Here is a 288,358-nt window from a genome sequence, read left to right as displayed (position 1 = left end):
CTATAATTAATCTCAGCAATGTCTGTGAGTCCCTTAGTGGTCTAGACTTTGGGTGTTTGTGGAGGCAGTGATGCAGCTTTGGTGGGGATAGAGGCCACCAGGTAGGCCAGTTTTCAGTCCTTGGAACGGTGCATGCCAGGCATGGCAGTTCTGCTAGTTGTGAGAGTGGCACTGCCAGCAGTAGGTGCTGGGTAGGCTAGTTCTCTGACCCTGAGAGGCATGTCTGACATGCAGCAGCTCTGCCTGTCGAGGCACCTGGGCAGCTTGTTCTCAGGTCCTGGGAGTATGCCTGCTGGCTCCCCTGGTCTTGGGGAGGCCTCCCTGCTGTGCTATACTGCTTGTTCCTTGAGGTATAAAGCACTGTGTGGGCTCAGGTGCTGGGGTTACAGCTGTACCACTGGGTCCAACTGTGGTTCTGGCATTGCTGCCTATTGTATGGGTGTGATGGAAAGAGGGAAGGGCTCCAGGGATATGGAGATGCCGACACTCTTGGGTCCCAGGGAAGGATGCAGTGTAGCAGTGACTTTGTTCTCAAAGTGATACTGTGCTCTAGCAGCTTGGGTCCCGGCAATTTGGGGGATGACATAGCATTAGTTTCTTCTCTGGATCAATGTAGCCATGTCACTCTAGGCAGCTCTTTATAGGCTCAGAGCTTGCGAGAGCTGTGACACTCTCCTGTAGCTAGGATTGCAGGCATCCATGGTAGTAATGGGCAGTGCTGGGGATATCCTGGGAATCTTTTCCCCACAATGGGGAGTCACTTCTGGCTCCAGGCCAATCCCTGCCAGGCCCTTTGCTTTTGTCTCACCACCAGTTGACATTCTTCAGAGAGTTTTGTCAATTCCTGCTGAATTCCTGTGTCCTCCCCTAGAAACTCTACTCAAAGTGCAGTTGTTTACTTTTCGTTCTGTTCTTCTTGGAGGAGGCAAGCATTGGACACTTATAGTCAGCTGTCTTGATAATGTCCCTGATTTTTAGACAAATATAATTAACATAAAATGTTTCCAAGCTGATAGAAAGAATAGGTATAAATAATCCAAATAAAGGTAAATAAAATGCTGATATTCTCTCCTGAATTTTATCAGAAATTCACATTTAATGAGGTTTATTGTTATAAACTCACATTGTTTCTTATTATGTTCAGCATAGTTCCATCTTGTCTTGAACTTATCTTTAAAAGTCTGTGTTCTGTCAGGTAATTGAAACGGCAGGCCTTGTATCTTTATAAACAGTCCACATAATTTCTTACGTTTACATAGTCAAGTGAAAATTACTCAATTCTTTTTCTTGGTATAATGAAAGTTTCAGTCACATCTACTGTTGTGGGACTCAACAGACTCTGTTATGGGAAAATAATCCAGAATGCATCATTGGAAAGAGGGTATTTAACAAGGTGGTCTTTCTGCCCATAACGGTGCTGTGAGAAGGTATGCTTTTCCTGACCGTGACCACTTCTTTTGCCAACAAGAGATGACTTACTCAATGTCTGATTTTTTTTTTACATGAACTAATCTTCTACTGGAATTGAAGAACAAAGTGGATAGTATAAATACCCTTCTCGTGCTTTAAGATTTTAAAAAATCGATCTTTTCAAAGTAATTAATACAGTTTGCCTTGAACAATTCAAATCTGTTTTTAAAATTATTTATTTTTGTATTGTGCTTCTCTTTTTCATTTTAATTTGGTTTCCAGTAACTCCCTTTCTAGTGCATAATTCCACAATAGTCTTTCTCTTCATCTCAGTAAATGTGTGATCTGGGCAAATATTCCTAGATAGGGTCAAAGATAGAGAAGAGAACTGAAGACTGTTCTTTATAAACGTCAATCTGTAGGGGCCGTGCGAGGTGGTTTATGCCTGTAATCCCAGCACTTCGGGAGGCTGAGGCGGGTGGATCACGACGTCAGGAGATAGAGACCATCCTGACTAACACGGTGAAATCCCCTCTCTACTAAAAATACAAAAACAAAATTAGCCCGGCGTGGTGACGGGCGCCTGCTGTCCCAGCTACTCGGGAAGCTGAGGCGGGAGAATGGTGTGAACCCTGGAGGTGGAGCTTGCTGTGAGCCGAGATCGCCCCACCGCACTCTAGCCTGGGCGACAGAACGAGAGACTCCGTCGCAAAGAAAAAAATAATTAATTAATTAATTTTTAAAAGTAATAATAAATGTCAATCTGTGACCACATAGTTGAAAAAGGTGCCTGAGTCTTGGGTCTTGGGGAAAAAAAACATGTCTTTATACTTTTGCAAGTTTGTTTTGTTAGTTTTAATTTGCTTTCTCAATATAGACCCTTGAAACACTGACCCTGAGGGTATCCACACTAAGACAAAAGGGATTCTCCCACACTCTGTCAGAATAGCTATATAATTCATTATCAGATGATAGGTGATAGCAGGTACCATCAGCTCCAGAATGGGAGGAGAGCCAGTAGAATCACACTGGTGGTGGGGATGGTGGAAAAAAGAAAGTGGAAAAGCCAGCATTAACTTAGGCAGGTGCAGTTGGGGGCATGAGAATTTTCTTTAATCTTCCAGTGCAGCCTATCTCTAAATGATGTCTGCCCTTCCTCCTTCCCCAGCTCATTAAAAATAGTTCACATCATGCATTATTGGAGGCTTCACCCTTAACAGGACTAGACATCCAGATGGCATTTGGCAGCATCTTCCTGCATTTCAGTTTTCAATGTGCTCCATTTACACTGCTTCTCCAAATTTAGCATAATTTTAGGGTGTAGGATAAGAGTTGTTTGTTTATGTTTTCCTTTATGCAATCATCTTTCTTTCCTTCATGTCTTCTAATTTATCTCCCTCTTAGATTTCTAGCCATGATTTTTCTTTCATGATTCTATTTACATAGATTTTAAAAAGTTTTTGTTAAAAATTAAGGTGATGCTTTTATATAATTTGAATCATCAAATAGTTTATCAAGGCTTGTTGACAAAACAAAACAAACAAAAAACAACTGCATCCTCTACACCCTCCACTGTTCTCATTTCTGAGAGGTTACCATTTTCACTTTTTATAGTATTTATCTCCATTTCTCCAGATAACATACTTTTTGATTTTTTCTATTTAGGCATTTTTTTATCCCCCATTAAGTAAGGATTTACTACCTTCTACCTTAGCTAGCTACCAACCGCTATGCATGTCCCATACAATCAGTGATTACATAACCATTGCCATGTTAATGCTGTTTAAAACTGAATCATGTAAAAATACAACTTTTTTGGTGCAATGTTTTATTCTCCTTGGAATTAATAATTGCCTTGGGTTTTATTTCCTTTGTCTTCTGTGTCCTTATTACTATTCACCCCCATGCTTTTCCTTAGTTTCTCTATTCTCCGTTCTAGAACTTCTACCTTTTAAATATTGGTCATCATAGACTGATCCTCTAAATTTCTTTTCTAGTTCGGTTTTCTTTTATCTATCTCTTTTTCAGATTTTCTCAGCTTTGCAGTACAATGTCTCTATCAAGTTTTTAATTTCTCCTACAATATTTTTAATCTATAGGAATTTTTTCCTAGAATGTTTATTTTTAAAGAAAAGTATCCTTTTAGTGTGTTTTAAGGAGCAAATATCTCTCTAATCTCTCAGAGGATATTGATAGTTTTCTTCTTTAATTCACTGCATAGCTTCTGTTTCTCCACATTGAATTTTGCTGTTTCTGAGCGTTGGTCTCTATTTTTCATGTTTCATCAGAGACAGGATGATCCTTGGCTGTCTGCTTGTATTTAAGAAACAGGCCCTCAAAAGTTGGAAGGCAGTTCTGTACAGGGCTGGAACTTTTCACCTTTGAGACACACAAGAGGGTGATCTGGGAACTCACAATGTCAATATCTATGGATTTTTTTTCTTGGGATGCTCAGATTTCAAATGAAGAACTTCTTGTGCCCTGTAGGATATTGGCCTGGCTGGCTGTGTTCTGGGATCTGAGTGATAATAGTGATTTATAGTCCCAACATTCAATAGCTAGATAGACTTTGACTTCAACCATCTGTTTTCAATTGGCATTCCCTTCCTTAACTGTGCCTGGTTTCCCCTATCTCAGAGACCCCCGCTTTTCCACCCAGTCCTAAGCATAAGCCTCCATCCTTCCACTAAGGTGGGGAGATGTTGAGGTCACGCTTCACTGAGTGGAAACTCAGTGTGGAATCTGAGAGCCTAAATGTTTCTTACACAGACTCTCAAATAACCATCCTGTTTTCAGCTCCCCTGTCATTTCCAAATTTATAGTTACCTAACGTTGCCAGTCTCTAAAGTTTAGGAGAGTTCCACAGTGCAAATCATGTTATCCTCAGCATTTTCCACCGGCAGTGTAGTGTTGGGATTTTTGATTTATGCTATGTCATTGACCATTTATCCTTTTGCTTTCCAGGTTCCACTGTTATATTGCCATATCTTCCTCTCCTGCTCTTTGTCCTTATAGACAAATGCCTTGAACGTTTTACTTTCATTTTAATCAGGTTTCAGGAGAGTGAATGTGTTTAATATACTTTCTTTGACCATAAGTCTTATGATCTCCAAAAGTAGTTTTCTCAAGAACAGAAGAGCAGGGCTGTCATTTACAGTTGTGTAGGTGTGTAGTGCACAACTCTAAGAGAAACCATGTCCATCATAAGTATTACACATTTCTATATTTTGACAAACTCTGGAAAATGATGGTAAAGTGGCTTGTTCAACAAAAATCAGGGTAATATAGCAATTGTTTAGCAGAGAGAAGTAAAGTTTGTTGATGAAAAGATAACTTGTTTCTAAATGTACATAAAGCCATAAATAGCAGTTCTGAACAAGGGATATGAACTAAGACTTCTGATGGCCAAGATGTTTCTGAGTCTCATAGTTTAAGTTGGACCAGACTGATTTCCAAAAAGAACTAAGCAGAGTTTCATAATGCCAAGCAAATAAGGAGTTTCAACAGGTGGCCTTTGCATAATTGGATAGTTTTAGAATGTCTACTGTAACAGAAATAATCAAAATTTTTCTTGTCAACATGGTGAAATGGGATCTTACTAATTGGTAATAGTTGCAGACAAAATTGTATTTAAAGCTAAAATCAGCAGTAGATTTCTGGTTGAAAGTCATTTGGCAAACAGATTCTGATGCAACCATCTATTATCTTCCTATTCAAACAACCATAAAGACAGCAAAAAGAATGCACATTTGAACAAAATGAAAACTGACAGCCAACATATTGCCAGAAGCTTGGAAGAAATTCCATCAATTATAGAGTATATGGGGTGGAAATAAAATCATAATTGTTGACCTGCATGTCCTTTTCTCACTGAAATAGAATTTAACAGATTGTTTCAGATGAGGTAGAGAGATTTGTGGTACCCTTCTCAATGCTGTATGCTAGTTCAGAGATACCAGGTCTATTCCAAGCAAAAACTAATGTGGCCACCCTGCGTTCTTTGTGGTTCACAAGACATCTTTGTGGTTCACAAGACATCTCTCCATATAACCCATTCCCCCATCTGTAATGTTCCTTCCTCATTTATTTGGATATTTGGACCCCTAAGAAAACACATGGTAGGAAGCATGTTTGGAAGGAAGTGAGAAGAGAAGAAGGAAGGGCGGCCTGGCCGTGGCATGTTGCATTCTGGGAACTTAAATCCCAGCAATAAAGGGTTGGAGTGAGAGTGGATACAGGAAGGACATGCCATGATTAATTTTTCAGCACAAAGAACCAGCACTGAGTGTAAGAGAATGTCTAAGTACATGCATATGGGCCACCCACTGGGAATTAGGCCGAAAATTATGCACCTCAATTTGCCCTCAATTGTCAATCAAAAGGGATTTTGTAACCACATCTAAATGCACAGGAGACAAGGCCAAAGGCAAGTCACAGATTTTGTCTGCCAGCAAACAGGAAGTCTTGATCAATCTCTTTTTGTTCAAAGTTAAGTAAATAGTTTCTTCATGTTGATTTTCCAGATGGCAACAATAGACACTGGGGACTCCAAAAGGTGGGAAGGAGGGAGTGGGGAAAGAGTTGAAAAACTACCAATGGGGTACTATGCTCACTACTTGGGTAATGAGATCAATCCCCAAACCTGGGGTAATTGATGAGTGAGATCAATACCCCAAACTTCAGCATCATACAATATACCCATGTAACATGCCTGCACATGTACTCCCTGAATCTAAAATGAAAGTTGAAATTATTTTTAAAATAAGCAAATAGGAAAAATAGCAACAACACATGGAGTATAACAAATATCATAGAATAATAAAATAGAAACATCTTGAAACATCTCAAGATGATTTACAAGACTTTGGTAAAGTTGGTATAATGATTTCAAGTTTCACATACATTGTTATAATAACAAATTTACAAGAAAAAAACAACCCTATCAAAAAGTGGGCAAGTGGACAAAGGATATGAACAGACACTTCTCAAAAGAAGACATTGATGCAGACAACCGCGCATGAAAAAATGCTCATCATCACTGGTCATCAGAGAAATGCAAATCAAAACCACAATGAGATACCATCTCACACCAGTTAGAATGGCAATCTTTAAAAAGTCAGGAAACAACAGATGCTGGAGAGGATGTGGAGAAATAGGAACACTTTTACGCTGTTGGTAGGAGTGTAAATTAGTTCAACCATTGTGGAAGACAGTGTGGTGATTGCTCAAGGATCTAGAACTAGAAATACCATTTGACCCAGCAATCCCATTACTGGGTATATACCCAGAGGATTATAAATCATGCTACTATAAAGACACATGCACATGTATGTTTATTGAGGCACTATTCACAATAGCAAAGACTTAGAACCAATCCAAATGTCCGTCAATGATAGACTGGATTACGAAAATGTGGCACATATACACCACGGAATACTATGCAGCCATAAAAAAGGATGAGTTCATGTCCTTTGCAGGCACATGGATGAAGCTGGAAACCACCACCCTCAACAAACTGACACAGGAACAGAAAACCAAACACTACATGTTCTCACCCATAGGTGGGAAGTGAACAATGAGATCACTTGGAACAATGAGGGCAGGGAACATCACACACTGGGGCCTATCTGGCAGTGGGGGTCTGGGGAAGGGATAACATTAGGAGAAATACCAAATGTAAATGATGAGTTGATGGGTACAGCAAACCAACATGGCACATGTATACCTATGTATCAAATCTGAATGTTGTGCACATGTACCCTAGAACTTAAGGTACAAAAAAAAAAAAAAAAAAAAAGTAGGAAAGAGAAAACAATATTTTTTTAAAAACACAGTTGTTGCCACATAAAAAGATGTACATATTTGTGGACCAGAAGTGGAGCAGAAATTAGAAAGTAGGTAGAGGCTGATGCCACAGGTCACCTAGGTGCTGATACTAGGATACATCCAGGTATCTGGAAGACTGGTTCCTTTAGGATATGGGAAATATAGAGTATGCCATAGATGTCAGCAGCCCAGAGCTGGGCCCTTTACCTAGAAATGAAGTTGAGGTAGGCCACCCCACCCCTAAACTCTGTATGGAAATGGAAAAAGTTACAACTACTGCTGAAGCTTTGGCTTCAATAAATCTATTTACATGGGTTGCAAAGAGGGAGCAAACAAAAATCACTGCACACCCAGAACGTGAGTGAACTGCCTGCAAGCTCCAGGACTGGATCTATAATGTACTCAATCTTGTTATGCAAAGGAACCCCAAGCACCAGTCCAAAACTTAGGTCTGGTTGTGCTGCTAGATACGGAGGAGTGGTGCATACATGAGAGAGGAGACAGAGATTGAGAGAGAAATGGAAAGTGTAGTTTATAATGAGGACTGTGGATCCAATTCTTCAAAATCTGGTTCTGTGTCTTATTTGCACCTTGGCAAGTCACACAACCTTGCCAAACCCTGATTTTCTCATCTGTTAAATTGATATTAAAATAGTACCTACTTCCATGAATTATTGTGATAATTAAAGTAACTACAACAGTGCCTGACACATACCAAAGTGAAATGCAACGATGGAATTAAATCTTCATTGGAAATGGTAAAAAAAAAAAAAAATCAGTAACATAGAAAATATAATCGATAGCATAAAGAATAAACTTAAGAAATTCTCCTAAAGTTTCTAGGAAATTAAAAGATAAGAAATAACATAAAAATAAAGTAAATGAGGCCAGGTGTTGTGGCTCACACCTGTAATCCCAGCACTTTGGGAGGTGGAGCAGGGTGGATCACCTGAGGTCAGGAGTCTGGCCAACATGGTGGAACCCCGTCTCTACTAAAAATACAAAAATTAGCTGGGTGTGGTGGTGCGTGCCTGTAATCCCAGCTACTTGGGAGGCTGAAGCAGGAGAATTGCTTGAACCCAGGAGGCAGAGGTTTCAATGAGCCGAGATCACACCACTGCACTCCAGCCTGGGCAACAAGAGCAAAACTCTGTCTCAAAAAATAAAATAAAATAAAAGTAAATAAAAGTAAAAGGCATATAGTAGCATTCTAACATTTCTTTATATTTTTGAGGGAAACAAGAACCAATTGTAATGATCAAAAGTATAATAGAATTTTTTTTTTTTAATTTGAAGTAAGACCTGGGTCTTCAAATTGGGTGGACTTAATCCGTTACTGGGTATAATTAATGTAAAGTAATTCACAATAGACTTATCCTGGAGACATTTTCAGATTACATTACAAAAATAAAGCATCATCCCAGGCAGAAAAAAAAAAAATCCCACCGGCCACACTTGCACAATTTATCTACTAATAATTAATAATTAAGCACATCAAATTTCTTTTTTACAACAAAGAGAGAAAAAAACATAATGTCTTCAAAGTTTAACAGCATAAAACTTGACACATCATAATTTTATACACAGCTCAGTTGCAAGAATCTTGTATATGCAAGAATCATGTGTTCTTCCTGAAAAAAAGCAATTGGTAATGTGATTGAACTCATGAGAGATGAATTGATGAATCATTGCAAAGAATTCAAGAACAAGAAAATTGTGATCTAAAAGATCTGAGGATAAACATTAAACTTTGCATAGATTTAAGTCTAAATAATAGTTGGCAAATATAAAACATGCAAATGTCAAACTATTATTTAGAAAGAAGCTAAATAATGTTAAACAATAATGATGATACTGCCCTAAAATGCTGGATTATTCTTACTTTGTTATTGTCAGTTGTTTCCCAACAAAATTTGTTCATTTCTTCTTTCCTATTAATAGAGTCTTTATTTTATTCAGGGTATTCATGCGCCCAGCCCTAGAAAATAAATCGATCATGATTAGTCTAAGCCAATCATTATAATCCTTGTCTCTCTCTCCAAGCCTCCCTTGGAGTTTGAGATGACTATGGATCTGGTTTTCGATAATAATACCTGAGTTGAAGTATGCCAGAGAGGTTTCTGGGGGAGCATTTGCTTTCCTGATGAAAGGGGACACCCTGGCCGGCACAGATCCTTTTTCCTATCTCTGCCTTAAACACTGATGTAGGCTGCAGCAGCCATCTTTTGGCCATGACATGAATGTGTGAAAGTGAAAGATACGCTAAGGATGGAGAACTAGAAAGAAAAGAGGTCTGGGTTTTGGATGATATCACCAGATAGGCCCAGTTCTCAGACCATCATAAAGTCATACAAGAAATTAGTAATTTATGTTCAAAACAAAACAAAACCCTGTGACTACTTGGACATTAAAATTACTCTTCTAACTTATAAACTCAAATAGGTAATCAAACTAGAGTTATAGGCTGTTTGAAAATGAAAACATTACATATCAAAACCTATAGGATGAGATCAAAACAGCCCTCCAGGACACAATCATAACCTCAAATGTTTCCATCATTAAATGAGAATTTTTTTTAAAAAATGCAAGGATTTTACTTGCTTATTCAGATTTTTTTTAATTACAGAAAAAAAGAATTTTAGAGATAAAAGTAAAAACAAGCAAATGCGAGAAATGTAAAATATTACAACTAATAAATCTAAGAGTTGATTCTTTGTGATTAAAACCCCAACAAATAAAAAGAACTAATGAATTAGACAAAACTCTGGCAATCATAATAAAAAAAGACAAAGACCACAAATTAACAAAATTTATGTCATAATGAATAACAATGGGGTAATAATAGGTAGTCACGTGTAGTAATAAGGAAGTGGGTATAATCGCAAACCCAAAGGAGATCATAGTCTTATAGGAAAATGTACACACTCAGGGCAGGGGAAATAAATTAATTCTATATACCAGGAAAGAATATGACATATGAATCAAAATTTCAGAAAATGTACCAGAAACTTGTTTCTACTAATAATGTTTAATGAAATTGTTACAGAAGTGAATTAAACTTATTTAAAAGGAAGTTTATTGTTGCATTATCTGTAATAGAAATACAAGAGAAATTTCATAAATGTTCAGTAATACGGGACTTTTAAATAAGTTATAGGACATTCATTCAGTCAATACCATGCAACCATTGAAAAGTTGTAGAGTATTTCACATCTTGATTGGAAAATCTTTGCAATACTTCAGAATGTGAAAAAGGCAAGTTTCAAAACATCAGTCCAGACTCTTTGGGTAAATTAAAGGACTTAATTAATCTATATAAAGTTCTTGATGGAGAAGACATTCAATGTGTGTTAGTTTTCCCTCCCACACAGGATTACTTTGAAAGCTAGTTGCATATAAAGTGGCTAGATCAAGCCTGGCTTGTGGTTGTTACCCATTAAATGTTAGAGCCTAGCCCTCTGCTTCTTGACTGTGTTCAGGAGAGCTAAGGTGCTACTTCAGCATACACTGGCATGTTGGGCCAGTATGCAGAATTGCAGTGAGTTGAAATGCAGTTTCTGGTGTGGTCAGGAAATGACAATACAATTGTGTGTGTATGTGTGTGTGTGAGAGTGTGTGTGTGTCTGTATTAACCTTTTATCTCTCACTCACATGTGTTTAGCGCTAAATGTCTTTCTGATAATCAGAAAAAGGCATCTGCGTAAAAACCAGAGATCAGTCTAGGTTCTGTTCAGTATTTGGTCCTTGGCCAAGCTTTCCCCAGTTCAGCTCTATGCGTATGACTTCTCAGATCCACAGCATGCATTCACAGAGAGACCTCAGGACATCCTGCTGGGTTGCCAGCACTCATTAGAAGACAAAATTCCCTTTATGCTTTTTTAAAAAATTAAACTTGGTGTTTTTTACAATAGCTTTTACAAAATTACCTAGGCATAAAGTGTGCAACCATTAGAGTTGACTTTATTTTTTTGTATTGTGGTAGGTTAGAGTAGTAATTGGACTTAGTTTTGCTTGAAGAATCTATCAAACTGGGATATTCAAAATATCAGCTTACTCCTGAAACCTTCTTTTGCCTTGCCATGGTCAAGACCATGGATTCCTATTGTTTGGGTCCAGTAGAGATTCCAAAGGGAAGTTCTAGCAAGTCTTTGCAGGATACCTTAACTCAATGATTGTTATTTGTTCCTGCATCAGCCCTGCATAAAACACCATCCAGTGTGGCATAATAACCTGCCTAGGTTTCTTTCCCTCTTCAGTTGTGGTTTTTAAAACTATTATTGAAAACACCTTTAAGAACAAGTCTTTTAGGTGTATAGTCTGTTATGGAGCCCACCAGGTAAGAGTTTTTTTCTTCCCATCCTTCCAGATTACTGATAATCTCAAGCACTATTTTGGATCTATCTCACGCTTTCAATTATCCTTCCAATTTGTGTCTGTAGGGCATATTTTTTTTTTATTCTTAATCTACTGTTATCTCATCCAAATAGTAGGAAAAAAAGTGGTTTTTAGAGTCTTTGTTCGTTCTTTCTTCTTTTTTAGGGTAGCACATTTATAAGCTTATTTCCTTTTTTGAAATTGGGAAATCATGTGGTATCAACCCATTAAATAAGAATGGTCCCACGGACCTGGTTTATGAATTTATAATAAGGTCAGGTTATAAGGCCTATGGGCAAATGTGACCTCTTTATAAAATGAGGACTTCTGTGGTGTGACAAGCAGAGTTCTAAAGATGGTCAGAGGGTTTCTTGGTCACATAAATAATCTTACAAAACAGCACATTAATGATTTAAGTATAAATAGATTAAACACATATGGATTCAATTTCCCTCCAAATACACATGACTGCAAAATCCAGGGGAAAAGAGCTTAGGATAAAACATGGTTTGGGTTTAGAACAATTCAAACATTGGAAAATAACAATTGGAACATTTGTCTAGCCCACAAATACCACTGGTCAGCTTCTCCCTCACGGTCAATTTACAGAATGTTCCAGGAAAGCAGAATATGTCTCATTCATTCTTGCTTTATGTGATAAAGGACTTTTAAATTAAGAGGGCCTCTTCCAAAAACTTTGAGGAAAAACTTATCAAGCTCCCCCTCAAATGGTTTAACACACTAGGGTATTATTTGTTCTGTCCAATGCAACTTGGATATTCCTCCTCTAAAGAAAAGAACTATCTTTTGGTTCTATCTTTGGGTCTTTGTTTACTTTGTGTCGCTGGTGAGTATTTGCAGCTCTTTGGGAAAAACTCTTTTCTTAAAGAAAATTGCTTTATAATTTGCATAACTTTGCAAAGACTAGACAAACTCTGAAAATAAAAAGTACTTTGAAGTGCAAGATAAAGTTATTTGAATTCTTTTATGTCCACTAGGTCTCTAAGCTCACCCCATTTCTCTGCAGTGACTACATGTTTCTTGTTCAAAGAGGGGGCAAATGGGCCGGGTATGGTGGCTCACGCCTGTAACCCCAAAAGTTTGGGAGGCTGAGGTGGGCGGATCACGAGGTCAAGAAATCGAGATCATCCTGGCCAACATGGTGAAACCCCGTCTCTACTAAAAATACAAAAATTAGCTGGGCATGGTGGTGCGCACTTGTAGTCCCAGCTACTCGGGAGGCTGAGGCAGGAGAATCTCTTGAACCCGGGAGGCAGAGGTTGTAGTGAGCTGAAATCATGCCACTACACTCCAGCCTGGCACCGGAACAAGACTCCATCTCAAAAAAAAAAAAAGGGGGCAAGTGCAATAAATCACCCCATCCTTTCATTGAGGTGATCTGGAAGAGATGCCAATTCTGCAGCTAGTGAGCACAGCTGGTGCTCAAGACACATGTGCCAAATGGAGATACTTTGAATGCAGAAACTGAAGAATCAGACTACACTCAACACATTGTGTATGCTTGTGTGTGTGTGGTGGTGATGGTGATGGAGACTTGTCCGTAATGCCTATATAACTAAACAATAGCTCCAAGTGGAAATATATATGACTAATCAGTAAATTGAGTCACTTTGTGGCTGACAGACCCTGTGTTCAGCCTGTCATTACCATTTGTATTTGGCATTGTACATCTTCAGCTGATTGTTAGAAATACTTACATCTACTCGTGTGTGTCTTTTTCTTTTTATGAACAGGGGTTTCCAATGTTGAAATTTTGGATACAAAGTAAAAATAAAAAGATATACCTTTATTACAAGAGAAATTCTACAAAAATGGATATTTATGCAGTTGTCTCCATGGATGTGTTGATAGCATTGCCTCAGATAAATAAAATCAGTTGACAATTCAAACTATATATTAGTCAATAACGTAGCATATTCCTCCACTGAGTTGTTTTATCAGAAGTGCTCGCCAGGAAGGTCATAATGATGGTAATCATTTTGAATACCTACCAAGTGCCATGTGTTTTACCACGAGTATTTCACCAAAATCTTCCAGTTAGATGTTCTTAATCCCATTCTCTGTGTGAGAGAATTGTGAGTGAGAGTATATAAATGACTCCACAAAGGTCACACACCCGTACGTCACAGAGATAATGTTTGAACCCAGATCTGTGTGGTTACTGATCTGTTCTATTTTCTTTCCAACTCCCCCATTAACCTTTGATAAAAGTAGTCAAGAGGAATGGCATGGTAATAACAGTAAAATAACAGCTAATAGTTATTGAGATTTTATGATATGAGAAGCAACATATTAAGTTCTTTATGAGATAGGCTTCATAGGAAACACATTTATTGAGTGCCTATTATGTGACAGATAATGTTTTAACATTTAATGCACTTACTATTTTAAATACTTTACATGTGTCAATTACTTTGATTCTCATAGTGTCAGAAATATTACCTCTATAGGTTAGATAAGGAAACCAACTAGGTTTACATCCCCAAGATCCCCCTCCTAGTAAGTGGCACAGCCCGTATTCAAAGGCAAGGGTTGTGGCCAAGAGTACCAGACTCATAACCTCTACGGTATACTGCCTTTCCTAGACAAACTGCTGGGAAAGGAAGATGCCACAGGCTAGAGATTCAGTTAAATCGATATTTAGAAAGAGGTAATACTGGCAAAGATAAGAGTCTTCCTCTGAATTAAAAGTGGTATTAAAAAAGATCACAGATGGAGAGGTGAGAGGTTGTGCATTAATTAGCAGTGGATGGTTTAAAGGCTCCTACAAAATGTAAGAGGAGAGGTCTCTAATCAGTGAGAAAGTGAGGTTAAAGCTAGGGCCTTGCAGATCATGGGAAATAAAGAAAACAATCCTCTCAGGGCAGGCAAAAAGGGAGCCCTCAAGAAACAAAGGGAGCTGCAGTGGGTCCAGCTTTTGTTAAGCCAAACGAATCCCAGGGAGAGACCATTCTCACAAGGTCAGGGCCAGACTGCTTGGCAAGTCACAGGAGTGAGTCTATGCTGGGCCCCAGCCCCACTCCTTGCACATACGAAGTTTTGAAGCAGCTGGCGGGGAAGAAAGGATGGAGCCTGTGTCCCTGGAGTTGGGAGGCCTACTGGCCTACTGCGAGGTAGATTGTGACTTTGTCCTGTCATCTTTGTTATCAGCGGCTGAACAAAATTGATCACATCCCCTGCTTCAAGGGGGCCAGAGAAAGTTCTTTTGACAGAAAAGTTCCCAAAGATCTATTTCAATGTTACTATTTCCTCCATTTCTAATGGAAAACTCAGTCTGTAGGGTGCTAGAATTTCTCCATTTTTAGAATGTTTCTCATTAAATATCAAACGGAATCTGTGTCTCCATCCTAGAGCAAGTGAACAGATGCTCTGTTTTACTTGCCTTAGGCTGCCCGGTTTGGTATATAACCAACGCATCAATCCTAACTTTAGGAGTATCAGATATTAGCCCCTGCTCTAAATAAATACATACTTTTGCACACAAATAATTCCAAGAAGTTTCACTTGCTCCCCTGCTATCAGGAGCTGTAGATTATGCAGGGAAGTTTCTGGAATTCAGTTTGTGTTGATGTTTGTTTCCACTAGGGAGAGTCTTACTACAAGTCACAGACCACTGCACAGGGTGCTTAAACAATAGGAAATTTACGGAATATGTAACTGAAAATACCAAAAGGTGTACTTCAGAGTCAGTTTTATCCTGTTGTTCCAACTCCATTTCTACAGTGGCCCTGGCTGCTCTCATATTTGTGTGTCAGCTTCATCCCATGCAGCTTCCCCCGTGGTGGGGTGGCTACAGTAGTTTCTGACTTGACATCCACATATCGCAATGTCGCAGGAAGAGAAAATAGCTGTCGCTTCCCATGCTTACTCTTAAGAGAAGGGAAATGTCTTGCCCAGAAGCTCTCGTCAAACTTTCTCTAGCATCTAATTAACCCAGATTCTCTAGGCCCATGCATTGATTGGGCCAGTCCTGCCATCTTGACCAATCAGTGTCGAAGAGGATTGGATGTCCCAAGACCAATCTGCCCCAGTCCTGGGTTTGGGCAGTTCCTCTGAGGCCCACGAGCTCTGTGAGGAGAGATGGGTGCTGGATCAAAGTTGGGACTCTCAGAGGCAGCAGAAAGGGGTGAAATGGGTTTTGAGCAGGCTGTGTCCTGAGGGCCATGAGGGCAAATGAAGAGAAGCACACTGCTTAGCAGCTTCCTAGACAGCTGAATTCTGGGGATGGCATAAAGGGGTGATGAACTCTCTATTGCAATACCTCTGAAGGGATCTCCACGGATCATGGCTGCCTGCAGGGCAAGTTTATGGGCCGGTGTCCTCTATAGGCAATGGCTAAAAGAATCCATTAGATCTGGGCTCCGGAATGGTACTTTAATGGGATTGGTTTTTAAAGTTCCTTAAGAGTTATTTGCAAAGTCCTGTCCATTCTGACAGCAGTCAGTAGAGGGCTCACAGAGACGCCTTTCGGGGCTGCCCTCTAGAGGCGGAGCTGAGAAAGGTGGTGCTCAGCCGTCCAGCCGCTCAGAGCCATGGAGTTGATGGGGAACTGATGGGTCTCCTAAGACCTCAGAGGAGTAACCTTGGGAATGTAAATGCTGGTGGAGCTTCTACAGACAATGTATGAGTCATTCAGAGGATGGCGCTTGGAGCAGTTCTATCGGTGCTGTTCTATATGTAGCCACGAGCCACGTGCTGTTATTGAACATTTGAAATGTGGCCAGTCCAAACTGGGCTGTGCTCTAAGCGCAAAGTACACACTGGATCACATATCATCAAGGCTTGGAATGAAAGAAGAAGGCAAAATATCTCAATATTTTAAATATTGATTACATTTTGAAATCATGATATTTTGAATATATTGGCTTAAGTAAAATACATTAAAATTAATATCACCTGTTTCATTTTATTTCTTTAAAAGAAATTTAAAATTGCATATTTTGTGACTCATAGTATACGTCTGTAAGACAGTACTGTGCTATGCCATTTGCTAGGGCGAGAAAGGAACTTGGTGGAGGGTGAGGGAGGAAGTGGAAGGGACAGATACACGGAGAATTCCTGAGAAGAAGCTTGAGCCAATTCACAGAGACCTTTCACATAGGTCCCTGGCCTGGGATAGGGTTTCATTGCCGGAGCTCACTAACAGTTTGATAATGGTGATGATGATGATAATGGCAAGGACAACTTTCCCCTAATGAAATTGTCAAGGCTCTTTCAGTTGCAGCCTTCATTTCTCTAGATACTGCTGAAAGACAGCCATGTCCCCTAGATGCTCATGTGGCCATACTCATTTCTGTTTTCACATTGCCACAGTTCCCTTTTCGCATACGTAAACCTCATGCCTGACGAACCTGTCCAAAATTGCACCCGTAAAAAAATTCTGCATGCCAGATTAAACTCGACGCCGAGCACATTAAATGCATCCTACAGTTGCCCCAGAGTTTCTGTGTGAATCAGAACAAATAACTAACATCAAACCTGGATACAGATAAAATCACACACACATAAAAATTCTTACACATGCATTTATCTTTTTTTTCCTAGAATATGTGTTCGACCTTTTAGCATTTAGAGACTGGGAAAATGAGCTTTCACAAAATACTGCTGCTTGTGGGACCTGTCTCTTTCGAGGCAAACACATCTGACCTTTCTGTTAACATCACCTATCACTGCTTGGCATGTGTCAAACAGATACGCATGTTGTGCATCACCTCCTTTTTCAGAGCAACACAGTGGAAATCTTCCTTCTTTTTCAGAAGGCAGAAATTCACTACTTTTCAATATTTTTAATGTAATTTGCTGAAGATAGATGAATAATGCAAACTGTTAAAACAAAGGCTTCCCAATAGTTTTGGCCAAGGCCAAAAATCAAAACAAATAAAATGTAGGCAATTGTGCAAAGTAATAAAGTAAGTTATAATTCTAATTTCTGGGGCATTAATGTAGGTATTCCTTAGACTGTCAAGGTGGTAGGAGCTGATGGTACCAGTATTCAAGACACTGCTTTCACAATAAGGCTTTGGCCTCCTTGTGCCACCTCACCACCCCTCTTCTCCATATCCGCCCCTGATATCCACTGGAGTATTCACTTTTGATTTCCAAGGCACTGCCACAGCCATCCTACAGGGCTCTTCTTCCCTTTCCCTCATCCCTCTAACCTTTCCAAAGTGAAGAAACCAAGCTTTCTCCACCTGCCAACCAAAGCTGAAGAATCCTTTATTCCACAATTAATATGACAAAAATGTAAATATTTATTTCACATTCAGGCAGGTGGGATTGACATTTGACAATGAATTAGACTTCATTTTAGAAAACATACAAGAGAACTGTGTGCATCTGTCAGCTGTAGTTTCAAGGAATGGCTTTTTGAAAAACTATACTTCAAATGCAAACAGAGTCCCCAGTGATAAAAAGGACATCCCTTATGAATGTACAAGTTCTAATAGATCTGACAAAAATTAACCGCACCATGAACGCAAGAGCAACTATTCAATAGCATTTTTTTTTTTTGCCTGAACTTTACATTGTCCCTTTTTTTTTGAAACCAGAGAAAAACTAATTGTGCCTCTCACTTAGGGCACATTTAACCCGTTGAAATGATATCACATCCCCCTTTTGTACCCACCTTCCAACCTGAGTACATCTCATAAAAGCACACACAAGTTTGTTCAAAAGTAGTAATGAGGCTTAATACAAAGAAAATAAAATGCAGTGAAGGTGAGCACAACAAATATACTTTTTCATCTTATTTAAATCCTACATAGCCCTTTATTCAATAATATCTAGTTTCTATGCTGGCAACCCCACCCACCTCTCTGCCCACCAGGGCCCCATGCCCGCTACCGCCGGCAGAAGTTCAAGCAGGGACATTGGCAACCCTTTCCCTACTTGTGTCCTGCTGCCAACCTGAGCACATGCAGGAATGCAGCAGCCCTGTTTCTGCCAGGACCCTGCCCCAGTCAACATGCATGCATCCTGCGGCACTGCTACAGCTGCTGGCACACACAAGCAAGCACAGATCCCACTGCTACTGCCCCAACCAAGTGCTTTGGCCAACACCACCCACGAGAGTGTTGTGGCCAGTGAACTGGGAATATTTCAGCCCCCCCAGTGCAGCAGGTTCCTAACCTTGAGAAGTCAGAGACCAAAACCAGTTCCCAGTACCAGCCCTTCAGAGTTAGAGGATGCAGAAGTGGAGTGCTGAGCTGAGCCTTGGCCCCCTACAATTTTCCAGAAATGAATCCCTTGACTGATACCACCATCAAACCCCCAAGGGCATCCAGGAAGATAAAATTAAAAAAAAACTCATCTGAAGGACAGCTACATCAAAGACTGAAGGAACATCAGCCCACACAAATGAGAAAGAACCAGTGCAATAACTCTGGGAACTCAAAAAGCTAGAGTCTCTTCTTTCCTTTAAACAACCACATCAGTTCCCCAGCAATGGTTCTTAACTAGCCTGAAATGGCGGAAATGACAGAAGTAGAATTCAAAATATGGATGGGAATAAAGATCATCGACATTCAGGAGAAAGTCAAAACCCAATCCAAGGAATTTAAGGAATACAATAAAACGATACAGGAAATAAAAGACAAAATGGCCATTTTAAGAAAGAACCAAACTGATCTGATCAATCAGAAAAAAACTCACTTCAATGTGTTTATAATACAATTGCAAGTATTAATAGAAGAATCAACCAAGCTGAGGAAAGACTCTCAGAGCTCAAGAATCTCAGACAAAAATAAAGAAAAAACAATAAAGAAGAATAAACAAAACCTCCAAAAAATATGGGATTATGCAAAGAGGCCATATCTATGACTCACTGGCATCCCTAAAAGAGAGGGAAACAAAGCAAACAACTTGAAAAATTTATGTGCAGATATCGTCTATGAAAATATCTCCAACCTGTCTAGAAAGGCCAATTTTCAAATTCAGGAAATGTAGAGAACCCCTATGAGATATAAAGGAAGATCATCCTTAAGACATACAGTCATCAGATTCTCCAAGGTCAAAATGAAAGAAAAAATGTTAGAGGTAGGTAGAGAGAAGGGGCAGGCTACCTACAAAAGGAATCCCATCAAGCTAGCAATGGACCTTTCAGCAGAAACCCTACAAGCCAGAAGAGTTTGGGGGCCTACCATCAACATTTTTAAAGAAAAGAAATTGCAACCAAGAATTTCATATCCAGCCAAACTAAGCTTCATTAGCAGAGAAGAAATTAGATCCCTTTCAGACAAGCAAATGCTAAAGGAATTGGTTAACACCAGATTTGCTTCACGAGAGTTCCTTAAGGGAGTGTTAAATATGGAAAGACCATTACTGGCCACCACAAAAATGCACTTAAGTACATAGAACATTAACACTATAAATCCACCACACAATCAAATCTGCAGAATAACCAGCTAATGACATGATGACAGGACCAATCCTGCACATATCAATATTAACTCTGAGTGTAAACAGGCTAAATGCTTCCAATTAAAAGGCATGGAGAGGCAAGTTGGATAAAGAAGCAAGACTCAAGTGTATGCTATCTTCTATAGACCCACCTCACATGCAATGACACCCATAGGCTGAAAGTAAAGGGAGGGAGGAAAATCTACCAAGAAAAGAAAACAGGAAAAAAAGCAGGGGTTGCTCTCTTAATTTCAGCTAAAACAGACTTTAAACCCACAAGGATAAAAAAAATAAAAAGTAAAAAAGCACAAAGAAGGGCATTGCATAATGGCTAAGGGTTCAATTCAACAAGATGAAATATACTAAATATGTATACACCCAACACAGGATCACCCAGATTCATAAAGCAAGTTCTTAGAGACCTGTGAAGAGACTTAGATAACCACACAATAATAGTGGGAGACTTCAGCACCCCACTGAGAGTATTAGACAGATCACTGAGGCAGAAAACTAACAAAGATAGCTGGGACCTGAACTTGACATTTGACCAAATGGGCCTAACAGACATCTAGAGAACTCTCCACCTAAAAACAATAGAATATACGTTCTTCTTATCTGCCCATAACACATACTCTAAAATTGACCACACGATCTGCCTTTAAACAATCCTCAGCAAATTCAAAGAACCAGAATCATACCAAACACACTCTTGAACCACAGCACAATAAGAATAGAAATCAATACTAAGAAAATTTCTCAAAACCATACAATTATATGAAAATTAAACAACCTGCTACTGAATGACTTTTGGGTAAACAATGAAATTAAGACAAAATCAAGAAATTCTTTTAAGTTAATAAGAACAAAGATGCAACATACTAGGATCTCTGGGACACAGCTGAAGCAGTGTTAAGAGAGAATTTTACACCACTAAACATTCGCTTCAAAAAAAGTTAGAAAGATCTCAGATTAACAACCCAACATCACACCAAGAGGAACTAGAAAAAACAGAGCAAACCAATCCCAAAGCTAGCAAAAGACAAGAAATAACCCAAATGAGAGCTAAACTGAAGGAAATTGAGATGTGAAAAACTATACAAAAGATCAATGAATTCAGGAGTAGTTTGGTTTTTTTTTTTTGAAAGAATATAGTGATAGATCACTAGCTATACTAATAAAGAAAAAAAGAGAGAAGATCCAAATAAGCACAATCAGAAATAACAAAGGGGACATTACCACCGACCTCACAGAAATTTAAAAACAAACAAAAAAATCCCTCAGAGACCACTCTGACACCTCTAGCCACACAACCTAGAAAATCTAAAAGAAATGGATAAATTCCTGGAAACACAGCCTCTCAAGATTGACCAGGAAGAAATCAAATCTCTGAAGAAACCAATAATGAGTTCTGAAATTGAATCAGTAAAAAAAAAGCCTACCAACAAATAAAATCCCAGAACCAAACAGATTCACAGCTGAATTCTACCAGATATCTACCCTAATCTACCTGATTTGAGTTATATCTTATTAAGAAGAGCTGGTACCATTCCTACTGAAACTGTTCCCAAAAATTCAGGAAGAGGGGCTCCACTCTAATTCATTCTATGAGGCCAGCATCATCCTGAAACCCAAACCTGGCAGAGACCCAACAATAAAAAAGAGTTTAAGACAGAAGACTTCAGGCCAATATCCTTGATGAACAAAGATGCAAAAATCCTCAACAAAATACTAGCAGACTGAACCTAGCAACGTATCAAAATGTTAATTCATCACAATGAATTAGGCTTTATCCCTGGGATGCAAAGTTGGTTCAACATATGCAAATCAATAAATGTGATTCATCACATGAACAGAACTAAAGACAAAAACCACGTGATCATCTCAATAGATGCAGAAAAGACTCTCAATAAAATTCAACATCTCTTCCTGTTAAAAAATATCCTTAACAAAGTAGGCATTGAAGGAATATATCTCAAAATTATAAGTACCATCTATGACAAACCCATAGCCAATATTATACTGAATGGGCAAAAGTTGGCAGCATTCTCCTTGAGAATCAAATCAAGACATGGATGCTTTCTCTCACCCTCCCTATTCAACATAGTACTAGAAGTCCTAGCCAGAGGAATCAGGCAAGAGAAAGAAATAAAAGACATCCGAACAGGAAGAAAGCCCAATTATCTCTGTTTGCAGACAATATGATTCTATACCTAGAAAAACTTCATAGTCTCTACCCAAAAGCTCCTATATCTGATAAGTAACTTCAATAAAGTTTCAGGGTACAAAACCAGTGTATAAAAATCAGTAGTGTTTCTCCACACCAACAATGTTCAAACTGAGAGTCAAATCAAGAACACAATTCCATTCACAATAGCCACAGAAATAATAAAATGCCTAGAAGACAGCTAACTAGGGAGGTGAAAAATCTCTGCAACAAAAATTACAAAACATTGTTCAAAGAAATCGGAGATGACACAAATGGAGAAACATTCCGTGTTCATACACAGGAACAATCAATACTGTTAAAATGGCCATACTACCTGAATCAACTTACAGATTCAATGCTATTCCTATCAAGCTACCAATGGCATTATTCAAAGAATTAGAAAAACTATTTTAATCAGTGTGGTTCCATTGAGAATAGTTTTTCATATGGAAAACTATTTCACAGGGAAAAACTATTTTCATATGAAAACAAAAAAGAGCCGGAATACCCAAGGCAATTACAAGCAAAAAGAACAAAGCTGGGGACATCATGTTACCTAACTTTATACTAAGACTGCAGTAACTGAAACAATATGACACGGGTACAAAGACAGTTACATAGACCAATGGAACAGAATTGAGTCCAGAAATAAAGCCACACACCTACAGCCATCTGATCTTTAACAAAGTCAACAAAAACAAGCAATGTGAAAAGGATTCCCTATTCAATAAAGGGTGCTGCTAACCATATGCAGAAGATTGAACCTGGACCTCTTCCTTACACCATATACAAAAAGCAACTCAAGATGGATTAAAGACTTACATTTAAAACTTAAAACTATAAAACCCTGAAAGATAACCTGGAAAATACCACTCCAGACATAGGCTCTGGCAAAGATGTCATGATAAAGATGCCAAAAGCAAGTGCAACAAAAACAAACATTGACAAATGGGACCTAATCAAACTAAGGAGCTTCCTCACAGCAACAGAAACTATCAACAGAGGAAACAGATAACCCACAGAACGGGAGAAAATATTTGCAAACTATGCATCTTACATAGGTCTAATATCCAGAATCTATAAGAAATTAAACAAATTAACAAGCAAAACACAAACGACCCCATTAAAAAGTGGGCAAAGGACATGAGCAGACACTTTTCAAAAGAAGACATACAAGTGGCCAACAAGCATATGAAAAATGCTCAGCATCACAAATTGTTAGAAAAATGCGAATCAAAACCACAATGAGACACCATGTCACACCAGTCAGAATGGCTATTATTAAAAAGTCAAAAAATAACAGATGCTGACAAGGTTGCAGAGAAATAGTAACGCTTATACACTGCTAGTGGGAATGTAAGTTAGTCCAGCCGTTGTGGAAAGCAGTGTGGTGATTTTTCAAAGGACTTAAGAAGTGCCATTCAACCCAGCAATCCCATTATTGGGCATGCACCCAAAGGAATAGAAATTATTCTACCATAAAAGACATGCATGCATATGTTCATTGCAGCACTATTCACAATAGCAAAGACATGGAATCAACCTAAGTGTCCATCAGTGGTAAACTGGATATAGAAAATATGGCACATATACACCATAGAATACTACACAGCCATAAAAAAGAATAAAATCATGTTGTTTGCAGCAACATGAATGGAGCTGAAAGTCTTTATTCTAAGTGAACTAAAGCAGGAACAGAAAACAAATACCACATGTTCTTACTTATAAGTGGGAGCTAAACATTAAGTATATATGGATTCATGTGTACTGGAGGATGGAGTGTCGGGGGAGGGAGAGGATGGAAAAAACTACCTATTGAGTACTATGCTTATTACGTGGATGATGAAATAGCCTGTACACAAGACCCCTGTGACACACAATTTACCTTATAACAAACCTGCACATGTACCTCTGAACCTAAAATAAAAGTATAAAAAAATTAATTTCTCTTCCTCCCTATGGTAGATATGGTGAGAGACACAAGGGTCAATAAAATAGGATTGATACTTTCAAGACACTGTTATCTCGGGAGGAAGAACTAGACAAGTGCACAAATAACTCTAGGACTTCTGTCATGTACCCAGAGTGGACACGAATCAATGGTACTTTAAATTGCACTCCACAGTTCCAATTTTTCATGTTGAATCCATGTCTATTGTTAATTACAACTCTTTAAAAAGGCAACAAATGCTTTAATTATTTGAGATAAAGTTCAATCATACTAGGTGCCCAGCCCCTAGCTGTGTCTGAATAATTTTGTTGCCCATATTTTGTGCCTCCAGGGCTGTATGTGTCCAACAGCTACAGATGTTACACAGGATCAGCTGTGGGGGAGGAGGGAGGGCAGGGGGTGGATGGAGACGGGAGGGGGCAGGAAGGAGAGGTCAGAGAGAGCTAGGCAGGAAGGAGAATGGTGGGAAAGCAGAGTGAGAAGAACAGGGAAGCTTTGGGCTTCCTCAGAGGTGAAGACAGGCCAGTGAAGAAGGAAGACAAAGAGCTCCGTGAAGGTCCCTGTTCCCAGAGCTGTTGTTTGGGGCCAAGTCTATAATGAGCACTTTGAAGCTTTTGCTCAGATCACTTCAGGCTGCCTTCCTCTCAGCTAAATGTTCAAGAGAAAGTATACAATTCCTTTTCCTTTTTATCTCCACACTTTGTATTTCCATAGTGCTTGGAACTTTTAACAAGTCAACACATCTTTCTCCTTCAAAAGACTTAGTTACTGAAATCTGTAGTCCCATCTCCTAAGAGGCATTAGATATCTTTGTATTAAGTTTTATTTTTACATTCAGGAAAATAACTCCTTGGTTTTCAAGTAATTTTATTTACTATCATGCACCAAGTAGTTTATTTTAGAATCCTGGGATCTTTCAGGTAAAAAGCCCAAAGAACTGATAGATAATTAACAGGAATGGCAGCTTGGGTTCTTGCTATTGTTAATGTGGGTATTATCTGTAATATTACTGTTGGTAACAAATATAGCCTTCCTTCAAAGCAATAAAGAGATGAGAAACTGTTTTACTGTGAAAGTCCTTCTGATGCAGTAGAAAGACAGTAGCAGGGTTTTAAAAGGGGCAACTAGGATATTTTTAAATATAGGGTTTCTTCCCCTCTCAAACTATAAAGTAGTGTTTTAGCCATGGCAGTAATTTCATACAATGAATAAAAATTAAAACCCACTAATACATCTGAAAATACAACTTACTAAATTTTACTGACTGGTAAATTATAGACTGTATTGAGTCACTATGATAAATGCTAATGGAATATGGAAAGAAAAATGCTGTTTTCCCATTGGCTGGGTGACTGGTCTTTAACTGCTGGGGAAGACCAGCTCCGTAAACAGGAAATCATCTCCATGGCAACAGGCCATTCAACTTAACTTTTTAATACATGAAGAGGTAATGACTTTATTTTTTATTTCCATTTTTATAATTTTCACAGTTTATAATAGCAGTGAGGACCTGTGGGTCAGGCATTTCCTGGCTGTTAATAACAGGCTGATTTAAGGTCACGAATGCTTAAACATTGTGCCATTTTTTTTTTTATGAAAAGAGAGCTATGATTTTTTTCCCTTCCTGAAGTCTGTAGCACAAATAAATGACAGAATTTTATGTTCACACACATGGTGTTTTGATTTCCTGCAGATGATAACATCAGAGACAGGACTGAGAACCATTGGGAGTGTTGGGGGTAGGGACTGGGACACCACAGAAAAGCCACAACTGGGTTCCTGAGGATGGTAGGATGAAAAATAAACCCTGGAGATGGAGAGAGAAAGACTGAGCGCCCTGCAGGCTAGAATTCAGAAGGAGATGCCCAGCCTCAGAGCCCAGTGTATGTTCTGTGGAGACAGCGATCGGTAAGGGGTTCCTTCTGAATATACCACAGGGGCAGGAGGCCTGGGAAGTGTCCCTGGTCGTGGGTCGACCTGAAACACCCAGGATATAATGTCTCCCCTACTAGGTAGGTAACCTTAGTGATCTATGCATCGAAGTGTCTCAAGCCAGCCTGCAGTTATGAGTTGTCTTAGGAACAAGAGGGGAAGACTGAGTGAAGTCATTACCTAAGGCAGCAGAACCCATAGCACAGCCATGCTCTGAAGAAGAGGCAGGGCCCAGACAGGGGATACAGCGCTCACAGCAGCCAGTGGGCAATTTTCAACCCTGCTCTTCAGTCTGTTCCCCAGGTCTGAGTACTGAAAGGGAAGATGGTACGAGAAGGGTATGGCAACCCTCTTCAGCTCCCTTGCCCATAATACAATCCTGTTTCACTCTCATTGTGTAGACATCCAACATGAAAAAGAGAAGACAGGAGAAAAATCTCTGACAGCCACACTCTTAGCCAACACAGCGCTAGGAAGCTACCACATTGCCATCAGACCCCAGAGAAGCATAGGGAAGAGAGCAGCTGCAGAGAATAGAAAGAAGGGAGGCACAGTGATCTGCCAGATATCCCAATGCAAACCCAACAGGGCCCTTGAAACAAAAGGAGGAACGGTGTCTATGAGAAGAACGGATGAATCCTGCAGACAACGGAGCTGTGAACAGCTCAGGCACAGAGACTCGAGAATCCTGGAGATGCCCAATGAAAATTGTGGTTCCTTGATAAATACTGGTATTTTGATGACTGCATGGTTGGAGATACAATAATTATCAAGTTTTATTTTTAAAAAACACTGAAGTTTATTATACATTTGTAAAGCTATACTGTTAGTACACAGAACCCATCAAAGTTGGAGAAAATATAGATGCCACCAACAGGCTGGCTCAGGAACTGAGCTAAAATGCAGGAACATAGACTTTGCCCTTGGAGTACCCAAGAGGATTCCTCCTTTTGCAGGGATTTTGTGATCATCACCCTCCTCAGTCACATTGACACAAATGCCATAGGATGAGGGGTCACTAAAGTTAATTCTTTCTTTTCCTTTTCTTTCTCTCATTGCAGATTTTATTACTTAAAATCTCAGATACCGAGATCTGCTCCTCAACCCACCATCCCAAATCAGGTATCTGGACTTTTCACTGTCATCGTTAAGATGACCTCACACACAGGGGCCAGAATTCCTCTTCTCAGATTAGGGCTGCTCAGATTTGGAATCCTGTTGCTTTTCTTCTATTTCCTCGAAGTCAGGGTCAGCTTGGGAAAAGCTGTCAAACAATGTACTAAATGTGGGTGTGTCCATCCTCCTTCTAAATTTTCCTTACCTAAACTATCAAAGGAGGACACGTTTGGATTTTACCTTGCCTTAGTATTTTCAGCATCCTTTAGAAGAGTTTCATACTGTTATACCTTGTCATCCATGTCATGCCTAAATTACCATAAGCATTAATAAAAATAATCCTTAATAGAGTTGAAAAGAATGAAGCAGAAATGTGTCTTCTGAATGCCAAGCACTGTGCTAATGAAACAGGCATTTTCTTCAGCCACAGGAGCTTGGGAGAGGCAAATTAAGCATTGTGCCCTGCTCTCCAGCTGACTTGCAAAATATTCTTTCCAACCCCAGCCCTTCTAATGTGGGAGGAAGAGGAATCCTGATAACATCTCACAAACCTTCATCTTCCCAGGAGTGCCTCCCAGTTGTCAAGATAGGCAACTGCCTCATCGGGGCCTCTCGTGCACTCATATATTGATGGCAAATGCTTCTTTCTTGCATGGTGGTTTGTGGCAAGACCAATCTCATTACTGAAGCCTCCTGGTAGAGATAAGATTTCTCCCTTGTTGGGTTCTGAATCAGGTCAATTTTTATAACCTAGACTGAAAGCTCAGTGAAGCTAGATACCATATCTACCTTGTTTTCTGATGCCATTTCAATGTCATGTACCTAGTGGGCACTCAGTGTTTTTGAATACCTGGAATTCACTTTAGCTCTAGCCTGCACAGGTCCCAGGAAATTCAGTTGCTTCTTTCTCCCAGGCTGCTTCAAATCCACACTCCTCCGGTTAGCTTCTCTCAGAAGATTCATTCCCCAATACCAAAAAAACAGGATTAAATAATAAGTATCCTCTCGCTCACTTTTGTGGCATGCCATCCACATAAAAACTCTTGTAAAGTCACCACTGTCATTCCAGAACACTTCCATTAAATAATGGTTCTGTTTGCACTCTTTTATTCCTTTGTTTGTTTGTTTGTTTGAGACAGAGTGTTGCTCTCTCACCAGGCTGGAATGCAGTGGTATGATCTCAGCTCACCACAACCTCCGCCTTCCAGGTTCAAGTGATTCTCATACCTCAGCCTCCCCAGCAGCTGGCATTACAGGTACCCACCACCATGCCCCACTGATTTTTGTATTTTTAGTAGAGATGGGGTTTCGCTACATTGGCCAGGCTGGTCTTGAACTCCTGACCTCAAGTAATCTGCCCACCTCGGCCTCTCAAAGTGCTGGGATTACAGATGTGAGCCACTGGGCCCAGCCCACTCTTTTCGTTTCTTAAGCAAGATATTTCAATAACTGTCCTTGCCTGTATTACATGGGTCACAGCTTCAACATGAAACTAAACTGTGATTGAAGTAACCATTGAGATACAGATTGGATTTCAGTCTTTTGGAAAAAAACAAACAAACAAAAAAAAAAAACCTGTCACTCTAGTAACAGATTTCCTGGTTCCCTGATCTTGTGTCCTGTGTGTCTTCAACAGCTGTGGGGCATCTCTAGAGTAAGTCACAAGCTCAAAACTGTGTCTGTGGTTGAGGCTAATGGGCATGAATGGATTTGTACCATACCTAGTTTGTAGCCTCATTTTCTACTCTCAGATCCTCTTAGATTTCCAATAAGTAACATCAAATGCTTGGCATAGTTTGGCATAGATGGGGATGCCCTACCTAGAGGAGGTCATTCTAGATTGAAAATTTAAGAAGACGGGAAGCTAGATAAGTTGTGATCAGGGTTGGCATTCACTGAAGGAGCTGTCACAGAAGACAGTAAAATGTGATGCTGGACATCAGATTCTGTCTGCAGTGACAGAATAGCAGAGCTAATGGGGCTCACCCCAGAAGACACAGACAAATACTCCAAGGGCGTCAGACTTCTGACATCCAGTGTGAGAGCAGGGTCAGAAGGCAGAGCATGGAACCAGGTTTCAAGCAGAAGCCAGGTCTATCACAGGAGACCCCAAGGGGATTTCCTGGATGGTTTGCTTGGTGACTCAGTCTGCTCTAATTGCCTTGCCTCCTTTGGGCTACTTGAATAGCTTGAAGGTTCTGCTGAGTCTGATGAAGACACAACAGAAGCATCAGGGTGACCTTTAAGCAGGGCCTGCCCTTGGAAAGGGGGTGAGGGAAGTAAACCTCCTGGCATGTGGGAAGAGAGTCACACCAAGACATATGGCTGGATGAGGCCTGGAGGGCAAGAGGAATCATGGGGAGGATCTGGGACTAAACATGGAGGCCACTGGAGGACAACTGTAGACTTTACAATTAATGCAATACTTACTTATTAAGTACCTACAGCCAGCAGAGACCCGGATAGAGGAAGGCTCTGACAGGGTGATGAAAGAAGCTGAACTAGGCAGTAGACCGCAGGAAGGGACAGGTGGAAGGTAGGGTCAGGAGCAGGTTTGGGGAGATATGAAGCCTGAATCTCCCCCAGACCCCAGTCAAACAGACACAGTTAAAAACCAAGCAAGAGTCAGGGTCTGCACGTTCCCTTTGCTTCCCTACTTTGTTTAATTCCTGTCCTTCCAAAGGTGGGGTAATACAAGAGTCTCCATGGTTTTCATCAAATCCTCTACACACTCACTTCATTCACTCACTTTTTTCTTCATTTGACACGTATTTATTGACCACCTACTGACCTCTAGGCACTGTGTCAGGTACTAAGGATATATCAATATTTAAGACAGACACAGTCTCCACAATCATGGAACATACTGTCTAGAGCAGGTGCAAGCAAACACTTTTCTGTAAAGGGACAGATAGTAAATATTTTAGTGGGTCCAAGTAGTCAACTCTGCCATCGTAGTGTAAAAGAAGCCAGAGACGGAACATAAATGAGTGGGCGTAACTGTGTTCCAGTGAAACTTTATTTACAAAAACAGGCCCAGATTTGGCCTGAGAGTCATAGTGTGCTGACCCCTGGTCTAGAAGGGAAGTCTCTAAGTATATAATTCTGAGCATGCTGATTGTTTTGAGAGGGGAAGAGTGATAGGAGAACAGAGAGTAAGGGGCCCTAAATTGCTGAGAAGTTAAGACCTGAGGATGTGGTGTTTAAGCTGAAACACAAAGGTTCCATAATAATAATTAAGTTGGGTGGGTACTTGGGAGTTGAAAGGGCAAAGAATATTCTAGGGAGAGGATCACACATGGAAAAATGCCCAGGCATGACTGAGAGCAGGGCAAACATTCAGCTCAGCTCGAAGAAGGAATGGAAGATGGAAAAGTGAGAGATGAGACTGCAGATGTATGCAAGGGACCAACCGCAGAGGGCCTGGTAAGTCAGGTTAAGAAGTTGAGACTTTTCCTAACCTAAAACAATAGGAAGCTCTTAATGGGTTTTAAACACTGAAGTGGCATGCTCACATTTGTGTGTTTGAAAGCCCCCTCCAGCATGGGATGGAGTACAGGTCAACATTATCAAACCAGTAGTCAGCTAGAAAGCTGAAGCCAGTCCACATAAAAGATGATGATGGTCTGAAGATTGTGGTGGCAGAAATGATGGGGAGAAGTGGTTGAGCTTTACAACTCTTCGGAAGTAGTTCTGGAGCAAGCAGCAAGCTTGAAAGCCTCTATTTAGGTTGGAGTCTTCATTTTAGCACTTTTTGCTTTGTGGAAGAGGAAGAAACTTTGATAGGAGAGGGATATAGTCAAGGAGGGCAGGAGGTAATGCGGGAGGGCAGGTGTGGGAACAGGATGAAAAGGCAGTTTGCATTTACGGGGAGCATCTCCTCCATCCCCCCACTTCCAGCACACAAGAATGTGTACAGAGTAGACTTTCTGGACTGGTTGAATGGTCTCTGTGAAATAAAGGCTCTTGTCCATGCGTCGTTAAACCCATGCTGGTGTTGATAAATGGATTCCTTGTATCTAATACTTCTGTACATTTTGATGAATTTCCTCTGAATATGATAGGCAAGAGTATACCCATTGGTTACTCAAAAACACCAATTAACGGATTTGATAATCCGTAATATCTAACAGACAACAGAACTTTCTTTCTAAGCACTCTCAAAGATGGCTTCAGAGACAGACCGATAATCCATTGTCATTTCAAAGTACTTTAAAGATCTTTGAAAGGGATAGGTAATTTCAAAATGTCTGGAAATTTCAATGTCAGGAAATGCTAGAGGCCAAGCTGTTGCAATTCCACTAAGCATTACATTGAATTTTATCTTGGTAATTAGGCAAATCTCAAGGGTAGAGGGAAAAGGAAACCAAAACCAAAACTCGGCAAATCTCAACCTATGACAAAAAAATTAGTTACCTGATAATCATTTTTTGGGGGGGAAAACAATAGGTGCTGTTGCTAACAGAGTAGATGAGTAGTTAAAGGAAGATTTCTGGCAAAAGCCTCTACCACTGGAGCATCCAGTGAAGGTACACAAAGCGGAATAAAATCATAAGCCAGTGAGTTTTCCACTCTGCAGAACGGAATCCTATCTGAAGGGTGAATGCTAAGATTACCCAGGTCGGTCTGCCTCTTTATCCAGCACCTCTTTTTGGGTAGCCATCAGCCCTGCACTTCTAAGTCGACAGGAAGCAGTCAGCAACATCCCTTGACCCCTGAGTGCACTCAGGATCTTAACTCAGAGTCAAACTACTGCGTGACCAGATATCACTGTCTACACAGGCAAAGTGAAGCGAAGAGGACAGGACAAAAACCAACTGCTTAATTCTGGCATCTTCTGAACCTCCTGTTAAGGAAGGAGTCCTGGACTCCACCTCACCCCCACATGTCTGTTCACTGAGTTGCTTATTCACTGAGTTGACCGATTTTATCATTGAAGTGCTCAGCATAAGTGACTGCGTAATAATCAATTTTTTTCTTGTAAAACATAACTCGAACGAAGTTGTTTTGTGCAGCTGGGTGTGAACAGCAAAAAGAATGCTGAGCCTTCATAAAAGTCATGAGTTGTGGACTGCCTCGTTTAACCCAATAAGATTGCAAACCGTTACTTGTAGGCAGAGACTGTTTTTTACTCGTCTTTGTATTTTTTGCAATGCCATGAATATATAAGCTCAATAAAGTTCTTGAGAAATGCAGTTTGATTCGTGGTCTTCCCATTGCATATGGGCTGTGGCTCTCGAAAGAGACTCACATCCACATCCACTCCTTAGAGTGGATTTCTGTTTTGCTTGGGAACTACTCGGTACAATAAAGCTGCTTCAGAAAATTGAAGCTTTTTTGACCCAACCTTAAAGCTAATTTCAGGCAGATTCCTTGCAATGACTTGCAGCTGTGACTGTCATTCTGCCATGGGAAAAGTGTCAGCAAGACCAAGAATAGTAGCAGTCTGTCATCTCCCTGTTTTTGACGTTCTCATCTAAAATGTTAATTAAGAAGCTGCTGTGCACAGAATGAAAATAAAAGTCAAGAAAAGTAGCAAAGGCAAAAAGTGCAATTGTGGTAGTATTAAAATACACATTTTGTTTTCTTGCGTTGTACATGAGCTCCAGTCCACTCATTTTGGCTGCAAGCATGTTGTAGCTAGCAAACAAATAAACACTGATGTCCATAACATGAGAGGAAAAGTCAATAGATACGTGGTTTTTGTTTTTGTTTTAAATCTATTACCAAAGTTAGTTACTTGAATAGATTCTGTTTTGATTAATCCATTACTAACTGAAACTGGGTTTTTATTTCACACATTTGTTTGAGTTTCTCATGTCTTGCATTTCCCAGTAGAGAGGGCAACTCAGCAATGCTTTTATGAGTCAGAACCTCAGGTGAATTTACAAGATCTTAATTTATTAAAATTAATTTTTAAAATAAAAATATAATCCCAGGATTTTAAATTGTGCGTTAGTGTTGCTGGACACATATAAGTACTTTGATGATAATATCAGAATGTAAAATCTGAAGATAATTACTTCTAAGTCTAGTTTAATAAAAATTCATGTTTACCTAAGGGTTTATATGGTGGTTATCTTTTATATTTTAGGTTAATTCTTTCACAAAGCTTTCAGAGAGCATTCGACATTTTATTTATTTATTTATTTAACAAACAGTGGATTCATTCACTCAGAGCTCACTCTGTCTGGGAAGGGGATAGCATCAAAAATAGTAGACTGAATGGAATTGAAGCTTGGCCTTTAACCTTGGCTGAAAGGATAATATTTCAGCTATCTGAAGAATGTGTCAGAGAAGGGAAGTGAGCTCCATAAGATAAATGGAGATGGAGAAAAAGAAAATTATTGCAGACCAGAGAAATCAATGAATCAATAGTATTTGTTGATCAGCTACCGCTCCCGCTAACTCCTGACATGTTTTTATCCATCCCTTCCATGAATTGTATAAAAGTTTTAGCTGAAACGTGGCTAGTAATTTTCTGTCTTCGCTGATGTCAATCAGATGTTCTTTCAATTCATCAGAAGTAGTTACATTTTAACATTTTTAACAAATAAGTTTAAAAACAGCAAAAAATCTTTTTTAAAAAAAATAGAGTAATTTTAAACATGATAGAAAAATGTTTCTGAGTTTCTTAAGTGAGTAAGTTACAAGTTTTTAAGGTAAAATACATTGCTTCTGGCACTAAAATAATAAAATGATGGAAACATTTTCAGACATTTGCTTCCAAATGTTCTCTCTATAGCCAACATTTCCTTTCAAATAGCAAGTGGCTTTTAATATATTGTTGTAAGGTTACCATTACAGTGAAGGGAAAGTTTACATTTATGGCTCATTAAAAGTTTGTATTAGAAGGAGACGCAAAAACTCTAAAATTTTCTTACTGAATCACTTGCTCTTTCCTTCTAGTATTACATTGAATGTAATCTCTATTTAATTTGTAGAAACTTTTTAAAACCACTTGTATATTTTGAGATCATTAGATTAGTTAGAATTAAATAATACAATCCACTTAACTATGGCATGTATCAACAGCAACACATCACAATTTAGATGATTCAGGCAAATAACTCACTCCTCCCATGGTATTGATGACCTAGGACTATTGACTGTATGGAGCAAGTGTGGGAGGTGGTGCTAATTCTCATATCACATATTGGCGTATTTCATTTCATTGATCTTTTTGCATATAAAAATAGATAAAAATGAAAGTTGTCATGTTTTTTCATACCTCAGTGGATTATCTTTTTTAAAAATATGCTATTTTTAGAGCAGTTTTAGGTTAATTGGATCATCTTTTGTAGCTCTGCATGCACCCTATTTTTTTTCCTTCAACTTTTATTTTAAGTTCTGAGGTACATGTGCAGGCTGTGCAGGTTTGTTACACAGGTAAATGTGTGGCACTGTGGTTTGCTGCACAGGTCAACCCATCACCTAGATATTAAGCCCAGCATCCATTTGCTATTCTTCCTGATGCTCTCCCTCTCCCCATGCCCCTGACAGGACCCAGTGTGTGTTGTTCCCCGCCATGTGTTTATGTGTTCTCATTGTTCAGCTCCCACTTATAAGTGAGCACATGTGGTGTTTGGTTTTCTGTCCCTGCATTAGTTTGCTGAGGATAATGGTTTCCAGCTTCATCCATGTCCCTGCAAAGGACATGATCTCATTGCTTTTTATGGCTGCATAGTATTCCATGGTGTATATGTATCACATATTCTTTATCCAGTCTATCATTGACGGGCATCTGGGCTGATTCCACGTCTTTGCTATTGTGAATAGTATGCATCCTATCTTGACAATCACTACCTTAAATGAGTGGTAAGGAGATGGCAAAGTGTACAACGACTTCTTACAGCTGTATAATTTGAATCTCCCTAGACCTCACGAGAAAGACCATCAACAGTGACATTTTAAATTTCATCGTCTTTTTGGACTTAACTGCTTATTGCAACACATTCAATTTCCCCTAAAGCCTGTTAAATGACTGATGGTCTGGCCGGGGACATCTTACATGTATTTATTAATCATCTTTTCAAGCTCTCCTCCATGCCCTCCTTGTTGGTGTCTGCTGTCCAGGCCATCATGCAAGGGGGATGCTTTGCCACTGTCCCCAGAGCTTTGGTCTGTGGTGAAAATGTTGACCCTGCCCAGAGCCCTGCATTCTGCAGTTTCCCCAAGATGCTGAAACTTGAAGCGTGTTTTGGAGGAAAATTAGTAACTCGGGACAATAATTTGGTTGACATGATGACATGGTCCAAATGGAATATCCCCAATTGACATCTATGTCTCTTCAGATTTTTTCTACTTTTATGATTTTTAATTTCACAATTACTTCAGCCAAATGTTCCTGCCCTGCATTATTTGTAACATTGAGGAGTTGGAAGCAACTTTCAAATTGCTGGCACAGTTTGACTATTACGAACTCCACAGAGTACAATTATTTCATTGGCAGAAAATGTATTGGAAGAAAGAAAACTAGGGAAAAAAGAGAAATGTATTTATTCACCAATACATTTTTTTAAAAGCAAAAATAATTAACATTTGCATAGTTTCAAAACTGATGATGAACCCAATTTTTCCATGTAGCAAAAAAAAAAAAAAAAATTGTATTTGAGACATTTATTTTGTAAAAAAAGAAACAATCTTTCAAACCAAATACTCATCCAAAGCTAAGTTGTTGATTTTCATCACTGCCATTTTGTTTGGAATTTAATTGCTTATAATCAAATAGTTTTTAGCCATGTAACCTGGAGGAAACATCTCTTTCCCTGCTCCCGAGTCATTTTCTGTCACTCCAGTTCTGAGGTGCGCTCATTGAGTCCCACTCATTTACAGAGAGGCCCAGGGAAACGGGTGCTTGCTTCAGTCTGCAGCTGTGCCCACCAAGAAGCACCAACCAATCCCTGCAGCCCTCTGAATGCTCCCACTTCTTTCTTCAGAAAGCGATTTTCACCTGTCCTCCCTTGTCCCACATGTGGACAACTCAAGGGACCTGGCATTCTGATCAAATTCAATACTGGGTCAACACTGGAAACTTCTTTAATGAACAGCATTTTATAATTTAAAAAATATATTCACATTTATTATCTATCATTTAATACTCCCAACTCTCCTGTGAGGTAGTCAGAATTAGTTTGATGGTTTTTCAGATGAGAAAAGTGAGTTGTAGAGCTGGAAGGAAACTTTAACATTATTTATTTATTTATTTATTTATTTATTTATTTATTTATATTTTTGAGAAAGAGTCTCACTCTGTCACCCAAGCTGGAGTGCAGTGGCTCAATCTCAGCTCACTGCAGCCTCCACCTCCCAGGTTCAAGCAATTCTCCCGCCTCGGCCTCCTGAGTGCTGGGATTACAGGCACATGCCACCACCCCCAGCTAATTTTTGTATTTTTTAGTATAGATATAGGGTTTTGCCATGTTGGCCAGGCTGGTCCTGAACCCCTGACCTCAGGTGATCCACCCGCCTTGGCCTCCCAAAGTGTTGGGATTATAGGCTTGAGCCACTGTGCCCAGCCAGAAGCTTTAATATAATTTAAAATTCCAATTCTCTGATTTTCCATTGTACATAGGGTATTCCAGACAATTTCATACTTGTTTTAAACAGAAATATTCTATCCCATGCCTCCTACCCAACAAACTCTTCTAAGGAAGTATCATATGTATCTGGATATAAAATGACGTTTTATTAATATGAATTTGATGGTATACATTGAAATTTATTATGAGTTCAATCAATGAAAATAATAAGACTAGCTTTCCAAACACAAGAGCTAATTAGAAATTTGGGGTTAGTAATGACGATAGTTCTCTTACCCTCACTATTGAGTCACTTCTCTACTTGTTTCAGTTTTACAATATTTGGAATACACTGGTCCAGCAGATAGGATAGAGAGACTTCCAAGATGGTCCCTGCCTCCATCCACTTTGCACTTCTATAGCAGAATACTATAGACTAAATAATTTATAATGGACAGAAATTTATTGGCTCACAGTTCTGGAGGCTGGGAAGTCCAAACTTGAGAAGCCAGTGTTTGGCTAGGACCTTTCTGCTGCATTGTCCCATGGCGAAAGGCAGAAGGAAGGCAGAAGGGCAAGAAAGAGAGAAAAGAGAGCTGAATTTACCCTTTATAATGGCAGTAATCCCACCCATGAGAACAGAGCCATCACAGCCTAATCACCTCTCAAAGGCCCCAACTTTTAATATTGTTTCAACTGCAATTAAATTTCAACATGAGTTTTGGAGGGGACAAACATTCAAACCGTAGCAGTCCCTAACGATCCTTGCTTCCTGGTATTTATATCTTCATGTAATTTCCTCCTTTGAATACAGGCTGGACCCAGTGACTTGCTTCTAATGAATAGGATACAGGAAAGACAATTAGCTGCCTTTTCGCTATGTATGAGACTAGTTCACAAAAAGACTGTGACTTCCATCCTGCTAGAACTCATTTTCTCTGGCCCTTCTTGCTTGCTGTCTCTGATGAAGCACACTGCCTGGCTGTGAGCTACCCTATGGAGAGATCCATGTCAAGGAACTGAGAGTGGTCTCCAGTCAACAGCCCTTGAGAAGCTGAATTCTGCCAATGAGGACGTGAGTGAGCTCAGAAGCTGATCCTTCCCCAGTGGAACCTTTAGATGACTATAGCCCCACTCAAAATCTTCATTGCAATGTGAGAGTTGCAAACCCTGTTAAGCTGCACCTAAGTTCCTGACCTACAGAAACTGTTAGATAATAGATGTTATTTTAAGTCACTGAGTTTTGGAGTACTTTTTATGCAGCAATTGATAACGAATACACCAGGCAAGTAGCTCCAAAAGGATGTAGATTTTTTCCCTTGCAATTTTTGGATTGTTTTGAATTCAACAAAGCAGGCAGTCAGGGGAATTATTAGTACATTTTCCTCAAAAAGTCGATTAACCCCAAAACAGAAAGAAATGAATATAAGATCTCCAATGTGGCTGTCTGTGTAATAAAATACCTTTGATTATACTTCTCTTTCTCTCTCTCTCTTTTTTTAGTGTAAGCAAACAGATTTTCTAGAAGTGAGTTTTATGTGAAATGTTTGTGGAAATCTTGGAAGATGACACATGCAGTGCAAAGAACCCAGGCCTTAATGTTAGACTGACATGTGGAGGCTTGGCTTTCTCATCATAAAATTGGAATCATAATACTTCATGGATTCTAAATGACGAAGGCACTCAGTTCAATGCCTGGTCAGTTGACGCCTTTTAGCTTTTCTTATTGTAGGCGATAAAGTTGAGGCCCAGAGAGGTGGAGTGACTTCATGTACCCAGAAAGAAGGGGGTCTAGGGCCATCACTAATCTGAAATATCCCCAAGTTACTAAGCAATCGAGTGGCAAATTTTGAGCTCCAAATCCAGAGCTCTGGCTTCCTCCATGTCACAAAATAAGTCCCAAACCACCAACTCTGCATGTCTAACTCCCAAGAAGAATTCTCCTTGGGACTTCTGTTAAAACCAGCAACTCTCGTGGAGTTTGTGACACACTGAGAACAAAGGCTTACAAAGATAGCTGGAAGAAGAGTGGCACTTCCTTTGGAGAAACCCACATTTAAAATGCCATCTTCCAAACGCAATCTTCCCTCCACCCTCTATCTTCGATTTTGACATTGATAGAGAAGCTTTCAAGAAAGCAGCCTAACTCAGTTAGATGAAGCTACTAATTTGAAGGAACAATACATAATGAATGGCACTTACGTGTGGTGATTGTAACAGCAATTGTCTTCTGCCATTTTTCTCCCTGAGACATTTTATCTTGTCTTTCTCCTCCTTTTTGTATTGTTAAGGACTATTGCAAGTATGTGTGTGTGCGTGTATGTGCATGTTTGAGAGAGAGAAAGACTATGAAAAGAAGAAGAAAGAGTGAAAGAGAAGAATTGTCTTGGAAGAGAAAAGGGTATAGGGAGAGATGAACCATGACTACAGCTATGTCTGGAGGAAGTAAGAGCATGTAGACTGTTTTAGAGGGAATGAACTTTCTCCCATGTGGTTGTTCTGGGTGTCTGGTCAATAGGATGAATGAAAAACTCTGCCTGCTTTCAATCCTGGTGGCATGGTTTGAAGTAGCACAGGGCCCTTCCAGCTGCATCTGCCCCTCTGCTTTCCAACCTATGAAGACCAAAGCAGAGAGCTTCAGGAGCACCAACTCAGTCTTTTGTCCTCTGTTTAGCACTTAGCTAATATTTCTTCGGCATGAAAAAGGAAGTCATTGGGCTTATTGAAAACTTACTGCACATTCTGATGTAACAAAAGCATCTGGTAAAAATGTTCCAATGAAAACTCATTTATGGATCAATAAATGAATGATAAAGAAAATATGGAACTGTATCTAATCACTTGCTTACTTTTTTCTCGTTTCTTTTTACTTGGAATATCCATGTCACTGATGTGTCATACTTCTTGGCAGTACATCAATTAACAATAATCACACCACCTCGGATAAACCTCATTGCCCACATTACTGCCACTGTGCAAAGCTTAGCTGTATATTAAATCAAAGGAGTTTGACTCAGAGCAAAGAAAGTGTTTGCCCAAATTTTGTAGATCTTCTGACTCTTCAGAGTTTGCATCATGTAGTAGAAAAACCACTGCCAGAAGATAGAAAGACCTGGTTTCCAGTCTTGGCTCTGGCAGTGATTCCCCAGGTGGGTCATAAGCAATGGTATGATATTTGCAAGGCTCTCTCCTTTGCACCATGTTCAGAGCAAACTCTAAAGCTTCTCCTTATCTCCACAGCCACGACCTTGTCTAAATCATGTTGCTCTCTTATCTGCACCACCCAACTGTCTTCCAACTCACCTGCCTGCCTCATTCTTGTTCCTTCCAACCCATTCCTCTACACGCAACTGTCAGAATATATTTACAGGAGTAAATCAAGGCATGCCACTCTCTACTTAAATACCACAGTTTTTCACTGCCCACCTTTACCCCCTCATCTTTGTACCCTGTCTGTCCAAGACATACCTGCCACTCCTATCTTTTGTCAGTTCTTAAGCCAAACTCGTTTCTTCTTGCTTTTTGTTTCATCTGCCTAGAACACTCTTCACCCAGTTTTCCCAAATCACTCTTGAGTTGGTATGTAATAAATAGTAGTTAAAGTAAATGAGTAAATGAATGAATAAATCAACCCCAATTATTATTTGCTCTTTGTCATACTTCATGTTAAATATCAGGTCCTAAGATATTTTCTAACTATTTTAACAAAAGGAATCACTCCCCGTATTCTCACATACACATTTTATATTCTTCTTGGCACCTACCACTATCTATAGTTCTTCTTTTCTTTTGTTGTTTCTGTTGTTCACTTGTTTATTATGTGTCTTTGCCATCTGAATTTAAGCTCCCTGAAGGCAGGGATCATTTGTGTCTTTTTCAGCATTATATTCTCAGTGCCCATAATGGCAAAATGCCTAATGCAAAGTTGGTTTGCAATAAATATTTTTGACGCAAATGAATAAATGAATGAACTAAAATTCTACCGTATTTATCTCTTATCTAATGGCCTTCAAAGGCTCTCCATAGCTTGTAAGAAGAAGACTGGATTCTTTGTATAATCTAGAGATGCTACCTTGATGCGATTTCTCTTATCGAGTGTTGAAAAATTATTTTTAATTAAGCCATATTCTCTTAACTTCCATATGTCTGCCCTTCCCTGCACCTCTTGACAACACATGCTCTGCTATTGTAGCTATAATGCCAGGACAAGTAGCCCTGGGAGCATGTAACACATGTGACACAAAGCGCTTGACTGAAATGTTAGCCCCTACCTTATCTGAACATAATCCTCTTGACTAACTTCTATTTGTCCTTCAAAACTCAACTCACATGCCAGTTCCACTGGGAAGCCCTTTGATTCCTTTCTCCTCTCTGTCTGCCCTTCCCTGTACCTCTAGGTAAAACATGTTCCCTTCTATTGTAGCACACAACACACTCAAGTAGGATGCTTCCCCAACTAGAGAGTTTGTTTCTTGAGAGCCAAGCTTGCTTCTTATTACCCTGTTTCTTTGTTGCCTAGTACACAGTAGATACTCCATATATTCTTGTGAATAAATGTTAGTGAATGGCTGACTCATTCTTTCTGAATGATGCAGGAACCCAAGAGGTACCATTTATTTCTAAGGGAACATCCTGTAGAATGCGCTTAAGCTCAGGTAATGAGTTAATCACCATTTAGTGCTAAACTAAAACATCCTATTACCATGGCCTGAATTAATATTTTAAGCTGCCAAAGCTCTTGGCTTTGCAAACCGGTGTCACTTGAGATCAACATTCCCAGGAATGTTGCAAAGACCATGGGCAGCTCTAGGGCTGTCCTCGTTTTGTCCCTGCAATAAAAATGTAAACGTTGACTTGATTTTAGAGTTGCCTGATTTTGACAATGGAATTGACCACTTAGAAGGCATAAGTGCATGCTATGTTCAAGCTGAAGTCTGAGTATTACGTGAAGTCTTGAATAAAAAGAACCTGAACCTTAAAAGGTATCAGGCAAACAGAGAGGTCCTATATGGCTTGTTTGTCAGGTGTGGCTAGTGGCTCACCTGCATCAGAATCATCAGGGCTTCAGCGAAGGTGGCGGGGCACTGTGAGGTGGAGCATGCTTCTCAAGTAGGTATGGTAGAACTACAATCTCCCTCAAGCCCACCCAAAATGAAAACTCCTGAAAGTCTCTCTCTGCTCTTGCTTAAGTCTTGATGTTCCCTTCTTTCCTTTCTTCCACTTTGTAAAGTGAGCAAAGAATCAAATTCATATGAGGTGGAACCATGTTTACCCTAAAAAAATTAGAAATAATAAAAGTATCACTTCGTATTTGTCTATCTGTCCAGTGTTTTAGAATTACAGGATATACACCATTCATGGAAAACAGCCATAAGCATGATGGAAACTTTCGAAACTGTGTATTTGAAAATAGAAAATGAGTCTCATAAAGCATTGTTTTTCAAAATCTAAAACCACCTAGAATGTTTTGTTTCAAATACAGTTTCTCATTGTGGAAGATAGTGTGGCAATTCCTCAAAAACCTAGAGGCAGAAATACCATTTGACCCAGCAGTCCCATTACTGGGTATATAACCAAAGAATATAAATCATTCTATTATAAAGACATATGCACACATATGTTCATTGCAGCACTATTCACAGTGAAATAACCTGAACGACAAACACCCGGGAAACACCCACGAAACAAGTTTACCTACATAACAAACCTGCACATGTAGCCCTGGACTTAAAATACAAGTTTAAAAAATAATAATAAAATAAAAGGTAGGCTCCCAGACTACTGAAAGACACAAAGAGGTGGAAGCAATCTGGTGCAGCCTGGGAATGTGCATTTTTTGTGAGCACCGTGGGTGAGTTGCACACTCAAGTTTTGAGAAGCCACATTGAAAGCATGTGTTGCTTTTGTGAAAGGGTAGCAGGGCTATGGGGGTAATACCAGGACAAATGTCCCCGGGAGCATGTAACCAGAGGATCTGGGCAGAATTGAAAAGGAAAGTTATTTTAGAGGAAAAGAATGAAAGAAACTCAAGATCCTGAATTGAAAGAGCTAAAGTTTGCATGGGAGAAACGAGGCACTGACTACAAAGGGCGGCCTATTTTTCCCTGTGTAGGGATAGGGCGTGTGGGCACAATTACCATCATCAAAGGGTTTTTCCATGCGTCACTAAATACAAAGTGGCTCTGGGACCACAATCACCTATTATTAGAAATGTAATAGTCGTATCTTATTTTAAAACCTGTTTTTAATCTATTGCCACCTGTAAAACTAGACTAAACAGATCAAATGTTAAGGCTATCTAAAAATACTCTGAGCAGAAACATAATTACGGTTCTAATTAGAATTATTATTTAGTAAGCTCTGTAGACAAGCCTGAAGAGATAAGCCCCTATCAGTGGCATTAAGTTCTAAGTGATTATTAAATTCATGGGTCTACGCCATGTGTGTGTGTGGTTTTTTCTTTTTTTTTTGACAGTATAGAAATTATGTTGAACAGGTTTCAAAACCCAAGTAATGATTGCAATTTATTTTCATTTAAAGGATGTTCTAAGTGCAGGGGTTTCAACAGACAAAACAATGTTTTGCTTAGAGGTTTCTAGCTCATGAGAAAACTTGGGTATAGGGCTTATGTTCCCGAAGTTTTCAGATACCACTACAGGGGGGACAAACATAGCAAGAGAGAAAGAGCATGTTTGATTCGCCTTCTTAAGGTTGTTGTATTTGTGTCCTATGTAATAGCAGAGTGTAAAATCTCTTGACTTAACTACATATTTTAGAAGCCACTCTCTGTGCAGAAGACAAAAGGTAAATATGTTCAGATATAGTCAATCCTTCCTTTTTTGTGCTAACAAGGAAACCGAGTAACAAAGACTCTTTAAAAACATGTGATATAAACATTTTTGGTATTTGTGTATTAAAGTGGTCATTGGAAGAAAACATACACTCAAAATAACAATCCAGACTAATGGAAATCATGGGCTCTCTGTGCAGAACCCACCTCCAGATGAGATGAAAAATGTTTGAGCTTCATGATCTGGTTTCCTTACCCAAATATTTCATGCTGGAAACCACTTCTCAGGCACATGAAAAGAGCCAGTCTACAGAACGTAATCGTTTCTCTCTCCTTAAATTACCTACCCAACCCACAGTTTCCTTGAGATTAATAAAGGTTACTAGATGTTTTATTTGAAGAGACAGATGGCATCTGGGGGAACCTCTACTCCAGTTGCCTGCAGGCCCAACCAGTGAGGTCACCGGCCACAGTACAGGAATGTGTTCTTTCTGGAGCTGGCAAGTCTATCACGTTCTATATCCCAAAAATGTGTCTCAGAGATATCATAGCCTTCCCCACCCACAAGCCAGCTCTTTTCTCCTTAAACTCATAAATATCACCACAGTTCTTTAAACAGAAACCCGAAAAGCATCTGGGCTCCTCCTCTCCATCATCTCTACATACAATCCTATCAAGTAGATTTGTCACTTTCTCTTTTTTTGAATATCCCTTAAATTCTACACTTCCTCTCTGTTCTCAGTGACATCTGTCCCAAGCCATCATCGCATCTTGTCTGACTAGTGCTACAGCCTAGGCAGATACCCTTACGTCTACTCTTTGCTTTCTTTCTTACATTTTATATAGAACAGCCAGAGTGATAGTAAAACATAAATTATATCTTCTCACACCTGCTCAAAAGCCTTTAATGACTTCTCATTCCATTTAGGAGAAAATAAGAAATTTTTGTCAATGCCCACAAAATTCAGCGTTACTCAGCCACTGCTTATCAGCCCAGCATGATCTCCTGCCACTGTTTCTTTTGCACAGAACCTTCTAGAACTCTAGTCCTCTTTCAAGATGTCAAGGTCATTCCTCCCTCAGAGCCTTCACACATACTGGCCCAGAGTGGTTGATCCTCCCGCAGGCATAACTCAATCACCCAGCCAGTCCTACATTTCCATCGTCCCTCAGCTCTACTATCATTTCTCCCAGGGAGACTTCTCTGATTCTCTCACCCACCTTAATTGAATCCTCTCTATAATTGTTTGATTCATTCAATTTGCCTCTTTAAAGTAGAGGATGCAGCTGTGCACAGTGGCTCACACCACTTTGAGAGGCTGAGGCGGGTGCATCGCTTGACTCCAGGAGTTTGAGACCAGCCTGGGAAATATGGTGAAACCACATCTTTACAAAAAATACAAACATTAGTTGGCTGTGATGGCATGTGCCTGTAGTTCCAGCTACTCAAGAGGCTGAGGTGGGAGGATCACCTGAGCCCCAGGAAGTCAAGCCTGCAGTGAGCCAAGATTGTACCACTGCACTCCAGCCCAGGCTACGAGAGTGAGACCCTGTCTCAAAAAAATAAATAAATAAATAAATAAAGGAGAGGATTCACAAGGACAGGGATCATGTACATTTTTCTCACCACTGTATCTCCAGAGCCTGGCACAGTTCAGAAAAAATGTTGTCAAATGAAGGATGATTGAGAGAACTATTTCCTTTGTTATTTTAACACAAGAATTTAAAACTCCAAGAGAAATACGAACACGTGGATTTTCAGTTGTTTCTGTGTGGGGTTCCAGTTTTCCACACAACAGCAGCAACTGAGTGGGAGTAAAGCCAGAGCCCTGAAGTCCTTCCCACTTCAAAGCTCATCAGCAGCAGCTCAAGAAGGGATTAATAAAAACTCCCTCTTTCCTGGGACGTGTTAGTGTCTGTTCTTGAAGCAATGCAGAAATAGATATTTTTTACAGTGAATGGTATTTTCATTAACCAAGTTACCTCCATATTCTTTGAAGTATGTCATCAGATTCTTCAAAAAGGATGATAAAATTAAGGACAAATGATAAAGAACTGCTGTTAGCAGTGAATTATACTCTAACCATCTGGGTCTTTGAGAGCTTTTTGCTTGGTTAACCCTGGATTTTCCATTTATTGAGGCTCTCAGTTTTTCTCCTACACTTCTACCCTTAAAATGGGTATAAGACTTAACAGAAGATTTTTTTTTTTTCTGAGACTTTGAGACTATGGGACTCACAGGGATAGTAGAAGGTACCGATCTGAAATACAAGAAGCATAAAGTTGGCAAGTTGAGATGAGTCTTCAGAGATAGAGGTCTGAACTCACAGATTTGTCTAAGAACATTGATGTCCTGCCTGATAGTTGGACTTAGATGAAATAAAAAGAATCTGGTATTCAACAACTAAGTATTTGCATTAAATATCCTGACATAAGCACTAATCCAATGCAAATGTAAATGTTCGATAATTTTCTTCTTTCCTCTCTCCCTCTATTCCTTCCTTCCTTCTTTCCTCTTTTTCTTTTTTTTCATTTGTTCGTTCATTCTTTTGTCTATTTATTTCTGTCAAAAAATAGTTGTGCCAAGTGCTCCTGCTGTAGTAGTGACCACATCAGATGTGGCTCCTGTTGTCATGAAAGTTGAAGTAGAGCAGGAGGCAACTTTAAACAAGTAATTTCACAAAGTAATTTTATTACAATTGTAACAAAATACATAAAAGTGAAGTTTACAGTGAGTATGAATGACAGGTGAATTACTTGGTTTAAAGGATCGGGGAGTACTTCCTCTGAAAATGACATTTCAAATAAGACCTGAAAGATAAGAAGAATTGCTTTCCTAAATGCTTTACAAAAAGTACTATAAATGCTTTATAAAATGCATTGCCTAAATGCTGTGTAAAAAGCTTAGACTCTTCTATGCCCTTATCACTTTTCCTACCTTCTATTCTTCAACTTGAAATGATTCATTTAGAGATAAAATAGAAAAATCATGTTCATGGGTCTGAGTATATAGTTTCTATCTTTGCTTAAAGCTCTGCACCTGGGAAAGGAGCCTTCAGGACCATCTATGGTAACACACACACACACACACACACAGAGCACAGCACGCATACACACACATTTTTTTTTAAGTTTCAAAGTGATTATACACTATCCTCATAATTTGAGTTTATACATAATCTCCTTGATTACTATCAGGTTGCTCCTACAACTTAGAAAGTTCTTTGAATATTACACTTATAGTTAACAGAAGGCCCTTTGACCATGCTTTCTCTTTGAGTTTCTCTAAATGCACACCAATATTAGTTCTTAGAAAAAGAATACCTAGTATTGCCTCTGTGAAAGGGGGAAGAAGGTTGAGATTGAGAGGGGTAAAGAATGTTAACGTTTTTGGTAATGTTTTATTTCATTAAAAAATATTGGAAGAAAATATTATAAAATGCTGGTGTATTTTAAATTCAAGGTGTTAGTTATATGAGTGTGTGCTGTGTTATCTTTTCTAGGATTTTTAAAGATTACGGCATTTGATTTGAAATCCTATGGTTGGTTCATTTGTTAATGAATGAATGAATGAATGAATGAATGAATGAATGAATCAATACACACAGCAGGGAGTCATCAAGCACCTGTGATATATCGGATCCGTGTTAAGAAATGTGACATGAGGAAAGTTTTCTACCCTTGTGCCATGGCTTACTCTAGTGTGAGTTTCCTGATTTAGGTTTCCTCACAAAGACAGGTGATACTTTTATTGATATTAGATGACAGATCCGTTATGGAGTGTTTAAAACTGGCTTATCAATTTCCATCCTAATAGAGAGCAAAAGCCTTTTCCACTTATCTCCTCTTCTTCCCTCTCGTCTCTCTTCCCAAGGTCATCACAATGTCAACTCACGTCTTCTAAATTAGCAAGTCCGCATAAAGTGTTCCAGTGGACACCTTCAATGAGGTAAGTATTCAAAAGAGTTAAGTATTCTGTCCAATAAAAAGTCTTAGTGATCCTAAGGCCAAATTCTAAGACTGGATATCTTTTGCTCCAAAAGATGCTAGGTAAGCTTGTTTGTCCCTGATTCAGTTTCTAAATCTGAATAATATCCATGACATGCTTTTGAACAAATTATATATAAACTCGTTTTTGACTCTTGAGATAGCTTATGGTAGTTCCCTAAATAGGCACTAACCTCTTTGAAGCAAATACTACAAGAGGATGCTGCCAATCTCAACTGGCCCAAACAGTGAGACTGAACTTGACACTGTTATAACCTTAAGTGCCATGCATAGTCAATCATGTTCACTGTACCTCTGAATGGATAAGAACAGGTGATTATCTGCTGACTTTAGATAACTAATCAATGATATGAGATAAGAGGACTCTCATTCAGGCAATCAATGGGCAAATACTACCTTCATGTTATTAAATAGGTCCTTACCAGTGTATTTATTATATAATTTGAAGCAGTCCTCCAAAGCATCGTTAGCTAATTCCTAACAGGGTGGTTGGTATTCTACCTACGCAAGGGCTCTCTTTTGAAACCACATAATTCCTTTGTATTCAAGCTCATGTATTCATGGTTTTCATGATGCAGACAAAGAAAGCAATAACCAATAAGATGTAAAGGACTGAAAGCACAGGGTCTCTTGAGTTTCGTGCTATTATTTTGAATTAATTAACAAGAATGGTGTTGTGCAGGCATTGTCACCATTATCATTATGGATGAGCTCATACATTAATTATTTAGCTCCCCTGGTTTTGATTTTTTATATCATACCAAAGCGCATCTTATTTATAAATATATGAACTGATGCGGTCATAAGTGATAGAAACAAAAGATTCTCTTCATGATCTATGCTGTTACCTCAAGGGACAATGTGGTAGAACAAAACTGAACTACCGAAAGAAGGAGACTTCATTCTATGATTTCTTCCCTGCAAAGAATATGTAAGATGGAGGCTTCTGTAGATTAAATCAGGGAGTTTAACCCCCCATTCTAATGCATTTAGTAGCTGAGCATGAAAAGAGAATGAGCAAATGTACTCATGATCTACTCTCCGGCAAAATGGTTTGATAAGATTCCAGTTTCTTAAAGATGCAGCTGGGCACTCCAAGGCACAGGACATCTCTGAAACACCATTTAGTGCCTCTTTATTACAACCCTTTCTCAGTCTCCTTTTTCCTTGTTATTTAGCATGAGCAAAAGGTAGCTTCTGGGGAAACTCCTCCTTTTCTGAAGACTTAGTTCTTACCTGCACAGGCAGTATTTCATGTCGGGGAGACCGCTCCTCTGAGCAACCCCACTCCCACACAGTCGCATGTAATCTGCCTCACAGGAGGCATGAGCCTGCAAGTGACAAGACACAAGTGGGGAGAATTGGCAACTACATAAAAAAAGACACCAAATAGTTTCCGCCTACCAGTCAGATCCTACTCCATCAGAATGGAAAACAATGGGGAGAATGGAGATCATTCAGTTGAGCATGATCCATTTTGAGCAATCTCTAATCAATTCAGGGACACCTCCTCTTCACCCCTCCTCTCCCCTCCATCATCTGTCTGCATTTGTGTAGCTCTGAGCACAGCATTAAGAATACTTTGACAAGGGTGTCATTTTAGTCTGAATGCCTCAAAATGACTGGGGAGGAAAAAAGTTCTCTTTTGCCTTCAACTCCAAAATAAAAAATGATCTGAGAAGGAGAAAGAAAATTTCCCCAAGAGATCTACTTTTCATATGGAGTGTTACAGGATTGCCCTGATGATGGAGATGACTTCAGGGTGAGAGGGGGGGCATGACATTTGTCATCATTCATTAGGAAAGGATAAGTCAGAGAAGCCCAATAGAACCTAATTTCTCCCCACTTAAGGGACTTTAAGGGGGAAAAAACTTAGAATTTGTCATGAGAAACTGGGATCCAGGCTCTGCCTTTTGTTATCTATGTAAACTTACTCATGTCTTTAATATCTTGGAATCTGTTTTCTTATTTGCAAACTAGAAATAATTCCTAAATTAGCACAATGTGAATATTAAGTGAGGTCATGTACGTGCAAGCGCTCACTGCAGTGCATGAGTTATATGCGTAGACAGTGACATTTGCATTGAATAAAAACATAGAGTTTAAATTCTGCAGTAGTGGGAGCTTACCCTCAGGCTACTGTTAGGGTGAGAGACGATCTTAGACAGGGACAATATGCACTGAGCCCTATGCCCCGTAGATGCCCTAAATGTGCCTGCACATTTTGCAAGCCACGTGGACCTTGAACGTGAGTGAAAGGAGGGAAGATTGGTCACCAGGGCCTCCACTCACGTTCTCTCTTTGTGTACTTTTCTCTTTGAGACCTCTCCCTCCATACCAGTGACCTCACACAACATGTACTTGCTGATGACACAGGCCATCCTCAATCATAAATACTTCGGAGACCCTATGTCAATGTGTTTGTTCTCCCAAGATTTCTTGCTGCATTAATTCAGTTGATATGTCTTTCATATTACATCTATAGATTCTCATTCTCAACCTCTCTCTCCTTCTCCTATTGCAATATATTTGTTAAAGAAATCGGGTTGCTTGTTCTGTAGAGCTTCCTATATTCTTCCCGTGTTCTGGATTTTGCTACTTCCATCCCCATGTCTTTAATGCTTTCTTCTGTCTCGTATATTTCTTGTAAAGTGGAAGTTGGATCCAGAGTCTTATTCAAGTTCAAGGTTATATTAAGAATACCTTATAGACAATGTTGTGTATTTCCCTTTGCATCTTCAGGAGGCATATGTTGTGTGGTTTTCTTTGTGGTATCAAGATTGATCAGCGGATTTGAGCATGGTCAGACTGATTCATTCATCATAAAATTCATGGAATGGTTTTGGTTATGAGTGTTTCATTAGGGTTTGCAAAATATTGATATTCTAATTCTATCTTCTCTTTTCTATTTACTGGCTGGAATTCTTTTGTAATTAAAAACTTTCACTCAACAAGCATTTGGTCACTCTTAGGTAAAACACAGGCAGGAAAAACTATACATGTTTGCCTTTTTCACTTTACCAGTTTTCAGAATGAGTTGGTTCCCTAGCATTCTTCAAGGGTGGCCACCAACTTTGTACTGTTTGCTTTTAGTGTAATTATGAATGCATGAATTTTAATATATTTAATGTGTTTTAATTCATTTTAGTTACTCTTGTTTTTGACATTCAAATTATTTCATCTTTGGCGAGTGTAACGGCCTACAAGTTGGTTTCTAAATTCTCTTAACATAACCCCAGTAACCTTGAATAACTTCCTTGCTTTCCATAAAAACAAAATGTTCTAGAGTCTAGACTCATATTGGACCTTTTCTGAGTCTAATCTGAAATCAATTATTTCCCAAATCATCCTGTCTTGTTTTACTGGCAAATGATATTTGGAGATCACACCCTGGTTATTAGAAGTTGTCAGTATTACTGGACTGGTCATCATTCCTTGGCATTTCCAATAGACAGAAGTAGAGAATGTATTTAAATGAGTTTATTTAAATACATCCAATTCAAATTTATGATTTAGTGCTGTTATCTTTTTAATTTTATATTTAATCTTATTTCTCTTATGCTGAAAACTTTGTTTCCTAAATATAATAGCTTTGCAATGACAAATGCAATGCCATTACTTTTGAAATGACTGCTAAGACTAGTTTAAAATTTCCTTGTAATTCCTTTTGACCGTAGGATATAGTCCAACTGTAGATGTACTGTCAAATGAGAATGCGTTTTGTCACCTGAAATATTCTTTTCCGAGATTAAGTCAACAACTTATTATATAGATTTTTTTAAGGTACTGATTTTTTATTTTAATTTTGCTTTATAATTAATTTAAATGTGTACATATCATCCCAAGGACAAATCTATAAAATGAGTTATATTCAGGAAAGTATTGGTTCTATCCTTTTCCCCCTACTTTGTTTCTGTTGTCCACCACCTTATCAGTCCACAGGTGATCTTTTAAAAATAATTTTTGGTTTGTCATCTCATTAAGAAAATGAAAATTTTTACTTCGTACTTTTTAAATAAAAGGTAGCACACTATGTATACTATTTGCACCTTGTTTTTTTTCCACTTATTAATATATCCTGGAGGTCACTCCATAGCAGTATTTAGAGTTATTCCTCATTGTTTATAGCTTTAACATATTCCATTTTATAGATTTAACCTAGGTAATTTAAATAGTCCCATATTGATGGACATTTAGGTTGTTTTCAGTCATTTCTTATTATAATAACACGGCAATAAATAGCCTTTGGCATTTGCGTTATGCCAATATATCCCAGGAGTCAGGTTTTAGAGGTTGAATTATCTTCCATCAGATTTTTACATTTTGCATTCCAACCTTCAACATACAAGCGTGCCTATTTTCCCTTAGCCTTGCTAAGAGACTACACACTCTCAAATTTTTGCCAATCCAAAGATGAGGATTGTATGTCATTGTATCTTTAACTTGCTTCTCTTATTATGAATGAAATCAAGCACCTTTTTTGACTTGTTTACATTTTTTCCAATAAACTATAGAATTGGTGGTAATTGTATTTATTTTTAGAAGTTCATTGAGTTTGGGGAATATTTTGTGGTATCACTTTGTGATACTAATATTTCATTCTATTATGATTGGGTTTTTCACTTCGCTATTTTGGTGTTTTCACCATACAAAAGAGTGAAAAAACCAATTATCTATGTTTTTCCTTTGTTGCTTCTAGATATTGAATTTGTAAAGCTTTTCTCATTCTAGGTAACACAGTAATATGTTCTCTTCTAGAACTCGTATAATTTATAATTACATTTAAATCCTTGATTGAAGTTAATCCTGGCATGTGGTATGAGAAATGGATACAATTTTATTCTTTTTCATAGAGCTATCCAGTTATCTTAGTACTCCCTGATATAAAGTTCATTATTCCTCATAGATTCGAGATCTCACCTCTATCACAGAGTAAATTTCTATATGCAACTGAATTTATTTCTGAATTTTCTCTTTTGTTCTGTTTGTTGATCCATGTGCTAATACCATGTTCTTTTAATATCAGTCTTATATGTTTCAGCATTTAGTAGAGTTAGATCTTCCTCATTTTTTTATTGTTTTCTGCTATTATTATTGCTTGTTTGTCCTGTCAAAATTTATAATTAATTTGTCTAGATTCAGAAATTAATAACTTACCATTTTAAAAATGGGGGTTACATTAAGTTTGTAAATTAACCCAGAAAGAATTAACATCTTTATGAGGCTGAATTTTCCTATCCAAGTAGATGTTCTGTCTTTTTATTTGTCCAATTCTCCTTGTGTATCTTCAATAGCATTAAAATTTTCATCTCATAAGTCTTATCATTCTGCTTTGGTATTACTGAGCTTCTCAAATCTCTGGCTTGATGTTTCTCACCATTTCAGAAAACTCTTGACTGTTGTCTCTTAAAATATGACTGTTCCCCATTCTCCTCTTTCCCTTCTGGGATTCTGATTATGTGAAGGTCAGGCTCTTTTGTAATGTCCCACATTCTTTTAACACTCCTTTTTATTTTCCACTATTTTTCTTTTTCCACGCTTCAATTTGGGATTTTTTTTTTATTGACCTGTCCTTGAGTACCTTCTCCTCCCTCCTACTGTGTATAAATTGCTATTACACTAATTCATTGAGTGCATAATTCCAGTTATTGTATTTTTTTTTAGCTTTTCAGTTCAAGAATATTTATTCTTTCTGAAAGACTTCAATTCTCTGTGAAATTGTTTATTTTTGAAATCTATTTTCACCTTATTTAAATCTTAGTCATACTAATCATAGATGAAAAGTCTTTGTCTACTAATTTCAATAGCTGGATCAACTGTGAGACTTTCCGTTGTTAGTTTTTCCTCAGGTTTTCATTATATGGTTCCATCTAATAATTTTATTTAATGTGGGACGTGGCTAACAACACTTTTTAGAACTTCCAGATGATGCTAATCTTCCTCCAGAGAGATTTCATCCTCCCCTCTGCTTGGCAGGTAGAATGTCTTATTCCAAGGACGCACTGAGATCATTAGAAGCTGAGTTGCAGTTTTAAGGAGACTCTGTTTATCCCTGGGTTACCTTCTTCCTAAGGAATAGCCCTATATTAGTTTTCTGGTGTTCCAGTAACAAATTATTCCAAACTTAGTAGCTAAAACACAAATTTACTGTAAGTCCATCAGAAGTCTGATATGGGTTTCACTGGGCTGAGATAAAGTTATAGCAGGGTCATCTTTTCAGGGGACCCTAGAGAAGAATAGGTATTTGGTGTTTGTTTCAGTCAAACGTCAGCATAGAATGCCTAGTTACGTTTGAATTTCAAGTGAACAATAAACCATTTTTAAATTTTATGTCCTAAATATTGCATGAATTATACTTATAAGAAAAATAATTTATTGTCTATCTCAGATGCAAATTTAACTGGGCCTTGTCATCCTTGTCTTTTCTAGCTTCTAGAGGCTGTCTACATTCCTTGGCTCATGGCCCCTTCTTCCAACCTATAGGAAGTGATAGTATCCTCAAGCCCTCTCTTTCTCCACCTCTGCAGTAACATCATCTTTTTCTGCTTTTGATACTCCCACCTCTCTCGTATAAGGACCCTAGTGATTAGATTGGGCCCACCCAGATAATCCGGGATAATCTCTCCATTTAAACATCCTTAATTTAATCACATCTTCTAAGTCCCCTTTGCCAGGTGAGGTGACACATGCATGGGTTCTGGAGATGAGAGTGTGCAGACATCTTTGGGGGTCACTATCTTGCCCACCACAAGTCCACCAAGTAGGGTGGCCAGATTTAATAAATAAAAGCCCAGAATGCCCAGTTAAATCTGAATCTCAGATAAACGATGGATAATTTTAAATTTTATGTCCAAAATATTGCATGAGTCATACTTAGAAATTGTTTATTGTCTATTTAAGATTCAGATTCAACTGAGTCTTGTCCTATATTTTCTTTGGCGACACTTCCTCCAACGCCTACCGTGGGATCCCGATGTCCTCCCTTCACAACCCTTCCTTACGGCTGATCCTGAGCTCCAATCCTAGTCTTCTAAGAATAGCAAAATTACCAAAAACTCAAATATGCTTTTCAGAAACATCTTGCTTATTTCTTAAACTTCAAGTAGATATCTTGAAGGAAAACCCATTACTGTGCTAGGCCTAGTTCTCTGACCCGCTCTTCTCACCAGGAGCTTAGTCCAGTAAGTCGCTAATTTTACGCTTTCGGCCCCACGTAACGACCACAATCTCTGCTGGTTTCTCTTCTCCCCAGCAGTGCCTCTCTGCCCAGACAAAGCGCAGATTTTCAGCTTCTTTTCCTAAACCCAGAACCAGCAACTCTTCCCAGGAAGAAAGTGGCTGAAGACTCAGCTCACTATCCACTGCTCCTCTTCTCTCAGGAGTGATGAAGCCCCAAGTCCTGGTAGTTTCGGCAGCTCTCTGATGCCCTTCAGTAGGGTTTTCATTACAGGCAGGAGTAGTGTTTGGCTGCAAACTCCTTACAGCCAAGGTCTTCTGACAGCAAACCCAGGGCTTTTCCCAGGATCGTCACAGCTGTGAGGTGGTTGGTGGGTGGCAGGAGCACAGGTGCAAAGGGTGGAGGTGGGGTGGTAACAGCAGAATGGAGAAGGTGTGGTCGGTCACATTTGTAGCTGGCTGGGCCTCAGATCTTGATAGCAATGTCTGACCTGGGAAGAAGCCAAGCAGGCCCCTCTGAACAATAGGCAGTTGGCAATGGCTGTTTCCTGCACACCTACCTTTCCTTTTTGGTTACTGTATTGAAACTCACTCTGAGGCCATCTGAAACTGTGCAAGAGCTGGAGCTTTGTCCTGAGCACAAACTAATTAATGTAATAATGTTTAAACTTTTGCCCACCTTTACTCAGCCATCTCCATCAGTAAATTTGCAGTCACTGCTTCTACACTGATCATGGCGATCTTGCTCCTATCTGTGACTCAGACAGGGATATTAGTGGGAATGCGAATGGTCATATATCCAACGACAAAGGCAGGCAGGCTTCAATCTGGGGGCTTCTTGGTCATTTTTTGTGCCACTTACTTTGCACATGGGGCATATTTTATTGCTGTCAGGATCAGGCTTCCATCCCTCAGATTTCAAAAGCTCTCATTTCTCTCCTCTCCACTAGAAGCATCTGCTCAGGGGATCCTGAGCTAATTTGCACTGATGACAGTGGAAAGCAGGAAATTCATGTAGAGGATTTTATCTCACTCAGGGCATGTTTCCTCTGTTTTAGGCTTTAAAAAGCCCTGAGCTCAAAGCCTGAAGCCTGGAACAACTCAAATTGCCTTTCTGAGGTGAGAAGATTTTTGTAGGGTGGAAGAAAGGGTGACTCTTTTTTCCCTATCCTGAAATGTCAAAGTGCCATTACCTATTCATAAAGGGACGATCAGAACAAAGTCAAATTTTAAATCAATAAACTATTTAAAAGGAAGCAAAGGGACCATACATTTCTTAGGCAAGATGGATATTCTAGGACAACCTTGAGTTGATATCATGGGTTAGAAAAAAATTAAATGTTCTTTTAAACATGATTTCATGCAGAGAAAAACTCTTAAACACTGTTGGTAGGAATGTAAACTAGAACAGCCACTATGGCAAGCAGTATGAAGGGTCCTCAAAAAACTACAAATAGAATTACTATTCAATCCAATAATGCCACTACTGGGAATCTATCCAAAGGAAAGGAAATGATTATATCGAAGAGGCGTCTGCACCTCCATGTTTTTTGCAGCCCTATTCATAATAACCAAGAAATGAAATCAATGTAGGTGTCCAGCACCAGATGAAGGGGTAAAGAAAATGTGGTCTGTATACACAATGAAATATTATTCAGTCATAAAAAGAATGAAATCCTGTCATTCGTGGCAACATGGATGGAACCAGAGGACTTTGTGTTAAATGAAATAAGCCAGGAACAGAAAGTTAAATACTGCATGTTCTCACTCATATGTGAAAGATTAAAAAAAAAGTTGATCTTGTAGAAGTAAAAAGTGGAACAGAGGATACTGGAGGCTGGGAAGAGAAGGGGAAAGGGAAGAATAGGAAAAAAAAATGACTTCATACAGCAAGACTGAATGTGGGATGCTGGATAGCATCCTGGAACAGCAAACGGACATTAGGTAAAATTTAAGAAAACGTGAATAAAGTATAGATTTGAGGCTAGGCATGGTGACTCATGCCTATAATCTCAGCACTTTTGGAGGTCAAGGCACATGAATCACTTGAAGTCAGGAGTTCAAGACCAGCCTGGCCAACATGGAAAAATCCTGTCTCTACTAAAAATACAAAAAAATTAGCCAGGTATGGTGGCGTGTGCCTGTAATCCCAGCTCTTTGGGAGGCTGAGGCAAGAGGATCACTTGAACCTGAGAGGTGGAGGTTGCAGTAAGCCAAGATCGCACCACTGCACTCTAGCCTGGGTGACAAAGGGAGACTCTATCTCAAAAATAAAATAAAATAAAATAAAATAAAATGTATAGACTTGAGTTAAAAGGGTATCAATTTTGGTTCATTAGTGATGACAAATGTACCATAGCAATATAAGATGTTAATAATAGGGGAAACTGGAGGTGGGTATATGAGAATTATTTTCACAGCTTTTCTGTAAATCTGAAACTATTCTAAAATAAAAAGTTTATTTTAAAAAGTGATTTCACATGCAAAGAAGGTGTTGAAAAGCAAAGGGAGGTGGGACAATAAAAGGTTATACTTATGACTATTATAAAACCGAATAGAAATAGTAATATTGCACACAGATTTACAGAGCATGTCAGGAAATCATCTTTATCTAAAAGTAGCGCAGTGGAAATGGAGCATTTCAACTGGGGAGAGCAATGTCATAGAGCCCAGCAGCATCAACAAGTCCTTGCTCACTTAAGAATAGCCCTGAGAAGCTTTCCGTGAAAGTAAATGTATATAATTCACAGGTTTTAAAGAGCTAGGGCTGGGAGCGAATTTCTTGAATTCTCTTCTTTCAGTATCTTAATATTAACTTAATGGAATGAACTATTCTACTCAGACGTTTGAAATGGGAAGTCTATCTCTAAACGTAACCATTTTATTAATTTTTTATTTATTTTTTTGAGACAGAGTCTCACTCTGTTTCCCAGGCTGGAGTGCAGTGGTGCAATCTCTGCTCACTGTAACCTCTTCTTCTGGGGTTCAAGTGATTATTGTGCTTCAGTCTCTTGAGTTGCTGGGACTGCAGGCGCAATGCACCACACCCAGCTAATTTTTTGTATTTTTAGTAGAGATGGGGTTTCATCATGTTGACCGGGCTGGATTCAAACTCTTGAACTCAGGAGATTGAATCCTGAACTCAGGTGGAAGGCCACCTAGGCCTTCCAAAGTGCTGGGATTATAGGCATGAGCCATGATTTTTTTTTTTAATGAGACATTCAATTATTCACTTTTTTCAACCATTTTAATGAAAAATTTCAAACTTCACACACAAAAGTGGAGAGAACAGTATAATAAGCCCTTACATGCTCATCACCCAGTGTCATTGGTCATCAAGGCTCACAAAGCTTGTTTCAACTGTTCCCTCCACCCACTCATTTTTCCCCCTAGAATACTGTAAACAACTCCCAGATATCAGAGACAGTTTATGCGTTGTCTCTGTAAATATTTATGGAGCACCTACTTGCAATACACTATTTTAGGAGGTGAGCATACAGAGTCAGATATAGTTGTTGCTATAAAGGAGGAGCTTAAATGTAAACATGATCACCCCAGTTCAGAGCACAAAGTCATAAATGCTGTGGTAGAGACACAAATAAAATGCTGTTGGAAATCAGAGTACGGGTGGAGAATTTCAGCTAGGAGGGCCAAGAGAAAATTTTGTGATGGAGGTGGCTTCTGACTCAGACTATAAATGATGACCAGAGGGGAAGAGCTGGCCACGTCCCCTTGCCTGTGTCCACCCCTCTTCCTTCAGACATACGCATGGGCAGGGGTCATTGCAGAAGAAAGCTATTTCTTCAAAAAACAAATTCACCATCATGGGCCAAATATCAGAGGCAACTTCAGCCTAATTTGATGAGAAAGAAAGCAAAGAAGGTGAAGCTTTCTATGAGCTTAACAGGATGGGGACTCAGAAATTAAAAGATGATTTTTTAAAACTAAAGGTAATTATAGTTCTTGAACCCCTGAGTTTGGGATATTCACTGTGAGTATTTGAAGATATTGGAGAGAGAATAGATAATTATAGAATTAAGTTTCGCCTTGGAGGTAGCAAAATGCCAAAATGAAGTGTATAGTGTCAGAGTAAACCTTAGAAATGAGGAGAACCACTTCTTCAGGACATCTACATTGAGCCATAAAGAAAACACAGGGACAAGGAAGGAGGAAATGCTTATCATAGTAGCTTATTTTTCTCAGTGAACTGGAAGCAAGATAACGTGTCAAGTATTAGGAATGGGATTTAATTGGAAGTGAAGTAATCCACAAGCTATGATGACTTCATGCTCCAGGTTCTTCCCTACATTTTCCAGCCAACAAGCAATGAGGTGAGACCACACGGCAAATTCTGACCGTGAAATGTGGGTGTAAATGCCTTGTGTTACCTCCATGATGAGGGGTAACATATCATTGAGAGCTGTGGGGTCATCTTCATCTCTCTCTTCCTGAAACAGCAACCCTGGAGATACGGACTTTTCTTCTGCTAACCCACTGACATTTTGTGATCTATCTGCTAGTGCAGTAAAGCATAGGAGCCCTACTCTGTGTACAGCTGAAGGGAGACAGCTTAAATTTGTAGCTAACCAGACCCAGGAAGCACCTGTGTTTCCCTCTAATGTGTCTGCTGCATCTCAGCAATCAGATAAAACTCTAAGAACAGCAATCATGTCTCACACCCCCCTCATAGGACCTAACATAGTGTTGAACAAAGATTCATTGAATGTGAAATAGATTTGAAGAAAGCCTCCATGGTTGACCGTTTTGAATTCTCATGCTTCATAAAGAGCAAAAAAGAAATCTTAGACGCTTCGGTTAGAAAAATAAGGCGGTGGTCTAAAGAGAGAGCTCTGGGAAGAGTGTTTGAATTTTCAGGGTCATCATGTTCATTGTGTTCAATAACAATGAAACAGTTGAGCAGACTAAGTTCCCACAGGCAAGGCTTTGGTTTAAGTATCAGATCTGGGGCCAGGGCACTAACTCAGACACCATGCCGATTTAAAAATTATACTTACTGCTCGATTGTTCCCCAAAATATTTTTGATCAACTATACACTTTCAAAACAACTGTAGATGTGAGTCCTGGATATAGTACAGTCTCAGGGAATGTTTCAAAAATAACACAATCATTATAGAATCAAGACGTTTTAGAGATGATCTTAAGGTATCATAAACTTTTGTTCTTAGAAAAATAAGGCAATCCCTGCCAACAGCAGTAATGTTAGGTCAGTAGGTTCCCATCTGAAGTGCCTACAAAACTCTGGGGAAAGAACACAGAGGGAATATAAGTAACTGTAAGAAATCATGATAGAGAATAGAATTTCATAATGCTTTCATAGACTCAGCAGTTTGGTACTTCAAAGAGTGAACTAGAATGAACCCATAATTTCTTATGGAAGATAATAATTATAATTAACATCTATAATAGTATTTCGTAATGAAAAGTATTTTCCTGTATATCATGCCATTTATTTCTTACAACAAATGTCTGGAGTCAGTAATATTATTACTTCTATTTTCAGTAAAACAAACAAAAGGCCACAGACACTGTTCACTTTGAATTATGGGAACTTGGAAGAAATTAAGCATAAATGTGGGTGCTTCACTGAGCCCCTTTGGTTGCTTATGTCAGAGCTGGGTATAACTCTAACTATAGAATACTCAGCTGGACTACAGGGAACCCTCTTGCCATCTCTCCTCAGTAGGCTGTCTGCCTGTCCAGTCTATCTGGTGTGATCCATGTAGCACACCTGCCCACGGCCAGGATAGCAGGTGACACCTCCAGCACTCCCATGGATGATAGACACACTGCTTTCTAGATGCATCTGGCATTGCTTCTGTTTTTCAAGTGAAGTTCTGAACAAACAAGGAGATATTTGCTTATGTTGCAGGCTTGACTTAATGGAGTAGAAACTCTAAGTGACTTTGAACTCGTTATAGAAGTTTTAAGCAGTTTTATGCTTTCCAGGAGGTGGCACCTTAAAACTAACTTTGATGCCCATTGTCCTTTTGTTCTAAAAAAAAAAAAGACTCTTGAGTTGGCTCCTCAGCGAAGCAAATGGAAATCTCAGGGGAAGGTCTGGATGTGATGAATTAGAAGTCAGCAGATGTGTGTTGAATCTTATGTCTCTTGCAACAACAGAAAAGTTTCGAAGTTTGAACTAAATTGTACAAACTAACTAGTTTATTGTAGTAATCAAGTACTCTTCTATTGCTGGCGTTCCTAGTTTTGCAACTTCTTTCTTGAGCACCTGTTTGCAGGAAAAGCGGAACTATGATGAAGACCTGAGCCAAGCATTCAGGCCGTGATCACAGAGAGGTTGGAAGGCAGTCAGGCAGAGTTCTGTGTGGTTCATCATGGATTGGAGTGTTGCTCTCCCACATAGAGTGTTGCTTAAAATTGAATCTAGGCTTTGATAAATCTAACAAAATGGAGCTATTGTGGAATTTTCTTGGAGACTTACATCTGGGTCTCACCTGTGAAAACGGTGGGATGTTTCCTGAAGGAATGAATATTTACAGAGTCAATCATCCTGGAGAAGATATCCTAGGCAAATGAGGAAGCTAGCCTTAGAATGCATCAAGGAGGGCTGGGCGCGGTGGTTCACCCCTGTAATTCCAGCACTTTGGGAGGCTGAGGTGGGTGAATCACCTGAGGTCAGGAGTTCGAGACCAGCCTGGCCAACATAGTGAAACCCCATCTCTACTAAAAATACAAAAAATTAGCTGGTTATAGTGGCAGGCGCCTGTAAACTCAGCTACTTGGGAGGCTGAGGCAGGAGAGTCGCTTGAACTGGGGAGGCAGAGGTTGCAGTGAGCCAAGATCATGCCATTGCACTCCAGCCTGGGCAACAAGAGGGAAACTCCATCTCAAAAAAAAAAAAAGAAAGAAAGAAAAAGAAAAAAAGAAAGAGAATGCACCAAGGAACATGGTGTTCTCCTCTCTCTGTGCTAATTTCAGCTACAACTCTGGTATATAATACTTCTTGTAGTGGAAAAGGATATTGCCTCTGTCGTGTGGGACTGAGCTGGGGCCAAACAGGGGTGGCCCAGTAACTAACTTTGAGGATTCCAATGGATCCTCATGCAGGAAATATCTATATTCTAGTCTTCATATTGCTATTTACATTGAAAATACTATTTACATGACACTTGCTTCCATTATAGCTATATCTTCAGTTTAATCTTGTTAAAAGTTACAGTCTAACCTCCTTTGTGAATAAGGAATTCCGAGATATGGCCTGTCCACAGCTTGGCATTAAGTATTGAAAGGGAAGAGGGGAGCTGCAGGGACTGTGTCGTCCATGACCACTGTGCCCAGTGGATTTGTGACCTCAAGACAACTACCAACCACAGTGACAGCAGCCTGGCAGTCCAGGAACAAGGTGGAGAAACCAAGGTCCTGGAGTCTGCACCCCAAGGACTTTCCAAAATCCTTGGACAGACGAAGTTCTGCCAATACAGTGATAGGGCCTCAGACTACAGATGGGACAGATTGAAACAAGTTCTGTGAAGAAGAATGTGTGGAAAAGAAAATTAGCCCAGTGGTTGATAGATGTTATTGTTCTGCTCAGACTCCTTCCATTTTATTTTGTTTTTAGCTACACTTACAGGAGAAGGAGGTAAGTTGCAAGAAAGCAATCAGAGCTTAACATTTTCTAGTGTGTGCCCTAGCAACTCTGTGTTCAAAAAAATTACCTGAGGCACCAGACTGTCTCACGTCATCTTAGATATTTTTATTCTATCATACTTATTAAAATTAAAAAGTAAACATTAGAGAAACATTTTTTCATAATAAATGCTGAAATATTGTGGTAATGTCATAAATATGTAATATTTGTTCTAAAATAGGCAATATTTATTAGAACTTTTCTAGGTCTAGGACTAAGTGCTTTCAAGCTTCAAGAAGACACTCTTGGCCAGGCATGGTGGCTCATATCTGTAATTCCAGCACTTTGTGAGGCCAAGGCCGGCAGATCACTTGAGTCCAAGAATTTGAGACCCACCCTGACCAACATGGCAAAACCTTGTCTTTACAAAAAATACAAAAAATTGGCCAAGAGTGACACTTCCATGACACTTTACATGACACTTCTGTCGCATGTCATGGCATGCGACTGTAATCCCAGATACTCAGGAGGCTGAGGCATGAGAATCACTTGAGCCCAGGAGGCAGAGGTTGCAGTGAGCCAAGATTGTGTCACTGCACTCCAGCCTGGGCAACAAAGCGAGACCCTGCCTCAGAAAAAAAAAAAAAAGAAGGAAAAGAAAAGAAAAAGGAAAGAAGAAGCAGCAGCTCATTTTTATGACTACAAATTGTGTTTTGTCTCTGGCAGGCTTCCAAGTAAAAGGGGTCAAGTAAGAAAATTTGCATTGCACATCTTCCTCTATCACTCCCAGTAGGAGGAGAAAATCTCTAAAAAGCAAGTACAGTCGATTTAGTTAATAGCATCTTCTTCTATTCCCCCTACTCTCTTATGAGTTGGGTGACTTCCTGCAAGTTATTAAACCTACCTCCATCTCAGTTTCATCATCTTTAAAATGTGGTAAATAATTGTTCTGTCTTACAATTGTTGTAAGAATTAAACGAGAGCCAGGCGCGGTGGTTCACGCCTTTAATCCCAACACTTTAGGAGGCTGAGGTGGGCAGATCACGAGGTCAGGAGTTCAAAACCAGCTTGGCCAATATGGTGTGACCCCATCTCTACTAAAACTACAAAAATTAGCTGGGTGTGGTGGCAGGTGCCTGTAATCCCAGCGACTCAGGAGGCTGAGGCAGAAGAATCGCTTGAACTGGGGAGGTGGAGGTTGTAGTGAGCCGAGATCACACCACGGCACTTGAGCTTGGGCAACAGAATGAGACTCCGTCTCAAAAAAAAAAAAAAAAAAAAAGAATTAAATGAGAATCAGAGTGTGCAGCACATAAGAAGTGCTCAGCAAATACTTACTATTGTCCCGTCTAAGGCAAGTTCACAAGTGCCATACCACAGTTGACACGTTTCTCCTCTCACCTACTCTGTAGTTGTGATCATATTGCCTGTGCTGCAAACTGACTTTTTCAGTGCCCTCAATGTGCATACAGAAAACACTTTCCTGCCCTAAAAAATTCTAATCAGTCCACAGAGATAATCATATTTATCATCATAAATTATTTTCTTTCAATACCAAAATGATACTGATATTTCTGATAGTAGCACAGACTCCTGTGCTAAGGAAGCTAGGAGGAATTTGCACGCAATGCCCCTACATTGATGTAGGTGCTGATGTAGACTCATATTTGCAAGAGATTTTTAACGGACCACCTATGTCTTTCATTTGAAAGGGGAAAATTACTTTCCATCAGAGCCAGGAGCACTTGCAGAGATAGAAGAGAATCCCAAGCCTGCAGCTTGCTGAGGGCCAGAGGGGCTGAAGCTGTGTGCTCTACTCTGGCCTCCCCCACCAGCTTCCTCCGTGACTTTGGCAAAGCTCTCCGGGGCATAGAAGCCAAAGTTTGCCCACACAATAGCATGGTTATCTTGGCATGAAAGCGACAGTTGCAAATTGGCATGCTAGTTCAAAAGAACTGGGAAACAAAAGCAGACGTGAGTTTTGACATACACTCTGGGAGCTGAGGATGGCGAGTGCGCAGGAAAAGCGGAAATACTAATGAGCATTGTTTTAAGCAAGCGACGTATACAACTGCTGAACATGGCCTTTTACGCCCCCCCCCCATGACTTTATAAGCGAACCAGATTTTACCTATCTGATACCCCCCAAATGGTAGGATTGATTTGGTATGGGGTTGTCTTGAGAAACTTAAGGTTTTCTCTTCGCCATTCTTACGATTCTTCTCTCCATTTCTCCATCCCACCAAATAAAAATCCGTTGATGAGAATAAAATTCTCTTTCTCTTGAGGATTTACGAGGGCCCTGGTAATAATCACTTCTAAAGAGGAGAATTGGGCACCCCACGACAAAGTACCACCTGTGGCACTGGGTGATTGTCTTCCTCTGATGCCAGGAACACAGAGCTCTTTCCCAGCAATGGGAAGAATTGACCAGGCCCACCAAATTCCACTTGCTTGTCAAGTCTGAGGGGCACCAGAGGCACAGCCTTTTGGGACCTCTGAGGGTTGAGGATGCTGAGAAAGAGAATGCAACAGCTCCCACTAGAAAGTGGCGGCTGCAGACTGTGAGTGCAGAAGGAGCAGAGGTCCATGGCAGGATCGTGGCTCCCTGCCCATCTGCAGGGGAAGCCAGCACACCTGAGAAATGGAAAGAACATTCCTCCAGTTCGTTAGCTTTCATCCCAGGAGTCTTTGTTAGGGAGCCTGTGGCTGGGGGAAGCTGTTGAAGCCCCAGAACAAACAGATTAACCCCTTCCTTTGGAGGGCCTATGAAATAGCTCACGAAGGAAGAGGGAAGATGCAGGTAAGAGCCTGCAGGACAAGGGAAAGACATAGAAGAGACATAGAGGTGATCGACTGGTCACCTCTATAGTAAAAGGCCTCGGGGAGGGGAATTCTCTTTTCAGTATCCTTCAGGGAATTTTCCTTCTTACTTTCCTGGCCCTGCCTCACTCTCCCATGCAAATCAACCCAACTTTAAATGCTGCAGCTTCTAAGGGGCACCAGTGGAGCCCCTTCCCTTCTCCTGTTATACACAGTTCCCAGTAATCCCCAGATACTTCTGTGGCATCAGTAGCTACCCAAATTCCAAGGACTCTCCCATCGAGAGTTTTAAGTCAGCCCCACTCTTAAGCCTCAGCCTACACTTCTAACTATCGCGCTTCTACTCCCTCTTCCTCCAGAGACATCAGACTCCATGGGGGCAGGACAACTCACCCGTGTTCCTTAAAGCCTGCCCTGTTTCCGAGTCATGTCTTTGTGGACAGCAATATCACTCACCCAGGCCAGAAACCTGAATACATCGTCCAAGTCTGTCTCCTCCTCTTCATTCCCATTACCAAGACTTCAGCTCAGATGCCCTGTCTTCCTCACCTGGCTGCTATCTGGAATCCCTCTCTCCAGTCTCACCTTCCAGTCAGCTCCTCAGTGTTACCACGTTAGTGTTTCCACAAGATGGAACATTCTCTGTCATGGGGGGTTTGCACTTGTCTTGCGCCTTTGCCCAGAGTCCCATTGCTGAGAACCATAAGCCACTCTGAAGAGCCATAGAGAGAACTACCACCCACCTCCTTCCAGGGCTGGCTGAGAAGAGACCGAATGGGTGCATCATCTCTCATTCCCACCACTGAGTCCAGCAGGTACAAACAGAAGCCTGGAGCTCATTAGGTCCGACAGTAAGGAGGAGGAGGCATTGAGCCCTTTGGTGGAGGGGAGGAGTGCTGTGGCTTTACCCCTCTCTCTTCCACAGGGAGAAGTGGGGCACTATCCATGTACCCCAGGGAGATGCGATATAAGAGAATTCTTCCAGAAGAGTGGAGTTGCCAGCACAGAAGGACCCTGAGCCTTCACTCCCAGATTGATGTTTATTGAATGACAGTAACTAGGAGGCCCATCCCAGTCACCCAAAACAAAACGTGACAGAGAGTCCCTGGGAGAATTTGACTTCCATCTTCTGGAGTTTGTCAACATATGTGAAGACAGAGGCAGATAACAACCTGCTTCTCACCTTCCATAGTCTGAACACTGCTCAGATAGGGGAAGAGAAGAAACAGTGGACCCACCTGAGTCCCAGCAAGGATGCACACATTTCCATGGGAAAATATGTGCCCCAGAAGGAAGTGGGACTCCTGCCATCCAAGGGACTCAGGGGTCTATTTTTGGAGTCAAGAGCTAAGAAGCTGTCAAAAGAAACAATCTCTAGAATACATCACCTATGTCAAAGAAGTGCGCAGTACTGAGGTCTTGCAGAACCTTCCAAAAAATATCTGAAAATACACACACAAAAGAACATTTCCCCATTTTCCTTCAGTTCTTCCCTCTTTCAAATCTTACAGCAAGAAACAGATGATAGAGTAGCTTCAAACTGCAGGCTCCAGCCCCCAGGTCAGGATGGAGATAAGGGGCAGAAGGTGCAGGTTAAATGTGAGTTGTGTTTTGATTTAGATGCTACTGGATTTGTCAATATCTGTAAGTGAGTCAATTGTCAAAATAAGACTGGTCTTTGAGTCAAATGTGCCTGGAAACCTACAGAATCTTCTAGAGATGTTTTCAAATGTTGAGGAAGAAAGATCTGGTATGACACATTTAAAAGCAGTGTTGGGATGAAAGCAAACTCACATCTTATACTCCAAAGTCAAAATTATCACGTCACTCCTCCACTTGAAATCTTCTCAGTGGCTTCCAAACATAATTCTTGGCATATAATACACATAATAAATGTTATTTTTAAGAAAAAAAAACAATTGAGCACATCTACATCACATGCAAAAATTCTGAGTCCAAGTCATAATTTTCTGTTTATTATTCAGAATGTTAGAGAAGAAATCTACTTTTGTGAGCCTCAGCTTTCTCCTTTATAAATGAAGAAAACAGCAACATTACCTCACAGCTTTGTTGCAGGATTAAATAGTAACATAAATACAAGTAGTATTCTATCAATCACTTTGCAAAATATAAAGCACTATCCAAATATTCATTCATGAATTCACTCATTCAGTGAAGATGCCCTTGGTGCTGGAGAAAGAGTGGTGAATGAGTTGGACAAAAACGATGCTCTCTAGTGGGGGGAGACAGACAAAAGAAAAAAAGATCATGTCAGAGAGCCCTAAGCGCTGTGAAGAAAATAAAATCAAGAGAGTCAGAGCGATCTGGATAAAAATAAGTCTCTTTTAATTGAAAGGAGCTAGATTGAGTGACCTGGGAGGGCCTCTCGGAGGATGAGACACTTGTACTGAGATTCTAACCACAGGAAGGAAAAACTAGAGTCTTGCAGAGACTTATAAGGAAACAGCATAGCAAAAACAAAGGCTTTTGGTTGGTCCAGGCTTGGGGTGAGTGAAGAAAGAAAGAACAATGTGGACACCATGAGCCAGGGAACAGATCTTATAATCTGGTCAAATGGGGTCAGTTCGTGGCAGGCCTTGATATTTTAGGTAAGTATGCTTACTTGATTTAAGTTATTATTTTATAAGCAACAACAACAATGACAAAATTGTAAGCTAGTCTTTTTTTTTTTTTTTTTTTGAGATGAGGTCTCACTCTATTTTGCCCAGACGGAGCTCAAACTCACGATCCTCTCACCTTAGCCTCCCGTGTTGCTGGATTGCAGGTGTGCACCACTGCACCTGGCTGAAATCACAAGCATCCAGAAAAGGAAGGTTCATCTTAGGGTCTTTCCCTGTCTCCTTTCTGTACTCCTGTCCCAGTTGTTCCGCCTGTTCCCCCAGATCTCTAGGATCATCTCCTGTCTTCAGATGACTATCCAATCCCCTCACCCCTCCCGCCCATTTACTCATGTGAGAGTGATGTTTTGATTTAGACGCTACAGAACTTGTTAATATCTGTAAGTGAATTAATTATCAAAATAAGACGGTTCTTAGAGTTAAATGTGCCTGAAAACCTACAGAATCTTCTAGAGGTGTTGTCAAATGTCTACCTCAGAGGAACCAAGGTCTACCTCAGAGGAACCCTCCATAAAGCCAAATCACTGCTGGGTTGTAGAACAATTAAAACTCAGTAAGATGAGTATACCTTTTAAGTTTATCTACATTAAGATTTACCTAATTTACCTTCTAAAGATAATGCTTATCGACCAAAATGAAACACTAACTGACAACTTTTAAGTTGATAGAACAGAGTGAGGCATTTTAAAGTAATATAGGTTATTGATATGCCAATGTTCCCACATAAGAAAAACACCATATAAAGTGACTTTTTAAAACATGAACACTTATCCATTTTCTGTTTTCTGGCAGTTGGTGATCTGGGCCTCTGGAAGCTGCTTTTCCCAGTTCTAAACCTAACAAGCCCTCTCCTGCTCACATATATCTGACCTACAAAAAAATCAAACCATTAAAAGGCAGGTATATTAGTCAGGATTCTCCAGAGAAACAGGCAACTCTGTTGCCACATAACATTTTGAAGAATGTGGTCTACATGAATCAGAATCGACACCTTCCAAATGAACAATAGCTACAGATGTAACAGCTTTCATAATAAAACTGATTTGGAAAGTTGGTAAAAACAATCACCAGAGAGAGAGAGCAAGAGCGAGCGAGCGAGAGAGAGAGAGATAAAGAGAGAGAGAGAGAGAGATTAGACATGTTAGAGACGATTTACTACGAAAATTGACTCACATGATAATGGAAGCCGGAAAGTCCCACAACGTGCCATCTGTAAACTGAAGAATCGGGGAAGCTGGAGGTGGTGTAATCCAGTCTGAGTTGGAAGGCCTGAGAACCAGGGGAGTCTTGCTGGAGGAGTGGAGTTTGGGGGGTGCTGGTGTTAAGTCCTGGAGTGTGAAGGCTGGAGAACAGGAGTCGTGATGTCTGAGGGCAGAAGAAGATGGATATCTCAACCGAAGAAGGGAGAGCAATAAGTCCTGCTCATGTCCATCAGCGAAGGCAGATCTTCTTTACTCAGTCTACGGATTCAAATGCTAATCTCTTCTGGAAACAACCTCAAAGAAACACCCAAAAATAATGTTTTACCAGCTATCTGGATATTCTTTAATTCCATTAAGCTGACACATAAAATGAACCATCATGGCAGGTATTTTGCCATTGTCATGAAACACATATTGAGAATGTTAAGGAGGCTATGAATTGACCATCTCTTGTTCTTCCTGGTTCCATCCAGCAGACCCCAATATTTTGTCTGATCTATACCTGTATCTCTAGCTACAGCTATGTCCATGTCCTTATCCATATTGTGTCTTATGTCATCAATGAAAAGATGAGGACCGATGTTCTTCATTCATAGATTTCGTTACTTTGAATGTTCACAATAACGATATTCATATTCAAATCAGTAACCAATAAAGATAAGGGAATGAAATATAATTTTTTAGATATCTAAATTTATACAGTTATTAATACCTGTAAAGATTCATGGATGTAGATATTTCTCTTCATACATGACACCCCAAACGTGACTCTCCTTTTGTCTAAGCCCATGTCAGCTTTGACATGGGTGCTGACTATTCCCATGAGATGTGGTTGCAACTGAACCCTGGTTGAAGGGGTTTTCCCTGCAGCTGGAAGGCTAATGTATTAGGCCATTCCCACATTGCTATAAAGAAATACCTGAGACTGGATAATTTATAAAGAAAAGAACTTTAATTGGCTGACAGTTTTATAGGCTGTAGAGGAAGCATGATGCTGGCATCTCCTTGACTTCTGGGGAGGCCTCAGGAAACTTACAGTCATGGCAGAAGGTAAAGGGGGAGCAGACATGTCACATTGCCAGAGCAGGAGCAAGAGTGAGAGAGCGGGGAGGTACTACACACTTTTAAATGTCCAGATCTCCTGAGAACCCACTCATTATTGGGACGACAACATCAAGGGGATGGTGCTAAACCATTCATGAGAAATCACCCCTATGAGCCAATGACCTCTCACCAGGCCCCACCTCCACTGGGGATTACAATTTGACAAGATTTGGGAGGAGACACAGATCCACAGATCCAAATCATATCAGGATCCTGTGAGGCCATGATAGAGAACCTGTTGGCAATCTTGTAGAATTAGCTAACATCAGGATCCCTTCCCAAGGAACAGAGAAACTTCTAGAAAATCCTTTCACTCTTGACAAAGCCTAGCTTCCAAGACTTGATGCAAAAATCTTACTTTGGTAATTGAAAATAAAAAATGAACATTGACTGTTTCTTTGCATTCCCATCTCAACTGCCCTGCAGATAGTATCCTGGGCTGACTTGAGAGAAAGTCTTAGACATGCAAAAGGGAAAATAATTTTTTTTCAAAAACATTACCCTGATGTAAGTTTGAGTTGTGAATTGGATCAAGCTCTGTACTTGTAGGTGGGAATAAAAAGATGAATGAGATATGACCCCAACTTGCAAGAGTATCCTTCTGGTGGGGGATACATGTAAAAGGGTAATTATAATACTGAATGAAAAGCTTAGATTGAAACATTCCCCTGCTCCTCAATTCCTCGCTACTCTGCCTTTATTTTGTATAGACAGGATACTGGCTGAACAATGGAAAAATTCAAAGTAAGACACTTTATATGGGCTCAGTTAGAATTTGACTAGCAAATAATTTATTAGGGAAAGCCAATAGGAAAGTAGTCGCCCTGTGGCACACAGGAAAAAGAGCTGTGAGGGGTGGCAAGAGATCATTCTTTTTCTAATGAGAAAATTTCAAAAATACATTAAAACTCTGTTGCCACATAACATTTTGAAGAATGTGGTATACATGAATCAGAATCGACACCTTCCAAATGAACAATAGCTACAGATGTAACAGCTTTCATAATAAAACTGATTTGGAAAGTTGGTAAAAACAATCACCAAAACATTTGGTGGAAAATCACATTGTAAAGTGGCTTTGTAATCTTAAACAGGAAAGCATGATATATTTTTCATTGAAGATGATTGATCAAAACTAATTTCTAATTTTTTGTTATTTTTACCAACTTATGCCACTATAATAATAATAATGATTCAAATACAAATGAAAATATACAATCAGTCAGACAATTTTTACAAACTGAATCTAAAACAGTTTCTCACACAAATATGGATATTTTTCCCCCAAATAAGTAACTCTTGGGGTGTGTAGACTGTGGAGTTTATAAAGCCGGGATTGTTTATGTGCCTCAAGCAAGTCTCTTTATAGCATTGTTTTTGAAATGCTCTGCAATCCAAAAATCATATTTGACCTCACGATTACTTTTAAATGGTCCACAGGAATTAAACGTACTGGGTTCACTTGGTTCTAAATATCATTGGCATAATTACGTAAAGCCTAAATGCTTTCAATTACAAAATACACACAGATACTTGGTGCTAGCTTTAAACAAAAGTAGCTGTTTAGCAATGAACAGTATAAACAAAACTTGTTGTGTGAGTTCACTGAAGAGAATTGTATAGGGTTAATGATGCTGCTTTGGTACTAGGTCTTGCAGATCTTTCTCAGTATTAATCCTTACAGGATGGTTTGACTATTTGTGGTGAGACTTGTGATAAAAATCAGGAATTTATTTCAAATGGGCAGAAACTCCCTTTGAAGCATATCTACATTATTTCAAATGACCTAAATATGGATATAGTAAAGCATTGAATTAGATGTCCTGGAATTTATGTCTAAGCCTATTCTAAGTTTTATATGCTAGGGATTATGTTTACCTCTGGGTTTTGACTAGCACAATCATTCCAGTAAAATGTGAACAGAAAGGTAAGTCCTCTTTAAAAGCAAAAAGCTGAAATGCAGAAATCTGGCACCAAATATCTCCCAACACCCCATTTAATAAAGCTCATGATTTGTGGTTGCCAAATTGCCCATCGGCAAGAAGAATTTGCATACTGGGCAGGAAGATGAAGCTGGATCGGGTGTATTTAGGCACAGTTCACTGTCTGGTTTCTTCCCTTGTTGGGTTGGGGGCTAACTGGAGAGCAGAATAGGGTAAAGACACTGGGAACTATGACAGTGAGTTCCTGGATGAGCCTGGAGCTGGCATAAAATGGAACTGGGTAATAGCAAGTTGCATGCTTGTAGCAGCAAGTTTTTGGTGCTAGGAAATATCAGACCTTTGAAATCTCTAAATCTTAGCTAAGATCTGAATGATCACAAGTTTGGGGTCCACAATTAATTTTGGGAGACTAATTTTCTCTTCTTTGGCCCTTCGTTTTCCAGGTTCTGTGTGCAGGATACCACCTCCAAGACCCCAGTCACTCTCCTCCCTACTTACACTATCCTACACACACACACATACACCCCCACACACAGACACACACACAGGCACACCCCCCGACACACACACACACACACAGACACTCACAGGGACACCAGAACACATTCAAGAAACCCAGCCTAGACCATTTTGACTAGTTGCTTCTCCTCTACTTTCTACAATAATCTTTTTATCAACAATTGATCAGTTTTCAAAATAAGACCAGACCTGGCTTGTATGCATCCACCATCTTCTCCTGCCATTAATTGGAGTTCGGAGGCCAAACTCTGGGCACAGCTGCATCAGCATCAACATTAACAAGAACCATGTTGAGACACAGCTGATCAACAGCGAAGTTCTTCTCTAGGTTGGAAGGGATGGCTGATCCGGCTGCTTCTGAGGCATGACCAGGCTGGGGCAGCTAGCTTCAGAAAACCCCTGGTGTACCCAGATATCCTGCACCCCCAAAACTCCCCATAAGACACAACTATAGAGACAAAGGGGTAGAAACCTATGAAGAGTGACCCAGAATGACTGAATCATAGGATTCAGCCTCTTTTCTAAAAAGACTCCAGTAAACCTAAAACAAACAAGCCAAAGTTGGCCAAGGTTGGCCTTCAGGTACTCAGCAGAAAGGCCAATCTCAAGGTGCACACACCCTTTTTGGCAGAACTCCTTTTTGGCATTTCAGACTCTGGCACCCACAGCCCCGGAACAAAAACATTTCAATTTTCAAAAGCTGGCTAGGAATTCTAGAGAAGGAGAATTCATTTAGAGTTTTGCACGTACAGGAAGTTGGGAGGAGGGTGGAGTACAAACAAGTGGGCATATTCTGCTTTTCCTCGCTGTATTTTTGGAAGACACCATATAGTCAGTGATCCCAAGGGCTTCTGAAATATCCAAGTGTGGCTGTTCTGGCGAATAAGTTGTCTCTGAGCTGGTGTCTGGGCAACCTTCTGTTTAGTTAGGTACAAACCAAAGCACCTGACAGTGTCAATGCCTTAGGAGATTACAGCATGGGAGCATGTGAACTTGAACTCCACTCAGGAGGGAGCTGGGGAGATTGGGTCAGAGTTTCAGCTTCAGAGGGGAGAATTCTACTAACTGGTTTGTGGAATTCAGGATTCTCACTGGACTGCCTTAAACATCAGGACTTTAAACTCCCACAAATGGGAGTATTTCTCAATATTCTACAGTTTGAATTCCCAGTTCTCAATTTTTGAAGTGTTGGTGAACTAGTTGCAGTGGTATTTAGTTAATAGTTTCTAACACAAACTCATTATGTATTTAATAATTTTTAAAAGATTCATTTAAAAAATATAAATGTATTTTTTTTTAAAAAAACCTAAATTGTTACTCATTTTGTTATAACTCTTAATATGTTTTAAAACACACATTAAAAGGACATGTTTAAAATAAGCATGCTCATATATTGCCTAAACTCATTTCACATACCCTCACATACCCGTATCACTCTTTGGGAACCACTGTTGCTGGATGTGGTCCTCACAGGCCTCTAAGGTCCTCTGTGACTGATGCCTGAGGTCTCCAAAGGGAGATGATGGTTAAGAAGTCAGTGCCCCCAGCAGAGAAAGCTTTGACTTAAAGGTGTTTATGAACAGTGTCAGCACCTTCCGTGAGAAAAGGTTTTGGAAAAGTGAATTAACTGCCAAATCACAGCTTGGGCACCAGCAAGATGGTAAGGTCATCTAAAACTCTAGACTAGAAACAGCTCAAATAAGTTACACTTGTTTAGCAATTTTTGCCTAGCGTTAGAGAGCTCAAAGCAGGAATCTTCAGTTTCAGCGGTGGATCAGTATTTGCAAAACTGTTCAATATCAAAAGAAAATGAAATGTTAAAAGCTGCTGTGGGGACTTACAATGTGACAGTTTGAATAGCTGAGCTATATTTTCCAAAATTGCCTTTCTTGCAAATTTCTGGTTAGAGAGTCACGAGGAGGATTCTTGCAAGATGAGGAGAGGAAAGGGAGGTAGTGGCCACATTGAAGGTCATGAGCATTGTTGGGATCTGTTGAGTTACCTCATTGATGTGAGGCAGCATCTGGACCTGCACCTGCTCCCCTTTCCCCTGGATCTTCCTTCAGTTTCTCTTACCCCCAGGTCAGGTACATGTGTGTTCAGCTCTGTGCTGAACACACAAGGGCCAACGTCTGCAGGATACACTCCAAAGTCAGAGGCAAAACAACAGCCTCTGCTGTCTGTCTGTTCTTGTGGGTCCCAGCCTGTGCTTGCAGTTTTTTTGCCCACTCATGATCTTCTTGTTGTGACTGTCTGCCATGTGTATCTCAAGTTCCACATCAGACACAGAGACAAAGCCTTGAAGAGATGGCTCAACCAGACCCCACAACTGTATAAGCCAATTCCCTGTAACACACAACTGTTCATTTTATCTGTAAGGCTTCTAGACAATAGTAGGCTATTAGTAGTTAACTTTTGGAGGAGTCAAAAGTTATGTGCAAATTTTTGACTGTATGGGGGTGAGGGGTCAGTTACCATAACCTCCACATTTTTCAAGGGTCAACTGTACATGATAGCAAGTATCAAAATTCATTTTCTGTTCTAAATCCAATGCTCCTGTATTACTAACCTGTAGCAATCAATGGCTGCAGTCTCTTGGCAACCTACTGCCTCAGATTTAACAAAATATATATAGACACAAATACATTTGGTGTTTTTGTCATGAAATCTTTGCCCATGCCTATGTCCTGACTGGTATTGCCTAGATTTTCTTCTAGGGTTTTTATAGTTTGGGGTTTCACATTTAAGTCTTTAATCCATCTTGGTTAATTTTTGCATAAAGTGTAAGGAAGGAGTTCACTTTCAATTTTCTGCATTTGGCTAGCCAGTTTTCCCAGCACCATTTACAAAACAGGGAATCCTTTCTCCATTGCTTGTTTTTGTCAGGTTTGTTGAAGATCAGATAATTGTAGATGTGTGGTCTTATTTCTGAGTTCCTTATTCTGTTCCATTGATCTATGTGTCTGCTTTTGTACCAGTACCATGCTATTTTGATTACTGTAGCCTTGTAGTATAGTTTGAAGTCAGGTAGTGTGGTGCCTCCAGCTTTGTTATTTTTGCTTAGGATTGTCTTGGCTACATGGGCTGTTTTTTGTTCCATATCAATTTTAAAATAGTTTTTTTCTAATTCTGTGAATAATGTCAATGGTAGTTTAATGAGAATAGCATTGAATCTATAAATTACTTTGGGCAGTATGGCCATTTTCACGATATTGATTCTTCCTATCCATGAGCATGCAGTGTTTTTCCATTTCTTTGGGTCCTCTCTTATTTCCTTGAGCAGTGGTTTGTAGTTCTCCTTGAAGAGGTCATTCACTTCCCTTGTTAGCTGTATTCCTAGGTATTTTATTCTCTTTGTAGCAATTGTGAATGGAGTTCATTCATGATTTAGTTTTCTGCATGCTTGTTGGTGTATAGGAATGATTGTGATTTTTGCACATTGATTTTGTATCTTATTAGGACTGCTGAAGTTGCTTATCAGCTTAAGAAGCTTTTGGGCTGAGATGATGGGGTTTTCTAGATATAGGGTCATGTCATCTTCAAAGAAAGATATTTGACTTCCTTTCTTCCTATCTGAATGTGCTTTATTTCTTTCTCTTACCAATTGTCCTGGCCAGAACTTCCAATACTTTGTTAAATAGGAGTGGTGGGAGAGGGCATCCTTGTCTTGTGCTGGTTTTCAAGGGAGATCTTCCAGGTTTTGCCCATTCAGTACAATGTTGGCTGTGGGTTTGTTATATATGGATCTTATTATTTTGAGGCATATTCCTTTAATACCTAGTTTATTGAGAGTTTTTAACATGAAGGGATGTCGAATTTTGTCAAAGGCCTTTTCTGTGTCTATTGAGATAATCATGTGGTTTTTGTCTTTAGTTTTGTTTATGTGATGAATGACAGTTATTGATTTGCATATGTTGAACCAGTCTTGCATCCGGGAGATGAAACCAATTTGATTGTGGTGGATAAGCTTTTTGATGTGCTACTGCATTTGGTTTGCCAGTATTTTATCGAGGATTTTTGCATTGATGTTCATCAGGGATATTGGCCTGAAGTTTTCTATTTTGCCTCTCTGTTGTATCTCTGCCAGGTTTGGTATCAGGATGATTCTAGTCTCATAAAATGAGTTAGAGAAGAGAACCTCCTTTTCAATTGTTTGGAATAGTTTCAGTAGAAATGGTACCAGCTCCTCTCTGTACCTCTGGTAGAATTCAACTGTAAATCCATCCGGTTCTGCTGGGCTTTTTTTCCTGGGTAGGCTATTTATTACTCCCTCAATTTCAGAACTTGTTATTGGCCTATTTATAGATTCAATTTCTTTCTGGTTCAGTCTTGGGAAGGTGTCTGCATCCAGGAATTTATCCATTTCTTCTAGAATTTCTAGTTTATGTGCATAGAGATGTTCATATCTCTGATGGCTGTTTGTATTTCTGTGGGGTCAGTGGTGATATCCCCTTTATAATTTTTTATTCTGTCTATTTGATTCTTCTCCTTTCTTCTTTATTAGTCTAGCTAGTGGTCTACCTATTTTATTAATTTTTTTCAAACAACCAGCTCCTGAATTAATTGATTTTTTGAAGGATTTTTTTGTGTCTCTATCTCCTTCAGTTCCACTCTGATCTCGGTTATTTCTTGTCTTCTGCTAGCTTTGGGGTTTGTTTGCTCTTGGTTCTCCAGTTCTTTTAGTTATGATGTTAAGTTGTCAATTTGAGATCTTTCTACCTTTTTGTTGTAGACATTTAGTGCTATAAATTTCCCTCTCAACACTGCTTTAGCTGTGTCCTACAAATTCTGGTATGATGTCTCTTTGTTCTCATTAGTTTCAAAGAACTTCTTGATTTCTGCCTTAATTTCGTAATTTACCCAGGAGTCATTCCGGAGCAGATTGTTCAATTCCCATGTAGTTGTGAGGTCTCTGGTAAGTTTCTTAATCTTGAATTCTAATTTGATTGCACTGTGATCTGAGAGACAATTTGTTATTATTTCAGTTCTTTTGCATTTGCTGAGGAATGTTTTACTTCAACACAAATGAATCTCAAAAGAATTATGAAAAGTGACAAAAGCCAAATATGAGAGACTGCATACCGCATGGTGCCATGTAGATAAAATTTTAGAAAAGAAAAACTACTGTCAGAAAGCAGATCAGTGGCTTCCAAGGACAGTGTGTGGGTGAAGATTGACTGCAAGGGGGCACTAGGACATGTTTGAAGGTGCTGGAAATATTATAGGTCATGATTGTAGCGGTGGTTACATGGCTGTATACATTTGTGGAAGTCGTTAAATTATACTCTTCAACTTGGTGAATTTTATTATACATAAGTAACATTTCAGTAAAACATCAGTGCTTTAGAGAGCTTACACATTTTCGTAAACATTGTTTTAAACTTTAAGTTGCATTTGATATCTATGTCACTAAAAACTTATGTTTAGTGTTCTAAAATGGAAAAACTTAATTAAAGGGAAACATACTATTCTCCTTGTTTTAATAAAATGTGACTATGAGAAATCTAGCTGTTTCTGACGACACAAAGGAAAAGTCCATAAACTCTTTATTGATTGCTCGGTCCAGTGCTTCTTTCTAAAACAGGATGACCACAGGAATTGTTGAGGTCAGTTTTTCCATAGGCTTCCTGCTTGAGTGATGTAAACATAATCCTGGATACAACTAATTAGACAAGAGATCAGTATAATCAGTTATTGGCAGAAATCTGCAGGTTAGGCCCAAAGGAAACCTGACAGCCATGAGGTAGGATTTGACGTAAGAGTTCTTCCTAATTAACTGCTCTATATTTAAAAACAAAACAAAATCAAACCTCTTCTTTGAAGAATACAAAATACATAGAGAGAGTAAAAGTCTATAGGAAGATAGCTGAATGCCTCAATTCATCCTCTTTCTAAAGATGTACCTTTTCAGCTTTTTATCAAGGTTGGTTTAATCAACTTTAAGAACTTTATTATTTTAAGTATTTTTTCAAACTTTTTAATCAAGATAATTAACACTACGTATTAGAACAATATAAATTACTATATATAAAACTATATATATAAATTACTATATAAATATGAGACTATATATAAACTATAAAATAAGACAATATATAAAGACCATATAAATTTATGTATATATACATAAATACATATGCATATATAATATGTAAATTTATGTATATGTGTTCATATATACATATATAAATGTACATGTTATACAATTTACATATTATACATATGTTTATATACAAGTATACTTATATATGTACATATACATATATAAATTATGTATGCTGTATAAGTATATATAGAGATATATACTTAATAGCATATTATACTTATATGGCATATTATGTATGCCGTGTAAGTATATATACATTGATATATACTTACACGGCATACATAATTTATATATGCATACATATAAGTATATATATACTTATACTGCAAACATATATACAAATGTGTGTGTGTATACATAAATATATATATATATATGAATACATATGAGAGGAAGCAGTATAAAAGCAAAATTGAGAAAGAAGCAGAAAAAAAGGAGTCAAAGCTGGACTATGTTCTCTGAGACTGCAGGAACCCAGACCCTGACTTCCCTCACTCAAGCAAGTCCCTCACCCAGGCTTCTCCTCCTTGTAAGTACCTGGCTTTAGCTTGGCTCTGAGAAGAGACCAGAGCAGTGGAGTGGAGGCCGAAGTCAAGGGAGAGAAGGCAGCAGGCATGCCCCGCACAGCAGGGGATCTGAGTAAGCCCATGCAGTAGGGTGAGAGGAAGAGTGAGCCGAGCTGGATCAGAGTTGGAGAACGGCATCAGTGCAGAAACGGGGGTCGAGAGCAATGTGGACACCAGAGTCACCGGTTTATCATAGCTAGCACCCCTCTTTTGGTGGGGCCTGAGTGGGCAGTTGCTGCCCTATTTTCTGTGCTTTTCCAATTCCATGTATCTACCTGTTATTGTTGGCTCCCTTTCTTTGTAATTCCAGTTTCTTCCATCTGTGTCTGTTCTTCCAGTTTTACAGATCAAGTGCTTTTCTCTTTTTTCTCTCAATTCAGGCTTCCTTGGTCTTTGGTTGACTTCTTACTCCTAATACAGCAAGTTTAAAGTCTTAACCTGTATTTTCTGAGGAATTTCTCAATGAATGACCTGTTGTGAGACACAGGTTTCATATTGTCAAGTCAAATGACAAATGGCCCAATGGCTGTAACCTGCACTGCTCCCACCTCCTGAACACAACTAGAAGCACCTACAGTCTATACAGACCCTGGGCAATTTATTATGTACCGTTTCGTGGCATCTCCTGAACCTGCTTGGACGTAAAGACCACTTTTTGCATAACATTGTATCTGAACAGTGCTGTAACTTTTACCCAGGTATGAAACATGGAATTGTTACTTTTATTTAATTTTCTTGAATTACAAGGACTTGGATTTCTCTGACAAATCAGTTTGTGTAGAAACCAATGGGTATCTCTAGGTTCCCCTGGAAAATATCACTACATTTAAGCTATTTTTCATGTTTCTTTTCTTTTTCTTTCTTTTTTTTTTTTTTTTTTTTTTTTTTTTTTTTTTTTTGAGATGGAGTTTTGCCCTATTGCCCAGGCTGGAGTGCAATGTGCTATCTTGACTCACTGCAACCTCCACCTCCTGGGTTCAAGCAATTCTCCTGCCTCAGCCTCCTGAGTAGGTGAGACTACAGGCACGAACCACCATGCCTGGATAATTTTTGTATTTTTAGTGGAGATGGGGTTTCTCCATTTTGGCCAGGCTGGTCTCGATCTCCTGACCTCAGGTGATCCATCTGCCTCAGCCTCCCAAAGTGCTGGGATTACAGGCATGAGCCACCATGCCCAGTCTCATGTTTATTTTCAACATTTCAACAAATTCCTACCCAATCGTATGAAACTCCAGAATCTCTCCAAGTACTTCAAAGAGGGTTGCAGAATGTAACTAATAAATTGATTTTAATTTATTGATTGTTAGAATGAGATGAGATCTTAAAGAAAGGTGTGCTCAACACTTTAATATTATGTATGAGAATACCGTGGCTCAGAGAATGTCACTGACTTGGCCCACAACCCTACGGTCAGTTAATGGCAGATGTGAAAGCTAAACTGAGATCTACTGAGGTCTATTCCTATCTGTCTGCCATTACAGGAGGCCTCCTCTCTATTTGATTTTTACAATAAGATAAATCTGTAGACATTTTAAGAGGAAGGAATACTATTGACAAACCAATGACAGCTTAATATACTGATTCTCAGATAGGAAGCTCCTTATATCACCAGTGGGGCTTTATACAAAAGACCAATCTTTGAGCTTCCTAATATCTATAGGATAAGAACACCCAATGTAGGGTCAAGAAATGTGTACTTCAAAAATTCCCTATCATTGATTCTGAGGTAGCTCCTAGCTAAGCATCACTGAAAGTATAAAAACCAGACTTTGGTTTCACTGACTCTGGAATGGAATCTGAGATCTTGTACTTATTTTGTGATGTGAGGGAGTTGCTTGACTTCTTGGAACTTCAAATTCCTCATCCGTAAAAAATAAAATAATAGTAATTCTACAGAGATAGCAACATGAAACACTTAGCACAGTGCCGGGAACAGAGCACAGATTCACTAAGTATTTGTTTGCATATGGCATCATTGAAAAGACTGGAAACTCTCACATTCTTCTCTAAAAGAGACCACATTTGCCCCAGTAGTTGAAGGCAAGGGACGCCATACTCACAGGGATCTGAATTCTGCCATTTATTTTTTATTAATATTTGGGACAACACTCAATTTCTGTATGTCTGAGTGTTTTCTCAAAGATAGCAATAGCATGGTGCTTGGCACATAGTCAATAAACAATAAAGTAATATTATTATTAGAATCACTTCATTCTGCTACCTCATGAACAGGTTTTAGCAACTGATATCTTCTCCCTTTATTGTGACTAAATGAAACTAGCTACTCAGGTGTTAAATAAGATGTCATAAAGTTGACATAAAGTGATGATTAGAAATTGATTTATAACATGCCTAAATTTTTTCATTGAGGTATAATTTACACACAATGAAATGCACAGATCTTAACTGTACAAATCAAAGAGTTCTGAAACATGCATACACCCATTTAATCCACATCCCTACCAAGATACGAACTACTTCCATCATTCCAGAAAGTTTTTATGTGACCCTTCTCAGTCAATCCGACCTCCCCATGCTGAAGGGGAACCCACCCTTCTGATTTCTATCATCATGGATTAGTCTGCCTTTTCTGGTACTTCATATAAATGGAATCATAGAATGTGTACTCTTTTATAGCTGATTTCTTTCATTCAATGTAATGATTTTGGAATTCATCCATATTGCTGCATCTTTGGTAGTTTATGCCTTAACACACTTTTAGTTGCTTAATTGGCATATTACTTCACTAACTCCACTACTTTCATAAGTTATTTACTAAAGAAGTATCATACACTTTCAACTTTTTAAAAAGAAACAGTAACAATTACAGACACAATGTTACTGATGAAGGATCATTATCACCTGGTGCCAAGAAAGACAATAAAACACAATGATCATAAAATCTGACATTTGGCTATCTTGTTGCCTCAATGGGGGAAAGGTTTGCCAGGTTTATTCTAATGTGATATTTCCATACAGGTATCTCAAAATTAAAACTGGGACTACCAACATCATAAAATATCATATTTTCAAAATAAGATGATGCCCACATTTGAAAAAATTTCTAGAGCAGTAGTTTTCAAAGTGGATGCCCCACATGGGAAACAATGTATTCGATCTTCTATATTCACCTAAAAAATAAGAAAGATAATAAGCTTTACTATCATCTATGAGTCCTCATGTCTGAAGTTACATGAAAGAAGAGCTCCACCACTCCGAGTCACAGGTGCCCTCCTGCCTCCATTGCTTCCAGAATATTACAGTGCATGGCATTGACACGTGCCCTTGTTGAAAGAGTTTGTGGATTATATGATCTAGTTTTAGTTAAACCAACCATGACAAAATACTGACTTAAAAGTAATCCCGCAAAGAACCCATGATGAAACCTACAATGCGTCATGGCAGGTGAGGTAAGCACAAGGAAAGAAGGTGGTAGATTGGCCTTTCTTCTCTTCCTAGTAAAGGCTCTGTGTCAGCCACAATATGTTTTTAGGCAAAGAACAGCAGTTGATGCTATCATAATAAACCTCTGCTTTGTGTAGTGATTTTCTTCCAAAGAACTTGGAGCATTTCCTACACAACTTAAGAACACTTGGTGAATCAGCACCAAAACTGATAACACAAGCTACCTCCAGATTGTTTTTTATTAACAACTGCCTTCGGGGACTTATACCTGAAGTGGGGATTTAATTGCTCATCTGAGAAATTAGAGGGAGAGATTTAATGTAAAGAAGAAAAAACAAAAGAGAAAGAAAGAGGCAGAGCAGGAGAAAGATCAAAAGCAAATATCTCAGGGTTACTTTCCACTTAACTTTATTTCCTTCTGTCACTTTCTACCTCTACAAGACTTAATTGGCCTCCATCAGATGGTACCCAGATCTCAATTTGGTGATTACCCTGTGCCTGTTCAGAGTTCTCCTAGTAGTTTCAAGTTTTCTCTTTCTTTGAGTTGCTGGTGCTGCCACTTGGTGGAATGTGTTTATTCAGGGAGCAAAGTATTTGCTAAGAAATATGCTTTATGTACTCACATTATAAACACTTTCACTGTATGTTCTTAAGCCTTTCTAAAAATAATTCTGCAAATATATAAGGTTTATATGAGACTATCTGGTGTTTTGTTACATATTGATTTGTTTTTATATAACAGACTCTTTTATGCTAAAGCTCCATGACTCACCGCTTTTAGAAATCATCTCTTGCTATATCTAATTGTTAAAGTTGACATGTTGCTCTGTGGATCTAGTCTATTTTTTTTCATGCATTATGTGTTTGGTCGCCAATTAATGTGTACTGTCTCGAAGACAGAAGTTGTACTTGTTCCTTCCTTTGGTGGCGTTTACTCTGTGGAAGCTCTTTTTCATTGTTGTGATTGTATGGCCAGAATCCCTACTACCCTTCAGAAGGTAGGCCAAGCCTCTTGTACATGGTGCAATTTGATGGCAGAGTCGAGCTTATCCTCATGATTCATTATTTCATTCAGTTAATATTTTTGACCTCCTACTACATGCCAGGAGCTGTTTTAAACTCAGCAGTAAACAGACAAAAATTCCTGACCTAATGTGGCTTGCATTTTCCTGTGGGAAGGATAGATAATAAGCAAAACAAGTAAGTTAAATATTCAGTAAAGTACTAAGGAGAACAAGGTGTAGCATCTGAATAAAGTCCATGAAAATGATTTTGAAATGAGGGAGCATGAAAAGGAGGGAGCAAGCTATGGAACAATCTGGAAGGAAAATACTCCCTGGAGGAGAGAATAAGTACAAAGGGGTAATGCAGGAGCAAGACAGTTTTGTTCAAGGAAGAATAAAGAAGCCAGTAGGGCTGGAGCAGAAAGAGCAGCAGGAAAGGCTGTAAAGAAGAGCTCAAAATGTAAGGAACCCCTAGTGAAGGACCTGTAGGTCACTAGGGGAGCCTTATTTTTACTCTGAGGACAGAGGAAGCAAAGCCGTCTCCTTTGGCTAGGGCTGCCAGCAAAGAACTGCAAACAGAGGCATCAGCAACAGAAGTTTCTTGTCTCACAATTCTTGGGGCTAGAAGTCTGAAATCTAGGTATTGGCAGTTTTATTCTTTCTGAGGGAGGTGAGGGAAGGATCTGTTACAGGCATCTCTCATTGGCCTGCAGATGGCCCTCTGCATGTTCTTGTATATTTGTGTGGTGCTCTCACTGTACCCGAACCTGTCTCCAAATTTCCCTCTTTATAAGGACATCAGTCTTATTGGATTATGGTCCACCTTAATGACCTCATTCTAAGCTGGTAAAGGCCCTATCTGCAAATAAAGTCACATTCTGAGGCAGTAGAGCTTAGAACATATGAATTTTGGGAGGAAAATTCAACTCAGTTCAACTCATAACAAAGGCCACTGGCGCTTTTTGAGCACAGAAGTACAGGACCTAACTGTCTAAAATAATTAGTCTGGCTTCTGTGCGGAGAATGGAAGCTGGAACATCAGGCAGGAGGCTCTTGCAATAACTCAGGCAAGAAATGGTGGTGGGAGCAATGGATAAAGCTGATGAAAGAAGTCGGGTTGCAGATATACAGTACATTGATGGTTCTCTGGGGGATCCAATGTAGAGGGTAAGAAAAGGAGCCAAAAGTAACTGCAAGCTACCATTTTTAGATTTGAGGATAATGGCACGAGAAACAAGTTTGGGTGGGGAAAAAAGGAAGTTTGGGACATGTTAAGTTTGAGATACCTATCCAAATGGACATGCCAAGGTACAGCTCCGTATACGTCCCTGGGGTTCAGAGGGCAGATCCATCTTCAGCAAATGGATGGTCCATGGTAGCTAAGAGGTTAGAGTATGAATAGAAAAGAGATTAAAGTGCTATGCCCCTGGCTGCTTAAACATGTACGGTTTACAGCTATGGAAGGAAAACAGCAAAGACTGAAAAGGAACAGCTAGAAAAGTAGTATGAAAACTGGTCAAGTATTGTGTCCTGGAAATGAAGAAAAGAAAATTATTCACAGGATCCACACAGTTAAGTTCTGCAGGAGGTCAAGTAATATGATAACTGAGAACTAACCATTGGGTCAGTCACTGTGGAGGTCATCGGTAATCATGTGGAGAGTTTAAGTGGCAAAGAGCCAAAAGCCTGCTTGAAATGGGTTCTAGAGAAGTTGGGAACATTGGGCTGGAAAGCATAGTCTATGTCAAGAGATCTTGTTGTGAATAGAAGGAGAGACATGGGACAGTGGCTGGAGGGGAAAGCACAGCCTATTTCTTTACTGATTGAAATGATCTCACAGGAAAAGGAAACGGATAATGCACAAAAAAAAGCATTGATCATTCTAGAAATTGCCTCAGAATATCTCTCATCTTAGCGTTTTTCATTTGAAATGGGAGAATAATACCTCTTCACTTTGTCAGGATGAAATGAAATATTCCATGTAATAATACATTACAAATAATACATTTGAAAGATGTTTGGAATTGCACGTATATACAACACTTGCTGAAAATGATATCTCACCATCTGTGTGCAAATAAACATATACACCATGGCTATTTTATATAGTTTTGTAAAAGTATATATAGGCCAGTTGAGTTAAACTCATAGTTTATGGTTCTGTAGAATATGAGCTATTGTGCATCTTTGCAGGTGCAGTTCCTCATTGATGGAAAGAGAAGCAGCTGTGACAAAGAAGGCAAGAGGCTTGCTAGTTGTGTGGCCTTGGGCATGCTATTTAAGCTGTCCAAGATTTAATTTCCTGGCCTATAAAATGGCATAAAAATTCATACCTCAAACGATGAATATAAGGAAGTGGAAGGGTTTGTATAAAAGTTTCAACATATAATAAGCATTTACTAACTTTTTCTGAATTACAGAAGTCAAGTCTCCCACATCAACCTGTTCCTTTTATAGGTTTCAAAATGACGTGCCAATGTTTTCCAAAGGTGCTTTTCTGAACCTGTGTCATTTATATGATTTTAAATAGTAATAATTTAAAGAAGCGCTGGTCTTCATCATGTCTTTGGAAAGTGAGGCAAAATCTTGGTCTGCACATTGTGGCAGTATACTAAACTAGCATAGTCCCAGTACTGATACAGTAAGCAGATCATGACTGGTAGCAGATGGACTGTGTCACTATAGCTTGTAAGACAATGCTGCACCTATGAAACAAATGCCCAAGTTTAATGAGAGGGTCTATATCAGTCTCTGCTTCTAAAGATATTTATTATTAGTAATTTTTTATATTAAGTGCTTCTCTGCTCCCCATGCCCTAGGGAACAACTGCTCTATGTAAGTTATGGCTGGTCCATTTGTTGGCTAAGCAGAAGGATGGATTTAAGTGTTCTTGGAGGCCACCACCATTACAGATCTATGAATTGACAATGGCATTCCCTGAGGATACTGGGAAAGAGTGTAGGTAATTATTTTCTTTTCCTTTAAGGTGACTTTTTAAAGTTTATATATCACTCAAAGAGTCAATCAACACCAACTTTTTATAGTGAGATGCATAAACAAGTATCCTAGTTTTAGAAACATTTATTTAAGATAACCCAAAACTTGGGAATTAATCAACAAATTTACTAATTCTGTCTAAGGATGAATACCCTTCTCTGAGTCATTCACAATTGAAGAGTTAAAGCTAACATCTCCTTGCTAAATTAGCCATGGAAGATACTTGACAACATGGTGCTTGCTTTATGGGGATGATAAGAATTTTCCAAATTCAAATTTTTAGTGTGATAATTCCCTTTTATGGGTAAACCAGCCATGAGTTGGGAAGATAAATGTCACCATAAATGCAACCTACTGATTTGGTGGTCATTTGGACAAGAATCATTTTCAACTGAAAGACTCTGTGATTCTGTGGTACTGATCTCTAATTTTTCTCATGTAAATCTAAAGAAAATTAATCATTACTTAAAATTCATTCTCTTTTCAATTCACATTTTCTGGGATTCGCTTTTTCTCTTTAGGAAGGCACATCTGTTTTGTGGGGAATGGAAAATAAAAACAAAATATAATCCACCAGGAGGGAGAATTTTACCAATGCCAGATCTTACAAGTATCTGTCGATCCTAGGCTGGCATTCTCTCCATTCATGCCACACATTTCTATGAACCCTGGTGTGTCAGCTGCTCTGTGGATCTAGGGCCAGGATGGAGGCCAAAGCTGGAGCTGAAGGTTGGGATCTGTCCTCATAGAGTCATCATCAGTGTTCTTTCTTCCTTTAACACCCTTGGAGTAAAACACTAAAGAATTACATTAAGGCTGGGTGCTGTGGCTCATGCCTATAACCCCAGAACTTTGGGAGGCCGAGGTGAGTGGATCAGCTGCAGTCAGAAGTTCGAGAGCAGTCTGGCCAACGTGGTGAAACCTTGTCTCTACTAAAAATACAAAAATTAGCCAGGCATGGTGGTGGGTGCCTGTAATCCCAGCTACTCGGGAGACAGAGGCAGGAGAATCACTTTGAACCTAGGAGGTGAAAGTTGCAGTGAGCCGAGATCGTACCACTGTACTCCAGCCTGGGTGACAGAGCAAGATTACGTCTAAAAAAAAAAAAATTACATTAAATACTCTAAATAACTGTTAAGAATATTGGTGTGAATGAAAAATTCAGTTTAATGGTTAAGAGCATGGAGCTTATAATCAGGTAGATCTTAGATCCAACCTGGAAATTAAACCTATGCCACAGGGCTGTATGAGGACAAGATTTAATAATATCTGTTGTGGCCTTAGCACATGGCAGCTATATAGAAAGGATTCAGAAATCTTGATTACAGCTATGACTATTTCATGTATTATTCATGTGCTAGGTAGGCCTGCCAGAGGCATGTTTGCCCTCCACATCACATGGGGTAGGATGGGAATGGGGTCAAGTGGAGGCAAACAGAGGAGTCTCCGGTAAAGGAGTAAACAAAAGCTGTGAGTGGTAGGTGGGTTGAAGAAGGCTCTGAACTAAGGTAATGACTCCGCATCTGGAGGTCCTGGTTTTTATTTCCACATGTGCACGGGAGACAATAATTCTTATAAAGATTAATCATTCCACAAGTGTTTTGAATCAGAAAATAATGAAGAACAGAACCTGGGTTCTGGCTTTGGAATTTGCTATAGCCCATCTAAGGGTTGTTCATAAGCTGTATTCTTAGTGGATCATTGTGCTAATTCCATTAGAACTAATTTTTTTTTTTCTTTGAAAACTGCATTGTGCATTATCAGGCTGAAATCTAACATGAACTATGCTGTCAAACATTCTGTACAGCAAACAATGACGTAGAAACCTCAGTGTAATCTCTAAAGAAGAAATTCCTGGGATTCTGCAGATAAAAAGTGAGGCACCCAGTGTAGGAAGGGACTGACTTATCCCATCCTTGACTTGTTAGCCCCTGATATGGAGAAGTTAAGCTCCAGAGCTTTTTCAGTGCTAAATACTCCATTTTCATTAATTCCTCGGAATTTGTGATGCACAGAAGATAAGTAGCATGTACACTTCTGCGTGTCTGTGTTGTGCATGTATATGCATTCTGTGTGCATGCATGAACCTAGGTAGAAGACCACAAGAAGTGTATAGAAGAGGAAAACTCTAAAAGGAAACACTACCAAGGTTCATGTTGAAAGGAATACTGAGTCAATGTTATTCTAGGCAGTACACACAAATTTCAACTTAGAAACTGGCAGGTTGATTATATTTTTCAGATGAGCAAAGTGCATACTTTCAGAATGATGGAAGACTATTTCAACATTAATTTTAGCAAGTCTTCTTTATTGATGAAAAAATGCCAGGCTCACCCAGACTGAGCTGAACCACCACCATTCGAACTGGAAAGAACACATTCTCAAGGGACCAGGCCACTCCCTGGTGAGCCAGCCTGTATTTTGGGGAAGAGATGGTTTATTTGTGAAATGATATGGCATGAGGCACAAATCTATTAGATTTTTTTCTCTGCTTTATTGCAGATTATTTGGGCAAACTCCACTACCCCTTTCCGAAAGCCATGAAGCATCCACAGCCAGCCAGCCTTCACAGTGCAGGAAAGAAATACTTGACATCGTCAAGCCTGAGTCAGGAGTCAGCAACTCAGGTTTCAAACTGACTTTGGCAATTTACTGACAACTCTTTGCCTTCATTTTCCTATCTGTGAAACAATTTTGCTAATTTCGCTACCCTTAGAATAAATTCTACAATGTCTATGAATCAATTTAAGCCCCTTCCTAGAATGAAAACTTTTGGAGGCTGCTTCAAGGGTGCTCATCTAGCCCAAACCTCCCTTTTCCGAAAGAACCACCTCCCCCTGCATAGGACTGGGCACTGGCAGCCAGATCATTCAAATGATGCTAGTCCCTGGTGATAGTTAGCTGAATCAAAGGCGGATCAAGGAAGCCAATCTCTAATTAAGCTGGACCTGCTAGTGTCTGCCTCTCTTGGGTCAAGTCAGTTGGCTGGGAGCCTGAGACTGGGCAACGATGGAGAGACAAGGGTTAGGCAGCGTATTTCTGACACTCTTCCAGAAAATCAGGAAAAAACAGTCTGCAAAGAGAGAAAAATGATGCTGATATCCAGAGAGCAGTGGGGATGAGCAGCTGCTTGACCCCCAGGGAGTGATGGTGGGAGGCATTGCCTTGGTTCCTGACTGTACTCCAGGTCTTCATGCAGACCTTCTGCTCCTCTAACCTCATATCCTTTCAACAAATCCCACTTTGTAGCAAACACTCCTTGGTGAGTTTCTGCTACTTGGAACCAAATGATCTCAAGCCTGAAATCACATACTCCTTTGAGTTGTCTATCTCAGAAAAGCTAGCAATGTCATTGACAGATAGGGCCCTTTGCAGGAACATTGTTGCAGCTGGAGGTCATTATCCTAACTGAGTTAGTGCAGGAACAGAAAACCAAGTATCACATGTTCTCACTTGTAAGTGGGAGCTAAACATTGCATACTCATGGACATAAAGATGGGAACAATAGATGCTGGTGACTACTAGATGGGGGAGGGAGGTCACCAAGGGCTGAGAAACTGTTGGGTACTATGCTTAGTACCTGGGTGACGGGATCCTTCATACCCCAAACCTCAGCATCACGTAATATACCCACGTAACAAGCTTGCACATGTACTCCCTGAATCTAAAATAAAAGTTGAAAATATTTTTTAAAAAGGATTATTAACAAGACTTTTTATTTTAAAAATTATTTAACATTCTTTCAGAACAAAACATTAGCTTCCAGCTTGTTCTTGGGCATTCTTGTCTGTTAAGGTTGAGCCCATTTAGGCAAATTGCCCTAACAGGCAACTGAGCAGAATTCTCAACAGGAATCCAGGGGTCGGCTGCTAGCAGAGTTTTAATTTTTGTTATAGCATTGAAAGACAACCATTCTCAAACCACTACACAGCTAAGCTGGGTTTTCACTCCTTGACGACTGCATAGCAAATTGGTCCACATGAGGAATTCTGGCTCTGTTAATCAGCTGTGGCTGCTCCATGTCAGTGGGTAAAATATGGATGTCATTCAGGGTGCAGATGGCCAACCGAAATGATGCTCTCAGTGGCACGAAATGAGGCAAAAGAAGTTGAAATTGAGATAAGCAGCAGCCTACCACCACCGTCCAGCCTTCCCCGGAGGTGTGAGAAGCCAGGCCGTTTCTGTTCACAGGGAATTTAGGTGAATCATGACCATTTCTGTCCACGTGAGGTTGAAAGTGAAACCCTATTCAACCCTCAAGATTTGCTCAACCAAGGGCTGATTATGGTGGGAAGCAAAGAACAGAATTTACTCATCAATCGTCCTAGACCTGTAGGTAGAAACCTTTTCCTTTGTGGTATCTGGCTCATCATCATCAAAGAGTGTGTTTCTCTGTGAGTGTGTGTGTGTGTGTGTCTCTCTCTCTGCCTCTGGTCTTTCTCATTTTATCTTTGCGTGTGTGTGTGTGTGTGTGTATACACACACATATAAAAAATACATACATATAAATTGTATATATATGTAATACCTATATATGTATATATTATGTATATATTATGCATGGCCAAGTGATTATTATCAAAGAGATTATAAAACATGCTGTTTTATCCTGCAACTTCTCAAAGAGATGAAGCTTCCAAATTGATATCTACAAGAGCTGTTGTCCTGTAGGTCCTACGAAGTACTCATATTTCCCCACAGAAGAAGTGTGGTTAGTAGGAAAATGAAAGTATTTTTAATTTATCTTCACTGGAACTTAAGGGGAAACCCAGGAGGCGTGCCGTGCCTCTTTCCCCCACGGCTCTAGCTGAGGACGCCCTGTCATCAGGACAAGCCTGCCCCACATAGCAGCTGCAGAGAGGACCCTTCTCCATATCCCCAGCCTCCCCAATGTGTTCTCCTGCTGACCCCTGCCTTGTTAGCTGGATAGAAGGTGTTCCCTCATCTAGCCAGCAACAAGCAGAGGGCATTCTTCTAAGTGCCAAGAATCATTCCTTCTCTAGAAATGTTACGGAGTCCCATGTGAAACAATAACAGGGACATTCATTTAACATCTAGGCATTTTGATTTTAAGGGCTTGTACTTATGGTATTTGTTTATGCTGGGGCTTCCTGAGTCCCTAGATAACCTTTCCAGTCGTTTGGAGCTGAGTGATGATCAACAGTGTATCACAAATAGGACTTCTCTTCAGATTAAAAAGTAGTTTATTAAAAATTCATCCATCTTGGAGGATCAGTCAACTTTCAACAAGAAGATCCATTTTTTGGGATCTGACTTAGCTCACAAGTAAAGCAGGCTTTCTGGAAAGTGAGTGTGTAAATGGCCAAATGTAACATAAACTCCAGTGAGCTGTGCAAGCCACTCACTGGAACAGCTTGCTCAGTGGCTACTCATTCTGATAATTAATGAGTCTTATTCTGAACTGCAGTGACATTGTATAAACACGGATGTTTTTTCCTTCTACTTTATTAAGAAGGAAGAAAATAAATTAAACCCACTGGCAACAAATGAATGAATATGTTATTTTTTTTTAATTATCCATAGCCTTACCAACAGAAAGTTTATTAAATAATGGGCTCTCAAAAGTAATTTTAATATGTGCCTTTGGATCATTTCTCTTACAATTTTCACCACAGGGATTCTTATGGAAAAATAACATTTTCTGGCCAGGCGTGGTGGCTCACACCTGTAATCCCAGCACTTTGGGAGGCCGAGGTGGGCGGATCACCTGAGGTCAGAAGTCTGAGACCAGCCTGGCAACATGATGAAACTCTACCTGTATTAAAGTTACAAAAATTAGCCGGTGTGGTGGCAGGCACCTATAATCCCAGCTACTCGGGAGGCTGAGGCAGGAGAATCACTTGAACCTGAGAAGCAGAGGTTGCAGTGACCTGAGATTGCACCCCTGCACTCCAGCCTGGGTGACAGAGTGAGGTTCCATCTCAAAAAAAAAAAAAAAAAGAAAAAGAAAAAAAAAAGAAAAGAAAAAGAACATTTTCATGGCAGCCTCCGATATGTCTATTCCCCATGGAGTATGCAGCCATGCCTTCACTCCAGCCTCCCACTGTTGAACCTGCCTTATACTGAGGCAGTCATTACTTGGTATTGTCATCACTGGCTCAGTGACGTACAGTGTCATCACTGTACACCCTCTTCGATAGCCCATTAAGCCCTTGAAATAAAAATGAAACTTTTCTCCTTTATGCTTGAATTACTAGTCCTTAGCAATCAGTGCATATCTATAATAAAGAATTGTTACATAAAAAAGCAAATTTACCAATACAAAACCATGTTATACAATTTTAAAAACCCTAAAAGTATGATAAAATGAAGTCTAAATGGCAAAAACGAAACAGAAAAAAAAAAACTAAATTTGTAGATCTTTCCTCCTCATCTGATGTCAGTTCTTTCTCCAGTAAGCAATGGGTGGCTGAAAGGTACACATGGCATCCTTATTGGTAACAACACATCATGCAGAAGAAACACCATGCAAACAAGAATGCATTCTTGGTAAACTTCAGTTTTCTCTCAGATTTTTATAAATTCAGACATAATGGAAGGAATTCCATTCATTTCCAGAGTAGCTCAGATAGTCTTTTCTGGAAGAGGTCTCTATCAGGATGAAATGACACTGTAAAACATGCTGCCTTTACTACTTTTGAAAGTCCAAAAACAGTGGATTCAAAAAGAAAATGAACAAACAAAAAAACACCCCTTTGCCCCACACAAAAACAAACAAGCAAAAAAACCATGAAGCTTTTCCTCCTGAATGGGACATTGCATTTTGGTGCAATTCTATGCTTTTTTCCATCTTGTTGTGGTTATGGTTTTCACCAAGTGAGTTCCCTTCTGTAGTTATTTCTCTCCAAGCCCATGTATCTCCTCTGGCAACCTGAGGCTTGTTTTGATGGGGTGTGTTGACCATGTTCAGGGCCAGAGGAAATGAACACCTAGTCTTCACTTCAAAGTTTTAAAAAGTTGTTTCCTGAACCCTATCAAAGATTGTTTTTATTCCTGAAAATCTTGCTAAGAGAAAAAAAAAAACAACACACCATTTGAGGAGCTTCATATTGGAAAGAATCTTCATAATGGACTCTTGCTTCTTCCCCCTCACGGGAGGTAAAGCATAAACTGTGTTTCCCAAACAGTCATGCAAATAAGATCCCCTCATTTTTGTCTTCTGCTCCAGCATCTCTGGACTGGGGCAAAATCTGGTGGCCTATATTGCTGGATGAAAAATGGCAATTTGATGATGTTCTGTATCTAGGGAAGAGTTTCAGGGAATGTTGTCTGTTTGTCTTTAGATTGCACTTCACTTGAGCATAGCTCAGTGGAAGTAATGCACAAGTAAGCTACACTGTACTGGATGCCTACTTTGAACTTATATTATTAATGTGGGTTTTCATCCAGAAGAAGAGGGGGATAGGTTGGAGAGGAGGGTAGATGATTTTTCTCCTTGTCTCACTTGAACTTTATCAATTTATATCTACTTGATCCCAGCATCAATTAAAGCAGTGGGAAGGGGGAACGCTATGTGGGAATATAAAGCAATCACATAATCACAGAATAAGGCTGGGGAAGGGACCATAAAGCATTTCTATTCTACCCAATGATCTACAGTCTAAACTATTCATAACATCTCTGCCAAGCCATTACCTGGTGACTAGGTATAATAACAGTTTATAGGGCAGCACACTCTAAGTGTGGATAGCACTGTGCTGAGAAGGATGCAGTGTACTCAAGAGGACCCTCCCACTCTTAGAGGTGTAGAAAGTTGAGCCATAGATGCTCACTGTCCTGATTGTGGACTTTTTGTGCCAATAATCTGGTTAGATCACTGGTGAGAATGCTGGATGACACTTTCCATCTTTAGTTCTTTCGATTCCAGGAAGCCTTATTTACTACGTGGTCAGCCTTATTTACTACGACATCTCAGCCATCTGCAGGGGTTTTGTTCCAGGACCCTCCTTCATCCCCATACAGAAATCTATGGATGCTCAAGTCCTGCATCTGGCCATGTGAAACCCATATATGAAAAGTCAGCCCTCAATATCCATGGATTCCACACCCCATGAATACTGTATTTTCAGAGGGAGTCTCACTCCGTCACCAGGCTGAAGTGCAGCGGCACAGTCTCAGTTCACTACAACCTCCGCTTCCTGGGTTCAAGCAATTCTCCTGCCTCAGCCTCCTGAGTAGCTGGGACTATAGGCGTGCACCACCATGCTCAGCTAATTTTTGTATTTTTAGTAGAGACGGGGTTTCACCACGTTGGCCAGGATGGTCTCGATCTCTTGACCTTGTGATCCGCCTGCCTCGGCCTCCCAAAGTGCTGGGATTGCAGGCATGAGCCACCGTGCCCAGCCAAATACTGTATTTTCAATCCTCAGTTGGCTGAATTCGTATATGTGGAACCCGCGGATGCGGAGGGCCGACTGCACTTCCCTGTGCAAGGAGAAGAGCTTAAGATGACGTGGGAAAAAAGCCAAAAGATCTGCAAACGTTTGTGGCCAGCACTTCCGCTGGCTGTTTCCAGTTTTTTTTTTTTCTTTTCCTCTGCCACATGTCACTGTGACAAGCTACTCTAGGAGGCCTGTCACACTTCTCTGTGCTCTGATTTGTGGCCTAACCTTTGCTGAGGGATTGTTTGTCCTATCATACATCTTGACAGCCTGCTCTAGGTCGCAGATGTGGATGCTTGGACTTCCTTCCTTGATGCTAATTTTGTCATCGCAACCCATGGACACCACTACCCAACCAGCCCCATTTCTTTCTCTTTCTTTGGTTTATTTTCAGTCATCGAGTTTGCCAGTATGATGGCAAAATATTTATGTATTTTGTCATAAATCAATTAAAGAGTTATCAATTAAAGAGTCAATTAAAATAGAGTGAGCTATTACTTTCTTCTGAGGTGCTGAGAACCTTTCAATCAACAAGTATCTACTGAGCTCCTCCATGTGCCAGGCATTGTTTCCCTTAGAAGTCCAGTTGATTTTTTTTTTTTCAAATCTCACTTTTTCTTTGAAATATGTATTTTGAAATTGACAAATCTTTTCCTTTTTAAACATCATTTTAATGGTGTGTTTAGGTGACTCTTCTGCTCCCCTCGGTCACAAATCTGTCTTGAATTTTCTACCTCACAAGAGACAGAGGAATAGAGTCTGTTCTACACCAAGGAGGTAGTTGGCACTCAACCAATAAGTGATGTGGAACCAGGGAGCCCTTAAAAATCTCACTTATGAAGGCAGAGATGAATGCTCAGGCTTCCAGCAATGGTCTGCATGAGGCTCCTTCAGAAAGAAGAGCTACAGCTTCTTATCATCCCTTCATTTCAGCAACCAGACTTCCCCTGTGGCTCCTAAAACCCAAATTCCTTTCCTTCTACTTCATAGCTCACCGGTGACTAATCATAATATAAATGCATCTTTTAAGCTGTAAATAACCTTGGAGATGCCAAAACTCAGAGACGCATTAAATCACAAGGAACATTAGTATGGAGCCAATAGTAGAATCCAGGTCTCCCAGCTATCAGCACATCCTGCTATAATAACATGAATCCAAGGATCCACCAGGAAACAGACTCTGAAAGACTTCTCTTTATCATTTGCTGACAAAGTGGAAGTCTAAGAAATGCTTCTTTGCTAGACAGACACTCAATGTATTCTCTAACACTCCCGGTTTCTCCTCCCATGTGAACTATGGTCACTGTCACCTGAAGGAAACACTTCTTAAATCTTAGTTCTAGGAGGTTTTGTTCACACTTCGATCTCGACAGTGGCAGGTTGCCAATTCTCCTCTTTCAGGCATCATGGTGCCTGAATTATTATGTGATGATGGGATCCTTGGGATGACTTTGGCTATTGTCTCATGAGGCAAATGGGCTGCTTCTTAGAAGAACCCTGATAAAAGGAGAGGCAGAGTCACATCAAAGGCAGCACTGTATAGCACTTTGGGAGGCTGAGGCAGGCAGATCACCTGAGGTCAGAAGTTCAAGATCAGGATTCTAACCTGATTTCAGCAACTAGACTTCCCCTGTGGCCTGGATTCTACTAACACTCTATGGCCAACATGGTAAAACCCCGTCTCTACTAAAAATACAAAAATTAGCCGGGCATGGTGGTGAGCACCTGTAGTCCCAGCTACTTGGGAGGCTGAAGAAGGAGAATGGCTTGAACCCGGGAGGTGGAGGCTGCAGTGAGCCGAGATCACACCACTGCACACCAGCCTGGGTGACAGAGCAAGACTCTGTCTCAAAAAAAAAAAAAAAAAAAAGCAACACCGTGGAGTGCAGGCAATCAGGGGTGCACTGCACAGTGTGGGTGTGCAGAGAATTGAAAAGCGATAACGTTGACTAGCAGTCTGTCTGCTCTTCACTGTCACCATGTGCCAGAAAACGTAAACAATGCCAGTGATAAAACACTCCTTCCTGAAATACTTTTTTCACCAATGTGCTAACACTTAGAACAATGGCTGAATTTACATATAAAAGTTGATTTTACATATAAAAACTGTGACTCTACTTATAATGAATGCAGACAACAGTTTCCCAGTGGCTCTGATCCCGCAGACTTGGCTATGCATGTATGCATGCTTTTTTCCAGAGTTTGTGGCTAGCTGTTTGCAATTGTTTAAGCTTTGGTAGCCCTGTGTGTCTCTATTTCCTATGGCACTATGTACTAATGTGCATAAATATTAGATTCAAAATAAAAAATGATATAACAATGATAGTGTATTAGTCTGCTCAGGAGGCCATAAGAAAATATGTCAGAAATGAGGTAGCTCAAACAACAGAAATTTATTTTCTCACTTTTCTGGAGGCAGGAAGGCCAAGATCAAGGTGTCAGTAGGGTTGGTTTTTGCTGAGACCCCTCTCTTGAGCTTGCTGACAGCCGCCTTCTCTCTGTGTTTTCTCATGGCCTTGTTTTCTGAGCACATACAGGAAGTCTCTTTTCTGAGCACATACAGGAAGACACATACTGGCGTCTCTTTTTCTTCTGAGGACACCAGTCCAGATTAAGGCCCTATTCTAATAACCTCATTTAACCTTAACTACTTCCTTTAAAGTCACATCTCCAGATACAGTTGCATTGGGGGTTAGGGTTCCAACATATGAATTTAGGGGTTATGGGAACACAATTTAGTTCATAACAAATAGTGAATGTAAAGAATAAGAAACAGCCAGGCGTGGTAGCTCATGCCTGTAATCCCAGCACTTTGGGCAGCCGAGGCAAGTGGATCACCTGAGGTCAGGAGTTTCAGACCAGCCTGGCCAACATGGTGAAACCCTGTCTCTACTAAAAATACAAAAATTAGCTGGGTGTGGTGGCATGCGCCTGTGGTCCCAGCTATTCGGGAGGCTGAGGCAGGAGAATTGCTTGAATCTGGAAGGCAGGGGTTGCAGTGAGCCAAGATAGTGCCACCGCACTCCAGCCTGGGCAACAGAGTGAGACTCCATCTCAAAAAAAAGAAAAAAGAACAGGAAACAGAACCATAATTACTTCAATTCTGTCATTTGTTGTAACTATGCAGTGTTTTAATTTGTGTTTACAGTTTTAAAAAAAACAAGAGTACAAATTGCAAAGTGTTAAATTTTTGTTTGCTATATGCAAATTTTTGTTCATACCCAAAGTATTTTACTGCTTTGAAATAATACCTTTAAAATTTAAATTTATTTTTCTTTAGAAATTGTCACTCCTGGCCAGGCACGGTGGCCCATGCCTGTAATCCCAGCACTTTGGGAGGCCAGGGTGGGCAGATCACGAGGTCAGGAGATTGAGACCATCTGACCAACATGGTGAAACCACGTCTCTACTAAAAATACAAAAATTAGCCGGGTGTGGCGGTGCATGCCTGTAATTCCAGCTACTCAGGAGGCTGAGGCAGGAGAATCACTTGAACCCAGGAGGCAGAGTTTGCAGTGAGCCGAGATCGCGCCACTGCACTCTAGCATGGTAACAGAGCTAGACTCCATCTCAAAAAAAAAAAAATTGTCATTCTTATAATTGTACTTGTTATTAAACTGAAATGTATTGTTCATTATTGCTACAAACATGTATTAAGTTGGTGCAAAAGAAATTGCAGTTTTGGCCATTACTTTCAGTAGCGAAAACCGTAATAGCTTTTGCACCAACCTGATAGGTTTTCCACTCTTTTCAAAAATCATACATTAATTTAATTTTTAAAATTTTAGTCTACAACTTGATTCCTTTCTTGTACCATAAAATGTTAAACTTATTTTGACTGGCTCGATAATGGCCAAGAAAAAAAAAAAAACAAAAACTTCACTGTATTTCTTTACCAAGCATTTTTATTTTGTCATTATATGTCAAATGCCCACTGAAAGTGACAGAGGAGAGGCTCTTGGTCATAACTAGACAGGAAAATGAAAGGAAGCTTAGCAAGTCATCCTTCTGGGGTGCTGAAATCTCATGGTGTCCTAGGTAAGTTTTCTCTGCAGAAACGTGGCCAAGTTCTTTTTTTCTTGTACGTGAGGTCTGGGGAAGGTGAACAAATAAGCCCGTTCCCATCTGCTCAGGGCTAGTTCCCATTTTCTTCCCCTTTAGGCCTTGCCTGACCCACCAAAGGCATTGAGCTCATACCTATGGGTACCTCAGCCCACAGGTGCATGCCATAGTCACCCCAAGAGATAGCCCTGGGCCACCCTCTCAGGCCTGCAGTGTGAACCTCAGCAACAAAGGCTGCCCTCAGGAGGACTGACCTTGGAAAAAGCCAAAGACCTTAGAAATAGGCTCACGGCTGTCAGGCTGGGGAATCCTGGGGCGGTGGGTAGGGCTTGAGTCAAGCACTTCTCTTGACTCTATAGCCTCTTCACACTGTAGAAGAGGCCGGGAAACCTGGTCATCTAGGCCTGAAGGAGTTACTATCATGGGCAACGCATGTTCACTGGTGGATGTGATTAGTTTTGAAATGCGGGTTGTGCATGGTATATTAATATTTTGCAAAATTTTCTTGTTACCAGCTCCTATGTCATGGATCTTAGGTGTTGAGTTACTTACACAGGATCCCAGGAACTGCCATAAGAAGGCCATTGAAAATCTTCCAGCCGCTTGATTCTCCATATGAGGGGGAGAATTTGATACTTGATGGCTTACTTCTTTTTTTGTTTGTTTGAGACAGAGTCTTGCTTTGTCACCTAGGCTGGAGTGCAGTGGCGCTATCTTGGCTCACTGCAACCTGCGCCTCCTGGGTTCAAGCAATTCTCGTGCCTCAGCCTCCCAAGTAGCTGGGATTATAGGCATGTGCCACCACACCTGGCTACTTTTTGTATTTTTAGTAGAGACAGGGTTTCACCACGTTGGCCAGGCTGTTCTTGAACTCCTGGTCTCAAGTTATCTGCCCGCCTCAGCCTCTCAAAGTGCTGGAATTACAGGCTTGAGTCACCACGCCCAATCCTTGATGGCTTTTTTCTGACTCTACCACAGCCGGTTGGGAACCCTATAGACTGAGGTTGAGAGAGACAGAGCCTTTTCCTAAAAACAGAGCATATTTTTTCTTCGGGTATTTGAACCAAAATTACAGGAGCATAAACAAAGACTACTCTTCAAGTACTCTTTAGTTAGTCTGCGTCTCTACTTGTGTTTATACACATTTGTGCCTGTGCGCACCTGTGCACTGTGGTACAGAAGTGCACACACGTGTGTGTGTTTGTACCTTTGGCTCCAGAAGTCCCGTTGAGAGTGATTTGCTTTGAATACTGATGCCTGTGCGGGTGAGACTTTTTTTTTCTCTTAAAGGTGTAAGTAGAAGCTGTGAAAAGGTACAGATCAGAGACTATAACTTCCCCTAAGAGACTTTTCAGAGGTTCACACTTCAAGCGCCAGACTCCCTTATTTCAGAATAAGTATTTGACATGCTTTGTTACCTGATTAAACCTGCATGTGTTTTGTTCTGGCTTATTACTGTCTGAGGCACTGTGTTGTGAAATGAAAATTACTGGCATTTGCCTGCCAAATGCAGTGATTCAGAGAATTATGAATTAGGATTCTTTAATTACAGAGATCAGCACCTGATAGGTTAATTTCAAAAGCAAAGCTAACTACATGTGCTGTATTTATTTTCAAACTAATTCTATTGAACTACATTTTATTTAAAAGGTCTCATTGGTTCCCATTAATAAATAGCATTGTAACAAGAGAACAGAAAACAATAAACAAAATGCTTTGTTAAGACTCAATATAATTTCACTGGGTCTGCAGAATTAAGAAGAAAATTAGATTTTCATGAAACAGAATTCAAACACCAGTGATTCTTTTAGTACATTATTTTAAAAGTACCCTTATTTGATGATAATATAGACTACTCTTATATTTCAGTTGAAAATATTTTGCTTCATGGCATTAGATGGTTTTGTTTGAGAACACATAAAACATGGTGATTTGTGGGAAAAAGAGAGAAGATTCTGTTTTAAGCCCGTATTATTTTCCCTATCTTCCACTGATGTCTAAATACTAAAGAAATTGCTACAAATGATGTCTGATTTTTTATTTTGTAAACCATTTTGTTATAGTTAATAGATGTTAAATTGAGGCAACAGTAACAATTTAGTGTGACGTCTACCAAGGCAGCTTCTTGGTTTTTGTTTGTTTGTTTGTTTGTTTTGTAGTTCCCAGTGTCTACTGTTGCCATCTTTATGTCCATGAGCACCCAATGTTCCCACTTATAAGTGAGAACATGAGGTATTTTGTTTTCTGTTTCCGTGTTAATCCACTTAGGATAATAGGATAATGGCCTCCAATAGCATCCATGTTGCTGCAAAGGACATGATTTCCTTCCTTTTATGGCTGTGTAGTAATCCATGGTGCATATGTACCATATTTTTTAATCCAATCCACTGTTGATGGGTACCTAGGTTGAGTCTATGTCTTTGCTATTGCATTAGGGCTATGATGCACATGCAAGTGCATGTGTCTTTTTAGTAGAATGATTTGTTGTCTTGTGGACATATACCCAGTAATGGGATTGTTAGGTCAAATGGTAGTTCTGTTTTAAGTTCTTTGAGAAATCTCCAAACTGCTTTACACAGTGGCTGAACGAATTTACATTCTAACAACAGTGTGTAAGCATTCCCTTTTCTCCACAGCCTTGTCAGCATGTTATTTTTTCAATGTTTTAATAATAGACATTCTGACTGGTGTGAGATGGTATCTCACTGTGGTTTTGATTTGCATTTTTCTGATGATTAGTGATGTGGAGCATTTTTTTCATGTGTTTTTTTGGTCACTTGTATGTCTCCTTTTGAGAAATGTCTGTTCATGTCCTTTTGTCATTTTTTTGTAATTGGGTTATTTGGTTTTTGCTTGTTAAAAGGCTTACATTGTTTGTAGATTCTGGACAGTGGACCTTTGTTGGATGCATAGTTTCTGAATATTTTCTCCCATTCCGTAGGTTGTCTGTTTAGTCTGTTGATAGTTTCTTTTGCTGTGCAGAAGTTCTTTAGTTTAATTAGGTTCCACTTGTGCATTTTTGATTTTGTTGCAGTTGAAAACTTAGTCAAGAATTGCTTGCCAATGCTGATGTCCAGAATGGTATTTACTAGGTTTTCTTCTAGGAGTTTTATAGTTGTAGGTCTTACATTTAAAATCTTAATCCATGTTGAGTTAATTTTTTTATACGGTGATGGTGAAAGGTAGGGGTCCAGTTTCATTCTTCTGTGCATGGCTAGCCAGTTATTCCAGCACCATTTATTAAATAGCAAGTCTTTTCTTCATTGCTTGTTTTGTCAAAGATCAAGTGGTTTTAGGTGTGCAGCTTCATTTTAGGGGCCTCTATTCTGTTCCATTACTCTATGTGTCTGTTTTTGTACCAGTACCATGCTGTTTTGGTTACTGTAGCCTTATAGTATACTTTGAAGTCGGGTAATGTGATGCTTCTGGTTTTGTTCTTTTGGTTAGGATTGCTTTGGCTATTTGGGTTCTTTTTTGGTTCCATATGGATTTTAGAATAGTTTACTCTAGTTCTGTGAAAAAATGGCATTGATAGTTTGATGGAAAAGCATTGAATCTGTAGACTGCTTTGGACAGTATGGCCATTTTAAGAATGTTGAGTCTTGCAGTTCATGAACATGGAATGTGTTTTCATCATCTGCAACTTCTTTTAGCAGTGTTTTATAGTTCTCTTTGTGTATATCTTTCACCTCCTTGGTTATGTGTATTCCTAGGTATTTTATTTTTCTTCTGGCTATTTTCAATGGAATTGCATTCTTGATTTTGCTCTTAGCTTGAATGTTATTGGTGTCTAGAGATGCTACTAATTTTTGTACCTTGATTTTGTATCCTGAAACTTTACTGAAGTTTTTTGTTGTTGCTGTTGTTTGTTTGTTTATTTAGAGGAGGCAACAAGTACAGTGTGGGGAAAGTTAGAAAAACCAAGGCAGGTTCTCAGCCTTCCTGTTTTATTCTGAACAGTCGGGCTCTTGACCCAAAATTGGACTGCCCAATCAGCAAATCAAAAGCCTAGAATTAAATAATCCATCCTCCAAGAATGTAGTTTAGCCTGCCAGCTATTACCCATCACATTACAAACATTACCATCTTACACGGTACTCTCCTTAAGACAAAGTGTTAAGTATAATTTTTGATACACATACTCCTCCAATAGAGGTAGCTTCTTCATACATATCTGCTAGTGTGTTTGATGGCAGTGATTGAAAACTGATGTCTGCAGGCAAACCTTGGTGAGGTGTGGTATGAAAATAGTGCTTTGGCCACCCCATCGCCATGTGGTAAACAGATCTCTCCAATAACCAGGTCTAGTTGGAAACATAAATATGAAGGTCAGATAAAATATGCAAGCTGAAGATATAGTAGCTTCACATCCCCACTGGATATATAGATCATACCTACAGGTGTTATGCAAAGATATGGAACAAACGGGGTTTCCCAAAGAGAAAGTGTTAAACATTAGAAAAGGCCTAGGCTGAAACTCCAGAGTGAAACACATTTCAAGTAGTAGATAAGCTCAATGAAGGAGTCTGAGAGAGGTACAAAGAAAACCAGGAGGTAATGGAGAACTCAAGAGAAAACAGTTCCAAGAAGGAGGAACAGGTCTCCTCATTCAACTTTTTTTTTTTTTAATAAAATTAAATTTAGTTGGGCATAGTGGCTCAAGCCTGTAACCCCAGCACTTTGGGAAGTCAAGCTGGGAGGATTGCTTGAAGCTAGGAGTTCTAGACCAGCCTAGGCAGCAAAGCAAGACCCTGTCTCTACACAATATTTAAAAATTGGCCAGGCATGATGATGCACACCTGCTTCTTTAAAAGAATCAGTGTGTAGCATCTGCTTCTTTAAAAGAATCAGACTCGTAGCCTGAGGACCTAAGTTTTAAGCTGTTTATTTTTAAAGGGTATATCCTTTATACTTATTTTAAGTTTTTTTTCTTCATTCCAAGCAGGGCATGCACATCATAAAAATTTTTTGAAGATCCAGACAGTAGAGCCAAAATAAGAAGTTTAAATCTTCCTCTACTCCCATTACCCAGAGGCACAAACTGTCAACAGTTTCTAAATTTATTTCCTCTGATGGTGGTCTTATATTTTATATGAGATGCCTCCATGCTTTTTAAGAACTGTGCTTTTTTAAGCATATGTATGCTAACCCACAATTTCCTAAGATTCTCCCCAGAAGCAACACATCTTGGGTGCTTCTCAAGCATGCTCCCAGAGAATACATTATCTAGGTTATCATTTAAATGATTTTCAAGTGAAAGAAAACTGCAAAATGTTAACAACTTTTGCGTTTTAATATAATGTGAATGCAAGCACAGAAATATTGTAGGTAAAGTGCAGGCTTCTTTTCCTTTGGAAACTCTCATTTTACATAATTCTCCAAGGTGACATTCCTTTGGAAACCCCTTCAGACACAATGTTATTCCCTTCCTCCCTTCTGCTCAGGGTCTTTGCTATCCCTTCATACACAACGCACAGACTCCTCATCCCCAGATTATTGACACTCAAAGGAAGACATGCCTACCCCAAAATGAATAGGTGTGCATCTTACTTTGTTATTGGGGTTCCCTGTGACTGTTCTTTGATTCTGCACTGTGATATCCTTTGCACGTAAGCTCACCTTATATGTAGTAGAGATTAGCCTCATTTCTTAGGATGGTATACAAAATAAACTCTCTTTTTACCAAATTCTGATCATCAAAATACAGTTCAAGTTTTGGAAGGATACTTTTTAAACTGTGATATTATTTCTTTTTTTTTTTTTTTTTTTTTTTGAGACGGAGTCTCACGCTGTTGCCCAGGCTGGAGTGCAGTGGCGCGATCTCGGCTCACTGCAAGCTCCGCCTCCCGGGTTCCCGCCATTCTCCTGCCTCAGCCTCCTGAGTAGCTGGGACTACAGGCGCCCGCCACCGCGCCCGGCTAATTTTTTGTATTTTTAGTGGAGACGGGGTTTCACTGTGGTCTCGATCTCCTGACCTTGTGATCCGCCCGCCTCGGCCTCCCAAAGTGCTGGGATTACAGGCTTGAGCCACCGCGCCCGGCCTAAACTGTGATATTATTTCTTTAAAATGACCACAACACAGTAAAATTTTCTGGCCATTTGCACACCATCAATTTTGGGTGGCCTTTTCTAGGAACTAAAGGAGAGAAAACTAAAGACCATGTAAAGTTATGTATTAGTTTATATTTACTTTTGAAGCACTTATTGTATGTTTCTATTACTGATTTATAATCATATGATAAGAACTTCCATCTTTATATGTATTTCCTAGTTGTTTTAAAGGTACTGAGGCCGTACTATACTAAGCCTTCCAATAAGAACATATGTTGGGACTCAGTTTTTGGTTTAACATAAATTCTGAGATTCTGTGAATACTAAAGTGAACCAAGGCAAATGAGAGAGAGATACTTCTTAACAGTAGAGCATGATGCTACAGCTTTTCTGTGGTTTTGCTCCTTTTTATTTTCCTTTTAAGAACAACATATAATGAAAAGCAATTTTTTTATTGTTTTGTGAATTTTCTTCCCATTTTAATAACCAGGTCAGATGAGTTGCATGAATGATTGAATTATAAAAGTGGCTGTTGTATAATGAGTGCTGTTTAGAAATGCTGACATGTAAATTACTGAGTTAGTGGTCTCAAATAGTTAAACTCATTCATTAGAGAAGAAGTAAAAACTGTGTTTTGCATATGTCAGACTCTGTTCTTAGCACCAAGAGACATTCGTGCAGAGCCCTTCATCTTCACCATCAAAAGATTAACAGCCTGCTGTGTGAGGCAGCGTGTAGGCAACCAGCCTGATAGTGTCATTGCTACTGGAATAAGAGTAAGGAGAAATAAATTCTGCCTGGAATCTTGAAAGAGGTTCTACTGAGGAAATAAAGGTTATCCTGTATTTTATAGAAAGAGAGAGACTCTGGAAGTGAGGAAAGATATTCAAGCTGGGGGCGCCAAGGATTTTGAGGCCTGACTCTGCTTTGATAATGAGTCTGGAGACGAGGATGGAGCTCAGAGGAGTTATTTATACGTCAGGCTACATCACGCTGCAGGGTGAGAGGTTAAGTCAGCTGGGCTTCCGGGTGGGGTGGGGACTTGGAGAACTTTTCTGTCTAGCTAGAGGATTATAAATGCACCAATCAGCACTCTGTAAAACGCATCAATCAGCACTCTGTAAACAATGGACCAATCAGCACTCTGTAAAGTGGACCAATCAGCAGGACGTGGGTGGGGGCAAATAAGGGAATAAAAGCTGGCCGCTCCAGCCAACAGGGGCAACTCTCTCAGCCGCCGTGTGGAAGCTTGTTCTTTCAGTCTTCATAATAAATCTTGTTGGTGCTCACTCTTTGGGTCCGCATCAACTTTAAGAGCTGTAACACTCACCGCGAGGGTCTGCGGCTTCATTCCTGAAGTCAGCAAGACCACGAACCCACGAGGAGGAACAAACAACTCCGGACGCACCAGCTTTTAAAAGTTCTAACACGCACGGCGAGGTCCGCCGCTTCTCTTGAAGTTAGCGCGACCAAGAACCCACTAGAAGGAAGAAACTCCGGACACATCTGACGGAACCAAGTCCGGACACAATGGCTTCTGAGACGTCACTGACAATGAGAGCAGCGAGTGAGGCCCGTCCCTGCCAGGGCAAAACCAAGGCAGTAGCTTGTTCTTGTCAGTCTGCACCCACCTGAGGGCTCACCGCATATAGGGGGATGTCCTGTCAGGAACATGACAGTGAATGGGTCAGTGCATCATTAGGACATATGTTGAGAGAACCTTTCCACCCCGTCCCCCTTTTTTGACTCCCCCTCGTGCCTACAATTCTGTTTGTAACCTTCTCCAACTTGGTCACAACTATTACTCCCGGAGCCATCCCTCCTCCTAGCAACTGGAAGATGAGGTGTTCCTAGAATCTTAAAGATCTCTAACCATGAAGCTGTGCGGAGCGGTCTTTGAAGGAGGAGGCTGCCTCTCAAAGCTCCAGGAGCAGCAGGAGACTGACTCCAGCCTAGATGACCTTGGACGCCAGAGCAGACTTCTTAGAAAACAAGGCTTTGCTTCCCCACCTTTTACGTTTTCTCCATTCGTAAGTTCTGTCTCTGCCCAAAGTTAAATATAGATGACCCAATTGATCTGTACAGATATTACCTACAGCAATACCCATTGTCATTTTGTGTATTTTGGCAAAAAAAAAAAAAAAACAAAACAAAAAAACAAAAAACAGAAAACAATCTAAATTTCTAACAATAGGGTGTTGGTTGGATAAATTATGGTATATCCATAAAATGTTATATGACATGGTCATTATAAATGATGGAGAAAAGAATATGTAATAGCAGTACGATGATCTTGATTCCTAAATGTTAGAATTATACATGATTTTTTCTTCTTTGTGCTTATATGCAATTCCTAAATATTCTGCAATGCAGATAAGAAAAGGGAAATGTTTTAAGAAAAAGGAAATGTTATTGTTTAAATCAGCAGTGTTTTTTTCCTCTATTTTGAGGCCCAAAGACTCTTGGATTCAATACCGTTTAAAGCAACTATAATTTGTTTGAATACTTAAAGCACATCTTCGTATATAATTTACCTAAGAACCAAGAGTACGTTTCTGGACATTTCAAAGCTATAATTTCAACTGTGATCCTGGAAACATGATAAATCCTCAAGAGTAAAATGTGTGAGTAAAATTTGTGTCTCCATCAAAACCCCTTGACACCTTTCACATAGATTTTATTTATGTGAAGTTTGGGCAGATACCATCCTTTTTATGATTTTTGAATCCTACCATTTAATACACTATCTCTTTTTCTCTTTCTGAAGCTTGGAACTTAATAGTTACAAGTGTATAATACGGTAGAAATTTTTTTTGTCTCTCATGCAATTATACCTTATTGCTTGTCATAGTTTAACATTAGTTTCAGATTAGCAATTTAAACAATTTATTACTTTGATTTTGGAGATGTCAGAAAAAGCTTCATAAATATTCTTCTTTGTTAGGAAAGAGCATTCTTATGAAATGGAAACTCTGGGGTGGGCTAGCTGAATATGCCCTATAAAGAAAATATAGAAAATGTTAAAATAATGAGCAGATCTTACCTTCCAATTGCATTAGTTAATCTTTGGAAACCAGGGAGACAGTTTTCAGGAAGTTGGGTTAACACTTAAAAGCCACCTGGGTACCATACAATCCAAGAAAGCAGCAATTCAGAAGAGCTAATGGTACTTTTGAAAAGTGCTTTACTTATTCCTTGGGGGGGTCGTTCAGACATAAGGAAAATCTGGCTCAGATATTCGTGGTTTTATAGCTGCTATATCCAAGAAAGTTGGAGTGAAATATAGGCATTATCTAAGAAGCCTCTTTATGTGCCAACGTGCTTTATTTAGTCCTAATTGCAGATAGGGAAACTGAGGTCCCTGAGAATCTATTTGTATTTGCCCAAAGACATAATAAACCAGATAGTAAAAACTAGACTTCTCACAAATATGATATATATTTTTTAAAAAACTTCAAAGTGTGTCTGATTTTGTTCACATGTTCTGAATATTTGTTAATTCATTAACTCCAGATATGTGGACAGCTTGGCTTGATTTGAATAACACTTTGAAATTTAATGCACAGCCCCCTTCTCAGTGTGATAAAATTTTGGCTCCAGAAATGACTGTAGTTCTTGAAAGTCTCCCATCACATATATCTTCTCACAAAAGTGTAAGAAACATATCTCTTTCTTTAACTCCTGGCTCAGATTCAGGTTGTAAAGATACGTGGTTTTACAAACACCTGCGTGAATGTTAGCAAGATCCAGATCTGCTTGAGGGACCTGTGTGTTTTTCTCTGAATGTTTTCTCCACCAAGCACTGATCCAAGATCTGCTTCAAATAGCATATATTCTTTCCTGAAAGATCTTTTCTTATCCCTTTCAGGAATGATTAGGAGAAGCATGTGCAGTAAGCCTGACTGCAAGGCTGTTAATGCTGAAAAGAAAGGTATTGGTTAGCCCAGAGTACTGAAGACGAGAGAAAAGGCTAAGTGATTTTGAAACGATTTTTAGGAGTGGAGCAGTGTAACTTAAGTTGCACTGGAATGCTGAGGGATAAGGTTCCTTCAGACTTTCTCATGAAGGAGATAAAACACCAAAAGAACTGGAATTGGGGCTCCAAACATTTAGAAAAGACCCCCTAGTCTTTTCACTTGTAATGGTGTGATATCTAAATTGTTCATGAATACTCTTGGGCATGCTTGATGATCTATGAATATGTAACATCAATTTGGATTTAACTCTTGTTCAACTGTGTTCTTCTAAAGATCATGAGAAACTAACTGTCCTTTTCTCAGGACTTGATGCTGTTAGTCGGCTAATCGTCAGTAGGAACTGCAACTCTCAATTTCTTCTCCAGTGATAGTGACAAATTTGTCACAAATGGTTTTCTCTCTCTTGTTTCTCCCAGTTATCACCAATGGCTTGTGTTTGCAAAAGACAGCTATGCACTTTGAAGTTAGACCTTACAAAGTGTGCGACCTTCAGCCTTCAACAAGATGACTTAACTTCCCCAAGTTTCAGCTTCCTCCTCTGTAACCTAAGAGTCATCCTAGTGTCTACCTTAGAGATTTCTTCTGAATATTATACAAGAAGATGCAATGTAAAGGATTTAGCCCAGTTCTGGCATGCAGTAATTTAACACAAATAACAGTAACTAATATTTATTAACTGCTTATTATTTGCCAGGCAAAGTTCTAAACACTTTCTACATATTAACTCAATAATATTGTTAAGTCCATTTTTCAGATGTGAAAGTGGAGCTACCTATTTATTGAAAGTTTAAAAAATGAATAAATAATGCTACTTTCTTACTTTCCCAAGCTGGAATAGAATTGAGAGCTAGACATTGGAGTAAGCCAGATGAATCTCAAAATATTGCTTTTATTATTGATGAAGGCAATCAAAGGAAATACCTCAGATCTTTACCCTTGCTAATATTTTGTCCAAAAGACAACATGTCCTCCTGCTTACAGACATCACTGCACAATTGCAGGTTTCCTCAGGAAGAGCAAGCAAATTATGATGTGCCGAGAGCCCAGAAAGCGTCCTTTTTGCAGGAAGTCAGACCTGAAAACAGGAAAGAGATGACTGAACTGAGCATGCCCAGTTCTTTCTCCCAACTCCTCCATCAGGTAATACTTTGTACAGTCAGGACAAAGCAATAAGGGATGGGGAGAGAGCAAGGCATTAGGCTAATAAAAAATCCCATGATATAAAAAAAATTGAAGCCAGGGTCTGAGAGGTTCTCCAAATGTCATCATCATCATTATCTGTATTAAGATTCAATTTCTTTATATCCAGATATGTAGGATGAACAAGTCTATAGACACAATGTACAACATGAGAACCAAAGTTAACAAAATGGTATGGTATTAGAGATTTTGGTTAAATCCGTAGATTTTTGCTGCTCCTGTCACACACACACGAAGTAACCATGTGAGATGATAGCTTTGTTAATTTGCTTCACTTTGGTAACAGTTTGCTATTTATATATATTAATATCCCAGAGCATTATGTTGTGACCCTCAAATACACACATTGCTATCTATGTTTTTCAAGTTTCATTTCAAAAAAATAAATACTGGAACCTTCAGATTTTAGAAATTTCTATTTCTATTGGAAAATTGTGTTTCTAAGAATTTGTCTGTTTCATATAAATGTTCACATTACTTAGCATAAAGATGTTTATATATCCCCTTACTATCTTTTCAATGTCTGTAATTTCTGTGGCAAAGTTCCTTCCTTCAGCCCTTGATAAAAATAATTTGCACCCTGTCTTTCTTCTTCTTAATCAGTTGTGCTAAGAATTTATGTATTTTCTTACTCTTAAAAAATTTAATATATTGTCTTTGTTGAATCTGTTGACATTTGCTTTCTGGTTCATTGATTTTTGTTCTTATCTTTATTATTTCCTTCCTTCCATTTTATTTTATTTTAATTATATCTAACTGTTTGAGATAGATATTCAGATCATTAATTTTGATCTTCCTTTTTCAACTACATACATTTGAAAGTCTGAGAATGACTTTAACTGCATACAAGTTTTGATATATATAATACTCACTATTACTCAGTTTAAAATATGTTCTAATTTTTCATTTTCTAGTTCCACTTTTTTCATTTGCTTTATTTTATATATTTCTACCCAAATTTTAGTGTAGTCAGAGAACATGAAATCTCTGACTAACTTCAATCATTTGAATTTTTACAAGAAAGCTCTATAGCTTAGTATGTTGTCTACATTTTGGTAAATATTTCTTCAGATATCGGGTCAATTTGTTACTTAGTATGTGTAGATCTTCTATATTTTATTAATTTTTTGTCCACTGGTTGACACTTGGTTCTCTGATTGTGGCTTTATCTACTTTCCCTTTTAATTCTGTGATTTTTTCCATATGTATTTTGAGGCTATGTTTTTAGAAACAAATCTAGAATTGTTATATATTCTTGGTGAGTTGTCCATTTTACCATGATAAAATGTTTTTCTTCATGTCTAGTAATGCTTTTTCCCTCAAAATCTATTGTGTTTGATATAAGAATAACTATACAACTTTCTTTTGATAAGCATTTATATGATCTCAACTTTTGTATCTGTATATTTAAGCTGTATATTATGTTCCAGATCTAGATATATATAGGAATATTGATACAGGTATGATACAAACATAAAGATAGATCTGTATCTACTATGTTATCTACATCTAAATTTATGTCATTATTACTTTAAAAGTATATTTACTACAAATATCTATCTAGTATTTAACAAACTGGCATCATACTACACACAATATTCTGTAACCTGCTCTTTCCTACTTAATATATATTATAGAAGTCTCTATTGATGTCTATGTTATTTTTCAACATTTTATTATGAAAAATTTCAACCATATAGCAAAGTTAAAAGAATTTTATAATACTTGTGTATCTATCGCTTAGATTCCACCAACAGTTTACTAGTAACTTGCTTTATCATGTATCTGTACATCTATTAATCCACATCTATCTCAGTTTAGGTACTGTGATATTGTGAAATATATATTTGGGCTATATCATCTATATCTATACCTAGAAAAGATTGTGCATACTATAAAAACCTTTCTCTCTGGGTAGGGTTGGATCATGGGATTAAGAGATGCAGAAATTTCACCTTTTATTTTATACACATCTATATCATTTATGATTTAGATGTTATAAAGTAAGCAAGAATTGATTTTAAAAGAAAAAAAATGCATCTATTTTTTAAAATATGGATTCTCAGACCTGATCCTTAGACATTCTGTGTCAGTAGGTGTGAAGACCAGCCTGCTTTTGACCAGCATGCGGAGCGTCTCTCTACGTATGTCCTGCAGGTATTTCTTGAACATGCAATAAGTGCCAGACACTGAAATTCAGCTTTTCCTTGAACTATCCCATTGACCACTCACAACCACCATACGAATTAGGTACTATTGTTAACCCCTTGTGAGAAACAAGAAATTAGGCACAGAGAAATTAGGTAAATTCCCCCAGATCATATGGTGGCAAGCAGCAGAACAGGTGTAGAGCCTAGGCTCTGATTTTAGTCCATGCACCTCTGTGAAGAAAAAAGTTTGTTTTTTTCCTCTGCTTTCACACCACAAGCATCAACACATTAGACTTCTGTGACCTCTGGCCACCAACAAGTGTGTGAGATTTCTTCTCACCAATAACCAACCAGTCAATTCTGGGGCAGACACCAGATCTGACGTTATCTACCTGGAGATAGCGGCAGTTCCCACAGGTTGAGGGCTCAGTCCCATATGACTGCTCCTGACTTGCAATGCCAATGGCAAGTCCCAGGTTGTTTTGTGCTTCTGACCTACTGACTATAAGTTGGGGTTCCCACGAATACCTGTTTGGATTCTATTAATTTGCTACAGTGACTCACAGAACTCAGAGAAAAAAATGATTACCAGTTTACTTAAAAGGATATCACAAAGGATGCAGATGAAGAGATGCAAAGGGTAAGGTACAGAGGAAGGGGTGTAGAGCTTCCATGCCTCTCTCTATGTATTCCATGCCTTCCCCAGGTGTGCCACCCTGGAGGAACCTCCCTGTATTCCTCTATCGGAAAGCCCCCAAACCCTGTTCGTTTTGGATTATTTTTATAGAAGTTTTATTGCATAGGCATGATTGATTAAACCATTGGCCACTGATGATCAACTTAGCCTTCAGTCCCTCACCCCTCCCTTGAGAATGGGGATGGCTGAAAGTCCCAACCCTCTAATCTTGCTTGATCTTTCTGATGACCAGCCCCATCCTGAAGCTACCTAGGGGATACCAGCCACCAGTCAACTCACTATCGTACCAAAGATATCACTTGGGAGATTTTAAGAATTTTAGGAGTTGTATACCAGGACAGGGTGTAAGACCAAATATTTCACCATATCACAGCACCTAAACTGAGAAAAACTCACAATTTTCTCATTTTAAAATTAATTAATTCAAAGAAGAAAGTGTCTACATGAGCCAGACAAGGGAGGTGGCAGCCACTGTCTATACAAAACTGAACAAGACACCTTCTCTCACTGGAGGAAGTTTGCAGTCTATTGAGAAACCTAGAGCATTTTGATGCCGTCTGGTAAGATCTTTGGTAGGAATAATCGCAGGGCGTTCAGGCAGCGTATGGCAAGGGCACCTGACCCATTTGGGGGGGTGGGGGTAGGGCTGACAGGAAAAGAGTTCCTGGAAGAACAATGTAAAGGTGAGACCCGGAGATGAGCAGGAGCCAAGTTAACCTGAGCATCCTGCTGCATGCCTCAGGATGTGACATCCGACAGGACAGGAAATCCAGACCAGAGGGAATTGCAAGAAGAAAGGCATCCTAGCAGAGGGGTCTCCACATACAACACTCCAGGGTCAAGCGAGATCATGGCACATTTCAGTTTTGTGTCACAGCAAGAATTATATTTCTAAAACACAGATGTCATTCTATTGAAAAACCTCTAATGGTTTCCTGCTCCCTGCAGAAAAAGGTCCCAACTCCTTAGCAAACATGCAAAGCCCTTCCGAATTGGCTCATTTGATTTCTACTACACCAGCCATCCTGAATAACATGAGTGCCCCAGTCACATCCTCACTCACACTTTTCCCTCTGATGAGGTAGTAGCCCTTCTCCCTTTTCTACTCTATGAATTTCTACCTATTTTTCCCAGTCCACTCAAATGTCACTTCTTCCTTGGGCACCCAGATGAAATGAGATGTTTCTTCATTATTGTTCACATAATATCTCTTACATGCCCTAATGTTTGAAATATTGTATTATTAGTTTTTTGTTTATGTGTGTACCTGGTCTGATGGACATGGGGCTCCTTGACAGATCAAATATTTCTCTACCCTATGCCTATTGGGTTGTGTGGCCTTCAAGAGGCCTTCAATAGGTACTTTTCATGTTCTGTGTCACTCAGGCTGGAGTGCAGTGACACGATCTCAGCTCACTGCAACCTCCGCCTCCTGGGTTCAAGAGATTCTCCTGCCTCAGCCACCCAAGTAGCTGGGATAACAGGCAACCACCACCATGCATGGCTCTTTTTTTTTTTTTTTTTTAATATAATTTTAGTAGAAACAGGGTTTCACCATGTTGGCCAGGCTGGTTTCAAACTCCTGACCTCAAGTGATCTGCCCATCTCAGCCTCCCAAAGTGCTAGGATTACAGGCATGAGCCACCGCACTTGGCCCAATAAGTACTTTTGTAACTGAATTGATTCAGAAACCACCTTTGTCCATTATTGATTAGATATTTCCAATTTCATGTTTTTCCTTCAATTGAGAGTTATACTGGTCAGTTTGTACAGCCCACTTTTCAGTTCAAGAAATCTGGCTCTTATAATTTCATTATAAATAAATATCCGTTTAAAAATTAAGTGGGACCCAGGTAAAATTTTGGGCTTAACTAGAGTGCTATAAGAAGAGATGTGGAGTGTGATAATTCAGCATAGAATCCACCTTCAGATTTCATTCCTGGGCACTGGTCCAGGAAATCAAAGATCCCCACTGAGTGCCCCTCTTTAGATTAAGAGATTATGTATAGCCAACCTATGAAGCAGCTCACAGAGCAGAGCCCGGGAATCTGCATTTATGACAATCTCCAACCCTTGCCCCCAAACATATCCTCCCTCCGTTCCTGCTCCCTCCCAGGTGATTCTTATGCACAGTGAAGTTCCGGGGCCACTGGTAATAACCTTCCCTAGCAATATAATCACTCACATTTTCCCAGTTCAATTGCGCTTTTCTGGGAGGTATAACTGAGGGCACATTTTATAGAACAGCATGAGAGATGCAGTTAATGGTACGTCAGTGAAATCAAGTAAGTAATAAATACATTAAAGTGCCAGTAATATCTTTGACACAAGAATGATTACAAAGAGTTTGAATTTCTAGTAGTTCCAATCTAAAAAATTGTAGTCATGAGCCAGAGATTTAAAAAAATGTTTTCATGTTAATTAATTATGCAGTTCTATGTGGATATATTTGTAGATCTTTTAAAATCATGATCCTGATTTCCTAATGTACCCTTTTGCATGAATATTAAAGTTATCAGTCAATAATCATCACCAGAAGTAATATAACACTAGTGTGAACATCTGCCTTGACAAGGAAGATGACAAATGTCACCATATGTCACACATGGTTATTATTATTCCAAGGTCTTATTATTGCGAACTTGTATACCATGGGTTAAATCATATTCACAAGCTTGAAAACCAGAGTGCAGAAAAGTACAAACGTTTAAAACACATATATAACACAGCTTTCTTTTGTAGGCAGAGAGAGAAAGAGCAAGAAATATTTAAATATATACCATTTGGAATGTTTTTAATAATACTAGTTTGTGGCAAAAAAAAAATCATAGGATTGAGGTTTGGTGAATATAATAATAATAATTCTAGCACCATTCATTACCTCCTATGTGCTCCAATTGTGCTGGAACTTTCTATACTTAATCTCTAGTTCTCATAATAACCCTCCAAAGACAGTATCATTTCAACCTTCACAGTTGAAAAAATCATGTGTAGGCAATTGTGTAAGGTCACACAATTAGTTAATGACAACACTAGTTTCTGAATCCAAGACTCTCTGACCTCAAAATTTATTCTCTTTCTCCTTTAGACCATAAACTGCATAAGGGCAGAGCTTTTGCCTGTTTTTATTTTCTACTGCATTCCCAGAGACTTGAACAGAATGTGGTAAATAATAGGTGCTCAATAAATAAAAGAACAATAGCATGCTTGTCCAAATGAAGAATTTTATCCTTGTGCATTTCTCTACCCTTAATATCCTTTCTCTAAATCCTTAATTCCACAGTTTATGATAGATAGTACCCTAAACCAAACAAAAATTATATTAATAATGATGATAGGGAACAAAATAATAATTAAAATGTTCAATTATTTCAAAGAAGGGCAAGAAAGGAGTAAAAAAGGAACATAGGATGAATGGGACAAACAGAAAACAAACAGTAAGATGTAAAATTTAAACCCAATGTATCGGCAACTAAATTTAGTAATAAGTTAACAGATTGCTCCAATTAAAAGATAAAGAATATTAGACAAAATTTAAAAATTATGTCCATTTTGTTTACTTAATTTTTGAAATTCTTCCCTTTTATATTTTTTATAAAGGTGAAAATGGATTCTCAGAAAGTTAAGACGCTTGCCAAAATTACACAGGTAATGAGTGGCAGAGTCAGGATTTGAGCCCAGCTTTCCATCCCAAGTGCTCCCTTGCGGCCATTTAACCTGGACTCAGCCAAGACCAGGATCCATTGAGCTTGGCAAGAACTGTGCCAAGGCCATCCTTAGGGGCAAAGCCAAACTGCAGCGGGGGATGATGAAGGGTAAAGTGTAGTCCCACCACAATGAGGAATAAATGTTATTTTGGAATGAATAGAATTTCTAGAAAGTGTTAAGGAAGAAATTGACGTTGGAAACCGCAGACTCGTGATAGAACCAATATATGAAAAATGTGTGCTTTGTTCTCTAGCATTACCTGGCAGTCCTGGTTAAGAGTGGAGAAAATGGATAATTGATTGATTCTGGGTTTGTGTGATGCTGGAAAGTGGCAGAAGACAAGATGGACAAGGAAGATTAGGGTATGAAAGAGAGGTTAATGAAGGTTAACAAAATTCGATTTTGGAGAGTGTAGGCTGGGTAGGGAGGCTACAAAGAGAGTGAGTGCAGTGATAGAAGGACCAGACACCTAAATGAGACTGAAGAGCAGGTGTCCTGGGAGGAAGAGAGAGAGAGAGAGAGAGAGAGAAAGAGAGAGAGAGAGAGAGAGACCTAGAAGGATATGAGCCTGCAATCATGGAGAGTAGAATGGGTGTCCAGACCACATCTTGTTAAGGCATCCTAGAAATAAATTAGAAACAAAGGTAGAACCAGTTAGTAGATTTAATTTTGATCATTAAATTTTGGGCAGAAAGATACAAGCCTTAGGCTGCAACTCACTTGTCATTCTTACCTGAACTATCATTTTTGTGCAATTCTTAAAAACTCCGATCAAAGATCATTAAAAAATTCTAAATTCCTCCAGGTAACAGATTGCTTTATCTGAATCACTCATTTTTTTTTTTCAAAATGGGGAGGAAGAAAATAGTTAAAATTAGCCACCGTTTTATAATACATTTGCTGAATCCAATTAGTAATTATTTTTTAACATGAGCAGTTGGTGTAGGAGTGATGATAATATATTTACAATATAAACTTAGCATCATTAATGAGATTGTCATTTCTATATGGAAGCCAGACTGTCAGAAGCTGTCCCCCTTATGACAGAGAGTTGCTGTTTTAGTTATGGGAGGGGAATGGTACCAGTTAAAGAACTCTTAAAAAATGACCCTGCATTAACAATGTGTGGCAGACTATATGTTGGAAGAGCAGAAATGTGTACAGTTTTTCAAGACTTTCCATACAAAAGATTAGCAATTTTTATCCAATTAACAGCAATTAACTGTTTAATATTAACAGTTAAAGCGCATCTTAAATACCTATCAACATAAGAGTGTGGCTTTTTTACAATGAAGTATTGACATGGGTGGAAACTCCCTGATTCTTGACAATACATGTATCTTTTTGTACTATTCTTAAGTAGTCTAATATTAGCCTTTTCTCTTCTAAATTCCCATATTTGGATACAGAGTGAAACTTTCTTTTCACTTCTCATTTAATCAGCTTTGGCACCAACCCCCACCCCTCTGTCAACTTGATATTCAGCTTGAGTCTGACCTAATTCTGCTCAGGCAATAAACTCACTCACTTTTGGGTCAAAAATAGGAGTAAGGAAAAAGATGTGGGAGAGGAGAGATATCAAGTCTTTCTTGTGTTAAACTGCATTTGGACATCAGCCTGATACATTTGGGTACTTTTTAAAATGCCATGCACAGTTCAAAGAGCTGCCTTAGTTCATATTAACCTGTGATTGAGTTTAACACAGTCCCACTCGTCCTCTCCAGGCCCAGCTATGCATAGCAGAGTGGGGTGGAAAAGGGTGTAACGCCTGGAGTTGGTGGTTCCCAGCCCTTTTTCTATGTTCCCAGTGCCCTTCCAGGTTCTGGAATGACTGGTGCTGTTGTGAGTAGAGGGCGGACCTTCAGGCTTGGCAGCCATTGTAGACATTGATTTCTGCTGCCTGGTCATCTCCTGTGTATTACCCGGTGGCAAAGCTCTTGCATGTTTCAGTAAACAGAGGACCGTCCTTGGGTTTCAGCTTCACTTGACACCATGCCTCTTCTCTCTGCTCACTGATGTGAAGTCTTCCAACTGACTACCATCACCACAGCAGCATGGATCTTGAGGAGTTGAAATCTCCATAATATAACTCAAATTGGGGAAAATATAGCTGAGCAATTCTTTCTATTTTGTCATTTTGAAATTTTGTTCTAGAACTTCATTCCCAATAATGGGCTCCAAAGCATAACTGGGCTTTGCTAGACACTGTGAGTTGCCTACCTAAAGTCAATTATCTTCTTTTTTTCTCGCCAAAATACTGTAATTTTTTCCCAATTGCAGAATATCCAGCCAAAGTTTATGCTTCCCAGTCTCCCTTGTGGCTAGTGATAGACCTGTAACTAGACTCTGGCAAGGGAGATATAAGTTGAAGTATTTTGTGGCGCTTGCAGAGTAGCCTTTTACATAAGATAACTCAAGGTGGAGTGTACACTTTGACACTTCCTCGCCCTTAGTTTGCTGCCTAAAACACTGGCACTCTTTTATCACTTGCTAACCATGTTACTTGGTTCTTATAGATTCTTTTGTATTGTTTTTGCACCTGTCTTTTTTCTTCAGTGAAAATACATCAAAAGCAAATTAAAGTCAGGGACTGTTTTTGCAAGCAATGTCACACACATGCACACACTTTGGGAGTACAGGTGGGGTTATGAAAGTAATAGACAAAGCAACCTCTGACAAGAAGTGTGTAATGAGGATAGGACTCACCTGGTGAGAATGATAACAGAACATATACAAGGAATAAATACAGATACATAGCAATACATATAGATATATTTTAATCTGTTTATAAAGTAGGTATCTTTAACTGAATTGTAAATGATCACTTTCCTTCCCTTTGCGCTAATATAGAGTTTCAGTACAGCCGTTCATGCGTTCAGAACTGAAACTCTTAGAAAAGATGAGATAGAGAAAGGCCACTCACCCTTCACAGCTGTAAAGAATCACTAATGCCCGGCTCCTACCATGATCTTAGAGAGGGCCCCTCAGTAACCATGAACCAACAGAGTCATAACCACAGAGTAGATTGTCCCCTCTCTTTTATGCCTCATAAGTCCATCTCCTGCGTTACAAGAACACTGAGCAAACTGTTGAGATGATTTCTTAAGATATAAAGGAAATAATTTAAAGATTCGTCACATGCAGTTCCTTTCTTCACTTCAGCTGCTTAAAGCAGACATATGCATAAGTTCCTTTGTAATGTTTCCATCATATACAGGAATCAAAGAAAGTGTCTACAATATTGTAAGTATACTGGAAAATTTCAATTTACCATAAAAATGCTAATGCTGATAGTAGTAGTTAATACAGTAATACTTCCAGGGACCTGGATTCTAATAGAAAACATTTCAAAATTATAGCAGCATAAAAAGAATGGCATTAATAATAAGTAGAATTTATCTCACACATAATAATATAATCACAAGTCTCCTCAATTGTTTGACACTTGAAGTAAGCCAAGTCCGGCTTAAATTGTGTGGCATGGTAGTGATCATTGGAAATGGGGGAGTGGTTTAGAGAGTGGAACCGTCCAAAACAATCTTCTGAAGCTCATTCACTATATTTGGTAGCAAAGAAACCAGCTACCTACCAAAGATTCAGGATCCCTTCTACAAAGTTGTGACCAGGAAGCAGCTGCCCTGCTATCACTGTGGGTTCACACAGACTCAGACCTGGGAATAGGAACGTGGATGAGAGTGATCTGTGTCACTTTGACCTGGCCCATGAAAACCTTCCTGTGATCTTTCAAGCTCTCTTTCAATCCCCATCACTGGCTGGAATGAAGGATCTGAGGCACTGGGGATAGTGGAACCACAATATAGGGAGAGCCTGGATGTCTGAAACACTGTGTGGAAGGTTGTTTGCCAAGGACTCACCTTATGTTGTTCTTTAATCAAAAACTAAACTTTGTTCTAAACCAATGAAATTGGGGGTTTAGCCGTCACTGGAGTTAGCTCAGGGTTAATTAGAATGGCAGGCTGTGGTGTGCCAGGAACACTTTCCCCTTTCCCCCTTCCAGGGCTAAGATTTCCCTGCACTAATAGTAATTAACAAGAAGGTTCTTTTCTTGACTTCTCCACTTCTTTGCTCTTCATACTTTCCCTTTGGCATTTTCCCAATAATGTCTCTGTTGAAACACCTGTCAATCCATCTGAGATCGAGTCTTGGTTTTCTTCTTACAGAGGCTACTCTGTAAGAAGTAGTAAGGGCTGAGCTCAGGAGTGAGGGAAATGAGAGGAGGGTGGTGGGAAGGGAAGAGATGATGGGACCAGTAAAGGAGGGCTTCCTCCTTTACTGTCCTGGCTTCCACATTCTTCCTCTTTTCCATTCCAGGACTACCTGAGTCACACCAAGTCCTGGCTTTTAGTGCTCTGCTGAGATCAGGAGGGAGGCAGAGTTGCAAAAGGGGCTTCTGGGCTCCTTCTGGAAAGGACAGAGCCAGTGACTTGCAACATAAGGGGTTTTGGGACCACACAGAAAATCAAGTCCTATTGTGCTTGTGAAAAGGTGGTGATTGACAAAGGGCCTCAAGAGGTCTAACCTGTAATTCTCTCTCTTTTCATGTTCCCTAAGGTTGTGCCAATGAATAATTGCCATTGCCATTCTTCCAAGGAGAATCAATTACTGTATCAACGGTAGCTGGCTCTTGCCTGCAATATCTCTGGAATTTAGGTCATGGCAGTATTCTAGTTCCACTTCATTAAGAGGAAACTTGCTTGAGAAACATCACCAATAAAGCCATGTTATTGCCTTTTTTGTCATGTTCTTGGATATGTACAATTTCCAGATTCAGAATGGAGTAAGTCCATTTCCAAGTGTTTATGTGAGCACACATGTCAATGTATGGGTGGGTTCCTATTCACTTCAGCATCAAGTGGTCTAGACTAGCACCTGAAAACTGCATCCTGGGGACTGAAACCTAGTTGATTATGCATCTCTAGAAGTATTTGAAGAGTTAGAAGTGCTTATTATTGTCATTTCTATGTCACAACTAGAGCAACATTGACTCGATGTGAACTCTGCCTCCAACACTTATGAGCTGTGTAATCTTGTGCCTAGTACTCAACCTCTCTGTGCTCCAGTTTCTTCTTCTGAAATATGGGAATTGATTATACCTACTTGATAAGAGTTATATGAACATAATACAAGATAAATAGAAACCCCTGAACACATGTAGTATCCCTTAATTTATATTAGCCAATGCTATTAATAATTATAAAAAGAAGACTGCATTTTCCATGGAGTTTAGGTCATGGAAATATTCCATAGAGATCTAGGGGATTACTATATCCATTATGAAATATCTCTGGAATCTCTTCCATTTGAATACTCTATGAATCTCTTCCAGAATATCTTCTGACCTAAAATAACAGTGGCATTCACTTACCTACCTCACTAGGCTCTTGTTCTGGTCAAATCAGTGATACGTGTAGTTCTCCTGGCGTACATCTTGGCTTCTGCCCCATGCTGTAAAAAGAATGCCCTTCCTGAGAGCCGAGTCTCACCATGCCCCCATCCCTGCTGGAAATGCATTAATGGCTTTTTTTTCTCTAACACAATAATGAGAAGCTCCCAAGATGGTCTCTGTGGCCCCACGCCCACTGGCCTGGCCTTGCCACATGCCCAAAGCACTCACAACTCCAGGAATCTTGCGGCATGCCTTTCTGTCTATTCACTGTTCCCTTGGGCTTGTATGCTGATCTCCATCCCCACCCACGCCCACACCCACTTTGCCTTCACCATAGGCAAGAATGTTTTAATATCATTAGCATTTTCTTCAAGGATTCATTTTGAGCACCCCCTTTGTTTTGAAGCTGTTCGCCAATCCTATACCCTAAGTAGAATTGGCACCTGCTTCTCCAGGTCCTCACTGGATTCCTCTATGCATCTGTTTCAGCACTTAGAACTCTTCATCGCACTTTTTGTTAGCATGACCATCCCTGTTATTCTCCTTGTATCCACAGTGCCTAACATAGCAGGCTTCAGATTGAACCACATGAGATTTCTGTTTTTATAGATATTTCCAATTTCATGTGGTTCCACTTGGAGTGGGGTGCTTAGTAAACATCTGCTGAATTAATGAATGAATGAAGTTCCACTCCTGCTGGCCTACTGTCTGACAAGGATCTTAAATGACACCATGATTTTCAGTAATACTTGTTTAGCTGCCTGAATGTACATGTCAATCTCCTTTTCATTTTCCAAAAGAATTTTGTTAAAAATTTAAGTTGTATCTATAGGTTTTTATGAGAAAATGACACAGACAGTTTATGAATATTTTCAGACAAACAGAAGTTAGGAAGCATTGTTTAAGACAATGTCAAAGTATTCAAAAAGCTCCATAGATGTGCTTTTCTCTTACTGAACAAGTGTGAAACATTGTAAGAATTACTAATTTGGCCGGGTGTGGTTGCTCATACCTGTAATCCCAGCACTTTGGGAGGCTAAGGCAGGTGGATCACCTGAGGTTGGGAGTTCGAGACCAGCCTGACCAACATGGAGAAACGCTGTCTCTACCAAAAGTGCAAAATTAGCTGGGCATGGTGGCACATGCCTGTAATCCCAGCTACTCAGGAGGCTGAGGCAGGAGAATCGCTGGGACTCAGGAGAGCAGAGGTTGCAGTGAGCCGAGATCATGCCATTGCACTCCAGCCTGGATGACAAGAGCAAAAGTCCATCTCAAAAAAAAAAAAAAAAAAAGAATTACTAATTTATTCAATATGTCATAATCAATCAGTTTATTCTCTAGAAGCCAAATAATTGTCTTATTTTCCAGTCTCACTCCCGACCCAGCCACCTACTCTGTATAAATGGTTATTGTGGTTACAAAACTGGTTCCAAATGCAATAAACAAGCATGTAGCAAACAATACATACAAGATGCGTATGTCTCTCATTTCACATTACCAAGGAATAACCCACATTACCCATTAATGATTACCTCTTTGGAGATCTACTCTAATCAAAGAAGCAAAAATGGAGCATATCAGAGGTATTGGGGTTGTCAACAACCCAGCTATAAAATGTCAGTTTATGATCAACTTTGTACTGAGGACCAGCTCTCTCAGATGGGACCTGACTCAACCAAAGTCAAGAAGCCATGTCCCTTCTCTGATTATGAGTAGCTAGGAGCCTCGACCACAAGTGGACTGTATGACAAAATCATCAAACACAAATTCACACGCTTATAGAGGCCAGACACGCAATGGATACAGGTGAGGAAGGCTAAATATGAGGCACTGAAGAGTGGTGAGGAATGTGGCAAAGCATCCTGTGAACAGGCAGCAGCCATTTAGTTCTAATAGTGTTACCATTCTGGGCCTTTGTAGTTAGTGTTGCCAGATTTTAGGATTTTTAGAAGTTAGAAATCTAGATGTTTATGTGAAATTTCCTGGTTTTTGAAACAGTACATTTTGTACATTATACAACAGCACATTTTGTACATTACACAAAACATGACTAAAAGTGAGATCTGACCTTGGGCCACCAGTTGCAACTCCTACATGAAACTGTAATCTATGATGCCTCTGAATACAAGGTACTCAGAAAATGAAAGGGAGTTCTATGTTCAGAATAGTCAGAGAAAACTCGAATTTTAAATACGTTCACGTATCATTCCTGAAAATATTCTGACACATGCTGGAACACATGTCCCAAGTTTTAATTTGGAAAAGACAGCTTTGATACCTCCAGTTACCATTTTGAACCTCTTTAGAAGTTAATAGTAGTCCCACAAGGCCAAGAAAGAAAGAAGAAACAAGCCTAAATACGAAAAGGTGGAAAGCAGGTTTGAGCTAGACAGTATGTTTATTTTAGAGAATAAGGAACGTTAAAACTGTTCGACATCTTCCAACTCTCTGTGTATTTCTTTTTCTTTCACTTGCTCGTGTATTTCAAATATTAAATGCTTTGCCTCTGTTATTAAGAAAGTGTGTTCGAATCATTCTCAGAGGTCTAACTCATGATGATGACACCACATTCATTAGACAACTACTATTCCTTTCTAAAAGTTTCAGTCCAATATTAGCAGAACCTGAAAGCTTTCCAACTCACTAACCAACAGATGGCATGACCAACTTTCCCAAGAGACACGCAGCAGCACACAGGTACACACCTTCCCAGTGAGAGAACACAAGGTTCAGCTCAGGTGTTAGACACTCAGGGAACATTCAATCAAACAACAAAATGGGTGGCAGCAGGGAGAAGAGGAAAGGTTCATTCCCTCTTCAGCTCCCCGCCCCAGTTAAAAGTCCAGGGCATTTCAGGTCTACCACATTTCCAGGTAGGGACGGAAACATTATCTTTCCCTTGAAAGAAACACAGGCTTTGAACAGGAAATGGAGGGTCGTCAGTTCGGGCTGGAACACACATAGAATAATAATGACACTACCTTTGCTGGCGTCAAATGTACATTTGTTCAATAGTCCAGTGGAACAGTAACAAGGCACTTCTTCAGATGCCACCTGCTATTGAGTGTAGAAAATAACAACAAAAAAAATACCCTGTCAACTCACCCAAGTCAGATAATTACACGGACCGCAAAACATTCAGGCGCAGAGCTCTGGAAACCTTTTAGGGGGTCCTTTATCATGCCCTGCCTTTTCCAGAATGAGACTAATTTGCTTCTATTTCAGCCAGCTCCAGCAAAGAGAGCGGGTGAAGGAGAGAAAAGAGAATGAATTGTCAGCATTATTGAAAAGATTCATGATTAGTCACACTCACTCCAGGCAAGTTCCTTGCCAGACACCACACCACTCATTAGCAGACCTGAGAACTGGCGTGCCTCCCACAGCTGAGCAACAGCCTTGGGCCTGGCAGGTCCCCAGGGACCCACAAAGCCCTATGTTCTCCCACACCCTGCAATGAGAAAGACCAGTTTGGGCAGGCCTGGGTGCAATTGACTCCCCAGATGCTAAGTGAATCTGTTCTATGCCCCGTGCTGCTTCAAATATAATTAGTCAGGTGCTCGGCTGGTGTGGAAATCAAGGTAGCATCTCTTCAGGGTACACTGATGCGGTTACCTGATGGGGCTGCCATTTTCTCTCCAGGTTCCCTTTGGAAGACCCAAGAGATGGGTGTGTCTACAGTTTGTCAGCCTCTGTGCCCTCATTTCCAGCTACAGCTGCGAGCTGCTGATCTTCCTGGAGCTGGAAACATTTATTTCCCTTGTGTAATACCAGCAATTTTAACTTAGATTTACAGTGCCTACGACTGAACTATTCAGGGCATTAAAGACTAATTCAATTCATTTGCAAGAGACAGGTGGGCTGTAGGAATCATTGATGCCAATATCCATAGCAATAGGGAAACTGAGGCTGGGAGGCAAAAGGACTTGCTCAAAAGTGTAGAACAAAGAAGAGAAGCCAGGTCTTTGCTTTTCTATTCAGTCTCATCCCATTTCTTGGAGCGATGATCTCATAGAAAAAAAAAGTACCATTTCTAGTTAGGACAGCAAACTGGTTATTCTTTACTGTATGAAAACACCATTCTCAGAATCACAACTCCATAAAGTTCAGTCAAAACTAACCAAGAAGAGCTGGCTTCTGTTAGAATGAGCTGTGTCCTCCACCAGGATCTGAAAGCAAAAGACAAGAACTAAGTCTTTGTAAACAATCACAAGAGATGCTGACCATGGTGAACATCATCCCATACGTCAGAGTAGCATGGCCTCGCATGGGTTCTGATGGAGAAGAAACAGCTCCCCGATGCTGAGCTCTGCCATCCCTAGCGTCAAAAGTACCATATAGCTGGATGCCAGAGCTGGTATTATTTGGTACATACGGATATGCATATTAGCTTGGATTTATGACACCTAGAAAAAGTGATCCTGGCCCTAAAAAAAATTCAAGTCCAAGAATGATCATTAACAATGTAAGTATGACTCAAAGCACTCGGACTACATGTCTTCAGGTTGAAGACGCTTCACCCTGGCTTCACAAGAGTCACCGCGATGACCCAGGCAAGTGTGGTAAGGCCTTGGGAAAATTCCTGTGGGCTTTTAGAATTTTCATAACTCCCTGCAAGGCTGCTAGGCCCAACTGCTTCTAAAGGAAAAATGTGGGCAAACTCAGAGATATGGGTGAAGGACATTCTGTGTCAATGGACACCGAGTACTGGGCCAAGAGGCCCCTGCTTATCTGTGTTCACAGTTGGTCAACAAAAGAATCACAGCTTGCCTCGCCCTCCTTAGCAAGGGGAGGTAGGTCTGAGGGAATGTGTATCAGCACAGCCAGTGCCTGTTAACAAGGTGGCCTGGGGAGTGGGCGCTGCCCCCTTGTCTTGTATCAGTCCTCCAGTCTCTGCCATTGGCTGTGCTCCTGAGTGAAAAGAGGCAGAGCTTAGGACAGGAGATAAAGTTAAAGGAATCCTTCACCCGATCCCAGAAGAATTTTGCTTATGAGTTGCTCAGATCTCCTACAGCCTCCTCCACCCTCAACGGGTGCTGGGCTGGCAGCCAGTATGACTACTCCTGACAGTGGCACCCAGCTTAACTCTATCATGGGCACTGCAAATACACACCAGACTACCTCCAGAAGTGTCTTGGGTGCATGCCAAGAAAACAGCCCTCACCTCCTCACCTCCTATTTTTGCATTATTTGCTTTCAGAAGGAAAGTGATAAAAATGGATTAATTTTTGAACACTTTTTCCAGGTATCACTGTAAGTGCTTCAAGCGTGTTGATTCTGTTAGTCCTCTCCACAAGCCCATGAGGAAATAGTCTCTTCATTTGCACACGAGGGAACGAAAACACAGAGAATTAGGTAACCTACAGTAGCCACACAGCTGGGAAGTGGCAGAGTTCGGATTTGAACCCAGAGTCCCATGTGTCTAGCCACTATACTGGCTAGGAAATGATGATATGATTCCGTGTGACACAGGTTCTGTATCTAAGGTACTTAGATGACAGTACTGGGGAGCATGTCTCCCTTTTCAGTGACATGAGGACACACCTATAAAGGCAAAGGCAATTTGAGAAAATGAGGCCAAGGACATAAAGGTCAAGAAGAAGGGCTTTGTGATCAGTTGGCTTAAGTCCTGTTTTGTCACTTCCGAGCAATATGACCCTGGGCAGGCTGCTCAGTCTCCTGCAGCCTCATTTTTCTCATCTGTAAAATGGGGTTAATAGGACCCTTAGCCCACAGGATTCTTGAGATACCAACAGGAATAGATCCATGAAAATAGCATTGAACAGTGGCTGGCCAAAAGCAAATGCTGAGTAAATTGTGGTTTCAATTATTATTAAATATGGTGAGGTAACCAGCAGTTAGAATAAGATGAAGTTTAAGAAAAGATTCCAGGTCGACATTATCTTCTTAGTTGTCAAATTTGTCATAGAGACTTATGAACCATAAGTAAGACATTTCTCTTAAAATGGTAATCTTGGAAAATAGCTCCCTTTCCTCTGCTGGCTGCTGTCACCACTTCTACTTCTTCTCTTCTCCCCAGGATTTGGTAAATAATTCAGTTATCATGTCACAGCTCAACCTGGCAGCTCCACTCCGAGCCTCAACCACAGCTATGCCCACTTCTCTGTGGGTTTCTGTGGAAAAGGTGCCCCCGGGCAACTGTGGCGGAGGATTCAGTCACTCGTGTGAGTGCCCGGGAGCAGGCGCAGCTCCGCCCCATCCCTTCCAATCAGCGTCATCGGCACCGTGGCTGCTCCCTACAGCTTGGCAACGTGCTGGCAGGTCGCTGGCCGGGAGCCTGAATTCCTCACAGAGGTCCTGTCACTATAATAACCATATTTTCTCTTGCGGCGAAGAGTAATTGAATTAAATTGGGCAGCATTTGATCCTGACCATACAAATTGCCTGATCCAATTGAGGCCTCTGTGAGGTCACAGGCAGGAAGGAGCAGAGCAGTGAGACAGATGTCCTCGTCCCGGGGGCCTGGCTGTCGGGTTCTCATGTCAGTGCACACCCGGAGACCCTCCTCTTCCTTGTAGAACTCTCTGCAGGGAGATGGGGTTCTGCAGGCTGGGGAGAGGAGGAGGGGAGTCCCCAGGCATGTGGGGAGCACAGAGGAGCTGGCAGAGAGCTAAGTGTGACAGATACTATGAGCCGAACATATGGGCGTGCAGATGTTTCAGCAGGAACTGATGGAAGGACAGGGCGATGGGTGACACCTGGAAATAGGAGCTTAAAAAATACTGTGTGGAGCGGGAGGACCAGGGATCAGGGACCAGAGTGAAAGCTGGCAAGTCAGAATTCGGAGTTTTGCGCTGGTGACATCTCAAACTGTTCGTGGTTTGAAAGTCACATGTCTTTGGCAAACAAGTACCCCAGTAATCTTTATCAAGAGTAAATTATGTGGGCATTTTCCTTATCTGAAAGTAAATATGAAACACAGATGCCTACCTTTAAATGTCTAACTAGCTCTATTTTCCCTTGTTTCCACAGATAAAATTAAATATAGACATCAAGATCTAAATGTATCAGGGGTGCACGAAAGGACCCCAGGAGGGGGAAATGGGGAAAATTTCAGGTGCTTATGCCTCCACACACCCCTTTCTCTGTCATCCTGCCCTCGTCTTCACTGTCCACCCACTGAGACCTGGGGTCAACTGCTCACTTTTTCAGACGGGAAATTGAAAGACCTTTGCAAACACCTGGTCCCATCCCTCTCAACTTCCATTTCCTAATCCCCAAAGGCCAACGTGGAAATCAAAGATGCTTGCATGTTGAAGGCACCTGGGAATCAGGCTGTGCTTGTAAAACACTGGCAAGGTTGGCTTCCACCCTGAAAGAGGCACGACCTCTGTCACTTCATCCTGGAGGTCCCCCTTCCTGGCTGGCTGTTCATGAGTCATCAAGTACTTTATTTTGTCTAGTCACTCAGGGCATTCCAAGAAGCAAAAAGTGTTGGGATGTTGAGGACAACAAGTGACAGCCAGTCACAAGAGCATAGTCGGGTAAAAATTACTGTCTTCCTAAGGAGCTCAGAGGATATGGCTTCTGGCTGGGTCTGTTCTCATATTATTGCTCCAGGAGGAGGTGGCGGGAGGATTTCCCCTTCATTTATATTCAGAAGGTTTATTCTGTGTGTGAGGATAAGAATCTGTGGGCTGAGAAAGAAAGGAAGTCCTAAAAACCCAATAATTTTTAAATTATGGCTTATGACACATTAATGACTCCCAGGATGGGGAAAGTTTCCATCAGGACATATGATTCAGCCTCATAAGAGAGCCCAGTGCCTCAATTTACACCAATTTGGTTGCCAACCCAATAATCCTCTAGAGTCAAACGAACCCCTTCCAAGTGAGAGCCCTCCCGAGGGATGCAATGAGTCACCATTACAGTATTGACGGAGGAAAAGAGACGAGTTTGCTGCACTACACAGAGCAGTGTAAGATTTTGAGATGAAAACTTAAATGAAGATGAGGAGTAGACGAGTCTACCAAAGGCGCTGTGGCCTAATATAATCTTCCACACATAACTTTGCAATAGTAGTATAGACTTTATATCTGCACACTCACATTCTTGAAAAAAGGTTATCCCTAATCGTGTGGCCACCGTTTACTCTTTCTCATTTATAGGCCATCAAACTAAATGAAGAGTAGTTTAAATCTAGTGCTTAAGCAAATAGGTGTATATAGTGTGGGCAAGGAATCCTCACAATGCAATCTGGCCGACCATAGTCAACTCTCTAGGGCCAACTGTAAAACTCAGCTGGTACTTTCTTGCTCTCTTTTACCAGCTTTGCTTCCTGCGTGTTCCTCAATTATGTTGATGTTCTGCAGGTTTGTGACCTTCTTCTCCTCTCACTCTATCCACCCTCCATGCAGGAGTTTATTAACAGCTGTGGAGGGTTTCAGCTGCCATACACACACTATGTGTATTCGTCACGTTTCTCCTGAGGGACTGAACTAATAGGATATATATATTTACACACACACACACACACACACACATACACATAGAGAGAGAGAGAGAGAGAGAGAGAGAGAGAGAGAGAGAGAGGGCGGGGTGGGGGGGGAGTTCACTAAGGAGTACTGACTCACACAATCACAAAGTGAAGTCCCATAATAGGCCATCTGCAAGCTGAGGAGCAAGGGAGCCAGTTTGAGTCCCAAAACCTCAAAAGTAGGGAAGCCGATAGTGCAGCCTTCAGTCTGTGGCCAAAGGTCAGAGAGCTCCTGGCAAACCACTGGTGTAAGCCTAGGAGTCCAACAGCTGAAGAACTTGGAGTCTGATGTTCAAGAGCAGAAGCATCCAGTACAAGAGAAAGATGAAGACCGGGCTGGGGGTGGTGGCTCATGCCTGTAATCCCAGCACTTCGGGAGGCCAAGGTGGGTGGATCACCTAAGGTCAGGAATTCGAGACCAGCCTGGCCAACATAGTGAAACCCCATCTCTACTAAAAATACAAAAAAAAAAAAAAAAAATTCAGCTGGGCGTGGTGGCGGGTGCCTGTAATCCCAGCTAGTCAGGAGGCTGAGGCAGGAGAATCACTTGAACCAGGAGGCAGAGGTTGCAGTGAGCCAAGATCAAACCTTCAGCCTGCACTTCAGCCTGGGCAACAAGAGCGAAACTCTGTCGAAAGAGAGAGAGAAAGAAAGAAAGAAAGAAAGAGAGAAAGAAAGAGAGAAAGAGAGAGAGAGAGAGAGAGAAAGAGAGAGAGAGAGAGAGAGAGAGGGAGGGAGGGAGGGAGGGAGACTGGAAGACTCAGTGAGTCTACTATTCCATCTTCCTCTGCCTGCTTTATTCTAGCCAAGTTGGCAGCTGCTTAGATGGTGCCCACCCAGATTGAGGGTGGGCTGCCTCTCCCAGCCCACTGACTTCAATGTTAATCTCCTTTGGCAGCACCCTCACAGACACACCCAGGATCAATACTTTGCATCCTTCAATCCAATGAAGTTGGCACTCAGTATTAAACATCACACTCTGGAAATGCTCAGCTCCAGATCCTGAGGTCAACACTCTCTCCTAAACTTCAGTTCCTTCAACGAACATTAATAGAGCTGCCAGGTAACAGGCCCTGAGCTGGGCAGTGGACACAGGGAAATGAATAAAATGTGATGTCAGCTGTCAAAGCTCACGTATGATTTTATATCCAACTACCTACTGACTTTTTTCACTCAAACCTATAGTAATAAAAACAACAATAATAAGCCTTTAAAAAAAAATCTGCTGCCATTTGTTGAGAAACCTACCAGTGTGCCTCATGCTGGCCGCTCAGTGTAAAGCACTCTGTGGCCCCCAGAGCTCACATGCTTGGCCTTCTGCTGTGCTTTCGGTGTTTGTGTCTTCTCCAAAACGCTCATGTTGGAACTTCAACCCCAATGTGATGATATTCAAAGGTAGGGCCTTTGGGAGGTGATTAAGTCAGGAGGATAGAGACCTCATGAATGAGATTAGCAATCTTATAAAAGTGCTGAAGGGAACTAGCTAGGTTTTGTGTTGTTGTTGTTTGTTTGTTTTTAGTCCTGTCACCTTCCACCATGTGAGGACACAGTATTTGTTCCCTCCAGAGGACGCAGTAACAAGGCACCATCTTACAAGCAGTGACCAAGCCCTCACCAGACACTGAGCCCGCTGGCACCTTGATCTTGCACTTCCGAGGCTCCAAAACTGTGAAAATTACCCAGTCTCAGGTATTTTGTCCCAGCAGCATGAACAAACGAAGACACCTTCCTCACTCATAGGCCAGGTAAGGCTGGGGTATAATATCTCAGTACACAGTCTCATCCTAGCTAACAGCCGGACTGTGACAAATGGACAGGAACCAGGCCACATGTCGATAATGATGTGTTACAGTTTTAAGATTATGGTGCTTCTCCTCTGAATTTTCTATTTATGATGAGAAATGTAAGACGTTGGTAGACAATAATTCAAATTTAAAGTGAAAATGCCTTACTACTGCCCTTTTAAACTTCCAGAACAGTTAAGGGCGTTTAGAGATTGCAAACTGAGTTGTTGTTTTTTTTTTTAAGCTACTTTTTGCAACTAGTTCTCAGAGTGAATCAGAATATTCTCAATAGTATATAATTTTGTGCGTGTATATATATATATCTATATATATCTATATATATATATATATATATATCTCCATTGCTTGTAGACTCTGGATAAGCAGTATGGTGCATCCCGCAGAGGACAATGGTGGATTCCTTAGAGCCTGAGATCCAAGTGTCTCTGTGCCTTTTACTAGCTGGGGAACTTGCTCAAGTCACATCACCTCATTGTACTTCATTTCCCTCATCTGAAAAAATATATATATATAAATAAAATATATATTATATAATATATCATATAGTTTATATATATCATATATTATATATGTTATATATCATATATTATATATATATAATGGAAGTTGAGTTTGTCACACATACCCGCAAATTGTTGTATAAATTAATACCTCTTTATTGATCTTGATTCATTCTGTAACTCATAAATTTGAACTTACAAACAAAATGTCTATTAACGAAATGTTGCTTTTATTTTGTTTCATATGCTGGAGTTTTCCATGAGATTTTGTTGGGGAAAAGTATATTTAATGCTAAAGAAGTTTGAACACCATACAGCAAACCTAAGGATTTAGCTGCACAGGCATGGCCCTTCCAGCACTGGCCCAGCCTGCCTCTTCAGCCTCAACGCCCCTCTCAGAACCCCTTACACCCTGAGGAGCAAAATCACCAGCTCTCCCTCCATCTGAGTCTTTGTTTAAACACGTTGTATCCTCCTCTGGAATGCGCTTCCCCTTCTCACCTCCCATGCACCCCATTGAATGTCACCCCTGGGAAGCCATCCTGACCTCTCCAGAGACAGGATCTGTGTTTCCACAGAAATGCTCCTCCAGCACTTCCCACCATTGATGTAAATTTTGCTTGCATGTCTGAGTTCCTAGATGGGAAGGGCAGTCGCTTATTTGTATTTATTTACGTAGTGGCTATTCATTGCCTGGCTTATAATATGTGCTTAATAAATGTGAAGTGAATGAATTGAATGAACAAATGAATAATTTAAATAACAACCAGGATTTATTCCTTAATGGATTTGAGCTTCTATATTTCTAAAATGCTCATGCCTGACACTGAATGCCTGCTAAGCATCAGGAACTGCCCTATATCTACGAATTTCTTCTTTAATCCTCCAAAACAGTTCTATCAGGTAGGTAGCGTAATTATCGTGCTAATTTTTCAGATGAGGGAAATGAAGTACAATGAGGTGACTTGAGCAAGTTCCCCAGCTAATAAAAGGCACAGAGACACTTGGATCTCAGGCTCTAAGGAATCCACCATTGTCCTCTACGGGATGCACCATACTGCTTACCCAGAGTCTACACGCAGTGGGCCTTCCTTTCCTCTTTCCATTCTATTTACTTGATTCTTTTTTTCTTTTTTTTTTTTGAGATGGAGTCTCGCTCCGTTACCCAATCTGGAGTGCAGTGGTGTGATCTTGGCTCACTACAGCCATTCAGCCTCTGCCTCCCAGATTCAAGCGATTCTCCTGCCTCAGCCTCCTGAGTAGCTGGCACTAGAGGCACACGCCACCATGCCTGGCTAATTTTTGTATTTTTAGTAGAGCCGGGGTTTCACCATGTTGGCCAGGATGGTTTTGATCTCCTGACGGGGTTTGAAAGTTATGCACGTTAGAATTATGCCTAAGATAAGCATTAACAAGATTCTGAGGTGGCATTCTTTGAGTAAAACATGAACTTGAGGACATGCCTTCTCCTTTAGCAGGACTGGGGCCTTGTATGTTTTTGCCCTGGTTTTTGTCCATCTAGGTTGGGCTCTGGACACTGAGGGGTCATGGTAGGCTTCAGTCTTCCCTGACTCACCGCTGGGTGGCAGTACACCACACTTCCTTTATTCCTGCGTTTTTATGCGTGCGTGTAAAAGTGGGAACTCTGCTTAGGGGCCACTCTCCAATTCTCAATCTCCTCTTTTGCTTTTGATGTAAATTATCTCTTACACTTTTAGGTAATAGCAAATATTGTTTGTGTCTGTTTTTATGTATTCATTTAGAATGACCTGGAACTTTGCCAAAGTCAAAGGAAGCGCATTTCATTAGACCATTTTCATGGGGAGGTTTTTGTTACACAAAATTATCTACAATTAAAAATGCAGAGAGATTTTCCCTGTGTGGCACAGCTTTTTAAAAGACAGAGTCAAAACCTTTATCGAAAAAGCAATTTATAATGCCAGTAATTTTCTACCTCTGTCCTGCTATTATCAAGGACAGCAGTTTTTAAAAGAACTCCTGGCTCTGGTCTCTCTGCTCAGCCTGTGGTGCTCACATAATGGCTTGTCTGTAACTTCAGCCCATTGCCATGGGAGTCATTATGCCACATGCCCAGAAGGGTGATTTTCTACGGGATCAAAGAGGAAGCAACTGGGTTCAAAATGAAAAACAATCTCTATACATGTGAGAGAATGAAGCATGATGAGGTGGGGAGGACCCAGAGAACAGGATTTTATGTGAAAGAGTGCTATGAATGCAAGTTTTCAAATAAAATATTATCAGAACAAGACAATAACAAGTGAAGTGAATAAAATAATTTTCCTAATGGTCTGTTCCTTCTCTCATATTTTCTACCATAACATATGGTTAGAAGGTCCCAAATAAATGGCCCTTTACAGCTTCTCTGACATTTCTGGTAGCAAACATTCCAAGTGAATAATTTTCTTTTTTCATAAAGTCCTGGAAGAGAATCACAAAGCTGCCTGGCTTTAGATGAGGTCTGGGTCATCTCGTCCATGCCTCTGCCTTCAGGAAGGTTCAAACTTACTTTCCTAAGCAGATCAGACTCTACACTAGGAAATACCATGAGCTACTTTTTCTAAGGCCAGGGACAAAGTTCCCTCAGTGTACTGGGTCAAATATTTTGTTAAGGAAGGAACTTGGGATCTGGAGTGAGCCAGTGTAAGCCTGGCCTCCAGGGTTTGCCCACCCTGTGAATGTGGATAAGTCACGTGACATCCTTGTGCTCAGGTTGCCTCATCTTCAAAACCGGAAATAATAACCTACATCACAGGGTTGCTCCAGTGGTCAAGTGAGACAATGGATGTGAAAGGGCTTTGTCAACTGGAAAGTGCTCTTCAAATGTCACTTATTATTATTGTTCTGCTCAGTCCATTCATTTTTCTCTGCATGAGTTGAAGAGTACAATCCTTTACCATTAATCTACTCCCATGGAGAAGATGTTGGCTTCTACCTGTGTGCACTGCCTCCACCAGCCTCCGCAGCCTGGAAAGGAGGTGTAGTCTGAGGAGGAAGGGGGAGCGTGAGACCCATGTGTACAGCAGCAACTTCCTGCTTCCCTCCCAGACAACCTGGATCTGTGCACTTGTGGCAACTCAGTATGGGTCTAGGGTTAGAATTGTGGGGTGAGGGATAGGAGATCTGGATTCTGTTACTATCTGACCATATGACTTTGGGTTATTTCTTCACTTATTTAGTAACTCATTCAAAATAAATAGTGATTAGAGACACAGGCTCTAGAGCCAGGCAGTCTGAGTTCAAATCTTGATTTCCCCCAATGACTTGGGAGGTGATCTTAGGATAAATACAAACACAAGCCAGTGCTTACTGAACAGTCATGTATGCAGCACTGTTCCAAAGGCATGATAGATATTAACTCAGATGATCTGCGCAACAACCCTGTGAAATTATCTCAGTTATTAGTCCCATATCACAGATGATGAAACTGAGGCCAAAGTGCTTCAGTAACTTCCCCAGGGTCACTCTGCTAGCAAGTGGCAATCTCGCACACCCATCACAATTATGCTGAACTCCTTAAAGAAATGTGCCAATGTATGCGAGTGCTCAGAGCGGTGTCTGCTACACGGTAAACGCTCCATGTTAGCTATAATTTGTCGCTTATTAAGGACTCATTATGTGCCAGTAACTTTGCTAGGTGCAAAGAAGATGTACGAGCCTCCAGCCCCACTCCTTAAAGATCACAGAGATTTTCATTTCTTACGGTTCTGGGGATCAAGTCAACAAGACAATGTATAAAGATGGGGGTGTGCTTTTGAAGGTGAAAAACAAATATATTTTGAAAGCAGAGTTATCATGACCTTATTTTAGCAGACTATGACATAATGTCCAAGTAATAAGAAAAACTTAATTCAAGAGACGCCTTATAACAACCTTCTGGTTGGAATATACATCATCTGGTGCTGTGGCAGGTGTCTAGAACCTGCTCTGTTGGCCAAAATACCATTTTGATTTGTAGTTCTTAGATTGTCCTATTGATTCCAGCTCTGCCGTCATAACTCAATGTTTGGTTATTTTTCTCCAGAGCAGGACACTTTAGTGCAATATGAAATGTCTCTTTTCCAAGACTTCCTGGCCATTCACCAAACTATTGGTGAAATCTTCTAATCACCCAATCAACATATATTTGTTGAACACATACTATTTGCAAGCCCTATCCTAAGGGCTATATTTGCTGATGCTTTCCTGAATTCATGTCTATAGTTCTGGATTAATTCTGCTGTAACTTTTGTATTACAAGGATCACAGAACAAATGCGACAGGAATTTATTCTTCCTTGTATCTCCAAGGTGTCCTATAGAAGAAAATTGAGCCCAAAGCAGTTTGTGAAGATATCAAGGAGCACCATGGTTCTTTTAGCCCAAAAGACAAATTCCTGAGGGAGTTAAGGTCATAGTAACCGGATGTTAATCTGATTTTCACAAGCATTTCTTGACCACCCATTCCGACCTAGGTTCTAGAATATGATATTTACCAGATGGGTTACCTGTACCTTGGACAAGTTGCTTAACATTTCTGGACTTTAGTTTCTTTATCGTTAAAATTTGGAAAAAAATAAAATACTTGTAAACACTTAGAAAACCCTTATTACTCCATCTAGTCCTCTTAAAAGTGCTATGCAATAGATGTTGTTCCTTTTTTGCATTTGCTAGAACCAAAGCTCAGTTTCATGACTGAAACGGCCTACCTAAGCTCTCAAAGGGAGTAAGCAGCAAGTGGAGACTGAAATCGTTTCTTTATAACAAGAGTTTCAAAAGCCTGTGCTCTTTTCCCTGAACCAAAGGCCCAGGACAAGGAAGAATTGCGGTTGGAGAATTTAAAAGGTCAAGAGATAGGTGCCAGATTTTATTATTGTTCAACTCAATTGTCCTTATCCTAGTTATTCGGACACTCTGGCCCCTGAATTTCTTGGTATCTGTGTTTGCAGGTCAGTGCTCAGAGAACTTCTCATAAACAGTTTCAAAACAGAAATGCTCAATTTCAAAGGTAAGCAAAGCCAAATTGACTTTAAAGTCAGAAAGTTCCATTCCCCCTGTTCCATAACATGCTTTGTGTGCTAGAGGTCAAGTTTTCCCAGTGATAAGGGGGACTTAACCGGAAGTTCTCAGAGCAGGAAAGCGGATCCGGACTGCCACAAAGGTCATCAGCGAAGGGATGGCCCTGAGAGGAGGGTTTTATCTAAGTTAACTGGCTACTGGGAGTCAGGCACGAGCAAATGCATTCTCTTTCTGCCAAAGGTTACACACCTAGGGTGGCAGCTGACACCACTGTGACTGCTTCTAACTATGGCACATGTGATGAAGAGATGATACCAATATCTAGGTAGCAAGTGAAACTCAGAAACTTCCTTTGGGAAGGGTGGTGGGTTTTAGTGTGTTTAGGTTCAAGATGGTGTCTTCCACTCTTCCTCTTCCTCCTCCTCCTGCTTCTCCTCCATTTTATTTCCATTACCCATTCTTTCATATGACAGTAATCAATCTATCTAACTCAAAGTCTATTCTTTCATATATCTGTGTTTAACATTTTTTTTTCTTTTGAGACAGAGTTTCACCTTGTCGCCCAGGCTGGAGTGCAGTGGTGCAGTCTTGGCTCACTGCAACCTCTGCCTCCTGGGTTCAAGCGATTCTCCTGCCTCAGCCCCCCAAGTAGCTGGGATTACAGGCACCTGCCACCACACCCAGCTAATTTTTGTATTTTTGGTAGAGACAGGGTTTCATCATGTTGGCCAGGCTGGTGTTTGTAATTTTTTATTTCACTAAAACCTCATTAGATATACCTTACACCAAACCCTACCAGGTACTACTAAAGGTGTGCATACATTTTCTGCTCCTGTTTAATATACTCACTTCAAGAAATTGCATCTCGTTTAGGTCCTGTTCGTGCCTGTTCCAGCAAGGTGCTGACAAGTGGTCCTACCTTGTTTCGCTACATGGAGTTAAGCATGTTAGAAACGCAGCCAGCAAGTTTCAAGAGACACATCTGGGATAAATACCTAATGAAGTTAGAATAAATTACCATATCCAACGGTAAGAGGCACTTAGGATAGTCCCCAAAGGAAAACTACAACAACTCTTTAACTTGTTTTTTTAAATTAAAAAACAAAAAAAAACCACTATGCAAAGAATCCACACTCGAACACCATGAGATGGAAAATGCAGCAAAAAATTAGCCAGGTGTGGTGGCTGTCCCTGTAGTCCCAGCTACTCCGGAGGCTGAGACAGAAGAATCCCTTGAACCCGGGAGGCGGAGGTTGCAGTGAGCTGAGATCATGTCATTGTACTCCAGACTGGGTGACAGAGTGAGACACCGTTTTAAAAAAATAATAAAAAATAAAAATAAAAAGGAAAATGCAGCAAAATGATGGTCCTTACCCCTATCTCTTTCCAGTCTTCCTCCTGGAGGCCCTGCTGAGAGAGAAGGGGGCAGTTTGGGTTGAGATGTTCAGGGTTGCTCTAAGCCTGACTGCTCCAGAACCCAGCCACCTACTCAGGGACCCTTTTGCTCTTAGGGCGTGGCAGCCCCAGCCTTTCCCTGAGCTGTCCTTGGCTTGCCATTTTGAGAGTCAGAAGAGAAACGCTCCCTGATCACCCAGATGGTAGCCACGTCTCAGTCAGGCCAACAGGATCCCAGGAGCTAACACATAGGCCACAAGCTGTAGGTTAACCCCGACCTCCCTTTGTGCTCGGAGACCACAGGCTGTAACTCTCTGTGTGAAAATGTTGTGTAAACTTGGCAGCCATTAGCATATTCACCCACGGCCTCCTTGTCAAAATGATTGCAGTCCTTAGAGCCTTTCCTGGGAGCCTTCTTTACTAATCTCTGTGGTTCCCCTCTGAGCACTCCATAGAAAATGCTTTCTTCTTTGGTAATTCAGGTCAGATTTGCAGAAGCCAGATTCAGACAGGGCTTAAGTAATTTTCCACATTGGCTGCCTTTTGTGCTCAAATTTAGCTGAAAATTGCTTAATTCTGTGCTCCACTCTGACTGCATAGATGTAGCTGAAAATTCTTTAAATCATAAAAGCCCCAAGACCCCTCAACTTAATTCTACCCACCTGGGTATTAGTAGGGGTGCTACATACACAACTGCAAAGGGAGAAGGATCTACCTTCATAACCCAGAAAAGAGAGAGAATCATGATGATAGCAAGGTATAAAATGTATTTTGCCATCACAGGATTTAGTATGTGAAGCTAGTGTGATTTCATTAAAAAAGCCCCAAACTGAGAGACGGAAAACCTGGACTCAAGCCTTATTCTTATCACTTAAAAAGTAAATGGTTCTTAACCTTTACTTGCATCATAGGCTCCTTGGAAGATCTGCTGAATGCTTTTGAGCCTTAGTCAAATACCCACAAAATCTGAGGCAGCATCGCACAGGGCCAGCCCTCAGGTACCAATCTCTCCCCAGTCCACCTCTACAGTCTTTTTCAGTACCATCCCTACAGGGCCCGTTCATCCTGCATTAGGAGAGAAACCATCTATCGAGTTATACTTCTAATGTTCACAATGCTAACTGTCCCACATAGCCCTGAGAGCAAAAGCAGAAGAGTGTTGGGAAGTTTAATCAACTGGTAGTATAGCTCCGTCTCGTCCTCGGCTTTCATGAAATGCTAAAATTATCCCCAGCTCCTTACAGCGTTATTTGCAGTTCCATATGGTTTATATCCTAGCAATCTAGCAATTCATCAATCTGTTTACATACTGATGTTATACTTAGATTGATATTTAACTCTCCTCAGAATCATTGCCTTGCAAAAGATTTATAAATGACTGCTTTGCAGTAATAGAATAGATACTGCACTAAATGGAAAATAGTAATCATTTAGTTACAAATCATAGTCCCTTTCTTCTTATTTACACAGACATAACCACATATTTACACACAAGCACGTAGAGCTGGCTGTGTCAGTGCCCCTGACATTGACAAGTATGTCAAATACTGACTGCTGATCTGTGAAACAGCAACTAAAATTCTGGATATAAACAGCCTCATGTAAAAATGCATATAAAGGAAATACACAGCTATCAATACACACATCAAAAGTGTGCATTTATCACTCCTTCTACTTGTTTAATTTCATGGTATATGCCACAGTAGTATTTGAAATCTGTCAGGAGACATCAACAATGCATGAAATAAACAGGATTTTTTTCTAGTACTGTAGAACCATTGAATCTTAAAGTTGGGATTTTAAAGGTTGTTTACTCTGGCTTCCTACCCAATGCAGGAATTGCCTTTTCTGTGACCTTGATAGGTGGTCATACAAGTCTCTGTTTGAACACTTGTGATGGGGACCTCATTTCTGCACAGATGTAAATATTAGAAAGATCTTCCTTACATCAAGCTATACTGTGTCTCTAGTAATTGTCGTAACGATACCAATCAAACTTGTCTTCCTCTTAAAAATGCTCCTTCTTTTATGTTTCCCATTTTAACTAATAGAACCACTAATCGACCACTTCAAAACCAGGCCCTACACAGCCTGCTTGTTTCCATTCAATGGATTACCAAACCCAAGTGAGTCTGTCTTTCTAAAACAGCCTCTTGGGCCTGCTGCCTTCTCTTTGTCCCAGGGATTTTATCGCCTCTTTCTTGAATTATCACATTAGCCAATAACTGATCACTCTGCCTCTAATCTCACCCTTTATGGTCCCTCACCCAAGATGAATCGAGACTTCACTGGGAAAGCCCTGCAGTGAAGCCCTATAACATTAGAGGATGAAGCCTTTCCCCTGTGATCAGGCTCTGGCTTACCTCCCCAAATGTAGGCATCAGTGTTTCTCCTACCACCCTCTCATTGCCTGTTCCACGCCAGCCCCATGGAACAGTTATGGTGAGTTCCGGGAATGTGCAGTGGTTATTCGTACCCCATATGTTTTCATGAATATTGTTAATTTGCCTGAAAGACTGTCTCCTTGGTCTATGTAGTGAAATGCAGCTGATCCTTCATGGCTGTGCCCTACCATCCACTCTCTCCTGACCCCATCTCTGTCTCGCTGTACCTTCACCGAGCCTTCTGTCAACCTCAATCACAATAACTGTGTTTTCAGTGGTGTTTGTTCAAATGTTCACCTCCCCACTAGAATGTAACCTCATGAAATTATCCACGTTTGGAGCCCTGGGGGAATAGCAAAGTATATGACTTGCCGGAAGTAGCATAGCTCAACCGCTCTCTACATGTTTCTTGCAGGAAGGAAGGAAGGGAGGGAAGAAAGGAAGGAAGGAAGGAGAGAAGAAAGGAAAGAGGGAAGGAAGGAAGGAAGGGAAGGAGGGAGGAAGGGAGGGAAAAGGGGAAGGAGTGAAGAGAGAGGAAGGAAGAGTGGAATAAGTTGGCTTCCCACACCACAGTCTTTAATGTTTACAGACAGCTAGTCCTACCCTGAATTTTGAAAACTGTCTTGAAATAGTATTTTTTCCTAACTGAACATTCTTCAATTATTCTTCATAAAATAGTTTTTACAGACATTTTACTCTCCTGATAGTTTACCTGGATGAGTTCTAGAGCTAAACAAAATATCCCACGTGTGTCTGACCAATGAAGTAACTATGTACTTGGCTGTACAGCTGTGACTAAATACAGCTAACGCAAGTTATTTGTTCTATTTGGTATATATTAAATCTAAACTCCACCTACCCAATATTTCTTTCTCATGACTTGCTTCCGTGTCATGATATCTCATTCTAGGAATGTGCAGCACACATACCTCCCTCTCTAGAAACTTCGCTACCCACCATCCCCGCTGCCCACATGACCCTTGCTCCCCTGACCATAGCTGATTGGATGGTTTGTAGGCCTCTCAGCTCTTCCTGAGGCCTGGACCACCAGTTCCTCCTTCTAGACATTGAGCTAAGACCCATGGAGGATGCGGCTAGATGGCGGTGGGGCTATGTACAGCTGGGGCAGGCCTTTTGATTAATGTGCACACTAAGGAGTAAGCAGAGAGATTCAGTTAGCAGAAAGCAATGGGCTGATGGGACAGACACCCAGAGAAAGAGCAATAAGAGATCCTATAGGAAGAAAGAGAGGGAGAAGAGAGGTAGGCAGGAGGAAGGAGCAGGAGGAGGAAGGGAGCTGCCTCAGTCTCTGGTCTGGTTATGTGACGTCCACTTGGGCTTTGTTCCTGGGCGGGGATTGCGGGGGGCAGGGGTGCGATTCTAGATCCCTTCACTAACTATATGTATATGCTCTGCATATATCATTAAAACAGTAGGACCTAAGACCATTAGAAATGTATAGCACTGTGTACTGTGTTTTAGCTATACGGTCTCTAGTCTTAGCTGTTGCTGAGAATTTGTCTGAAGATAATGATGCCCTATCAGCATTGAAACTTATTCCTGTGCCTCACCACAGTACCTCCCCCCAGGACACACTCACACACACAAACACCAGAAACACACACAGCATTTTGTTTCTTTGAAACCAGGGAGACTTAACCAGGACTCTCAGCCTACTGATTTTTGTGTATCAAGAAGCAAGCATTACATTTCCTCCTATTAAATTTAACATTTTTGTATTTGTCCATCATGTCAGTACTTCACAATTTCGAATTTCATTAAGTCTCTCTTCACAACTTTAGGCAACGTGTTCCCTGTATCCTTCAAGCTAGTGACCATGTGAAGAAAGAAAATGAGGGTTGGTACAGCCAGGTCTTCACGAACCCATGAGAGTTCCTTATTCTATCCCAGTCTCTTCTAAAAAATTACAGGTCATCTCTTTAATCATCTAAACCAGAATTTTGAAAACTAAGACATTTTCTCATTTCTAGTCCTCTGCACCTTTTCCATTCTCCATGATTCTCCGGACACTTGGATGTTGTCCCAACATATTACATTATTTCTTCCTTCCTCACGTTGGCTCAACCCTTTCTAGTCTGATCTGAAAATAATTTCTCTTTGTTGTTGTTGAAGAAAATTGAATTTACAAAGGATTATGGAAATTTTTTCTGCCGTGTTGGAGGCAACATTATCCCTACTCAACCCAGGCATGAGGTTACCTCCCTCATGTTCTGGACTAAAATATTTTGTCCAGATCTCAGTTTCTTTCCCAAATTGTGGAAAGCTAGGACAACCTCTACACTGAGTCTATCATTTTGAAATATCAAAGCATAATTTCTCACTCATTTCTTTTCAGATTCATTTAGTCTGGCTATACACACACAAAAGACAACAAGCATAATAACAGCAGTGAGTATTTATTTTTTATTCACCATATACAAGACACTAGATTAAATATCTCCATCATCTGATGTAATCCCCACAATAGTGTTCCGAATTTCTGTGTATTAATGTAATAATACATTAATATTAATAGTATTAATGTAATAATACATTAATATTAATAGTATTAATGTAATAATTTATTTATAATGTATTAACTATCCACATTTTTCAGACAAAGAGCTACAACTTAGAGAGATGATGTGGCTTGCAAAGTGATATTCAGGTATCAGATGTTAGAGCAGAGATTTGAGTCTAGTCATGGTTTCCCTCCCCACTTACATCTATGTCAATGAAAGCAGCTAGAACTGATGCTAACTCAGCCACTGTGCTCACAAAAAGCTAGCTCTTGTCACTATCATTATCATTGCTATTAATCCCATTAAGGTCTCAGTGCTAGTCAGTAGTGATGATGAAACTTGAACCTTGGAGGATCTGATGCCTCTCAAAATGGATAGCAATAAACCCAAAGCCAACAATCTTGTAAATCAGCCATTGATAGACATAAATCCTCAAGTTATTCATGAACTTTATTCAAAGCTGTGTTTGTAAGTTAGTCATTTAGAACTCCAAACACATTTCCTCATTGAAATAATGTTTTACATAGGGCCAGCTCATACAAATAAAGCTGAAATATTCTCGATGTATAATTAAAACAGTAGAACCCATGACGATTATAAATGCATAGTGCTGTGCTTTAGCCATACATTCTCTAGTCTTAGCTGTTCCTGAAAATTTGTCTAAAGGTAATGATGGCCCTACCGGCACTGAAACTCATTCATGTTGAGGTCTACATGAGAAAGGTCAGATGATTGTTTAGTGTAGTCATCTTTGTGAGCTCCTGCCCTCATGCAAGGGCTTGATACCAGGCAGGCAGTAATTGCTTCCTGGCTGAATGAAAACATGTAGTGGGGAGGGGGTACAGAACACAGGAACCCAAGGGTGATAAGGCAGAATAGTGGGAGAGGTTCACTGAGACCCTTGCAAGTATAGCTCTAACTCCATCGTAACTCATGTTTTTGATGGATACAAGTAGAAAGCAAGAATTGGTGCTAAGCCTGAAATCTGCAGTGGGAGTTCATAATTACCTTAAAGTCCTGTGCACAGCTGGCATTCCAATACAACTATTTTAACTAAGAAACATGCATTCCCTCCACAAACCAAGTTAGCCTAAAAGAGAGTTCATTCAAGTTGAATGACCCTGCAGAAGTTTGTTAGTAAACAGTTCACCCACAAGCTCTATATTCTCCCTTAGCTGTTATTAAGGTGAACAGCCTATCTTTAATTTAAAGAAGCATCCACCCAGTATACACAGGTGACCTACACTGGGAATTGCCAGAAGCCATGGAAACATTAACCACCTAGATAACGTTAGGCCCACTAAATTGATGGTTACCATCATGTACTTATGTTCTTCTCCAGGGGCTCAGAGAAATAGAGTTCATTTTAATTTCTACTCAAAAAATGTCCTTGGTGAAAATAATAACAGCATCTTGCTACCACTAGCCCACATTTAAATGACAGGCCCAGGCCTGACTGATGGCTGCCTCAGGGAATATTCCCTCTGCTCTTCCCAGGGGTCCCTTAAGTCTTTCAGTCTCTTGTTGTTCATCTGGAACTAAACCTAAAAACATCTCTTAAAACCAAACGTCTAAGATAAATGTATGTACATACGAAACACGTTACACAAGTGTTTATAGCTGTATTTATAATCACCAAAAAATGGAAACAAATTCAATCTCATTCAACTGCAGAATGGTTACCCAAACTGTGGTACCTCCATGCAAGGGAATATTACTCAGCAGTAAAAAGGAATAAACTATTGAAACAGATAACAATGTGGGTGAATCGCAAATGCATTATGCAGAGTGAAAGAAATCAGACCTAAAAGGCTACATATTAAATGACTGCATTTGCAGAACATTCAGGAAAAGGCAAAACTATAGGAACAGAACATCCATCAGTGGTTGCCAGGGCCTGGAGCAAGAAGAGTCTGACAACAAAAGGGCACAAGGTAATTTTGGGTGGCAAAGGACTATTCTATATGTTGATCTTGGGGGTGGTCACATAAGACTATGCGTTTCTCAAAAATCCTAGACCTGTACACTAAAAAGAGCAAATTTTAGTACACTTAAGTTATACCTCAAGAAACTGATCAAAAATAATTATAAGATAAATTTCTTTTTGTAAAAAGAAGAAAAAACACAAATGGCTAAGTGAGATTATACTATTCTTAACCCCTGAAAGTGTTCAGGTAGGTGTTTTTAGTTGAGAATGATTAAGTTGACAGCTAAGTGTGGATCAGGATTGGGTACCATCTGCCCAGCAGGGCCAGCTGATTGTCACTCTGAGAGATCACAGAGGCCCTCGTGGGAACAGCATTTCTAACTTGATTTCTAGAACTTGTTGATGGCATAGTTTGGGATGGCAAAGGATGGGTAGGGTAAAAGCCAGAATTGGTGCCTATCGGTTTAAGTCCCTAGTGGTCCTCCTCCAGGGCAAAGGGCGGATGTCTGAATGACCTGTGGCCAGAAATATGAGGTGATCCACACGCAGTTTCCAAGTGCTCCACACAGCATTGTGCTGAATACTCCTAAGAACTTTTCGCTCTAGGAGCCACCATTCCTGTTGTGTAGGTGACTGAACTGAGTGGAGGGGGAGGTGGAGGTGGAGGGGAGGTGACTTAGCCAGATCACAGTGAGGAAATGGACTGGAGGCTGGGCCACAGGGCTCCTGACTTCTCGCTTGTTTGCTTATTTGTTTGTTGATGCTGGTGGTGGTGGTGGTGGTGTTCAAATGACATCGAAGTTCTTCATCCTTGATGTGAGTCCAACAAACTTTTGAAAAAGACCAGTTAGAAAAAGGTTTTCTCTCCCTGCAAAGATAAATGCAGGAGTGATTTATAAAAAAGAGACAAAACAAAGGTCAGGATTTTGTCCAGAATGGTCAGGCTATGGTGACAGGAAACCAAGCAGCTGGCTTACTAATACAATGGTGTATTTCAGAGAAGCATTTGGGTATGTTGACTACACAATATGTGAAAACACCTGGATATTTAGTTTTGAGATTAACTGTATGACATCGTCCATGTTGGTCAGGTATCCAGGAATGATTGATTGACACCCTCCCAAGTGAGACAGTGAAGACACGGGGAAGTTGAACACTCCCTGGGCAATTCAGCATCTCACAGAGTTCTGTTGTTGTATCTGAAATCACTAGACTCTCCCACACAAAAGAATGGGCAATAAATCAAACCTTTCATACATCTTCCTGGTACTGCAAAGCCCACTGTTACACTGCACAAGAAACATAGATTATGGAATGTTTTTCAGTTGGCATAGGAACAGCCTTGGAAATGTTGAGACCAGAAGGGTCAGAATGTTAGGAAGTTTGCAGCAGGAAAAATTCTTGCCGTGACCACGGTAAGTTAAATATCCTGACTAGACTCTCTCCTCTCTTTCTGGCACGCGGCCTAGCTGAAAGAGCGCCCCGTGTGGTTCTGTAATAGTCACACAAAACAAAATGGACCGCACCCTCCCAAGGCACCCTTGCCCGCAGACCTTTCGAGGCCCTGAAGTGCCTATGTGGGAAACTGAGGCCCAGAAATATGGAGTGCAGGGTTAGTGAGCCTAGAAAGAACATGGGAGTGGGGATGGGACGAGTGGTGTGTGTGCACCATGATATATCACACCAAGTTCCCCTTCTCGGGCCCTGTATCCGAAAGACAGCAAGGAGTTCAGAGCTGGCTGAATCCCACCCTGCTGCTATTCCCTGCACTCTGATGATGGCAGTGACCCTACCCTGGCACGAACCTCAACCTCCCTTAGAACCCACTGGCAAGCGGCTCACCTCTTCAGGATGAAGTTAAGAGTATTTCAAATGTCTTTCTTCTCTTTCTCCTTGGGGGTCTGGGAGGCGGTAGGCCGGAAGGTAGGGGAGAGATGGGATAGAGAGGGGCACCAGTGAGGCAGCACAACAATGGATGAAAGAGAAGAAGCGAAAGCCCTCAAGCCCCAGTGTCTTAGAGGACTCTAAACACAGTAATTATACGTCTCCATGCCACCTGCATCCAACCTTTCACAATCTCCTGCACCTCTCCTAGAGCAAACACAGCTTGTGAAAATCTGGATTTTCACAGAAGAGAAATTATGGGCTTATATACCACTAGCAACGATGATACTTTGAAAGTAATCATAAATACCTTCATTAAATGGTCAGCTTTTTTTCTAGTACACTTTAAGTATGACTTGATTTCTAAAAACGTGATTTTCCCATAGCTCTTTGAGACCACACCTATTGCGTAAAGTGAGTCATGCCTGCAATAAAGTCAAGGTTTCCAGAGAAGAACATTCTCCATTTCTTCCACCATTTACCCTCATACTTGGGATTAATGTAGAAGCAGTGAACATGAGAGCTAGGCTGAGCAGAGCAAAGACCTCTGCCTCAAGCCACAGTGGAACCCTTTTAAGCATTATTCTTTGCAAGATTTACAAGGTGACAACAAAGCTTTCTCTGGGCCAGAGTTGTCCTGTGCTAGCGTAGAAGGCAGCCTCCCAACTTACATGGAAAAGGGGGAGAGAGGAAAGAGAAAGTGAGATGGATGATCTTCCTGATGACTTTATTTTCCATGGTTCTGGGTTTTATGGGGCCAAAGGGAATGAAGTGCATAAGCTATGAGTGAAATGAAGCAATCCAATTGCCTTTCTGACCGTATGTTTTTAATCCTGCCTCTCAAGAAGCAGCCAATTTAACCTTTGAGCATGCCTGTGCCCAATCTGAGTGTTACACTAAGAATCACTTGACTTGGCCCAAAGCTATTTACCGTGTTAAAATCATAGTGAATTCTGTAGAAATGATCAGTCAGGAATGGGCTTAGAATCATGGAAACTGCTTCAACCATAATAGCCACTCATTCAATCAACCAATGTTTATTGAGCACCTACTGGGTGACATGTTCTACATGAGCCAGCAAGGCACCCACTATGAATATATCCTGGATCTTGGCCTTAAAGAGTCTACAATCAAGTCAGAAGACACATACATACCCACATGGCCCAGAACTATGTTAATAAGAGTTAAAACAGGGGAATAAAGTGACATGAAGGTAAGGGCGGTCCTAGGGACCTATAAATGGGAATTGCTCTGGTTAGGGGAGGATATCCCCAGAGGATGGTGCTTGATAGAGTGCTGATAATGAGTAGAAAGCGATGCGGTGCCCTCACCATCCTGATGCAGCCACTCCAGTGACTCCAGAACCAGGAGTCCCTTCTTTAGGACATTTTTGCCTCTGAGGAATTCCCAACCCAAAAAGCAATGGATTTTCTATCAGGAAGGCTGCCAATTTATTTTTCCATGAAAATATACACACACACATGCATGCACTTGCCCTTCTCGGTCTTGTCAGATTGATGGCAATTATTTCTTTTGTTCTATCTTCCCAGGTCAGGGAAGCATTCAGATCTAAATTCCAAAGGTGACTAGAGAGCAAATGTACCTCATTTTTGTGATGTCAAGCACTCTTGGGAAAGATTTAGGGTAGCAAATGAATAACAATTAACAATATTTTCCCATCTGATTGGTGGATCATATGGTGTTTGCTCTTTAGAATTAATTTAGCTTTCTAGTAAGGTTATCTTGCACACTTTCCAGGGTCCCCTGATATAAATAGACTAAGCAGTAAGAAGGAAATCAAAACAAGTGTGCATTTGTCTGGAACACAGTGACAACTATTTGGAGTGAAGAAAGACAGTAAATACAAGAAAACAACAATTAGCAGAAAGCTTTAGGACAGAGCTAGTACCTAGAGTATCTTCATCAGATCAACAGGTTAGTCACGAAGGACTATGCTAGAAATTCAGCTTCAAGCCAAGCAGAAAGCTATACGTTGCAGTGAAAAGATGGGGTTGTCTCTCCTAATTTATTTTAAAAATCAGTTGAAGTTTAGCAAATTTTTTTTGTAAAGAAATAAAAAAGAAATGTCCTTACTGTTAGTAAATAATGAAAAATGGGTCCAGCTCCAAAGCCACCTAGAGCAAGTACTTGTCAATGGCAAGCTGGGGGGGAAGATGAAGATTTATCAGCCTGAATACCTTAGTTTTCTCCTTTTGGGGGCAGAGGTGTGGAAATAAATCCTGTGGCAATCTTTACCTTCATTTTATCTGTAAATCTGAATGAACAATATGCCCTTCATGATTCTACTAAACTAAAGAAGAGATGCGTGAACAGAGTCCCTGTTTGCCCAGAACTCCCCCAGTTTTACAGCACTGGGAGTGCCAGGGGAAATCTCTCAGTCCTGGGCAAACCAGGATGGTTGGTCAGAAAGAGAGAATGAATTCCCAAATCCATTCCCACCAGAGAAATTCTGAAATAGAAAGGGTTTTTGTCTAGCTCAAAGCACCCTTCCTACCCACCTACTGACTCAGTGGTTCTGGCTCCTTCCTTAAAACATGGTGAGTGGACTGTGCTGGGAAGGTTTAAAAAAAAAAAAGGAGAAATCCCTTCTTTTCCCTTCATAAGTTCTCCAATTGGTGCCTCTTTCCCATGGCCAACTCAGGTACTGACAGCAGATGAAGTTCTTGGTAAATGAGAATCTCATCCTCCTACAAACAGTAAGCTGGACATTCCCAAGAGGCCATAAGATGGTTCTCCCTAAATCAGTGGTATCAGCACCACCCACTTGTTACATATGCAAATCATCAGGCCTTACCTCAGACCTACTGCACCAGGAGCCCTGGGGTGGGAGCCCAGCAAGCTATGTTTTGATAAATCCCCCAGGTGATTCTGAGGCGTGCTCTAGTTTGAGAACGGCTACTCTAGAGACTGATTTTGAAAGACCAGCTATCATAGGTATACCTGATGTACCTATTACAGGTACAAAGAATACACTCAGAATTTAGTATGTGTGTTTAAAGAATTTTTATTACAGTTAGAACAACGGCTAAACATAATTTTCTTACCTGATTTATACCTCATGAAGTAGCTAGCCTGTTTTACCATTAGGTTACACTCAGGTCCAGATTGACTGTTTTCTCATTCCCCAAATCTCCAAAAAAAAAAAAAGGCTTAGAGGACAACTACAACCTGGATGGGGGTAAGCAATAGAACAACCACCATTTTAACTGGAAGGGATCTCCAGCAAACGTTCATCCGTGGCACAACCATGTGCTGGGGTCAGAAATTGTCACCCCTAAGAATAAAAGCATCAGTAGATTCTGAAGAATGTGGTTAGATGTCACCTTCTCTCCTCCTCTCCTCCTTTCCACACCCTCCCCTCACCACACCTATCTTTTCCTCCCCCGGGGGAAAAAAAAAAAAAAAAAAGCAGAAATTGGATCCTAGAAAAACTGCAGGCGTCTCTCCAATGCTGGCCCTGTCAGGGAAGCAGCGCCTCTCCATTAGGCCTATTGGTCTCTGCCCTCCTGGACAAGCCCACTTCAAGGTTGCCCAGCAGCCTAGCCTCCCGGCCTTTAGAAATGGTGATGGATTCATTTAGAATCAGGGGCTACCGAGCTGGGAGCTCAGGTGCTGCCGAAATGGCAGGTGGTTGGCGCTGACTTGACAGCAATTAAATGTACAAATCTTTGATTAGGCTCCCGGGGATGGAGTCATTAGCAACCCTGAACGGACCAGCTTGCTTTCCACTGCCTCATTAACTGCTCCGCTAATGTTACTTTAAAAAGCCGAGGGGATGAGGGAAAAAAAGAACACCTCTCCAACACAGAATGAGTGACAAAGCAGAAAGGGAGGGGAAGAGGCCAGGGTAAGCATTTCTAGCTGAACAAACAGTTCCCTGCTTTTTTCATGCTGTGGTCGCTGACATGAGTGTGCACATTTGCTGGACTGTGAAATAGCCCCATACCTGTCCGATTCATCTGCCAAGAAGGGGCTTTTTTTTTTTTTTTTCTTTTTTTAAATCTGCCTTTTCAAAATCCTCGGTTGATTCACTTTTCCAGCCAAAGCCTCTGTTTTGGCTCAAAGTCCATATCTATCAGATCTAGAGTGGGGCTACTGCACAGCTCTCTACACCTTTCCAAAGAGTAGTCATTCTGGAGTCTGCATTCCACCCTTTGGGAGCCACAGAAGCTGTGTTAATAATCCACCTCTGTTGCCTGGTCCTGGCTCCCACTGTGAGGTTCGTCTCCCAGGGATGGCATCCCCAGTTGATGTCTACCTGGCAGGTTTCCCCTGTATCATTGGAGAGCTAAGGTCTGGCTAAGCATAGCCATGCATGTTGAAACATCTTCCCAACAGGGAACTTTAAAACAAGTGGGAAATGTGTCGCACAACCTTAATGTAAAATCCTGTGTGATCGTTTATTTGATTAAACTGAATTCATTGCATAATTTATTATTTTTATTTTTCTCAATCTGCCAGTCACTGGATTAATATTTATAAAGTATGCACCACATGTACTTATTGATCATCTATTATAAACTTCGTTAATTTGCTGTGGAAAAGCTACGGGTGAAGGACGGTCTCTACCTTTGAGTATAGAATCTACTAGAAAGAAGCATCCTATGCATCTTCCCTCATTTTTTCACTTAGTTATTCAACAAACATTTGTCATGTGCCTGCTTAGTTTAAGCATTGTTCTTGTCAATACAAATACGAAGGACAACATAGTATAATAATTACAATTGCATACTATCTGATAAGCATTTTATATGTATTAATTCATTTAATTCTCGCAGCAACTCTGAAAGGTACTATTTTTATCTCCATTTTAAAGATAAGGGAACTGAAGCACGGAGAGGTTAAGTAACTTGCCTGCGGTCACACTATTGGTAAATAGCAGAGCTGAGATTTAAGCCTAGGCAGTCTGGCTGTTTAACCACTATGCTATGCTCCTTTGAGGTGCTTTTAGTTTAACGGGGAAGACAAACAGTAAAACCAACCATTTCAATACAACGTGATTAGCACATCTGGGTAAAGTATATAAAAAAATATGGTAGGGAGAAAAAGGAATTATTAAGTGTCCATGGAAAACAATTCATAGTTGAAATGATACTTGATCTGGGGTTTGAATCAAGAAGAAAACAAAGCCATAGCCTTCAAGAAGTTTTAATCTAATAAAACAGTTCACTAAATGCCCTTGCCACTGTTATGACATAAGTTTTGAAACAAAGATATCAAATAAATGGAAAATTCTGAAAAGGAAAATGTCACATCCACGTTTTAGGGTGTTGGCAGGAAAGACTTTAATTAAGGAGGTGATATCTAAGGAAGCCTGTAGGGGTTGGTCAAAGTCAAGGATGGAGCCTTGGTAAAAGCAGAGAAGACGGGAGAAGAGAAAAGAAAAGGATTGGAGGAGGGAGAACAGAGAACAAAGAAAAAGGTGTTTTCAAGAAGGTGAGCATAAGGACATATGTTGGAAGAATGGTCTGAGCTGAAATATGAAGGACATTGAATGAGAGATTTTACCTAATTCTGGAAATGTATTGACGGTTTTAGGAGTAGGAGAATGAAATAAAAATGACTTACGAATACCAAGGAAAGCAATAGAGAAATACAATCAAATAAATATAATGAAAAAGTACATTTTCAAGCTAAGAAATGTAAGGGGCTATTGTTACTCAGAATAACAACCTACTACAAAGAGTTTTTACGAAGCTCAAATACGGTAATAGGAGACATTTCTTTGCAAACCATAATGTGCCACACAAACGCCATTATTACTTTCAACAATATATTTATGTGACTTTTATAATTCAGTTGTCTTTTGTTCAAAGTCAGGATGCTCCGTAAGTTATCTGCATGTCTCCAAGGGCCATTAAAATGGGACAGGCCATCTCAAAGCAGCTTTTGATTTTGCAGTTGACAATATCGAGAGGCCTTTCTAAATGATGTACCAGAGGAATCAGAATGTGCATTCTCTGAGCTCCTTGAACTCCTGAGGAGGAGGCACTTCTAGAGTGGTGGGAGTTCTTCCTCTATAGCCACTACTGAGGGGGTGGGTCCCTAATGAGGGAGAGGAAATAATTATTGTTCTTGTGCCACCATCAGCAACAACAACCAAAAAAGATGGTTCTGCTGATTAAATTAAGGTAGCATGACAAATTTATTTCCTATGTTTTTAACTTTTTCATCCAACCAATTGACTTCTATTAGGCCACAGCCTGTTTCTTTTAATAATAAACTCTTGGTCTTTCATTCCATGCTTATTTTGTTCCACCGATATATTCCAGATGCTTGTTTGCTAAGTGACTTCCAGGTCTTCCTTCTGTCATTTCAATTTTTTTTTTTTTTTTTTTTTTTTTTTTTTTTTTTTTGAGATGGAGTCTCGCTCTGTTGCCTAGGCTGGAGTGCAGTGATGTGATGTTGGCTCACTGCAACCTCCACCTCTCACGTTCAAGCAATTCTCCTGCCTCAGTCTCCCAGGTAGTTGGGATTACAGGTACCCGCCACCACACGTGGCTAATTTTTGTATTTTTAGTAGAGACGGGGTTTTACCATATTGCCCAGGTTGGCCTCAAACTCTTGACCTCAGGTGATCCACCCACCTCAGCCTCCCAAAGTGCTGGGATTATAGGTGTGAGCCACTGCTCCCGGCTCCTTCTGTCACTTCTATTTAGAGTTGAATGCCCTGCCCTCAGCATTTCTGCACAATGTTCCCTCTTCCCTTGCTAATGCTACATGAAGCCCATGCTAGCCCCTACGTCACAGGGAAATGCCTGATTGCTATGGGAGCTCATCCAGTGAAGTTAGGAACTTCCAAAACTTTAAGCTGATATATAACCCCAGGACCAGGAGAAAGAGACTTTTACTTTTTAACTTTTCTTTTCTTTTCTTCTTTTTTTAGTGGCAGAGTTTTCCTGTCACTGAGGCTGCAGTGCAGTGGTACAATCATAGCTCATTGCAGCCTTAAATTCCTGGGCCCAAGTGATTCTCCCACCTCAGCCTCCTGAGTAGCTGGGACCACAGGTGCAGCCCCTATGCCCAGCTAATTAAAAAAAAAATTGTGTAGAGACAGGGTCTCCCTGTGTTGCCTATGCTGGTCTCAAACTCCTGGCTTCAAGTGATCCTCCCTCCTAGATCTCCCAGAGCACTGGGATTACAGGTGTGAGTCACTGTCCCAGTCTAGAAAGAAACTTTTAAGGTTAAATATATTATTTTTCATGATTATGAATTGGAGGAAAAACAAAAATGGGGTCTCATCCATGAAATAATGATAAGACAGACGTAATTTCTTTTTAGATAATTTCTTGTCCTTGAACCTTTTAGGGATAAACAAAAAGACAGAAGGACTACCATTAGCTTTCCTGAGCCTATTTTCATGGCTGTTCCTTGAAACTACCATTTCACCAGCATTTCAAATTGCCTTGCATTCCTGGACTTTCTCTGTGCCTAAGTGGCAAAGCTCCAAGCCTGAGTGAAGACTACAACCTGCATTTCTCTTATACGCAATTCATTAAATGAGAAAGGAGAAATATTGCCCAGCAGTGAAGATGGGTGCTGCCATCAATTCATGGTCTTCCATCTTTCTCTCGTCCTTCCACAGTGCCCTTTGAGTAGAAACTCCAAATCTTCACAACTCTCTAGAGAGGCCTTAATAATCTACTGTATCCCTCACTTATAGCACATGGCCTCCACTTCCACATATTTTAAAAACTTGAGACTGTTACGTGCAAACTTTAAGTTGGTGCACACCTGCAAAAGCTTTCATCCCCTCATTTTTTGCCCAGGACCTAACAAAAAGATGGAAAAGATGGTGGGTTTTGCCTATTTGTTTTCTCCTATTTTATTCCAGACCAGCCTCTTTCCTTGTGAAGTTCTTGGTATTATATCCACCTATCTCTTTCTGAACTTCTTTTTCTTTTGGCTCTAAAACCTCTTCCACTCCATAAGTTCTTTCCTATTAGATGGAAACTTTCTTCAATCTCTCCCACTAGAACAAAAACCATTAAGCATACCCGAGCTCTGTTTTTCCATTCCTGCCTCTGGCTACCTCCCTTTCTCTCTTTTCTCGACATAATAGCTGAAATAAAGAAAGGGTCAACACTGTCTGTCTCTGCTCCCTCACCTCACATTCCTTCCTCCCCACTCTCATCTCCTTTTCCTACATTTGCAAAATCAGTTGGCCCCTCTCTGTCCTACCTTGGTGGACCTACACATGTCATTTAAGATGGTGGATCTCTTCCCTCTCCTAACTCTCTATTCTCTTAGTCTCTTAGTTTCTGTCACAACTCACTCTATTATTTCTCCTTCAACCTCTCTGATCAACTTTATTGGCTAATTTTCTTGGCTTTATTGGCTTTATTGGCTAATTTTCTTCTTATACTTCTTAAATGGTATTTCCCTTAAATAGTGTTAAATACTTAAATACTCCTTAAATAGTGTTTCCCAATGTTTCATTTTTGATCTCTCTTTTCTCACACCATGTTCTTTCCCTGGGCAATCTCATTCACTCACATGGTCCCATAATCATCAATGTGCTGGCAACACCCAAGTCTGCGTTTCCAGCTGGGATCTTCTTCCAAGCTTCAGTGTCATATATACAGAGGTCCACCTGGCTACCTACAGATTCCTCAAACTCAGTCTTTTTTTTTTTTTCTTTTTCTGTTTTTTTTTTTTTTTTTTTTTTTGAGACAGGGTCTCACTCTATCACCCAGGGTGGAGTGCAGTGGTGGGATCTCAGCTCACTGCAACCTCCACCTCCCAGGTTCAAGAGATTCTCCTGCCTCAGCCTCTCCAGTAGTTGAGACTATAGGTGCGTGCCACCACACCCGGCTAATTTTTGTATTTTTTGGTAGATATGGGGTATCACCATGTTGGCCAGGCTGGTCTCAAACTCCTCACCTTAGGTGATCCACTTCCCTCAGCCTCCCAAAGTGCTGGGATTATAGGCACGAGCCACCTACCCTGCCAAACTGAGTGTTACTGAATAATCTTTTCCTGTGTCTTTCCTGTAGATGCTTCTTTGACGTGTCTCCTATACAAGTAGATGAGTCACTGCTCATCTAGTCACCTAGCTTAGAAACCCTGGGGATGTCCTCACTTCTTTCTTCTCCATTACCAACTCCTATCACATTTACCACCTAAAGTTCTCAAATAGGCCCCTTCCTTTTAATCCCTGTGGCTGCTTCCCTGGGTTAGGCAGGCCATTATTACCTCTCCCCTGGACTACTGTAATATTGTTCACTGGACTTCTGGCCTCTGGTCTTATCCTCCCTCTCCAAATCCGTTCACTGCACTGACACCCGAAGGAAACTATCTGAATTTTAAATCTGGCCATTTCCATGTTTAGAACCCTTTAAAAAATCCCCATTGGCCGATAGGATAAAAAATCAATGTGACCTCAGCTTCACTGCTCACCATTTGCCTTCCACTGCATTTCTGGTAACAGTGAACCACTGATGGTTGTCACCATCATTGCCATCATCATCATCATGACAAGTAAATACTCAGTGAGTGTTTACTATGTACCAGGTACTATGATCATCTCTTCAGGGACGTTGTATCGCATGGTCCTCACAATGCCCCATCTGGTAAGTACTGTCATGATTTTCATTTATACAAAGGGAAACTGAGTCAGAAAGAGGATAAGTAAATTGCCAAAACAGCTAAAAAAGGACCTGCATGTTGTTCTACCTTTTCAGCTGTAGATCCAACTATTCACCTCCTGTGGCCCAATTTTTGAGCACTAGTCCTCCCTTTGGCCTTCCAGCTTCCATACTCTTGCTTGTGCCACTTTGCCTGTCTTTCCCACCTTTGCAATTCCTACCAATGTGTCAAAGACAGCTCAGACAGCACTTTTTATCTGCAGCCTTATCTCCCCTCCTACCCTCGGCCAGAAGTGACCTTCCAATGGTTCTTATCTACATAAACCATTTGGAAAGTAATTAAACACCAAACTAATTCTATAATGCCATAAAGCATTCTTCTTCACGGCCTGATCTCAAAATTAATTGTTTGCTGTTCAGGTTTGTGTAAAGTTGTGACTTTTCTCTCCAGGGAGAGTGTAAGTACTTTGCAAGGTTTACACTCTTCTCCTGCAGTGCTCAATTAACAGGAGAGGTGTTTTTTTTCTTCTGTTTAAGCCCTTGACTCTTCCCAGCCTTCTCATCACGATGATCTTTTTCAAATTCCAGGCTCAAACAAGAGACTTCTTTTAATTCCTCCTCTCACCCTATCACCAAATCCATGGATCCTTTTCCCATGACCTCTGATGGATCTGTTTCTCTATCTGCAGCTTTCCAGCCCTAGGCCTGGCCTGCACAGCCCACTATTAGATCCAGTGCCACACAGACAGGATCAAACAGGAGCATCCAGATCAACTTCTATGTTCTCCATTTCTCCAAAAGCAGCTGTGTTAGCACTGTGGCCACTGGTTAAGCAAATCTCAAAAGTTCATGTTCCTTATGTACTTTTAGCAGCTCTATAAGGGGAGGAGCTGACAGACAACACACTTACAGAACGCCCACAACACTGAGAGAATCAGGAAAACCCCTTGAACACTATAATAGGTAAAGAAGAGCTGCCTTTCCTAAACCCTACTGCAAATTTTGAGCTGGAATCAAATCGCATGGAACGACTAATGCACCCCTGCAAGGTGTGATGAAACCAGCTTACTTGTGGTTTAATTTTCCATTCAATATCCTGCTCTGTTTTATGAGCCATATAACTTTGTGATGCAATTATGGCTAACATACAGACTCAGGCAGGAGGCAGGAACCCGTGAGCTGGTTACAAAAGACGGTCGCATGGATGGATCACTGACATGGAAAAGTCAGGGGGCATGGACTTAGGTGGCAGAGGTAGGTGGAGAAAGGTTTTGGATGAAGACTTTGATGACAGAAACTGTAGCATTCAAAAATAAATGCTATACTACGAATAAATGAGTCCTGGCTGATATTTAAAAGTGACCAATAGAAGGGGTCATTTTCTCACCAAAGTTTCATATTATCTCTTCATGGCAACAGGACCATAGATATCACAGATCACCCTGTTACCTCCCTTACAGGTGATCTCTTTTCTTAGTGTCACTGGCAGGAAAGATTTGACAGAAGCCAAATAGTTAAATAATAATTTTACTGAGCGTTCTTCAGGGGCCAAGTGCTATTTGAAGTGCTTTATAATATTAACTCATTTAAGCCTCTTGACAACCCCATGATACGGCTGTTATTATCTTCTTCCCCATACAAATAAAGAAACTGAGGCTGAGAGGATTTAAGTCTCTAGCTAAAGGCCACACAGCAACAAAATAGCAGTGGCTGGATTTGGACTCTGGCAGCCAGACGCCAAACCCCCTAGCATCCTCCTCTGGTGTCTGACCATGTCTTTGTATAGTGTCTTCTAGGTTCCAAGCACGGTTGTAAGTGGGTTTTTGTTTTGTTTTGTTTGTTTGTTTATTTATTTTGAGATGGAGTTTCGCTCTTTTTGCCCAGGCTGGAGTGCCATGGTGAGATCTCAGCTCACTGCAACCTCCACTTCCTGGGTTCAAGTGATTCTCCTGCCTCAGCCTCCCGAGTAGCTGGGATTACAGGCACCCGCCACCACCTCATTCGGCTAATTTTGTATTTTTAGTAGAGACAGGATTTTGCCATGTTGGCCAGGCTGGTCTGGAACTCCTGACCTCAGGTAATCTGCCTGCCTTGGTCTCCCAAAGTGCTAGGATTACAGGCGTGAGCCACTGTGCCCGGCCTTGTAAGTGTTTTATATATACTAACTAAATCCTCACTACCTCACTTATTCTATGGAATAAGAACTATTATGGTCTTCATAGCTGGATGAGGAAACTGAGGCACAGAGCAATTATGAGACTTGCCCAAGGACACCTTCTAGGTGAGAAGCAGGGACTGGATGGAAAGGCAGGTGCTCTGGTCCCAAGGCCATGCTCTCAAGCATTGGTGGTAGTACTCACTGGGGAGGAGAGGCATAAGAAGGGCCACCTCACTGAGTTGCCCAGAGATAGTGGGTGTAAGGCATTAGCACTGAGTGTGGAATGGGGGTGTCCCGCCCAACACATGTCCGCAGACCCCTTGGTTCTCTCTCTCCTTCATTTCTGATACAAGGCATCCAGGCCCTCTGCTCTGGTCACAGTCCTTCTCAGAGCAGACCAGGTGGCCGCACTCTGGCTCCCTGGGGCCAGCTTTTTGTCCCCCATGCTTCATGCAAGCTGAGCTATTATCGCATGGCTACAAGACGTGGTTTTGCTAGAAAGGGACTCAGCGGGGCTGAAGTCCTTGTGTGTTCTAATCCCTTCCGCGGCACTTTGTCTGCAGGGGCCGAGCGATCGGCCTGGCTTGTTCTCGTGCCTGTCCAGATGCCTTTCACATTGTCTGTTTGTTAACCTGCATTTTTGGCTTTGCACCTCAGATTCTGTTTACTTGTCTGTCTGCTTGTTCTCAGTTAATAAATTGGAATTGATTTGGCGACTTCACAAACAAGTGAGTCTCAATCTTGTTTAAAAATAGGGATGGGAGGGTGAAGTGGAGGTAGATCAGAGGGTTGGGGCTGGGTCAGGGGACTGTTAGGCCCCTGTTTCTGAAGATTTCCCAGTGAAGCTTACGTAAAAGAGAGACTTGTGGGGAGGGTGAACAACATTTGGGCTGAAAGCTCAAAGTCCTGTTCCCCTGTTCTTGGGACAAACGTTGCAGAATTTCCAAATGACAACTCTAAATGGTTTGCATTTGATATGAGAAACAAGAATGGCTGGCATAGCTCTGTCAACAGGCAAAAGATGGGGAACGTGAAGCTTTCAGATTCTGCTGTGCAATATAAATGTAGCCAGGGAAAGAATGGAGGAAGTCAAGTTCAGGGTATAAAGCATAGCCTCTGTAGTTTTGTTGCCCGGGTTCCTGCCCCAGCACTGTAACTAACTAGACATGTGGCCGTGAGCAAGAAATGAACATCTCTGCACTCAGCATCCTCCAAAATAGGACAGTGGAAATTATGCCCTCCCCACGGAGAGATGGTGAGCATCACTTAGTTATCATTTGTAAAGCACAAGGCGTAACGTCTGCTGTGTAGTAAACTCTCAATAAGGATTAGTGATCACTGTTCCCAGTGAATAACATAATGGGAACCTGAGCTAGGACAGGTGGTTGCAGAAAGGAATTGCTGCAAGGCTGTGAAGAGAATATAAGCTGAGCTTGCTCGTTCTGTGCCTCTGCCGATGCTGTTCCTATTGCCAGTTTGTTAACCTGCCTTTACCTGTTAACCTGTAAAAATAGGCTATGATTCTAGGAGGGCTGTAATACTACTCTTAACCTTTTGTGAACATCTAAATGTTTTCATAATAAGATGTCTTTAAAATGCCAGGAGTATGTGATGGATTGTTTTTGTTTGAAATATATTATCCTCTTTCTAGAAACTTAAAAAAAAAAAATTTGTAATAAGGTTAATAAACTAGAAATAGAAAGGGGAAAGTAGGGTCCAGAGGGAAGAGCAAACAGCTAACACTGCCTTACGAAAACACTTTAGAGCCAAACAAACCTGGGCCCACATCCCAGCTGTACCACCCAGAGGTTTGGTGTCTTTGGGGAATGTACTAATTCTCCTGTTATTTGTTTGTTCTGCTCATAAAGCAGACTGATGGTCCCTGCTGCTGGGATTGCAGTGAGCTCTAAATGATATGCCATAGGTCATCCCTCAGCCAGCCACACAGTGGGCCCTCAACCAGCGTGACATCTTTCTTTCCTGCAGTAGTGGAGTATAGGAGGTAGGGAGGAAATGGGGTGTGGAGGGGGAGGAAAAGAAAGGCAGACAACGTGAGTTTTGGAAACTTGATGAGAGATTGGTTTTGTGCGCTTTGTTGGAATGGACTCAAAGCAAAACTGTGCAGCAGGTGTAAGTAGAGTGGAAGTATAAGGAGGTACAAGTAGAGTTTGTTCCTTTTCCTTCCTGGTCAATGGCCTCTCCCACGGGGTCCTCAGAGGACAGAGTGTGACTCATTTGTTCATACAATAAACAAATAGAATGACTTGAAATATAATGACTTCTAAGAAAATTTGCATTTTCACTAAGCATAAAAGCCATAAACAAAAGAACAATGTACCAGTAGATGCATTTCAGCAGGCACTGTAGAGGGGAGATTTTGTTTTTATTTCTTCAGGGGAAAGTGGGCAGAGCAAAGGAAGGGCCTTGCTTGTCCTTGAGCCATTGGCTGGGTGAGTGAAGGGGGAAATGTGAAGCTCAAATTCAGCGCTACTCACTTTTAGGTGCAGACTCTGGTGGGCAGTGGGGGATCCTGAATGGTCACGGCCCAGCAAGAAGTGGAGAAGGAGCTTCAACCAAATGAAATGAGGCAGGATGCTTGCACAGGTCTTGAGGCACCCGTGAGGACAGGGAGGAAGAGGGAAAAGGTCTCAATGTGCCAGGTAACACAGAAGCTTCAACCGACATTATCTCACTGAGCAACAGCAACATAAGGAAGACAAGGCTGTGTGAGGCCACCCAATGCACCCATCACACAGCTCACAACTGGCAGAGCCAGGATCTGAACCCAAACAGCCTGATGCCAAACAGCCCCCAAAGATTGCACACCAGGCAACTAAGAGGAGAACCAGGAGTGTCCCTATGTCCCCAAAACGACCATCTCGACCCAACCAAGCCACAGTCACTGGCGTGTGTGTCCCATGTGGGCACCTCACGAATGCAGCCCACGTGCTGGCCCTGTGCTCCATCTGCCCCCTGCTGCATCCAGAAAAGGGAGAGGGCCAGGTCCAGGGCTGTCATCCACTATCATTCTGCCATCCTTCATTCCACTTCAAACAATTGGCCTTGGCTGCCCCCACAGACCAGTCTCCCTGGGAGGCCATGTTCTGGCTGACTGTAGCCTGGCCTTTCCAGCTGTCTGCAGGAAGGCCTGCATTTCACACCCTTCCTCCCCGTTCTCTCCTCCTCCCACCTCACCTGCTGTGCCTGCTGGTCCATTTTCTACTCCCTCCCCAGAGCTTAGTTTCGCTCTCTAGGTAAATACACAGAAGGCTCCCTCTTCCAGGCATTAGTGGCCACCGCTCCTGGGTTACTGTGGATGACGTTGATGATAAGGATTAAGGTGCACACAGTCTAAGCAACCCAACCAAGACCTTGGAAAATGCTCCAATGACCAACTCTTTCTTTTTGGAACTCTTGGTGGGGCTTTGGGATAAATATTTCACCATCTTTTATCATGGGATATGGATAATCTGAATCAAAAAACGAGACAGGGAAGAGTGACTTCTCCATCTTAGAGCTCTGCGGCCTGAAGTGGGAAAGCCGGAGAGGAGAAGGGAAAAGGCATTGAGGGGAGGGGAAGGGCCAACCCACCTGGAGACAGGTTAGGAAATAGAAATACCACCTAAGCTGTCTGTTTCTCCCCATGGGAAGGGGCAGCAGCAGCAGCAGCAGTTTGGGAGCCTCCAGCCTCACCAGAAGACAGTGGCCTCTGGGACCACACCTGAGTTTTGCTAATAGGGTGACTCCTGGTGGGACCCTCGATAGTTTCAGGATGGAGGCTGGCCAGGTTAAGATCAAACATGTGATTAGAGGCTCGGGGCTTCAAGCCATTTGTTATTTACCCAGCCTCCCAGGACAGGCACTGGAGATTGAGTTCAGACACATGGTCAATGATTCAATCATCCCTACACAGTGAAACCCCAATTAAAACTCTGGACCCTGAGGCTTGGGTGCCCTTCCTTGGTGGTGAACACATCAGTGTGCCAGGAGGGTGACACATTCTGATTGCATGGAGACTGGGCACAGAAGTTCTGCGTTTGGGACCATCCCAGGCCTTGCCCTAGTATCTTCTTTTGGGTGCTCCTGATTTGCGTCCTTTATAATTAAACTGTAATTTTAAGTATAGCACTTTCGTGAGTTCTACAAGTTATACTATCAAACTATTGAGCCTGAGGGGGTTGTAGGAACTCCTGAATTTGTAGCCAGTTGGTCAGAAATACGGAGGCCCGAGGGGCCCTGGAATTTGTGGCTGAGATACTAGTGCTGAGGAGTGAATCGATTACTAAACAATCAAATTCATTTGGTGTCTTTAAGATGGAGATAATTTCACATAGTTCAGATACCGCCTAATTATTTTGTTGTTAAGAAAAGTGAGTTGGCTTGGCCCTTTGCAATTTGATCGGTTGCTTGGCAATCAACTCGCCAATAGTCTTTGCCTCCTCATTTTTCTTTCTGATTTTAATTGTGGCATTGGAATAAAAGGATAGTCTACCCATCTGCTGCCTTAGGTTTTGAAGCTTAATTTAAAAAGTCAATCCTTAGCCTATTTTTTAAATTCCCAGACTAAAGGAATCCAACTATAATTTCACAGCCCTTTTATTTCTTTCCTTTCACCCACATCCCTCAATCTCCTCAGTATCCTTTTCATCTCTTTAAAAGAGAAATACAAGAAATTCTATTGACTCCTATTAATCATGTTCTAACTCAACCTAATTGTACATATTTTGCTTGTTCATATTCAGCAGTGCTTGTGTTCCACTATGAACCCTTACATCTTTGTATGTCACACTTGCTTGGATTTCCACCTCCTTTCTCCCAATCTCTCCCTTTCCCCAGTATCCCTATATCTTTGTATAATTTGTTTTACCCCTAAAGGTGATGGGTGCACCAAAATCTCAGAAATCACCAGTAAAGAACCTATTCATGTAACCAAATATCACATGTTCCCCAAAAATCTATTGAAATAAAAAATAATTTTAAAAAAATAATAAAATTAAATTAAATTAATTATTTTATTTTATTTTATTTTATTTTATTTTGTGAGAAGGAGTCTCAAAAATTATTGCCCAGGCTGGAGTGCAGTGGTACAATCTCAGCTCACTGCAGCCTCTGTCTCCAGGGTTCAAGTGATTCTCCTGCCTCAGCCTCCCAAGTAGCTGGGACCACAGGCTGTGCCACCACACCCAGCTAATTTTTGTATTTTGTATTTTTAGTATTGATGGGGTTTTACCATGTTGGCCAGACTGGTCTTGAACTCCTGACCTCAAGTGATCCACCCGCCTCAGCCTCCCAAAGTGCTGGGATTACAGGTGTGAGCCACCATGCCCAGCCTTAATTTATTATTGGTTTCAGCAACATTTTATCCTATACATAGTTTATTAGACCACTTCAAATTTTCTCCATATTTTAAGTACGTACTGACAATATCCCAGTTTATGATATTTGCCTGTGATTAAAACTGTTGCTTTTCCCTTTAATCGAAATGTTTTTCATTCTTGACTGCTTATAGTACAACATGGTCAGAACACATCCACAGCTCTTTCTAAGGGACACTGTCCCACCCAGGGCCACTGCTGAAACAGCAGTTCTAGATGTGCCCTGATTACATCTGTCCTCATCTGATTGGTCTGGACGTAGACACCTGCCTCAGGGTGTCTATTCAGGCTTACCGGGAGATCTACTGTAAAATGCTGAGCTCTAACAGGAATTCACTGGACCAATCATATTCTCACTCACAGGACTTTGAATTGGAAAATACACAGAGACTCAAGTTGCTATCAGGGGCTGAGGCTGAAAGAGAGAATGAGTAGCTTTGAGTTAGGTGAAGTGTAGAGTAAGCCAAAATTGTGAGAAAGTGGAAACTACAACTGAGCAGAAGATACAGTGTAGAGAAATTGTGTTAAGTCACGGTGGTAAGAGGAGAAGCTAAAGCACATACATCGAGAATAACCGAAACCAGGGTTAGCTAAGCTACTTAAATGGCAGAGCATGGGATTCACTGCCCCCCAAGTGCTAAGTTCCCAAGAGCCTCACTCCCTCCAGCTGTAGTCTCTATGTGGACTAACCACACAGCAGTTTCTTATGAGAGAACTTCCTTCTTCATTACCCCTTGTTTCTTGCAATAACCCAGCCCTTATTATGTGACCTGGTTATCATGGGTCATGGTTCCTTGTAACTCAGTGAGCCCACACCTACTGCTCCCACCTGTGCCTGGGTGGTGGAGAAACTGACACAAGGGGCCAAGCCACTAACTTGTAGCTGTCGTTACACCATGGGGCTCAGCTCACTTGCCCCACAATGCTTCTTTCAACACGGACTGGCTGCTTAGTCAAAAACCCCCTCTCCCAGGACTGGCTCTCCAACAAGAATGGCTAAAGGATCCAAGGTAAAAAGAAACAAACAAAACTACGTGAAGGTCATATGCCCTGCACTCCTTTGTCTACCTGGAAAGAGACAATTGTTCTGGCTGTATCAGCTTATCGGCCTCCAGGAAACCTTTTGGTTATGCATGAAGTCCGCCCTCTGTTCTGTGAGTCCTGGTTTCTAAATGATTCACAGGTGTGTGGCAGGAGAGGCACTTTCCAACTCTGAGCAAAAATCATGCCAGAAAAAATCTGAGTGACACACTGTTTCTTCTCTTATGTCTCAGCCTCTAGCTGTCCTGCCAGACAGCAAGGTTTTGGATACAATCAGAGTCATAAAATCAGAAGAGACTGAATATTTATGAGCACTGTCCCACACAGTGGGTCAAAGAGGCCAATATTTCACCCTCAGAGGGATCAAGAAGAAGGAGTACCTGAACTCAGTTCAGATATGTACATAGTGCACAGCAGGGCTAGAAGCAGCCTAAATGTCACTGATCAACCTCACCTCTGTCACCCAGGACTGTCCCAAGTCATTGACAACAGAAGGGACTTATTCAACCCCCCAAACACATTCAGGGATTTAGATCCCCTACCTCTTGTATCTGGCTGATGGATACCACCCTGAAATACATCCAGCTAAGTTATAAAATCTTTCTAGAGCTAACGCCTTAGTGAATTTGTTTATTCACTGGGAGCAGATGTCCTGGACCATTTGACCCCACAATTCCACTTCCTTGTGTTCAGACCCCAGGGCAGATTCCAGGAGAAAACTGTCTTACCTCCCTCTCTTTTACTGGTAGTGCTGATTATATGGCTATTCAAGTCAAGATGGCTCCCTACCATGCATCCAGGGCCCACTCTGCCAGGGAGAGTGGTTTACCCGCTTAACCTGGCATGCCGAGGTCTCGGCTGTGCCCCTGAATCATTGCTGAGTACGTCAAGGACTCCAGTCCCCAACCCTCTGCAGGCCTGACTCATGCAGCAGCTTCCCCAGAGAACGCCCACGGGCTCCAGGTACTGCTCACAAGCTGGTCTCCTCCTCCACGTAGACACACAAACAAAGCCAGTTACTAGGCTCGCTAAGCTCTGCTTAAAGTTACAGGGCCTTGCGTTTGGGGCAGCAGGCTGCCTCATGCACGCCTCTCTTGTTGTGGATGCTGGGCTCTACCATGACAACATAGGAAACCCACCCAGGGTCCCTTTCACATTCTTAATGATGTTATGAAATCTGGGGCCAATCTTTGAAAATGCAGTGCCTTATGGGAGGGGAAAAGAGGGTGGGAGGGCAAGGGAACTCTATTAAGCAGCAACCCCAAGGCCAAACCTTGGGTTCCAGGGCCCAGCCTCAGAGACTCTGTTTCAGGACATGTGATAGAAACCCTCGCTACTGTCTTTTCAAAAAGCATCTCAGTTGATTCTGATGATTCAGACAGGTTTGGGAACCATTCTCCAGGTATTATGTGTATACACACACACACACGCACACACACGACTACATTGTATGTAGATAGGACTACGTAAATATGACTGTGTCATCATAGCAGAAATAAAAAACCAAAAAAGAATCATGCATGTGTGGAGTCTTGTGTGGGAAGGCAAGAGATCTTCTATTAATGAATAAAATGATCTGGAGTAAATCCTTTCTCTGCCCTAGGCCTCATCTGGAAAGTAAGAATTTAGATTAAATTCTCTCCAAGATCTCTCCAGCTCCAATGAATGTAGATGCTGCACATTCTACAAATCGCTCACTGCCCTCAGACTTTAATTTTTTCTTTCAGGCAATCAGTTGTTATTTGAAAAGAGACATAGAGTTGGAGATAACCCAGAAGGATCTTTTTATTACCTTCACATAGGTGACGAATATTTAGAAGGATAGGTAACAAGAGCAGGTAGTGGGAGTATGAATTAAACAGGATGAGCTGGCTGAGGTGTAATTGAAACCTTCCCCATCAAGTAAATATAATGAACCCATAGGAAGCTGTAAACAGAGAAACTCCCCAGCTGTGCATTGTGGGAGTTGCCATACGGAAAAGCGTTTATACTGGGAAAAGTAGCCAAGTCGCAAGATGGGATTAGGGGAATATCAGAGTTGAGGAGTAAAAACAAGATAGCAGCCACCAGCACAGGGAGTCTCTTCTCTTGCCAGATTCAGGAGGGCATCTGGGTGCCTCAGGCAGAGATAAAGCCAAGGAGGCAAACATTACACCTGGTTTATGGCTTTCAAAAAAGCAGGAATTGAGGAGCGTGAGGCCACAGAGGAAGGAAGAGGTGGCATTTCAAGGAAGAGAATCTAAAAGAACTGTCCTGGCTTCCTTCAAGTGCTGGTCACGGCTATGTGAGAAGATAAAGAGCTCGTCACAGCTATATGTGAAGACTCAGCCTCGATGAATAATTATGCATTTATTCAATAGCTAATATTTTTAGTCTGGGAGCTTGAGGAAGACAGAAGTGGGTATATTTAGTAAGACTCCTAGGAAGGTAAGGAAGTAGAACATGAACCAAGTCTACTCAAGGTCTTGAAGGAAGTAACGTCTCAGCAGTTGTGGGTTGAGGCACGTGGATTTTGTAAACAGAAGTCATAATTCTCAGTGATTACAAGCAGGCTACACAAATGATGTTTAATGGCTATTACATAGTATTTTCAGTAAATCAAATTTATTTATGTAAATTTGAGGTGCTAATTTCATATGTGATCTTCCTAAGGGCACCAAGAAAAGGAAACAGTGCTACAGGACAATATTCAACAAAAGAAACTATCATGGGGATCTTCTTTTAATGGAACCTACTGCTATCGATGGTGAACCAAAACTTTTTCAGGTTCCCTCCATTCTAAAAGGAAAACTAAAACATGGACAAAATGCCATCAGAGTCTACAAATCTCAGAGGAGACAGATGAACCCTCTCTAGCTCTGGAAAACTAATCTTCCCCATGTCTAATCAGAACGCTCCATCTCACCATACATATTTTGTCATAGATATGTTACCTCCCTTTTGGACAACATCTATTCTTCCTTCATATCATAAGCATGACCTTCTTTGTTAACCTTCTTTCATGGGTCTCATTCTGAAGACATTATCAATGGTCACTATTTTACATCCCCGAAACTGTCATACCTCTCTTCTGCATTTCATGGCTCAGTTCTTTGGATTTCTTATACCCTACATAACCATCATCAGCTTCTTCACTCTCTTGCCATCTGACTTTTGGACTCATGGAAACCATCAATGATCTCCTTCTCATCAAACTCAATGACATTGCTGGGTTCCCGTCCTTAGAACTTCTTCCTTAGCGCTCTTCCTAGCCCTGGCTTAATGAATAACTTCTTCCATTTCTCCTCCACATCTGCTCCCTCATTCTGTCTCTATCAGTGAGCGCAAAGTCAAATGACAGCAAATGTCAGAGAGGTAACATACATGACCAAGGCAGGCCAGGAAGGAACTAGTGCTAAGCATGTGCTCAACTGGAGAAGGCTGGCTGGCCGCTACCCAGCTCTGAACGACTGTGCTCGGGGGAAAGGAGGCCCAGTGCCATCAGGTATGCAAAGTTTAAGAGAATCCAGAAATCTGAACTTTTAAGGAGGGAATATCCTCTTCAAACATTAGAAATTTATTAAAAAAATGTTCTCTTACAAATACTTGTGAGCCAAACTAGGCACATCGAAGAATGGAGATCGGCCCCCAAGCTGTGTTTTCCACATCTGCCCTACTCTTCCTCCTCTATTCCACCCCATCAATTACACAAGACCCTGAGGCCAAGAAGGTCCTATGTGAGGTGGGGAGTAACCCAGCCATGGACAGAATTGCTTGATATGGAATGGAGAGATATGCTCTATTTGTTTGAGGAATACCATGCAGAAATTTTCTTGAGGGGGCTGGAGAAGCAGAAAGGGAATTCAGAAAAGAAAAATGGAAGCATCATGGATTATGAGAGTCTCTGCTGGGTTTCACTGGCTGCGAAGGAAAAAGACATATCCAGATTCCCAAAAGTATTGGAGGTAGAACATGACCAGACTTGAGATTCATGGCAATTCTAGCACCCTGATTATCCATGTAGCAACCAGCAGCAGATTCTTGGTGATTTCTCTCTGGTGTTCTTCCTTAACAAGCCTCAGTTACAGTCAGATTCCAGCTCCCTTATGCACCTTCGTTCCTGGGCTGTCCTTCCAACTAGTGGACATTTGTCTATATCTCCAGTTCAGTTCCCTCAAAGAAGAATTCCAGTTTGGGCCTAGTTAATCATTTTCTGACTTTATTTGAACACTGCTTTAGTACCAGACTACCTCACAGACTGCAAGCCATGGAAAATTTGATTCCATTGAGCCTCTACTCATGGGTCCAGTGTCCACCCCTGGTCAAATACATTGCAGTGGATTGGAAGATTGTGTGGTGTGTACAGGACACAGTCTGCTTGAGGCAGCTCTTGTACTAGAAGCCTGGATGAGGCCAGCAGCTAGGGGATGAGAGAGTCTTCTCTAGCCAGTGACTCTGAGGACTCCATTAGGAAGCGACTGAAACATTCAGAACAACTAGTGCTGGAACAGGGAAGGAGTTTCAGAGGAAAAAAGGAACTCTGAGATTTCTACCAGGATCTGTAGAAAACAAAGTGTTCAAACCTAGTCAGCTCAGGAAACAAGGGCATGAAATATAACAGGGAAAGGCAACATCTCAGAAGGCTGCAATCTCTATTTGGATGCTAAATAACACCCGTCCTTAGCACTGGTGTGCTGAAGCCATGGAGGAAATAAAGAGGTCAGACAGAAGAGAATCTTTATCTATGCATAGATAAAGCTGGACTGGATAATGTAGTTCAGACCCATCACCAAATGGACTTCGGAATATTTCATGCTGGAAATAAGTAAATCTACCCACATCAGTGTTAGTCAAACTGAAGTAACCCAAGTCTACTCACCCCAGAAACCTTTGCAATAAGCAAGCAGTGAGCAGAGCACATTCTGTGTCTGAGCAGATGCATGAAACAAGAGTTCCTTTTCCCAAACTTGCCAGAGAAGTCCAGGTACTCCTCCCTTTTGTGAACAGCAAAATAAAAGGCCAGATCTTTTCACTTTATGGTTAAGATACAAATATGGAGAGGGGAAGAATTGTGCCTCCCAATAATTCTCAGGTCAGATTTCTGGGCATTGTTTTGAAATTCAATGAGATAATAAATGTACTTATTTAGCCAAAAAATTTTTGGGCACTTGCCGTAAGCAAGGAAACCAGGTCTCTGTCCTCATGGAGGGTAAATGATTATGGTATCTAGTGCAATAAACTGTGTGTATGAAAGTGTTTGCTCAAGAGAAATTCAGGTCTTAAATGAGAACTTCTTTATGAATCTAGGTAACTTTACTTAGATTTTACTCACATCATAAAACCCGGGCATGGAAGCATAGTTAAAAGATTAAATCTAATGACAGTTATCTGGCTGAGACATATAACCTCCTACATGGAAAAACTTAGAGACTGACTCTAAAAGTCAGTCTCTGACTTCTTTTTTAATTTTTATTTATTTATTTATTTATTTATTTTTGAGATGGAGTTTTGCTCTTGTCACCCAGGCTGGAGTGCAATGGCATGATCTCATCTCACAGCAACCTCCGCCTCCTGAGTTCCAGCGATTCTCCTGCCTCAGCCTCCCAAGTAGCTGGGACTCATCTCTGTCCTCTTGAAAATCTAAGCACCAAATTGTGTTTTCTCTAATCATACTCAGACTCTGCTGTACAGCATGAGAGTCTCCAGTACTTGCCTGTCTCAGAGAAAGGTGACTCCTGGGCCAGGCCAGGTGGGCCATCTAAGTATGGGTATGTACCCAGTGAGAGAACCCACCTATTTTTATCACCTCCTCTATCTTCTTCAATATTTCCAGACACCTGGGAGCATTTCCCTGGGGGTGTCCCCAGCTGGTTCTTCACCTCTCCACATGGAAGATGATAGTGCCACCAGCTTTGCTCCCATGGGAGAAAATGGATCCTTAGTCTGAAACATGAAACAGGTGTTAACACCCGGTGAAGGTAATAAGTTCAGAGCTTTCACGGATCCATTACCCTTCCTGCTCTCAGAAGTGTTAATATTTATTCCAGCATGTTCAGTGACATCCTGCCAAGCCAGAGTTCTTAACTCTTCCTAGTGTAGTGGTTCTCAAACTTCCAGGCATCAGAATCCCCTGAAGACCTTGTTAAAACCCAGATTACTGGTCCTCACCCCCAAAGTTTCTGATTCAGTCAGGCCAAAGGATTTACTTTTCTAACAAGTTATCAGTACTGCTAATGCTGCTGGTCAGGGACATACTTAGAGAACCTGAGTCCTAGGGGATGCTTGAGTCTCCTGAAATTCCATGCACGATCTGTCTGTATGTGCCTGTGTGATTTTTGTTCTAAAGTATGTTTCATAGCTTTCATTAGAATCTCAAAGTGAATTAACTCAACCAACCAAACAAAAGCCAGTATCTTTAAGAGCATCAACTAAGGCAAAATACCTAAAGGAATGCTGATCTCAAAAGAGAATATACAATGGTGCAAAAAATACAAAAGCACTGGATAGAGCAAAGTTAGCTCCTCAACGAGTGCTCAGAGTTATTGGGTAGGAGCTGGGTGGAGGCTGATAGGCACAATCAAAATAAAGGGTTTTGAATAGGAATTGATATTCTCACCCTGCAAGAATTTATTTTTAATTATAGATAATTATTCTGAATTACAACAAGATGATTTGAAGCATTACGCTAATTCAGGAGTAATAAAGCATGAATTGCCGATGCAATCTTTAAAAATGTAACCTATCAATCAACACTGGAACAGCAACAGACAAAAGGCTATGATCTGACATTATTATTTTATGGAGTCGCAGTTAAAACTGACCTTCAATTTACTCTTTACGAGCCCCCATAGGGCAATGAGAGATGCCAAATACCTGTGGCTCCATGTGGAGCCGAATGAAGATCTATATCCCTGCAGGCTGCCCTCCCCAATGGCTGACTCTCAGAATCCCTTGCTTTTTAGAAGCAATGGAACACAATCCATACAAGCACAAACTTGTGTCCGGTCAGAACTTGGCTCAAATCCTATCTTTGACCTTTACTAACTCTATGACCCTAAGCAAGTACTTCAGCCTCTCTGAGCTTCAGCTGCCTCATCTGTTAAATGGGAAGGATAGCCTAACATACAAGTTTCTCCTGATGATTATATAATATAATGGGTAAAATGCCTGACAACAAACCACAACATGAATCAGGTCCTGCCCTATACTATGATGGTGCTAGTAGAATCATATTTAGCTATTATAGGTAGGAAGTAGAAGCAAGTCTTCCAAGGAGCCATCCCAGACTCAGTGTCATTTAACAGGGTACAGCAGGCTGCCTCGTTTTCATATAGCTAACATTGCATAAGGGTTGTGGCTCACAGTCTAAGAATGCTACCCGAGCTTGCAGGCCATCCCTTTAGTCAGGGATGGGAGAAAGTAATTGCTCAGTTGGTGACTAAACATCTGCCCAATGTATATGCTCTTTCCTGAATCTAAGAGACCACAGACTGAAGAAGAAGGAGAAGGGAGAGAGGGGAGTAGGTTACAAATGTCTCCCATACAGTGAGTGCTAATTTCTATAGCAAGAAAGCAGATACTGTGGCTACTTTACTCAAAGTGAAAATATTTCTTAAGGAAGGAAAAAAAAACAGGATTGAGCACCATCTATGAGTCAGTTTTGCTTGCGCATGATTACATAATGCCCTCTTCTGTAGAGGAAAAACCATAATAATATTGCTTAAGTTCATGGAGGCAATGATTAGTAGAGGCTGGATTAAAACCTAGATCTATCTCACCCCAAATTTCATGTGCTTTTGGTTAAACCATTCTGTTTTTACCAGAGTAGCCAACTTCTACTTTATAGCATTGCTGTTTTAAGTTGAAGAAAAGAAAGACGGTGGATACATAAAGAAGAAAACCAGAATGTGCCTATAATTGAAAGTAAGTTAAGAAAAAATCACCTCCCCACACACAACCAGAACAAAAATTAATGGCGAAACACACACAAAATCACTTGACACAAAATACACGATCAATCTCAGACCACAAGATCTTCTTTATCTCTTTTTTTGGAACTTAGAGAGTCAACCCAGCTAAATGGTGAAGGCAATGAGGTCAAGGACCTGTAAAGGGCAGCAGAGAGTTGGAACTAGCTGGAGCACCCTTGGCTGTCAAATTCAGAGGAAAGGCAACAAAAAGCTTTGCCTGGTGAGCTTGTATTGATCTTTGAGAATAAAGATCTATGTAGAGATAGACATAAATTCATTAGGGTAGACCTGGAGACAGATCTCTGTACTTGGTTTCAGTCAAGCATTGCATTTGGATCTGGGTGGCAAAAGGGCCTTAACCAGAGAACAAACTTCCATAGCAATGGGTTAAAAGACCATGGAGAGTTGATGGAGCTAGAGGCCTAGTATTATACACTGCAGAGGCATGAACCTGCTCAGACCAGCTGGCTCTAAGCAGAGACTGCAACCCAGCAGCCCACCAGCCAGAAGTGGCCATCACACAGACAGGCTTGGTTGATCTTCCTGGTGTTCCCTTGTGGGAAAAACATGGAGCTGGATGGACATAGTCCAACTTGGTTACTTGCCTGCCCCATGAAGGCATGAGTTTGAAACTCTTGGTTTTAAATAGACATTACTCCTAGGCGATAGCTTGGGGTTATCAACCTGACAACACTCATCATTGAAACTGTAGATATTGTAGACATAACTGAAATTCGGAATCTGCATAACAGAATGGACAATAATGAAGAATATTTGGTAAATATAGAATACATATAATGTTCACCCTCTCATCCATACCTTAGGTCTAAGGAGTACCTATTATGGGTCAGAGGCTACGCCCAATCAAACTACAAAGACACATAAGGTATAATGACTGCCCTCCAAAGGATTGTGCAGTAGTGTAACTGGGGAGGTAGCCTGTGCATAAAAAGATTTGTAACAATGCCTTGGTGTCTGTTAAATGCCAAGTAAGAAGGTAGACAATAAGGGAGAAAGGGGCACTGGAGTTCATTGTGGTCGGAGATGGTTTAGGTTGGCTTTGCAAAGGAGGTAGAACATTAACTGGATCTTGGATAAAGTTAGGTTTAGATGAGTAGAACAAGAGAAAGGAGGGTACTCCAAAGAACCAAGGAGAGGTGGCAGGAATGTGCATGGCAAGGTTGATGATAGTGAATAGATCAGTCTGGCTGAAGTTGTGAATTCATACAGAAAGAGGAATGTGCATTCAGGAATTTTAATAATTTCACATTCAGATTTGGAAGACTATATATAATATTACAGCTCCTAATTTTTGGTTTGAGAAACTATGATCATCATAAACCCTGATAAACTCTTTCAGGCCAAAAAAGCAAGTCCTGTTTGTCATTCTATCATTGTGACCCTATCACAGTATTTGGAACTTAGTAGGCTAAAAGAACTAATGCAATTTGTTCTCTATACTTTAAAATTTATGTTCTTGGCAAATATTTACTTATCAAAAATCATATAGGGACTTAGGGGTTAAATTTTCAGATGTGTGATTACAAAGTTTTTTTTTTCTTTCTGGAATTAAAAATACATATATAAGAGCATAGCTTTACAAAACCAAACATCTTTGAGCAAAACCATTCATCTAGCTTAAGAAAGGCATTTCTTTTCCTATCACCATGTAAGGGCAGAGTTGCTCACATTTTCTTATCATTCACTAATGAGCCAAATAAACTACACAGCTTCTCCAAGCAGCTGTGCAGGGCAAATTCGAACATTTTCTTCCTTAAGAAGGTATGATTACTGAGTGGTTTTAGAATACAGTTGTTTGGAATAAACAGTAGCTGTAATCCATTATTCTTAATTAATTGATCCCATCATATCCAATTCTTGTTACAAAAGCTCTGTTGTAGAAGAAATGCCAATGTTTGTGGTTGGATGAATGAATGAATGAATGAATGAATGAATGAATGAATACATGCGGAAGAACTATTGGTAACCACACTCTAGATGTTTCTCAGAGTGTTGTTAGTGAACTATTTGCATCAGAATCAACCAGAATACTGATTTAAAACTCATCATTCTCAAAGGTGAGGCTCAGAAATCTGCATTTTAGTAAGCTTCTCGGATGATTCTGATGAGCTCGAATTGCTAGAATCTTTGCTATAAAGTAGGGAGGGAGCAGACTTTGGAAAACAATGTAAGTTAAGCTAAGAAATAATTCTACAAGCTCCTGATTATACGGCAGGGAGAGCCCAGGACAGGGAACTCCAGTTGTTTTTTCTGAGAAACACCCTGAATGTATGATGTGATTGGGGGCGGGGCAGTTTGTAGAGCAAGAGATAGAGAACAGAGTTCAGTCTAGGACACTGAGACCTGCCTCCTAGGATCCAGACAAGCAAGGGTATCATGAACCAGCACAAACGACCACTGCTCCTAGGACGGTGTTGCCGCCTCATGCCATGGCTCTTCCTTCCAGGAATGGAGCAACATAGGCTTGTGGGATGCAAGATGTTCCCTGGAGCAAGACAGAATCCCACAAGGGTAGGTCATGACAGTCAGATCCTTTGGGATCCTTTGGGAAGACTATATGGCTTTAATAAGTTGTTTGGACTTCTATCTGTCACTAACAAGGGTCACAAGGCATTTAATTTTTAGGATGAGGGAGGATGTGTCCAAAAGAGCACTTGAGAAGATGAATCTGGGAAATACATGCAGATTATATCGGAAGGGACAGAAATCATAGGAATCCAGTAAGGAGACCACTACCTTGGTTTACCTATTATAGTCTGCCTGGTTCTTTTGATGGCTATCACATTCTCTGCCAGCACTGATTACTTCAGACTGTCTCTCTACAGTGTAGAGATGATGTCTGACCAATCTTTGTGTTTCCTATTATGTCTGGTCCTGAACTGAATTGAGCACTCTCATTCAACGTATACTACCTCCTAGTAGTGGAAATACAGTTGAGTGTCAATTCAATGCAAAGTATACTAAATGGTATACTACCTCCTAGTAATGGAAATGCAGTTGAATATTAATTCAATGCAAATTGTACTTATCAGCCTTTTTATATTCTTCTAATTATTCTACAAATATTAACTGGATATCAATTTTGTGTCAGACACGGTACTTAACACTGGGAATAAAACACTGAGCAAAACAGACACGGAGCTGCCTTGATGGGAAGCGCTGTCTACTGGGAGACAGGCATCAGAGGCTGAGAGCATGCAAGGCCATTTCAGGCAGAAGAACACAAGCAAAGGAGCAGAGGCCCCAGGAAGACCTGTGTCCACCATGTTGGTAAAGTAAGGGTCTCATGAAGTGGGGCAGTGAGGACAGAGGGCAAAGCATAGCCTTGAATACCCTGCAAAGGAGTTTGAAATTTAACCAATAGACACTATGAAGCCATTGAAGGTTTTTTGGTAGCAGGTGATTTAACTGACAAGGTTTGGGTTTTTAGAAAATAGATTTTATAACAAAGCACAACATAGGCTACAAAAGGTTGACTCTTGAGACAAGTGTGTCAGTTAGAACATTATTGCAATAGTCCAGGTGAAAGATGATAAAGGCCTGAGCCCAAGCATTAGCAAAAAGAATAGTCTAAAGAGGCCAAAAAGGTCCATATAGGAGATAAAATCTATGCAGCTTATTACTGGCTGAAAGGGGAGGAGAGTAAGTTAGAAAAAGAGTTGAAAAATGTCCCTGTTCTGATGACCACTTGAATGAAGAGAATCTCATTAATTAGATTACGCAAGAAGGAGGGAGAGTTTGTACGAACCAAGCTGGCACATTCAGTTCTGATTCAACCTTCATGATGCAGTTAAGAGTATCTCATTAAACTTACTGACCTGACCATAGCTCTCAGCTCCTCTGAGCTCTCCAGTACACCACCATTAGTTAACCTCATCAGGTACAAGCTCATTACCTCCTAATGCAGCCACTGTTTGCTGGATGCCTACTTTGTTAAAGTCCGGCAGTAGGTGTCATTTTGGGGTGGGGTAGATTAAATGGTGAATTGAGATATAGCTCCTGCCTTCACAAGCTCGCAAGCCAGGAGCAACCAATGCATGCATCCTTCCTGCGGGCCCGATCATGTACAGCACTGGCTACACCAGATGAGTGAGCTGCTGTGCCAGTAGATCCACATACAGAAACAAATTAGGTGCCAACGCTGCTCTATGACTAAAATGGATTCCTGTAACTCACAATTTCAAATGTTAGTACGTTAAGCCCATTTTATTTTTCTCATTTATTGCTGTTTGTAAAGAGAAAGTTATCACTTTAAACAAAAATATGCCCCTTATCTATTTTACATGTAGACATACACATAAATACTTCATTTGAAATAAGGATTGTGCTGTTTAAAAATAAACATGTAGCCTGACAGTTTGAAAACCACGGGACTACAGCAGCAGCTTCCCCATCGGCCCAGAAGCCCGGCAAGCATGGGTAAGTCACGTGCTACAGAGCTGCCACACAATTTCCTTTCAATTCAATTGCCCAGTCCCAGCTTTGGACAAGTTTATCTAGACCCAACATGAGTGTTCACAAGATGCAAAAACAGCTGCTTAATTTGATTTCAGAAATTCAATCACCTAGATTTTTTTTGTTTTTCCCCTCTCAGACACCAGCCAAGTGTTTGGACTAATTTTTTTTTTTTCCAGAGAATTTATTGGTTCACATCACATAGACAAGAACTCTATGTCCAAAGAACTTGGAGTTTCAAAGCTACATGATGATGCAATGAGACATTTTGACCAAATTCCATCCTGAATTTGATGAATCCACCCAAAAGAAGAGAAGTGGCTGCTTCTGGTTCGCACCCATTCTCAAGGCAGTGGGACAGAGTACAAACATACCTGGACTGGGCGTGTGGGAGTCAGGATTCTCTTAAGGGCTCTGCTCCTAACTGGCTACAAAGCCTGGGCCCAGGCTTCCTCATCTATTAAGTGAACTATTTGAACTGGTTGATTTCAGGGGTTCTACCCAGCTTTAAAAATTCTATAATCCTGAGAACATCTGTTTAAGCACAGTTCTCTAACTTTGCTGTTCTGAATAAACATGATCTGGTCACACTGAAATTTCCTGTCCTTGGTAATTACAATTAATTAGCAGAAATCTATGGTATAAAAAAATTAATCATAGTGCAATAAGGATTATAAAAGCTAGCCAGATGGTGTTGAGTGAACTAAGAGAAGAAACTTCTTTTTCAATTCTAAAGCCCTATTTCAAGTGTTTGTAGGCTTTTCGGACTTGGGTGGTTACCAGCAAGTCATTAGTAGTTTCTGCAAGCAGGACCCAGCCTAAGCTCAGCCTGGCTTTGAAAGAATCCAGTCTGGTCTGAAGTTTCATTTGGAGCCTGGTCAGAAATATGCTGTTGATGGTGGGGAGATCTATCTTTTTCTGTGTTTAAAGACAAAGACTCTTCTGACAAGCCGATGGAAAGAAAGTGTCCCAATCCAAACGGAGCGAGTCAGGTCTGCAGTGTCTGTCTTGTTTGCTGTTAAGCTAAGAAGGAGGACATTTTAGAAGAAAATATAAAAAGGAAAGAAAGACTTGCTAAAGGCCTCCTGCTGTTTGACTGTACCTCATCCTGGCTAGGGAGTGGGAGAGTTTTATTAAGCTATTCCCTTCAAGTCTGCATAGCTTAGGAGTGACTTTTCAACTCAGAAACTTGGGGTTAGAGTGTATTTTGAAAACAGATCTGGGTTTTTGAAATCCTAGTGGTGTCTGGTCTCCATCCTTCTCGTGTTTATTCTTAAATCCTGGTTGTCCTCCCTTCTCTTGTTATCTGCTGATGAGGGTTCAGGTTAATGCCTTATTATGGAATTATTTTAAACTTTACGGTAATTTTGGAGTAGAACTAAGACCTTCCAGGTGAGTTTGCTTGTGCCAAAGAGTGGCACGCTGTCCTCCAACCTATGGAGACTCATGATTTTTGTTTTACAAATTGGGTTCCCTTATTCTGGCCTCTCAATTCAATGTGCTGGCCCCTTTGGGAAAAGGAAACACAGCCTGAAACTAAATAGAACCTAATCCACCCCTACATTTTCACAAGGGAGTTGGCCTGCATGAAACTGTAGGAAAAGACCTAATAAAGCACGTGAGTGTTTAACCCAACTCCAACAAATGATTAACTACAATGTGAGGAGAAAAACAATAACAGGAACCAACAATGGTATGAACATGGTGATGAATCATCCACCAACCCTTGCTGATTGACGTCAGACCAGCCACAAAGGGTGTTTTACAAGTTAAGGACAAGGTGACTTCTGGGGTTACATGCTACAGGGTTCTTTAGATTATTTCCTTTCCTCCAGGTCCCATGGCTAAAGGTGTACCAACGCATGGCAAGCGGGTTTTCAGCAAGTTACAGTCCCAATTTCAGAATTGCTGCCCAAAAGGGATTTAAATTATCTGAATATATTCTAAGAAAACAAATCTAACAATTGCAAAACTTTCCAACAAAAACCTATATTTACATTCTTTCTGACCACCAGTATAAAAGTCTTTTCTCTTCCCACCCTGCCTTTATCACTATAACTCTTCCCTGCATGATATATTTTTCCCTGTTGCACTTATTACTGCCTGACATGCCATGTGTTTGCCTACTGTCTGCCCCACGCCCCACTAGAATATAAACATTTTGAGAACAGGGACTTTGCTACTTCCACTGCTATATCCCTAACAGGGAAGTCACTACCCAGCTCGCAGAAGGCATGAACGAATTAATGAATCTAATCAAACACCTATTATAAGGGCATTCAGTAAATATTTATGGGAATTTGTAAATAGATAATTAAGTTTAAAAAAGAGAATGGAGGCAGATTAAATGACTTCCTAAAATAGGTCTTCAATTAGTGTTAGCCAACAACGTAATCATTATTTTTGTTTTCATCTGGGTCACCTCAGATTTACCACTTCTGTCTTCCTTCCCATATTCTTCACCTTACCTAGGTCCTCTTCTCACAGATAGGTAGCCTGTCTCTGATTTTAAGTGATGTACCAGCCCGGAGATCACATCCTGGAGCTCCCACATGGCCATGGGATGAAATCCTGACCCATTCAGACTGTGCACGAATTCTTCTTTATTTAGACAGTAAAGGAAAAACCTGTTGAATGAGCAAGTAAAAGCAGCAATAGGAAGACAGAGGGCTTTATTAGCAGAGGAAACTCTGATCATGAGGCAGTGAAAAAGCAGAGACTGATTAATCAATTTGTTTCAGAGAACATTTTGAGATTCTAGTTTCTTTCTTTTTTTTTTTTTTTTTTTTTTTGAGACAAGAGTCTCGTTCTGTCACCCAGGCTGGAGTGCAGTGGCGTGATCTCTGCTCACTGCAACCTCCGCCTCCCGGGCTCACACCATTCTCCTGCCTCAGCCTCTCGAGCAGCTGGGACTACAGGCGCCCGCCACCACGCCTGGCTAATTTTTTTGTATTTTTAGTAGAGACGGAGTTTCACCATGTTCGCCAGGATGGTCTCGATCCCCTGACCTCGTGATCCACCTGCCTCGGCCTCCCAAAGTGCTGGGATTACAGGCGTGAGCCACCGTGTCCGGCCGTGAGATTCTAGTTTCTTTCAATAAAATGCACTTATATATCTATTTGATTTGAGATGGTTCACTAGGCATTCTTTAAAAAAAAAAAAAAAAGTTGCAAAAAATACTTGAAAGCTTTTTAGCATACAGCTAATGATTGATGCTTATTAGTTCCTGAGTTCAGCTAAGTTCTTGTATTCAATATAGACATATGAAAGGATCATTTTTAAAAACATGCCTTTAGGGAGATGCAATTTTACTATATGGTGGCAGCTCAGATACAAATGATCCAGTTTTACAAGTTAGGTCTAATTTTACCTGGTCACTCAGACAGGCTCCTGACCCAAGCAGGCCTTGAGTATATATATAAGAGCCCCATGTCTCACAAGACAGTGCTGCCCCAGAAGGGTCCTGAGAAGACTGGAGATTGATGGATGCGGGAGAATTATATGGGATGCAGAGGGGAGCAAGGAGCCCTTTTTTCCCCCAGTGACTCTAACCAGAGATACCAACTGCCTGGGGAGAGGGAGGCAGGCACTTACAGGGTTATCTCTCTCTTTCCATCCATAGAAAGGTGACAAGTGGCCCCTGGGGGAATATGGAGGATTTGTGAGTATTCCAGTCTGGAGTCTCAGGATGGTATGGTAGAGACAGGGAGAATCCTGGGCCAGATAACCCAGACCCTTGGTTTCTTAGTGAGTGGAACTTAAGATTCTGAAATTATATAAGTGAAAAAGAACACTATAAAATTCAGGACTTAAACTGATAATTATCTCACCGACCTCCGGACTTGGATTTGAGTAAGAAGGAGTAAATGCCAGGAATGCTTGGAAAATATAACTTTCACTGATACATAACAAAAAAGTTCTAATATCTTTCTCTAAAGACGAAGCCCCAATCCAGACATGGTGGCTCATGCCTGTAATCCCAACACTGTGGGAAGCTGAGGCACGAGGATGACATGAGACAAAAGGTTCCAGACCAGCCTGAATAATATAGGGAGACACTATCTCTACAAAAAAAATTAAAAATTAGCCAAGTGTGGTGGCACACATGTGTAGTCCCAGCTACTCAGAAGGCTGCGGTGGGAGGAATGCTTGAGCCCGGGAGGTAGAGGTTGCAGTGAGCAGAGATTGCACCACTGCACTCCAGCCTGGGTGACAGAGTGAGACCCTGTCTCCCCACCCAAAAAAAAAAAAAAAAAGATTTTAATTAAAATTTAAAAAATGAAGCCCCTTACACCGTCTGAAATGATATACAGGGAGTTTTCACATTTTCAGTAATTCAAAGAGAACATGAGTCAGGGCCTCTGATATAGAGCTGGCTCTGTCACCTGCCACAAGAACACCGTCTCAGTAGGCAGATTTTCTGAGCTTTCGCGTCTCTGCAAAATGAGTGATGAGCCACGTAGTACTATACTCCAAGAGGATATCTCTATTTTCTGGTAAGATAAAAGGTCAAAATAAATAAGAATTTTCCAGAGGCCTACATAGTCAGGATAGGGCAGGAATACTACCAAAAAGCAGTCCAAGAGCCTACAAAAATATGTAAATGTAATAGAACCATTATAGTAAAGGCACAAATAATAATTAAGTCATGGAGGAAAAGACAAAGGGAGTGGAAGAGTTGTAGAATGTTCTAAGTTGAAGATACATATGTGATTACGCTTCCTTGTTAGTCCAAAAAAGGGGACAACAGGACAATTATAATTCTCCATAGCTAGTAAAAGGAAACTTAATAGTTTGTCAAAGGAGAGATACTATAAAACAGCCTCAAAATCTAAACAGAATTTATTGTCTGGTTCATTATATAAGAAATGGTGAAAAACACAAATGACAATATCAGTAAGAACAGATTTTCAAAGCTCCAAAAATGTGTTTCATGATGTCTCTTTCTCTTGAAGAGATCTCAATAACAACAAACCACCACCACCAATAATGACCATAATAATAATGAACCCAGGGACCTAAAATAAATAACATGACTATATTGCAATAGACCTTTGGTGGTCAGTATTTCCCTTAGACAATACTTCTCAAATATCAACCATCTCAGACTGGCATGACTGGGCAAGGCCTATATACATGCAATGAAAAAGCACTATAAATGATTGCTGCTATTATTATTAGGCCATTCAACTTATATGAAGCAGTCATTAGATTAATTAGAATGACTTCATTTAGGCAAATGACTTGCTAGAGAACCACTTCCAATATGCCTTCTGAGTAGCCACAACTTACCCACAAATGGTTTGGCCGTTGCAGCAGGTGGCCAAATGTTGGGCGGGGTAGCCATCTTTTCTCTAGAAAAGATGGGTTGGTAAAAAAAAATAATATGGATTATTATTTGGAACCATCTGGAAGGAGTCAATATGTTCAGGGTTTGCTAGGCCAACACATAAGTTTCTATGAGCTTCTGAGGTTTCTTGAGATTTGTCTGGTGTGAGGTTGGATAGGAACTTGTGCCATAAGTGTCCTAAGAAAAATACATGTTTACTGGTCCTACATTCATTTACATATACAACAATTATATGAAATAATTAAGCAATATGAAAGCTTATATTTGTTTGACAATGATAATTTTGTAGAGATGACTCCAGAATTTCACTCAATCACATAGTATTTGATAAGTTGCAGGTCTTAAAATGTAATTGTCCGTTTTTTTTTAAAGCAAATGAAGACTCACAGAAACATTCTCCACTTGCATCAATATATTGATTACCACTTTAGTTTATAATAGAAAACATTTGGAAATGTCTACATAAACAAGAAAAAGGGAAATAAGAGGATTGTGGGTGTATCAGTTAGCTACTGCTGCCTAACAAACTGCCCCCAAACTTTGTTGTTTTGGATTAAAACAACAAGCATTTGTTTTTGCACATAAGCCTACAAATCAGCTAGGGGTTTCTTTTAGTCTCAGCTGAATTCATGCAACTGAGGTCAGCTGGCAGTTCGGCTGGGAGCTGACGGGTCTAGGAAGACTTAACTGTGATGACTGGGAAGACTGAGGTTTCTGAGGTTTCTTTCCACTCATTTGTGATTTTTCTCAAATCTCAATGATGGTAGTTTGTCTACAGCAAGATTCCAAGGAGGCAAGTAGAAGTGCACAAGGCTTCTTGGGGCACAGGCTCGGAATTGGCACCCCATCACTTCTGCTATATTCTTTTAGCCAAAGCAAGTCACAAGGCCAGCCCATATTCCAGGAATTGGAAAATAAACTTCACTCCCTAATGGGAGTGCAAAATCACATTGCAAAGAATGTAGAAACAGGGAGGGGTGAAGAATTAGGAGCAGTTTTGCAATCTACCACAATGGTATATTCACTGGGTGGATTCTTCTCCAGTCATTAAAAATGAAGCCTACGTAGCAAGTTTAGGAAGTTAAAAGGACAAAAGTTAAAAGGACAAAAGAAAATACTATGTGTTAACTTTTATTACAGCCATATGAATATACATACAAAAAGGTTAGAGAAAAATATACATAAACGATGGTTGTATAAGGTTGGCAGGATGTGTGTTTTTAACTATTTTTTTTAAATATTCTTACAGCTTTAGTGGAGAACTCAAACCTCTTGTCATATCTGCGTGTGACATAAGCCACATTTCTTCAATAGGATTTGGCTGAAGTAACCAGTGAATTAACAAAAGAATTATGGAGAGAAAAAGTAAATGACCTATTTTTTGTTCTTTTTTGGACAAAATGATTCAACCCAGAAATTCCATGCCAAAATATTCAGCTGACAGAAGGAATTTAATGTGACATAGTATGCTTGCTATTTCTAGGGGAATGGCATTAGAGCTTTTAGAGTACAAAGCAAAAAGCCTTTGGCTGTTAAAGTATTTTGCCCAAGAGTGAAAACTTTCATTGTATGACTAAATCAATGAAGATTATCCCCTCAGTCAGAATTTCCTTTGTCTGCACGTGTACTCTCCGGGCATCTATTCTTGCTTTCGGTTCAGTAGTCGAGTCCTCAAGTAAATGACCCAATTTAAAGTAATGCTGAATATTGCGTTGAAGTTACAATGTAGATATTGATTTCATGGCCTGTGACTCCTTCTGAGGTCAGTCATTGACCAGCACATTGAATTTGGTCTCACGGGTTGACGTTAGCCACCCCCAGTATTGTCCTCACTAGTTTTAATTTAATGATTCTGTGGTTCTAATCCAAACCTTCTCTAGAGTACAATTTATTCTGGATTGCTTTAGACAGGACTTACCTGTGGCCTTTTTAGCAAACAAACTGTGGTAGGTAATGGAAAGTCTAATGCATACTTATACTAGTGATGGGCCCTTATATGTGACCAAAAGACACAATTCTCAAGGTACAGCAAATGAAACCAGATTATAGAAATCCACAGCTAAAAGGCACTTTAGCGTCTGAGGAAAATCAGGTCCAGGGGCTATAAATTATTTGCATGTGTTTCTGTTCTAAAATTAGTTGCAGAGAGGTTGCTCCAAGTCTGCTCTCCAAGTGTCTTCTCCACTGTCCTCTTGTCCCTAGAGGATTCTTTGTCACCTTATAGACAGCAGAAGGCTGGAAGCACCAGTGCCCCCAAAACACTGCGTAGAACTGGTCTAGGCAAGAGGAGAATCACTGTATGAAACAGGGCTGGCTCATGCCCCATTTCTCCTTGCCTCTTGCTTCCACTCAGAACTCTGGAACCAGTTGAGGCAGGATTATAAAAGTTGGCAGTCTCTTGCCACCCTCACTCCCACCCTTCTCAGATTCTTGGTTTAATCCTCTAACCCAACCCAGCTGCTATGTGTCGTCAAACTCATTCCTCCCAGTTCTTAGCAAAACGTGCGCTCAGGGCCTTTGGTCTTTAAATGCATATCTTATTTAAAGCTCAAAGTGCAATCCTGTTCCAGGGATTTGCGTGATCACAAGGATGGACTCTTCAAGGACTGTAACTCATAAAGGTTGACTTCATGGATGAACCTAAGGGACGGGGAAAATGCCCAGCAGGTAACTTCAGGACTGAAGCAAGTCGGGGGACAGAAGTGAGGTTCTCCAAAGTGGCACCGGGAAAAATAATTCTCAAATCATGCCTCCCAATTTAGAGCTCAGAGAAAAAGAGACACCAAATCACTGTATGCTTTGCTTAATAATGAAGAAGAGTTTAGCAAGCCTATGTGCCTGACACTCTCCCAGCAAGGGTCTCAAGGTGACTGCTGAACATGATGGTCCTGTGGAGCTAACAGAGGTGAGAAGGGACAGTGCTCAATGTGCTACTGAGACTTCCTGGAGTGGGGACCCAGGGCGTTGCCCTGCTCAGATCCCAGGCTGACTCCTCACCCTCTGGTGTAGGGACCAGGTCATCCTTCTTAGGAAAACTCTGGTCATATTTTCCTTTTTAAGTTTTTTCAAAAGAAGTCAGCAATCTGGGTTTTATGTAATATCCTTTTATTTGTAAATGTTGGAAACTAATTGCAATTGTGAAAACTCCTGTTGGGGAACCTGGCCCTTAATGAATGCCCTTTTATGACCTCTGCTGGAGTAGGCATCTAGGGAGGGGTGGAACAAAGTAGGACAAAGCAACACTCCCAAAATAATATGCTGTAACAGAGGGAGTGGTACTGGGGGTTTTGAAGAAGGCTTATCAGAGTCTCCCAGGGTGGCGCAAAGAGAGGAAATGTAGGATTTTTGTTTGATATTTCTTAAAGAAAGCCATGGTTCCTAAAGGCTGCCTTAGTCAGTGGCCACCCACAAGAAGCCATGCACATGGGACCATGTGCTGTGAACAGAGGAGTCAGGGAGCATGAGGTTGAAGGCCACAGGTGTGGGTCACCACCACTACCCATGCAGCCATGTATGTGCCCATCCTCTGCCTATAGACTGTGTCATGGCTAGTGGGGCAGGAAAGACTTTGGCAGAAACGATCAGCGATATAGAATCTTGGATATTCAGTGCTCCAAACAATCTCAACAGTCTTTTCAACCTTGTCATTTTACACAAATCATCGGAGCCCAAAGAAGAAACAGACTTCTTGCTCCCAACCTTGCACAGCTGATTTACAGCTGAGCTGAGACAGTAGCTCAGGCCCCTGCCTCCCAGTGCAGACCTTGTCTCGAAACCCTTTCCTATCCCTCATCCCCATTCTCACTCCAGGAAAAGTTGTTATAAAGAGGACTTGTGAAATGAAAAATCGAATACAGTATTTTGGTATTTTTGTAAGACTCTTCATATCAAAAATTTAACAAGCCAAGAAAAATAATCCTTTCTCAAACCATATATCCCAACTTAGGGCTCAGAAAAAATAGACACCAAATCATTGTATGCTTTAATTACGATGAAGAGTTTAGCAAGCCTATGTGCATGATATCTTATCAAGCATTCTACACGCATTATTGCATATAATCTTCATTTTATGAAGATTATCTCCACTTTACAGTGGGAGGAATTGAGACTTTAAGAGGCTATGGAATCTGCCCCAAGACTCAAAGTTAGCAAGTGATAGAGCCAGGATTTGAATCTATATAGTGTCATTCAGAGCCCTAACGTAATAAATATGGTTCCTATAGCTGAGCCACCCCTAACTCCACTCCCAAGAGATAACAAAGGTCCAGTTCCCAGAAAGCCTTCTCCTGAAAAACCTACCACTGTCCTGGCATCTAGAGCATAGTCTCTTATGCAAAACACTAGCTTGAGCCCATTTCATGACACATATTTTTTTTCCAGGCTCCAAAAATGTGGTTTTCCTTTATTATGCCAATTAGGCAAGAACAGATGGTCTTCTTCTACTCAATAGTTAACCATTCAACATTTATGGAGAAAAATCCTAGAAGGGTTTATTTCAAATATAAAAAGTGCCAGCCCAAAGGAAACTTATTTGAATAATTCTCCGAAGTGGGAGAGGCAGTTCTAGAGGGAGACTTTCTGCAACTTTAACCAAAATGTCATGGAATGTGTACATTATAATGGCAGAATGTCTCGATCCCAGAAAAGTACACATAAACAGAGGGAGGTAATTGGAATCATCATTTTGACACCTGAAAGGATGACAAGGAACCTTTAACCTACCGATAATCAGTGGAGTGCACTGTCATTGTGAGTGGCTCAGCCAGTCTGTGGGATATCACATTAGCAAGCTGCCTGGCTTATTAGAGGCATCTAATTCTTTCATATACTTCGCACTGAAGTGGATAGGATTCAAAACAGCTTCCTTGTCTCTGACATGCATCCAAATTTTTAATAACAGCTAAGTACCTTACTAAGCAATTGAATAAAATAATGCATTCAAGCCCCAGAAAACCTTTTCAGACCTCTTTATTTCTACATTTTACGGATAGAGAATGGATTCTAATTCAAATTTATAGACTGGGCACATGCCGAGCAATAGATTTTTTTTTTTTTCTTTGTAAATCTCAAGCATTCCAGACTATTGAAGGAGTTAAGCAATTTTGATCATTTTGAAACTAGCTGTCAGATTTAATCTCTGCTAAGGAGACAGAGGGCAAATGTACTCTGAAGCTTGTTATATAATTTACAGATTATTTTTGCAATTTATATTCCATCAAATAGGGTATATTAGACTCTCAGAAAGTACATAATGATCAATTAATTTCAGCAGAGCCATCCTGATGTCACTTATAGGACAGACATGATTAGACCTTTTTTCTAGCTGAGTCCCAAGGTCAAGTCATCAAATATGACTGATTACATTTTCTAATGGTTTCTCTATGCCCATTAAAGAGCACTCAACTATTCAGACTCTCCTTTGATCGTGACATTCAAAATTCGCTCTGATGGCTCCTGACAAGCAAAAATGGATTCTCTAATCTTTAACCACACAAACAATAGCTAACCACTTGTAATTGAGTTTAAATTGATTTCAGGTGGCTTCAGAGAAAAGCAATTTCTACAACAGATTAACCTCTTAATTAAAGTATATTAAGAATACTGTCAGGTGTAGAAATTCTGCTACAGCAGAAAATTATCCCTCATTGACATTCATTTATGAAAGAATTGCTGTTCCGTTCCCACGTAACAGGTTACTTATTTGTGCTTCTTGCCTCACTAGGTCAATGCAAGTCTAGTTTCAGTCTTTAGAATATTAGGGTTTTATAGGGGGAAGATGTGGGGAAAGAGAGGTAGTGTCTGAGGGAGTGACATGAAATAGGTATATTCCAGTACTTAACGTCTTCAAAAAGTTACTTTTCTCAAGAAATGGGACTTTCTGCAAAAACCATAGACCCCCTTAAATTAGCTGAGGAATGAGGAAACACAGGTGTCAACCAACACGTCAATAGCAGCTAGACAGGTTTTTTCAAGGTGTTCTTTGATGAGCTGTAAATAAATACCACCTCTGTCCTCTGTGTCTTTGCTACTCAGACCAGCATCACTTGCGAGGACTGTGAGAGATGCAGAATCTCAAGTCCTTCAGGCCCCACCCCAGGTCTATGGAATTAGAATCAATCTGTTTTTCAACAAGATCCCCAGGGAATTCATTTGCGCTATTACAGTTTGAGAATTACTGCTCTAAGATAATGTTTGTGCTTGGAGTCCCATAGTCTCAGGCTGTATCTATAAAACATCAAAAATATTTGATTTGGTGAATAAAACAGTGGAAATGGTTGTGGAGTATCATGGAGACCAAATTATTTTCTCTGCACTCTTTACTTTTTATCTCCTCCCTTTGAAGACCCGTCTACCTTCCCATATTTTGTACCCTGGCAGTGAACACCCCAGATGAATTCAGTCCCACCCACCCAGGACTGGCCCAGAACACGGGACATATACAGAGTTTTTGACTTGGGTGACGATTGGCTTTAGAATCAAGCTTTATTCATCCCTGATCCTGGAAGTTTGCTCTCTTGGCTCTGATACCTTCTTTGGCTCATGTCCCTGAATTGGTCTCAGTCTCTGTTTTCCCCAGCCTGAGATTTTGTTGCTGCTCTGTGAACTTGCATTTTTTAAAACCTTCCCCACTGAGTCCTTTTTGAGACAGTGTCTCACGTTGTCACCCAGACTGGAGTGCAGTAGTGCTATCACCACTCACTGCAGCTTTGACCTCCTGGGCTCAAGCGATTCTCCTGCCGCAGCCCCCCAAGTAGCTGGGACTACAGACACGTGCCATCGCACTTGGCTAATTTTTGCATTTTTTGTAGAGATGGGGTGTCGCCATACTGCCCAGGCTGGTCTCAAACTCCTGAACTCAAGCGGTCTGCCTGCCTCGGTCTCCTGCTGTGCTAGGATTACAGGCATGAGCCACCCCACTTAGTCTCAAGATACCTAGAGGAGGTTTCTGTTCTTACCTGTCTAAATTTAGAGGTTTGCAGCATTGACTTTTACTCCATAGGTGGCTTGTGGTTGTTAAAAGGAGTTGAACAAAAATGCAGCTGTGCTCAGCGGCCAGGTGTTGTTAATAAAATTGGTTGCAAACAGAATCTCTCAGGCTTGGCTGCACATTAGAATCCCCCAGGGAGATTCAAATTGTCCAATGCAAAGGTCCCGGCCCCAGATCAATTAAATCAGAATTCCATGTCCTGAGCATCAGTGGTTACAAAAAGCTCCCAGGTGATTCTAATGAGTAGCCAACATTTGGAAATGCCAGTGTAGAGAAACTTCTATGTCCCAGTCATGCCCATCCTCACTCCCTCCTCTGGGCCTCGGTAGCAGTTCACTTCTTTTACTCTACATAGTCTTTTTCTCTTCACCACCAAAGCATTTAGAAAATAATGAACGAAGAATGTAAGCCTCTGGGTGTATTCTGAGGGTGGGGACAGGAAGTGAGGGGTGGCGAAGGAAGAAGTTACATGCATGATCTATCATATTGCTAAAACTATGCAAAGAGAACTTTGCCAGAATGGATATTAAACTGACCCCCAACATCCCCCAGTTTAAGGTGTACCATTACTGCAGAAGAATCATAGAAAACGAGAACATGGAACTCTAGAAGGCAGGCAGACAAAGTATCAGATAAGAGATTTAACATGGCACAGCCCATGATCTTCCCACTTGCAATATTCCAAACAAAAAAATACCCCCAAACTGTTTGTGTCTGTAAGTGGCAGTTCTAAACCTGTCCTAAGCATCCCTGTGTCTTTCGAGGCAAAGCAGAAAGGGCACCAGATGTTCTAGTGAAGACTTAATCTGCCCATGCCCCAAATCAGAGATGGAGAAGGCAGCAGCAGCGCAATCCACACCAGGGCTCTTGGCCTGGGACCCTTCCCTGGGTGGGTATGAGCCTGCACCGGAACCAGGTGAGAAGAGCTGCAGAAGGCAGGTTGAAGGAAGGGAGCCAGGGTGCTCCTCACATGCTCCCTCTGCTTACCCCTTCTCTCCTGGGTTAGGAATTCACAATCACTGATGCAATTTATTGGGTTCTCTAAGTGTCTTCCCCAGACCCTACAGATGAGCAGCACCTGGGGACTTACTAGACATGCAAATACTCCGGAGGAGGGCCCCACCTCAGACCGCCTGAATCAGACACCTTGGAGGTGGGGCCCAGCCACCTGTGTCTTCAGAAGCCCTTCAGGAGTTCCTGATGAGCACTCAAGTTTGAGAACCACTACTTCATTTCATGCTTCTTAGAGCTTGCTTTTGTGGCCATTTGTTCAACTGGTCTGGAAAGGGGAAGAAACTTTGACAGTGCTTGTTCTCCATTCAGACTGCTTATTGTTGATGCAGAATAGCAGCTGGGGTTACTGGCCATTTCTTCCCAGGTCCGCCTTCCTGAACTTCTCATCTTCTGTTTTCAGGCTCCTGGCTAGAGTTTCTGGTCCCTGCAGTCTGGCTTCCTGGACATAACCTCTGCCTGTTGAACCTGAAGCAGCTGCCTCTTCCTTCCCACCTCCGTTCATCTCCCAGGCGCCAGATGCTCTCCTCTGCCTAGGCCTCCCCACTATGCTTCCTTCTCTCACAAAAGTTGAGGCCCAGCCTCATCCTCTAGTCGGCATGGACTCCCAGATGATGCCAGCTCTGTTCATTCTCTTTAGCTGTTTGCCCTCTCCTGGCCTGCTACGTTTAGTTAGCAAACATGCTGCTATTAGCAAATGCTTTTGAATGAAAGAATTAAGTACTTTGTGGTTTCCAAAATCCTTCCACCTGCATTATCTCATCAGATCGTTGTGACAGTCAAAGTACTATCCCCATTTAACAGTCAGCGACACTGAGGCCAATTCAGATTACAGTCTAGTTAATAGAGCCAAGACTGGAATTCAGGTCTCTGAATCCTAACTCAATGCTCTTTTCACTATGCTGCATACTTAATTCATCTCTTCACAGAGATGCATTCAGAGTATTTTCCACTCTCCCCAGTAGCACACCATTAACAGTTCATGCAAGATAGATTTGTAATCAACATTCACCTACAGCAAGAACCGGTTTAAGCTGGACAAATTGCAAAGAACGTAGTTTACCTCATTGCACAGGTGCACACCACCAAAAGATTTAGCAGAAGATAAGAGGATGGATGTTTGGGCCACACAGAGATTACCTACAGCTGTGGTGATTGGTTCCTGGGGTCAAACAGCCTTTGCTGATCAACAGAGTTGATTAATGGGTCAGTAACTCTTGGAGTTTAGAAAACAAAAGATTTTCAACTCAAACCTCTTATTAGTTTACATTTTACATCTCCCAGCCCTGGAGAACCACTAAACTACTTTCTGTTGGTATGGATTTGCCTATTCTGGACATTTCATATAAATAGAAACATTCAATATGTGGCCTTTGGCTTCTTTCATTAGCATAATGTTTTCAAGGATCATCCATGTTGTAGTTCTCAAAAACTTCTGTGTCTTTTCAGTTAGGAACTCAAACTCATGCTGTTTCTTCCCATAGAACTTTATCTGACTCCCTTGGAAAAATAATAATAAATAATAAAAATATCCTGTAGTAGGTGCTATCTATGCCAGGTACTATACACATAACCTTCACAATAAGCTATAAAGGAGATATTATGGTCGCTATTTTCCAAATTAAAAAACCAAGAAAGATCATACTACTCATTTAGTTATATAGCCAATATTCTAACTCAGGTCTCTGACTCTAAACCACTCTTCCCCTCTACCCCACATAGTAGGTCTGTCTTGGAAGATGAGTCATGGTTATTACCAGCATTGCCATAAACACCTACATCACATTTCTCTGAAACCCAGCACTGGTCCATGGTTGTGGCTTTGACTTGCATCAGAGGAGTACAGAGAAGAAGCTCATTCAACAGGAAAAGCCCTCAAAGATAGCCTATGCTGGAGGTGAGGCAGAACGCACAATGGTCAAGACTGGAGGACTCTAGAGTCCAAAAGACCTGGCTTCAAATCACAGACCTGTCACCTTTTAGTTGCATGTACTCTAGGTAGTTACTTTCTAATTCTTGATTTTCCCCCATATAAATGAGGAGGATAGTTTCTACCTTGTAGGGCTGTCATGGGAATGAAATAAAAGGATGAGGGCTTAGCATAGTGCCTAGCACAAAGTAAGTGCTCAACAATATTTGCGACTCTTGGTTATTATTACTGCATTAGACAAAGGTGAAATAGCATTTTATCAGTCATCCAAGAAGCACATGCTTTTGGACCCTGCATGTGCACACACACACATACACACACAAACACACCAGTGTAGTATGAGGGTGAACTGCTCATCCTATTATCATCTCTAAGGTAGCTTGTTCATAAGGGGAAAGGGTTTAAGTGTAAGAAAGAATAAAGCAGGAGCAGGCCTACAACATGGACAAGAAGACACCCCAAGGACCTGAGTAAATGATCTCCACGGAGCCCTGAGCTGTAGGGAAGTGAAGGCATCCAGGAGGAGAGGTAGCCAGGCTGTCATTGGTTTTACAGCAGCAAGCTATGGATGGTGAAGCAGCCTTTGGAAAGTTCATTGAATCTGGTTGGGTGTGGTGGCTCACACCTGTAATCCTAGCACTTTAGGAGGCCGAGGTGGGTGAATCACAACGTCAGGAATTCGAGACCAGCCTGGCCAACATGGTGAAACCCCATCTCTACTAAAAATACAAAAAATTAGCTGGGCGTGGTGGCGGGTGCCTGTAATCCCAGCTACTCAGGAGGCTGAGGCAGGAGAATCACTTGAACCCAGGAGGTGGAGGTTGCAGTGAGCCGAGATGGCGCCACTGCACTCCAGCTCTGGTCACAGAGAGAGACTCCATCTCAAAACAAAAAAACAAATGTTCGTTGAATCTTGCAAAATCATGACTACCATAGCAGGAGAGTTTTCCAAATTATGCAATTCAAAGCAAAACCTTCCTGACTACCCCCACTGTGATGTTCAGCTTCTGGCTACACCAAAAGCAGTTGCTGGCAAGAAAATCATCTATTAAAAAAAGAAAAAAAAAAGGCTTTTTGGCATATGACAAAAGGCAGAGAAGTGAAAGAGAATCCTAGAGGAATTTTTCCCTAACCTTTTATTAACGTGATTTTATGGGTTTGGCAAAAAGGCATTAACCAAAGCTTAATAAAACTCATTTAAAAGCTTTTAATTGGAGAAAATAACTTCCCATGAATGTTTTGTGTAAGAACTCTGTCCTACAGATATACGTTCATATGCACATGAAGATGTTTCCCGCAATATCTTTAATCATTGTGAAAAACAACTGAAAGGTCCAAAAGCAGGAGAATGGTTAAGCAGAATATGGCCCAAGCATCTAACAGCATACTGTAGAACTATTGGAGTTAATGGAGTATGTTCATGTTTATATAGAATGATGTGAAAAGATGTAATTTGAAAAATATCAGTTCATTAGACAATATATTTAGTGTTTGGTTTCTTAAGAATGTTTAAAGATAGCCTGGAAGGAGACACATTCCCCTGTTTCTACAGCTTGCCCCTGGGGCGGGGCCTGGGTTGCTAATGGGTGTCAAAAGCTTCTGCTTCTTGCTACCTATGCTTCTACAATTCAGAGATAAGGACATAGATATAGACTCTTCCCCCTGTGCACTCATTTCTTGCTGTTCCTCCTGCCTGCAGGGCCTGCTCCCTCCTCTCTCTCAGGACTTGGCTCAGATTTCAGCTTCTCTGACCATTATCTAAGTTCTAACCCTTCCCCCACTCCCTATCTCTCTTCCCCGCTTTGCTTTCTTCCTTAGCATGTGTCAATATCTAACGTTCTATATATTTTTTGTCATCTTTATTATCTGTCTCCCCCAACAAAACGAAAACTATCAGGGCAGGGATTTTTGTCTGTTTTGTTCACTGCGATAATTCTACCCCCTAGAATAGTGTCTGGCACATCGTAGAGACTCAAACATTTGTCAGTCAATTGACTGAAGGCAGGAATGTTCGCGAAATATTTTTGTAACAAATAAATATATATGTATATGTAAGTATATGCGTATAAAGGCCTATGTTTATGTACATGTAAATGTATATGCATTTGTGTATATGCATATTGGAATAGCTGTTGAAATTATAACCAATGTCAAAGGCAAGTGCAAAGATGTTGGTGCTCCAAGACCAGAGGAGGGCCCATACAGAGCAAGCTCCAAACCTGCCTGTGCCTTCCTTACTCTTGTCCTCACTTGGGGTTACTTTTTTTCCTATGACAATAGTTCTTCAGTGAGTGCCAGTATTTATAGAACACATAAAGTTAAATTAATAAAGACAATGAAGCCATTTCAGTATTTTAAGCAGTTGCTGCTTATATTAAGAGGGCAGACTAGGTGCAGAGGCTCATTCCTCTAATGCCAGCACCGTAGGAGGCTGAGGCAAGAGGATTGCTTGAGTCTGGGAGTTGGAGACCAGTGTGGGCAACATAGAGAGACTTCATCCTGGGGGAAAAAAAAAAAAAAGCTGAGTATGGTGGTGCACACCTGCAGTTTCAGCTACTGAGGAGGCTGAGACAGGAGGATCACTTGATCCTGGGAGGTCAAGGCTGCAGTGAGCCATGATGGTGCCACTGCACTCCAGCCTGGGTGATAGGGTGAGACCTTGTCTCAAAAAAAAAAAAAAAAAAAAAAGACAGTTCTTGTCTTATATTAACCTCAGAATCCATTTTATTTTATTTCTGGTTACACCAGCTTAAGAAAATTTTGATTTATACAGATAAGCGCTTGCAAAGAGTATCTTTTAAAATAAATAGGTCAACTTGGGGGACCCAGGAAATGATCTAGTTCACCTGAGATGGCAAGAGAAGCTTTAGCCTAAAATTTGCAAAAAATGAGTAGATGTGGCAGCACACATTTGAATTGGGGCTATCTCCAGCAAATGAACTTTTACACAAAACAAATCTATGCCAGTGTAGCTAAAAACAACTTTTTAATAGTAAAAAAAAAAATATTTCTTCTATAAAATGTGAACGAAATGGCTGTAGTTTATCCAAGTCACAGCAGATTGAAGGGGTGTGTGTTGGGTGGGGGTGGGGATGGGGGTTTCTGCAGGTCTGCACGTTGCCGAAGCCCCATCTCCACCCCCACCCAACACACACCCCTTCTCAAGACAGAGGATCATGCTGCCAGGTCAAAGGGGTGGTAGCAATGGCTATCCTCTGGGTAGTTTCACAGTTTTTGCTTGATGATGGCCCTTTAAGCAGTGTTAGCCATCTCTCTGTAGCCCACTTGAACACTGCAAGAAACATGAGGAACTTCTATCTCTGAAGTTGGCTCTCAAGTAGAACTTGGTACCCTCAGTGAAGCCTCTGTCTTAATCACATGCTTGTTGGATCTTTCAATGCGATTATTTTTAATGAATCCGTCCTTACTAATGTAGATCCCATATAATATGGTTCAACAGAGAATGAACCCAAAAGAAAACCCAAATTCCTTGCCTTGCTCTCCAAAGCCAGGCTTTTCTGTCTTACTATTCTGTCTCTTCACATACCTTACCCCGTCTTGCATGACTCCAAGCTTTCTCTCTTACCACCTGGCCTTTGCTCTCGCTGTTCCTCCTTCTTGCAGTGCTCTTTCCCTGGCTATTTTCATCATTAACTTCTCATGTTAAATGGTTCCTTCTTGAAAGGTCATCCCACTATTGCCTCATCTGTCCCACCAGGCTCTCTCTCCCACAGTGTTTTTGTGGTTGTTGTTCCTGGCATATCTCAGAGTCTTTCTTGATCTTGCCTGTTGATTTCTCTATTTGGATATTATGGGTCTCCCTTCACTAAAATTAAAGCTTTGTGATGGCAGCAACTTTGTCTTGCTTACCTCTGCATTCCCAATGCCTAGCACATAGTTAGTGTTTAGTAAGTATCTGCTGAATAAGTGAATGAATGAATGAATGAATGAATGGAAGTACCTGTGATCTGACGTAGTATGGAGAAGACAAAAGATTGTGCCAAGAACCAATAATTGAGAACACAGGGTATATACAGCCATCCATGAGAGAAAGCTTCAAGGCCAAGAGACAGAGACAGAAGCCATTTGGGGAACCACAAATAATTAGAAGCAGGATTTTTGTTCAGAGAATAATGGAAGAATGAGCCCATGAGCCCCTCTGTATGAATACAGGATCAATCTAGAGGCAGCTTGTACCAGGGAAGTCTTACAGTCATTAAACTAAAGTTAGGAAAAAGATTCAAATATTTAGAGAAATATTCTTTAAACTAGGCAGGCCTTTGGTCTATGGGCCTACCCATGAGTCCATGGGAACCAGGCAAAAGTCTTTGGGAAACAGTCTAGATAGAATCCAGAACTGAGTTAAACCAGAGCTCTTTTGTTTTGATCCCTCCTAAGAGATAAAGGTCAACAACTGGTGCTAAGGATGAGGGTAAGCTGACATAGGTTGGAATAAGCGGGTGGCCCCATGCAGGGAGACACTGGGAAACAGTCAGAGACCAAAGAAGAGGAGCAGACATGTGTCATCATGATGACGTTCAAAAGTGCACTGGGGAGGAGGAAATGCTGTCTCCAAAGCACACGTGTGTAATGGGCTCTGGCCCCGCAACAAAGCACTCTCCAGACCCCACCCAGGCTACACATTGCCACTCTCCCACCTTTGCATTTGCTCTTCCTTCTTCCTTGGAATACCTTCTCCATGTTTCATCTGGCAAACTCTAGCTCACTCTCCACAAGCCAGCTCACATGTCAGTGCTGTTGTGAGCCCACACGGTGCCCCGTGGTATCCAAGTCTGAGTCTCTGGCCTGGCATAGCTGTGGGATCTAGTCTGTCCCTGAATCAACTATGGCATTTGTGCCATAAATGAATCTGCATGGGTGAGGGCAGTGGGAGGATCTTGCCCAGGCCTTTTCTCCCCAAGCTCACTCCCAGGGTGGACAGGCTGGCATGGGGAGAAGCAGCAGTGGTCAGAGCCACACTGAGCTCATGTCTTAGTCATCGCCCTCCATGGTCAGAATGGGACGATCCCCACTGTCTGATGTGGAGGCCCAGGCCAGGTGCCCGACATGTGACAAACTGTTCTCTTTCAGACTGAGCTCACACCACCCATTAGCTGGTCTGTGGGAGCTGCCAATGTTTGTGGCGTCTGGAGCTCCTCCTACCTGCATCTGGAGTTCAGGGTTCACCGTCACTTTGACACAAAAACAATGCCCTCCAGTTCTTATTGCCAGAGGCAACTGTCTACCCTGCAGCTTCTCTCGGCCAGCCAGTCATTCAGTCAACACTAACGTGGAACAGGGAGGGCACAGGGCTAGACTTTGTAGGGCTGGACAGAGAAGACACCATGCAGGAAACCTGACTCTGGGAGGCTCCAGCTCTGCAGACTCTCATCTGGAACAGTTGGTGACTGACCTAATGGTCGGCAAAAGGCTCAGGCAGTCAACAGAGCTTTTCAGATGTGAGGCAGAGGAAACACACTTTAGATTCGACAAATGAAAAAACCGAGGGAGGGAACGTTATGAGTTGAAATATTACATAAATTACCAGAAGTCAGGGTTCCTGCTTCCCTCAGAGGCATGCTCTCTGACATATATAACTATATAGTGGTCCCATTAAAACTGTATTTGTGTGATATGTATGCCACAGATGTATTAGTGAGATTTCAGGCAGGTGAGGATCACAGCTAATGGGAAGTCCTCACGTTTCATAGTCTGGCAGGTCTGGGTCTAAATCCTGCTTCTTTGGCACCATTCATTCTGTGTGACCCCAAGGCAAATCATGCCATCTCTCCACATGCACTGTATCACCGTAAAATGAGTTTGTTATTAGTTTTTAGGACGAGCAAATCAAATAATATGTGTCTTGTGGCTGGCACCATATCTCGCCCCTTGTAGACATTGAGAATAGTGTTTCTGAAATATATCCTATTGAAATTCCAAGGCTTATTGTCCCAAGCAAGGGTAAAGTTAATTCCACCTATGCTAAAGAAGGTCATAAAGTAGAAATGCATAAATAAATCAGTAGAAATATTCCATCAAGTGGGAAAAGAGGGTGATTGGACATTAAGGGATGCTCCTTCCAGCTAGAAGGGAAGAAGAAGAGGGAGGCAGGAACAGAGGAGAGGACAGGACACTGGTCAGCCCTGAGGAGGTCCCCATATCTCTTCATTCACCAGCCCTCAAGTGAACCTCAAGAGGAGTCAGGGCGAGGTAGGGAGTAGAGAGAGACTCTCTACAAGTTTAGGAAATGGCCAGAGTGCTGATGTCAGGTCCTTCTTTCCTTGGGTACAATCAGAAAGACTAAAAGACTTTTGTGGAAGGCAGGTTAGGATTCAGGACAGCCATCAGGGTGAGGGAGCAGGTAGAAATGCACAGACCTAGGGAGGGCACAGAAGCCACGTCCTTAGCCTCACGTGATAGAGGTGGGTGGGGAGAATGTGGCTGAAGGTCTCCCAGCATCCAGGGGCCCCCAGTGATGCTGCAAAGACCAGAAGACCAGAAGGGGCAGAAGGTCGAAGACAAGAGGCTTGCAAATCCAGGGATCTCTGGACAGAAGCGGAGGCTTCTAGATCTAGGCTCCCCGTCCACAGACTCCCACAGGAGCCCTCACAGACACCTGTGCAGGATGGCCAGCCCCAGGAGAGAGGAGGACTGTCTCAGGTGAGGCCAGCAAGCACCTGGGACACCCTTGAGGACTTCTCCCTGCCATCATGGTGCCACACAGGCTTCCCTTTAGACGCAGGCACCATCAGAAGAAGAGAAAGAAAAGAAGGGCAACAGAAATCCGCAAAGGCTACCTCAGCTTCCCCAAATAAACTATGCTAACCTGCAAGAGGCCATTAGAAATCAGAGACAGAATTACATTAAATTGGAAAATTTAAGTGTTCTCTCCCTTCCTCATCTGCCCTTCTGCTACTGAGAAATTAGGCTTTGAGAGAAAAATCAAAGCACATTTTAGTGCCTTGCAAATCTTAGTACTAATGAGTAAATTTCAATGCCCCACTACTTGCTCAATTATTAGTATTGTTGCTATTATTCTATATAATAATGATAATTATGACAATATTTGACCATTTTAACCCATAAAAATGGCAGTTTCCAAAGGTTCAAGTGAATAATATTAATTGCTACCTTTATACAACCAAGGTGTAGACAAAAGGGGACTCCCTTCCCTCTAACCCAAGAGAAACCATGTCCAAAGGTTGGGGTGGGGCCCCCAATAGGTCTGGGAGGCTAGGAGGTCAATGCTTTGGTGCATCTCTGCCGAGAACTCTTTTCTACTTGCATGCATCTCCCCTTTTCCACCTTTTCTTCACCTGAATCACCATATTCAAAAATAGGGAAATCAAGCAGTGTGCTTATAAGCTTGGAGTCATTTCTGACAAATGAAAAGAAGGGCTTCTTCATACAGAAAAGCCTTACTTAATAACTGTGGTACTTTTTACTGTAAGAAGTAGCTCAGGCTGGATATCATTTGAAAACACAAAGTGAGTCACTGACAGCCGCATCCGCTGAGGCCAGTATCTCACGGTTTCCAATTTTATTTCCTACAGATTTGAAGTGTGTGAAATAAAGAAGACAATATACATATTGGCCCTTATTAGAACATATTGCTGATCTAGAACGGAACAATGAGATGAGTCTAGGCTATTTCTGAACTCCCCATCTCCCTGTCAACTGGGAACAAGCTGGCCCATGACGCCCTAGCTCTCCAGCAGTCATGACATGGTCTTATGGTTAGAACAGGATTCAGCAATCCTGAAACCACATCTCTGCACAACCCCCAGCATGAGAATTCCCCCTACAGACTTCTCTTGAGCAAGCACACAGTCTCAGCTGAAGCACCTCAGGCCACAAGGAGCCCACTTCTTCTCTTTCCATTGTTTAAGAATGTTATTCCATATGTCAAATCACAATGTGACAACATGCACAGATTGATAGGATGGGTTTTGGAGCTGGAGAGATACAGAATCTAATCCTGGCTATCCCTGTTGCTGGCTGTGTGACCATGGGCAAAGGCATAACCTCTTTGTGTCTCAGTTTATTGTTTCCTAATGGGTAAAAGGGGGATCCAGTCATTAATTACTTTGGAGAGCTATGGTGAGGATTGGTTAAAGAACTGCTTGTACAGTATAGCCAGTTCCAGGATATAGTATCCATTCAATTAATGCCATACATTAATATATAATTACAGTTATTGGTGGAGTTCTGCCTTCCAGGGTCACAAAGAACAAGGCCAACACTCTCTTCCACTTTATATATTTAAAGACAGCAGTTATGGGTCTTCTAGCTGCACCAAGAAAGGTTCAAATTCTGTTCTTGTACCTTCTGTAACAACAACAATTACAGAAGCATCCCTCCAAGCCCAGATGACCTACCTTTGTCTTGAGTAGGACAGTTCTGAGGTCCAATTCTCCTGTGACTTGGAGGACATTTTTTGGCAGCTCCCTGCCTCTTCAAAGCCCATTCTATCCTTGCTTCTCTCTCATCTCTGACAGTTCCCTGACCCTCATCCAGTGCATGCCTGGCCTATCATTAGCTACAATTAGATACCTTTGGTTTGATGGTGTGGATAGCCATCCATAGGCATACAGGTATCAAAGGGCAGTGGAGTGTGGCAGGTGCACAGGGATTGACTTCGGTGAGTAGCCAGGGGAAACCTAGAAATGCCTATCACTGGGTTAGTTGGAATCATCATCACAAAGTCCATCAAAATGTCTCACCTGGTGATGTTTCTAGACCACATGTAGATCTAGTTTCCTCGTGAATGAAATTAGACAAGCGCCTGAGCTAACCTTGTCCCTTATCTTTGAAGATGGGTTTAACGCAGGCTTTATAGCCAAGCTGGGTCAGCGGCCCATGTCCAGGGAAGCTCGGCCAGTTCTTGAAAAGGCCCAGGGCTCCGTGAAAAGACCACAGCCTCTGCTTCTGAAACTGGGACCACACAGTGTTGCCTGGGGGTCCCCAGTACGGTGCTGACCATGTAGCCACAGACGACTTGAAGCTACTCCATGATGAAACCCTGGGCTCTGCCTGTTCAGAGTGGGATGAATGAGGAGCAGCTTCGCGGGAGCAGGAGGAGCTGTCAGGAGTCAGAGCATGCCATCATCATCACACACCTCCCTGGCTTCAACAATGCTATTAAAACTCACACATTTCCCCTGTCTGTGTGTATGCATTGCAATGTAAGTCAAGCAGCAAGATTTTATCTCTGTCTCAAGACAATTTATTAACGAACACAGTGCTGGAACCCTGGCATGATACTTTGAAATGCCAGCTGTGGCTGTGGGCCAATTTAACCACAGTCTGGAAGCTCAATTTAAAGAAGTCCATCTATGACTTATATAGGTAAGTTTATATTGTTCTCCTTCTGCATCATAGCCCTTAGGACAAAGTATACATGAAGAGAGCTGGTGAATGACAGACTGCTACAAACTACTTGCCCAGTGGTTCAGGGAGGAGACCAGAACTCAAAGACAAATCCCAGGGAATGATTTCTAGTTAGTCATCCTTTGCTGACTGACTTTAGAAATTATGGGAGGGGTGGAAGAGGAAATCTGAGGGTATTATAAGATGTGGTCCCTGTCTGACTTCATCTTGCCTCCCTTTGCCTACTCTCATGTACCCAAAACACTGGCCTTCTGCCTGTGCCTTCAGCTCCCCAGCTCTTGCCTACCTCAGGACCTTTGCACTTGCCAGTTCCTGCTGGAATGTTCTTTCCTCACCTCGACTTAACTGTTGCCTCCTCAGAAATACTTACCTTGACTACATTACATAAAGTAAACTTTATGCCCTAGTTTCTCTCTCTCACTCACTCTCTCTCTCTCTCTCATCCTTTTGTTTCATTCCTTCACAGCACTCCTCTAATTTGAAATTAGGTTGTTTATTTATTTGTTTATTATCTGTCTCTCCTGACTAGAATGTAAATGCTGTAAAAGAAGAAATCCGGTTTTACACCCCAGTGCCTTATACATAGAAAGCACTCAATAAACACTGAATGAATGAATGATATTAGCATAATCTTTTAAGATTCTTAATGAGAGGAGAAAAAACTTTTCTTGATTTCCAAGTAGGGAGAGATGAGGAAATAAAGCAGAAAATGGAAGAATTGTTCACCACTAATTAGCTTGAGATTGAAACAACCAGAAAAGCAACAATCTGAATGCGTCATTATAAAATGCGAACAAAGGCAGTTTGCAAATAGGCATGGGATGATGTCCTTATGAAGCAGATGGATTATAAAGTACCGAAGATGGCTACCTTCTACCCCTCAAGACCTGTGCCCAGCTCCTGCATATAAGGACAACATGACTTTTCAGCCCTTCCTAAGAATCCTTCAGCCAGAAACACTTCAAATGAGAGTACAAGAGTCTCGCTGACACCAAGTGCCAGCAAGTCCTTGTCATGTACAGCATCTGGGCAGAAGTAAGAACATCTGTTCCCAGCATGAACCTTATTAGCTTCATCATTTGGCTTTCAACCGAAAAAATGTACAATTATGATACATAGGCTTCATGGGTGGCAAGGTAACAACTCATGCTCTGCAGCCGGTGAGCTCAGGAGCAGGCGTGGCTATGGGGGTAGCGGCCATGCAGCGGGGGCAAGACACACGTGGCAGCAACAGCTCCATTACCTGGAGGCAACCTTGCAGCAACCCCAGGTTCTAGAGACAGAGGACAACTGGGGACTGGAAAGAAGAGAGAGTGAGACAAAGGAGGGAGAACAGAAGAGGAAGAGGGAGGAGAGAAGGAGAGAAAGTGAATGAGAGGCATGAGAGTGAAGCCATAAAGACCCCACCAAGACATGAAAGTGAGGGTGAGGGAGCCGGGCAGAGAGACAGAGAAAATAGCTCTGCCTGGTAAATGGCAGAGCAGGATGTCCCGCGCTTTGTGCGTGGGACACACACTAAAGCAGGGCTGCCTGGGCCTGCACCTCATCCCCACCACTTCCCCGATGTGTGCACTCAGGCAAGCTGCCTCATTGCTTTGTGCTTTAGTTCTCTCAACTCCTGAGAGGGGAAAATCACAGCATCTCGGAGGGTTGATGTGAGGGGTAAGTGTGTCATTCTGCATAAGGCACTTGAGCACTACTTGACATGGAGCAAGCTGCCATCATTGCATCATCATCATTGCTACTACTACTATCATCATTACTTGTAAGACCAATTTAAATATTCCTTGTATACTTGTGTATGCTCGTATAGCATGATGAGCTAGGTACCGGTATTATCCCCACACCGGGCAGCAAGCGTGTGGAAGTGAAAAGCTGGGCCTTAGCGATCTGCCTCTGGAACCTGTGCTCCTTACCATCTCCCAGGCAGGACTCAACAGCCTCCCTAAGAATGGCCCTTGAGCTTGTCACTACCATAATAAAAACAACAGAAGCAGCACAGACTAAAGCTTATGTCTGGGTTTGTTACATGGAAGTCCAAGAGCAATCGCCTTCCCTGGGCCTCCTTATTACAGGTAGCACTCCCTACACCTAAGGAAGCAGGATTGAAAGTAAGGAGACGTGGGTTTGAATCCCAGCTCCACACTCAAGAGCAGTGGGCATGCCTGCTGAGGTAAATGGCTGCCTCCTGAGCCTGCTGCTCTCTGCTGGAACCAGAATGAGACACCCCTAGGTCTGCGGTGAGGATCCAGCAGGGCCATGGAAGTAGAGCTCTCCCAGTGGCTGGCACTCAGCATATCATAGCCCTAGCATCAGTACAAGACAGTGCATTCCCTGTGAAAGCTGAGAAATGCTGGGAAGAGGAGACAGAAAAATAAAAGAGGGAGGATGGAGGGAAGCTTCAGCAGACGACAGACAAGGAAGTGGCATCAGAGCGAGTGATGAGGTGGGGATGGAGGCTATGGGAATGGAGGTCGCAGTGGAGTGAGGTGGGCTCTAGAGAAACAGGGAAGAGCTGGCCTCCTGCTCACCTCAGCACCCCAGTTCTCTCCCAATTACACTATGGATGTTCCTGATAGCAAAATGAAGTTCCAACAAAAGGCTGAACGATGTGCAAAACTCTCTGTATAAGAGGTCAGGGGTTTATACCTCTTAAGAGGGCTTCTTACAAAATTGTTAAAATGTTATAGAAGGTACGTAAAGTGGGGTATGTTACTAACATCCAAAACAAAGCAGATTATGCAGAAAGGTTCATAGTCAATGGATTCTAATAAAACTGCGGAGTTGCTGTTTGTATTTATGTATGGTCCTTCATCCTGGAAGATGCCTTCTTGGTGTTTTAGTCACCTGGGTGCTGGCACATATGAACAACTGTTTAATCCTGGGCAGGCTGCCTAACCTCTCTGAGCCTCAAGTTTTTTCCATCTGTGAAAGAAGTCCGAGAATAGAGCCTACCTCATAGGTGGATGTAAACATTAAAGAAGAGAACGCGTGGGAAGAGGTCACGTGATGCCTAGCACGTAGCGAGAACGCACCAATGCGAGCTGGTAGGATTACTGCTGTTCGCATTATCATGCGGCAATGGGACAAGATGAAGTGCTGCGATGTGGCTTCAGAGTCGACACTTGACTCTGGAGGTCGACACTCGACACTTGACTAATTTCTGGAAATTAGTCAAGGAAAACAGTCAATAATATCAACGCCTCCCTCTGCCTCTCGCGCCATCTGCACCAATCACAAGTCCTCTCGGCTCCACTTTATGAGAATGTCTGTCTTCCACCCTGTTTTCTCCCTTCTCACTTGCTGACCTCATTTGGTTTTCATCTGCCACGGGGTCTACCTCAACCAACTGCAAAGGCCGCTGCAGACATCCTTGCCTCTACTCCATGTGATCCATTCTTCATACAGAAGCTGTGTAGCCCCTTTTCGAAGTCTCAGTTTGTATTAAAATTTGATTCATCCACTTTTTAAAATTCTACCCCATAGTATAACCCCATTTGTTTTACTTTTTAAAAATCATATTTAAGTTACTTACCATTTGGTTAAATGGACACTCCCAAAACTTCCCAAAGCTTCTCCAGCCAGCTTTGTAGCTAGTGCGTGTTAGGGGCTCAGTAAATGTTTGTGGACTTGCACCACAGATGTGAAGAAATTTCCTAAGTAGAAATTCCTATGCAAACATGATAATAGCTGGGAAGTGAGGAGGGTGAGGTGATGCCTGTATTATTTCTTAATTTCCCAAGTATAGGGATAAGTATTTTCTAAGAGTCTTATAATTTAATACATATTTTTAAGATAAAATATATGTAGGAAGATTACCTAGGCACACACGTAGCAGAGCATCCTTTGCTTGCTACCTATGTCTGCTGTTTGCAAACACCACTGCTGTTTCGGAGCAATGTTTCTTCACTAGGAAAGAACAGGTCCCCTAGACTCTAACAGATCACATGCCGCCCAAGGATACAACATTAAAGAACAATGACCAGTGAAGTCAGGAGAAAACGCAATCCTGCCCTTCCCAGGATCAAGCAACAGTCACACCCTACTCCTGCCATCTTGAGTCAGAGGGAATAAATGCAGGACGAGCTGGGGACTCTGGTGTTGCCTGTCTACTTCCCTGCTTCTCGAGATTTTTGCTTTTCTTGGGATTCTCGTCGGTAACACAAAAGGAAGAGTCCACCACTACCTGCTCAAAGCAGTGGACTGGCTCAGTCATGATTTGCTAGCAGTTTCAAAACACAAAATGATATTGCTGAGACTGACTGCCAAGAAGCAGGGTTTATCCTGTACCTCTTCGCCCCCATGGGTGAGAAAAGAGAGCATCAGGTTTGTGGGATCCAGTGTTGCAAGCATTGATTTATTTGCTCTTAGCAACCGTGGCTGAAGCTTAGTGTCATCTGTAAGCTGAACATTCTCATCAAGCGTGCATTTTATTCAACTGTTTGCCCTCAGGGTGCTGCAGGCTTAGTTGACATCCTGCTTGAAGCTGACAACTCACACTCCACCCTCCACTGACAAGAGGCCTGGGCTCCAGCTACGCACAGGCCCACATGGCACTCCTATTCTGCATCTAGTTTTTGTGGCTCCTCATCACCAGGTAACAGCATCTCACAAACCTCTTAGTCATCACTCCCCTTCTCAGAGTGTCACTGCCTCAAGGAAGATGCTTTTCCTTTTCTTGAAAGCACTATTTTCTGCTTTTTTCAGTTTCATTTCCTGTTTGCAGTTTAAGAGCCAACAAGGCAGATGGATCAGGGAATCAGCATGACTGAGAGCAAAAAACCATTCAAACGCTCCCTGCATAGCGCCCGCCACAGGCCAGGCCTCCTGCAGATGATCCTGGAGATAGGCGAACGCTAGCCATGCCCACTTCTGCTGTGCAGCACACAACTCCGAAACAGAGACGCATGACAACGTCCTCGGTTCTGGCAGACTCTTTCAGGATCCAGGGCCGTAAGACTGTTGCTCAGGTCTCAATAACACACAAAAATCAAAAACAAGCAATCCAACAAAAAAGATGAGTACGAGGAAAAGCACTAACGTCGGATAACTGTGAATTTATATCCTAGTTCTTGCATCAGCTAGCTGAGGGGCCCTGGGCAAGTTATTTGACCTCTTGGCACTTCAGTTTTCTTGTCTGAAAAAGAGAAGGTATAATTGTACAAAGCTCATAGAATTTATGGTGAGGATTACATGAGATAATTCATGAGAGTTCATGTAAATTCATAGCATAATACCTGATATCTAGTAAGTGCTTAATAAATATTACGTGTCAGGGAGAGGAACATCACACACTGGGGCCTGTCAGGGGGTCGGGGGGAAAGGGGAGGGAGAGCATTAGGACAAATATCTAATGCATGCGGGGCTTAAAACCTAGATGATGGGTTAATAGGTGCAGCAAACCACCATGGCACACGTATACCTATGTAACAACCCTGCATATTCTGCACATGTATCCCAGAACTTAAACTAAAATTTAAAAAAAAGAAAATACCAAAAAAATTATTTGTCATTAGTCTTAGTACCTTGTTTCAAAATTATCAGCCAAGAAATGCACACAGATGGGACATATTTCAGATTATTTCCATTGTCACTCAACTTTCGGCATATATAATCACTTACACGGGAAAGGCCCTTATCCCTTCCCTGTTTTTCCTCCCCCACTCCCTGCCCAATGTGCCTGCTCTCACCTCTGACTCCTGTGCTCATTCCAGGACCATGGGCAGTCTTGACCTTCATTCTTTCCTAGACAGTACCTTAAGGGCAGGGACCATAGCTTTCCTAGCTTAATATTCTTTTTAGTGTCTGGGTCTTCAACTAGGAGGACCTTCCCACTCTTTTCTGAGTAGAATGCTTGTCTTAACTCTGGCAACTTAAAAAATGAACTATTGATTTCATGAGCTGAGATCTTTGAAGATTTTCAAAGTCTCAGAACCACTTCCCAGTCAGAGAAGTTCAAAGAATGAATTCATCGACTGGCTTATTCTTCTCAGACATCATTTCCACTTCAGTCAGGAGAGGCCGGGGAAAGGTTGCTCGCTGGGGAGCTTTCACCTCTTCACAGACTGTCTGATATCAGAGGAAGGGAACTTCCCCATAGTGTTCCCACGTCAGAACACTTGAACACCATGAACATAAAACTCTCTCTCCCAGTGGGCCCTGAGTGGACCCATTTCTTGCTCCTACAGCGAGGGACTCTGTGGCATGGAGCAGTGAGCTGGGTTGTGCCACAAGACCCTGTGTGGGGAAGCCTGGTGCCACACCTGGAAACTGTTTTCTCTCTGCGTTGAGATGTGTGGGATCCTGTTAAGGCTGAATCAAAGCTTATGCCAGCTTCTCCAGGGAGGTCTCACTCCCTGTGCTTCATGACTCCTTCCAGATTCTCTTCTTTCCTTATGTATTGCAACAAATTATAATTTATCCTCAGGTTTTAAAGGTGGATCTGGTGCTACCTAAATATCAAGTAATGTCATTAATGTCAATTAATGATGATGTAGAGTCCTAACACCAGCACAAGAAAGCCAGTGGACAAGTCAGAGTTAAGAAAACTCCCCACAGTACATTAATTAAGAAAGCCAGGCTATGTAAAATGTTATTTTGAAAGAAGCCATTTTCCGCAGTGACATAGGAACCACGTAATAAGGCATCTCTGCCAAACCAGTCGGAAAATAGGGAAGTCAGACAGCCATGGGTCAGAACCCATAGATACAGGAATGGAAAACTCCAGAGAGCCCTCCTCTAAGATGTAAAGCCACCAATTGACAGGTAGCCTGTTGTATACAGGAAAGCTGTCAATCATCTTTACTAAATAGGGAGGATACAAATTCCCTCCCCTCCAGGCCATAGAAAACTCAAATTCTTTACAAGCGTTCTTGAGATTCACATACTAAATGTTCAATGACACTACCAAAATGGATGCCTGGAGATCTTACAAACAAACTAGAAGCTAGCCTCATGGCTGCTCAGAAGTGAGGGCCTTTAGGCAAAGATGAAACTGAAGATTTGAGCAGGTGTGGGTCAGACCCTGGTGCTCAAAATAAATATTCTGCCCCAGAAGCTCTGGACTGGAAGGGAGGGACCCAAGTTCTCTGAAAGGGCAACACTGCCACAGCCAAATAGCTCAAGCAGTTTGCTGTCAATTATCCACCCCCTGTGTAATTTCAGGAAAATTTATTCTGTAAATTACAGATCTTTTTGACACTTAACTCAGCAAAAAACAGCTGTCCAACAGTGATTTTATGTCCAAGTAAACCTGTCATCTTTATTCTTGGCCTTTTCCTTCCCTCTTACAGAAAATAAAAAGGATCCAGATATTTTCCAAGAGAAAATAAACTCCTAAAGCTGAAAGATTTGAGTTTTCGAGTTTGGTTAAAATGCTGAGTCCAAAAAGGGGGTTCTCAAGTTGGCACAGTGCTTCCCTCCCACATCCCTACTTAATCACCACCAACTCCAGAGGCTGTGACTCAGAGAATGTGTGAGCCCAAGCCTCGTCTCATAAACACAGCGTTTCCAGGCCCCACATTCTCCATTCTTTGCTAGCGCAGTGCAACTCGGGGTCGGGGCAAATAAGGTAAGAAGACCATTTGAGTTCAACTCCTGAAGCTGTTCTTTTCTCTGCTAAAGTTTAGGTAGAAGCCAAAAGAGTTGTTTTCTCTATTGTCTAAAACTAAACTGCTGACAACTAAGAAGTATGAGCACTTGGCAGAATTTCAAACTCCAACAATAAGCAAACTGCACGAGGAGATTGTTTTGTGTTGCTTTTCTGTGGCTCTCCTTTTTCTACCGTGGGATGTTCCAGAAAACTGTGGGCACTCTGTCCATGCCCACTGCCAGCAGCTCATGGAGGACATCCAGGAATAGGTGTCCTCCCTCCCCTAGGATGGGCCCATTGCTGACGCACCTGCTCCAGAAACTGTGATTGGAATACATTATCGGTACTAATGAGAGTCAAGAATGACTGAAAAGTCTAATAGGAGTGGAGCAGACAGAGTTGAGAATTTGCCATCTCCCCTCTCTCTTATTTATTTATTTATTTATTTATTTATTTATATTTATTTGTTTTGAGATGGAGTCTCACCCTGTCACCCAGGCTGGAGTGCAGTGGCGCGATCTCAGCTCACCACAACCTCCGCCTCCTGGGTTCAAGCGATTCTCCTGCCTCAGCCTCCCAAGTAACTGGGATTACAGATGCCTACCACCACACCTGGCTAACTTTTTTTTTGTATTTTTAGTAGAGACAGAGTTTCACTATGTTGGTCAGGCTGATCTCAAACTCCTGACCTCAGGTAATCCACCCACGTCGGCCTCCCAAAGTGCTGGGATTACAGGCATGAGCCACTGCACCTGACCTCCCCTCTCTTTTTTTAACCTCCATTTTTCTCTCAATGTCTAGGGCTGCAATGGTTTGTTTCTACCCCCATCACTCATTCACTCAACATTACACCTTCCTTCTACCCTCCCTGGTCTGTTTCCCCCATGACCCAGGTCTTTTCCTCTCCCTGTCTTCTACCAGAAGTTCCTACGGTGTGCACCATTTCCTTCGGGCTCTGTCATCACTCAGTGACAACCAGGTTATCTGATGGAATAATTCCTGTGAATATTCCAAGAGAATATATGTGACTGCTGGGTTCCTTCTGGAGTAGATGGGATTTTTAAGTATGGATGACCAAGGACTAGGATTCTAAAGGGACTGGACAAGATTAGTCAAGGAACTGAAAGCCAACTGAAATGAATTTGAATGAAAGAAGGAGTTAATTGGCTTATGTGACTGGGAAGGGTGGGGGTGGAGTGGCTGGAGGAACCCTGTCGGGACCTGCACTGACTCCCATCACAGCTCTTGCCGGTGTGTTGTGCCAGTTCTTATGAGCTTTTCCACTTAGCTGGGGCCAGAGTTACACTTCCAGGACCACACAACCTTGTAGCTCCCATCAAGAAAAAAGACCTCTTTCCTGGAGTCTGGAAAGAAGGACTTTCATTGGTACGGCTTGAATCACATGCTCATCCCTGGACCAATTCCTGTGACCAGGAGATTTAGCCTGAGTCCTCATTTGGTATTGCTGCTGTAACAAATTAGCACAGGCTTAGTGGCTTACAACAAAACACATGTATGACCTTATGGTTCTGAAGGTCAAACCCTATTAGGGTCTTCCTAGACTAAAATCCAGGTGTCAGAAGGCTGCATTCCTTTCTCCAGGAGAAACCTGTTTCCTTGTGTATTCAGTTTGTTAGCAGAATTCAGTTCCTTGTGCTTGTAGGACTGAGATCCCGGTTTCCTTACTTGTCTCCATCTGTGGACCATTCCCAGCTTCTCGAAGGGCTCACATTCCTTGAGTGATAGCCCTTTCTTCTAGCTTTAAAATCAGCCATGGTGAGTCAAGTCTTTCTCATGCTTCAAATCTTTCCTGCTTCTTTTTTTTGTTATCGTGTTTCTTTGATCCTTCTGCTTTTCTCTTCCACTTTCAGGAGCCCATGTGATTACTTTGGACCCAACTAGATAATCCAGGAGAATCTCCAGCTGAAAGTCCACAACCCTAATTCCATCTACAAAGTCCCCATTGCCACGTAATGGCAATGTATACATAAATGGCATACTTATGTAAACGGCAATGAATATGTAAAACATACTCAAGGGTTCTGAGGATAGAACACGACCCTTGGGGCGGGAGCATTATGTGGACACCACACCCAGAGCTTGGTCGAATATCTACCCAGGGAAGCCAGGCCAGGGCTGGTATGACTGACAGCTCCAACAGAACCATGTGGAAAGGGAAGGAATGGGAAACTCCCTAGTGAAGAATAGGATGCTATTAGCAGGAAAAAGAAGAGGAAAGATGTCCCCTTCAAGGCAGGTTGGTCCTTACTACACATTTAAGTCACTGCTCAAAGATATTAGTGGGCTCTTTAGATAGGAAGTTTAATATTCCCAATAACAACTACCCTAAACATTTTTTAAAATTAATAAATGAAAAAAATGAGAAGGGAGGCAGGCCAGAGGCAGAAAATTAATCTATCAAATATACACATTTCCAAGGGCTAGAGCTTTGCTGGATATACCCATTTCTAAGGGCTAGAACTTTGCTGAGCTTAACCAAGAAACACAGAAGAAACAGAAACTATTTGTAGGTGTTTGGCCCAAGGAGTCATGCTCATTTATGGCAACAGAGGGCAGTCAGGAAGGAGGAGAGGACAAGAATCTGACTCAAGATCCCATGTGCTCTCGTAGACCAGGGCCTGCAACAGAGGAGGTGTAGCCAAAGATGCTAAATATACCATCTATGGGATGAAGAAGTCTGGACTGTTGGTTGGGGCACACTGGTTATGGTCCAAACACCTGTAACCAGCTGCACAACCTTGGGTAAGTCTCAACTTGAGCCAGTTTCATCTCCAGTGATATGAGAGAGTGAGACTATCAGGGATGTCCGTGAGGTGACTGTACCAGTCCCTACTCCACACCCATGCCTGCCCAACTTCCATAACCCAGTCTGCTCTTTTCTGCTAAGCCCTTCTCAAGACAGTATTCCAACAGCCACTACCACCTGGTCCAAGTCAAAACGTGTATGAAAATCCCTCAGTCATTCTAGAGTTAGATAACTTCTAAGGTACTTTCGAGATTTGACATTTTATATTTTACAGTTCTGATATAGATAGACCAACCACTTAGGACCAAATGAGACCCATTCAGGCTCTCATTTCAAACTCCTAATGCTGGATGAGGACAAAGCTACCTCGTGGGAAAGGCCAATAGAACTAAAAAAAAATTCATGATTTAATCCAAGTGCTCAAGGACAGTTTCAGTAGGAAATCAAATCAGGGATAAAATAAATTTCCCTTCCCAACCAGAAGGCTTGAAATGACACGTAGATGTTTCACAAAAGGTCAACTATAATCCTTGATGGACAGAATATTGCCTTGCAATTACATAGATAAGCAACCTGGTTTTCTGGCAGGAATAGCTGGTGCAAACAAATGGAGAAATATTGCAGGTTGGTTCCCTAGAAATTCTGAAACAGACATTACCAAATAAGAAATTTATTACGGCGTGGTCTTGGGACTAACACCTGTCAAGGAAGGGAAGGAAACAGGATTTGCCAGAGGGTACAATTGGGCTGTGGACTCTGAAAAGGTCTCAGTTCACTGTACAGGGAGCTCCAAAACTGGACTGGCCTTTCAGAGACATCGTCAGTTGGGGTATGGAGTCAGATCATTAGTTGCCTTCATTGACCTGTCATTGAATGGAGGCTAGTCCCAGGCAGGTGGCTCATGGGTAAGGAGGTCTTTGTAGAGCTCAGTGCCCAGAGAGGGCTGACAGTGGAGTGCTGTCAGCCAGCAGCAGGCCCACAAGCTACAGAAACAGTTCCTTCAATCCTGAAGGAAGATCTGGCAGAGTCACATATTCAGAAAAAAAATCAAATGGAATCTCCGACCTGGATGGCCTATTCAGGACATCAGCACCAGCAGAGTCAGTTAGTGCTACCCTTTTCTGTCTGTTGGCACTGCAGAGGTCCTCTGGGTCTCCCTGTACAATCTGCAGCTTTTTCCAGTGTTGACCCATGGCCAATTTTCTGGTGGTGCTCAGCAAAATAAATTATCCAGAGTAGGAGACATAACTGGTGTGGAAGTTTCATTCTGGTGGATGAATGTCACAAGTTATTTTATGTTAATTTTTTAGTAAAATAAATAGGTGGACAAATTATATTTTCCACATGATGTAAGTTCTATAGAGATAGTATATGAGTCTACTAGGACTGCTATAACAAAATACCACAGACTGGGTGGCTTAAATGCAAACATTTATTTGCTCACAGTCCTGGAGGCTGAAAGTCCAAGATCAAGACATTGGCAGGTTTGGTTTCTCCTGAGGCCTCTCTCCTTGGCTTGCAGAGGGCCACCTTCTTGCTGTGTCCTCACATGGCCTTTTCTCTGTGCACACATCGTTGGTATCTCTTTCTCTTCTTATAAGAACACTAGTCCCATTGGATTAGGGCCCCACCCTATGTTCTCATATTACCTCTTTAAAGGCTCCCATCTCCGAATACAGTCATATTGGGGTCAAAGCTTTAACATATGAATGTCGGAGGAATGTAATTTAGTCCATTACAGATAGTTTCAAAAAATTCCTATTAACATACACTGTCCATTAGTCTATGGATGAATGAATGATAGAATGTAAAATTTATATATAGATGCCATTTTGAAGTGTATTTCTAGTGGTTTTTTTGGGGAGGGACTCCCTTTGTTCTTTCTTCACTGTAGAAATGTTATTGTTTAAATTAGAATTTGGAAAGCAAAAAGTTTCTCAGAAAAAAATTAAATTACCCATATTACTATCACTCATTTAAAAAAATACTATAACATTTGATGTATTTTCTTCCAATCTTTTTTCTCTGTTACATATAAATAATTTTTATGGATTGGAGCATATACATCTATTACAATTTTATACCTATATAAAATTGCTAATAATAATTTGATAATAATAGAGCATTGCTACATTTTAAAAGGAAAATAATATATCCATAGTTTAATTGTCTAATGCTTTATTTTGGGAACTATTGCACCAAGTATTTGCACATAAGTATTTTCTTGAATGTCTGCCTTCGCAATATTTTTCCTTTTTCATACCATTTCCTTTTTCCTCTTTTTCTGTCCAAATTTTCCACTTCCTTGTAAGCCCAGTTCAAGCCCTACCTCCTCAAGTAAAGACTTCCCTGGCATTTCTACACATAGGAACCTGGCCTCCTTTTGCTTTTATGCACATCCTTTGCTTAATCCCATCCTTCTTGTGACATACCTGGTATCACTGTTGATATTTTAAGCCTTACTTCATTTTAAGCCTTACTTCACAATATGATTGTAAGACTCTTGAATACAAATACATCGATTGATCGATATTGGTTGGTTGATTGATTAGTTTGCTGGTCAGTTTGCCGTTTTCTGAATATTAACCCAGTTGTCTGTGGAAGTAATTTCCCCCTGCTACTTATCCTGGGGAGGGTACTAGTTTGTGACATTTCTGCAGCAGAACTGAATTGGAAGCATTGTGTTCTTCTGTGTTATCCTGATTTCCCTGCTCTGTGTGCCTTGACAGCAGGATGGTTCTATTATGTTATATCCTATTGTGTTTTTATAATGGCTTAATTACTGTGTATGGGCTTCTAGCTGAGAATTGGGGAGAGGGTAAATTCTATAAATAAAATGTGCTATTGGTGACATTAATAGGCTGCCAGACTTAGTTGTGTCTACATTGCACAGGTTCACATTAAAATTCAAAGTGTTGTCAAATATATGTTATAGGTAAAGAATCTATTTTAAATTCCTTTACAGAGTGAATTAAGCTACAGTCAAAACATGTTCTGGAAAGAAAAGCTTTGATGTTCTGACGTGCCATGTACTATATGGCAGTCTATCTCAACGTGTCTTTTCTCTACGCAGCAGAAGACCGCACTGGCCAAAGCCCAGAGACATCTGGAAAAAGATATTCTCCTTTGTGTCTAATCTGGCCAAGCAAAACCTTAGACTGCCATTATTCAAACAAATTTATCCATCTTTAAAATGTATACAAAACTGTATCTGGTTCATTAGGATATGCATAATACATTACTGTAAATGGCTAACAGGCCAACCCAAATTACTTTCAGTATTTTAAAGATGAAGATAGAGAGTGAGGGAGGGAGGTGGGGAGAAAAAGAAGGAAGGAAAGGAGGGAGGGAGGGACAAATGGAGGGAGAGAAGGAAGGAAGAAAGGCGCATATATATGTGTGTGTGTGTGTGTGTGTGTGTGTGTGTGTGTGTGTGTGTGTGTGTATGCATATGTTCATAATGTCAGAGAAATCTGCCATTTCATTAACTTTTCTTTCAAAGTTTTATTACATTATAAATTTCAGGTGAAATTAACAATCATAATAACAAGTACAGTTTGAGAACCTAGAATCAGCAAAGTCAAGGCATGACATTTTGACATTGCCGCTTTGATACAACTATTTTGATGAAAGAATATTTTGTCATGTTTAAAAAAAAATTCAGCTTTTATCTTTTAGAAATGAATGGGGAAGCAGATAACCTCCCCCCTTCCAAAGTCTCACACAAGCCCATACTTCACCCTTGAAATTCAGACTGCTGTTCTCACACACGGGGTGGGGAGGTTCAGGAAGGAGACAGGTGGGGCAGGTATTACTTGCTTTTAAACACTGATTTTTATATTTGCCCAGACCATCTTGATGCATCAACACATATGCATCAAATGTTATCCTTTAGCACTAGTCACAGTGGAGTGCCATTTCTGGACATCTAGCATGAATAGGAATATTACAATAACTGCTCTGATAATTCATGGGAAAAAAAGCCATTTCATTTCTCCACATCTGTCAACTGAGAGTCACCTTGTGCCCTGATTAATCCTGTTGGTTGCCTCAGTCCTTTATTTCCTGCTGCAGGTGCAGCATCAACTCAATGTTTCAGTGTTTTCATGGGATGGGGTCCCCACAAGGTTAAGAAAAGGTGACGATGGAGTGCAGCAAGCGTGAGGAAGAGAAAAAGCAGTAGTTCAGGAAGACCTGTGTCCTTTGTCCCTAAGCAAGAGCTAGAACAAGAATAACTCTTTAAAAACACCGGGTGGGTGGTCCTGTCAGAGAGGGGCTAGTGAGGCAGGCACTTGCCTAGGATACAAAATTTAAAGGGGTTCCTGTAATTCAGCAGTCAAGATAAATGTTTTTAAGCAATATGTTAAAAAATGAAAATGAAGGCAAATTCACCATAAACAAAATACTAAGTTTTTAAGTAAAGACAGATCCAACCCTGTAGTTAGGCAATCATGCCGCATTCACTCCACCCTAACTCCAGCTCTGGTCTTGCATTTCATCTTCCACAAATCTAAAGATGCTCTCAAAGTAAAAAATAAATAAAAGTCTCTCAGTCAAAATAAAATGCATGTTAACTTGTTCTATTTAACCACTCCACAATGCATACATATTTCCAAACATCATGTTGTATATCATAAATATGTACAATTTTTATTTGTCAAGTCAGTGGTAGGGGAAGACTTCAAAACTGGAAACATACATCGTGAATTCTGTCTAGACTCTTCTAAACTCTTAGATCATATAAACATCTTATTAGGCTAAGTCCACATTCCAAGTTATCTAGATATTTGAAATTTCATTAAACCCCCATGTCTTAGACAATATGATTGACAACCCCATCTTGGGCAAAAATATCAAAATAAGAGGAAAGAAAACAAGTAAGGGAAAGCTAGTGCAGGCAGAATATGGGGGTGAAAGAAGGTGGGTGCCAACCATCACCAACAACTTGCAAATTAGGTAAATAACATACCCCTGTCCCCAAACTAAATTAATATGCAATGGATCAATTTCAATGATATCCAAAGTCAACCTTAATGAGAAAAATATATATATATCTCTCAGGAGAGCAAGGTCTAATTGCAACTGTAGGGTATTTTTTTTAATCTTACAAGCCTGGGCTGGACTCTGGAAAAGACAGTTTTGTCAGAGGCCATTAAAAGAGGGACTGTTGACTCTTTACTTCCGGTCACACAGCAAGCAAGTAGGAAACACTTGTGGCTCTAAAGAAAAGATGAGCTGGGACAAATAAAAATATTTGTTAAGGAGATGGGAATGTGCGTAACTTATGTCTTAGATCTTGGATTTCTATTTTCATAGCAATATTATTTTTGCAGAAAACACCATGACAAATATGTCAACAATAAGAAGGATTAATCAGCCACGGAAGCGTAAGAAAAGGAAAATAATGAGGCAAACACTTCCCTGCCAACGGGAAATGTGTCGGTTCTCATTGCAGTTGCTGTGTAAAAACCTAACCCCAAATCTAATGGTCTAAAACAACCACCATTTTACCATGCCCATGGATTCTGCAGGTCAGGAATTTGGACTGGACACAGTGGGATGGGCTTATCCCTGCTCCATGATATCTGGGACCTCAACTGGAAAGACCTGAAGGTTGGGTTGACTCCAAGGCTAGGAACTGCAATCATCTGGAGGCCCCTTCACTCAGGCCCTGGGCTGGGATGATTCCAAAACCAGGACTGCTTATCAGAGTCCCTAGATGCGGCCTCTCTGGGTGTGACTCGGCTTCCTCACAGCATGTAGCCTCAGGGTAAGCAGTTTCCTCCCATTGCAACTCAAGGTTCTAAGCATGAGTGGTCCAGTGAACAAGACAAAATCTGCACTGCCTTTTATGACTGAGCCTCGGGAGTGACACAGCGTCACTTCTGCCAGATCCATTGGCCCATGCAGTCACAAGCCTGCCCAAGTTCAAGGGCAAAAGTATTCAACTCCACCTCTTGATGGGGGAGTGGCAAGGTTGCTTGCAGAAAATTGCATGGGACAACAGATATTGTCGCTGCCATCTCTGGAAAATGCAATCTGCCACGGCATCCACACTGAAGGACACACTCATCTGAGCAGGTGGCAAGTGGAGTCCTGTTGTCAAGATGCACACCTCAGCCTATCAGGGGCTCATGTTGTTTAATTTGAGAATCACATACCTGTATGTCTATGCCTCTGATAATTCAGCTTCTCATAGAATTTGCCTATGAGGAAAGGAAGGGATCAAGGAGCCACATGGCACTCACATGTCTCATTATATCTGATGAAACAGCTCTTTTGTTTCAAGCATTCTCCTCTCCAGAGAATTGTAAGTAAGCATGAGCCACTGTGACACTCTCCCGGGGTCCCTAAGGTCTCATCCACTCTGGGACTGCAAGGCTGAGGCCAGCCCCTGTTCTGCAGGCAATGTGCCATGATCAGAGTGGCGTGGGACTGGCTGGGGGTGCCAACAGACCTGCCCCAACCATAACCCTGGACACTGTGCAAGCAATTTTTTTTCCTTTTTGAAACCAGGAATAAGGTGAAGAAACATAAGTCAGACTGGAGGAGAAGAAGCTATGAAACAAAATGGAAAACTAAAGAGAACAGGAAGGGGGCACCAGCTGGAAGAAAGAAAAGAATCCGAGAGTGAAGGAGACACTTTGAGTAAACTATCGTGGCAATAGGATAGTGCCTGAGAGTTACTTCCAAAATAGCCCCCGCTGGCCAGGCGCGGTGGCTTACGCCTATAATCCCAGCACTTTGGGAGGCCGAGGCGGGCAGATCACCTGAGGTCAGGAGTTCAAGACCAGCCTGGCCAACATGGTGGAACCCCGTCTCTACTAAAAATACAAGATTAGCCAAGCATGGTGGTGTGTGCCTGTAATCCCAGCTACTTGGGAGGCTGAGGCAGGAGAATCGCTTGAACCTGTGAGGCGGAGCTTGCAGTGAGCCAAGATCGTGCCACTACACTCCAGCCTGGGCAACAGAGTGAGACTCCATCTCAAATTTAAAAGAAAACATACACAAAATAAACAGAATAGTCCACATTCAGCCTCTTTTCCCCAGTGCCTGAGTTCTCCTAGGTGGGAACCAGCTGGGATGGGGACACAGTCACACCTCATAGCTGCCAGTCTCTCTGCCACCACATCACTTTCCTGACTTACTCCTAGTGAATGCTCAGCCCGTTGCCTGTGTCACCAAAGACACTCAAGGCACAGCCCCTGCAGGCTCTGCCAGCCTCAAGCCATAAGGCTGACCTCACAACAGCACTAGTCTTCCTCCCCGAGTAGATTAGTTATTTAACAAACACCTATACCAGGCTTACTACATGCCAGGCACTGTCCCAAGTACTTTGCAAATATTTGCTCAGTTATTCCTCTGCAAGGGAGTTACTGTTATTTATCTGTGTTTCACAGATGAGGAAACTGAGATAGGGTAGGTGATTTGAATGGACCCATCCAGTAAGTGGTAAGGCCAGAATTCAAACCCAAGCAGGCCAGCCTCAGGTTCACTGCTCACAGCCCTTCAGCTGTGTGAGGCTGGCACAGCTGGAGAGGTAAGGAGCTGGGCAAGGAGGCAGATGCCCAGGATTCGGGCACACCTGCATGAGCATGACCCAGGTGGATCAGCCTAGATACCCTGGCAGGGCTTCTGGGACAGTTCTTTCTCTCCCTAAGGCCCATGAGTCTACCCTGGCTCAACCAATAACCCTTTTGTGTGTTTCCTTTATAAGTCGTAGGGCAGAGGGCCTAGGGCCTCTGCAACAGTTTGCAAACCTTACCATTGGGCTGAAAATCTCTCTACTGTGTTCCTAAGACTCAGTCTTCATAGATGACCTGACTCTGGTTGTGGGAGGCAACAGGGTGATAGGGCTAGAGCTGCCAGATTAAATACAGAATGTCCAGTTATATTTGAATTTCAGGTTAATACTTTTTCCAGTACAAGTTACGTCCCATGCAATATTTGAGGCACACTAAAATATTATTCATTGTTTACTGGGCATTCTGTACTTTTATTTGCTAAATCTGGCAACCCTAAATGTGGGCTTATGAAAACCTCTAAAATGTGGAATAGGAACACAGCCAGGGAGCAGGTGGGCTCTGCGTTGCAGTCCAGGTGGTGGTGGGTGTGGGGAGGCCCTCTGGGGAAATATACTAAGGGAGGCAGTTTCTTCTGCCCTGGACAGAGGCAGTCCTATGACATGTCCAGGCCCAGGAGAAAAAGCAAAATAAATGCCCATGGGCCTTGTGCTGTTCTACAGGCTCACTGTCCACACTCTGCATGAAGCTCTTTTCAACCCACAATTTTCTATTGTGGGTTGCAACCATCACACAATGAATACCTGTTTTTATCACACTGGCGTTCTCTTTCCCACGGTGTATGTGTGCACGTGGGCACATATACACACATCTGTATTAGTTTGTTTGATAAACCATTTGAGAGTTTATGTCAGATATTCACTATGAAACTGGCTCTTTCTTTTCAAGCATTCTCCTCTCCAGAGAATTGTAAGTAAGCATGAGTCACTGTGACACTCTCCTGGGGTCCCTAGTGACTCAGCATGTAATTCCTAGGAAGAAGGACATTGTCCTCTGTAACCGCAATACCATGACCACACTCAGGAAATTTAACACTAATACCATGCTATTACCTAATATAAAGTCCTCGTTCGAATTCCTCCATTTACCCCAATATGTGTGCTTGTGTACTTTTTTGAATCCAAGATCCCATCAAGGCCCCCAATGTACTTAATTGTCATGTTTCTTGAGTCTCCTTTAGCCCAAGTCTGCCTTTTCAGAGCACCTACTGCATGCTAGGCAATATGCAAGAGGCTTGGCCTGCCTTATCTATTTCAACCCTGTGAAACAGACGTTATCTCTTTTTACAAAGAAGGAAACTGAAGCTTATTCGAGTGAAGTAACTTACCCAGGGTCACATGGCTGGTAAGCAGTATGGCCAGTATTTGAACCCAACCGTGACTCTGAAGTTCACCCTCCCCGCTTTACACCACACTGTCTGAGCTCTGTCTTCAAGAGATGATACTGAAAGAGTGACACTGGGGTTAGAACCTGAGAACTTTTCCAGAAGGTGAGAGAATGTTCTGTAGAAATACACAGGATTTTGAAAGAGAAGCTGATGGGGTTAGCTAGGGAGGCAGTACCATGTCGAGGTTAGAAGTGAAACACTGAAGTCAAGTCTCGGGTTCAACTTTGAATTCCTCTATTCCCCAGCTATGACCCATAGCCATTCTAAAATCTTCACTTTCCCACCTTTAACAGGAGAGTGGTAATAGTGACCTCACCAGATTATTATGGGACTAATATTCTAATATTTGATTAAGTTCTTAGCACTAAGCCAACCCAGCACATGCCAGGCATCTAATAAGTGGCAGCTACTACTGTGATTAGGTGAGGAGAATAACTGCCTGACAGTTGCCACTTACAGGAGCCACTGGCTGATTGCTGGGGGCTGCCAACATGAGAACAACTGCTAACGTTCACACATGAGGGCTCAACACACTAGAAGGGGAACAGCTGTTGGGGAACAGGGATTCAGTTTGCCTTGCTGTGAGCTGAGCCCTTCTTCCTGCCCAGAGCTCCCTTCTAAGGAACAGAGAGGAAAGAAGCTCAGGCAGGGACACCCTGCTGCCGTCCATGCCCACCAGAGGTGGGCAGAGAGCTCGGCTCCTTCTTCTTGTTTTCCAGCATGGTCAATCATTTCCTGAGCATTTCCTGAGCCCAGTGTTTTGGGGTAAGGTGAGAGTGGGCTCCAGACAGCTGAAATACAAGCAAGATGTTATGGGCCGGATCATGCCCCCTCCCCAAATTTATGTGTTAAAGACCTAACCTCCAGTTAGGAGGTTAGGACTGCATTTGGAGATAGGGCCATTAAAGGGACAATTAAGTTAAAATGAGATCTCTAGGGCAGGTGCTAACCCACTCACCCAGTTGTCCTTACATGAAGAGGAGATTAGGACAGATTAGTACAGGAGAAAAACCACGCGAGGGCCCAGCAAAAAGGTGGCCATCCACAAGCCGGGAGAGGCCGCTAAAGAAACCGAATCTGCTGACACCTTGTTCTTGGACTTTCAGCCTCCAGAGCTATGAGAAGTACATCTCTGACGCTTAAGCCACCTCGTCTGCAGCACTTTGTTATGGCAGCCCAAGGTGCCATAATACACAGGCTCTCACATTCTCAGAGGAAGGGGTGGTCTTCTGGCCCACATCTTTCTCCCATACCAAATGCTTCCTGCCCTGGAACATCGGACTCCAAGCTCTTCAGCTTTGGGACTCAGACTAGCTTCCTTTCTCCTCAGCCTGCAGATGGCCTATTGTGGGACCTCACCTTGTGATTGTGGGAGTCAATACTCTTTAATAAACTCGTGTGTGTGTGTGTGTGTGTGTGTGTGTGTGTGTGTGTGTGTGTGTATTAGTTCTGTTCCTCTAGAGAACCTTGACTAATACCGGTGGCCTCATAAAAGAAAGAGACAACTGCATAGAGACTGGCCTAGCCTTCAGGGAGGAATTCACAGGGCTTCTGCTCAGCAGAGGGGTGAGTGTCACAACAGCAGGTCTCTGAGCCAAGACTTAAGAATCCTGGGTTATGACCACCTGCTGCCACCCCAAACCCTCCGTGCACACAGGCAGGAGACAGGCCAGTTTTGCAGACTGTCTATGGCCAAGTCATTGGCCTGTGTAATGGCGTCTCTGCAATGTGCATGTGGATGTGATGATCTTTCAAGGTCTCTTCCTCAACTAGAATTCTAGCATTCCTGTAGCCATAGAAGGGGAGTCTGTTGGTTGGAAGAGCAAGCTGAGCTGATTATGCTGTTGATGCAGGCGGGTTGGCGGTTTGAATGTTCCATGTGTTCTGTGGAGGGCCTGGCCTGTGTCGTGTAAGAGCCAATGGAGTGGAGAACCAGAGCCAGGCTCAGTGCGTGGCACGAATCTGCTTTTCCTTTCTTCACAGAGGAGGTTGCTTGACAAGTTAGGTAGCGTCAGAGCCAACCTCTGGGTAAGTGTTCTCCCGGGCAATAGGCAGGTCTAACTGTGTGACAGTGGTGGTGTGGAGTACCCTCTTCTTTGTTACAGAGAGCTGCCTGGCCTCAAGGGATGCTGAGAGTCTGGCCTCTCCAGGGATGCTGCCGGGCCACACAGGAAGCCAGAATATTAAGGAGCTGGTAGGAGACCAGGACAGCCAGCAGCTAGCTACAACCACACATGCTCCAGTGCAGAGGCTTCAGTTCTGACACCCCTTGAGGGGGCAGCAAAGTTATTTGGTCCCAACCTTCTGATAACACCTACTTCCACACAGTGGAGAGGCTCTCTCCAGGCCTCAGACCGTGGAGGGGCACTTCCCCCTTACCTTGCTCCAATCTGCCTCCATCATGGACAGCAGACTCAGGTGTAGAGGAGCAACCACTTCAGAACAGTTTTTTCTGCAATATTCTTGAAAGTAACTAGTGAGCCACTTGTCAGGCTCAAAAGGATCCAGGAAATCATACACATATAAGACAAACTTTCTGAACTCTAGTTTGCTTTTAAGCATTTATTTATCTCAGTCCTCTGATCATCAACCCGGGTCAAGGTGGTATGACCCAGGCACAATTACTCTTCTCCAGGGAGGGTCAGGGAAATGAGTCACCGAGCAGTCCCGTGGCTTACCCAATGACCCCAGGCAGGACACAGCCTGAGTAAGACTCAGATGACATCTGCCAACCCCTGAATCTAGGTTCCAGCTCCTAGGAGATCTACATTTGGCCCATAGTCTCCTGAGTTTTTTCCTTTCTTATTTTCCAAAACATTGTATCTGTTCCATGTTACAAATAAATTATAAATGTTCAAATGACTGAGAAATTCTGTTCCACTTTTACTTGTGTGTTTGATGTGCATCTGGATGGATGGCACTGGGCACACTTGAAATAAGGAGAAATAAATAGCTCTGAGATGTGACAACATATGTATTTGCTCAAGAGTGAATGGCAAAGATCTGCATTTCATTTTTACAGGATTTCATCAGACATATGGTAAACCATGATAGGTGATTTTTATTTAAAAGTCAGTCATGTTGAATTCAAAACTTATTTTATTATTTTTTTGAGACAGAGTTTTGCTCTGTCACCCAGGCTGGAGTGCGGTGGTGTGATCTCGATTCACTGCAACCTCTGCCTGCAGGATTCAAGCAATTCTCCTGCCTCAACCTCCAGAGTAGCTGAGATTACATACAGGTGCAGGACACCACACCTGGCTAATTTTTGTATTTTTAGTAGAGACAGGGTTTTGCCATGTTAGCCTGGCTGGTCTCGAACTCCTGGCCTCTGGTGATCTGCCCACTTTGGTCTACCAAAGTGCTGGAATTACAGGCGTGAGTCACTGCAAGAACATACAGATAGACAGCCTGCTCTCTGGGGGCACAAGAGCATTTTTATTCCTGGGGGTGGCATTACCAGTATCTGAAGGGCAATCTAAGTTTTCAGAGGAATTGCCAGTTTCCAATATGAAACTTAGCCACACACCTGGTGAAAACCAGAGGCTCCAGCTGTCTCCGTTTAACATCTGACTCTTAGAGCAGAGGCAGCAGGCAGAATGATCCAGGGATGGAGAGCCCCACATTGCCCTTCTACTCGGTTTCCCTTCCCCCAACTTTTCACAATCTGTCTGTGCAGGGAAGCCAATAGTAGTTGTCCCGGTGGCTAACTGTCTGTTTAGCATCTTTCCCAGCTCCTCATTTTTCCTTTAGTTCCCTGATTAGGTCTCAGATGGGTACGTTGCCTGCAGGGCTGCAGAAGCATCTGGAAGGGAAGTGTGCACAGAGACAGGAGCTCCATAGGAACCTCCTCAACAAACCAGAGATGACACATGCCGTCTCCCACACCGGGAGCCCCGATGTCAGAAAAGACAGGGTATTTCAGTATAGCACAGGGCTTGTCCTGTGCACTAAATTATGTGCACTCAGCAAAAAGAGAGGTGAAGAGAGAGAGGAAGTAGGAAATTTATTTTGTATAAAAGTCATTATCAGACAATCCACATTACTGCATGTATTATTAATCTTGTATACTCAAGTATTACTGCACAGGCTTAGGTACACAAACCACATATACTCTGTCTACTTTAGGATAAGATAAGAGGCTTTCACTCTTTGCCTCACACACTGACTTTAGAACCAAATCTCCAAAAAAAGATGGAATCTCCACTTTTTAAGGAAACATAAAAGATAATTTAATGATGCTAATTGGTGGAACTGTAAACTAAAGAAGTGTTAGCCTGATGGACCCAGGGTTCAGCTGAATGATGGATGCTAGCTCGCCAAGGGTATGGGTCAAAGACATTAAAGAAAAAAGAAAAGGACAAAGGAGTAAGGGGTAGACTGAGAGAAGTTAGTAGGAGCTGGAGCTGAAGTTCTCCTGTTATCCAAGAAAACGAGGAACTCGCCAAGTGTGCATCTTGTCTTAACCCACAGCTAGGGCAGGGCAGTGATGAAAACAGAACAAAACAAACAAAAACCCCTCACCCTCTTAGATGGCTTCAGAAGAACACAGCAGTATCTAAGAAGCACGTAGACTCTAAAACAGATTTTTCATCTTGTCCCCCTCCCTTCCTTCTTGTCATCACCATCGACATTTACTGAGTGGCTTATCAGGCTTGACAGAGGAGATCATGGGCCAGTATTCAGGATAGGGGTCACTTGGTTTCAAGGAACTAAGCAGCTCAGAGCAGCTCAAATCACAAAGGGGTTTCTCATAGAGAATTTGGAAGAAGTATATCCAGGCCTCAGGAGAATGGGGAGCTTGCCAGGCAGGGAACACTCCTCTCTGTTTCACTGTCTCCAATCTGGAGACCAGCTTGGTCTACGTGGCCAGTCCTAACAAGGAGGTCTCCACCACCACATCTATACGACCTCCCAACTTTCAACACCACCACCAGTTGAGTCCTGGTCTCTTGTGTCTCTTAGCTGAAATTCCTCAAAGAAAGTAAGGGGAGGAGACACAGAATATGAGCAGCCCAACTCAGGGCCAGGAAGTATACATCTTCCACCTTGTGAACAGGGCAGAGTTGAGGCCACATGACCACGGCAACTACCCCTTCTCCCCCTTCAGGTGGGCTGTAGTTGGGAAGAAGTAGAAGTTAACGTGGAAGGAAAGTTTGTGTGGGGCAGTACAGTGAGCTAACACCACCACTAGAGCTGGGAGTCCAAGACTAAGGGATTTGAAAAGCATCTCCTGAAATGAGGAAGTTGGTACTCTCTACCTACTCAATAATCATAGCTAATATTAATGGACGTATTCCTATGTCCTAAGCACTGTGTAAGTACTAACAGGCACCACAGACTGAGCATCCCAAACCTGAAAATCTGAAATCCTAATGTTCCAGTGAGCATTCCTTTGAGCATCAAGTCAGCACTCAAAAAAATTTCAGGTGCGGAGGCTACAGAAGAGTGGAAGGCCATTCTTGACCTCTGCACCCCTTCATGCGTGGAAATTAGTGGGTTCCCTGCCTGCCCTTATTTCCACAAGAGAAATCGTTGCAGTTTCTTCTGTCCTGCTTTATAGCCCTTTAATTATTTCCATTTGCCTTCCCTGGATTTTTTTCAAACCCCTTCTTGATCACTTCATCTCACTTAAGAGCCTGGGCCACAGAGAACGTAGAGCTCTAAGAGAGGCCTGACAGATGCTGGACAGGGTGGGAGGATAAGTTTGTGTTCCCGCATGTTGGGTGTGTGTTCATGAGTTCCAAAGCCACAACAGCCTTTTTCTTAATAAGAGCAAAATACAACCGACTTACGTTTAGCTTGCGTACCACTACGACCCCAAGCTCCTTTTCTTCCATACTTGTACATCACCAGCTCCTTCCTGGCCTGTTTTTATGGCCTTATTTTCATTCCCACATAAATTACCCAGCCCTGTCTCCATTATGCAGCATCCTGTTTTCTATCACTCGCTTTCATCAACTGGCCAGAAATACTTTCAGTGTTAATCCTCTGTTTTATTTTTTCTTCTCATGCATTTTGAAGGATTTCTAGAAATAATTAGTTCTAACTAGTTATATGCCTTGGTTGGGACTCATGGTTGCCCATTTCATCTTTTAAAAGCTTCAAGGACAGGGTCATCACAATTTCTTTCATAAGAGGTGAGTAGTACTCAGGAGAGGGATGTCTGTTATATGCCAAGCACTGAATTCAGTACTTGCAGTACATTTTTTTTCTTATATTTCTTAAAATGTCTTGGCGATATGGGTTTTATTATTATTGTTTTGCAGGTGAGGAAGTTCCGAGAGACTTAAGTAACTTGTCTTAAGACCCCACTGTTAACAAGAGGTAGGGTAGGAGTTTAAACCCAGTTCTGGCAGCCTCCAAAGTCCATGCTTTTAAATCTTTTCCTACATTTACTTTTTTTTCACTGTCAAAGCATTTCTCTTTCCAAGACTTAGGTTTTACCCTAGCTCTGCCATCAACGTGTCGTTAGACATGTCAGATAACTCATTTTGCCACTTTGTGTTAGTTTTCTGATCTTGAAAATAAGACTAATAATATTCCTCTTGCCTGCCTCCCAGAGCTGTTATGAAGGATCAATGTAAAAGTATTTCAGAAAGTATGTAACCTAAATAAGTGCAAATTATTGTCATCTTTTTTTTTTTTTTTTTTTTTAAATTTAGAGATGGGGTCTTGCTCTGTCATCCAGGCTGGAGTGCATTGGCAAGATCGTCGCTCACTGTTAAGCTTGAACTCCTGCCATTACGCAATCCTCCCACCTCAGCTTCCCAAAGTGCTGGGATTGCAGGCATGAACCACCATGCCCAACCTCATTATTATCGTTGTTATTACTAACCTTGTGCATTGTCCACTGGAGGGTCCAGAAAACTCCCTCCTAAGAATGTGAGGCTCCTCATATAGACAAAGAAATTGATATAACTTGCCTACGAATGTACTATATCAGTTAGGATGTTTTCAGCCAATAGTAACAGAACCCTGACTCAACTGCTACAAGCAACAAAGGACTTATTCATCTAGTCCATCTAGTCAGAAGTTCCAAGGCAGGACAGCTCCAAAGTTAGTTAATCCATGGGCTTCTAGATCTCCTAGGTGAGCAAAGGTCCTGTCTTTCAGCTCTGCCCCTCCACTCAACAGTTTGGCTTGTATTGAAGCTAGCTCATTTCATGGAAGCAAGATAGTGGCCTCTAGCCCCACATACAAACACTTACATCCAGGAGAAGAGGCAGAAGCTGGCTCCCTCTTCCTCCTGGCAATCTCTTCTTATAAGCAAAATGGTTTCCCAGGTGCCCCTGTGATCCAGCAATCATTCCTTCACATGTCACTGGGCAGAACCGCACCACAGGCCCTTGCCTAAACCAGTGCCTGGAAAAGACATGGAATGACCAGCCGCACAGCAGTGTGGAGGAGGATGGATTCTCCAAGCAAAGCCGGGGTTCTGTTCCAAGGATGAAAGGGAGGATAGCCACTGCTAAGCAACCGACAATATCTGCTCTAGAAAAGGAATTAAATCAATTATGATTGACTGTAGTCCTGCCAAGTCTCAGAAGGTCTCTAAAAGAGAAAAGAGCACAATATGCTCTCGCCCTCCCCACCCTTCACTTCCATTTCATTTCAACCCAGTTCTGGTTTAAAGTATTACATTTCCTTTCACATTCACAGACTTAAAGATCTTTCTTTTGCCTCCCTGGGTCTCTCACTTTCTCTTTATTTTGGATACAACTTGTACTAATCAATTCCAGAATGCCGAAGGGCTGATTTACATTTTCTTGTCCAGGCTTTCCCAAGTGAAACAGAGGGGACTCTAGAATGGGAAGGCTCTTCAAGTGACCTTAATTAAGTGAAGCTGTAAGTTCCTCTGTGTCTCCTTTCTAAATCACATCGCCTTCATCAAGGCAAGTATCTGCAACTTTGCTGCCTTTATTACCTTCCCAACAGGTTTAGTCTCTAGTGAACAATATCTCTCCGATATTCCAGAAAGAGAAGATACTTGTTCTGAATGGACAGTGTGGAGTCACCAAGTGTGCAGGCATTTCTGGATTTAGTTCAGTGGTCTGTGAATCACAGTGACTGGGACGTTCCAGGAAAGAAGATCCAGCAGTCCAGATGAGCCTCAAGGTTAATTGTGTAAGAACAGGTAATCACCATTCAGGAGTAATTATTAGATTGTACACCCATCGATGCTGAGTCTCAACTCAAGAATATTTTTAGCTTTGGAGTCCACTTGCTTTTCCTGTCTTTCTCTCCCTCTGTTTGCCCTAAAATTAACATTAATCAACATTTGGCTCCCAGCATACTATGCTCCCACCATGTAATTATAACAAGTTTCCTAATATTTTTTGTTGTTTGACCTTAAATCTTCAGCTTCTATCTCTGAGTCGAAGTCAGCATTTGCAGCAGTGAATTAGGCTCTGGGGGGCCATGGATACTCCAAGAGGGCCCCCCAATACTATGTGGGGGAGATCACCATAGCCCACACTTGCAGCAACAGTCTTCCAAGGAAGCCAAGAGGAATATATTTAGACTTTGTGTTATGAAGAAATTATATGGCACAAAACCAGTGATATTTTGATTATTGCCACTTAGAGACCACCAAAATAGTTATAAGCAGAGACAGATGAGCTTGGATAGCCAGTCATTCTGTAAACGTTTTAAAAACCACACAAAAACCTCAAACTTGATGCCATTCCTTGGCTTTCTGATGCTAATTCTTGTGACCATGATTAGGAGTCTCAAAACACTAGTAAGAAAACTTCTCTTCCTCATTCTCTGACCAGGAGAGGAAAATGAGGATATCGTATAACCTCCACCACTGGGTGGTGAACGTTCTACCTCTTCCTTACACGAAAAGATAAATCCACTAATGATATTGGCTCCACAGGGGTACAAAGATTATGAAAATGACAATGAAGCAGTTTCTCTGTCATCAAAAATGGGAACTCTTAGAGCTTATCAGCAGGTTCAGCACTGTAAAGGAGTGCTAAGCCACCAAGTTCCGTTCTGGACATCTGGAAATTACCTGTAAACGTGTAAAGTTGAAGGTGTTTTCAAAACATCTTCTACATTTATTTCATTTGAGCCACAAAGCCTTTGAGATAGACAGGACAGAATTTTTTTTTTTCAAAATTAATGAAACTGAGTCAAAGAGGTTAAGTGACTCACCCAAGACCAATGTGGGGTTAACTGTATGCATCACTTTGCCCTTAGCAATCCCTGTTTCCATAGGTTCTTCTATAATAACTACTAAAGGGCTTCCTTTGACTCTCAAGAGTGCCTTTAAAAGATAAAGTATATTGTCTCCCTAACCATAGGTCAAAATCAGAACCTAGTCTTATAACTCTTGGTCCAAGTTTGTTATGGCCACATCTCCAACACGGTCACTGAAACACCAGTCAGCCAACGAAATGAGCCTCCTCCTCTGGCTCTCCCATGAATTATAGCCAGTGACAAATCAAGTGAAACTCACCTGAGAAAGAAGAACCTCTTGCTGGCAATGGTGGTAGCACCAAGGGTGACTTTCTCTTGACTCACTGTGGCTGACTCAATACTGCCACAGCAACCAGACTTGCCCAGGGTTCCAAATGTCAAGTACTACTTAAAAATACCCAGCACGCATCACTTCTGGCTGCACTGATCTACCCAAAATGACCACTCTACCCTTCAACTTCTCAGATCCCAGGCCAGTTATTCATTTCAGTGCTAAATTTACCTCCTGTTCACACCAACCTTATATTCTCTTACAGTAAAATAAGAAAATCAGAAATTGATGTTCTGATTCTGAGGAGACTGAAAAATTCATATACATATTAGACAAAAAAAGAAAAAAACTCTTGTTAATCATAGAGTCTAGAGGTAGAAGCACTAGTTTGAGTAAATGAAAGTCGTTAAGATCCTTATTTTAAGATGTGACTTTGCCCACACTGAGAGAGACTAGCTATACCTTTTACTTTTCTTTCCTATTAAAGGAAGATATAAATAATGTGAGTTCTCAGGATGGAAGGAACCAGAGAAACTCAACGCTTAGTTTTAAAGACTTAATTTCATGGGCTGGCTTATCCTTTTTTTTTTTTTTTTTTTTTTTCTCCTGCATTCCTCCATCTAATTTTAACTGGTTTTCTCTCCAGGAGGAATGTTCTTGGAAGAAACCACAGAGGCGAATCCTCTTCTGCTCCCAATGGTGTCTCTTACTCTAAATGTGTGTATTTGAGGGCCATTTTCCTACTGAGGATTTGAAAATGTGCTTGTGAGTAAGTGATGGATTTATTTATGGAATGATTTGGGGCATTATCTCCATTTTGTTTTGTTGTGGTGGTGGTTTTAACTTTTATTTTGGGTCCAGGGTATGTGTGCAGGTTTGTTATACAGGCAAGCTCATGTCACGGGGGTTTGTTGTACAGACTAGTTCATCACTGGGGTACTAAGCGCAGGGTACTAACCCCAGCACCCGATAGTTATTTTTCCTGATCCTGTCCCTCCTCCCACCCTCCACCCCCTAGTAGGCCCCGGTGTGTGTTACTCACTTCTTTGTGAGATGCGTTCTCATCGCTTAGCTCCCACTGTCACCTCCATTTTGAAGACTCCTGTAACTTGGTCATCCCTCCAGAGGGGGAGCTGCACAGGGTGAGGGGCTCGGCCACACCCGCGCTATACCTCCTTTGCCTCCACGGCTCTTCCTGGGGAGGCTCCCTCACTGCTTAGCAACTCCTCCCTGTAGGGCGACACTCAAGATAGAGGCAAACAAGCCTTGGCGTGCCCTCTACTCCGAAAAACGGAGGATGCCCCCGAAAGCTCAACCCTGCACCTCAGAGCCGCCCGAGGGCCACTGCCACGGGGGCAGCCTGGATGGAGGGAGGTCATAGTCCGTCCGTGTAAGGAGCCCAGCCCCCGATGACAAGAGCAGGAGTTTGATCTCAGGGCTGCCACTTGGAAACCCTGGCGACCCAGAGCTAACTTCCCATTCTCCCTGGGGCTCGGTTCTCTCCTGAGGAAACGGCAGAGACAGTCCAGGATCACCTTTGCCCACAGTTGTCACTCACACTCATCCCAGCCCAGGCCACTGCAGGTGCTGTGCACACCTGGCCTCCATCCCTGCGGCCACCTCGCACAGAGGACATTATTCTCCCCACTTAACACACCAGGTGACATTAAGTCAACCCACTCCCAAGGCCACACAGCACGGGGAGAGCTGGCACTTGGGTTGGACTCTAAGTCTCTCGGGCTCTGTAAGTTAGAACGCATTGCCTCCCCTCTGAGGGCTGCCGGAGGAACAATAAAATAAGACAGGGTGACAGGCTTCGGAAATTGTCCTCCTGGTCTGAGCTGTCTTTGGTAACCCATCTCTCTGTCCCCCATATCCCCTGGGTTCGCAGGCACCTCACAGAGTAGAGACCAAGGCGGGGACACTTGTTCTGTGCCCTCGTGCAATGCCACCGTCAGACACTCTGCAAAGTCAGTGAAGGGAAATGAAGCCAGAAAACTCTGTGCCAGGAATTCTTTGAGCATAATTATCACACGGGTCAGTCAGAGATGCCAGCCAGCCAGCCGCTCCAGCACAGATGTCACTGATTCCTCAGGATCTGTCTCCCAGCCCTTTGTTCTAGCTGAGCCAAGCAAACACGCCCCCACCCAGTCACTTTCCCTCTTCTCTACCTTATCCCTTATTATCTCAATTACCATCCCAAAAGAGGCCCCGCAAATGAAGATGGGTTTGGAACCGCAATGGTCAACATCATGCTTAATAATAACAATTATATGATTATATATCTCTGCTATAATAATATGTAATTACCCAATAATTACTATTAAACAGTGCAGTGGTGACCACCAAGGTCCCAAAACCCTTTAATTATTGTTATCGCTGATCATGAAGCAGAGGATCATTCTCTAACATTGTTTCTGTGTATCACAGGCACTTCTCTTTGGAACTTCTAGAGCTGCTATTTATGTTTTCACTCTTGAGCTGGTCTCACAGGGAGACAGAAACCTTAAACTTAGGCCATTTCCCAGTGCCTTAAGCATGTGACATGCAAATCTAAGGATTTACTTTCTCCCTCATCTCCAAGTCCACACGATATCTGGAGAAGCTCTTCCTCTGTGGCGATTGATGGGGAAAATCTCACCTCAAAATAGCTAGAATGAAATGATGGCTCCAACTTCTTCCCAAACTGCTTTAAGACACTCAGAAAACAAACAAATGGCGATAACTCTTGGGTAGAATTAACCAAAGTTCTCAGTTATACTGACTTTAGAGTCTTTGACAGTTGGGTTTCTAATTCAATACTCACCCTCCCATGGAGGCAAACACTGAATTTCATCTTTTTTTTTTTTTTTTCAGGATCCCATCTTTGAGATATATTTTTGGGGGGCATATAGGTGAAGAGGGAAGTACAACAGTATAAGAATTTCTTTCTGAAAACTTTTTATGGTAAACAGATATAAGAAAAGTGAATTCTTTGGTTAAAAACTATACAGAATTCCAAGCTCCATCTTCCCCCTTTTTCCCAGACTGCAAGTGGATCTCCAGAAAAATTTAACTATGGGTCTATAAGCTAAGGAAAGATTTGCCTTTTCTAGTTTAAAACTCATACCCTTTTATTCCTAAGGAATATCTGATGCATAAGCAGTAGTATGGCTAAAAATCAGCTCCCTGTTTATGGGTTAAGAGATTTCTAGCTTGAGGACAAAGGTATATGAGAATAATATGAATGTACTTCCTTCAGATTAAACAATTACATTCATCATAAGATGATTTTTTAAAAAGGAGACAGAGAAAGCAAATTATTTTCCTAATTCATCATGGTAAGACAGTAAAAACAAATGTTTTTCCAGCTTAATCTACCAGCTACCATTAAGTGGTTAATCATTTTAGATAATAATATAAATTATCGCCCAAACCTGAGGGAATACTGTATGCAGGTGAGAGAATGCAGAATATAAAATAGTTTTTGAGGTCTTCACAGCACTCTGTTAGTTACTCCTGGAAGAAGACTCTGTTAGTACAAAACATAATTAATGGCAATTGCCTGAGGGTTCTGTGTGGGACTCACTACGCCTACTTTATGCCAAAGGATAAATGATGGAGATGCATAGCTCTTTCCTTTCTTGTGTTCCGTGTTCGTGCCACCCCTCTTCTCTGTCACAAAGTCAGCCTGTGCCTGACAGGTTGGACATGACACAGAACCCATTCGGTTTATCCCAGTGGGTGACTGAGGAAGTTCTTTCTGCCCATCTGGGTGCCCACTGGGCAGCTGAGCTTGCCGGGTCCAAACCCAAGCCTCAGTAGCAAGTCTCCGTTTTGGGTTTTGTATTAGAATATTCCAAGCCCCACAGCAAATGAAGGCAGACTCCTGCTCAAAAGCTTTTGATGGATTTCCAGTCCATGCAGGAGGGAACCAGAACGGACCTCAGTGTAGAAGGCCCCCTAAGAACAGTCTCTCCAGTTTCAGCAAATAGAGCAATCCTAGCTCCAATCATGATATCCACCAACACCAGCTTCCAAGCTCTTCTCTGCTCTTGCATCTTGCCATACCCCTAGAGCGTTCTTGTCTCCTTACTCTTGGTCAAGCTAGCTCCCACTCATCCTCAGGGTTCCAACTGGAAAGGCATTTCCTTAGAGGCCTGCTGGGACCCGTCAAACTGAGGCTGTCCCCAGGTGTGTGTAATTGTGCACCTGCTTCCTAGCACTTTTTACATAAGTTATCAGTAAGAGAAGTAAGTACAAACTTTGCTGCCCATCTTTTTTCCACTCAATTGTAAGCTTCATGAGAGGAGAGAGAGTGCTTTGTTCACTTTTATTTGCCCAGCATTGGGTACATAGTAATTTACAAATATTTGTGAAATAAACAAGTGAGTTTAGGAAATGCAATGAAAGGAATATTTAAAGACACATCCTAAAGCCACCTTAGGAAGTAAGGGAAGAGGAACTGATGTAGTGGAATAGAAAGTTGGCATAGAGGGATTGAGGTCCAGACCACCTAGTTCCAAAGCACAGAACAACATGTCCAGTCTTCATTCCACACACCCCGTACTACTAGAATAACCTGGGAATTTGGCCCAAGGTAACATCTGAAGAACTGTCCACAAACAGTACAATACTCCCAGTACAACACTGGCTGCAAATGTTTAACATTTTGTTCTCAGAAACCATCCAAAGTTCTTAGAAATGCTAATATCCTAGCATCCATACCGCATTCTCCAGTATCTCTCACACCCAGAGTCAGACAGGGAGAAAAAAAAAACAAAAACAAAAACAAAAAAAACAGAATCCTTTGCTGAATCATAAATCCCCATTTTTGGTTTAGAATCTATGAGCACAGAGCTTACATGTGTGTCAACCTCAAAAGTTAGGGAGACGTTCCAACATAGCCTCCCTTCCCTCAGTAACCTACTGCAAGGATGTCATTTTCTATTTTATTTATAGCATTTTTGTAACTATATTTTTAATCTCTACTTAGAGATGAAGAGTTTCATAAGTTACTACCTGCTGTATGAAGTTGTAATTTTACAAACTCCTCCAAAACCCTTGTTCTCTAATGTTTCAAGTCACACTGTGCCCCTTGAATCTCTCTCTCTCTCTCTCTCTCTCTCTCTCTCCCTCCATCTGATAGTTTATCAGATGGGGAAGGTCCTATTTGTCCTTGCTCCCTGCCTGGTCATCTTAGTACTTTGGCCCACTTGTGTCTGGTAGCTTCTTTATGGCCAGTTCCTTTCTCAATGGACTTGCTTTATAGAGAACCATTCAGAAGAGTAAGGTTTCCTTCTCTGCTGCTGCTGCTGCTCAAAGGGTGACCCGCACCAGCAGCAGCACTCTGGGCTCATTAGGAATGCAGAATTCCAGTCCCCACTCTAGGTTCTGAATAAGAATCTGCTTAACTAAATAGTAGATGACTTCTTTGCCCATGAAAGTTTAAGGAGCTGCTCTAGAGAATCTTCGTCTCGGTTCTCAAGAGTCTTTGCCAGGTCGGGTGTGGTGGCTCACACCTGTAATCCCAGCACTTTGGGAGGCTGAGGCAGGTGGGTCACGAGGTCAGGAACTGGAGACCAATCTGACCAGCATGGTGAAACCCTGTCTCTACTAAAAATACAAAAATTAGCTAGGTGTGGTGGTACATGTCTATAATCCCAGCTACTCAGGAGGCTGAGGCAGGAGAATCACTTGAACCCAGGAGGCAGAGGTTGCAGTGAGCCAAGATCATGCCATGGCACTCCAGCCTGGGTGACAGAGCAAGACTCCATGATAAAAAAAAAAAAAAAAAAAAAAGGAGGAGGAGAAGGAGAAGGAGAAGGAGAAGAAGGAGAAGGAGACTTTGCCTCGGGGGCTCCTTCCCAGTCCCGGCCCCTGCAGCAAACCCTTTCCACACACAGCTGCTGGCCGGCTGCTATGACCCAGTCTCCTCCTATCTTAGATTCAAAAGAGCTCAAGGGGTCTCAGGACTCTGAACTCCCAGCAAATGAGGGTTTTGGGGTTCTAATAGTAAATATCAGCTGCTTTATGAATTTAATAAAGTTTTGTGAGCTACCACGTGATCTTATACATTAGGAGCATCTCTACCTATATACATATTTGATATGTGTGTATATAATACACACTGTGTCATACATGGTAATTGAGTTCTCACAGTGGTTTATGTGGAACGCACACTCCACATTCTGATCATATATAATACGTTGTAGAGAAAACAGCACAGCCTTTGGAATTAGACAGAACTGGGGTTTAGCCTGTCTCCACCACAACTGGTGGCGGAAGCTTGAGTAGGTCACAGGGCCTGTCTAACCCTCAGATTCCTCATCTATAAAATGAGGGCAACTGTCACCTTGCAGGGTAGTTGTGGGATTCTAAATTGGGTATAATCTGTGTTTGCCACAGTTCCTGTCACTTACCAGGTACATAGCAACTTGTAGTCCTGTCATCAGCGTTATTATCTTTATACACATGCAATACAGGTTTCTGTTCATGCTTAGATATTTAGTTATATTCCATGCAGTTCTCAATCAATCCCTATACTCCTTTTTGCATAACCTGGCCCTGGTCAGTGCTTTAATCAGATGGCTTCTTGATCCTAAAACCTCCTTTGGAAGTTTCCTCACACATGGGCACAAAGTTAGTTCTGCAGCTATAAGGCAAACTGTACGTTGTTGGCCATCTTTGTCAGTCCCTCAACATTTTAGAGAGAAGCATCTAACCAACCCCATAATTCCTGGCCACTTGAGTTCCTGCCTCACTCTAAAGCAGTGGTTCTCAATGAGGGCACAAAAATCTCAACGGGGCACATTGGCAATGTTCTGGAGATGTTTTTGGTTGTACACTGGGGGAGGAGGGATGCTACTGGCACCTAGTGGGTAGAGACCAAGGATGCTGCTACACATCCTTTATGTGTTTCTCCATCATGGACAGCCCTCCACGATGGAGAAATGTCCGACTCCGAGCTGTGAGTAGCACAGTACTGAGGTTGAGAAGCTGCTCTAGTTTAAAGTTGGACTGGCATTAAACTCATTAAGTGGCCTCCTTACCACTAAACTAGTATCTTCCATCCTTTTCGCTGTCTTCCATTTCCCCTGACAAGGAGGCTGTCAAACTTGCTTAACCCTTTATGCCCCATCAGGAGTTTCAAGTCTCTCTGGAATGGCCTGGCAGCTCGTTTCCTGCTGGCCGTGGCGTCACCTTTATTTACTTCATAGCTGGAACAACTTGGTGGGTGCAGGGAGAGCCACACAGGCACATCCTACAGCTTGTCATCCATGCTGCCACTTGACAGGAAGGAAGATGCACAAGGATTCTGGCACAAGGCCTCATATGTGCTTGATTCTTTCTCTGTCTCTTGGCCAAATTGGCCCAATCAGACTCTAAATGAAGAATTTTTCTCCCATGAATGAAGATAGAGTCTCCCCTTCTCCTGCCCTAGGAAAGTGAGCAAGGAAGCATGCAGCCCCGATCTTTTCTGGGAGTCATCATATGGCCTAGAGGAGAACAAGCTTGAGAATGAAACCACTGCCAAGGACATCAGAGCAGAACGACAGAAAGAACCTGGGTCCTTGTGAACAGAGTCTGGAATCATCTAGGCCTTAAGTGCACTCTGGTTCTTGCTGTGAGAGGTGATCTGCCTGTTTCTTGTTTGTCATCTTCTCATTTAGACAGAGCATCCTAACTGATCATTTATCCATCTTAGCTGAACTTAGTGCCCCATGAAGGAGGCACCACCCTTCTCTCTCCAGGAGGTTAAGTAATCCACTAACAGTTTCATTCACCTTAAACTCCTTCCCAAAATACCCTCCTAGCCACTGCCACAATCCTTCCTAAAAGGTTAGAATTTTTTTTGTTGTTGTTTTTGTTTTTGTTTTTGTTTTCCCGAGATGGAGTTTTGCTTTTGTTGCCCAGGCTGGGGTGCAATGGCACAATCTCGGCTCACCTAAACCTCCACCTCCCACATTCAAGCGATTCTCCTGCCTCAGCCTCCTGAATAGCTGGGATTACAGGTGCCCGCCACCACGCCTGGCTAATTTTTTGTATTTTTAGTAGAGATGGGGTTTCACCATGTTGGTCAGGCTGGTCTTGAACTCCTGACCTCAGGTGATCCACCTGCCTTGGCCTCCCAAAGTGCTGAAAGGTTGGAAATGTTATACTCCAACTCAAGACCTTCACCAAGGCCTCCTGGGTCCACTGCCACTCCATTTCCTTCTTTTTCCCTGTCCTCTCCCTTCCCGAGTTCACCAGCCAAACCTCTTTCTCACTCTCTACTCCTCAGCCCACACCCATCCCTGCCAGGGCTCTGTGGCCTTACTTGTACGATTTACCCACCACAACCTCAGGTACAAGGGTTTATGACGTTTGTAACAAGTACTTGCTAATCTCTCAGAAGCCACTGGGTATATGGAATCCTGCAGTTTATCTGGATGATCAAACTATTTCATTTTTTATTCTTCTTAGTTGGCATCAGTGCCTTAGAATAGAATTTGGATGCGTGCTTTGCCTAAAAGGAAAGAGCTGACAGAGCTTGCAACTGGCAATGCATCAGTTCCACCTCAAGGAAATCAACAGGGAGAAGCTAATGAAACGGAACAGTTCTCATATTAACCAGTTAGCTATTCAGCTTAGGACAGATGTGGAAAATAAGCCCATATGAGACAAATTCATTAAAGTGAAATTATCCGTTCAACACCTTGATATCTGAGCAGACTGATGTTTCAAAATTATTATAATTATGATCATGGGGATAAAGAGAGCCAAACTTTCGAAAGAAGACTTGAAAAAAATTAAAAATGCTAGTACTACCCTGTGAGATGAAAATAATGAGCTGGTCACAGATCCCCAGGATATCAGCAATTGCTCTAAATCCTTCTTGATGAGGAATCTGTGACTCCGAACTCAACATTAATTCAAATGCAAATAATATCTCTTCCCCCTGAGAATCATTATTCCTGATTCAGCAGGCAGTTTAATGGGAAATCTGCAGGTGCACTGCAGACTTTGAACCAGAGAAGTTGTTCCAGCTCCAGATGAAGCTTTGACTCCTGAACACATGGAATCTGACAGTCAGAGCCCAGAGATTTGAATTCTCTCACTGCCTCTGAGACAGTAGTCCCTGGGTAAAGCATATGGAACTCAGTAGGGCATAGATCTGGCACCCACAGCCTGGAGAATATTACAAACCTCTGTCTGCTTCTCTGAAACACACACCCTCTTCTTCAGTAGCTGTTAACCACCTCGACCGTTTGCATGGAAGTTCTTCTTAAATACCACCTGCAGAAGACAGTCAGCCTCCAGCCTTGTCATCTTGAGGTGACCCACAGAGGAGAAAAGGCTGATGCTTCTAGAATTATCTGGCTCAGGTTGGACTGTCTGATACTGGGAAAATTACATGACCATTCTGTGCCTCAGTTTCTCCATCAGCAAAATAAGGAAACTAATAACAGCTGCTTTGTAGGACTGTGGTGTGGTTTAAGAGCTATAACAAACTTTTCATAGGCAAGATAACAGAAGGGTTAACAGTATGGACTCTGAAACCAGACTTTCCTGGTTTGAATCTAAGCTCTGCAGCTTGCTTATTGATAACCTTGGCAAAACAACCTTTTTTTAAACATCAGTTACCCCCGTGTAAAGTGGGGGTGATAATATTAACAACCTGAGTTGTTATAAAAATTAACATTTTAATATAATTTAGACCAGTGTCTGGCTTACATACCAAACACTGTGTAATCACTTACGGCACAAGCAGTGCTTGGGCTATAGTGAGAGCTTAGTATATGTTGTATATTAGTATAAGAATTGTTAGTGTTTCCACGAGTAGTCGTAACACCGTAGAAGAAACAGGGAATAATATTTCCAAGATAGAATAGAAAGAGGCAAGGTATTTTCAGTTAGAAGAAATTTCCCTCTCAGCAGTTTCTTTTTACCAGGTTTTATATGTGTAATAGTCTTTTCAGGATTCTATAACAAAATACTATAGACTGGCTGGCTTAAACAACAGAAATTCACTGGTTCACAGGTCTGGAGACTGGCAGTCCAAGATCAGGGTGCCAGCATGGTTGGATTCTGGTGCGGACTCTCTCCTGACTTGAAGACTATGCCTTCTCATTGTGCCTTCACATGGCAGAAAGAGAGAAAGAGAGAGCTCTGCCTCTTCCTGTAAGACCATAGACTTATTGGATTAGAGGCCCATTCTTATGACCTCATTTAAGCTTTATTACATCCTAAAGGCCCCATCTCCAGATATGGTCACATTGGGGCTTAAGACTTCAACATACAAATTTTGGGGGATATGATTCAGTCTATCACATCTATCGCATTCAGTCTAACATCACAATAAAAGGCCATGTGATGCTTTGGCATACCCTGGTGACTCAGGGATAGCCAACTAGAAATATAACAGGTACCCAAATGCCATTCTCACTGAGAAGTCTGGAAACACATTTCTGAGATAAGCAAAAGAGAGAGAGTTTAGCCAAGGTGGGAAGCTACCACATGTGGCGAGGCCATGTGTGGCAAACATGCATCTAACTAGCTATGGACACATGAAGTCCTTCAGTGCTTAACAATACTGAGTCATATAATAGATTATGTTCCAGAATCTTACACCCACAGCATGTGAGGCAGATAAGCTGTACTTACCCAAGAAATGTAAACACCACAACAGTCCTTGGTTGTCAATCTGGTAGGGTCACGAAGACCTGCCTGGTATCAGTGTTTTTTAAAGCAACAGCTGAAAAAGTGACACCTAACTAGTCAAAGAACAGTGTTATAAGAGACATGCTGATTCAACAAATGGGTAATTATATATACTTGTTTTGTTTGCTAAGTCTATCCCTAAACTTTGTGTGCAGAAAAAAAATGGAGAAGTAAATTATGATGAATATTCGATTAAAACAATCCTGCAGCAAATCTGAAAAATCAATGGAAATACAAACAATCACCCCTTATTTTAGCTTTTGGGTTTTTTTCTGTTGTTATTATAATTGGATAGATACATTGAGTTTACATAAGCCAGGATTTATATTTTTTATGAGAGTCTTTACTTGACTTTTTAAATTCTAGACTTTACTTCCTTTATTCTAGATTGTACTAGCAAGAATTTAAAAATGTTACAAGGTAAGTGAGAGTTTAGATAAAGTTCTATCATACAGAACTTTCTCTTGGTTATTTCAGGGCAAATGAGTTTTAAAGTACCTGCACAGTAAATATTAATCACTGCATCTTGCCACTTCTTGCAGATTTGCATTGTCAAAGGTTACAGTTGTATCATGATAGTCCTACAATGTGATTAGAATCCTGTATTAGCTAAAGCCATTTTATTTTCAAGGACAAAATTTAAAGCCAAAAGGGGAAAGTATATGAATGAAAAGAAGAAAAGAAAAAGAATTTGTCTCTTTGACCTTCAGTATTGGGGGAAATGACTAGAAAAAAACAATAATGTTCTCCTTTGCTTCTAGGTCAACTTAATTTCCAAGGTTTTTCTAACTCATTATCAATTTCAAAAAATAAAAATATATAAAATGAAGAAATAGATCACAGCTCCTTATTCATCAGAGACACATCCCTTAATCTTCTCTTTAGCCATCTGGCAGCATATATTCAGTTTTTCTTTCTGCGTTTAGTTTCACAGATAAGGGACATTTCCAACCTCTTGCTTCTATTATTTGTTGATGTTTCTTGTCTCCTTGCAGTTACAGCATTATCTTGAATACAGTTTTACCTCCACATCTGTGTTATCCCCAGATGGTGATGTCATGCTACCAGAATCACCTGTTAGCAAAGCACCCTGATGGGGCACAATCACTTAGCTCCCTTTCATCTCAGTTACTATGTGGCTCACAGCCTTTCCTCTCTACACTAACCGAACCAGTTTATCTCAGGGAGGAAACAGTAGCCCCTAGCCAGCCTCTGTCTCCTGTTTTCAATGCCAGATGTCCCTAGCCCCCTCTGTCTCCTGTTTTCAATGGAAACTACACCTGAGTAACACCAGAGTAACAACCTCAAATTTCTCTGTCTTCTCTAACCTGAGGGAAGGCCACAGCCTGATGGAGGCCCTCTGATTAGGAGGCTGAGAACCCCTGTCTGTTGATTTATCGTTTGCTCTTTGGAACCAGAAAGTGGCAAAACACCGGAAAACTCTTACTTGGGGCGCTACAGAGTGGTCTATTTATTTCTGTTTGCAAATCGAGGGATGCGGGTCTTCCCCACTCCCTCCACGGTGGGGCCATTTCTAATGACCTTCACTTGCCTGTCAGGTTGTTCTGACTGCTCATGTCTATGGCCCTTGTTCCAATATCCAAGTCAGATAATGTAACATTCAGAAAATCTTGGTCCCGTTCCTTGTTCTTTAAATGTGTCAAAAATCACAGAACTAAGGAAGCAGAAGAGAGATTTCAGGCTGAAGTCTAGTTGCTCTCCTATTATGGCCTGCATGGGATACAGTTTACTCCAGTGGTCTGAGTGTCACTGAGAATTCTTGAACCACAAAAACTGTATCGATGTGCATTGTCCCTTCTCAAGCTCCCAAACTGATATTACAATTGCATTGACTTGAGACTTTGCCTGCATTAGGGGTTCCAAGGCTTGAGAGTAGATCAGAATCACTAAGGGAACATGTTAAAAATGCCTATTTCCAGGTTCCATCCTCCAGGGATTTGATTTAGGAGATGTAAAGTAGGGGCACAGAAATCTGAATTTTTAGCTGCAGATTTGTTGATTTTGAAGCAAGAAAGTCTAAGACCGCATTTATACACTGACCTCAGTCAAAGTTAACATTTTTTAAATCCTCAAGAGGGCCCTGCCTTTTCCTGAAGGATGGATTATTTTATTTCTTTCATACTAAGTTCTCAAGATTAGGTGCTGTCTCCAGGCCTTGAAAATATCTTAATGCCTTATTGAGATGAACAATATGTTTTGGGCTTATCAAATTGCTCTTCATCAATTAGGTAACAATTTTTTCTAATCCATATTGTGTGCCAGGCACTGAGGATATAAGGGTGAGAAAAGCAGCTCTTGCCCTCAGGAGCTCGCGAGCACATGGGGAAGATGTTAAGTTAAACTGGCAATTGCAATGAGGTGGAAGAGTTGCAATTGCAAGCACAGGCACAGGTTGCTATGTGAGAGCCAAAGAGGAGCATCACCTGAGACAGGAGTTTAGGAAAGCTGCTCAGAGGAGGTGGCCTCAGAAAAGGGCTTTGGGTAAGGAGAAGAGATTAACCAGGCCAAGAAGATAAAGAGGGAGTCATATTTGCAAAAGCATGGAGCAGACAGGAGCAGAGCGTGCTCAAGCAACTATGAGGAGTTAAATACATTCGGGGTAAGGACTCATAAGAACAACAAGGTATTAGCCTGTTCAGGCTGCTGTAACAAGTTACCATGGACCAGGTGGCTTAAAAGCAACAGAAATGTATGTCTTACAGTTCTAAAGGTTGTAAAGTCCAACATAAAAGCACCAGCCCATGCTGTGTCTGGTGAGGGCCCTCTTCCTCCTGGTTCACAGATGGCTGTCTTCTCACTGTGTCCTCACATGGCAGAAGGGACGAGAGAGTTTCCTGGGGCCTCTTTTATAAGGACAGTCATCTCATCCATGAGGGCTCCACCCTTAGGACCTAATCACCTCCCAAAGGCCCACCTCCCAATACCATCCTGGGGATTAGGATTTCAACATACAAATCTTCAGGGGTAGGGGGAACACAAGGAGACGTGGCTGAAGGAGTAAAGCGGATGTAAATCAAACTTAGGAGTTTGAAAATTATTTATTCAGCAGTAAGGAGCTGTTGGAAGGGTCTGTTGTGTACAGAAGATGGATCAGATGGGGAAAGATTGGTGTTGAGATTATTACCTCAACATAACCAGGCTCAAATACCAAAGCTTAATAACACCAAAATGTCTGTGGCTTTGGCTCCATGTTTTTCTTCTAAGTAATAAAAAAAGTTTAAAGTTTCTATTACACATAGAAGTCTGTTGACAATTTTAATCTGATGGCAGCCATGGCACTGTGACTATTAATGTCAGAGTCCTTTGCCAGTAGAAACAAAGAAGATGCTGTTGCTGGCTTGCTTCAACTCAGTTTTATTTCCTTATTTTATAAATTCTCTTCCTTTTGTTAAATCTGTCTTCTCCTTGAAAGCTAGGATCTTCCTGATGGATCCTTTGAGTTATTCTAGGACAATGCATTTGTAGCTCAAAAGTGTGGTTGGCTGCAAACTCTTTAACAGCCTTCAAACCCTCTACCGCAGACTCCAGTCTGCCTTTCCAGAAATAGCCCCTCAACGTCTGCTGCACTCCAAGCAGATGGTTAGAGTCCAAACCAGCCACAAGATTGCCTGAACCTGTGCCTTGGCTCAAACACTTTCTTCTGCCTTCCACTAAGAATGCCCTCCCTCCAACCCTATCCACCCATGATTATTTTTCTGATTCTGTAAGTTCAAATGCCTGAGCTTCAAGATACCTTCTCTGACAGCCTGAGAAGAATTGTTTCCCCTCTGGACTTCCTCAATTTGATTGTCTTCTAGAGTTTGGCTTGCGTTATAGTTACCTGTGCACAAATCTGCCCTGTGAATCCAATTAAGGACATGACCCTGTCATGGTCAACTTTGTCTCCATATTCCTTGCTTAGTGACTACACAAGGCTGAGTTACACTGTACAGGGCTACTTTTCCATACTTCAGAAACTGCTTTAATAACCACAATCCACACGAAAGCTCCAGCTCGTAATAACAGCTACAGCTACCAATGACTGAGTGCTTATTTTTGGTCAGGCATGGAACTGAGATTTTTTTCACATGTATGTATACTAAAATTTATATGTATGTGTGTATGTATCTGTATATATGTATAAATATATGCATATATACACATAGACATATTTACGTATATAGGTTTATATGTACATATACACTGTATATTTAATTGAGAACATATATGTGTATATATGTATATATATGTACATTGGGTATGTGTGTATGTATGTGTGTATTCAACTAATCTCACATAAGGGATTCTCTCCTTTTTTAGAGATGAGTAAACGGAATCGTAGAGAGCTTAGGTGACTTGCAAGAGACTTGACTGCTGAGCAGGGAGGCCATCTGTAGCCACCTCCCTGTCACAAGGAAGCCTGCACATGTAAGTTGCTCCACCCCTGCCCCAGATGACTCCTGGGTGACAGCTGTGAAATATTTGGATGCATCCTGAGGCTTCTCTGCTAGCCCTATTGGAAAGTCTGCAAGTAGGTATAGGGGGCATGAGGAAGAAATAAAAACAGAATCCTGTGGAGTTGTTACATTGTAGAAGAAAAGAGAAAGACAAGTCAGGGGTGGAGAAAGAGAAAGAAGGGTTAGAGACCAGGGAATGCGGAACAGTGAGCAGCACAGCTCATCAGAGCATAGCTCTGTCCCGGCTGTTTTCACTGGAGCAACTCACTTTCACCTGTTGGATGACTGTCCTGCATCACTGGCCTGTAAGCTCTGGGAGAGAAGAGACCGTGACTATTAGCTATATCCCTAGTGCTTAACACAGTGATAATAATAATCATAGTAACAGTCACCATTATTTATTGAGCACCTAGGATGTGCCAGGGCACTGTTCTAAACATGTCTCTTGTATTATCTAATCTTCACAAAACCTTATGAGATAGGTAATATTGTTAACTCCATTTAATAGGTGAGGAAACTGAGCCCCCTACATAACTTACCTGTGTCACACATCTAAGGCAAGTCAGGGCTGGCTGTGCAGACAGACGCTCTGACACCAGAGCCTGCCTTTAACCGTGATGCTGTGCCACTCCCCATGGCACATGAACTAGCCACTTATTAGGTATATACTGAATAAAACAATCAATAAACATGGGAGGGTCACCAGGACCTAGAACTGGAAGGAGGTCAAGGATTATGAAAATTGAAAAGAATCTTTGGATTTGCCAATTTAAGAGGATGTTGATGGCGTTCAAGAGACCATGGTGGAGTCCTCTCTCCGTCCCCAGGTAAGCTGGGAGTGCCCAAAGCATCCTCAGCTCCTAGCATAGTTCCTGGAACCTGGTCTGCACTCAGGGATACCTGCCAAGGCAGGAGGCCAAATGTCCCCCCATGTTCCTTCCATCCGCTGGCCCCTGTGAAGGCTCTGGGAGTGACTGAAAAACTGGCATTTTTAGTCCTACAGAGACCTCAAAGAGAGGAAACGTTGAAGACAGAAACCCAAAACTCTCAGTTTATAACTTTGAACTGGGGCCGGGGAGGGGGGTTGGGGAATAGCTTTCATTGGCTACAGCTACCACATCAAAAATAAGTAAAACATGAGAACTGTGAACCACATGAAGAGAGAGCGCGCCAACCTCAGTGAGTCTCTTAACACTTAAGACGCTTCTTGTGAAGCCTCCCAAATGAAAAACAAGCACCGTTGTTCTTTATGGTCCAAATCACTTCAAAAGAGACTCACAAGCCCCAAAAAGATAAAGCCCAGCTTAAACGTGCACCCCACCCCACTTCCTCGCTGGCTCCTTCCCCCATGCATTGCCAGAACCTGCTCCACCAAACAGCGTGGGGTGGGGGAGAGAACAGACAGAAGAGACGAAGGCCCCGGCCACCCTCTGTGCGTGTCTGCCATCTGCCTATTGCAGGGGGCCCCTTGAGGAGAGAGGTGGCACCGCGCTGCATGTCCGTGTGGCCGGCCAGCTGGATCACTGAGTTCAGCCGCACTCAGCTCCAGGAGGCTGCAGATTTCTGACTCAGATCTCAGCGAGCAGCGCTGACATCTATTACCCCAGAAAGAGATTGGATATTGGGCTTAATGAATTTTCTGTGTGTTCCTTTCTGACCATAGAGAGACCTCCCATAGAGACGAAATATGTCTACAAGAAGGGTCACTGCCCTTGCAAGGAAAATGTGATCCCAGCACCGCCGTAGTTCCTGGCGGCAGAAAGGTAAAGGAAAGCAGCAGAAACAGGCCAGCCCAGTGGGGTGCAAGCTGGTAGAAGCTCCACTCCACTGGGTGTAAGGGAAGTGAGCCGTGTGGAGGCGGCGCGAACAAGGGAGCATTCAAAGTCCCTTAACACTGGCGTTCAAGAGCCTTTGGGTGCTTTTATTTAATTGTGGGTGTGTCTGGCATTTCTATAATTCACAACACATGAGGCCGCAGTGTGAGAACTGAAATCAGTAGGAGGTGGAGAGCAGTCCAGTTTCCCATCCCACTCCCGCACGCTTAGCCCTCGGCCCCGACTCCGAGCTGGGGGCGACGATCCAGATTCCCAGCTCCTGAAAGAGCCCGGGGTCTCCTGCCTTCTCCTGCCAAGAAGGAAAGGAGCACGGAGACAAACCGACGGACTCAAAAGCCCTTCTTTCCTAGGACTCCTGCCACGACAGGAGGAGAAGTTGCGGCTGAGACGAGAAGGGAGGGCGGGAAGCCCTCCAGATGCCCCAAGCCCACTGAGGCCACAGGAGGGGAAGGGAGGAGGCTGCTGTCGCTTTCTGTGTACCTTGTTCTCTGTCCAGAAGGGTCAGCACAGCCAGGCAGCCCCGAAATGCAGTGGAGGCTACAGAAAGGAGGGTCCTCTCTCCTAGAGAAGGCTCAGGAGGCTCCCGAGGAAAGGGAGGGAGCAACCCTTTCCATTTCACTTCAGGTGGGAGGCAGAAAGGGCACAGAATCAAAATGGATGGCACTTGCTATTCCGTTTGCTCATTTCTGAAAAAATCGGGGTAGATTGGGCGCCCAGTGCACCATAAGCGTTACGTGTGTTTGTAAACGCACACGGGGCTGTAAGCATTAGGTGTGTTTGTAAACGCACACGGGGGTGTAAGCGTTATGTGTGTTTGTAAACGCACACGGGGCTGTAAGCGTTACGTGTGTTTGTAAACGCACACGGGGGTGTAAGCGTTACGTGTGTTTGTAAACGCACACGGGGCTGTAAGCGTTACGTGTGTTTGTAAACGCACACGGGGCTGTAAGCGTTATGTGTGTTTGTAAACGCACACGGGGCTGTAAGCGTTACGTGTGTTTGTAAACGCACACGGGGGTGTAAGCGTTATGTGTGTAAACGCACACGGGGCTGTAAGCGTTACGTGTGTTTGTAAACGCACACGGGGCTGTAAGCGTTACGTGTGTTTGTAAACGCACACGGGGCTGTAAGCGTTACGTGTGTTTGTAAACGCACACGGGGGTGTAAGCGTTATGTGTGTAAACGCACACGGGGGTGTAAGCGTTATGTGTGTAAACGCACACGGGGGTGTAAGCGTTATGTGTGTAAACGCACACGGGGGTGTACACAGGGGTAGGGGGCTTAGAGAGAAAAGTAAAAAGAGAAAAGAAGGAAAGTAGCAGAGACTAGTTGACACCAAAAAGTACATAAATAAATTTACTTATGAAGACCGTGGTTTCCCACAAACAGCCCCATCCTGGTAGCAGAATGGGACAAATTGTCACACACCCACAGTGAATTGCAAATAGAAGGGAATGGAAAGACAACGTCCATATGCATTGGATGTATAAGAAGAATACATGTGTGACCTACATATGTCTGTTTAATTAGGACAAGTGTCCATCCCTAGTGAAGATTGATTAGTCATTGTGACCTTGTTTTTGAAAGGGCAGATGAGACTTTTGCTTTAACAAACTTACTTGGCCAAAATTTTAAAAGCTGGTAGTTCTACCTTGCTACCAATCCTGATTAATTTTTTGTTTGTTTGTTTGTTTGTTTTCCAACTTTACTTGTCTCTGATATTGAAATGTCTAGGAAATGTAACCTATGACATGGAAGTGCTATATAATTGGTTTTCAAATTTCAAGTCTCTTTAATGTGGATTTTTATTAAGTAGTTGTTTGACATTCAATGTCAGATGGGTTACAAGGAAAGCTGATGTTTAGAAGGATGTATTATGTGTTGCGCATCATCCCAGACTCTGTCTTTTAATTCGGATCATAAAACTTATGCATCTTTGTGTGGTAGATACGACTTAACCCAATATTTTCTCAAAAAAGAAACAGAAGCTTTATACCTTGCACAAAACCACATGGTGGTGAAGGCAGAATACAGACTGAGGGCCCATCTGACTCAGAAGCCCATGATGTTTCCTATCCTATCTCCTCAGTTACCAACGAGAGGTTCACAGCACTGGACCAGAAACAGACCTTGGATGTTGACTCCACCAGCCTCTAATTTTGCAGAGAAGAATGCGCTACAGCAGAGGTTAGATTACTTGCCTAAGGCTTACTCAGTAAATTTGGTGATGGAGCTAAATTCATCACCAAATTTGGCTGCCACTCAGTCTCTAAATCGCTTGCCTGGTGTCCTCTCCACCCTCACCCACACCCCTACCCCAGCTGTGCCCCAGGTACTATCCATAGATGAAAAGAGACAGCCATCCTCAGCACCCTCCAGACCAGAGCAAGCTGAGAACAGTTGATACCTCCCCAGAGTTCCTGATACAACTCCAGGGCTGTGGAGGAGGCCTGTCCCACACAGCCGCTGCAAGAAGAAGATGCTGGGAGCTGAGCTGCTCCCTGGCAATCGCCTCCAGGCCAGCTCAAGCCATGCTAAGGGATGGGGGTCATAGGGACAAAAGGGCATTGTGTGTGAGAGAGGGAGTGGGGAGGGAGTGTGGGGAGGAATGCACTGGCAATTTCTTCCTCTCCCAAAGCCTGCCTCGCCCAGCTGTCTCATGGCAAAGGAAGGACCCTCCCTGGAGGGGCTGGAGGCCCACCGTGGATGCCTGGAGACTGGAGCTGATTGATTGAGTTATTAGATTTCCTCCAAAGGATAGAGGGCTTCATTTAGCCGGCATTGTGTCACTTGCTACAATGGCCCCTGAGTATATAGACGCTGCCTTATGCCGTTCCCTTTAATTCCCTTCAAATAGGGACATTTAAAAAGAGTCCAATAACATTTTTCTGAAAGGAACCTCCACCTCCTTTTTTTAAAGAACAGAATCATTTGTTTCCAAAAGGGGGCCCTCCAAAAGAAGCTGGAGGAGCAGAAACCATTTTAATAGCATCTTCTCTTTGCTGAATTGTGTCTTCATTTTACACTGCGGCTTTATTCTCTGCCCCTTTGACACAGCCAGCTGCCTTTCACGTTCCAGCTCAGAAACAGGCTGGCTTCAGGCTGTAACAGGCACCAGCTTCCAAAGCCCTTTCTCCAGATGACTCACGTTAGCTTGTGTGAGCCTGTGAGCCTGCGAGCCCCACACCACAGCTCCCAGACCTTTGTTCCTTTGCAAAGTGCATTCAAGCTCCAAGTACTAAAACAGTGTCTACCTAAGTCTCCTGCCTTACAGTGGAGTGAAATAATTAATTACACAGTGGAGTGTCTGGTTCCTATCTTGTTCAGGTTCATCCTGTTATCAACTCAGCAGCTGGAGGAAGTGACATCACGCCCCCAAGCTCTGCTTTGAAGCTGGAGGTGCATACCAAGACACTGTATGTGGTACTGCACTCTGGCCAGGAAATATCACCCTTGGACCATCTGTTAAACTATTTAAAAAAAAAGAAAAGAAAAGAAAAGATTGGGACATCAGTTTCTTAACTAGAATTTCAAGTCCTATTGTTCAAATGGTGAGAAAAGCTTTTTGTGAATTCTGCTCTTAGCCTGGAAGATTATAAAAGGAGTGGAGATGAGTTCCTGCAAGTGAAATTTGAAGATTAAATCCTTTTATACAAAGCATAAATATATGTGGGGCTAGGTGGGGGGAATGCTCCACTGAGCAGGCTCCCATGTAACCAGTGAAGCAGATCCATTTAATGCTAGTCACCAGGGTTTCTTTGCCCGAGTATTCCAAGCCCTGGTCTGTCTGGGGCTGCTTTTCTACTCCTACGAAAAAGTGCTTTATCAACTGCTTAAGTTTTTCGTAGTGAGTAACAGCTCTGGGAACTCTCCGTGTGGATCTGAACAGCATGCAAAATCATTTTACTTTTAAGACAAAAGACATTAGCTTCCTGTAGCTTTCTTAGCCATCTCTACCTCTCTTCCCTTCCTACCCACTTTTCCCTCCCCTCCCCTTCCTCCAACCCCCACGGCACTAAATAAAATGCTTAGAAAATGAAGGCCACAGCTGCCCTTTCTTCCCATTAAAACAATCAAGAATGATGGTGGGTTTAATATATTTGATTAGAGAAACTCCAATTTGGTGCACTTGAATCAGCTGCCTTTGTCTTCAGCTCCCGATGGCCCGATTTCAGTGGAATGTCCTCTGCTGTCCACTGCCAGCTCACTCAGGCTGGGAGAAAATTCAGACGCTGAAAGCATTGGCTTGGCATGCTCAGAAACACGGTATTTATGCTGTAGAAGATGCCAGGCCCACTTCTTCCTAATCAGAGGGAGCACCACTTCATTAAATCATGGTCACTTACTGGTGACCCTCAGAGTTGTAGCTCTGGGGGGCCTGTGGTACTCTTTAGCAATGTTAATTTTTCATGGATTTTATTGCTTTCCTTCGTTGATATTGGCCTTGAAATTCAAGCCTGAATCCTGTTCAAACAACCCAGGAGATTCTGGTACCCAACTTGCATAGAGGAAATTCAGAGAATAATAATCACACTTACATGTGGAGTCTCTTTCATTCAAAGAACAAATAGAAAACTAATGGAAAATAAGAAAATGTGTCATCATTTCCCCGCAAGGTGTTATTAAACGGGTTTGAAATATTGCCTGGGCAGCCCCTAACTTGTAGGGTACTTGAGAAGGAATTGATCTCATGGGGAGCTGGAGGCTTGGAGAAGGCTGTTGATTTGCACTTAAAGTTTATGGAGATTTTTAGGAAGGGCTCTCTTTAAATATTCTAAATAAATGTATGCTCCAAGAATAAGTACAAGAATGAATTCAGGAGAAGAGTTTAAATTCCTATCAAAGCCATATTGAAACGCTACAGAGTTTGTAGGGCTTTATTTGAATATGTTTTAATCCCTACCATGGCCAGAGTCAGAGATTGGAGTTAGATGGACGAGGTCACAGAGACTGCTAAACTCATTTTCTACACTTTTATGAAGCGAAATCCCCACGTCTCCCGGTATCCACCCCAAGTCGGCCGCCTAACTGAGCCCCTGCCCAGCGACTTCTCCACCCAGGCTCTGTGGTAGGAAACCAAAGCCCAGGGACACAGCCAAGTCAGAAATAGCATTCAGGCTTTTGGGTCCCAGTGTCCATGCCTGGTCTGTGAGTTGGCCTGTTAACAACATGGACAAGGTACACGTCGGGCTCTGCTAGGCTCAGGAAGAGTGGCCCAGGAAGGAGGGCTTCCTGCCCTCCACAGCCCTAGCAGTGAGCATCTCGCCATCACCTCAGGGGCGGGTGGGTGGGGGCTTGAAGTCACTCAGAGACCAATGTGGTCCCCATCAGCTTTGCAGGCACTGCCAGCCCAAGTCCTTGGAGGAGGCTTGGTTACACTCTGAATCCACACCCAAAGGCACTCTGGTCATGGGGCAAGAAGAACGAGCACAGCCTTCTGGGAGGGGCGGTTTCCCAAGAGCAGCACCCGCACGCAGGGAAGGACTCTGAGAGAAGGTGCTGAGCCTGGCGGTGTGAATGAGCTCCATGCTTCTCCTTGGGAGAAACGCAAGCCTTTCTAGACGCAGAGGGAGCAGAGTGCAGGCAGCTAAGGCCCACACGGCCCCCCAAGGTGAATAAGATTACTTTAGTTACAAAAATACAACAAAGAGCTGGTTGCATTTTACCTCCCCTTTCACTGTAAAAGTCGAGATTTAAGATTCCTGTTGTATAAGAATTAATATGAAAAGAATTTTGTATCCTATTATGGCATTGTGTTATAATAATGGAATGCTCTCCCCGCCCAATCTGGCTTACTGCCCCCTAGATCTTGCCAACGATTATTCAGTTCCAGTGTGTGAGTGTTGCTGTGGGGATAGCCTCCTGAGCCTGAAAGAAAGAGGCCGTGGATGCTTCAAGCTAGAAAATGGCATAGTCAGCCCTCCGCCCCGGGCACCCCTGTCTACGCACACTCAGACACACACATGGGGACACACACACTTCACCCAGCGGTTTTACTGTCTTCCAAGCTAACACAGACCTGCATGGGAAGTTTAATACTTGGACAAATGCAGCTGTATGAGCAGCTCATTGTCTCTGATGCGACACACAATGGGTTCCAGAAAAGGAAAACAAAATACTCTTTAAACTGTGCTGCATTCTGTTTGGAAATTCAAAGTCCAGGCGGAGGGTTTTCCTTGACAAACCAGAACAGGGGTGTTGTTGCTGCACTTTAATTTTGCTTGGTAACTAGATCTTGTTCCCCTGAGCATAAAGATTTAACAGAGTTTCTCCAGAATTTACCAATTCAGAGAGTTCTGAACAACTAAGTAGGGGTGGGCGGGGGGAAAATGTATTTTTAACTCATCACATGTCCACAGGATTCTTAAGGAGAAAACAGTGACCGTTTCTTTTCCATGTCCACCGGAACAGAGCAAGGAGAAATGGACTTCAGCTGCAGCAGGTGAGATTCAAGTGAGACATGAGCAAAGTTTTCCAGCCTGAGGAAGGTTGACTAGAATGTATCACTGAGTGAGGATGCTGAAACGCTGCGGAAGATGGATAGGTCCAGCTAATTAATGCGTAGTAAGGGGTGGAACCCTCGGATTCTACCGAAGCTCCTGGCTGGTTAGGTGCTGATAATGGTGTTTCATTTCAATTTGTTTTGAGATTTCTAGTTGTTGGGCTCCCATTATCACATATTTCCCTCAAATCAACTCCCTCTGAATCACCCTATTTGGAGGGAGACACTGTTCTCCATTTCTGCTCAGCCACTTCCAGCCTCACCCACTCTATAATCTTCAGTGAGGAAATGCCTCTCACAGTCACTCTTCCTTCCCTGCCATGGCAGCAAACCACAGATTCCCAGCATTGAACAATGGCCACAAAAGATGTATCTGGTTGAGTTTGTTGTTTGTGTGTGTGTGTGTTTTTTTTCTCTTTTCCTTTTTCTTAATAGAATTCCTTCAATTACATGTATGTTTTCAGCAGCCAGGCCAGTCTTCCTCCTCACAGGGGTGAGGTCAGAAAACCCAGGAAGGTTTCAGAGCCAAGAAAGCCTCAGATCTGGGAGGAAGTAGTTATGGATACCCACGGCTGAAGTGTTCTGTGTCCACTGGAAGTAAAAGGGGAAGGTTCCCGCCCAAGAATGTACAGAGGATGTGAAATCATGTGTGGCTGCGCTGAGGCTAAAGGCTGACAGCCAACCATAGCCAGTTGGGGATATCAACCTCTAAAAACCAAAACTGGGGAAAAATGGCTCCCCATTTTCTGGGTACTCTTGGAGCACAAGTTGAATGAAAACCAATCATCATTGCCCTGCCTAGCGTGAAGCAGAATGAAAAGAAGGCAGATAATATTTCCTCCGCTGAACCACTCATCCATATCTGTTCTGTTCAGGTATTTGTGCCTAAGCAATAGCACACACCCCTCTCAGCATTCACCCACAGATCCCTGAAACCAAGCCCTAGCACAGTCGACTCCAATCAGCATTCACCCACAGATCCCCAAAACCAAGCCCTAGCACAGTCGACTCCAATCAGCATTCACCCACAGATCCCCAAAACCAAGCCATACCACAATTGACTCCAATGAAAACTCAAAAAGCCATCCCGAACATCTCCAGGCTTCTTTCCTCTGCAACTTCCCTCCTTCTTCATCACCAGTTACACCACCAAAGTATCTACAACTGCTCAGATGTAGGCAAACTACCCTGAAAGTGCTCACACATATTTCTTCCTTCCCTTGGGGGTGACATTCTATAATGATTCCATTATGTTTACAAATAGAAAAGTTATTTCAATACATCTGTATATTATATATATATATATATACACACATAGCTTTTATATCACTGACACAGTGTTACATACAATAGAGGAATTATTTATATCAGTTGAATTATCCAAATTAGTAATTGCTAGCATTGAATTAGGTACTGTACAAATGGATTACAATGCAAATATACAAGCTATATACAAGCTTATAATTTTGAAAATATTCAAACTTGATATTTACGGGTATGTTTCAAGATGTGCCTATACCTGCCCATCACAACCATGCCATAGGTCAGTCTTTGTGAGATTCAAGTGTCCATCGGATCTCCTGATGAGCCATAGGCCCTTAGAGAAGTCTACATGGTACCTACAGGTCAACAGATGGCGTGAACAAGGGCATTTCCTCCAGCCAAAGACTCTGAGAACATATATCTCTGAGAACATCAGAGTCTGCCCTCTGATACTCAGAAGAAAGTAGACATGAGCCCAGACACCTAGTTTGACTCCAGCCTCCATCAGCCACTCCTCCAGGATGAACCATCCAATAAGACACTTAGTACATACCAGTCGAATGCCCCGAACTCAGGGAAACATACATTAAAAATAGGTCACAGGTAGACAATGCTTCTCGAACACAGAAGCATTGTCTTACTCAATTAAGTATCTTCATTGCCTGGCAAAATTTCTGTTTCATAGTAGTCAATAAATCCTAGCTGCTAAATCAGTGCCTGAATAAATTTTGTCAAGCCTCAAATATCAGAAAGCCATCAAGGAATTCCAAGAAGGTGAGGAGAAAAAAGGTGTGGTGTGTTAGTGTTGATAGGAAAAAGACAAGTTTGTAATGCCATAGGTAAGTAGGATTTGGTCCACAGATCTGAAGCAAATGCAGGGAGAGAATTAGTTGTGAACTTACCTATATTGTCAAGTACCTGTATTGCCCAAATGTCCATAGTAAGAAAGACTGACCTGGCCACTGCCTAGGATATGGAGACCTACAACAGCCAAGATAGGAAGGATACACACCCACACAGAGTGCAACCTGATGGATAAGCAGCTCACAGAAGGTGACTTCCTCCAACACATTTCCTTCACAACTGTACCCAATTGGGATGGAGGAGATTCTTCTGGGTCTGAAGCAATATGCTCAGCTCTGTGCCTCTCTGTGGGAAAGAAGAGCATGGGTGTGCCCCTAAAAGCATGCATGTGTCCATGGACACCTGCTCGGTCCCACAGAGCACCTGAGAGACAGAAGAGGACCAATGATCCTTATCATCATAATTAGAATTGTTACTGTTAGTAGTTGTATGAGTCCAGTGCCCAGCATCCTGTAATGTGTCCAATAATTGGATGGAAGGTTGAGCATAAAGAAATGCGAAATAATAATAGTTTCATATGACAGATGAAAAAGAAAAATATAGATGGATGCAGAAAAAGTAAAGGAAGCACTTGCTTTGATTTATAGACCTTCACCAGTGTTAAGAAATCAGTGGTGTGGCATTGGAATCTATACCTAGGGCATATTTAGTATATATTAAATACATGTAGGTCTTGCTTCTTGCACCAAATGAGTACAGCTGGAACAACTGCAATACTCACAGGAGTTGAAATGTACATACCTATTTCTGAAGTACGTTGAAATGTACATACGTTCAAAGTACGTTGAAATGTACATACCTATTTCTGAAGTACGTTGAAATGTACATACCTATTTCTGAAGTACGTTGAAATGTACATACGTTCAAAGTACGTTGAAATGTACATACCTATTTCTGAAGTACGTTGAAATGTACATACGTTCAAAGTACGTTGAAATGTACATACCTATTTCTGAAGTACGTTGAAATGTACATACATTCAAAGTACATTGAAATGTACATACCTATTTCTGAAGATGTTTAAAAACACCCTTGACCCATTACTACAGTGCCCCCAAACCCTTTCTCATTTGAAAGCCAATAACAATGTCTTCACCAATTCATATTCCTACGATCCCAGCGGGTGGGCAAGATGAGAAAAGCAGCCAGGCTACACATTTGCATCAAACAATAGAGAAACAGCCTCTATGAGGGACAGAAAATAAGGAGAAGGGACAGGGTGAGGAAAGAGCACAAACAGGATTGTGTCTCAGCGGAACATCTGAGGTTTACCACCATTCCATCAACTGCATCCCCAGCAAGCCGATAACGATGAGCCTTTAATGCATTTGCTGCCTCTGACTTGTGCGGCCCAGCATGCAATCATCCAAATGATACCACAATAATGCTGGAGCACACATTAAGCACTTACTGTAATAGCTGGACTGCTGAGCAAGAGACGTCGAAGGACGCAGAGCAGCAAGCATTAAGGGTGCCTTTGACTGCGTGTGCACACCCATATCAAGCCATGGTGTGGGCTCCAATGGGCTATGTAGTGACGACTGCCATGAAATCAGTGAAGAAGGAAATCGAGCATCGAAAGGTTGCTGATGGGACCTCTCTATTTTTAGGTTTAAAAATGTATTACACCGAAAGTGAACCCTAATGTAAACTTTGGACTTTGGATGATAATGATGTGTCAGTATAGGTTCCGCTGTAGCAAACGTACCCTTCTGGTTCAGGATATTGACAGTAGGGGAGGTGGTGTGGAGGGGAATGGGATGTGTGGGATATCCTTGTACCGTCTGCTCAGTGTGACTACAAATCTAAAATTGCTCTAGGACATAAAGTCAATATATAAATAAATAAATTGCAAATGTGGGGTCTGGGGAGGTGTACGATATTCCCTGCAGTAAATACCAGTACTTACATCTCAAGCAGCCTCATGCAGGTGAAGATAAAAGGACATAGCATCAAACATCTGGGTGTCTGCAGCAAACCATCCCAACTCCCACTCCAAAGAAAATGACTCCAAAGGTTTTCCTGTTAATATATTTCCAGGTATCAAAATCTTATGTTTTCAACCATCAGACATCTTGAAAGAGTAGTTGACGTTTTCATTGTTATCATTACTCTTAAGTCTTAATGGTTCTATGTTATTTTCCTGTGGCCACTGTAACAAATCACTACAAACTTCGTACTTAAAATAAATACCAGTTAATTATCTTACAGTTCTGTAGATCAGAAGTCTGGTATGGATCACAGCAGACTGATATCTAGGTGTTAGCAGGCCGCGCTCCATTCTGAAGGTCCCAGAAGAGACTGTACTTCCTACTCATTCAGGTGGTTGGCAGAATTCCTTGCACTGGCAGGACTGAGGTCTCTATTTTCTTCCTGCCTATAAACTGAGAACTGTTCTCTGCATCTAGAGGCCACCACATTCCTGGCCTATGGCCCTCTTCCACCATCTCCAATATCATATGTCTCTTACACTCTTCCTGCTGGTTCTTTGACTTACAAAGACTCATGGGATTAAATTGGGTCCACCCAGATAACCCAGGATAATCTCCCCATGTCAAAATCTGTGCCCTTAGTCGCAACTGTGCAGCCTCTTTTGCTGTGTAAGATAACATATTCACAGGCTCCAAGGATTAAGGCAGGCGCATCTTTGAGGGGTAGGGTGTATTCTGCCTACCACATTCTCTTTAACCCATTAATACATGGCCTTCATCCACAATGCTTCTGAAACTCATTTCACTAAAGTCATCTTGAACACTTGAATGCTAAATCCATCCTCATCCTTATGTGACCATTCTGCAGTGTTTGACATGGACATGACCTAATTCCTGAAGCACTTGGCTTCTACATGCTATAACACTGTCTGCTGATCTCCTCCTACACCCTAGACCATCTCTTATTGAATCCTGCATTCATTTCTCTGCTTTCTTCTTCTTTCTTTGCATAGTGTCGTGGCACCTGTACATCTCAGGTCTGTGTCCAGATCTCCTGGACCTTGGTTCCCAATCATAACTGCCTTCTGAGCTCTGCTTGGATGACACATAGGCTCCTTTCTATTCTGCACATAACTGGTTCCTTTTTCTGCATGATATACCTCATCGTGGCAACACCAAACCTCTCTCTTCCATGACGGATCGTTAGAAGTCATCCTCTCCCGCCGGGCGCCATGGTTCACGCCTGTAATCCCAGCACTTTGGGAGGCTGAGGCGGGTGGATCACCTGAGGTTGGGAGTGCGAGACCAGCCTGACCAACATGGTGAAACCCCATCTCTACTAAAAATACAAAATTAGCCGTGCGTGGTGGCGTGTGCCTGTAATCCCAGTTACTCGGGAGGCTGAGGCAGGAGAATCGCTTGAACCTGGGAGGCAGAAGTTGCAGTGAGTCAAGATCGGCACTGCACTCCAGCCTGGGCAACAAGAGCAAAACTCCATCTCAAAAAAAAAAAAGTCATTCTCTCTTCCTCCTGCCTCTACTCACACCCACCCCCAAACCCAGACAATCATAATGTTCTGTCTTACTTCCTAAGTATCTCTTTAATCCACTGTCTCCTCTCTTGCTTCCTGTCATTGGTGATGTTCAGGCCCCCAGTATTCATCCCAAGATTACTGACAACACCCTTAAGTCCTGTGCCACCACTCACGGCCACAGATATGATCTTGTCCCTGCTCTGTTTAAAAACACTGGTTGACCAGGCATGGTGGCTCATGCCTGTAATCCCAGCACTTTGGGAGGCCAAGGAAGGTGGATTGCTTGAGTCCAAGAGTTCAAGACCAGCCTGGGCAACATAGAGAAACCCTGTCTCTACTAAAAACACAAAAAAATTAGCTGGGGTGATGTTGCATGTCTGTAGTCCCAGTTACTCAGGAGGCTGAGGTAGAAGGATCACTTGATCCTAGGAGGTGGAGTTTGCAGTGAGCTGAGAGCACGCCACTGCACTCCAGCCTGGGCAACAGAGTGAGACACTGTCTCAAAAACAAAACAAAACAAATTTGGTTGCTGCCCATTGCCCAAGAGCATCAAATCTAGCTCATGGCAATACCCTGCATACACACATACACCACTGGCCTCTAAGGGGTTGCTGGGCTTATCACCTGCCCTTCTTCCACTTGTTATCCATAGCCCCAGATCAGTCTGCAGACCAGCAGCTTCAGCATCACCTGGGAGCATGTTAGAAATACACAATCTCAGGCCCCACCTCAGATCTACTTAATCAGACTTTGCATTTAAATAAGATTCCTATTTAAATTTTATGCACATCTTTAAAGTTTGAGACACATTGCTCCAGAGCTGTGCTCCCCAGAGTGAGGCATGTGAGGTAAGCTTTTGAGTATGGAAGCATCTTATTAGAAATTCTCTTTATTTTTATGTGTATTCTCCTCCAATTTAATTTGGATTTTTTCACATATTTTATGAATCACTGCCCATTTTAACAAATCATCCGGACCCCTGTTCCTGTGCTTTGCCTACACTAATCCTTTTGCCTGGAATAATTTTCCTACTCTCCACTAACTAAAACTAGCTTCTGAACCCATCAGCATCCCCTGCTCTGGGAGGCTTCCCATCCCTTCAAATGGGTCATCACTCTCACTTCCACACTCTTGTAGATATTCTTCTTGCATGGCTTTTGTTTGCCTATTCATCTGCTCCACTAGGTCGTGGGCTCCTCAAGGATGAGAACTGTGCAATCTCTATCTGTGTGTCCTCAGAGCATGGCACAGTGATATTTTCTTAGCTAAACAGATGAATAGCTAACTTGCAAAAATTCTGCTTATTTGTAATACCTTTTTACTTTTTCATGCCTCTATTTGAAACAAAAGAGAGTTGTTGCCTAATCTCTTTCCTGAGATCACACAGCTCATGCTTCTAGATGGTTTCTAGTTGGTGACACACCAGCCGGACAGAGAGCTGAAAGTACACAAGAGTTCATTCTCACTCACCTGTAATCAACCCACAGCATTTCGAGTCATGCCCCGTCCAGCTCCGTATCTATTTGGCATGGATATACACTACAAAGCAGAGAGGGAAACAGACATCTGGATTAGAATGTTTAGCATCCTTTGCTTTGTGCAGACTTTAAGCTGAACGCATATTTCATCATCATGGTCATGCCAACATTATTGCCCACATGAACAAAGAGCAAACTTCTCATTTCAAAGAAAATCATTTTGTTTTCTGTCAGCTCCAGGGTAACATTGACTGATTCTGACCCTAATTGGAAAGCTACCACCGAATGGTATGAAGTTTATCAGGGGTACAGTCCGACACCTTGAAATAAAATGGTAGCTGATACATTTTTCAGGTTGGCATATTTCTCTAAATCATTTACAATGAAATTTGGTAGGTGCAGAGGTCAAAAAGACACTATCACAGGACTAAAGTCCATTTCTTCATATGCAAACTTGAGAAAATAATGCTTACCACATAGGGTTACTGTGAAGGTCTAATGAGAGGATACATGTAAAAAAATTATACACCTTAAAACTCTATATGAATGTATTGCATTTTATTAATAACATTAATCTTTTTTTAATGACTCCTTAGATTTCACTTCTTCAGGTGGGCAGTTGCAAGCCTTCTACTCTTTCTTGAATATGACTTTTTCCTGGTTTTCTGTTGTTCTCATCCTCTTTCTTAATTCAAAGGGATCTATACTTATCCCTTAGAATTAACTAGTAATTCAATAGTGTGAACAGGATAACCGCTTACAGAATACACCTATGCATTTCACTCATTTCGTTTAATCAGGATTTAAGTAAATTACACATTTTTTTCCTCCCTGATATGTCATGCACTTACCGCTGTATAGAATTAAACTTTAAGCTAAAGGGTGACATCATTTCTTTTTCTTTTCCTCTCTTTTTTTTGAGACAGAGTCTTGCTCTAGAGTGCAGTGGCACCATCTTGGGTCACTGCAGCCTCTGCCTCCCAGGTTCCAGTGATTCTCCTGCCTCAGCCTCCCGAGCCGTTGGGATTACAGGTACCTGCCACCACCACGCTCAGCTAATTTTTGTCTTTTTAGTAGAGACGGGATTTCACCATGTTGACCAGGATGATCTTGAACTCCTGATTTCAGGTGATCCACCCACCTCGGCCTCCCAAGGTTCTGGGATTACAGGCATGAACCTCTGCACCAAGCCCAAGGGTGACATTTCTTATCACTCTAATAGCCCTTGCCTATGATAATAAATTATCTGCCTCAAACAAGATGGGTGTGCACTTGTTCACATGGAAAGGTAGGCAAGCAGAGGCTAGAAAGAGGACAGAAAATGATAGGAAAGATGGACAGTTAGCTGTTGTTTTTCACTCTGGCCCCACCAATATCTATTTTATGGCTGTTTTCTTTCAACTATTCAGTACAGTGAAATAGATGTAAGATCCATTCAAAATTGAATTCAACAAACTTAGTTAACTACCTACTACTATACTATGCCAAATTCTATTAACTAAAATAGCAAACGTAAATATTATATATATATATGTATCTAAATAACTGGAAAATAATACAAAAAATTCATACAAGACAGAAAAATGGTATATACTAGGGTCAACATATATGAAGGACTGTGATAGCAGAGAGGGATTAATTTAGGTTAAAGAGAATTAACAAAGCTTTCTCACAGTCTGTAGGACCCAAAAGGAGCTGAGAATTGGGTAGGCAGAGATGGATGGGGAAGGGGTTTCCATGAAGAGCAATGGCGGCACGAAGGCAGGCATGGGTGTGGCAAAGAGCAATGAACTATACAGAGACACGAATTATAGCACATTGTGCAGTGAGTCTGTTATTCATGACAAACAGGCTTTGTTAAGGATGGAAAATGAATACCTATTATGAGATGTATTTTTGTGTCTTCTTTTTAGTCATGTTAACTGATGTATAATTTACATACAGTAACATTTCCCTGATATACCTATTTTAACATCTAGCATAGGGCCCCAATGTCTAACTGAAAACTTTGTACATTGCAAATATTCAACATATATTAACTAGGGGGATGAATGGTTTGCCATCAACATGGTATTATTTGATGTTATAAACTGACTCTTTTTTCCACAAGATCTGTTGGAAAGCCGTTAAACTGACATGGTAGATAATATTAATGTTTATCTTGATAGTTGTCTGACTTTCAAATCACTAACTTTCTATCTCTTCATTTATAAATGTCTGCATGTATGTCAACTCTCTCTCCAGATTGTCTCAGGACATTTGGTTTGAAAATAGTTGATATGATTTGGATATTTGTCCTCTCCAAATTTCATGTGAAATGTGATCTACCAAGGCTGGAGATGGGGCCTGGTGGGAGGTTTTTTTAAATCATGGGTGTGAATCCTTCATTAATGGCTTGGCACATCCCTTATGGTAATGAGTTGAGTCCTTGCTCTGTTAGTCTATGAAAGATCTGACTGTTAAGAAGAGCCTGACAGCTCCACTTTCTCTCTTGCTTCCTCTCTTGCCATGTGACATGCCAGCTCCTGTTGTCTTCCACCATGAGTAAAAACTTTCCAAGGTCCCAACCAGAGGCAGATGCAAACACCATGCTTCCCGTGCAGTCTGCAGAACCGTAAACCAGATAACCCTCTTTTCCTTATGAGTTACCCAGCCTCAGATCTTCCTTTACAGCAAAGCAAAATGGACAAACACATTAGCCATAGAAAATCCGGAACAAAATATAAGACAGGATATTTTATTTATTTCTCACTTTGTGATGAATAGACATTTTCTAACTAGTACTTTCCTTGAGGAAGAGATAGGGTTTCATAGGGAGACTAGATTATATTAAGGAAAAAAGACAGCAGTCACATTTTATTGCCCTAAGCCCACTTTCATTCACGTTCTCTCCACTCATGGGCACACATACAAAGCAGGCGTTATGTGCCCAGTTTGATAGACAAGGAAAAGAACTTTGAAAGCTGAAGTGACTTATTCAAGGTCACACACACAGACATATAGGCAGCAGAGACAGGACTAGAACTCAAGTCCTTACAGTGCTCTTGAGATGCAGTCATTAGCAACAGTCACAACACACTTTTTAATTGAGGTTAAAATAAGTGTTGAAATCGCCTTTTTTTATACTGCCTTTGATAAATCTATCTGTCAGAACTCAGAGGTAGAAAACAGAAATTATTTTAGCTATTTTAAACTGAAAGGGATTGAGTACAGGGAATTCAGTGTTCATACAACTATTGGAGGGGCTGGAAAGGTAGGCTGAATGTTGGATCCAGGAATGCCTTCTAGTATGACACTGCTGAACCGGCCTTCAAGGGAGCTGCTCCCTCTACCCCAGTTAGAAGGTGGGGTTGCCACAGGAATGGCTGAGTTCCAGAACACAACCCCGGAGCTGTGAGATCCAGAAACTGCCAACAGGCTGCTACAATCGCTTATCTACTCACATGAAGCCTGTGGCTATACAGTAGAATATTGCTGCACAAAAGCACTGCATCTTCAAGACCTTGCATGCCAGCAAAAGCCATCAAAGCTGCAGAACTCTGTCCTTTCATCACATTTCTTCTTTTCAAATCTTGCATAGACACATCTAATTATGGAAACTGCTTTGCTTCCATGACTTTAGCTGCAAGGGATTCTGGGAGATACATAGTTGGAATAAATGCCTAATGCCAATCTACTATACCTACAACCCAGATATTTGGAAATATCAACAGCGTCTCCCAAGACAGACTAGAAATGGGATTTTTGGTCTGTACTTTAAAGGCAGACATCACAGGCAATCTGCATTCAGGTGCCATGTGTGGTTGCACAGGTTGTGCACTCCCTAGAATAGGAAAGGAATGAACTCAGGTTGAGCACTAGTCACAGAGACTATGAATAGAGTGACCAATCCTGAAGCTACTCAATGAATAATCTATGCCAGTCTTCTCAAGAGCTGTCTCCATCAAAGCAGGTCTTGGTTATAGCTTTGACATGGAAAGAAAGCGATATATATGACTAGATTAGGGAGCTACTTAGAAATGGACACATTGTGGAGGATCTACCACCCAAGGTGCTAAGGCCATGACCACAGGAGGAGGGTCAAGTGGAAGTTAAGATTGACTTAAGAGCCTGATAGCCACAGTACCTGCCCAGAGAAGTAGGTCGGGTATTTTCATCAAGCTTTCTTAGAACTTAGCATAAAAACACCAGAGAATAAAAATATCATATATTATGATCTAAGAAAGTCAAAATCAATTATGCTGTACTGAGAAGTCTTTGAACTGAATTTGCATTATGTAAAATTGGAAATAAAAACATGTTCCATCTCTCTACCCATGTGTTAAACACACATACACACACACACACACAACAAAGCTCCTTTTTATTATTTTTATTATTTTTCATTTATTTATATTTCTGAAATACTGTATTTTGTTCTAGATTTCCCACTCAATAAGAACATTGAGAAGCTGGAATATATTCAGAAGGGAGCAATTAAACAGGGACAGGTCTGGACCCAATGACATGGGTGAAACAGGTGAGAATTAGGAAACTACTATTAGCTTTGGAAGAGAAGGCAGTGGAAGAAAGATAGTCATCTTCACATATCCAAAAACCCCTCATTCTGAAAGACGGGGGTGTGTGTGCGGCTCCAGAGAAAGGAATCTGGAAAAATGACTAAAATTCACGGGAAGGGAGAGTTGGGTTCAGTTTAACCATTAGATCTGGCAGCAGATGACACAAGCTACCTACATAGGTATCCCTATGGTGAGATAGCTCCTGTAATCATGTTGATCATTTGGTCCCTTGTATATGCTGCATAGACAGACTTGATCTGCTGCTGGACTTGAAGCAACACAAGAACATGAGTCATACAGTCTCCTCTGTCCCCCCACCTCACCCCACAGTAGACGGCATAGGGACAGGCATTCGAATGCAATCTAGATGAAAAAAATGAAGAGATGAACAAGGCCAAAGGCCACAAATGACATCTTCAGAGAAAGACTGGCTTTTATGGGCCACCCCAGATATCTGGCTCAGCACATAAGAGTCAGCGATGCAGAGGAAACTGGTGCCTAGGCCAGGGTTTTGCCAAAAGCAGGCTCAAAGTGTGGGCAAGAGAAAAAGAGATGCTCAGATGAAAGCTTAGAGCCTGGCCTGAGCACAGCTTCCAGGTAAAGCTGGCGGGAATGAGAGGAATTGGCAGGTTTGGCACAGATGCTATTATGCTTTCTCAGCACTCAGAAACAGAGGCAGAAAAGGCTGGGTTTTTGGACAGGGGATAGTGACCGAATAGCTTCTAGATGTAGAGGGCCTTTGTTTCCAGATCTTCCAGCATTCTCTACGTATGATCTCACTCACCCTACCTCTGCTCTGGGAAGAAGCATGCAGGTGGCTGCTACAGAAGGCACATAGGCCTGTTTTGACAAGAGCAGGCGGAATGGCTCCTCTCTGGCAAGCAGCCGACTTAGCAGTCAAGAAAGGACTGTCTTTCAACCCCAGTGACATCATGGAATGATTTGAAACCGTATCAGTCCCTTTTCTATTCTTGATCCTATGACTCATTGGTTAATATTGAAATATATATCGCTAATCGTGAATTAATAACCTGTGATTCAGTGTTGGACTGAATCAGCGAGGCCAAAGGGATCTGTGGAACAATTGTGTGTCTGTGTGTGTGTGTGTGTGTGTGTGTGTGTGCTTGATCCAGCACAATATGTGGAAATGCACCCATGTCCTACATCCACCACGCAACACCTCCACACGAAGCCACCCCTCTCACTAGCTCCCCAGAAGGCCAGGACTGTCATTCTAGTTGCACTGCTACCGAAGTGCATGGTACATCTGATCTGCGAGTGAGCACTTCCTGTTACCTTATTCATAGCACCCTGGAATGAAGCTGTTCCTGCCCTGGCTCCACCCCTGTCACTCCACCATTTCTTGTGTGCCTCTTTTACTTAGTACCTCCCAGGTTTAAGGGAGAGACAGCTCCCATCTCCCATACCTGCTTGCCTGATACCCCAGGGTCCAGCTTGCAACCCTCCATTCTTACAAGTCAGTGACCCTAGGCTGCGTATTCATGGGCTCAGATGAGAAAGCTTTCTCTGTTGATTCACAGGAAGAGTATTCAGACCTTTGACTTCCTGTTTTTGATGAACCTAGCAAGAGAAAAAGAAGTGCCCTTTTAAAAATATAATTGGCCCCAAACAGTAACATATAAAAAAGAAAAATAGAAATTGCACATTGATTAAGGACTTGTCCATGAAGCCCATCTTCAGGTTGAGGTGCCGGAGCCACCCATGACACATGGCTAATACTGGAGCAGCCGTGTTTCTTGGAACACAAGACATGACCGTTTTGAGGAGAGGAAGTGAAGAAGGGTGTCTTCAACTGAAACCCCAACAGACAAAATGTGCGCAAAGTGAGTCAGTGGGATGCAAATGGACTGTGAGGAACTGAAAAGTCTAACTGCTGTTCCAGCAGATGGGGGCTTTCTCCAAGCACTAACCTACCAACCTGATGCGTCTCATTCAAAGGACTGGGGGAGACCTCACTCACATTCAAAAGTGGCAAGAGGATGGAAATGCAAAGTGCAGTCCCCCATCATACCTCTGGGCTGAAACATCTGTTGAATACATAGCATCCATTGCTTGTAGAGGCAAGGTTATAGAGACCAGGGCAGCCTGTGCCCTGATTGTGAGCATGCTGGGTAAACTGACTAGGGAGCTATAGTGAAGAGGTGAGGAGCCCTGCCCAGCCAGCAGGAAAGCTAAGGAAATCAATATCCCAGCATACCTGTCATCCATTCAAGCTCTGGTTAATAGATGTAATGGTGGCATCCAGATGGGTGTGCCTGGCCTACCAGTGCTTGCAGTGTTTTCCTTTACAGAGTTCTGGCCGCCCTCAGAAATGTCACAAGTGTTCAATTAAGTGACCCCCACACATACTATATGTTCAGTAAATAATATGTCCCTTCCCTCTAGAAAGACTTTATAGCTGTTAGGAATATGGCCCTTGGCAACAACATTTTGGCTTTGCTATTTATAAACTAGGCACCCTTGTGCAAACTATGCTAATAACCCAGAACTCTTTCCCTACCTTCCTAACAGGTTTGTTGTAATAAATTTACTTAATGTAAGTAAGACAAAGCCCAGGCTATAATAACTGCTCAATAAAAGGTAGGTAATATTTTTCTATGCCATGGCTCCTTGGATTGATGAATTGCCCCAGGCTGGGCTCAGGCTACATTATTGCACCATTTGTCTTCATGTACTGTAGTTGATTTGTATTTGTCTGCCCATACACACTGGAGTATGAATCTCGTAGTGCAGGAGCTATTTCTTGCTCATTTCTGTCTTCCCAGCACATAGCATGGGGATTGGCACCTAGTGGGTATTAAAGAAATGAATGTCACATAGCATATTTGACACGCAGAGCATTGGACACATAGCCAATGTACAGCAGTGATAAGAGGATGAACCAATCCTTGCCTTCTTTCTCTTAGTCTTAGTCTTATGAACCTGCAGAATCCCCTTCAACTACAAAGCTTGGACATGGTATTTCTTGACACATGGAGGCTTGCCCCAGATATTACAAATCAGAACTACGGGGGTGGCACTGTGGAATCTGCAGTTTAACATAGACCCCGGATGAGTCTGAAGCCCATGGAAGACTGAGATCCACTGAATTGGGGAAACAGCCACTGGGTTGTCCTGTATACAGCAAGCAGAGATCAGCAGGCTGCAGGTAGCCTCTGAGACAGAAAGGCAGAGTTTCCTTTCCAACTTCTACAAGAACAAGAAAGCAGTGATTCTCACACCTGCAAGATGAAGGGTGGTGCCACCAGGTCTCAACAGATGACACCTGTGTGGAGAGATAATCACAGGATGAGCCATGTCTTCCAACACAAGATAACAGAACACCTCCTTTCTCAAACTCCATCAGTTCTGTTACACCAACAACCCATCCAGAACCCAATTCAACCTTTCTGAACCCAGGCCAGAGGCCTAAATTCCTTGCCAGCCACTTAGGGAGGAGGGGGGACCCAGCATTTACTATGCCCAAGTAGGTGGCATGCTCTGTACTAGGCCATCGTTAAATGACAAAGCATGCTCAAAAAGGATGATTTAACATCACTTGGGTTTAGTAAAACCTAAACTCCATATTCCCTCACTGGGGAAATTCTTTTATTATTTTTCTGAAGAGCACAGGAGGTTAAAATAAAAACCTACTACTACAGCTAATAGCTGCATTACAGGCTATAGTTCCATTAAAGCAAGGGGGATTCATACCTGTCAACTAGGGGCATGTTCATCTAAAACGCATCATTAAAGCCACGAGGCCTCATGCTCCATGCAGATATATCACCACAGCAACAGAGAGCAGAGATGCATGGAGAATAGGCAATGTGAATTTCCCAGGCTCTCATTAACGTTTTAGCTGATTTTTGTATAAAATGTATTGGCCTACAGCATCACTTTGGAGAGAGCCACTGACTCTGCAGAGCAGGTAACAAGAGACTCACAATGCATATTTTCATGTGGGGCAGCCTCTGGGGAAAGTCAGCGCAACATGCCCACTCAGAGATGTCCAGCAAAACATCTGTTCAGCAAAACATCTGGACAGCAGGCACCCATCAGGGCCCATAGACAAAAAGCTTATATAAATCCTTTAATCTGAACTCTTACTTAGGGCACAAATAGCCCTTTGCTCTATGCACCAAACAGCCCACTCAAGGGCAGAGTGTCCAGGGCCCAAGGCAGTACTGGACACTCTGAGCTTGCCTTTCTAGGGGTGCTTGTCATCCCAAGCACTATCCACCCTGCAGATAGGGCTCATCATGGCCACAAAGCCCAAGCTCTGTGTCTTCCAGTGCAAGAAGGTGACATGAAACAAGTGGAAATCTGGAATCCATAGCTCTAGGGACAATGGTGGGGCATGTTCATTGAGAGGGGCAGTTTTGTCAATGTCAATTCCTCAAGGGAATTGTACCCTATTCAGGGTTTTATTTTAAACACCTTACACCCAATTACAAACAACTGTGAGGGGTAAACAGATAATAGTGTTGTTTGTAATTTACAGGTGCGTAAGGCAAGCCAGGAAGAAGTTAAGAAAAGAGATAGGACAGATGTGGAGCTGAAAGGTGTGCCAAGTCTTCGCCTTCTGGGAGAGGTCAGGAACATACACATTATTCAAGGTAGCCTGACCACTTGTACATGGCTTTTCACTTTTTCGAAGTGCTTTTACTTTTACTTGAAAAAGCACTTTAAAAAAGTGAAAAGCCATGTACAAATGGCTATATTTCATCTTGATTTATCTTCACAATAACCCTGTGGAAGGAGAGCAAGCTGATACTATTATCCCTGTCTTATTTATTTACCTTATAGATAAGGTAAAGGAGGCAGAGAAGCTTGGCATCACACCCCAAGACACCTAGTGAGTGGGTGGTAGAGCCAGTGTTAGAAATCCTGGGCTGGTCCTTGTTTCACCGGCCCACGGTGCTGATCTCACCCAAGCACTAGATCAAGACTGGCAGAGGCTTCCTTCAGAGGAGAAAGGAGGGAAGGGGAGGGGAGGGCAGAAAATGAACTCCGGAGGAATAAACAAGGAAAGGGGCCTCCAGGAGGCAATAATCCACATGTCAGTCAGAAATACACTCATGAGCCAGACACTTGAGGCCAACAACTGCCCATGGCTGCCCCTCTTCACCTCTAACACTCTCTGCCCAGTGACCCTTTCCCATTCCCCTGACCCCCTTCCTCTCCCATCTCCCACAATTGTGAGCCAAACTTTCTCCTCTGCCTGTGAACCTTGGTTTATCTCAGTTCCTCTACACCCCCTCCAACTCCACTAAGAAAACGAGGCCATCAGTTAAGAACATTCTGTTACCGTGGACAATTTCTTCCTTGATCTCTCATTAGCTGTCTACACAGTGGGCCATGGCCTCCTTTGTTAAGCCTTCTCCTCTGTTAGATTTGGGAAGCTGCCCTCTTCTGGCTTTCCTCCTACCTCACAGGCTGCCCCTTCACAGCCTCCTCCCTCCTCTCCTCTTCTGCCTGTCGGTATGTCAGCATTCCTCAGGGCTCCTGCTCCCCTCCATCTAGGTGGTTTCACCCGGTCTCATGAATTTTAATCTCTCTCATGATTACCAAATTTCCATCTTCACCTGCTCTGTCCCTAAGCATTAGGCTTCTACATCAATCTACCTACTTACATGTCCATTTGCATACTCCAATGCATGTCAAATTTCACTTATTCAAACATGCTTTGATTTGTCCCCTAAAAACTGATCTTCCCATCTTCCTCAACTGATTCATTGGCACCACCATTCACACAAATGATCAAAATGGAAATCTTGGAGTCATCTCTTATCCCTCCCTCTTCCTCAACTCTCACATTCAATCTATTGCCAATCCTATTGGGTCTACTCCAAAACTTTGCACTTAATCAATTTCTCTCTGTTTCAAACATTCCTGCTGTAATCCAAGCTACCAACATTTCTCATTAGGACCACAAAATAGAGGCTTGTGAATGGGTTCTCCATTCCTCCACAACCCCCTCCTCCTGCACACAGCAGCCAGCATGAGCTTTTAAAGTAAACAAGTTGTTCGTCTACCTAGCACCACTCAATGGCTTCCTATTGTACTCAGAAGAAATTCCAAACATCCCGCCATGATCTTGAGGCATACTCCATCCAGGTCTTGCCAAACTATCCAAGCTCCCCTCGTCATCCCTGCACAAACTGTTCTCCAATCACACTGGACTTCTGACAACTCACACACAGACTTGCCTCCCCCAACAGAGACTCTGTGCTTACTCTTCATCCAGCCTGAAATTCTCTCCCCTGGTTCTCTGCACATCTGCCTTCTTATCCTCTAGCTTTCTGCCTAAATACCATTCCTCAAAAAGGCCCTCCCTCACCTCCTTTTATTAATAAAAGTTATTCTTTAATTCAGGATCATTATAGCCTACAACCTTTGTGACAGGCAATAACTTGTAGTTATTTAATGACTCTCACAAGAGAAGTTTATATCTCGCTCCTGTGATAATCCAGGGTGATTCTAAGCTGGGGAGAAAGAAACTAGGAGCATAAGGAGTTGCTCAACACAGAAAATCCAGCACTCAGGCTGAAGGAGGCTCTGCTATCTCCACCATGTGATCTTCAAAGCCTCCTTTAAGGTTGTCATCCCCATCCATCAGAAGAAGGGGAGTCTAGAGGAGCATGCATGGGAATTTTAGTAAGTGGCACACGGCATTTCCAATCACATTGCAAGGGCTGGAACTCAATCATATGTTGCACCCAATGGCAAAAAAGACTAGGATGTCACCCGGCTGCATATGAAGAAGAAAGAAAAATGGTCTGGCAGTCTGGTGAACAGCTGCCTGGCCTCGGCCATGCTGTCCTTTTTGTTGTTGTTGTTGTTGTTGTTGAGATGGAGTTTCACTCTTGTCACCCAGGCTGGAGTGCAGTGGTGTGATCTTGGCTCACAGCAATCTCTGCATCCTGGGTTCAAGTGATTCTCCTGCCTCAGCTTCCTGAGTAGCTGAGATTGCAAGTGCGTGCCACCATGCCCAGCTAATTTTTGTATTTTTAATAAAGACAGGGTTTAACCATGTTGGTCAGGCTAGTTTCAAACTCCTGACCTCATGATCCGCCCACCTCAGCCTCCCAAAGTGCTGGGATTACAAGCGTGAGCCACCATGCCTGGCCCATGCTGTCCATTCTCTCTGCCCTCAGCCTTAGTAGACATGGTCTCCCTCTTTTGTTCAAGGTCAAATCTTCCCCCTCTGCTTTGAATCTCATCTCTTTCCACCTCCTCAAGGTTTTTTCTTTACCAATTTTCCCCCTTTCGTTTCTACATTTTCAACTTCTTCCTTTGTACTTGGATTCTTTCCTCCAATGACATCTTTCATTAGCTAAAGCCACCAACAGATTTCATATTCCCACATCCAATGTCTTTATTTCTCTTCAACTCTGCAGGAGCTGGCATTGTGGACCCCTTCTCTCTATTTTAATTCCTCCCCCCATCTTTAGTGATAACACTCTTTGCTGGTACTATACCACCCTTTTCCTCCCACTTCCATAAATATTTTTTTCCAGCCTACTTTGTGTTCTCTGTGCTTTCTTTCGCTCTTCATGCATCACCCTAGTTTCTGCCTCTTGCCCTTGTCATCATCCCATGTGAACTTCATCTATCACCAGAGCATCAACTATCCCTTGCACTAATATGATTTCAAATCCATATTTTTTAAATGAGAACTCCCTAATACCCTCTAGCCATTATATTCAAGTACCTTCACACCATCTTCACTGAGTATTCTTTAAGTATTTACTCCTCACCTTGTTCCACGGAACATTGAAACAGGTCACTATATATATTATATATATTTTGATGAAGGATTAAAATATCAAAGGGAAGATATAGTGAAGAAAATCATAAAGTCACAGGGAGCCCATGTAATCCTAAACAGTTGAATTATCTCAGCTTCATATCAGCCAATTCAAAGGGAAATATGATAGCTGCTAGATTTACCAAATCTAAATAAAAAGCAAACTAAATATTTATTCTCTTTAGGTCCTAAAAAATTTCTTGCAGGGAACCTGGCTCTGTAATATTTTGGATATTTGGGAGGAAGTTTTAGACTTCATCCCTACCCTAGAATCAACAACAGGGTTGCATATAGATGTGGTTTAAAATCTTCTTCTATAAAGCTGAGACATAATGCCAAGGCGTAATACAATAAAATGAGTGTTCAAGAGCCAAAACGTTACAACTCTACCATGCAACTATTTGACGGTCTGGCTTGTTTGCAAGTGAAGATCTGAACATCTAAAGAAATATATTTGCTGCAAAGTATTCGAAAGTATCTTCCTATATTTATTGTTTCTCAAAACCAAGTTATTCATAGGATTGGATAATAAAGGCTTCTTAGTTTCAGTATTTGGCCCACAACCTAAAATGTAGATAGCAAGTGGTGTTAATAATTAAGGCATAGATGCATAGGTCTTGACAATAGCCAAGATGTTGTCCTCTTTAAAAACGTAGAAATGTAACCAAGATAGTCTCTATGGAATCTGCTTCTGAATATCCCTCAGGTATTTCAAACTCATCTTGTACAAAACTCAATTCACCATCATTTCCCTTGAACCTTCACATCCTCCTGTTATCTCAAGACACAGACTGAAAGAAAACACTTTTGGCCCAGACACTTGATAAGAGAAATACACAAATTACATAAAGAACTCCTATAACTCAATAATAAAAAGAAAATCAACCAAATAAAATAGGCAAAAGATTTGAAAAGACATTTTCCTAAAAGAGGAACCACAAATAGAGTCGTCATGGAACCTTTCTCCCAAAGTGGGTCCTGCCAAACAGTAGTTCAAGAAGGGCCTCAAGGTCAAAGGCAAGGAATTTGAACTTTACCCAAAAATTACTGAATGATTTTAAGCAGGGACCAATATGCTCAGCTTTTAAATTTAGCAAGATCACTCTGGATGTTAGTAAACATCGTAATACATTAAAAATAGAAATGGTTCTATGGTCAAAGATATTTGGAGAACTTAAACCATCCATCAAGAAGTTGTGCTGCAGGAGTCCTCAAGGACACTCTGTGTGTGGGGTGAAGCTCTGTCACTGTTCAGTGACTGTGGCAAACAATCTTGTCCTTGACTTCCCTCTCACATTCTTCCACTCAGGTGCAGTCAGTCACTCCACCTCGCAGGGTCATTCCGAAGTTGCCTTCTCTCCTATCTGCACTCTCGATGCTTTCTATGTTAGCTCCTAATGTGGCTTCTGGCCTCCCACCCAGCCCACTTTCAGCCCACTCCTGCCAGAGGGAGATCTCTCTAGTGCAAATCTCATCACTTCACTGCCTTGACTAAAATCCCTCCATAATTCTCCACAGAAAAAAGGATCAAGTTCAAGTTCCTTACTGTAACTCACAAGGCCCTTTCTAACTTGGCTACTGCCACTCCTCAACAGGTCCCCGTGCTCCGGATTTGAAAAGCTTCTTGTCCTTTCTCAAAGGGATGCTTCAGCAATCTGCGCTTTTGCACACAATGTCCCCTCTTTATTTCCCTCCCCAGTCCCCTTGCCATTCATCTTCTAATCCCACTTATATTTCAGAGCCGTTCAAACACCCCAGACAGTTTGACTTCCTTGGAGACTTTCTGGGTAAGATTCTATGTCCCAGCCCTCCTCCTCCCTCCATCTACAGCACCTGCTGTGGGGTGCTGTCACCGCTGGTGTGTTTGTTTATCTCCCTGATGGGAGTAGGTGCGCCTTGAGATCAGGGCTATGCTATCGGTTCTATTCATCTCAGCATCCCACACATCTAGCACAGAAAATGCCCACTGGCCATCCTGTGCATTCCTGCTTGTCTTTCAGACTCACTGCAAAATCACATCCTCAGGGAGCCTTCTTTAACCTCACCCTACTGGGTCATGGTCTTCTATCATGAGCTTTTCCATTTCTGTTCAATTTTCCTCCAGACTCTTGTCATCCCTCATCACCACTTAATTATTTAGCAGTGTGATTACTTCACAGCGAGTCTCTCCATGAGGTAGGGATCACATCCGTTGTGCTTCCTGTGTTAGAGCAGCACTTGGCACAGAGCTAATATTCCATCATTATGAACAAAGGAGTGGATGGGAAAGCATATGTGAATCTACAGTAGTGTCTGCCTGGGATAGAAGAGGCCAAGGTCTAGTTTGTTGTTGTTGTTGTTTTAATTCAACAGGGCATGTGTGGTGGTCACCAACAATTTGATAAAGGGTGAAGAAATCAAGGAACAGAAATTCTACCAATCAGGTTTGGATGTTTGTCCTGTCAAAATCTCATGTTGAAATGTGAACTCCGCTGTTGGAGGTGGGGCCTGGTGGGAGGTGACTGGATCACGGGAGTGAATGTCTCATGAATGGTTTAGCACCATACCCTGGGTGATACGTGAGTTCTCAGCTGGTTCACGTGAAATCTGATTGTTTAAAAGTCTGGGACCTCCCCCCTTTTCTCTCTCTTGCTCCCACTCTCACCATCTGAAGCACCTGCTCCCTACTTCACCTCTGCCATGACTGAAAGATTCCTGAGACCCTCACCAGAAGCAGTTGCTGGAGCCATGCTTATACAGCTTACAAAACTGTGAGCCACTTAAACCTCTTTTCTTTATAAACTACCCAGACTCAGATATTTCTTTATAGCAACAGAAAAACTGACTAATACACCTACCTGTAAAAATCATGCCAAGATTCTCCTGTTTGGAGCTGAGCTTTGTGGTGCATGCCTGTAATCCCAGCTACTCAGGATGCTGAGGCAGGAGAATCACTTGAACCCAGGAGGTGGAGGTTGCAGTAAGCTGAGATCATGCCACAGAATTCCAGCCCGGGTGACAGAGCAAGATTCAGAAGAAAAAAAAAAAAGAGAGAGAGAGAGAGAGAGAGAGAGAGAGAGGGTCTTGTCTGGAGAGAAGGGGAAAGGGGATGTGGTGACATACAAAGAGTTTCTCTTTCTCTGTCCCTTTCCCATGTCCATGACCGAGGGCAAGCAGACGGAGGAGAAGAATACGACATGCTGAGTTTGTCAATGAAGGAGTCAGGCTGACTCAGAGATCAAACCTATGGTGTACTTTTTCCCCTGGTTCCCAGTGGTGTTTAATTACCATCATTATTAATTCATCACAGTAATTCTCTTTTAAAATCATATAGTGCTAAAAATAGTGTTTCATAAACGTGTGAAAATTAAATCTAGAAATTATTTACCAGGTTATACTTCCTTCCCAGAACTCTTCATCAATGGAAATTGATTTGAAGCTGAATTTTTTACAAATCCATTGCCCACTCACCAACCAGTCCATGGAAATAGAATAAGCAGAAGGTCCTCCCTCTTTCCTAATGGCACTCCAAACTCCCTTTCCCCAGCTCCTTTGATCTGAAAATCTTTATCTTAAAGCACTTTATACACAGTCATTAATTTTCACAGCACTCCTGCTAAGAAGATTCTATTACTTCCATTAAACCATAGAGTAAACCAAGAAGCCAAATTAAGTGATTTGCCCACTCAGGAAATTAGTGGCCTGACCCAGTTCAAACATAGTAGCTAGGATTTCCAAGGCCTCGCAGCCAGCTGCCACCCTGACATTTCCTAGCTCCGTAGAGTGGATAAGGGCCTGGGCTTCTGTGTCAGTACAACCTGGGTTCAAGTCCTACTTCTGTAATTTCCTTGGCAAATTACTCAACTTCCTTAAATGCATGCAAATCTGCGATAAGAACACTTGTTTCATAAAGTTGCTATGAGGATTAAAGATGATAAGGTACACAGAAGTACTTAATACATAACCTGGAACAAATAAGGAGCTATGTTATTATTATTACCCTACACACCTGGAAGGGTATACTCTTCATCCAGCCCCCTTCCATAATCTTTTCTTCATCACATCAGAAAAAGAGCAAACCACACCTGCAACTCTATTTACCTCTGCTATATTACACACACATTTTCAGATAAAGTCTTCTATGGGAATAATAGGACACCTGAGCAGATTCTTGGAGCACTGCTACATCAGCAATTATCCAAAAATTCATTGACATATCCACCCACCCATCCATCCACCCATTCATCCATCTGTTTGACCACCCATCCATCCATCCACCCATCCATCCATCCATTCATTCAAGCTCAGTACACATAGTAAGCACCTACCATGTGTAAGCCTATGTTAAATATTGTGGGATGTACTAAAATGATTTATAGCTGTGCCCTCAGAGCTATAAATACAATTAAAAGAAATTATAAAACAAAATGGAATGTAAAAAGTGTTTTAAGAGAAGTTATTGAAAGTGAATGAAGGGCATTGCCACATGGAAAGAATAGTGAATTAAGAGCCAGGAGATTTTTTTTTTCAGCCCTGATTTTAATGTTGGTCTAACATAAACCCATCACCTCCCTAGGCTTTGGTTTCCCCAAAGTGAGGAGGCAGAAGTGGAAGATTCCAAGGTCCCTGTAACCTCTAACATTTCATTCCCTCTGCCTCTATGTAAGTCAATGTAACATCCAAACTGAGCACTAAGTAAGAGGGTATTGCATTCCAGGAGGGGGGACTCATACAAGCAAGTTTATGAAGATAGAAAGAATCAATATTAATGGAATGGCGAGTGGTAGCATTTGAATACAGCGAATGGCAAAAGAAGGTAATGTCTTGAGAGTTAGATTCAGAATAATTTGTGAAGGGTCTTATTTTCAGGCCAGAGAAATGGAAGAATTAATTACTATTGAGCAATTGCTAAGGAGACTTCTTATGTGTCTGTACAAGGAGCCCACTTTCTCAGAGATCAAACCTATGGTGTACTTTTTCTCCTTATACCTCTCACACCTTCTTACACCTGCGCACCCTACAAGCAAGGGCCGGGTATGGCCGCAGTCAATCACTTTGCAGAGAGTTAAAGTTCCTATTGGGAAAGGCCACTGAAGAAGCCAAGCTGGGGTGCAGGGTCTTCCCCACATTCCCTGTAAGCCCTGTAATCACCAACACTGAGTTATCTTGGAGGGCTGCTCTTGTCTCTATTACACCCTGTACATGGTCATGCCCCCCACACTCAGCAAACCAAAATGAGGTGGCAGAAAGGGCAAGTAAATAGTCTGTTTAGAGGTGTGCAGGCAATGCTCCAGGTTGTGCCACCAGGCCTCACTGCCAGGCCCTCTGTGATGGGTGCTCAAGCAAGCAGGGAGAAAGGGATGCTTTCCTGTTTCCGCTGGAATGGCCTTTCCACCCATCTGCCTGGTAAATGCCTACTCATACTTCAAGAGTTAGCTCCAGAATTGTCTGATCTAGAAGCCCTTCTCGACTACCCTCAAACCCTTCCCAGGCACAGTGGGCCCCTCACTATACCCTACTCACAATTTTAACAACACCCATGATTCTTAATTGTATTTATTCACATATCTTTCCCCCAAGCAAGCTGCAAACAATCCCTTGGACAGGACACTCTGTCTTAGTCATCTTTGCACTCAGTCACCTGGCCTTTACCGGACACACGGTTGTACCTCATGAGCGTCTGTCAATAACAAGAGTAGCTGACTTTCGCCAAACACTCACCCCGAGGCAGGCACCACACTGGCAGCTTCACATGCACTAGTCATTTAATACCCACAGCAACTGTTTATGTCTGGTGCTATTATCCCCACTTTATAGATGAAGAAACTGAGGCAGAGATGAGCTAAGCAATTTGTCCCAAAATGAAAGCACTACTCTCTTTTCCAAGATCTTCATCACTTTAGATAGACAGTAGGTAAAGCAACCTGAAATTGAGAAAACTTCTAATGCCATTGCAGAACTGGGGGTTGTAAAAACGTTAGTCCAAGCTGACGCTGAAATTATGGGAAATGTGTAGACACCACACACTTGAATTCTGAGAATTCTTTATTTTTGGAGTCAGGGTTTCACTCTGTTTCGCAGACTGGAGTGCAGTGGTGCACTCATAACTCACTGCAGCACCCAGCTAACTGTTTTCATTTTTTTGTAGAGATGGAGTCTTGCTATGCCATCCAGGCTGGTCTCAAGCTCCTGGCCTCAAGCGATCCTCACTTCCACAGATTCTGAGAATTCTTCCTTATTCACCCCTAGTGAGGATTCACTAGTAATTTTAAGATAACACCATAATACCCAAGTCACATGGGCTGATCATTAAGCTCAGTTCATGCTTATGGAACATCTGATGAATTTTAAACTATAACCTGCTCCTCTCCCTCCCACACTAACTCTGTGGACAGAGATTCATTTGCAAAACAATTTTCTCCCACTGACTCTCAGTGACCTTTCCCACCACTGTCCCTTTTCAAATACAGAGTATGTGTAGGTAAGCCCTCCCCAGGAGGGAAGAAAGAGGCCGTCAGGCACAGAGGAGATTTGCAGGGTGGAAGTACTGACTGGTTCTATCCCACTGCCCACCTCTGAAAATAGCTTCCTTGATGGCCACAATCCCAGACATCTCATGAGAGCACCAAGTAGATTACATTCTTATCTATTTAGAAGGAAACAGCCCACCTGGGCCTGGATTCTCCACAGAATAACAAAAGAGAAGCAGAGAGAATCAAACTAGCTCTCTGGAGCAAAGGTGTACAGTTTAAATGATTGCACAACCGCTGCTGCAAACCAGAACATTCTGTACGGTCAGAAGAGGCTTAATTAGCCTGAACCAAGAGTCTAAGGTCATATGATTCAGAACATTTCACAGCCGGAGTTGTGACATTAGAGGTGCTATGGGCCATCCTACCAGACCACTGTGAGGCCCCAAACAGGACGGCCTTTTGTTTTCTCCAACCCAGGCTTAATTTAACTTAAAAACATCAAGGGGGTAGTGGGGAGCCTCTGCGTGTCTTTTGGAAGCCACAGTTGTTTTATTTGTATGCGTATCTGTGTGTATTCTGAGAGTGTGCGTGTCTGTGGGTTTGTTGGTGTTCTATGCTCCTAATCAAAGAAAGCTTATGAAAGAGAAAAAGAAGTTTAAATAGCAAAGTAGTGACATCATTTCCAAGTGTTCTGGGATGAGAAGATTGTTCCATAGTTTATGTATTCATTTATTCATTCATTCTTTCTTTCTTTCCTTCAGTCAAACTCTGAGCGAGCATCCATTTAGCCTTAGACTCTGTTACAGGAAACAGACCGCAAGAGACGCACGTTCCTGCTATTAGTTCCTATCATTGCTGTAATAGACTACCACAAACCTGGTGTCTTCAAACCACAAAAATTTATTATCTTGCAGATCAGAGTGTCAGAAGTCAAAACTGGGTCTCTCTGGGTGAAAATCAAGGTGTCAGCAGGGCTGGCCTCCTTCTGGAGACTTCAAGGAAAACCCATTTTCTTGCCTTTCCCAGCTTTTAGAAGCCACAAACAATCCTCGTTTATGGTCCCTTCCCCTACATTCAAAGTCAGCAGTGTCAAACCGGGTCTGTCTCATGCTACCAGCTCTCTGGTTCTCTACTCTTCTGTTCTCTCTTCCATCGTTTAGGACTCCTGTGATTACATTGGGCCTACCCAGATCACCCAGGAAATGCCCCTCTCTCAAGATCCTTAACTTGATCACATCTGCAACGTCCCTTTACCAGATATTGCCAAAATATGTGGTGATATATTCACAGGTTCCAGGGATTATGACTTGGACATCTTTGGGGGACTATTGTTTTGCTTCCCACAGTCCCCATTTCAAACGTTTTTATTTTTTAGACCTGATTGAAACTGACTAACCTTCATTTTGGTCTATTATTCCTCATTAGACTCCTTGGCTATGCTTTCAGGGTGTGTTCACAGACATCATTTTTGTAAATTGTCCTCAGGCCTCTCCTGCTTTCCTTTTAACCATTAGCGTGCACGCTTCTCTCTCTTGAAGTCTCCTTCTAAGACACCCTACGCAAGGAAATAATTTATTATTTAAGACACATTAGTCCAACTTTAGATTTGGAACTAAATACAAACACTAAGATGAATATTCATAGACTCGTGAAGCAATGGCCTGGCCCTTACCTTTTCCCAGAATGGGTTCTCTGGGCCAAGCCCAGAAAGGTACTTATGTGGCTGGCTTCCTGCTCACAGTTGAAATGTGTCTCAGCTCTCTGCTTGCCTCCAATTTCTCCTTATCCCTGGCCTGCTGAATCCCAGCAGCTTGGATCAGCCATTTTCCCTTTTGCATTCATTTCCATTTGGGGGATGGAGTTTTACCTGGCTCTGACTTCTAACCCTGTGCAGTGAACAGAAGAATGCTGCCACCCCACAAAGATAGCTTCATTCTAATCCCTAGGACTGTAGATACAGTCACCATACGTGGCAAACCTCAGCAGATGCGACTAAGGTTAAGGACATTGATATGGGACAGTGTCCTAGATTAAATGGGTAGGTGTAATGTAATCATAAGGGCCCTGGTGAGGTAAGAGGCTTTCCTGGCTGCAGAGAGCCCAAGAGAGACAACAGCATCAGAAAGAGTTGATGTCCCAATCCTGGTCCCAAAATGCAGCAGGCTTTTTGTAAGGGCCAGACAGAGATCTGCAGATGGTGGAAAGGGTAAGGAAAGAAGTCCTCGCCTAAGGCCTCCAGAGAGGAATGCAGCACCCTCAACACCCTGAATTTAGCCCAGCAAGATCCTTGTCAGATTTCTGACCTGCACAACTGTAAGGTAATAAATACACATTGTTTTAAACCATTAAATTGTGGTAATGTGTTACGGCAGCAATAGAAAGTTAATACAATGTGCATTCTTTTGCAGTCTACACTGATGATTTAAGCCCTCAAAATTAATGTGATTCAGAGTCATTAGTGGACTGGCAACACCCTCCTCCAGATCATTAGCCAGAATTCAAATAAGCCCAGGCCTAATGGGGACCCCTGCAGGACTCCATCTGAGAACGCCTTGGGTTGAAGTACACATGACATTAATTAATCTTCTGTAGACCTTGCGATTCCAGGGCCTGATTTTATATCTGAAGCAATCTGTATTTTCCCTCCCAGACATGACATTGGACAGGTTTTACCTTTGTAAGGAAGATTATCTTCCCCGTCCTTCCTCCACTGATGTGGTAGTCAGTGCCCCCTCCCCACTCCATACTACCACCTCTCCCCTGATGCATGTGTGCGCACACACACACACACACATAGAGACAGACACATGTGCAGAGACACATGCATACAGAGACACAAACACACACATAATCACATACATATACACCTCTTTCTTTTATGAAAATAAAGCAGTCCAGATTTTGAAAAATATTTGCCCCCTCAGTGCTCTGCTGGGGATTGCCCCAGGGTTTGTGAATTTCTTTCACATGCTAAGTGATTTATTCCGTAATAAAACATTAGGTACTTAAAGTGACAGTAGAGTGAACCAGTCAGTTGTCAAGCTTTACAGAAGAGAAGGCTTAGGTTGAATTTTTTCTTCTAAGGGATACCAAGAACTTCATAGATTTTTGCCATTAAGTCTTTGAAAATGCCAGCATGTGCCAGGTGAGGGGCAGTAATTCCAAAACGTACCACCGTTTTGCCTGATTGGAAGCACTTCCGGCTTCAGACAGAGTTTTCGAGATGATCTCTTTGGTCTTCTGATTCTTGCGTTCTCAGTATTCACGCCTCTGCACTGTATTCCAGACACTATTCTGGGTGTTGGGGATGCTGGGGGTCCCTGGGTGAAAGACTAGAGTTGTAGATACAGATTTTTTTAACTTTTATTTGCATTTATTTTATGCTGAATTTATTCCCATGCCATAGTTTCTGTTTCTTCAGTTTCTTCTGGGATATATTTTTCTTCTGTGCAACCTCCTCTTCTGGTTTGAGAGCCATTTGTTTCTTTTCAGTGAGGATCATCTCAATGTGTCAGGGAGAGTTCATGTATGGGAAGATCACGAGAGGTCTTAAAGTGAACAAGAAGATTTGAACCTCTTGATTTGCATGATTTTGTGGAGTTTTCTGGGTCAAATGAATAGTGAACCATTTTAACAGATGACCTTGGGCTGCTTAGGGGAAGAACAGAGATTTTTTTAGCACATGTGCAATTTTGTTACATGTATGGATTGTACAGTGGTCAAGTCAGGGCTTTTAGGGTATCCAAATAACAGACGTGGTACCCATTAACCAATGAAGATACAAATTTGAAAATCATTGTCCATGATTAGCATTAAAAGCCATTGGAATACAGCATCACCCTGAGGTGTGTGTAGGCAGAGAAGAGAAGGGGAGTCTAGCTCAGACTTCCCCAGAGCACAACAAAACTTAAAGGTCCAGCAGAGGAGGAGGAATTAAGAACAGAGGATGCTTTCATGGTAGGAGGAAGACCAGCAGGGTGGGAGGTGCCATGCAAGCCACAAAAGAAAATGTTTCAAGGAGAGAGAATAGTTAGTTAGTGGTGCCAAATGCTGGCAGAGGTCAAGCATGGAAAGGACTGATTGGTGATCATTGATCTTGATGACACAAAGGTGATGTTGACATGAGCAACTGGAAGAGATGGAAACCCAGTTGGAATGGTTGAGGAGTAGAGACCATGGCTTCAATAAATTTTCAATTCGTTGCTACAAAGAGCAGCAGATGCAAGTAGTAGCTGGAGGTGGAGGTGGGGTCATAAAGAGGAATTTCTTAAATGGGAACACTCATGATAAGGATAATAATACAGTGGAGAGAGAGAAATGGTGAAGTAGCAAATAAAATGGATGATTGCAAGGAGGAAAACCAGGACATAGTGAGAAGGAAGGGACCCAAAGTGCAGGGAGAAAAGGACGACTTGGGTAAAAACAAAAAGTTCTTCCACGGAACCAGAAGGCAGGGCAGTGAAGATGTGAGCACAGAAGCAGGTGTGTTGGCAGATTTGGCAGGGAAAAGATGAGGGATTTCCTATCTAATTAACTCTGTGACCTCAAAGAAGTATGAAGCAAGGTCATCATCTGCCTTTTGAATATCTTCTGCATCTAAGCTAGTACAAATGCTGCTGCCTTGTCAGCTAAGGTCATACCTAGGATCCTGGTGCAGGATCTGGTGTAGACACTGATTACTTATCAAGAAAAATCACTTATCCTGTTGATGCATGCATTTCTCAACTTTGAGACGGTAATGACGACTATCATATTAATCAGATATGGAAGGAGTCACTCTTGAAATTTCTGCTCCTGGAAATATGGCTAACTAGAGATCCAGAGATACACGAAACACTGAATACCTTTAAAATATATTTTGAAATGTATGGCAGAGCTGGCAGGAATTAAGGACAATTCTGAGAGGCTGGAAACAGTGAGAAGACATGAGTGCAGGGAGGTAAGCTACAATTGGAGCCAGCGCTGTCCTGTGTTGTCCGAAGACCACTGGATACCTTGAGCCTGGGTTTTAACTGGCTCTGTGCCTAAAAGACAGGAGACAATCCTTGGCTAGAGATGAAAAGTCAGACTGAACCCTGGCAACAAACAAACAAACAGGACCTCAGAAGGAAAACGCTCTCAATAAGTGAACTTAAAAAATAAAATCTACCAAAGAAGAAGCTGGATATAAGTCTGTCTTGTTCTTGTCCCTTGATGGAGGGGAACATGAGTGGGAAAAAACATCTCCTCAGAGAATATCTATCCATAAGCCTACATTTAAGAGGTTTGGGGGCTGGAATTTTTTCCAAAAATGCAAGACAAACATGTAGTTAAAAAGGAATAGACTTCAACCCATGTCTCAGAAAATTGCTGCAATAAAGTTCCAAGTAACTAGTGTTTACAGAGACAGAGACAGAGATAGAGAGATCCCAAAACATGAAAGAAAACAAGTCACCATGAGAAGGATCCATAGAACCAACAAATTGCAAAATCAGACCATATAAGAATACAGGAACAGGATTATCAGATGAGAATGTAAGATATGTTTGTTTGATACGTTTAAAAACTGAAAGGTGGTGGCTGGTCCGATTGAGTGCAGTGGTGTTTACAACTAATCGATCACAACCAGTTACAAATGTCTTTGTTCCTTCTCCACTCCCACTGCTTCACTTGATTAGCCTTAAACAAAACATAAAATAAAATAAAACAAGAAAGTAAAAGGTGGCAAGATTAAAAAGTTCTAGAGGTCTGCTGGACAACATTGTGCTTATAGCTAACAATACATTGTACCCTAAAAATGTGTTGAGGGTAATTAATTTCATGTTTTTATAACCATGAAAAAGAAATATCATATAGAAAATTCGGCAGAGAAAAAAGAGACTACCAAATACAATTAGACAGATTTTGATAAAAAGATCAGTTAGAAATTTGAGAAACAAAAGCTGAAGTAACTAGTCAGAACTACAGAGAAAATTTGCAACATCAAAGATCAAGCTGAAGAAATTACCCAAAATGGGCCAGGTGGGGTGGCTCACGCCTGTAATCCCAATACTTTGGGAGGTTGAGGCAGGTGAATCACCTGAGTTCAGGAGCTTGAGACCAGCCTGACCAACATGGTGAAACCCCATCTCTACTAAAAATACAAAAATTAGCTGGGTGTGGTGGCACATGCCTGTAATCCCAGCTATTCTTGAGGCTAAGGCAGGAGAATCACTTGAACCCAGGAGGCGAAGGTTGCAGTGAGCCAAGATCGCGCCATTGCACTCCAACCTGGGTGACAGAGCAAGACTCTGTCTCAAAAAAAAAGAGAAATTACACAAAATGCAAAATGTATACAGTGACAAAAAGATAAAAAATAGTAAGGAGAGGTTAAAAGGCAAGGAGGATTGAGGGGAAAGTTCTAACACACATCAAAAGGGAGTACCACAGGAGACAATGGTGAGAATGGGGAAGGAGAGCCAAAGAGATCATGAATGAGACCTTCCAGAGCTGATTAATGACAATAATCCTCGGATTCATAAAGCCCAATGAACATCAACATTCCTAATGAAATCCTCACCCATACACATCCAATGAGACTGGAGAATCACAAAAGACAAAGAAGTACACAGAGAAGAAGACAGATAACCTACAAAGAATATTAGCTCAACAGCTAATTCACTAACAGCAACAACACTGAGAGAAAATCATTGTCAACCCA

The 288,358-nt window shown here is 41.7% G+C and overlaps 2 long non-coding RNA genes across 2 annotated transcripts; both read right to left on the bottom strand.

Annotated features, from left to right (window-relative positions):
- Window positions 1-47,119: 47,119 nt before the first annotated feature.
- On the bottom strand, window positions 47,120-81,271 carry LOC139359124 (uncharacterized). Its single transcript, XR_011614882.1, has 3 exons — window positions 79,516-81,271; window positions 68,974-69,165; window positions 47,120-48,883 (listed from the first exon to the last, which is right to left on the bottom strand). It is a non-coding gene; the product is annotated as an uncharacterized lncRNA (long non-coding RNA).
- A 23,652-nt stretch (window positions 81,272-104,923) lies between these two features.
- Window positions 104,924-283,442, bottom strand: LOC139359123 (uncharacterized). The gene is made up of 5 exons (XR_011614881.1): window positions 268,842-283,442; window positions 262,848-262,916; window positions 259,822-259,934; window positions 122,284-122,359; window positions 104,924-120,564 (listed from the first exon to the last, which is right to left on the bottom strand). It is a non-coding gene; the product is annotated as an uncharacterized lncRNA (long non-coding RNA).
- Window positions 283,443-288,358: the final 4,916 nt, after the last annotated feature.

Source organism: Macaca nemestrina, chromosome 16, assembly GCF_043159975.1.
Source record: "Macaca nemestrina isolate mMacNem1 chromosome 16, mMacNem.hap1, whole genome shotgun sequence".
Lineage (NCBI taxonomy): Eukaryota > Metazoa > Chordata > Mammalia > Primates > Cercopithecidae > Macaca > Macaca nemestrina.
The sequence above is the reverse complement of the archived record's forward strand: the minus strand, read 5'-3'. Positions and strand labels throughout refer to the sequence as shown.